The following is a 288358-nucleotide window of genomic DNA, read 5'->3' as shown; positions in this document are numbered from 1 at the left end:
TGTAATACGATGGAAAAACTGTTGTATTTATATTGTATTTTATGCTTCTGGCGTTGACTTCTAAGGCACTAAGTATTCGATATGGTGGAGCAACGCCCCAGAGTGAAGCTTAGGGTGTCCGGAACGTAGAAATGACCATCACTTTCAAACTGGTTGCAATTACTCCTGTTATATGATGGAAAAACTGTTGTATTTTTATTGCATTTGATGCTTCGGGCGTTGACTTCTAAGGCACTAACTATTCAATCTGTTGGAGCAACGCCCTAGGGTGAATCCTAGGTTGCCCGGAAAGTAGAAATGAAAATAACTTTCATACTGGTTGCACTTATTCGTTTTATACGATGGAAAAACTGTTGTATTTATATTGTATTTTATGCTTCTGGCGTTGACTTCTGAGGCACTAACTATTCGATCTGGTGGAGCAACGCCCTAGAGTGAAGCCTTGGTTTCCCGGAACGTAGAAATGATCATGACTTTCATACTGGTTGCAATTATTCGTTTTATACGATGGAAAAACTGTTGTATTTATATTGTATTTTATGCTTCTGGCGTTGACTTCTAAGGCACTAACTGTTCGATCTGGTGGAGCACCGCCCTAGAGTGAAGCTTAGGTTGCCCGGAACATAGAAATGACCATAACCTTCACACTGGTGGCTATTATTCGTTTTATTCGATGGAAAAACTGTTATATTTATATTGTATTTTATGCTTCTGGCGCTGACTTCATAGGCCCTAACTATTCGATCTGGTGGAATACGCCCTAGAGTGAAGTCTAGGATGCCCGGAACGTAGAAATGACCATCCCTTTCACACTGGTTGCAATTATTCATATTATAGGATGGAAAACCTGTTGTATTTAGATTGTATTTTATGCTCCTGGTGTTGACTTCTTAGGCCCTAACTATTCGATCTGGTGGAGCAACGCCCTAGAGTGAAGCCTAGGTTGCCCGGAACGTAGAACTGACCATCACTTTCAAACTTGTTACAATTATTCCTGTTATACGATGGAAAAACTGTTACATTTTTATTGCATTTTATGCTTCGGGCGTTGACTTCTAAGGCCCTAACTATTCAATCTGTTGGAGCAACGCCCTAGGGTGAAGCCTAGGTTGCCCGGAAAGTAGAAATGTCCATAACTTACATACTGGTTGCAATTATTCGTTTTATACGATGGAAAAACTGTTATATTTATATTGTATTTTATGCTTCTGACGTTGACTTGTGAGGCACCAACTATTCGATCTGTTGGAGCAACGCCCTAGAGTGAAGCCTAGGTGGCCCGGAACGTAGAAATGACCATAACTTTCACACAGGTTGCTATTATTCGTTTTAAGACGATGGAACAACTGTTGTATTTATATTGTATTTTATGCTTCTGGCGTTCACTTCTTAGGCCCTAACTATTCGATCGGGTGGAACAACGCCCTAGGGTGAAGCCTAGGTTGCCCCGAAAGTAGAAATGACCATAACTTTCAAACTGGTTGCAGTTATTCCTGTTATACGATGGAAAAACTGTTGTATTTATATTGTATTTTATGCTTCAGGCGTTGACTTCTAAGGCACTAAGTATTCGATATGGTGGAGCAACGCCCTAGAGTGAAGCCTAGGGTGCCCGGAACGTAGAAATGACCTTCACTTTCAAACTGGTTGCAATTACTCCTGTTATATGATGGAAAAACTGTTGTATTTTTATTGCATTTGATGCTTCGAGCGTAGACTTCAAAGGCACTAACTATTCAATCTGTTGGAGCAACGCCCTAGAGTGAAGCCTAGGTTGCCCGGAACGTAGAAATGACCATAACTTTCACACTGGTTGAAATTATTCGTTTTATACGATGGAAAAACTGTTGTATTTATATTGTATTATATGCTTCTAGCGTTCACTTCTTAGGCCCTAGCTATTCGATCGGGTGTAACAACGCCCTAGGGTGAAGCGTAGGTTGCCCGGAAAGTAGAAATGACCATAACTTTCAAACTGGTTGCAATTATTCCTCTTATACGATGGAAAAACTGTTGTATTTTTATTGCATTTTATGCTTCGGGCGTTGACTTCTAAGGCCCTAACTAATCCATCTGTTGGAGCAACGCCCTAGGGTGAAGCCTAGGCTGCCCGGAAAGTAGAAATGTCCATAACTTTCATACTGGTTGCAATTATTCGTTTTATACGATGGAAAAACTGTTGTATTTATATTGTATTTTATGCTTCTGCCGTTGACTTCTAAGGCACCAACTATTCGATCTGTTGGAGCAACGCCCTAGAGTGAAGCCTAGGTTGCCCGGAACGTAGAAATGACCATAACTTTCACACTGGTTGCAATTATTCGTTTTATACGATGGAAAAACTGTTGTATTTATATTGTATTATATGCTTCTGGCGTACACTTCTTAGGCCCTAACTATTCGATCGGGTGGAACAACGCCCTAGGGTGAAGCCTAGGTTGCCCGGAAAGTAGAAATGACCATGACTTTCGAACTGTTTGGAATTATTCCTGTTATACGATGGAAAAACTGTTGTATATATATTGTATTTTATGCTTCGGGCGTTGACTTCTAAGGCCCTAACTAATCAATCTGTTGGAGCAACGCACTAGGGTGAAGCCTAGGCTGCCCGGAAAGTAGAAATGTCCATAACTTTCATACTGGTTGCAATTATTCGTTTTATACGATGGAAAAACTGTTGTATTTATATTGTATTTTATGCTTCTGACGTTGACTTCTAAGGCACCAACTATTCGATCTGTTGGAGCAACGCCCTAGAGTGAAGCCTAGGTTGCCCGGAACGTAGAAATGACCATAACTTTCACACTGGTTGCAATTATTCGTTTTATACGATGGAAAAACTGTTGTATTTATATTGTATTATATGCTTCTGGCGTACACTTCTTAGGCCCTAACTATTCGATCGGGTGGAACAACGCCCTAGGGTGAAGCCTAGGTTGCCCGGAAAGTAGAAATGACCATAACTTTCGAACTGTTTGGAATTATTCCTGTTATACGATGGAAAAACTGTTGTATATATATTGTATTTTATGCTTCTGACGTTGACTTCTAAGGCACCAACTATACGATCTGTTGGAGGAACGCCCCAGAGTGAAGCCTAGGGTGTCCGGAACGTAGAAATGACCATCACTTTCAAACTGGTTGCAATTACTCCTGTTATATGTTGGAAAAACTGTTGTATTTTTATTGCATTTGATGCTTCGGGCGTTGACTTCTAAGGCACTAACTATTCAATCTGTTGGAGCAACGCCCTAGGGTGAATCCTAGGTTGCCCGGAAAGTAGAAATGAAAATAACTTTCATACTGGTTGCAATTATTCGTTTTATACGATGGAAAAACTGTTGTATTTATATTGTATTTTATGCTTCTGGCGTTGACTTCTGAGGCACTAACTATTCGATCTGGTGGAGCAACGCCCTAGAGTGAAGCCTTGGTTTCCCGGAACGTAGAAATGATCATGACTTTCATACTGGTTGCAATTATTCGTTTTATACGATGGAAAAACTGTTGTATTTATATTGTATTTTATGCTTCTGGCGTTGACTTCTAAGGCACTAACTGTTCGATCTGGTGGAGCACCGCCCTAGAGTGAAGCTTAGGTTGCCCGGAACATAGAAATGACCATAACCTTCACACTGGTGGCTATTATTCGTTTTATTCGATGGAAAAACTGTTATATTTATATTCTATTTTATGCTTCTGGCGCTGACTTCATAGGCCCTAACTATTCGATCTGGTGGAACACGCCCTAGAGTGAAGTCTAGGTTGCCCGGAACGTAGAAATGACCATCACTTTCACACTGGTTGCAATTATTCATATTATAGGATGGAAAACCTGTTGTATTTAGATTGTATTTTATGCTCCTGGTGTTGACTTCTTAGGCCCTAACTGTTCGATCTGGTGGAGCAACGCCCTAGAGTGAAGCCTAGGTTGCCCGGAACGTAGAACTGACCATCACTTTCAAACTTGTTACAATTATTCCTGTTATACGATGGAAAAACTGTTACATTTTTATTGCATTTTATGCTTCGGGCGTTGACTTCTAAGGCCCTAACTATTCAATCTGTTGGAGCAACGCCCTAGGGTGAAGCCTAGGTTGCCCGGAAAGTAGAAATGTCCATAACTTTCATACTGGTTGCAATTATTCGTTTTATACGATGGAAAATCTGTTGTATTTATATTGTATTTTATGCTTCTGACGTTGACTTGTGAGGCACCAACTATTCGATCTGTTGGAGCAACGCCCTAGAGTGAAGCCTAGGTTGCCCGGAACGTAGAAATGACCATAACTTTCACACAGGTTGCTATTATTCGTTTTAAGACGATGGAACAACTGTTGTATTTATATTGTATTTTATGCTTCTGGCGTTCACTTCTAGGGCACTAACTTTTCAATCTGTTGGAGCAACGCCCTAGGGTGAACGCTAGGTTGCCCGGGAAGTAGATATGACCATTACTTTCATACAGGTTGCAATTATCCGTTTTATACGATGGAATAACTGTTGTATTTATATTGTATTTTATGCTTCTGGCGTTCACTTCTTAGGCCTTAACTATTCGATCTGGTGGAACAACGCACTAGGGTGAAGCCTAGGCTGCGCGGAACGTAGAAATGACCATAACTTTCACACTGGTAGGAATTATTCGATTTATACAATGGAAAAACGGTTCTATTTGTTTTGTGTTTTATGTTTCGCGCGTTGACTTCTAAGGCCCTAACTATTCGATCTGGTGGAGCAACGCCCTAGAGTGAAGCCTAGGTATCCCGGAACGTGGAAATGACCATAACTTTCACACAGATAGCAATTATTCGTTCTATACATGGAAAAACTGTTCTATTTATTTTGTATTTTATGCTTCTGGCGTTGACTTCTTAGGCCCTGTCTATTCGATCTGGTGGAGCAACGCCCTAGGTTGAAGCCTAGGTTGCCCGGATAGTAGAAATGACAATAACTTTCATAGTGGTTGCAATTATACGTTTTACACGATGGAAAAACTGTTGTATTTATATTGTATTTTATGCTTCTGGCGTTGACTTCTGAGGACCTAACTATTCGATCCGTTGGAGCAACGCCCTAGGGTGAAGCCTAGGCTGCCCGGAACGTTGAAATGACCATAACTTTCACACTGGTTGCAATTATTCGTTTTATACGATGGAAAAACTGTTGTATTTATATTGTATTTTATGCTTCTGGCGTTCACTTCTTAGGACCTAGCTATTCGATCGGGTGTAACAACGCCCTAGGGTGAAGCCTAGGTTGCCCGGAAAGTAGAAATGACCATAACTTTCAAACTGGTTGCAATTATTCCTGTTATACGATGGAAAAACTGTTGTATTTATATTGTATTTTATGCTTCTGGCGTACACTTCTTAGGCCCTAACTATTCGATCGGGTGGAACAACGCCCTAGGGTGAAGCCTAGGTTGCCCGGAAAGTAGAAATGACCATGACTTTCGAACTGTTTGGAATTATTCCTGTTATACGATGGAAAAACTGTTGTATATATATTGTATTTTATGCTTCGGGCGTTGACTTCTAAGGCCCTAACTAATCAATCTGTTGGAGCAACGCACTAGGGTGAAGCCTAGGCTGCCCGGAAAGTAGAAATGTCCATAACTTTCATACTGGTTGCAATTATTCGTTTTATACGATGGAAAAACTGTTGTATTTATATTGTATTTTATGCTTCTGACGTTGACTTCTAAGGCACCAACTATTCGATCTGTTGGAGCAACGCCCTAGAGTGAAGCCTAAGTTGCCCGGAACGTAGAAATGACCATAACTTTCACACTGGTTGCAATTATTCGTTTTATACGATGGAAAAACTGTTGTATTTATATTGTATTATATGCTTCTGGCGTACACTTCTTAGGCCCTAACTATTCGATCGGGTGGAACAACGCCCTAGGGTGAAGCCTAGGTTGCCCGGAAAGTAGAAATGACCATAACTTTCGAACTGTTTGGAATTATTCCTGTTATACGATGGAAAAACTGTTGTATATATATTGTATTTTATGCTTCTGACGTTGACTTCTAAGGCACCAACTATACGATCTGTTGGAGGAACGCCCCAGAGTGAAGCCTAGGGTGTCCGGAACGTAGAAATGACCATCACTTTCAAACTGGTTGCAATTACTCCTGTTATATGATGGAAAAACTGTTGTATTTTTATTGCATTTGATGCTTCGGGCGTTGACTTCTAAGGCACTAACTATTCAATCTGTTGGAGCAACGCCCTAGGGTGAATCCTAGGTTGCCCGGAAAGTAGAAATGAAAATAACTTTCATACTGTTTGCAATTATTCGTTTTATACGATGGAAAAACTGTTGTATTTATATTGTATTTTATGCTTCTGGCGTTGACTTCTGAGGCACTAACTATTCGATCTGGTGGAGCAACGCCCTAGAGTGAAGCCTTGGTTTCCCGGAACGTAGAAATGATCATGACTTTCATACTGGTTGCAATTATTCGTTTTATACGATGGAAAAACTGTTGTATTTATATTGTATTTTATGCTTCTGGCGTTGACTTCTAAGGCACTAACTGTTCGATCTGGTGGAGCACCGCCCTAGAGTGAAGCTTAGGTTGCCCGGAACATAGAAATGACCATAACCTTCACACTGGTGGCTATTATTCGTTTTATTCGATGGAAAAACTGTTATATTTATATTCTATTTTATGCTTCTGGCGCTGACTTCATAGGCCCTAACTATTCGATCTGGTGGAACACGCCCTAGAGTGAAGTCTAGGTTGCCCGGAACGTAGAAATGACCATCACTTTCACACTGGTTGCAATTATTCATATTATAGGATGGAAAACCTGTTGTATTTAGATTGTATTTTATGCTCCTGGTGTTGACTTCATAGGCCCTAACTATTCGATCTGGTGGAACACGCCCTAGGGTGAAGACTAGGTTGCCCGGAAAGTAGAAATGACCATAACTTTCAAACTGGTTGCAATTATTCCTGTTATACGATGGAAAAACTGTTGTATTTATATTGTATTTTATGCTTCTGGCGTTGACTTCTAAGGCACTAACTATTCAATCTGTTGGAGCAACGCCCTAGGGTGAAGCCTAGGTTGCCCGGAAAGTAGAAATGTCCATAACTTTCATACTGGTTGCAATTATTCGTTTTATACGACGGAAAATCTGTTGTATTTATATTGTATTTTATGCTTCTGACGTTGACTTGTGAGGCACCAACTATTCGATCTGTTGGAGCAACGCCCTAGAGTGAAGCCTAGGTTGCCCGGAACGTAGAAATGACCATAACTTTCACACAGGTTGCTATTATTCGTTTTAAGACGATGGAACAACTGTTGTATTTATACTGTATTTTATGCTTCTGGCGTTCACTTCTTGGGCACTAACTTTTCAATCTGTTGGAGCAACGCCCTAGGGTGAACCCTAGGTTGCCCGGGAAGTAGATATGACCATTACTTTCATACTGGTTGCAATTATCCGTTTTATACGATGGAATAACTGTTGTATTTATATTGTATTTTATGCTTCTGGCGTTCACTTCTTAGGCCTTAACTATTCGATCTGGTGGAACAACGCACTAGGGTGAAGCCTAGGCTGCGCGGAACGTAGAAATGACCATAACTTTCACACTGGTAGGAATTATTCGATTTATACAATGGAAAAACGGTTCTATTTGTTTTGTGTTTTATGTTTCGCGCGTTGACTTCTAAGGCCCTAACTATTCGATCTGGTGGAGCAACGCCCTAGAGTGAAGCCTAGGTATCCCGGAACGTGGAAATGACCATAACTTTCACACAGATAGCAATTATTCGTTCTATACATGGAAAAACTGTTCTATTTATTTTGTATTTTATGCTTCTGGCGTTGACTTCTTAGGCCCTGTCTATTCGATCTGGTGGAGCAACGCCCTAGGTTGAAGCCTAGGTTGCCCGGATAGTAGAAATGACAATAACTTTCATAGTGGTTGCAATTATACGTTTTACACGATGGAAAAACTGTTGTATTTATATTGTATTTTATGCTTCTGGCGTTGACTTCTGAGGACCTAACTATTCGATCCGTTGGAGCAACGCCCTAGGGTGAAGCCTAGGCTGCCCGGAAAGTAGAAATGTCCATAACTTTCATACCGGTTGCAATTATTCGTTTTATACGATGGAAAAACTGTTGTATTTATATTGTATTTTATGCTTCTGGCGTTGACTTCTGAGGACCTAACTATTCGATCCGTTGGAGCAACGCCCTAGGGTGAAGCCTAGGCTGCCCGGAACGTTGAAATGACCATAACTTTCACACTGGTTGCAATTATTCGTTTTATACGATGGAAAAACTGTTGTATTTATATTGTATTTTATGCTTCTGGCGTTCACTTCTTAGGACCTAGCTATTCGATCGGGTGTAACAACGCCCTAGGGTGAAGCCTAGTTTGCCCGGAAAGTAGAAATGACCATAACTTTCAAACTGGTTGCAATTATTCCTGTTATACGATGGAAAAACTGTTGTATTTATATTGTATTTTATGCTTCTGGCGTACACTTCTTAGGCCCTAACTATTCGATCGGGTGGAACAACGCCCTAGGGTGAAGCCTAGGTTGCCCGGAAAGTAGAAATGACCATGACTTTCGAACTGTTTGGAATTATTCCTGTTATACGATGGAAAAACTGTTGTATATATATTGTATTTTATGCTTCGGGCGTTGACTTCTAAGGCCCTAACTAATCAATCTGTTGGAGCAACGCACTAGGGTGAAGCCTAGGCTGCCCGGAAAGTAGAAATGTCCATAACTTTCATACTGGTTGCAATTATTCGTTTTATACGATGGAAAAACTGTTGTATTTATATTGTATTTTATGCTTCTGACGTTGACTTCTAAGGCACCAACTATTCGATCTGTTGGAGCAACGCCCTAGAGTGAAGCCTAAGTTGCCCGGAACGTAGAAATGACCATAACTTTCACACTGGTTGCAATTATTCGTTTTATACGATGGAAAAACTGTTGTATTTATATTGTATTATATGCTTCTGGCGTACACTTCTTAGGCCCTAACTATTCGATCGGGTGGAACAACGCCCTAGGGTGAAGCCTAGGTTGCCCGGAAAGTAGAAATGACCATAACTTTCGAACTGTTTGGAATTATTCCTGTTATACGATGGAAAAACTGTTGTATATATATTGTATTTTATGCTTCTGACGTTGACTTCTAAGGCACCAACTATACGATCTGTTGGAGGAACGCCCCAGAGTGAAGCCTAGGGTGTCCGGAACGTAGAAATGACCATCACTTTCAAACTGGTTGCAATTACTCCTGTTATATGATGGAAAAACTGTTGTATTTTTATTGCATTTGATGCTTCGGGCGTTGACTTCTAAGGCACTAACTATTCAATCTGTTGGAGCAACGCCCTAGGGTGAATCCTAGGTTGCCCGGAAAGTAGAAATGAAAATAACTTTCATACTGTTTGCAATTATTCGTTTTATACGATGGAAAAACTGTTGTATTTATATTGTATTTTATGCTTCTGGCGTTGACTTCTGAGGCACTAACTATTCGATCTGGTGGAGCAACGCCCTAGAGTGAAGCCTTGGTTTCCCGGAACGTAGAAATGATCATGACTTTCATACTGGTTGCAATTATTCGTTTTATACGATGGAAAAACTGTTGTATTTATATTGTATTTTATGCTTCTGGCGTTGACTTCTAAGGCACTAACTGTTCGATCTGGTGGAGCACCGCCCTAGAGTGAAGCTTAGGTTGCCCGGAACATAGAAATGACCATAACCTTCACACTGGTGGCTATTATTCGTTTTATTCGATGGAAAAACTGTTATATTTATATTCTATTTTATGCTTCTGGCGCTGACTTCATAGGCCCTAACTATTCGATCTGGTGGAACACGCCCTAGAGTGAAGTCTAGGTTGCCCGGAACGTAGAAATGACCATCACTTTCACACTGGTTGCAATTATTCATATTATAGGATGGAAAACCTGTTGTATTTAGATTGTATTTTATGCTCCTGGTGTTGACTTCATAGGCCCTAACTATTCGATCTGGTGGAACACGCCCTAGGGTGAAGACTAGGTTGCCCGGAAAGTAGAAATGACCATAACTTTCAAACTGGTTGCAATTATTCCTGTTATACGATGGAAAAACTGTTGTATTTATATTGTATTTTATGCTTCTGGCGTTGACTTCTAAGGCACTAACTATTCAATCTGTTGGAGCAACGCCCTAGGGTGAAGCCTAGGTTGCCCGGAAAGTAGAAATGTCCATAACTTTCATACTGGTTGCAATTATTCGTTTTATACGATGGAAAATCTGTTGTATTTATATTGTATTTTATGCTTCTGACGTTGACTTGTGAGGCACCAACTATTCGATCTGTTGGAGCAACGCCCTAGAGTGAAGCCTAGGTTGCCCGGAACGTAGAAATGACCATAACTTTCACACAGGTTGCTATTATTCGTTTTAAGACGATGGAACAACTGTTGTATTTATACTGTATTTTATGCTTCTGGCGTTCACTTCTTGGGCACTAACTTTTCAATCTGTTGGAGCAACGCCCTAGGGTGAACCCTAGGTTGCCCGGGAAGTAGATATGACCATTACTTTCATACTGGTTGCAATTATCCGTTTTATACGATGGAATAACTGTTGTATTTATATTGTATTTTATGCTTCTGGCGTTCACTTCTTAGGCCTTAACTATTCGATCTGGTGGAACAACGCACTAGGGTGAAGCCTAGGCTGCGCGGAACGTAGAAATGACCATAACTTTCACACTGGTAGGAATTATTCGATTTATACAATGGAAAAACGGTTCTATTTGTTTTGTGTTTTATGTTTCGCGCGTTGACTTCTAAGGCCCTAACTATTCGATCTGGTGGAGCAACGCCCTAGAGTGAAGCCTAGGTATCCCGGAACGTGGAAATGACCATAACTTTCACACAGATAGCAATTATTCGTTCTATACATGGAAAAACTGTTCTATTTATTTTGTATTTTATGCTTCTGGCGTTGACTTCTTAGGCCCTGTCTATTCGATCTGGTGGAGCAACGCCCTAGGTTGAAGCCTAGGTTGCCCGGATAGTAGAAATGACAATAACTTTCATAGTGGTTGCAATTATACGTTTTACACGATGGAAAAACTGTTGTATTTATATTGTATTTTATGCTTCTGGCGTTGACTTCTGAGGACCTAACTATTCGATCCGTTGGAGCAACGCCCTAGGGTGAAGCCTAGGCTGCCCGGAAAGTAGAAATGTCCATAACTTTCATACCGGTTGCAATTATTCGTTTTATATGATGGAAAAACTGTTGTATTTATATTGTATTTTATGCTTCTGGCGTTGACTTCTGAGGACCTAACTATTCGATCTGTTGGAGCAACGCCCTAGGGTGAAGCCTAGGCTGCCCGGAAAGTAGAAATGTCCATAACTTTCATACTGGTTGCAATTATTCGTTTTATATGATGGAAAAACTGTTGTATTTATATTGTATTTTATGCTTCTGACGTTGACTTCTAAGGCACCAACTATTCGATCTGGTGGAGCAACGCCCTAGAGTGAAGCCTAGGTTGCCCGGAACGTAGAAATGACCATAACTTTCACACTGGTTGCAATTATTCGTTTTATACGATGGAAAAACTGTTGTATTTATATTGTATTTTATGCTTCTGGCGTTCACTTCTTAGGCCCTAGCTATTCGATCGGGTGTAACAACGCCCTAGGGTGAAGCCTAGGTCGCCCGGAAAGTAGAAATGACCATAACTTTCAAACTGGTTGCAATTATTCCTGATATACGATGGAAAAACTGTTGTATTTATATTGTATTTTATGCTTCTGGCGTACACTTCTTAGGCCCTAACTATTCGATCGGGTGGAACAACGCCCTAGGGTGAAGCCTAGGTTGCCCGGAAAGTAGAAATGACCATGACTTTCGAACTGTTTGGAATTATTCCTGTTATACGATGGAAAAACTGTTGTATATATATTGTATTTTATGCTTCGGGCGTTGACTTCTAAGGCCCTAACTAATCAATCTGTTGGAGCAACGCACTAGGGTGAAGCCTAGGCTGCCCGGAAAGTAGAAATGTCCATAACTTTCATACTGGTTGCAATTATTCGTTTTATACGATGGAAAAACTGTTGTATTTATATTGTATTTTATGCTTCTGACGTTGACTTCTAAGGCACCAACTATTCGATCTGTTGGAGCAACGCCCTAGAGTGAAGCCTAGGTTGCCCGGAACGTAGAAATGACCATAACTTTCACACTGGTTGCAATTATTCGTTTTATACGATGGAAAAACTGTTGTATTTATATTGTATTATATGCTTCTGGCGTACACTTCTTAGGCCCTAACTATTCGATCGGGTGGAACAACGCCCTAGGGTGAAGCCTAGGTTGCCCGGAAAGTAGAAATGACCATAACTTTCGAACTGTTTGGAATTATTCCTGTTATACGATGGAAAAACTGTTGTATATATATTGTATTTTATGCTTCTGACGTTGACTTCTAAGGCACCAACTATACGATCTGTTGGAGGAACGCCCCAGAGTGAAGCCTAGGGTGTCCGGAACGTAGAAATGACCATCACTTTCAAACTGGTTGCAATTACTCCTGTTATGTGATGGAAAAACTGTTGTATTTTTATTGCATTTGATGCTTCGGGCGTTGACTTCTAAGGCACTAACTATTCAATCTGTTGGAGCAACGCCCTAGGGTGAATCCTAGGTTGCCCGGAAAGTAGAAATGAAAATAACTTTCATACTGTTTGCAATTATTCGTTTTATACGATGGAAAAACTGTTGTATTTATATTGTATTTTATGCTTCTGGCGTTGACTTCTGAGGCACTAACTATTCGATCTGGTGGAGCAACGCCCTAGAGTGAAGCCTTGGTTTCCCGGAACGTAGAAATGATCATGACTTTCATACTGGTTGCAATTATTCGTTTTATACGATGGAAAAACTGTTGTATTTATATTGTATTTTATGCTTCTGGCGTTGACTTCTAAGGCACTAACTGTTCGATCTGGTGGAGCACCGCCCTACAGTGAAGCTTAGGTTGCCCGGAACATAGAAATGACCATAACCTTCACACTGGTGGCTATTATTCGTTTTATTCGATGGAAAAACTGTTATATTTATATTCTATTTTATGCTTCTGGCGCTGACTTCATAGGCCCTAACTATTCGATCTGGTGGAACACGCCCTAGAGTGAAGTCTAGGTTGCCCGGAACGTAGAAATGACCATCACTTTCACACTGGTTGCAATTATTCATATTATAGGATGGAAAACCTGTTGTATTTAGATTGTATTTTATGCTCCTGGTGTTGACTTCTTAGGCCCTAACTGTTCGATCTGGTGGAGCAACGCCCTAGAGTGAAGCCTAGGTTGCCCGGAACGTAGAACTGACCATCACTTTCAAACTTGTTACAATTATTCCTGTTATACGATGGAAAAACTGTTACATTTTTATTGCATTTTATGCTTCGGGCGTTGACTTCTAAGGCCCTAACTATTCAATCTGTTGGAGCAACGCCCTAGGGTGAAGCCTAGGTTGCCCGGAAAGTAAAAATGTCCATAACTTTCATACTGGTTGCAATTATTCGTTTTATACGATGGAAAATCTGTTGTATTTATATTGTATTTTATGCTTCTGACGTTGACTTGTGAGGCACCAACTATTCGATCTGTTGGAGCAACGCCCTAGAGTGAAGCCTAGGTTGCCCGGAACGTAGAAATGACCATAACTTTCACACAGGTTGCTATTATTCGTTTTAAGACGATGGAACAACTGTTGTATTTATATTGTATTTTATGCTTCTGGCGTTCACTTCTTAGGCACTAACTTTTCAATCTGTTGGAGCAACGCCCTAGGGTGAACCCTAGGTTGCCCGGGAAGTAGATATGACCATTACTTTCATACTGGTTGCAATTATCCGTTTTATACGATGGAATAACTGTTGTATTTATATTGTATTTTATGCTTCTGGCGTTCACTTCTTAGGCCTTAACTATTCGATCTGGTGGAACAACGCACTAGGGTGAAGCCTAGGCTGCGCGGAACGTAGAAATGACCATAACCTTCACACTGGTAGGAATTATTCGATTTATACAATGGAAAAACGGTTCTATTTGTTTTGTGTTTTATGTTTCGCGCGTTGACTTCTAAGGCCCTAACTATTCGATCTGGTGGAGCAACGCCCTAGAGTGAAGTCTAGGATGCCCGGAACGTAGAAATGACCATCACTTTCACACTGGTTGCAATTATTCATATTATAGGATGGAAAACCTGTTGTATTTAGATTGTATTTTATGCTCCTGGTGTTGACTTCTTAGGCCCTAACTATTCGATCTGGTGGAGCAACGCCCTAGAGTGAAGCCTATGTTGCCCGGAACATAGAACTGACCATCACTTTCAAACTTGTTACAATTATTCCTGTTATACGATGGAAAAACTGTTTCATTTTTATTGCATTTTATGCTTCGGGCGTTGACTTCTAAGGCCCTAACTATTCAGTCTGTTGGAGCAACGCCCTAGGGTGAAGCCTAGGTTGCCCGGAAAGTAGAAATGTCCATAACTTTCATACTGGTTGCAATTATTCGTTTTATACGATGGAAAAACTGTTATATTTATATTGTATTTTATGCTTCTGACGTTGACTTGCGAGGCACCAACTATTCGATCTGTTGGAGCAACGCCCTAGAGTGAAGCCTAGGTGGCCCGGAACGTAGAAATGACCATAACTTTCACACAGGTTGCTATTATTCGTTTTAAGACGATGGAACAGCTGTTGTATTTATATTGTATTTTATGCTTCTGGCGTTCACTTCTTAGGCCCTAACTATTCGATTGGGTGGAACAACGCCCTAGGGTGAAGCCTAGGTTGCCCCGAAAGTAGAAATGACCATAACTTTCAAACTGGTTGCAGTTATTCCTGTTATACGATGGAAAAACTGTTGTATTTATATTGTATTTTATGCTTCAGGCGTTGACTTCTAAGGCACTAAGTATTCGATATGGTGGAGCAACGCCCTAGAGTGAAGCCTAGGGTGCCCGGAACGTAGAAATGACCTTCACTTTCAAACTGGTTGCAATTACTCCTGTTATATGATGGAAAAACTGTTGTATTTTTATTGCATTTGATGCTTCGAGCGTAGACTTCTAAGGCACTAACTATTCAATCTGTTGGAGCAACGCCCTAGAGTGAAGCCTAGGTTGCCCGGAACGTAGAAATGACCATAACTTTCACACTGGTTGCAATTATTCGTTTTATACGATGGAAAAACTGTTGTATTTATATTGTATTATATGCTTCTAGCGTTCACTTCTTAGGCCCTAGCTATTCGATCGGGTGTAACAACGCCCTAGGGTGAAGCCTAGGTTGCCCGGAAAGTAGAAATGACCATAACTTTCAAACTGGTTGCAATTATTCCTCTTATACGATGGAAAAACTGTTGTATTTTTATTGCATTTTATGCTTCGGGCGTTGACTTCTAAGGCCCTAACTAATCAATCTGTTGGAGCAACGCCCTAGGGTGAATCCTAGGTTGCCCGGAAAGTAGAAATGAAAATAACTTTCATACTGGTTGCAATTATTCGTTTTATACGATGGAAAAACTGTTGTATTTATATTGTATTTGATGCTTCTGGCGTTGACTTCTGAGGCACTAACTATTCGATCTGGTGGAGCAACGCCCTAGAGTGAAGCCTTGGTTTCCCGGAACGTAGAAATGATCATGACTTTCATACTGGTTGCAATTATTCGTTTTATACGATGGAAAAACTGTTGTATTTATATTGTATTTTATGCTTCTGGCGTTGACTTCTAAGGCACTACCTGTTCGATCTGGTGGAGCACCGCCCTAGAGTGAAGCTTAGGTTGCCCGGAACATAGAAATGACCATAACCTTCACACTGGTGGCTATTATTCGTTTTATTCGATGGAAAAACTGTTATATTTATATTCTATTTTATGCTTCTGGCGCTGACTTCATAGGCCCTAACTATTCGATCTGGTGGAACACGCCCTAGAGTGAAGTCTAGGTTGCCCGGAACGTAGAAATGACCATCACTTTCACACTGGTTGCAATTATTCATATTATAGGATGGAAAACCTGTTGTATTTAGATTGTATTTTATGCTCCTGGTGTTGACTTCCTAGGCCCTAACTGTTCGATCTGGTGGAGCAACGCCCTAGAGTGAAGCCTAGGTTGCCCGGAACGTAGAACTGACCATAACTTTCAAACTGGTTGCAATTATTCCTCTTATACGATGGAAAAACTGTTGTATTTTTATTGCATTTTATGCTTCGGGCGTTGACTTCTAAGGCCCTAACTAATCAATCTGTTGGAGCAACGCCCTAGGGTGAAGCCTAGGCTGCCCGGAAAGTAGAAATGTCCATAACTTTCATACTGGTTGCAATGATTCGTTTTATACGATGGAAAAACTGTTGTATTTATATTGTATTTTATGCTTCTGACGTTGACTTCTAAGGCACCAACTATTCGATCTGTTGGAGCAACGCCCTAGAGTGAAGCCTAGGTTGCCCGGAACGTAGAAATGACCATAACTTTCACACAGGTTGCTATTATTCGTTTTAAGACGATGGAACAACTGTTGTATTTATATTGTATTTTATGCTTCTGGCGTTCACTTCTTAGGCCCTAGCTATTCGATCGGGTGGAACAACGCCCTAGGATGAAGCCTAGGTAGCCCCGAAAGTAGAAATGACCATAACTTTCAAACTGGTTGCAATTATTCCTGTTATACGATGGAAAAACTGTTGTATTTATATTGTATTTTATGCTTCATGCGTTGACTTCTAAGGCACTAAGTATTCGATATGGTGGAGCAACGCCCTAGGGTGAACCCTAGGTTGCCCGGGAAGTAGTTATGACCATTACTTTCATACAGGTTGCAATTATCCGTTTTATACGATGGAAAAACTGTTGTATTTATATTGTATTTTATGCTTCTTGCGTTCACTTCTTAGGCCTTAACTATTCGATCTGGTGGAACAACGCACTAGGGTGAAGCCTAGGCTGCGCGGAACGTAGAAATGACCATAACTTTCACACTGGTAGGAATTATTCGATTTATACAATGGAAAAACTGTTCTATTTGTTTTGTGTTTTATGTTTCGCGCGTTGACTTCTAAGGCCCTAACTATTCGATCTGGTGGAGCAACGCCCTAGAGTGAAGCCTAGGTATCCCGGAACGTAGAAATGACCATAACTTTCACACTGGTTGCAATTATTCGTTTTATACGATGGAAAAACTGTTGTATTTATATTGTATTATATGCTTCTGTCGTTCACTTCTTAGGCCCTAGCTATTCGATCGGGTGTAACAACGCCCTAGGGTGAAGACTAGGTTGCCCGGAAAGTAGAAATGACCATAACTTTCAAACTGGTTGCAATTATTCCTGTTATACGATGGAAAAACTGTTGTATTTATATTGTATTTTATGCTTCTGGCGTTGACTTCTAAGGCACTAACTGTTCGATCTGGTGGAGCACCGCCCTAGAGTGAAGCTTAGGTTGCCCGGAACATAGAAATGACCATAACCTTCACACTGGTGGCTACTATTCGTTTTAATCGATGGAAAAACTGTTGTATTTATATTGTATTTTATGCTTCTGGCGTTGACTTCTAAGGCACTAACTGTTCGATCTGGTGGAGCACCGCCCTAGAGTGAAGCTTAGGTTGCCCGGAACATAGAAATGACCATAACCTTCACACTGGTGGCTATTATTCGTTTTATTCGATGGAAAAACTGTTATATTTATATTCTATTTTATGCTTCTGGCGCTGACTTCTGAGGCACTAACTATTCGATCTGGTGGAGCAACGCCCTAGAGTGAAGCCTAGGTATCCCGGAACGTGGAAATGACCATAACTTTCACACAGATAGCAATTATTCGTTCTATACATGGAAAAACTGTTCTATTTATTTTGTATTTTATGCTTCTGGCGTTGACTTCTTAGGCCCTGTCTATTCGATCTGGTGGAGCAACGCCCTAGGTTGAAGCCTAGGTTGCCCGGATAGTAGAAATGACAATAACTTTCATAGTGGTTGCAATTATACGTTTTACACGATGGAAAAACTGTTGTATTTATATTGTATTTTATGCTTCTGGCGTTCACTTCTTGGGCACTAACTTTTCAATCTGTTGGAGCAACGCCCTAGGGTGAACCCTAGGTTGCCCGGAAAGTAGAAATGTCCATAACTTTCATACTGGTTGCAATTATTCGTTTTATACGATGGAAAATCTGTTGTATTTATATTGTATTTTATGCTTCTGACGTTGACTTGTGAGGCACCAGCTATTCGATCTGTTGGAGCAACGCCCTAGAGTGAAGCCTAGGTTGCCCGGAACGTAGAAATGACCATAACTTTCACACAGGTTGCTATTATTCGTTTTAAGACGATGGAACAACTGTTGTATTTATATTGTATTTTATGCTTCTGGCGTTCACTTCTTGGGCACTAACTTTTCAATCTGTTGGAGCAACGCCCTAGGGTGAACCCTAGGTTGCCCGGGAAGTAGATATGACCATTACTTTCATACTGGTTGCAATTATCCGTTTTATACGATGGAATAACTGTTGTATTTATATTGTATTTTATGCTTCTGGCGTTCACTTCTTAGGCCTTAACTATTCGATCTGGTGGAACAACGCACTAGGGTGAAGCCTAGGCTGCGCGGAACGTAGAAATGACCATAACTTTCACACTGGTAGGAATTATTCGATTTATACAATGGAAAAACGGTTCTATTTGTTTTGTGTTTTATGTTTCGCGCGTTGACTTCTAAGGCCCTAACTATTCGATCTGGTGGAGCAACGCCCTAGAGTGAAGCCTAGGTATCCCGGAACGTGGAAATGACCATAACTTTCACACAGATAGCAATTATTCGTTCTATACATGGAAAAACTGTTCTATTTATTTTGTATTTTATGCTTCTGGCGTTGACTTCTTAGGCCCTGTCTATTCGATCTGGTGGAGCAACGCCCTAGGTTGAAGCCTAGGTTGCCCGGATAGTAGAAATGACAATAACTTTCATAGTGGTTGCAATTATACGTTTTACACGATGGAAAAACTGTTGTATTTATATTGTATTTTATGCTTCTGGCGTTCACTTCTTGGGCACTAACTTTTCAATCTGTTGGAGCAACGCCCTAGGGTGAACCCTAGGTTGCCCGGAAAGTAGAAATGTCCATAACTTTCATACTGGTTGCAATTATTCGTTTTATACGATGGAAAATCTGTTGTATTTATATTGTATTTTATGCTTCTGACGTTGACTTGTGAGGCACCAGCTATTCGATCTGTTGGAGCAACGCCCTAGAGTGAAGCCTAGGTTGCCCGGAACGTAGAAATGACCATAACTTTCACACAGGTTGCTATTATTCGTTTTAAGACGATGGAACAACTGTTGTATTTATATTGTATTTTATGCTTCTGGCGTTCACTTCTTGGGCACTAACTTTTCAATCTGTTGGAGCAACGCCCTAGGGTGAACCCTAGGTTGCCCGGGAAGTAGATATGACCATTACTTTCATACTGGTTGCAATTATCCGTTTTATACGATGGAATAACTGTTGTATTTATATTGTATTTTATGCTTCTGGCGTTCACTTCTTAGGCCTTAACTATTCGATCTGGTGGAACAACGCACTAGGGTGAAGCCTAGGCTGCGCGGAACGTAGAAATGACCATAACTTTCACACTGGTAGGAATTATTCGATTTATACAATGGAAAAACGGTTCTATTTGTTTTGTGTTTTATGTTTCGCGCGTTGACTTCTAAGGCCCTAACTATTCGATCTGGTGGAGCAACGCCCTAGAGTGAAGCCTAGGTATCCCGGAACGTGGAAATGACCATAACTTTCACACAGATAGCAATTATTCGTTCTATACATGGAAAAACTGTTCTATTTATTTTGTATTTTATGCTTCTGGCGTTGACTTCTTAGGCCCTGTCTATTCGATCTGCTGGAGCAACGCCCTAGGTTGAAGCCTAGGTTGCCCGGATAGTAGAAATGACAATAACTTTCATAGTGGTTGCAATTATACGTTTTACACGATGGAAAAACTGTTGTATTTATATTGTATTTTATGCTTCTGGCGTTGACTTCTGAGGACCTAACTATTCGATCCGTTGGAGCAACGCCCTAGGGTGAAGCCTAGGCTGCCCGGAAAGTAGAAATGTCCATAACTTTCATACCGGTTGCAATTATTCGTTTTATATGATGGAAAAACTGTTGTATTTATATTGTATTTTATGCTTCTGGCGTTGACTTCTGAGGACCTAACTATTCGATCTGTTGGAGCAACGCCCTAGGGTGAAGCCTAGGCTGCCCGGAAAGTAGAAATGTCCATAACTTTCATACTGGTTGCAATTATTCGTTTTATAAGATGGAAAAACTGTTGTATTTATATTGTATTTTATGCTTCTGGCGTTGACTTCTAAGGCACTAACTGTTCGATCTGGTGGAGCACCGCCCTAGAGTGAAGCTTAGGTTGCCCGGAACATAGAAATGACCATAACCATCACACTGGTGGCTATTATTCGTTTTATTCGATGGAAAAACTGTTATATTTATATTGTATTTTATGCTTCTGGCGCTGACTTCATAGGCCCTAACTATTCGATCTGGTGGAACACGCCCTAGGGTGAAGTCTAGGATGCCCGGAACGTAGAAATGACCATCACTTTCACACTGGTTGCAATTATTCATATTATAGGATGGAAAACCTGTTGTATTTAGATTGTATTTTATGCTCCTGGTGTTGACTTCTTAGGCCCTAACTATTCGATCTGGTGGAGCAACGCCCTAGAGTGAAGCCTAGGTTGCCCGGAACGTAGAACTGACCATCACTTTCAAACTTGTTACAATTATTCCTGTTATACGATGGAAAAACTATTACATTTTTATTGCATTTTATGCTTCGGGCGTTGACTTCTAAGGCCCTAACTATTCAATCTGTTGGAGCAACGCCCTAGGGTGAAGCCTAGGTTGCCCGGAAAGTAGAAATGTCCATAACTTTCATACTGTTTGCAATTATTCGTTTTATACGATGGAAAAACTGTTATATTTATATTGTATTTTATGCTTCTGACGTTGACTTGTGAGGCACCAACTATTCGATCTGTTGGAGCAATGCCCTAGAGTGAAGCCTAGGTGGCCCGGAACGTAGAAATGACCATAACTTTCACACAGGTTGCTATTATTCGTTTTAAGACGATGGAACAACTGTTGTATTTATATTGTATTTTATGCTTCTGGCGTTCACTTCTAAGGCACTAACTATTCCATCTGTTGGAGCAACGCCCTAGGGTGAATCCTAGGTTGCCCGGAAAGTAGAAATGAAAATAACTTTCATACTGGTTGCACTTATTCGTTTTATACGATGGAAAAACTATTGTATTTATATTGTATTTTATGCTTCTGGCGTTGACTTCTGAGGCACTAACTATTCGATCTGGTGGAGCAACGCCCTAGAGTGAAGCCTAGGTTGCCCGGAACGTAGAAATGACCATAACTTTCATACTGGTTGCAATTATTCGTTTTATACGACGGAAAAACTGTTGTGCTTATATTGTATTTTATGCTTGTGGCGTTGAATTCTAAGGCACTAACTATTTGATCTGGTGGAGCAACGCCCTAGAGTGAAACCTAGGTTGCCCGGAACGTAGAAATGACCATTACCTTCACACTCTTTGCAATTATTCATTTTATACGATGGAAAAGCTGTTGCATTTATATTGTATTTTATGCTTCTGGCGTTGACTTCTTAGGCCCTGACTATTCGATCTGGTGGAGCAACGCCTTCGAGTGACGCCTAGGATGCCCGGAACGTAGAAATGACCATACCTTTCACACTGGTTGCTATTGTTCCTGTTATACGATGGAAAAGCTGTTGTATTTATATTGTACCTTATGCTTCTGGCGTTGACTTCTAAGGCCCTAACTATTCGATCTGGTGGAGCAACGCCCTAGGGTGAAGCCTAGGTTGCCCGGATAGTAGAAATGACCATAAGTTTCATAGTGGTTGCAATTATTCGTTTTATACGATGGAAAAACTGTTGTATTTATATTGTATTTTATGCTTCTGGCGTTGACTTCTGAGGCCCTAACTATTCGATCTGTTGGAGCAACGCCCTAGAGTGAAGCCTTGGTTTCCCGGAACGTAGAAATGACCATGACTTTCATACTGGTTGCAATTATTCGTTTTATACGATGGAAAAACTGTTGTATTTATATTGTATTTTATGCTTCTGGCGTTGACTTCTATGGCACTAACTGTTCGATCTGGTGGAGCAACGCCCTAGAGTGAAGCTTAGGTTGCCCGGAACATAGAAATGACCATAACCTTCACACTGGTGGCTATTATTCGTTGTATTCGATGGAAAAAATGTTATATTTATATTGTATTTTACGCTTCTGGCGCTGACTTCTTAGGCCCTACCTATTCGATCCGGTGGAACAGCGACCTAGAGTGAAGTCTAGGTTGCCCGGAACGTAGAAGTGACCATCACTTTCACACTGGTTGCAATTATTCATATTATAGGATGGAAAACCTGTTGTATTTATATTGTATTTTAAGCTCCTGGTGTTGGCTTCTTAGTCCCTAGCTATTCGATCTGGTGGAGCAACGCCCTAGGGTGAATCCTAGGTTGCCCGGAAAGTAGAAATGACCATAACTTTCATACTGGTTGCAATTATTCGTTTTATACGATGGAAAAACTGTTGTATTTATATTGTATTTTATGCTTCTGACGTTGACTTCTAAGGTACCAACTATTCGATCTGGTGGAGCAACGCCCAAGAGTGAAGCCTAGGTTGCCCGGAACGTAGAAATGACCATAACTTTCACACTGGTTGCAATTATTCGTTTTATACGATGGAAAAACTGTTGTATTTATATTGTATTTTATGCTTCTGACGTTGACTTCTAAGGCACCAACTATACGATCTGTTGGAGGAACGCCCTAGAGTGAAGCCTAGGTTGCCCGGAACGCAGAAATGACCATAACTTTCACACTGGTTGCAATTATTCGTTTTATACGATGGAAAAACTGTTGTATTTATATTGTATTATATGCTTCTGGCGTTCACTTCTTAGGCCCTAGCTATTCGATCGGGTGTAACAACGCCCTAGGGTGAAGCCTAGGTTGCCCGGAAAGTAGAAATGACCATAACTTCCGAACTGGTTGGAATTATTCCTGTTATACGATGGAAAAACTGTTGTATATATATTGTATTTTATGCTTCTGGCGTTGACTTCTAAGGCACTAAGTATTCGATATGGTGGTGCAACGCCCTAGAGTGAAGCCTAGGGTGCCCGGAACGTAGAAATGGCCATCACTTTCAAACTGGTTGCAATTACTCCTGTTATATGTTGGAAAAACTGTTGTATTTTTATTGCATTTGATGCTTCGGGCGTTGACTTCTAAGGCACTAACTATTCAATCTGTTGGAGCAACGCCCTAGGGTGAATCCTAGGTTGCCCGGAAAGTAGAAATGACCATAACTTTCATACTGGTTGCAATTATCCGGTTTATACGATGGACAAACTGTTGTATTTATACTGTATTTTATGCTTCTGGCGTTCACTTCTTGGGTACTAACTTTTCAACCTGTTGGAGCAACGCCCTAGGGTGAACCCTAGGTTGCCCGGGAAGTAGATATGACCATTACTTTCATACTGGTTGCAACTATCCGTTTTATACGATGGAAAAACTGTTGTATTTATATTGTATTTTATGCTTCTGGCATTCACTTCTTAGGCCTTAACTATTGGATCTGGTGGAACAACGCACTAGGGTGAAGCCTAGACTGCGCGGAACGTAGAAATGACCATAACTTTCACACTGGTAGGAATTATTCGATTTACACAATGGAAAAACTGTTCTATTTGTTTTGTGTTTTATGCTTCGGGCATTGACTTCTAAGGCCCTCACTATTCAATCTGTTGGAGCAACGCCCTAGGGTGAAGCCTAGGTTGCCCGGAACGTTGAAATGACCACAACTTTCACACTGGTTGCAATTATTCGTTTTATACGATGGAAAAGCTGTTGTATTTATATCGTATTTTATGCTTCTGGCGTTGACTTCCTAGGCCCTAACAATTCCATCTGGTGGAACAACGCCATAGGTTGAAGCCTAGGTTGCCCGGATAGTAGAAATGACAATAACTTTCATAGTGGTTGCAATTATTCGTTTTATACGATGGAAAAACTGTTGTATTTATATTGTATTTTATGCTTCTGGCGTTGACTTCTGAGGCCCTAACTATTCGATCAGTTGGAGCAACGCCCTAGGGTGAAGCCTAGGTTGCCCGGAAAGTAGAAATGTCCATAACTTTCATACTGGTTGCAATTATTCGTTTTATATGATGGAAAAACTGTTGTACTTATATTGTATTTTATGCTTCTGACGTTGACTTCTAAGGCACCAACTATTCGATCTGGTGGAGCAACGCCCTAGAGTGAAGCCTAGGTTGCCCGGAACGTAGAAATGACCATAACTTTCACACTGGTTGCAATTATTCGTTTTATACGATGGAAAAACTGTTGTATTTATATTGTATTTTATGCTTCTGACGTTGACTTCTAAGGCACCAGCTATACGATCTGTTGGAGGAACGCCCTAGAGTGAAGCCTAGGTTGCCCGGAACGTGGAAATGACCATAACTTTCACACTGGTTGCAATTATTCGTTTTATACGATGGAAAAACTGTTGTATTTATATTGTATTATATGCTTCTGGCGTTCACTTCTTAGGCCCTAGCTATTCGATCGGGTGTAACAACGCCCTAGGGTGAAGCCTAGGTTGCCCGGAAAGTAGAAATGACCATAACTTTCAAACTGGTTGCAATTATTCCTGTTATACGATGGAAAAACTGTTGTATTTATATTGTATTTTATGCTTCTGGCGTTGACTTCTAAGGCACTAAGTATTCGATATGGTGGAGCAACGCCCCAGAGTGAAGCCTAGGGTGTCCGGAACGTAGAAATGACCATCACTTTCAAACTGGTTGCAACTACTCCTGTTATATGATGGAAAAACTGTTGTATTTTTATTGCATTTGATGCTTCGGGCGTTGACTTCTAAGGCACTAACTATTCAATCTGTTGGAGCAACGCCCTAGGGTGAATCCTAGGTTGCCCGGAAAGTAGAAATGAAAATAACTTTCACACTGGTTGCAATTATTCGTTTTATACGATGGAAAAACTGTTGTATTTATATTGTATTTTATGCTTCTGGCGTTGACTTCTGAGGCACTAACTATTCGATCTGCTGGAGCAACGCCCTAGAGTGAAGCCTTGGTTTCCCGGAACGTAGAAATGATCATGACTTTCATACTGGTTGCAATTATTCGTTTTATACGATGGAAAAACTGTTGTATTTATATTGTATTTTATGCTTCTGGCGTTGACTTCTAAGGCACTAACTGTTCGATCTGGTGGAGCACCGCCCTAGAGTGAAGCTTAGGTTGCCCGGAACATAGAAATGACCATAACCTTCACACTGGTGGCTATTATTCGTTTTATTCGATGGAAAAACTGTTATATTTATATTGTATTTTATGTTTCTAGCGCTGACTTCATAGGCCCTAGCTATTCCATCTGGTGGAACACGCCCTAGAGTGAAGTCTAGGTTGCCCGGAACGTAGAAATGACCATCACTTTCACAATGGTTGCAATTATTCATATTATAGGATGGAAAACCTGTAGTATTTAGATCGTATTTTATGCTCCTGGTGTTGACTTCTTAGGCCCTAACTATTCGATCTGGTGGAGCAACGCCCTAGAGTGAAGCCTAGGTTGCCCGGAACGTAGAAATGACCATAACTTTCACACAGGTTGCTATTATTCGTTTTAAGGCGATGGAACAACTGTTGTATTTATATTGTATTTTACGCTTCTGGCGTTCACTTCTTAGGCCCTAACTATTCGATCGGGTGGAACAACGCCCTAGGGTGAAGCCTAAGGTGTCCGGAACGTAGAAATGACCATCACTTTCAAACTGGTTGCAATTACTCCTGTTATATGATGGAAAAACTGTTGTATTTTTATTGCATTTGATGCTTCGGGCGTTGACTTCTAAGGCACTAACTATTCAATCTGTTGGAGCAACGCCCTAGGGTGGATCCTAGGTTGCCCGGGAAGTAGAAATGACCATAACTTTCATACGGGTTGCAATTATCCGTTTTATACGAAGGAAAAGCTGTTGCTTGTATATTGTATTTTATGCTTCTGGCGTTGACTTCTTAGGCCATAACTATTCGATCTGGTGGAGCAACGCCTTAGAGTGAAGCCTTGGTTTCCCGGAACGTAGAAATTACCATCACTTTCATACTGGTTGTAATTATTCGTTTTATACGACGGAAAAACTGTTGTGCTTATATTGTATTTTATGCTTGTGGCGTTGAATTCTAAGGCACTAACTATTCGATCTGGTGGGGCAACGCCCTAGAGTGAAGTCTAGGTTGCCCGGAACGTAGAAGTGACCATAACTTTCACACTGGTTGCAATTATCCGGTTTATACGATGGAAAAACTGTTGTATTTATATTGTATTTTATGCTTCTGGCGTTCACTTCTTAGGCACTAACTTTTCAATCTGTTGGAGCAACGCCCTAGGGTGAATCCTAGGTTGCCCGGGAAGTAGAAATGACCATAACTTTCATACTGGTTGCAATTATCCGTTTTATACGAAGGAAAAACTGTTGTATTTATATGGTATTTTATGCTTCTGGCGTTCACTTCTTAGGCCTTAACCATTCGATCTGGTGGAGCAACGCACTGGAGTGAAGTCTAGGTTGCCCGGAACGAAGAAATGACCATCACTTTCAAACTAGTTACAATTATTCCTGTTATACGATGGAAAAACTGTTGTATTTTTATTGCATTTTATGCTTCGGGCGTTGACTTCTAAGGCCCTAACTATTCGATCTGGTGGAGCAACGCCCTAGAGTGAAGCCTAGGTATCCCGGAACGTGGAAATGACCATAACTTTCACACAGATAGCAATTATTCGTTCTATACATGGAAAAACTGTTCTATTTATTTTGTATTTTATGCTTCTGGCGTTGACTTCTTAGGCCCTGTCTATTCGATCTGGTGGAACAACGCCATAGATTGAAGCCTAGGTTGCCCGGATAGTAGAAATGACCATAACTTTCATAGTGGTTGCAATTATTCGTTTTATACGATGGAAAAACTGTTGTATTTATATTGTATTTTATGCTTCTGGCATTGGCTTCTGAGGCCCTAACTATTCGATCTGTTGGAGCAACGCCCTACGGTGAATCCTAGGTTGCCCGGAACGTAGAAATTACCATATCTTTCACACTGGTAGGAATTATTCGTTTTGTACGATGGAACAACTGTTGTATTTATAGTGAATTTTATGCTTCTGGCGTTGACTCCTAAGGCCCTAACAATTCGATTTGGTGGAGCAGCGCCCTAGAGTGACGCGTAGGTTGCCCGGAACAATGATATGCCATTACTTTCACACTGGTTGCAATAATTCCTGATATACGATGGATAAACTGTTGCATCTTTATTGTATTTTATGCTTCTGGCGTTGACTTCTAAGGCCCTAACTATTCGATTTGGTGGAGCAACGCCCTAGGGTGAATCCTAGGTTGCCCGGAAAGTAGAAATGAAAATAACTTTCACACTGGTTGCAATTATTCGTTTTATACGATGGAAAAACTGTTGTATTTATATTGTATTTTATGCTTCTGGCGTTGACTTCTGAGGCACTAACTATTCGATCTGCTGGAGCAACGCCCTAGAGTGAAGCCTTGGTTTCCCGGAACGTAGAAATGATCATGACTTTCATACTGGTCGCAATTATTCGTTTTATACGATGGAAAAACTGTTGTATTTATATTGTATTTTATGCTTCTGGCGTTGACTTCTAAGGCACTAACTGTTAGATCTGGTGGAGCACCGCCCTAGAGTGAAGCTTAGGTTGCCCGGAACATAGAAATGACCATAACCTTCACACTGGTGGCTATTATTCGTTTTATTCGATGGAAAAACTGTTATATTTATATTGTATTTTATGCTTCTAGCGCTGACTTCATAGGCCCTAGCTATTCGATCTGGTGGAACACGCCCTAGAGTGAAGTCTAGGTTGCCCGGAACGTAGAAATGACCATCACTTTCACAATGGTTGCAATTATTCATATTATAGGATGGAAAACCTGTATTATTTAGATTGTATTTTATGCTCCTGGTGTTGACTTCTTAGGCCCTAACTATTCGATCTGGTGGAGCAACGCCCTAGAGTGAAGCCTAGGTTGCCCGGAACGTAGAAGTGACCATAACTTTCACACAGGTTGCTATTATTCGTTTCAAGACGATGGAACAACTGTTGTATTTATATTGTATTTTACGCTTCTGGCGTTCACTTCTTAGGCCCTAACTATTCGATCGGGTGGAACAACGCCCTAGGGTGAAGCCTAGGTTGCCCGGAAAGTAGAAATGACCATAACTTTCAAACTGGTTGCAATTATTCCTGTTATACGATGGAAAAACTGTTGTATTTATATTGTATTTTATGCTTCTGGCGTTCACTTCTTAGGCACTAACTTTTCAATCTGTTGGAGCAACGCCCTAGGGTGGATCCTAGGTTGCCCGGGAAGTAGAAATGACCATAACTTTCATACTGGTTGCAATTATCCGTTTTATACGAAGGAAAAGCTGTTGCTTGTATATTGTATTTTATGCTTCTGGCGTTGACTTCTTAGGCCATAACTATTCGATCTGGTGGAGCAACGCCTTAGAGTGAAGCCTTGGTTTCCCGGAACGTAGAAATTACCATCACTTTCATACTGGTTGTAATTATTCGTTTTATACGACGGAAAAACTGTTGTGCTTATATTGTATTTTATGCTTGTGGCGTTGAATTCTAAGGCACTAACTATTCGATGTGGTGGGGCAACGCCCTAGAGTGAAGTCTAGGTTGCCCGGAACGTAGAAGTGACCATAACTTTCACACTGGTTGCAATTATCCGGTTTATACGATGGAAAAACTGTTGTATTTATATTGTATTTTATGCTTCTGGCGTTCACTTCTTAGGCACTAACTTTTCAATCTGTTGGAGCAACGCCCTAGGGTGAATCCTAGGTTGCCCGGGAAGTAGAAATGACCATAACTTTCATACTGGTTGCAATTATCCGTTTTATACGAAGGAAAAACTGTTGTATTTATATGGTATTTTATGATTCTGGCGTTCACTTCTTAGGCCTTAACCATTCGATCTGGTGGAGCAACGCACTGGAGTGAAGTCTAGGTTGCCCGGAACGAAGAAATGACCATCACTTTCAAACTAGTTACAATTATTCCTGTTATACGATGGAAAAACTGTTGTATTTTTATTGCATTTTATGCTTCGGGCGTTGACTTCTAAGGCCCTAACTATTCGATCTGGTGGAGCAACGCCCTAGAGTGAAGCCTAGGTATCCCGGAACGTGGAAATGACCATAACTTTCACACAGATAGCAATTATTCGTTCTATACATGGAAAAACTGTTCTATTTATTTTGTATTTTATGCTTCTGGCGTTGACTTCTTAGGCCCTGTCTATTCGATCTGGTGGAACAACGCCATAGATTGAAGCCTAGGTTGCCCGGATAGTAGAAATGACCATAACTTTCATAGTGGTTGCAATTATTCGTTTTATACGATGGAAAAACTGTTGTATTTATATTGTATTTTATGCTTCTGGCATTGGCTTCTGAGGCCCTAACTATTCGATCTGTTGGAGCAACGCCCTAGGGTGAATCCTAGGTTGCCCGGAACGTAGAAATTACCATATCTTTCACACTGGTAGGAATTATTCGTTTTGTACGATGGAACAACTGTTGTATTTATAGCGAATTTTATGCTTCTGGCGTTGACTCCTAAGGCCCTAACAATTCGATTTGGTGGAGCAGCGCCCTAGAGTGAAGCGTAGGTTGCCCGGAACAATGATATGCCATTACTTTCACACTGGTTGCAATAATTCCTGATATACGATGGATAAACTGTTGCATCTTTATTGTATTTTATGCTTCTGGCGTTGACTTCTAAGGCCCTAACTATTCGATTTGGTGGAGCAACGCCCTAGACTGAAGCCTAGGTTGCCCGGAAAGTAGAAATGACTATAACTTTCACTCTGGTTGCAATTATTCGTTTTATACGATGGAAAAGCTGTTGTATTTATACCGTATTTTATGCTTCTGGCGTTGACTTCTTATGCACTAACAATTCCATCTGGTGGAACAACGCCCTAGGGTGATGCCTAGGTTGCCCGGAACGTAGAAATGACCATAACTTTCACACCGGTAGCAATTATTCGTTTTATACGATGGTAAAACTGTTGTTTTTATATTGCATTTTATGCTTCGGACGTTGACTTGTAAGGCCCTAACAATTCAATCTGTTGGAGCAACGCCCTAGGGTGAAGCCTAGGTTGCCACGAACTTAGAAATGACCATAACTTTCACACTGGTTGCTATTATTCGTCTTATACGATGGAAAAACTGTTATATTTATATAGTATTTTATGCTTCTGGCGGTGCCTTCTTAGGCCCTAAATGTTCGATCTGTGGGAGCAACGCCCTAGAGTGAAGCCTAGGTTGCCCGGAACGTAGAAATGATCATCACTTTCAAACTGGTTGCAATCAATCCTTTTATACGATGGAACAACTGTTCTATTTATATTGTATTTCATGCTTCGGGCGTTGACTTCTAAGGCCCTAGCTATTCCATCTGGTGGAGCAACGCCCTGGAGTGAAGCCTAGGTTGCCCGGAACAATGATGTGCCATTACTTTCACACTGGTTGCAATAATTCCTGATATACGATGGAAAGACTGTTGCATCTTTATTGTATTTTATGCTTCTGGCGTTGACTTCTAGGGCACTAACTATTCGATCTGGTGGAGCAACGCCCTAGAGTGAAGCCTAGGTTGCCCGCAAAGTAGAAATGTCTATAACTTTCACACGGGTTGCAACTATTCGTTTTATACGATGGAAAAGCTGTTGTATTATTACCGTATTTTATGCTTCTGGCGTTGACTTCTAAGGCCCTAACTATTCAATCTGTTGGACCAACGCCCTAGTGTGAAGCCAAGGTTGCTCGGAATGTAGAAATGACCATAACATTCATACTGGTTGAAATTATTCGTTTTATACGATGGAAAAGCTGTTGTATTTATATTGTATTTTATGCTGTTGGCGTTCACTTCTTAGGCCCTAACTATTCGATCTGGTGGAACAACGCCCTGGGGTGAAGCCTAGGTTGCCGGGAACGTAGAAATGACCGTAACTTTCGCACTGGTCGCTATTATTCGTTTTATACGATGGAGAAACTGTTATATTTATATTGTATTTTATGCTTCTGGCGTTGCCTTCTTAGGCCCTAGCTGTTTGATCTGGTGGAAAAACGCCCTAGAGTGAAGCCTAGGTTGCCCGGAACGTAGAAATGACCATCTCTTTCACACTGGTTGCTATTATTCGTTCCATACGATGGAAAAACTGTTATATTTATATTGTATCTTATGCTTCTGGCGTTGACGTCTTAGGCCTTAACAATACGTTCTAGTGGAACAACGCCCTAGAGTGAAGCCTAGGTTGCCTGGAACGTACAAATGACCATCACTTTCACACGGGTTGCAATTATTCCTGTTATAGGATGGAAAGGCTGTTGTATTTTTATAGTATTTTATGCTACGGGCGTTGACATCTAAGGCCCTAACTATTCGATCTGGTGGAGCAACGCCCTAGAGTGAAGCCTAGGTTGCCCGGAACGTAGAAATGATCAGAACTTTCACACTGGTTGCTATTATTCGTTTTATACGATGGAATAACTGTTGTATTTATAGTGAATTTTATGCTTCTGGCGTTGACTCCTAAGGCCCTAGCTATTCGATTTGGTGGAGCAGCGCCCTAGAGTGAAGCCTAGGTTGCCCGGAACAATGATATGCCATTACTTTCACACTGGTTGCAATATTTCCTGATATACGACGGAAAAACTGTTGCATCTTTATTGTATTTTATGCTTCTGGCGTTGACTTCTAAGGCCCTAACTATTCGATTTGGTGGAGCAACGCCCTAGAGTGAAGCCTAGGTTGCCCGGAAAGTAGAAATGACTATAACTTTCACACTGGTTGCAATTATTCGTTCTATACGATGGAAAAGCTGTTGTATTTATACCGTATTTTATGCCTCTGGCGTTGACTTCTTATGCCCTAACTATTCGATCTGTTGGAGCAACGCCCTAGGGTGAAGCCTAGGTTACCCGGAACGTGGAAATGACCAGTACTTTCACACTGTTTGCAGTGACCCCTGTTATACGATGGAAAAACTGATGCATCTTTATTGAATTTTATGCTTCTGGCGTTGACTTCTAAGGCCCTAACTATTCTATCTGGTGTATCAACGCCCTAGAGTGAAGCCTAGGTTGCTCGGAATGTAAAAATGACCATAACATTCACACTGATTCAAATTATTCGTTTTATACGATGGAAAAACTGTTATATTTAAATCGTATTTTATGCTTCTGGCGTTGATTTCTTAGGCCCTAGCTATTCAATCTGGCGGAACAACACCCTAGGGTGAAGCACAGATTGCCCGGAAAGTAGAAATGACAATAACTTTCACACTGGTTGCAATTATTCGTTTTATACGATGGAAAAGCTGTTGCATCCTTATTGTATTGTATGCTTCTGTCGTTGACTTCTATGGCACTAACTATTCGATCTGGTGGAGCAACGCCCTAGAGTGAAGCCGAGGTTGCCCGGAACGTAGAAATGACAATCACTTTCAAACTGGTTGCAATTATTCCGGTTATGTGATGGAAAAACTGTTGTATTTTTATTGCATTTTATGCTTCGGGCATTGACTTCTAAGGCCCTAACTATTCAATCTGTTGGAGCAACGCCCTAGGGTGTAGCCTAGGTTGCCCGGAAAGTAGAAATGACCACAACTTTCATACTGGTTGCAATTACTCGTTTTATATGATGGAAAAACTGTTGTATTTATATTGTATTTTATGCTTCTGGCGTTCACTTCTTAGGCCCTAACTATTCGATCTGGTGGAACAACGCCCTAGGGAGAAGCCTAGGTTGCCCGGAACGTAGAAATGACCATAACTTTTACACTGGTAGCCATTATTCGTTTTATACAATGGAAAAACTGTTCTATTTATTTTGTATTTTATGCATCGGGCGTTGATTCCTAAGGCGCTAACTGTTTGACCAGGTGGAGTAACGCCGTAGAGTAAAGCCTAGGTTACCCGGAACGTAGAAATGACCAGTACTTTCACACTGTTTGCAATTATTCATTTTATACGATGGAAAAGCTGTTGTATTGATATTGTATTTTATGCTTCTGGCGTTGACTTCTAAGGCCGTAGCTATTAGCTGTGGTGGAGCAACGCCCTACAGTGACGCCTAGGTTGACCGGAACGTAGAAATGACCATTAATTTCACAGTGTTTGCAATTATTCATTTTATACAATGGAAAAACGGTTGTACTTATATTGTGTTTTATTCTTCTGGCGTTGAATTCAAAGTCCCTAGCTATTCGATCTGGTGGAGCAACGCCCTAGAGTGAAACCTAGGTTGCTCGGAATGTATAAATGACTTTAACTTTCACACTGGTCCCAATTATTCGTTTTATACGATGCAAACGCTGTTGTATATATATCGTATTTTATGCTTCTGGCGTTGACTTCTAAGGCCCTAACTGTTTGATCTGGTGGAGCAACGCCCTAGAGTGAAGCCTATGTTGCCCGGAACGTAGAAATGACCATAAATTTCACACTGGTTGCTATTATTCGTTCTATACGATGGAAAAACTGTTATACTTATATTGAACCTTATGCTTCTGGCGTCGACTTATTGGGCCCTAACAGTTCGATCTGGTGGAACAACGCCCTAGAGTGAAGCCTAGGTTGCCTGGAACGCACAATTGGCCATCACTATCACAAGGGTTGCATTTATTCCTGTTATAGGATTGAAAGACTGCTGTATTTCTATTGTATTTTATGCTTCAGGCGTTGACTTCTGAGGCCGCCGCTATTCGATGTGGTGGAAGAACGCCATATAGTGAAGCCTAGGTTGCCCGGAACGTCGAAATGACCATAACTTTCATACTGGTTGCAATTATTCGTTTTATATGATGGAATAACTGTTGTATTTATATTGTATTTTATGCTTCTGGCGTTCACTTCTTAGGCCCTAACTATTCGATCTGGTGGAACAACGCCCTATGGTGAAGCCTAGGTTGACCGGTACGTAGAAATGACCATAACTTTCACACCGTTAGCAATTATTCGTTTTACACAATGGAAAAGCTGTTCTATTTATTTTGTATTTTAAGCTTCGGGCGTTGACTTCTAAGTCCCTAACTGTTTGATCTGGTGGAGCAACGCCCTAGAGTGAAGCCTAGGTTGCCCGGAACGCAGAATTGGCCATCACTTTCAAACTGGTCGAAATTATTCGTGTTATATGATGGTAACACTGTTGTATTTTTTCTGCATTTTATGGTTCGGGCGTAGACTTCTAAGGCCCTAACTATTCAATCTGTTGGAGCAATGCCATAGGGTGAAGCATAGGTTGCTCGGAAAGTAGAAATGACCACAACTTTCATACTGGTTGCTATTACTCGTTTTATATGATGGAAAAACTGTTGTATTTATATTGTATTTTATGCTTCTGGCGTCTACTTCCTATGCCCTAACTATTCGATCTGGTGGAACAATGCCCTAGGGTTAAGCCTAGGTTGCCCGGAACGTAGAAATGACCATAACTTTTACACTGGTAGCAATTATTCCTTTTATACAATGGAAAAACTGTTCTATTTCTTTTGTATTTTATGCTTCTGGCGTTGACTTCTTAGGCCCTAACCTTTCGATCTGGTGGAACAACGCCCTAGAGTGAAGCCTAGCTTGCCCGGAACGTAGAAATGACCATCACTTTCACACTGGTTGCTATTATTCGTTTTATACGACGGAAAAACTGTTATATTTATATTGTATTTTATGCTTCTGGCGTTGACTTCTTAGGCACTAACTATTCGATCTGGTGGAGCAACGCCCTAGAGTGAAGCCTAGGTTGCCCGGAACGTAGAATTGGCCATCACTTTCAAACTGGTCGCAATTAATCCTGTTATATGATGGAAACACTGTCGTATTTTTTTTGCATTTTATGGTTCGGGCGTAGACCTCTAAAGGCCCTAACTATTCAATCTGTTGGACCAACGCCCTAGGGTGAAGCCTAGGTTGCTCGGAAAGTATGAATGTCCATAAGTTTCATACTGGTTGCAATTATTCGTTTTATACGATGGAAAAACTGTTGTATTTATATTGTATTTTATGCTTCTGGCGTTGACTTCTAAGGCCCTAGCTGTTCGATCTAGTGGAGCAACGCCCTAGAGTGAAGCCTAGGTTGCCCGGAAAGGAGAAATGACCATCACGTTCAAACTGGTTGCAATTAATCCTTTTATACCATGGAAAAGCTGTTGTATTTATATGGTGTTTTATGCTTCTGGCGTTTACTTCTAAGGACCTAACTATTCGATCTGGTGGAGCAACGGCCTAGAGTGAAGCCTATGTTGCTCGGAATGTGGAAATGACCTTAACTTTCACACTGGTTGCAATTATTCGTTTTATACGATAGAAACGCTGTTGTATTTATATTGTATTTTATGCCTCTGGCGTTGACTTCTAAGGCCGTAGATATTAGATGTGGTGAAGCAACGCCCTAGAGTGACGCCTAGGGTGATCGGAACGTGGAAATGATGATTACTTTCACACTGGTTGCAATTATACGTTTTATACGATGGAAAAGCTGTTGTATTTATATCGTATTTTATGCTTCTGGCGTTGACTTCTTAGGCCGTAACTATTCCGTCTGGTGGAGCAACGCCCTGGTGTGAAACCTAGGTTGCCCGGAACGTAGAATTGGCCATCACTTTCAAACTGGTTGCAATTATTCCTGTTATATGATGGAAACACTGTTGTATTTTTTTTGCATTTTACGGTTCGGGCGTTGACTTCTAAGGCCCTAACTATTCAATCTGTTGGAGCAACGCCCTAGGGTCAAGCCTAGGTTGCTCGGAAAGTAGAAATGACCATAAGTTTCATACTGGTTGCAATTATTCGTTTTATACGATGGAAAAACTGTTGTATTTGTATTGTATTTTATGCTTCTGGCGTTGACTTCTAAGGCACTCACTATTCGATCTGGTGGAGCAACGCCCTAGAGTGAAGCCTAGGTTGCTCGGAATGGGGAAATGACCATAACTTTCACACTGGTTGCAATTATTCGTTTTATACGATGGAAAAGCTGTTGTATTTATATCGTGTTTTATGCTCCTCGCGTTGACATCTTAGGCCGTAACTATTCGGTCTGGTGGAGCAACGCCCTGGAGTGAATCCTAGGTTGCCCGGAACGTAGAATTGGCCATTACTTTCAAACTGGTTGCAATTATTCGTTTTATACGATGGAAAAACTGTTGTATTTATATTGTATTTTATGCTTCTGGCGTTGACTTCTAAGGCCCTAGCTGTTCGATCTAGTGGTGCAATGCCCTAGAGTGAAGCCTAGGTTTCCCGGAACGCAGAAAGGACCATTAGCTTCACATTGGTTGCAATTATTCCTTTTATACGATGGAAAAGCTGTTGTATTTATATTGTATTTTACGCTTCTGGCGTTGACTTCTAAGGCCCTAACTATTCAATCTGTTGGTGCAACGCCCTAGGGTGTAGCCTAGGTTGCCCGGAACGTAGAATTGGACATCACTTTCAAACTGGTTGCTATTATTCCTGTTATATGATGGAAACACTGTTGTATTTTTTTTGCATTTCACGGTTCGGGCGTTGACTTCTAAGGCCCTAACTATTCAATCTGTTGGAGCAACGCCCTAGGGCCAAGCCTAGGTTGCTCGGAAAGTAGAAATGACCATAAGTTTCATACTGGTTGCAATTATTCGTTTTATACGATGGAAAAACTGTTGTATTTATATTGTATTTTATGCTTCTGGCGTTGACTTCTAAGGCACTAACTATTCGATCTGGTGGAGCAACGCCCTAGAGTGAAGCCTAGGTTGCTCGGAATGGGGAAATGACCATAACTTTCACACTGGTTGCAATTATTCGTTTTATACGATGGAAAAGCTGTTGTATTTATATCGTGTTTTATGCTCCTGGCGTTGACATCTTAGGCCGTAACTATTCGGTCTGGTGGAGCAACGCCCTGGAGTGAAACCTAGGTTGCCCGGAACGTAGAATTGGCCATCACTTTCAAACTGGTTGCAATTATTCGTTTTATACGATGGAAAAACTGTTGTATTTATATTGTATTTTATGCTTCTGGCGTTGACTTCTAAGGCCCTAGCTGTTCGATCTAGTGGTGCAATGCCCTAGAGTGAAGCCTAGGTTGCCCGGAAAGGAGAAATGACCATCACGTTCAAACTCGTTGCAATTAATCCTTTTATACGATGGAAAAGCTGTTGTATTTATATCGTATTTTATGCTTCTGGCGTTTACTTCTAAGGACCAAACTATTCGATCTGGTGGAGCAACGCCCTAGAGTGAAGCCTAGGTTGCCCGGAAAGGAGAAATGACCATCACGTTCAAACTGGTTGCAATTAATCCTTTTATACCATGGAAAAGCTGTTGTATTTATATGGTGTTTTATGCTTCTGGCGTTTACTTCTAAGGACCTAACTATTCGATCTGGTGGAGCAACGCCCTAGAGTGAAGCCTATGTTGCTCGGAATGTGGAAATGACCTTAACTTTCACACTGGTTGCAATTATTCGTTTTATACGATGGAAACGCTGTTGTATTTATATTGTATTTTATGCCTCTGGCGTTGACTTCTAAGGCCGTAGATATTAGATGTGGTGGAGCAACGCCCTAGAGTGACGCCTAGGGTGATCGGAACGTGGAAATGATGATTACCTTCACACTGGTTGCAATTATACGTTTTATACGATGGAAAAGCTGTTGTATTTATATCGTATTTTATGCTTCTGGCGTTGACTTCTTAGGCCGTAACTATTCCGTCTGGTGGAGCAACGCCCTGGTGTGAAACCTAGGTTGCCCGGAACGTAGAATTGGCCATCACTTTCAAACTGGTTGCAATTATTCCTGTTATATGATGGTAACACTGTTGTATTTTTTCTGCATTTTATGGTTCGGGCGTAGACTTCTAAGGCCCTAACTATTCAATCTGTTGGAGCAATGCCATAGGGTGAAGCATAGGTTGCTCGGAAAGTAGAAATGACCACAACTTTCATACTGGTTGCTATTACTCGTTTTATATGATGGAAAAACTGTTGTATTTATATTGTATTTTATGCTTCTGGCGTCTACTTCCTATGCCCTAACTATTCGATCTGGTGGAACAATGCCCTAGGGTTAAGCCTAGGTTGCCCGGAACGTAGAAATGACCATAACTTTTACACTGGTAGCAATTATTCCTTTTATACAATGGAAAAACTGTTCTATTTCTTTTGTATTTTATGCTTCTGGCGTTGACTTCTTAGGCCCTAACCTTTCGATCTGGTGGAACAACGCCCTAGAGTGAAGCCTAGCTTGCCCGGAACGTAGAAATGACCATCACTTTCACACTGGTTGCTATTATTCGTTTTATACGACGGAAAAACTGTTATATTTATATTGTATTTTATGCTTCTGGCGTTGACTTCTTAGGCACTAACTATTCGATCTGGTGGAGCAACGCCCTAGAGTGAAGCCTAGGTTGCCCGGAACGTAGAATTGGCCATCACTTTCAAACTGGTCGCAATTAATCCTGTTATATGATGGAAACACTGTCGTATTTTTTTTGCATTTTATGGTTCGGGCGTAGACCTCTAAAGGCCCTAACTATTCAATCTGTTGGACCAACGCCCTAGGGTGAAGCCTAGGTTGCTCGGAAAGTATGAATGTCCATAAGTTTCATACTGGTTGCAATTATTCGTTTTATACGATGGAAAAACTGTTGTATTTATATTGTATTTTATGCTTCTGGCGTTGACTTCTAAGGCCCTAGCTGTTCGATCTAGTGGAGCAACGCCCTAGAGTGAAGCCTAGGTTGCCCGGAAAGGAGAAATGACCATCACGTTCAAACTGGTTGCAATTAATCCTTTTATACCATGGAAAAGCTGTTGTATTTATATGGTGTTTTATGCTTCTGGCGTTTACTTCTAAGGACCTAACTATTCGATCTGGTGGAGCAACGGCCTAGAGTGAAGCCTATGTTGCTCGGAATGTGGAAATGACCTTAACTTTCACACTGGTTGCAATTATTCGTTTTATACGATAGAAACGCTGTTGTATTTATATTGTATTTTATGCCTCTGGCGTTGACTTCTAAGGCCGTAGATATTAGATGTGGTGAAGCAACGCCCTAGAGTGACGCCTAGGGTGATCGGAACGTGGAAATGATGATTACTTTCACACTGGTTGCAATTATACGTTTTATACGATGGAAAAGCTGTTGTATTTATATCGTATTTTATGCTTCTGGCGTTGACTTCTTAGGCCGTAACTATTCCGTCTGGTGGAGCAACGCCCTGGTGTGAAACCTAGGTTGCCCGGAACGTAGAATTGGCCATCACTTTCAAACTGGTTGCAATTATTCCTGTTATATGATGGAAACACTGTTGTATTTTTTTTGCATTTTACGGTTCGGGCGTTGACTTCTAAGGCCCTAACTATTCAATCTGTTGGAGCAACGCCCTAGGGTCAAGCCTAGGTTGCTCGGAAAGTAGAAATGACCATAAGTTTCATACTGGTTGCAATTATTCGTTTTATACGATGGAAAAACTGTTGTATTTGTATTGTATTTTATGCTTCTGGCGTTGACTTCTAAGGCACTCACTATTCGATCTGGTGGAGCAACGCCCTAGAGTGAAGCCTAGGTTGCTCGGAATGGGGAAATGACCATAACTTTCACACTGGTTGCAATTATTCGTTTTATACGATGGAAAAGCTGTTGTATTTATATCGTGTTTTATGCTCCTCGCGTTGACATCTTAGGCCGTAACTATTCGGTCTGGTGGAGCAACGCCCTGGAGTGAATCCTAGGTTGCCCGGAACGTAGAATTGGCCATTACTTTCAAACTGGTTGCAATTATTCGTTTTATACGATGGAAAAACTGTTGTATTTATATTGTATTTTATGCTTCTGGCGTTGACTTCTAAGGCCCTAGCTGTTCGATCTAGTGGTGCAATGCCCTAGAGTGAAGCCTAGGTTTCCCGGAACGCAGAAAGGACCATTAGCTTCACATTGGTTGCAATTATTCCTTTTATACGATGGAAAAGCTGTTGTATTTATATTGTATTTTACGCTTCTGGCGTTGACTTCTAAGGCCCTAACTATTCAATCTGTTGGTGCAACGCCCTAGGGTGTAGCCTAGGTTGCCCGGAACGTAGAATTGGACATCACTTTCAAACTGGTTGCTATTATTCCTGTTATATGATGGAAACACTGTTGTATTTTTTTTGCATTTCACGGTTCGGGCGTTGACTTCTAAGGCCCTAACTATTCAATCTGTTGGAGCAACGCCCTAGGGCCAAGCCTAGGTTGCTCGGAAAGTAGAAATGACCATAAGTTTCATACTGGTTGCAATTATTCGTTTTATACGATGGAAAAACTGTTGTATTTATATTGTATTTTATGCTTCTGGCGTTGACTTCTAAGGCACTAACTATTCGATCTGGTGGAGCAACGCCCTAGAGTGAAGCCTAGGTTGCTCGGAATGGGGAAATGACCATAACTTTCACACTGGTTGCAATTATTCGTTTTATACGATGGAAAAGCTGTTGTATTTATATCGTGTTTTATGCTCCTGGCGTTGACATCTTAGGCCGTAACTATTCGGTCTGGTGGAGCAACGCCCTGGAGTGAAACCTAGGTTGCCCGGAACGTAGAATTGGCCATCACTTTCAAACTGGTTGCAATTATTCGTTTTATACGATGGAAAAACTGTTGTATTTATATTGTATTTTATGCTTCTGGCGTTGACTTCTAAGGCCCTAGCTGTTCGATCTAGTGGTGCAATGCCCTAGAGTGAAGCCTAGGTTGCCCGGAAAGGAGAAATGACCATCACGTTCAAACTCGTTGCAATTAATCCTTTTATACGATGGAAAAGCTGTTGTATTTATATCGTATTTTATGCTTCTGGCGTTTACTTCTAAGGACCAAACTATTCGATCTGGTGGAGCAACGCCCTAGAGTGAAGCCTAGGTTGCCCGGAAAGGAGAAATGACCATCACGTTCAAACTGGTTGCAATTAATCCTTTTATACCATGGAAAAGCTGTTGTATTTATATGGTGTTTTATGCTTCTGGCGTTTACTTCTAAGGACCTAACTATTCGATCTGGTGGAGCAACGCCCTAGAGTGAAGCCTATGTTGCTCGGAATGTGGAAATGACCTTAACTTTCACACTGGTTGCAATTATTCGTTTTATACGATGGAAACGCTGTTGTATTTATATTGTATTTTATGCCTCTGGCGTTGACTTCTAAGGCCGTAGATATTAGATGTGGTGGAGCAACGCCCTAGAGTGACGCCTAGGGTGATCGGAACGTGGAAATGATGATTACTTTCACACTGGTTGCAATTATACGTTTTATACGATGGAAAAGCTGTTGTATTTATATCGTATTTTATGCTTCTGGCGTTGACTTCTTAGGCCGTAACTATTCCGTCTGGTGGAGCAACGCCCTGGTGTGAAACCTAGGTTGCCCGGAACGTAGAATTGGCCATCACTTTCAAACTGGTTGCAATTATTCCTGTTATATGATGGAAACACTGTTGTATTTTTTTTGCATTTTACGGTTCGGGCGTTGACTTCTAAGGCCCTAACTATTCAATCTGTTGGAGCAACGCCCTAGGGTCAAGCCTAGGTTGCTCGGAAAGTAGAAATGACCATAAGTTTCATACTGGTTGCAATTATTCGTTTTATACGATGGAAAAACTGTTGTATTTGTATTGTATTTTATGCTTCTGGCGTTGACTTCTAAGGCACTCACTATTCGATCTGGTGGAGCAACGCCCTAGAGTGAAGCCTAGGTTGCTCGGAATGGGGAAATGACCATAACTTTCACACTGGTTGCAATTATTCGTTTTATACGATGGAAAAGCTGTTGTATTTATATCGTGTTTTATGCTCCTCGCGTTGACATCTTAGGCCGTAACTATTCGGTCTGGTGGAGCAACGCCCTGGAGTGAATCCTAGGTTGCCCGGAACGTAGAATTGGCCATTACTTTCAAACTGGTTGCAATTATTCGTTTTATACGATGGAAAAACTGTTGTATTTATATTGTATTTTATGCTTCTGGCGTTGACTTCTAAGGCCCTAGCTGTTCGATCTAGTGGTGCAATGCCCTAGAGTGAAGCCTAGGTTTCCCGGAACGCAGAAATGACCATTAGCTTCACATTGGTTGCAATTATTCCTTTTATACGATGGAAAAGCTGTTGTATTTATATTGTATTTTACGCTTCTGGCGTTGACTTCTAAGGCCCTAACTATTCAATCTGTTGGTGCAACGCCCTAGGGTGTAGCCTAGGTTGCCCGGAACGTAGAATTGGACATCACTTTCAAACTGGTTGCTATTATTCCTGTTATATGATGGAAACACTGTTGTATTTTTTTTGCATTTTACGGTTCGGGCGTTGACTTCTAAGGCCCTAACTATTCAATCTGTTGGAGCAACGCCCTAGGGCCAAGCCTAGGTTGCCCGGTACGTAGAAATGGCCATAACTTTGACACTGGTTGCTATTATTCGCTCTATACGATGGAAAAACTGTTATATTTATATTGTATCTTATGCTTCTGGCGTTGACTTCTTAGGCCCTAACAATTCGATCTGGTGGAGCAACGCCCTAGAGTGAAGCCTAGGTTGCCTGGAACGTATAAATGACCATCACTTTCACAAGGGTTGCAATTATTCCTGTTATAGGATGGAAATACTGTTGTATTTCTATTGTATTTTATGCTTCAGGCGTTGACTTCTGATGCCGCAGCTATTCGATGTGTTGGAACAACGCCATAGAGTGAAGCCTAGTTTGCCCGGAACGTAGAAATGACCATAACTTTCATACTGGTTGCAATTATTCGTTTTATATGATGGAAGAACTGTTGTATTTATATTGTATTTTATGCTGCTGGCGTTCACTTCTTAGGCCCTAACTATTCGATCTGGTGGAACAACGCCCTGGGGTGAAGCCTAGGTTGCCGGAACGTAGAAATGACCATAACTTTCACACTGGTTGCTATTATTCGTTTTATACGATGGAAAAACTGTTCTATTTATTTCGTATTTTATGCTTCTGGCGTTGACTTGTAAGGCCCTAACTATTCGATCTGGTGGAACAACGCCCTGGGGTGAAGCCTAGGTTGCCGGGACGTAGAAACGACCATAACTTTCACACGGGTTGCTATTATTCGTTTTATACGATGGAAAAACAGTTGTATTTATATTGTATTATATGCTTCTGGCGTTGACTTTTAATGCACTAACTATTCGATCTGGCGGAGCAACGCAGTAGAGTGAAGCCGAGGTTTCCCGGAACGTAGAAGTGACCATCACTTTCAAACTGGTTGCAATTATTCCTGTTATATGATGGAAAAACTGTTGCATTTTTAATGCATTTTATGCTTCGGGCATTGACTTCTAAGGCCCTAAATATTCAATCTGTTGGAGCAACGCCCTAGGGTGTAGCCTAGGTTGCCCGGAAAGAAGAAATGACCATAACTTTCATACTGGTTGCATTTATTCGTTTTAAATCATGGAAAAACTGTTGTATTCATATTGTACTTTATGCTGATGGCGTTCACTTCTGAGGCCCTAACTATTCGATCTGGTGGAACAACGCCCTGTGGTGAAGTCTAGGTTACCCGGAACGTAGAAATGACCAGTACTTTCACACTGTTTGCAGTTACTCCTGTTATACGACGGAAAAAGTGTTATATTTTTATTGCATTTTATGCTTCGGGCATTGACTTCTAAGGCCCTAACTATTCAATCTGTTGGTGCAACGCCCTAGGGTGTAGCCTAGGTTGCCCGGAAAGTAGAAATGACCATACCTTTCATACTGGTTGCAATTATTTGTTTTATACGATGGAAAAGCTGTTGTATTTATACCGTATTTTATGTTACTGGCGTTGACTTCTTATGCCCTAACTATTCCATCTGGTGGAACAACGCCCTAGGGTGATGCCTAGGTTGCCCGGAACAATGATGTGCCATTACTTTCACACTGGTTGCAATTATTCCTGATTTACGATGGAAAAACTGTTGCATCGTTATTGTATTTTATGCTTCGGGCGTTGACTTCTAAGGCCCTAACTATTCAATCGGTTGCAGCAACGCCCTAGGGTGGATCCTAGGTTGCCCGGAAAGTAGAAATGACCATAACTTTCATACTGGTTGCAATTATTCGTTTTATATGATGGAAAAACTGTTGTATTGATATTGTATTTTATGCTTCTGGCGTTGACTTCTTGGGCACTAACTATTTGATCTGGTGGAACAACGCCCTAGGGTGAAGCCTAGGTTGCCCGGAACGTAGAAATGACCATAACTTTTACACTGGTAGCAATTATACGTTTTATACAATGGAAAAACTGTTCTATTTATTTCGTATTTTATGCTTCGGGCGTTGACTTCTAAGGCCCTAACTGTTGGATCTGGTGGAGCGACGCCCTAGGGTGGATCCTAGGTTGCCCGGAAAGTAGAAATGACCATAATTTTCATACTGGTTGCAATTATTCGTTTTATACGATCGAAAAACTGTTGTACTTATATTGTATTTTATTCTTATGGCGTTGAATTCTAAGTCCCTAGCTATGCGATCTGGTGGAGCAACGCCCTAGAGTGAAACCTAGGTTGCCCGGAACGTAGAAATTACCATAACTTGCACACTGGTAGGAATTATTCGTTTTATACGATGGAACAACTGTTCTATTTATTTTGTATTTCAGGCTTCGGGCGTTGACTTCTAAGGCCCTAGCTATTCAATCTGTTGGAGCAACGCCCAACGGTGAAACCTAGGTTTCCCGGAAAGAAGAAATGACGTTAACTTTCATACTGGTCGCAATTACTCGTTTTATACGGTGGAAAAACTGTTGTATTTATATTGTAATTTATGCTTCTGGCGTTGACTTCTAATGCACTAACTATTCGATCTGGCGGAGCAACGCCTTAGAGTGAAGCCGATGTTTCCCGGAACGTAGAAATGACCATCACTTTCAAACTGGTTGCAATTATTCCTGTTATATGACGGAAAAAGTGTTATATTTTTATTGCATTTTATGCTTCGGGCATTGACTTCTAAGGCCCTAACTATTCAATCTGTTGGTGCAACGCCCTAGGGTGTAGCCTAGGTTGCCCGGAAAGTAGAAATGACCATACCTTTCATACTGGTTGCAATTATTTGTTTTATACGATGGAAAAGCTGTTGTATTTATACCGTATTTTATGTTACTGGCGTTGACTTCTTATGCCCTAACTATTCCATCTGGTGGAACAACGCCCTAGGGTGATGCCTAGGTTGCCCGGAACAATGATGTGCCATTACTTTCACACTGGTTGCAATTATTCCTGATTTACGATGGAAAAACTGTTGCATCGTTATTGTATTTTATGCTTCGGGCGTTGACTTCTAAGGCCCTAACTATTCAATCGGTTGCAGCAACGCCCTAGAGTGGATCCTAGGTTGCCCGGAAAGTAGAAATGACCATAACTTTCATACTGGTTGCAATTATTCGTTTTATATGATGGAAAAACTGTTGTATTGATATTGTATTTTATGCTTCTGGCGTTGACTTCTTGGGCACTAACTATTTGATCTGGTGGAACAACGCCCTAGGGTGAAGCCTAGGTTGCCCGGAACGTAGAAATGACCATAACTTTTACACTGGTAGCAATTATACGTTTTATACAATGGAAAAACTGTTCTATTTATTTCGTATTTTATGCTTCGGGCGTTGACTTCTAAGGCCCTAACTGTTGGATCTGGTGGAGCGACGCCCTAGGGTGGATCCTAGGTTGCCCGGAAAGTAGAAATGACCATAATTTTCATACTGGTTGCAATTATTCGTTTTATACGATCGAAAAACTGTTGTACTTATATTGTATTTTATTCTTATGGCGTTGAATTCTAAGTCCCTAGCTATGCGATCTGGTGGAGCAACGCCCTAGAGTGAAACCTAGGTTGCCCGGAACGTAGAAATTACCATAACTTGCACACTGGTAGGAATTATTCGTTTTATACGATGGAACAACTGTTCTATTTATTTTGTATTTCAGGCTTCGGGCGTTGACTTCTAAGGCCCTAGCTATTCAATCTCTTGGAGCAACGCCCAACGGTGAAACCTAGGTTTCCCGGAAAGAAGAAATGACGTTAACTTTCATACTGGTCGCAATTACTCGTTTTATACGGTGGAAAAACTGTTGTATTTATATTGTAATTTATGCTTCTGGCGTTGACTTCTAATGCACTAACTATTCGATCTGGCGGAGCAACGCCTTAGAGTGAAGCCGATGTTTCCCGGAACGTAGAAATGACCATCACTTTCAAACTGGTTGCAATTATTCCTGTTATATGACGGAAAAAGTGTTATATTTTTATTGCATTTTATGCTTCGGGCATTGACTTCTAAGGCCCTAACTATTCAATCTGTTGGTGCAACGCCCTAGGGTGTAGCCTAGGTTGCCCGGAAAGTAGAAATGACCATACCTTTCATACTGGTTGCAATTATTTGTTTTATACGATGGAAAAGCTGTTGTATTTATACCGTATTTTATGTTACTGGCGTTGACTTCTTATGCCCTAACTATTCCATCTGGTGGAACAACGCCCTAGGGTGATGCCTAGGTTGCCCGGAACAATGATGTGCCATTACTTTCACACTGGTTGCAATTATTCCTGATTTACGATGGAAAAACTGTTGCATCGTTATTGTATTTTATGCTTCGGGCGTTGACTTCTAAGGCCCTAACTATTCAATCGGTTGCAGCAACGCCCTAGGGTGGATCCTAGGTTGCCCGGAAAGTAGAAATGACCATAACTTTCATACTGGTTGCAATTATTCGTTTTATATGATGGAAAAACTGTTGTATTGATATTGTATTTTATGCTTCTGGCGTTGACTTCTTGGGCACTAACTATTTGATCTGGTGGAACAACGCCCTAGGGTGAAGCCTAGGTTGCCCGGAACGTAGAAATGACCATAACTTTTACACTGGTAGCAATTATACGTTTTATACAATGGAAAAACTGTTCTATTTATTTCGTATTTTATGCTTCGGGCGTTGACTTCTAAGGCCCTAACTGTTGGATCTGGTGGAGCGACGCCCTAGGGTGGATCCTAGGTTGCCCGGAAAGTAGAAATGACCATAATTTTCATACTGGTTGCAATTATTCGTTTTATACGATCGAAAAACTGTTGTACTTATATTGTATTTTATTCTTATGGCGTTGAATTCTAAGTCCCTAGCTATGCGATCTGGTGGAGCAACGCCCTAGAGTGAAACCTAGGTTGCCCGGAACGTAGAAATTACCATAACTTGCACACTGGTAGGAATTATTCGTTTTATACGATGGAACAACTGTTCTATTTATTTTGTATTTCAGGCTTCGGGCGTTGACTTCTAAGGCCCTAGCTATTCCATCTGGTGGAGCAACGCCCTAGAGTGAAGCCTAGGTTGCCCGGAACAATGGTGTGCCATCACTTTCACACTGGTTGCAATAATTCCTGATATACGATGGAAAAACTGTTGCATCTTTATTGTATTTTATGCTTCTGGCGTTGACTTCTAAGGCCCTAACTATTCGATCTGGTGGAGCAACGCCCTAGAGTGAAGCCTAGGTTGCCCGGAAAGTAGAAATGACTATAACTTTCACACTGGTTGCAATTATTCGTTTTATACGATGGTAAAGCCGTTGTATTATTACCGTATTTTATGCTTCTGGCGTTGACTTCTTATGCCCTAACTTTTCCATCTGGTGGAACAACACCCTAGGGTGATGCCTAGGTTGCCCGAAACGTAGAAATGACCATAACTTTCACATCGGTAGCAATTATTCGTTTTATACGATGGAAAAACTGTTCTATTTTTTTGTATTTTATGCTTCGGGCGTTGACTTCTAAGGACCTAACTATTCAAACTGTTGGAGCAACGCCCTAGGGTGAAGCCTAGGTTGCCCGGAAAGTAGAAATGACCATACCTTTCATACTGGTTGCAATTATTTGTTTTATACGATGGAAAAGCTGTTGTATTTATACCGTATTTTATGTTTCTGGCGTTGACTTCTTATGCCCTAACTATTCCATCTGGTGGAACAACGCCCTAGGGTGATGCCTAGGTTGCCCGGAACAATGATGTGCCATTACTTTCACACTGGTTGCAATTATTCCTGATTTACGATGGAAAAACTGTTGCATCGTTATTGTATTTTATGCTTCTGGCGTTGACTTCTAAGCCCCTAACTATTCGATCTGGTGGAGCAACGCCCTATAGTGAAGCCTAGGTTGTCCGGGACAATGATGTGCCATTACTTTCACACTGGTTGCAATAATTCCTGATATACGATGGAAAAACTGTTGCATCTTTATTCTATTTTATGCTTCTGGCGTTGACATCTAAGGCCCTAACTATTCGATCAGGTGGAGCCACGCCCTAGTGTGAATCCTAGGTTGCTCGGAAAGTAGAAATGACCATAACTTTCATACTGGTTGCAATTATTCCTTTTATACGATGGAAAAGCTGTTGTATTTATATCGTATTTTATGCTTCTGGCGTTACTTCTAAGGACCTAACTATTCGATCAGTGGAGCAACGCCCTAGAGTGATCCCTAGGTTGCTCGGAATGTAGAAATGACTTTAACTTTCACACTGGTTGCAATTATTCGTTTTATACGATGCATACGCTGTTGTATTTATATCGTATTTTATGTCTCTGGCGTTGACTTCTGAGGCCGTAACTATTCGGTCTGGTGGAGCAACGCCCTAGGGTGAAGCCTAGGTTGCCCGGAAGGTTGAAATGACAATACCTTTCATACTGGTTGCAATTGTTTGTTTTAGACGATGGAAAAGCTGCTGTATTTATACCGTATTTTATGCTTCTGGCGCTGACTTCTTATGCCCTAACTATTCTATCTGGTGGAACAACGCCCTAGGGTGAAGCCTAGGTTGCCCAGAACGTAGAAATGGCCATAACTTTCACATCGGTAGCAATTATTCGTTTTATACGATGGAAAAAGTGTTCTATTTATTTTGGATCTTATGCTTCGGGCGTTGACTTCTAACGCCATAACTATTCAATCTGTTGGAGCAACGCCCTAGGGTGAAGCCTAGGTTGCTCGGAAAGTAGAAATGACCATCAGTTTCATACTGGTTGCAATTATACGTTTTATACGATGGAAAAACTGTTGTATTTATATTGTATTTTATGCTTCTGGCGTTGACTTCTAAGGCCCTAGCTATTCGATCTGGTGGAGCAACGCACTAGAGTGAAGCCTGGGTTGCCCGGAAAGGAGAAATGACCATCACTTTCAAACTGGTTGCAATTAATCCTGTTATACGATGGAAAAACTGTTGTATTTTTATTGCATTTTATGCTTCTGGCTTTCACTTCTTAGGCCCTAACTATTCGATCTGGTGGAACATCGGCCTAGGGTGAAGCCTGGCTTGCCCGGAACGTAGAAATGACCATTACTTTCACACTGTTTGCAATTATTCCTTTTATACGATGGAAAAGCTGTTGTATTTATATCGTATTTTATGCTTCTGGCGTTGACTTCTAAGGCACTATCTATTCGATCTGGTGGAGCAACGCCCTAGAGAGAAGCCTAGGTTGCCCGGAACGTAGAATTGGCCATCACTTTCAAACTGGTTGCAATTATTCCTGTTATATGAGGGACACACTGTTGTATTTTTTTTGCATTTTATGGTTCGGGCGTTGACTTCTAAGGCCCTAACTATTCAATCTGGTGGAACAACGCCCTAGGGTGAAGCCTAGGTTGCCGGGTACGTAGAAATGACCATAAGTTTCATACTGGTTGCAATTATTCGTTTTATACGATGGAAAGCTGTTGTATTTATATTGTATTTTATGCTTCTGGCGTTCACTTCTTAGGCCCCAACTATTCGATCTGGTGGAACAACGGCCTAGGGTGAAGCCTAGGTTGCCCAGAACGTAGAAATGACCATAACTTTTACACTCGTAGCAATTATTCGTTTTATACAATGGAAAAACTGTTCTATTTATTTTGTATTTAATGCTTCGCGCGTCGACTTCTAAGGCCCCAACTGTTTGATCTGGTGGAGCAACGCCCTAGAGTGAAGCCTAGGTTGCCTGGAACGTAGAAATGACCATCACTTTCACACGGGTTGCAATTATTCCTGTTATAGGATGGAAAGACTGTTGCATTTTTATTGTATTTTATACTTCAGGCGCTGACTTCTGAGGCCGTAGCTATTCGATGTGGTGGAAGAACGCCATACAGTGAAGCCTAGGTTTCCCGGAACGTAGAAATGACCATAACTTTCACACTGGTTGCAATTATTCGTTTTATACGATGGAAAAGCTGTTGTATTTATATCGTATTTTATGCTTCTGGCGTTGACTTCCTAGGCCCTAACAATTCCATCTAGTGGAACAACGCCCTAGGGTGAAGTCTAGGTTGCCTGCAAAGTAGAAATGACCATAACTTTCACACTGGTAGCAATCATTCGTTTTATACAATGGAAAAACTGTTGTATTTTTTTTGCATTTTATGGTTCGGACGTTGACTTCTGAGGCCCTAACTATTCAATCCGTTGGAGCAACGCCCTAGGGTGAAGCCTAGGTTGCTCGGAAAGTAGAAATGACCATAAGTTTCATACTGGTTGCAATTATTCGTTTTATACGATGGAAAACTGTTTTATTTATAATGTATTTTATGCTTCTGGCGTTGACTTCTAAGGCACTAACTATTCGATCTGGTGGAGCAGCGCCCTAGAGTGAAGCCTAGGTTGCCCGGAACGTAGAATTGGCCATCACTTTCAAACTGGTCGCAATTATTCCTGTTATATGATGGAAACACAGTCGTATTTTTTTAGCATTTTATGGTTCGGGCGTAGACTTCTAAAGGCCCTAACTATTCAATCTGTTGGACCAACGCCCTAGCGTGAAGCCTAGGCTGCTCGGAAAGTATAAATGTCCATAAGTTTCATACTGGTTGCAATTATTCGTTTTATACGATGGAAAAACTGTTGTATTTATATTGTATTTTATGCTTCTGGCGTTGACTTCTAAGGCCCTAGCTGTTCGATCTAGTGGAGTAACGCCCTAGAGTGAAGCCTAGGTTGCCCGGAAAGGAGAAATGACCATCACGTTCAAACTGGTTGCAATTAATCCTTTTATACCATGGAAAAGCTGTTGTATTTATATGGTATTTTATGCTTCTGGCGTTTACTTCTACGGACCTAACTATTCGATCTGGTGGAGCAACGCCCTAGAGTGAAGCCTAGGTTGCTCGGAATGTGGAAATGACCTTACCCTCCACACTGGTTGCAATTATTCGTTTTATACGATGGAAACGCTGTTGTATTTATATTGTATTTTATGCCTCTGGCGTTGACTTCTAAGGCCGTAGCTATTAGATGTGGTGGAGCAACGCCCTAGAGTGACGCCTAGGGTAATCGGAACGTAGAAGTGATAATTACTTTCACACTGGTTGCAATTATACGTTTTATATGATGGAAAAGCTGTTGTATTTATATCGCATTTTATGTTTCTGGCGTTGACTTCTTAGGCCGTAACTATTCCGTCTGGTGGAGCGACGCCTTAGAGTGAAGCCTAGGTTGCCCGCGAAGTCGAAATGACCATAACTTTCACAATGGTTGCTATTATTCGTTTTATACGATGGAAAAACTGTTGTATTTATATTGTATTTTATGCTTCTGGCGTTGACTTCTCAGGCCCTAATTATTCGATCTGGTGGAACAACGCCGTAGAGTGAAGCCTGGGTTGCCCGAACGTAGAAATGACCATTACTTTCACACTGTTTGCAATTATTCCTTTTATACGGTGGAAAAGCTGTTGTATTTATATCGTATTTTATGCTTCTGGCGTTGACTTCTAAGGACCTAACTATTGGATCTGGTGGAGCAACGCCCTAGAGTGAAGCCTAGGCTCCCGGAACGTAGAAATGACCAGTACATTCACACTGGTTGCAGTTATTCGTTTTACACAATGGAACTACTGTTTTATTTATTTTGCATTTTATGCTTCGGGCGCTGACTTCTAAGGCCCTAACTATTCGATCTGGTGGAGCAACGTCCTAGAGTGAAGCCTAGGTTGCCCGCGAAGTAGAAATGACCATAACTTTCACACTGGTTGCTATTATTCGTTTTATACGATGGAAAAGCTGTTGTATTTATATCGTATTTTATGCTTCTGGCGTTGACTTCTTAGGCCCTAACTATTCCACATGGTGGAACAACGCCCTAGGGTGAAGCCTAGGCTGCCGGAACGTAGAAATGACCAGTACTTTCACACTGGTTACCATTATTCGTTTTATACGATGGAAAAGCTGTTGTATTTATATCGTATTTTATGCTTCTGGCGTCGACATTTAAGGCCGTAGCTGTTAGATGTGGTGGAGCAACGCCCTAGTATGACGCGTAGGTTGCCCGGAACGTAGGAACGACCATTACCTTCACACTGTTTGCAATTACTCATTTTATACGATGGCAAAGCTGTTGTATTTGTATTGTATTTTATGCTTCGGGCGCTGACTTCTAAGGCCCTAACTATTCGATCTGGTGGAGCAACGCCCTAGAGTGAAGCCTGGGTTACCCGGAACGTAGAAATGACCATCACTTTCACACTGGTTGCAGTTATTAGTTTTATACAGTGGAAAAACTGTTCTATTTATTTTGCATTTTATGCTTCGGGCGTTGACTTCTAAGGCCCTAACTATTCGATCTGGTGGAGCAACGCCCTAGAGTGAAGCCTAGGTTGCCCGGAACGTAGAAATGACCAGTACTTTCATACTGGTTGCAGTTATTCGTTTTATACAATGAAAAACTGCTCTATTTATTTTGCAGTTTATTCTTCGGGCTCTGACTTCTAAGGCCGTAACTATTCGATCTGGTGGAGCAACGCCCTAGAGTGAAGCCTAGGTTGCCCGGGAAGTAGAAATGACCATAACTTTCACACTGGTTGCTATTATTCCTGTTACACGATGGAAAAGCTGTTGCACCTTTATTGTATTCTATGCTTCTGGCGTTGACTTCTACGGCCCTAACTATTCGACCTGGTGGAGCAACGCCCTAGACTGAAGCCTAGGTTGCTCGGAACGTAGAAACGACCATTACCTTCACACTGTTTGCAATTATTCATTTTATACGATGGCAAAGCTGTTGTATTTATATCGTATTTTATGTTTCTGGAGTTGACTTCTTAGGCCCTAACTATTCCATCTGGCGGAACGACGCCCTAGGGTGAAGCCTAGGCTGCCCGGAACGTAGAAATGACCAGTACTTTCACACTGGTTGCAGTTATTCGTTTTATACAATGGAACAACTGTTCTATTTATTTTCCGTTTTATGCTTCGGGCGTTGACTTCTAAGGCCCTGACTATTCGATCTGGTGGAGCAACGCCCTAGAGTGAAGCCTAGGTTGCCCGGGAAGTAGAAATGACCATAACCTTCACACTGGTAGCAATTTTTCGTTTTTCACATGGAAAAACTGTTCTATTTTTTTGTATTTTATGCTTCGGGCGTTGACTTCTAAGGCCCTAGCTATTCGATCTGGTGGAGCAACGCCCTAGAGTGAAAACTAGCTTACCCGGAACGTAGAAATGACCAGTACTTTCACACAGTTTGCAGTTATTCCTGTTGTACGATGGAATACTGTTGCATCCTTATTGTATTTTATGCTTCTGGCGTTGACTTCTAAGGCCCTAACTATTCGATCTGGTGGTGTAACGCCCTAGAGTGACGCCCAGGTTACCCGGAACGTAGAAACGACCATTACCTTCACACTGTTTGCAATTATTCATTTTATACGATGGCAAAGCTGTTGTATTTATATTGTATTTTATGCTTCGGGCGTTGACTTGTAAGGCCCTAACTATTCGATTTGGTGGAGCAACGCTCTACAGTGGAGCCTAGGTTTCCCGGAACGTAGATATGTCCATAACCATCACACAGGTTGCAATTATTCGTTTTATACGATGGAAAGACTGTTGTATTCATTCAGTAGTTTATGCTTCTGGCGTTGACTTCTAAGGCCCTAACTCTTCGATCTGGTGGAGCAACGCCTCAGAGTTAAGTCTAGGATGCCCGAAATGTCGATATGATCATTACTTTCGCACTGGTTGCAATTAGTCATGCTATACGATGGAAAAACTGCTGCATTTTTATTGTATTTTGTGCTTCTGGCGTTGACGTCTCAGGCCGTACCTACTAGATATGGTGGAGCAACGCCCTAGAGTGACGCCTATGTTGACCGGAACGTAGAAATGATCATTACTTTCACAATGTCTGCAATTATTCATTTTATACGATGGAAAAACTGTTGTACTTATATTGTATTTTATCCTTCTGGCGTTGAATTCTAAGTCCCTAGCTATTCGATCTGGTGGAGCAACGCACTAGAGTGAAGCCTAGGTTACCCGGAACGTAGAAATGACCAGTACTTTCACACTGGTTGCAGTTATTCGTTTTATACAGTGGAAAAACTGTTCTATTTATTTTGCATTTTATGCTTCGGGCGTTGACTTCTGAGGCCGTAACTATTCGACCTGGTGGAGCAACGCCCTAGAGTGAAGCCTAGTTTGCCCGGAACGTAGAAATGACCAGTACTTTCACACTGGTTGCAGTTAATCGTTTTATACAATGGAAAAACTGTTCTATTTATTTTGCATTTTATGCTTCGGGCACTGACTTCTAAGGCCCTAACAATTCGATCTGGACGAGCAACGCCCTAGAGTGAAGCCTAGGTTGCCCGAGAAGTAGAAATGACCATAACAATCACACTGGTTGCAATTATTCCTGTTACACGAAGGAAAAACTGTTGCACCTTTATTGTATTTTATGCTTCTGGCGTTGACTTCTAAGGCCCTAGCTATTCGATCTGGTGGAGCAACGCCCTAGAGTGAAACCTAGGTTACCCGGAACGTAGAAATGACCAGTACCTTCACACTGTTTGCAGTTATTCCTGCTGTACGATGGTAAAACTGTTGCATCTTTATTGTATTTTATGCTTCTGGCATTGACTTCTAAGGCCCTAACTATTCGATCTGGTGGTGCAACGCTCTAGAGTGAAGCCTAGGTTGCCCGGAACGTAGAAATGACCAGTACTTTCACGCTGGTTGCAGTTATTCGTTTTATACAATGAAAAACTGTTCTATTTATTTTGCATTTTATGCTTCGGGCGCTGACTTCTAAGGCCCTAACTATTCGATCTGGTGGAGCAACGTCCTAGAGTGAAGCCTAGGTTGCCCGCGAAGTAGAAATGACCATAACTTTCACACTGGTTGCTATTATTCGTTTTATACGATGGAAAAGCTGTTGTATTTATATCGTATTTTATGCTTCTGGCGTTGACTTCTAAGGCCCTAACTATTCGATCTGGTGGAGCAACGCCCTAGAGTGAAGCCTAGGTTGCCCGGAACGTAGAAATGACCAGTACTTTCATACTGGTTGCAGTTATTCGTTTTATACAATGAAAAACTGCTCTATTTATTTTGCAGTTTATTCTTCGGGCTCTGACTTCTAAGGCCGTAACTATTCGATCTGGTGGAGCAACGCCCTAGAGTGAAGCCTAGGTTGCCCGGGAAGTAGAAATGACCATAACTTTCACACTGGTTGCTATTATTCCTGTTACACGATGGAAAAGCTGTTGCACCTTTATTGTATTCTATGCTTCTGGCGTTGACTTCTACGGCCCTAACTATTCGACCTGGTGGAGCAACGCCCTAGACTGAAGCCTAGGTTGCTCGGAACGTAGAAACGACCATTACCTTCACACTGTTTGCAATTATTCATTTTATACGATGGCAAAGCTGTTGTATTTATATCGTATTTTATGTTTCTGGAGTTGACTTCTTAGGCCCTAACTATTCCATCTGGCGGAACGACGCCCTAGGGTGAAGCCTAGGCTGCCCGGAACGTAGAAATGACCAGTACTTTCACACTGGTTGCAGTTATTCGTTTTATACAATGGAACAACTGTTCTATTTATTTTCCGTTTTATGCTTCGGGCGTTGACTTCTAAGGCCCTGACTATTCGATCTGGTGGAGCAACGCCCTAGAGTGAAGCCTAGGTTGCCCGGGAAGTAGAAATGACCATAACCTTCACACTGGTAGCAATTTTTCGTTTTTCACATGGAAAAACTGTTCTATTTTTTTGTATTTTATGCTTCGGGCGTTGACTTCTAAGGCCCTAGCTATTCGATCTGGTGGAGCAACGCCCTAGAGTGAAAACTAGCTTACCCGGAACGTAGAAATGACCAGTACTTTCACACAGTTTGCAGTTATTCCTGTTGTACGATGGAATACTGTTGCATCCTTATTGTATTTTATGCTTCTGGCGTTGACTTCTAAGGCCCTAACTATTCGATCTGGTGGTGTAACGCCCTAGAGTGACGCCCAGGTTACCCGGAACGTAGAAACGACCATTACCTTCACACTGTTTGCAATTATTCATTTTATACGATGGCAAAGCTGTTGTATTTATATTGTATTTTATGCTTCGGGCGTTGACTTGTAAGGCCCTAACTATTCGATTTGGTGGAGCAACGCTCTACAGTGGAGCCTAGGTTTCCCGGAACGTAGATATGTCCATAACCATCACACAGGTTGCAATTATTCGTTTTATACGATGGAAAGACTGTTGTATTCATTCAGTAGTTTATGCTTCTGGCGTTGACTTCTAAGGCCCTAACTCTTCGATCTGGTGGAGCAACGCCTCAGAGTTAAGTCTAGGATGCCCGAAATGTCGATATGATCATTACTTTCGCACTGGTTGCAATTAGTCATGCTATACGATGGAAAAACTGCTGCATTTTTATTGTATTTTGTGCTTCTGGCGTTGACGTCTCAGGCCGTACCTACTAGATATGGTGGAGCAACGCCCTAGAGTGACGCCTATGTTGACCGGAACGTAGAAATGATCATTACTTTCACAATGTCTGCAATTATTCATTTTATACGATGGAAAAACTGTTGTACTTATATTGTATTTTATCCTTCTGGCGTTGACTTCTAAGGTCCTACCTATTCGATCTGGCGGAGCAACACCCTTCAGTGAAGCCTAGGTTGCTCGGAACGTAGAAATGACCGTTACCTTCACACTGTTTGCAATAATTCATTTTATACGATGGCAAAGCTGTTGTATTTGTATTGTATTTTATGCTTCTGGCGTTGACTTCTAAGGCCCTATTTCTTCGATTTGGTGGAGCAACGCGTCATAGTTAAGCCTAGGATGCCCGAAACGTCGAAATGGTCATTACTTTCGCACTGGTTGCAATTAGTCATGCTATACGATGGAAAATCAGTTGCATTTTTATTGTATTTTATGCTTCGGGCGTTAGCTTCTAAGGCTGTAGCTTTTAGCTGTGGTGGAGCAACGCCGTAGAGTGACGCCTAGGTTGCCCGGCTCGTAGAAATGACCATTACTTTCACAATGTATGCAATTATTCATTTTATACGATGGAAAAACTGTTATACTTATATTGCATTTTATTCTTCTGGCGTTGACTTCTTAGGCCCTAACTATTCGATCTGGTGGAACAACGCCCTAGAGTGAAGCCTGCGATGCCCGGAACGTAGAAATGATCATAGCCTTCACGCTTGTTGCAATTATTCCTGTTATACGATGAAAAAACTGTTGTATTTTTATTGCATTTTTTCCTTCAGGCGTTGACTTCTAAGGCCGTAGCTATTCGATGTGGTGGAGCAACGCCCTAGAGTGACGCCTAGGTTGCCCGGAACGTAGAAATGACCATTACTTTCACAATGTATGCAATTATTCATTCTTTACGATGGAAAAACTGTTGTACTTATATTGCATTTTATTCTTCTGGCGTTGATTTCTTAGGCCCTAACTATTCGATCTGGTGGAACAACGCCCTAGAGTGAAGCCTGCGATGCCCGGAACGTAGAAATGATCATTACCTTCACGCTTGTTGCAATTATTCCTGTTATACCATGAAAAAACTGTTGTATTTTTATTGTATTTTTTGCTTCAGGCGTTGACTTCTAAGATCGTAGCTATGCGATGTGGTGGAGCAACGCCCTAGAGTGACGCCTAGGATGCCTGGAACGTAGAAATGACCATTACTTTCACAATGTATGCAATTATTCATTTTATACGATGGAAAAACTGTTGTACTTATATTGCATTTTATTCTTCTGCCGTTGACTTCTAAGGCCCTAACCATTCGATCTGGTGGTGCAACGGCCTAGAGTGAAGCCTCGGTTGCCCGGAACGTAGAAATGACCATAACTTTCACAATGTTTGCAATTATTCATTTTATACGATGGTAAACTGTTGTACTTATATTGCATTTTATTCTTCTGGCGTTGACTTCTTAGGCCCTAACTGTTCGTTCTGGTGGAACGACGCCCTAGAGTGAAACCTAGGTTGCCAGGAACGTAGAAATGACCATTACTTTCACACTGTTTGCAAATATACATTATATACGATGGAAAAGCTGTTGTATTTATATTGTATTTTATGCTTCTGGCGTCGACTTCTTAGGCCCTAACTATTTAACCTGGTGGAGCACCGCCCTAGAGTGAAGCCTAGTTTGCCCGGAACGTAGAACATACCATTACCTTCCCACTGGTTGCAATTATTCCTGTTATACGATGGAAAAACTGTTGCATCTTTAATGAATTTTATGCTTCTGGCGTTGACTTCTTAGGCCCTAACAATTCGATCTCGTGGAGCATCGTCCTAGAGTGAAGCCTAGGTTGCCCGGAACGTAGAAATGACCATAACTTTCACACTGGTTACCATTATTCGTTTTATACGATGGAAAAGCTGTTGTATTTATATCGTATTTTATGCTTCTGGCGTTGACTTCTTAGGCCCTAACTACTCCATCTGGTGGAACAACGCTCAAGAGTGATGCCTATGGTGCCCGGAACGTAGAAATGTCCATTACCTTCACGCTTGCTGCAATTATTCCTGTTATACGATGAAAAAACTGTTGAATTTTTATTGCATTTTATGCTTCAGGCGTTGACTTCTACCGCCGTAGCTATTTGATGTGGTGGAGTAATGCTCTAGAGTGAAACCTGGGTTACCCGGATCGTAGAAATGACCATCACTTCCACACTGGTTGCAATTATTCCTGTTATACAATGGAAAAGCTGTTGTATTTTTATTTCATTTTATGCTTCGGGCATTGACTTCTAAGGCCCTAACTATTCAATTTGTTGGAGCAACGCCCTAGGGTGAAGCCTAGGTTGTTCGGAAAGTAGAAATGACCATAAGTTTCATACTGGTTGCAATTATTCGTTTTATACGATTGAAAAACTGTTTTATTTATATTGTATTTTATGCTTCTGGCGTTGACTTCTAAGGCACTAACCATTCGATCTGGTGGAGCAACGCCCTAGAGTGAAGCCTAGGTTGCCCGGAACGTAGAAATGACGTTAACTTTCATACAGGTTGCAATTATTCGTTTTATACGATGGAAAAACTGTTGTATATTTGTCGTATTTTATGCTTCGGGCGTTGACTTCTATGGCCCTACCTATTCGATCTGGTGGAGCAACACCCTACAGTGAAGCCTAGTTTGTCCGGAACGTAGATATGACCATAACCTTCACACAGGTTGCAATTATTCGTTCTATACGATTGAAAGACTGTTGTATTTATATCGTATTTTATGCTTCTGGCGTTGACTTCTTAGGCCGCAACTATTCCATCTGGTGGAACAACGCCCTAGGGTGAAGCGTAGGTTGCCCGGAAAGTAGAAATGACCATAACTTTCACACTGGTAGCAATTATTCTTTTTATACGATGGAAAGACTGTTCTATTTATTTTGTATTTTATGCTTCTGGCGTTGACTTCTTAGGCCGTAACTACTCGATCTGGTGGAGCAACGCCCTGGAGTGAAACCTGGGTTGCCGGGAACGTAGAAATGACCACTACCATCACACTGCTGGCAAATTATTCCTGCTATACGATGGAAAAACTGTTGTATTTTTATTGCATTTTATGCTTCTGGCGTTCACTTCTTAGGCCCTAACTATTCGATCTGGTGGAACAACGCCCTAGGGTGAAGCCTAGATTGCCCGGAACGTAGAAATGACCATAGCTTTTACACTCGTAGCAATTATTCGTTTTATACAATGGAAAAACCGTTCGATTTATTTTGTATTTTATGCTTCGGGCGTTGACTTCTAAGGCCCTAACTATTCAATCTGTTGGAGCAACGTCCAAGGGTGAAGCCTAGGTTGCTCGGAATGTAGAAATGACCATTACTTTCACACTGTTTGCAATTATTCCTTTTATACGATGGAAAAACTGTTGCATCTTTATCGTATTTTATGCTTCTGGCGTTGACTTCTTAGGCCGTAACTATTCGATCTGGTGGAGCAACGCCCTGGAGTGAAGCCTGGGTTGCCCGGAACGTAGAAATGACCACTACTATCACACTGGTTGCAAATTATTCCTGCTATACGATGGAAAAACTGTTGTATTTTTAATGCATTTTTTGCTTCTGGCGTTCACTTCTTAGGCCCTAACTATTCGATCTGGTGCAACTAGGGCCTAGGGTGAAGCCTAGGTTGCCCGGAACGTAGAAATGACCATAACTTTCACACTGGTTGCAATTATTTGTTTTATACGATGGAAAAGCTGTTGTATTTATATCGTATTTTATGCTTCTGCCGTTGACTTCTTAGGCCCTATCTCTTCGATTTGGTGGAGCAACGCCTCAGAGTTAAGCCTAGGATGCCCGAAATGTCGAAATGGTCATTACTTTCGCACTGGTTGCAATTAGTCATGCTATACGATGGAAAATCAGTTGCATTTTTATTGTATTTTATGCTTCGGGCGTTAGCTTCTAAGGCTGTAGCTTTTAGCTGTGGTGGAGCAACGCCGTAGAGTGACGCCTAGGTTGCCCGGCACGTAGAAATGACCATTACTTTCACAATGTTTGCAATTATTCATTTTATACGATGGTAAACTGTTGTACTTATATTGCATTTTATTCTTCTGGCGTTGACTTCTTAGGCCCTAACTATTCGTTCTGGTGGAACGACGCCCTAGAGTGAAACCTAGGTTGCCAGGAACGTAGAAATGACCATTACTTTCACACTGTTTGCAAATATACATTATATACGATGGAAAGGCTGTTGTATTTATATTGTATTTTATGCTTCTGGCGTTGACTTCTTAGGCCCTAACTATTTAACCTGGTGGAGCACCGCCCTAGAGTGAAGCCTAGTTTGCCCGGAACGTAGAACATACCATTACCTTCCCACTGGTTGCAATTATTCCTTTTATACGATGGAAAAACTGTTGCATCTTTATCGTATTTTATGCTTCAGGCGTTGACTTCTAAGGCCGTAGCTATTCGATGTGGTAGAGCAACGCCCTAGAGTGACGCCTAGGTTGCCCGGAACGTAGAAATGACCATTACTTTCACAATGTATGCAATTATTCATTCTTTACGGTGGAAAAACTGTTGTACTTATATTGCATTTTATTCTTCTGGCGTTGATTTCTTACGCCCTAACTATTCGATCTGGTGGAACAACGCCCTAGAGTGAAGCCTGCGATGCCCGGAACGTAGAAATGATCATTACCTTCACGCTTGTTGCAATTATTCCTGTTATACCATGAAAAAACTGTTGTATTTTTATTGTATTTTTTGCTTCAGGCGTTGACTTCTAAGATCGTAGCTATGCGATGTGGTGGAGCAACGCCCTAGAGTGACGCCTAGGATGCCTGGAACGTAGAAATGACCATTACTTTCACAATGTATGCAATTATTCATTTTATACGATGGAAAGACTGTTCTATTTATTTTGTATTTTATGCTTCTGGCGTTGACTTCTTAGGCCGTAACTACTCGATCTGGTGGAGCAACGCCCTGGAGTGAAACCTGGGTTGCCGGGAACGTAGAAATGACCACTACCATCACACTGCTGGCAAATTATTCCTGCTATACGATGGAAAAACTGTTGTATTTTTATTGCATTTTATGCTTCTGGCGTTCACTTCTTAGGCCCTAACTATTCGATCTGGTGGAACAACGCCCTAGGGTGAAGCCTAGATTGCCCGGAACGTAGAAATGACCATAGCTTTTACACTCGTAGCAATTATTCGTTTTATACAATGGAAAAACCGTTCGATTTATTTTGTATTTTATGCTTCGGGAGTTGACTTCTAAGGCCCTAACTATTCAATCTGTTGGAGCAACGTCCAAGGGTGAAGCCTAGGTTGCTCGGAATGTAGAAATGACCATTACTTTCACACTGTTTGCAATTATTCATTTTATACGATGGTAAACTGTTGTACTTATATTGCATTTTGTTCTTCTGGCGTTGACTTCTTAGGCCGTAACTATTCGATCTGGCGGAACAACGCCCTAGAGTGAAGCCTGCGATGCCCGGAACGTAGAAATGACCACTACTATCACACTGGTTGCAAATTATTCCTGCTATACGATGGAAAAACTGTTGTATTTTTAATGCATTTTTTGCTTCTGGCGTTCACTTCTTAGGCCCTACCTATTCGATCTGGTGCAACTACGGTCTAGGGTGAAGCCTAGGTTGCCCGGAACGTAGAAATGACCATAACTTTCACACTGGTTGCAATTATTTGTTTTATACGATGGAAAAGCTGTTGTATTTATATCGTATTTTATGCTTCTGCCGTTGACTTCTTAGGCCCTATCTCTTCGATTTGGTGGAGCAACGCCTCAGAGTTAAGCCTAGGATGCCCGAAATGTCGAAATGGTTATTACTTTCGCACTGGTTGCAATTAGTCATGCTATACGATGGAAAATCAGTTGCATTTTTATTGTATTTTATGCTTCGGGCGTTAGCTTCTAAGGCTGTAGCTTTTAGCTGTGGTGGAGCAACGCCGTAGAGTGACGCCTAGGTTGCCCGGCACGTAGAAATGACCATTACTTTCACAATGTTTGCAATTATTCATTTTATACGATGGTAAACTGTTGTACTTATATTGCATTTTATTCTTCTGGCGTTGACTTCTTAGGCCCTAACTGTTCGTTCTGGTGGAACGACGCCCTAGAGTGAAACCTAGGTTGCCAGGAACGTAGAAATGACCATTACTTTCACACTGTTTGCAAATATACATTATATACGATGGAAAAGCTGTTGTATTTATATTGTATTTTATGCTTCTGGCGTCGACTTCTTAGGCCCTAACTATTTAACCTGGTGGAGCACCGCCCTAGAGTGAAGCCTAGTTTGCCCGGAACGTAGAACATACCATTACCTTCCCACTGGTTGCAATTATTCCTGTTATACGATGGAAAAACTGTTGCATCTTTAATGAATTTTATGCTTCTGGCGTTGACTTCTTAGGCCCTAACAATTCGATCTCGTGGAGCATCGTCCTAGAGTGAAGCCTAGGTTGCCCGGAACGTAGAAATGACCATAACTTTCACACTGGTTACCATTATTCGTTTTATACGATGGAAAAGCTGTTGTATTTATATCGTATTTTATGCTTCTGGCGTTGACTTCTTAGGCCCTAACTACTCCATCTGGTGGAACAACGCTCAAGAGTGATGCCTATGGTGCCCGGAACGTAGAAATGTCCATTACCTTCACGCTTGCTGCAATTATTCCTGTTATACGATGAAAAAACTGTTGAATTTTTATTGCATTTTATGCTTCAGGCGTTGACTTCTACCGCCGTAGCTATTTGATGTGGTGGAGTAATGCTCTAGAGTGAAACCTGGGTTACCCGGATCGTAGAAATGACCATCACTTCCACACTGGTTGCAATTATTCCTGTTATACAATGGAAAAGCTGTTGTATTTTTATTTCATTTTATGCTTCGGGCATTGACTTCTAAGGCCCTAACTATTCAATTTGTTGGAGCAACGCCCTAGGGTGAAGCCTAGGTTGTTCGGAAAGTAGAAATGACCATAAGTTTCATACTGGTTGCAATTATTCGTTTTATACGATTGAAAAACTGTTTTATTTATATTGTATTTTATGCTTCTGGCGTTGACTTCTAAGGCACTAACCATTCGATCTGGTGGAGCAACGCCCTAGAGTGAAGCCTAGGTTGCCCGGAACGTAGAAATGACGTTAACTTTCATACCGGTTGCAATTATTCGTTTTATACGATGGAAAAACTGTTGTATATTTGTCGTATTTTATGCTTCGGGCGTTGACTTCTATGGCCCTACCTATTCGATCTGGTGGAGCAACACCCTACAGTGAAGCCTAGTTTGTCCGGAACGTAGATATGACCATAACCTTCACACAGGTTGCAATTATTCGTTCTATACGATTGAAAGACTGTTGTATTTATATCGTATTTTATGCTTCTGGCGTTGACTTCTTAGGCCGCAACTATTCCATCTGGTGGAACAACGCCCTAGGGTGAAGCGTAGGTTGCCCGGAAAGTAGAAATGACCATAACTTTCACACTGGTAGCAATTATTCTTTTTATACGATGGAAAGACTGTTCTATTTATTTTGTATTTTATGCTTCCGGCGTTGACTTCTAAGGCCCTAACTATTCAATCTGTTGGAGCAACGCCCTAGGGTGAAGCCTAGGTTGCCCGGAAAGTCGAAATGACGTTAACATTCATATTGGTTGCAATTATTCGTTTTATAAGATGGAAAAACTGTGGTATTTATATTGTATTTTATGCATCGGGCGTTGACTTCTAAGGCCCTAGCTATTCGATCTGGTGGAGCAACAGCCTAGAGTGAAGCCTAGGTTGCCCGGAACGTAGTAATGACCATAACTTTCACACTGTATGCCATTATTCGTATTATACGACGGAAAAGCTGTTGTATTTATATCCTATTTTATGCTTCTGGCGTTGACTTCTTAGGCCCCAACTATTCCATCTGGTGGAGCAACCCCCTAAGGTGAAGCCTAGGTTGCCCGGAACGTAGAAATGACCATAACTTTCACACTGGAAATAATTATTCGTTTTATACATGGAACAGCTGTTCCATTTATTTTATATTTTATGCTTCGGGCGCTGACCTCTAAGGCCCTAACTATTCGATCTGGTGGAGCAACGGCCTAGAGTGAAGCCTAGGTTGCCCGGAGCGTAGAAATGTCCATATCATTCACACTGTTTGCAATTATTCATTTTATACGATGGCAATGCTGATGTATTTATATCGTATTTTATGCTTCGGGCGTTGACGTTTTAGGCCCTAACACTTCGATCTGGTGGAGGAACGCTCTACAGTGAAGCCTATGTTGCCCGGAACGTAGATATGACCATAACCTTCACACAGGTTGCAATTATTCCTTTTATACGATGGAAAAGCTGTTCTATTTATATCGTATTTTATGCTTCTGGCGTTGACTTCTAAGGCCCTAGCTATTCGATCTAGTGGAGCAACGCCCTCGAGTGAAGCCTAGGTTGCCCGGAACGTAGAAATGACAATCACTTTCAAACTGGTTGCAATTAATCCTGTTATACGATGGAAAAACAGTTGCATTTATATTGCATTTTATGCTTCTGGCGTTCACTTCCTAGGCCCTAACTATTCGATCTGGTGGATCAACGGCCCAGGGTGAAGCCTGGGTTGCCCGGAACGTAGAAATGACCATAACTTTTACACTGGTAGCAATTATTCGTTTTATACAATGGAAAAACTGTTCTATTTATCTTGTATTTAATGCTTCGGGCGTTGGCTTCTAAGGCCCTAACTGTTTGATCTGGTGGAGCAACGCCCTAGAGTGAAGCCTAGGTTGCCTGGAACGTAGAAATGACCATAACTTTCTCACTGGCTGCTATTATTCGTTTTATACGATGGAAAAACTGTTATATTTATATTGTATTTTATGCTTCTGGCGTTGACTTCTTAGGCCCTAACTATTCGATCTGGTGGAGCAATGCCTCAGAGTTAAGTCTAGGATGCCCGAAACGCCGAAATGATCATTACTTTCACGCTTGTTGCAATTATTCCTGTTATACCATGAAAAGACTGTTGTATTTTTATTGTATTTTGTGCCTCAGGCGTAGGCTTCTAAGACCGTAGCTATTCGATATGGTGGAGCACCGGCCTAGAGTGAAGCCTAGGTTGCTCGGAACGTAGAAATGACCACTTCTTTCACACTGTTTGCAATTATTCATTTAATATGAAGGAAAAGCTGTTGTATTTATAACGTATTTTATGCTTCGGGCGTTGACTTCTTAGGCCCTAACATTTCGAACTGGTGGAGCAACGCCCTAGAGTGTAGCCTAGGTTGTTCGGAATGTAGAAATGACCATAACTTTCACACTGGTTGCAATTACTCGTTTTATACGATGGAAAAACTGCTCTATTTATTTTATATTTTATGCTTCGGGCGTTGACTTCCAAGGCCCTAACTATTCGATCTGGTGGAGCAACGCCCTAGAGCGAAGCCTAGGTTGTCCGGTACGTAGAAATGACCATCACTTTCATACTGGTTGCAATTATTCGTTTTATATGATGGAAAAACTGTTGTATTTTTATTGCATTTTATGCTTCTGGCGTTCACTTCTTAGGCCCTAACTATTCGATCTGGTGGAACAACGCCCTAGGGTGAAGCCTAGGTTGCCCGGAACGTAGAAATGACCATAGCTTTTACACTCGTAGCAATTATTCGTTTTATACAATGGAAAAACCGTTCGATTTATTTTGTATTTTATGCTTCGGGCGTTGACTTCTAAGGCCCTAACTATTCAATCTGTTGGAGCAACGCCCTAGGGTGAAGCCTAGGTTGCTCGGAATGTAGAAATGACCATTACTTTCACACTGTTTGCAATTATTCCTTTTATACGACGGAAAAACTGTTGCATCTTTATCGTATTTTATGCTTCTGGCGTTGACTTCTTAGACCGTAACTATTCGATCTGGTGGAGCAACGCCCTGGAGTGAAGCCTGGGTTGCCCGGAACGTAGAAATGACCACTACTATCACACTGGTTGCAAATTATTCCTGCTATACGATGGAAAAACTGTTGTATTTTTAATGCATTTTTTGCTTCTGGCGTTCACTTCTTAGGCCCTAACTATTCGATCTGGTGCATCTACGGCCTAGGGTGAAGCCTAGGTTGCCCGGAACGTAGAAATGACCATAACTTTCACACTGGTTGCAATTATTTGTTTTATACGATGGAAAAGCTGTTGTATTTATATCGTATTTTATGCTTCTGCCGTTGACTTCTTAGGCCCTATCTCTTCGATTTGGTGGAGCAACGCCTCAGAGTTAAGCCTAGGATGCCCGAAATGTCGAAATGGTCATTACTTTCGCACTGGTTGCAATTAGTCATGCTATACGATGGAAAATCAGTTGCATTTTTATTGTATTTTATGCTTCGGGCGTTAGCTTCTAAGGCTGTAGCTTTTAGCTGTGGTGGAGCAACGCCGTAGAGTGACGCCTAGGTTGCCCGGCACGTAGAAATGACCATTACTTTCACAATGTTTGCAATTATTCATTTTATACGATGGTAAACTGTTGTACTTATATTGCATTTTATTCTTCTGGCGTTGACTTCTTAGGCCCTAACTATTCGTTCTGGTGGAACGACGCCCTAGAGTGAAACCTAGGTTGCCAGGAACGTAGAAATGACCATTACTTTCACACTGTTTGCAAATATACATTATATACGATGGAAAAGCTGTTGTATTTATATCGTATTTTATGCTTCTGGCGTTGACTTCTTAGGCCCTAACTACTCCATCTGGTGGAACAACGCTCAAGAGTGATGCCTATGGTGCCCGGAACGTAGAAATGTCCATTACCTTCACGCTTGCTGCAATTATTCCTGTTATACGATGAAAAAACTGTTGAATTTTTATTGCATTTTATGCTTCAGGCGTTGACTTCTACCGCCGTAGCTATTTGATGTGGTGGAGTAATGCTCTAGAGTGAAACCTGGGTTACCCGGATCGTAGAAATGACCATCACTTCCACACTGGTTGCAATTATTCCTGTTATACAATGGAAAAGCTGTTGTATTTTTATTTCATTTTATGCTTCGGGCATTGACTTCTAAGGCCCTAACTATTCAATTTGTTGGAGCAACGCCCTAGGGTGAAGCCTAGGTTGCCCGGAACGTAGAAATGACCATAACTTTCACACTGGATGCTATTGTTCGTTCTATACGATGGAAGAACTGTTATATTTATTATGTATCTTATGCTTCTGGCGTTGACTTCTTAGGCCCTAACAATTCGATCTGGTGGAGCATCGTCCTAGAGTGAAGCCTAGGTTGCCCGGAACGTAGAAATGACCATAACTTTCACACAGGTTACCATTATTCGTTTTATACGATGGAAAAGCTGGTGTATTTATATCGTATTTTATGCTTCTGGCGTTGACTTCTTAGGCCCTAACTACTCCATCTGGTGGAACAACGCTCAAGAGTGATGCCTATGGTGCCCGGAACGTAGAAATGTCCATTACCTTCACGCTTGCTGCAATTATTCCTGTTATACGATGAAAAAACTGTTGAATTTTTATTGCATTTTATGCTTCAGGCGTTGACTTCTACCGCCGTAGCTATTTGATGTGGTGGAGTAATGCTCTAGAGTGAAACCTGGGTTACCCGGATCGTAGAAATGACCATCACTTCCACACTGGTTGCAATTATTCCTGTTATACAATGGAAAAGCTGTTGTATTTTTATTTCATTTTATGCTTCGGGCATTGACTTCTAAGGCCCTAACTATTCAATTTGTTGGAGCAACGCCCTAGGGTGAAGCCTAAGTTGTTCGGAAAGTAGAAATGACCATAAGTTTCATACTGGTTGCAATTATTCGTTTTATACGATGGAAAAACTGTTTTATTTATATTGTATTTTATGCTTCTGGCGTTGACTTCTAAGGCACTAACCATTCGATCTGGTGGAGCAACGCCCTAGAGTGAAGGCTAGGTTGCCCGGAACGTAGAAATGACGTTAACTTTCATACCGGTTGCAATTATTCGTTTTATACGATGGAAAAACTGTTGTATATTTGTCGTATTTTAAGCTTCGGGCGTTCACTTCTATGGCCCTACCTAATCGATCTGGTGGAGCAACACCCTACAGTGAAGCCTAGTTTGTCCGGAACGTAGATATGACCATAACCTTCACACAGGTTGCAATTATTCGTTCTATACGATTGAAAGACTGTTGTATTTATATCGTATTTTATGCTTCTGGCGTTGACTTCTTAGGCCGCAACTATTCCATCTGGTGGAACAACGCCCTAGGGTGAAGCGTAGGTTGCCCGGAAAGTAGAAATGACCATAACTTTCACACTGGTAGCAATTATTCTTTTTATACGATGGAAAGACTGTTCTATTTATTTTGTATTTTATGCTTCCGGCGTTGACTTCTAGGGCCCTAACTATTCAATCTGTTGGAGCAACGCCCTAGGGTGAAGCCTAGGTTGCCCGGAAAGTCGAAATGACGTTAACATTCATATTGGTTGCAATTATTCGTTTTATAAGATGGAAAAACTGTGGTATTTATATTGTATTTTATGCATCGGGCGTTGACTTCTAAGGCCCTAGCTATTCCATCTGGTGGAGCAACGCCCTAGTGTGAAGCCTAGGTTGCCCGGAACGTAGAAATGACCATCACTTTCAAACTGGTTGCAATTAATCCTTTTATACGATGAAAGAACTGTTGTATTTTTATTGCATTTTATGCTTCCGGCGTTGACTTCTAAGGCCCTAACTATTCAATCAGTTGGAGCAACGCCCAAGGGTGAAGCCTAGGCTGCCCGGAAAGAAGAAATGACGTTAACTTTCATACTGGTTGCAATTATACGTTTTATACGATGGAAAAACTGTTGTATTTATATTGCATTTCATGCTTCTGGCGTTGCCTTCTTAGGCCCTAACTATTTGATCTGGTGGAGCACCGCCCCAGAGTGAAGCCTAGGTTGGCCGGAACGTAGAAATGACCATTACATTCACACTGATAGCAAATATACATTATATACGATGGAAAAACTGTTGTACTCATATTGTATTTTATTCTTATGGCGTTGAATTCTAAGTCCCTAGCTATTCGATCTGGTGGAGCAACGCCCTAGAGTGAAACCTAGGTTACCCGGAACGTAGAAATGACCATTACTTTAACAATGTCTGCAATTATTCCTGTTACACGATGGAAAAACTGTTGCACCTTTATTGTGTTTTATGCTTCTGGCGTTGACTTCATGGGCCCTAACTATTCGATCTGGTGGAGCAACGTCCTAGAGTGAAGCCTAGGTTGACCGGAACGTAGGACATACCATTACCTTCACACTGGTTGCAATTATTCCTGTTATACGATGGAAAAACTGTTGCACCTTTTTTGTATTTTATGCTTCTGGCGTTGACTCCGTAGGCCCTAACTATTCGATCTGGTGGAGCAACGTCCTAGAGTGAAGCCTAGGTGGACCGGAACGTAGAAATGACCATAACTTTCACACTGGTTGCAATTATTCCTGTTATATGATGGATTAACTGTTGTATTTTTATTGCATTTTATGCTTCGGGCATTGACTTCTAAGGTGCTAACTATTCAATCTGTTGGAGCAACGCCCTAGGGTGAAGCCTAGGTTGCGCGGAAAGTAGAAATGACAATATCTTTCACACTGCGTGCAATTATTCGTTTTATACGATGGAAAAGCTGTTGCATCTTTATTGTATTTTATGCTTCTGTCGTCGACGTCTAGGGCCGTAGCTATTAGATGTGGTGGAGCAACGCACTAGAGTCACGCCTAGGTTGCCCGGAACGTGGAATGACCATTACTTTCGCAATGTTTGCAATTGTTCATTTTATACGATGGAAAAACTGATGTACTTATATTGTATTTTATGCTTCTGGCGTTGACTTCTTAGGCCCTAACAATTCGATCTGGTGGAGCAACGCCCTAGAGTGATGCCTAGGTTGCCCGGAACGTAGAAATGACCATCACTTTCAAACCGGTTGCAATTAATCCTTTTATACGATGGAAAAACTGTTGTATTTTTATTGCATTTTATGCTTCCGGCGTTGACTCCGTAGGCCCTAACTATTCAATCTGTTGGAGCAACGCCCGAGGGTGAAGTCTAGGTTGCCCGGAACGTAGAAATGACCATAACTTTCACACTGGTTGCAATTATTCCTGTTATATGATGGATTAACTGTTGTATTTTTATTGCATTTTATGCTTCGGGCATTGACTTCTAAGGTGCTAACTATTCAATCTGTTGGAGCAACGCCCTAGGGTGAAGCCTAGGTTGCGCGGAAAGTAGAAATGACAATATCTTTCACACTGCGTGCAATTATTCGTTTTATACGATGGAAAAGCTGTTGCATCTTTATTGTATTTTATGCTTCTGTCGTCGACGTCTAGGGCCGTAGCTATTAGATGTGGTGGAGCAACGCACTAGAGTCACGCCTAGGTTGCCCGGAACGTGGAATGACCATTACTTTCGCAATGTTTGCAATTGTTCATTTTATACGATGGAAAAACTGATGTACTTATATTGTATTTTATGCTTCTGGCGTTGACTTCTTAGGCCCTAACAATTCGATCTGGTGGAGCAACGCCCTAGAGTGATGCCTAGGTTGCCCGGAACGTAGAAATGACCATCACTTTCAAACCGGTTGCAATTAATCCTTTTATACGATGGAAAAACTGTTGTATTTTTATTGCATTTTATGCTTCCGGCGTTGACTTCTAAGGCCCTAACTATTCAATCTGTTGGAGCAACGCCCAAGGGTGAAGGCTAGGTTGCCCGGAAAGAAGAAATGACGTTAACTTTCATACTGGTTGCAATTATTCGTTTTATACGATGGAAAAACTGTTGTATTTATATTGTATTTTATGCTTCTGGCGTTGACTTCTAATGCCCTAACTATTCAATCTGTTGGAGCAACGCCCTAGGGTGTAGCCTAGGTTGCCCGGAAAGTAGAAATGACCACAACTTTGATACTGGTTGCAATTACTCGTTTTATATGATGGAAAAACTGTTGTATTTATATTGTATTTTATGCTTCTGGCGTTGACTTCTTAGGCCCTAACTATTCGCTCTGGTGGATCAACACGCTAGAGTGAAACCTACGTTGCCCGGAACATAGAAATGACCATTCCTTTCACACTGGTTGCAATTATTCCTGTTATACGATGGAAAGACTGTTGTATTTTAAATGTATTTTATGCTTTTAGCGATGAATTCTAAGTCCCTAGCTATTCGATCTGGTGGAACAACGCCCTAGAGTGACGCCTAGCTTGCTCGGAACGTAGAAATGACCAGTACTTTCACACTGTTTGCAGTTATTCCTGTTATACGATGGAAAAACTGTTGCATCATTATTGTATTTTATGCTTCTGGCGTTGACTTCTAAGGCCCTAACTATTCGATCAGGTGGAGCAACGCCCTAGAGTGAAGCCTAGGTTCCTCGGAATGTAGAAATGACCATAACTTTCACACTGGTTGCAATTATTCATTTTATACGATGGAAAAACTGTTGCACTTATATTGTATTTTATTCTTATGGCGTTGAATTCTAAGTCCCAAGCTATTCCATCTTGTGGAACAACGCCCTAGGGTAAAGCCCAGGTTGCGCGGAACGTAGAAATGACCATAACTTTCACACTGGTAGCAATTATTCGTTTTATACGATGGAAAAACTGTTTTATTTATTTTGTATTTTATGCTTCGGGCTCTTGACTTCTGAGGCCCTAACTATTCGACCAGGTGGAGCAACGCCCTGGAGTGAAACCTGGGTTGCCCGGAACGTAGAAATGACCATAACTTTAACACAGGTTGCAATTATTCATTTTGCACAATGGAAAAACTGTTGTACTTATATTGTATTTTATTCTTATGGCGTTGAATTCTAAGTCCCAAGCTATTCCATCTTGTGGAACAACGCCCTAGGGTAAAGCCCAGGTTGCGCGGAACGTAGAAATGACCATAACTTTCACACGGGTTGCAATTATTCCTGTTATAGGATGGAAAGACTGTTGTATTTTTATTGTATTTTATACTTCAGGCGCTGACTTCTGAGGCCGTAGCTATTCGATGTGGTGGAAGAACGCCATACAGTGAAGCCTAGGTTGCCCGGAACGTCGAAATGACCATAACTTTCACACTGGTTGCAATTATTTGTTTTATACGATGGAAAAGCTGTTGTATTCATATCGTATTTTATGCTTCTGGCGTTGACTTCTTAGGCCCTAACTATTCCATCTGGCGGAACAACGCCCTAGAGTAAAGCTCAGGTTGCGCGGAACGTAGAAATGACCATAACTTTCACACTGGTAGCAATTGTTCGTCTGATACAATGGAAAAACTGTTCTATTTATTTTGTATTTAATGCTTCGGGCGTTGACCTCTAAGGCCCTAACTATTCGATCAGGTGGAGCAACGCCCTAGAGTGAAGCCTAGGTTGCTCGAAATGTAGAAATGACCATAACTTTCACACTGGTTGCAATTATTCCTGTTATATGATGGATTAACTGTTGTATTTTTATTGCATTTTATGCTTCGGGCATTGACTTCTAAGGTGCTAACTATTCAATCTGTTGGAGCAACGCCCTAGGGTGAAGCCTAGGTTGCGCGGAAAGTAGAAATGACAATATCTTTCACACTGCGTGCAATTATTCGTTTTATACGATGGAAAAGCTGTTGCATCTTTATTGTATTTTATGCTTCTGTCGTCGACGTCTAGGGCCGTAGCTATTAGATGTGGTGGAGCAACGCACTAGAGTCACGCCTAGGTTGCCCGGAACGTGGAATGACCATTACTTTCGCAATGTTTGCAATTGTTCATTTTATACGATGGAAAAACTGATGTACTTATATTGTATTTTATGCTTCTGGCGTTGACTTCTTAGGCCCTAACAATTCGATCTGGTGGAGCAACGCCCTAGAGTGATGCCTAGGTTGCCCGGAACGTAGAAATGACCATCACTTTCAAACCGGTTGCAATTAATCCTTTTATACGATGGAAAAACTGTTGTATTTTTATTGCATTTTATGCTTCCGGCGTTGACTTCTAAGGCCCTAACTATTCAATCTGTTGGAGCAACGCCCAAGGGTGAAGCCTAGGTTGCCCGGAAAGAAGAAATGACGTTAACTTTCATACTGGTTGCAATTATTCGTTTTATACGATGGAAAAACTGTTGTATTTATATTGTATTTTATGCTTCTGGCGTTGACTTCTAATGCCCTAACTATTCAATCTGTTGGAGCAACGCCCTAGGGTGTAGCCTAGGTTGCCCGGAAAGTAGAAATGACCACAACTTTGATACTGGTTGCAATTACTCGTTTTATATGATGGAAAAACTGTTGTATTTATATTGTATTTTATGCTTCTGGCGTTGACTTCTTAGGCCCTAACTATTCGCTCTGGTGGATCAACACGCTAGAGTGAAACCTACGTTGCCCGGAACATAGAAATGACCATTCCTTTCACACTGGTTGCAATTATTCCTGTTATACGATGGAAAGACTGTTGTATTTTAAATGTATTTTATGCTTTTAGCGATGAATTCTAAGTCCCTAGCTATTCGATCTGGTGGAACAACGCCCTAGAGTGACGCCTAGCTTGCTCGGAACGTAGAAATGACCAGTACTTTCACACTGTTTGCAGTTATTCCTGTTATACGATGGAAAAACTGTTGCATCATTATTGTATTTTATGCTTCTGGCGTTGACTTCTAAGGCCCTAACTATTCGATCAGGTGGAGCAACGCCCTAGAGTGAAGCCTAGGTTCCTCGGAATGTAGAAATGACCATAACTTTCACACTGGTTGCAATTATTCATTTTATACGATGGAAAAACTGTTGCACTTATATTGTATTTTATTCTTATGGCGTTGAATTCTAAGTCCCAAGCTATTCCATCTTGTGGAACAACGCCCTAGGGTAAAGCCCAGGTTGCGCGGAACGTAGAAATGACCATAACTTTCACACTGGTAGCAATTATTCGTTTTATACGATGGAAAAACTGTTTTATTTATTTTGTATTTTATGCTTCGGGCTCTTGACTTCTGAGGCCCTAACTATTCGACCAGGTGGAGCAACGCCCTGGAGTGAAACCTGGGTTGCCCGGAACGTAGAAATGACCATAACTTTAACACAGGTTGCAATTATTCATTTTGCACAATGGAAAAACTGTTGTACTTATATTGTATTTTATTCTTATGGCGTTGAATTCTAAGTCCCAAGCTATTCCATCTTGTGGAACAACGCCCTAGGGTAAAGCCCAGGTTGCGCGGAACGTAGAAATGACCATAACTTTCACACGGGTTGCAATTATTCCTGTTATAGGATGGAAAGACTGTTGTATTTTTATTGTATTTTATACTTCAGGCGCTGACTTCTGAGGCCGTAGCTATTCGATGTGGTGGAAGAACGCCATACAGTGAAGCCTAGGTTGCCCGGAACGTCGAAATGACCATAACTTTCACACTGGTTGCAATTATTTGTTTTATACGATGGAAAAGCTGTTGTATTCATATCGTATTTTATGCTTCTGGCGTTGACTTCTTAGGCCCTAACTATTCCATCTGGCGGAACAACGCCCTAGAGTAAAGCTCAGGTTGCGCGGAACGTAGAAATGACCATAACTTTCACACTGGTAGCAATTGTTCGTCTGATACAATGGAAAAACTGTTCTATTTATTTTGTATTTAATGCTTCGGGCGTTGACCTCTAAGGCCCTAACTATTCGATCAGGTGGAGCAACGCCCTAGAGTGAAGCCTAGGTTGCTCGAAATGTAGAAATGACCATAACTTTCACACAGGTTGCAATTATTCATTTTACACAATGGAAAAACTGTTGTACTTATATTGTATTTTATTCTTTTGGCGTTCACTTCTTAGGACCTAACTATTCGATCTGGTGGAACAACGGGCTAGGGTGAAGACTAGGTTGCCCGGAACGTAGAAATGACCATAACTTTCATACTGGTTGCAATTATTTATTTTATACGATGGAAAAGCTGTTTTATTTATTTTGTATTTAATGCTTCGGGCGTTGACTTCTAAGGCCCTAACTATTCAATCTGTTGGAGCAACGCCCTAGGGTGAAGCCTAGGTTGCCCGGAAAGTAGACATGACCATAACTTTCATACTGGTTGCAATTATTCGTTTTATATAATGGAAAAGCTGTTGCATCATTAATGTATTTTATTCATCTGGGGTTGACTTCTAAGGCCCTAACTGTTTGATCTGGTGGAGCAACGCCCTGGAGTGAAGCCTAGGTTGCCCGGAACGTAGAAATGACCATAACTCTCACACTGGTTGCTATCATTCGTTTTATACGATGGAAGAACTGTTATATTTATATTGTATTTTATGCTTCTGGCGTTGACTTCTTAGGCCCTAACTGTTCGATCTGGTAGAGCAACGCCCTAGAGTGAAGCCTAGGCTGCCCGGTACGTAGAAATGACCATAACTTTCACACTGGTAGCAATTATTCGTTTTATACGATGGAAAAACTGTTATATTTATATTGCATTTTATGCTTCTGGCGATGACTTCTTAGGCCCTAACTGTTCGATCTGGTAGAGCAACGCCCTAGAGTGAAGACTAGGCTGCCCGGTACGTATAAATGACCATAACTTTCACACTGGTTTCTATCATTCGTTTTATATGATGGAAAAACTGTTGTATTTATATTGTATTTTATGCTTCTGGCGTTCACTTCTTAGGCCCTAACTATTCGATCTAGCGGAACAACGGCCTAGGGTGAAGCCTAGGTTGCCCGGAACGTAGAAACGACCATAACTTTTACACTGGTAGCAATTATTCGTTTTATACAATGGAAAAACTGTTCTATTTATTTGGTACTTAATGCTTCGGGCGTTGACTTCTAAGGCCCCATCTGTTTGATCTGGTGGAGCAACGCCCTAGAGTGAAGCCTAGGTTGCCTGGAACGTAGAAATGACCATCACTTTCACACGGGTTGCAATTATTCCTGTTATAGGATGTAAAGACTGTTGTATTTTTATTGTATTTTATACTTCAGGCGTTGACTTCTGAGGCCGTAGCTATTCGATGTGGTGGAAGAACGCCATACAGTGAAGCCTAGGTTGCCCGGAACGTCGAAATGACCATAACTTTCACACTGGTTGCAATTATTTGTTTTATACGATGGAAAAGCTGTTGTATTCATATCGTATTTTATGCTTCTGGCGTTGACTTCTTAGGCCCTAACTATTCCATCTGGCGGAACAACGCCCTAGAGTAAAGCTCAGGTTGCGCGGAACGTAGAAATGACCATAACTTTCACACTGGTAGCAATTGTTCGTCTGATACAATGGAAAAACTGTTCTATTTATTTTGTATTTAATGCTTCGGGCGTTGACCTCTAAGGCCCTAACTATTCGATCAGGTGGAGCAACGCCCTAGAGTGAAGCCTAGGTTGCTCGAAATGTAGAAATGACCATAACTTTCACACAGGTTGCAATTATTCATTTTACACAATGGAAAAACTGTTGTACTTATATTGTATTTTATTCTTTTGGCGTTCACTTCTTAGGACCTAACTATTCGATCTGGTGGAACAACGGGCTAGGGTGAAGACTAGGTTGCCCGGAACGTAGAAATGACCATAACTTTTACACTGGTAGCAATTATTTATTTTATACGATGGAAAAGCTGTTGTATTTATATCGTATTTTATGTTTCTGGCGTTGACTTCTTAGGCCCTAACAATTCCATCTGGTGGAACAACGCCCTAGGGTAAAGCCCAGGTTGCGCGGAACGTAGAAATGACCGTAACTTTCACACTGGTAGCAATTATTCGTTTTATACAATGGAAAAACTGTTGTATTTATATCGTATTTTATGTTTCTGGCGTTGACTTCTTAGGCCCTAACAATTCCATGTGGTAGAACAACGCCCTAGGGTAAAGCCCAGGTTGCCCGGAACGTAGAAATGACCATAACTTTCACACTGGTTACAATTACTCGTGTTATATGATGGAAAAGCTGTTGTATTTATATCGTATTTTATGCTTCTGGCGTTCACTTCTTAGGCCCTAACTATTCCATCTGGTGGATCAACGCCATGGAGTGAAGCCTAGGTTGCCCGGAACGTAGAAATGACCATAACTTTCACACTGGTAGCAATCATTCGTTTTATACATGGAAAATCTCTTCTATTTATTTTGTATTTTATGCTTCTTGCGTTGACTTCTAAGGCCCTACCTATTCGATCTGGCGGAGCAACACCCTACAGTGAAGCCTAGGTTGCTCGGACCGTAGTAATGACCATTACCTACACACTGTTTGCAATAATTCACTTTATACGATGGCAAAGATGTTGTATTTATATTGTATTTTATGCTTCTGGCGTTGACATCTAGGGCTCTATCTCATCGATTTGGTGGAGCAACGCCTCAGAGTTAAGCATAGGATCCCCGAAACGTAGAAATGGTCATTACTTTCGCACTGGTTGCAATTAGTCATGCTATACGATGGAAAATCAGTTGCATATTTGTTGTATTTTATGCTTCTGGCGTTGACTTCTAAGGCCGTAGCTTTTAGCTGTGGTGGAACAACGCCCTAGAGTGACGCCTAGGTTGCCCGGCACGTAGAAATGACCATTACTTTCACAATGTTTGCAATTATTCGTTTTATAAGATGGTAAACTGTTGTACTTATATTGCATTTTATCCTTCTGGCGTTGTCTTCTTAGGCCCTAACTATTCGATCTGGTGGAACAACGCCCTAGAGTGAAGCCTAGATCGCCAGGAACGTAGAAATGACCATTACTTTCACACTGTTTGCAAATATACATTATATACGATGGAAAGGCTGTTGTATTTATATTGTATTTTATGCTTCTGGCGTTGACTTCTTAGGCCCTAACTATTTAACCTGGTGGAGCACCGCCCTAGAGTGAAACCTGGATTACCCGGAACGTAGAAATGACCTGTACTTTCACACTGTTTGCAATTATTCCTGTTAAACGATGGAACAACTGTTGCACCTTTATTGTATTTTTTGCTTCTGGCGTTGACTTCTTAGGCCCTAACTATTCGATCTGGTGGAGCATCGTCCTAGAGTGAAGCCTTGGTTGCCGGAACGTAGAAATGACCATAACTTTCACACTGGTTACCATTATTCGTTTTATACGATGGAACAGCTGTTCTATTTATTTTATATTTTATGCTTCAGGCGTTGACCTCTAAGGCCCTAACTATTCGATCTGGTGGAGCAACGGCCTAGAGTGAAGCCTAGCTTGCCCGGAACGTAGAAATGACCATAGCTTTCACACTGGTTGCTATTATTCGTTTTATACGATGGAAAAACTGTTGTATATTTATCGTATTTTATGCTTCGGGCGTTGACTTCTATGGCCCTACCTATTCGATCTGGTGGAGCAACACCCTACAGTGAAGCCTAGTTTGTCCGGAACGTAGATATGACCTTTACTTTCACACTGGTTGCAATTATTCCTGTTATACGATGGAAAAGCTGTTGTATTTATATTGTATTTTATGCTTCTGTCGTTGACTTCTAAGGCCGTATCTAAAAGTTGTGGTGGAGCTACGCCCTAGAATGAAACCTAGGTTACCCGGAACGTAGAAATGACCAGTACTTTCACACTGTTTGCAGTTATTCCTGTTATTCGATGGAAAAACTGTTGCATCTTTATTGTATTTTATGCTTCGGGCGTTGACTTCTAAGGCCCTAACTATTCGATCTGGTGGAGCAACGCCCTAGAGTGAAGCCTAGGTTGCCCGGAAAGTAGAAATGACCATAACCTTCATACGGGTAGCAATTATTCGTTTTATATGATGGAAAAACTGTTGTATTTATATTGTATTTTATTCTTCTGGCGTTGAATTCTATGTCCCTAGCTATTCGATCTGCTGGAGCTACGTCCTAGAATGAAACCTAGGTTACCCGGAACGTAGAAATGACCAGCACTTTCACACTGTTTGCAGTTATTCCTGTTATTCGATGGAAAAACTGTTGCATCTTTATTGTATTTTATGCTTCTGGCGTTGACTTCTAAGGCAGTAGCTATTAGATGTGGTGGAGCAACGCCGTAGAGTGACGCCCAGCTTGCCGGAACGTAGAAATGTCCATTACTTTCACACTGGTTGCTATTATTCGTTTTATACGATGGAAAAACTGTTATACTTATATTGTATTTTATGCTTCTGACCTTGACTTCTTAGGCCCTAACTATTCGATCTGGTGGAACAACGCCCTAGAGTGAAGCCTAGGTTGCCCGGAACGTTGGACATACCATTACATTCACACTGGCTGCAATTACTCCTGTTATACGATGGAAAAACTGTTGTATTTTTATTGTATTTTATGATTCTGGCGTTTAATTCTAAGTCCCTAGCTATTAGATCTGGTGGAGCAACACCCTACAGTGAAGCCTAGTTTGTCCGGAACGTAGATATGACCATAACCTTCACACAGGTTGCAATTATTCGTTTTATACGATTGAAAGACTGTTGTATTTATTTTGTAGTTTATGTTTCTGGCGTTGAATTCCAAGGCCCTAACACTTCGACCTGGTGGAGGAATGCCTCAGAGTTAAGTCTAGTATGCCCGAAACGTCGAAATGATCGTTACTTTCACACTGGTTGCAATTACTCATGCTATACGATTGAAGAACTGTTGCATTTTTATTGTATTTTCTGCTTCTGTATATGAATTCAAAGGTCCTAGCTATTCGATCTGGTGGAGCAACGTCCAAGAGTGAAGCCTAGGTTGCCCGGAACGTAGTTATGACCATATCTTTCACACTGGTTGCAATTATTCCTGTTATACGATGGAAAAACTGTTGCATCTTTATTGTATTTTATGCTTCGGGCGGTGACTTCTAAGGCCCTAACTATTCAATCGGTTGCAGCAACGCCCTAGGGCGGATCTTAGGTTGCCCGGAAAGTAGAAATGACCATAACTTTCATACTGGTTGCAATTATTCGTTTTATACGATGGAAAAACTGTTGTATTGATATTGTATTTTATGCTTCTGTCGTTGACTTCTAAGGCCCTAGCTATTAGTTGTGGTGGATCTACGACCTAGAATGAAACCTAGGTTACCCGGAACGTAGAAATGACCAGTACTTTCACACTGTTTGCAGTTATTCCTGTTATAGGATGGAAAGACGGTTGTATTTTTATAGTATTTTATACTTCAGGCGTCGACTTCTGAGGCTGTAGCTATTCGATGTTGTGGAAGAACGCCATAGAGTGAAGCCTAGGTTGCCCGGAACGTAGAAATGACCATAACTTTCACAATGTTTGCAATTATACATTTTGTACGATGGAAAAACTGTTGTACTTATATTGTATTTTATCCATCTGGCGTTGACTTCTAAGGCCGTAGCTATTAGATGTGGTGGAGCATCGCCCTAGAGTGACGCCTAGGGTGCTCGGAACGTAGAAATGTCCATTACTTTCACACTGTTTGCAATTATTCATTTTATACGATGCAAAAGCTGTTCCATTTATTTTGTATTTTATGCTTCGGGCGTTGACTTCTAAGCCCCTAACTATACGATCTGGTGCTGCAACGCACTAGAGTGAAGCCTAGGTTGCCTGGAACGGAGAAATATCCATAACTTTCACACTGGTTGCTATTATTCGTTTTATACGATGGAAAGCCTGTTATATTTATATTGTATTTTATGCTTCTGGCGTTGACTTCTAAGGCCCTAGGTATACGATCTGGTGGAGCAACGCCCTAGAGTGAAGCCTAGGTAGCCCGGAACGTAGAAATGACCATCACTTTCACACGGGCTGGAATTATTCCTGTTATAGGATGGAAAGACTGTTGTATTTTTATTGTATTTTATGCTTCAGGCGCTGACTTCCCGAAGCCGTAGCTATTCGATCTGGTGGCACAACGCCCTGGGGTGAAGCCTAGGTTGCCCGGAACGTAGAAATGACCATAGCTTTCACGCTGGTTGCTATTATTCGTTTTATACAATGGAAAAACTGTTGTATTTATATTGTATTATATGCTTCTGGCGTTGACTTCTAAGGCCGTAGCTATTAGATGTGGTGGAGTAACGCCCTAGAGTGACGCCTAGGTTGCCTGGAACGTAGAAATGACCATTACTTTTCCACAGGTTTCAATTACTCGTTTTATACGATGGAAAAACTGTTGCATCTTTATTGTATTTTATGCCTCTGGCGTTGACTTCTAAGGCCCTAACTATTCGATCTGGTGGAGCAACGCCCTAGAGTGAAGCCTAGGTTGCCGGGCACGTAGAAATGACCATAACTTTCACACTGGTAGCAATTATACGTTTATACAATGGAAAAACTGTTCTATTTATTTTGTAGTTTATGCTTCGGGCGTTGACTTCTAAGGCCCTATCTATTCGATCTGGTGGAGCAACGCCCCAGAGTGAAGCCTAGGTTGCCCGGAACGTAGAAATGACCATAACTTTCACACTGGTTGCAATTATTCGTTTTATACGACGGAAAAGCTGTGGTATTTATATCGTATTTTATGTTTCTGGCGTTGACTTCTTAGGCCCTAACTATTCGATCTGGTGGAGCAACGCCCTAGAGTGAAACCTAGTTTGCCCGGAACGTAGAACTGACCATTACTTTCACACTGGTTGCAATTATTCCTGTTATACGATGGAAAAACTGCTGCATCTTTATTGTATTTTATGCTTCTGGCGTTGACTTCTAAGGCCGTAGCTATTCGATGTGTTGGAGCAACGCCCTAGAGTGACGCCTAGGTTGCCTGGAACGTAGAAATGACCATTACTTTCAGAATGTTTCCAATTATTCATTTTATACGATGGAAAAACTGTTGTACTTATATTGTATTTTATTCTTATGGCGTTGAATTCTAAGTCCCCAGCTATGCGATCTGGTGGAGCAACGCCCTAGAGTGAAACCTAGGTTGCCCGGAACGTAGAAATTACCATTACTTTCACACTGATAGCAATTATTCGTTTTATGCGATAGAAAAACTGTTGTATTAATATTGCATTTTATGCTTCTGGCTTCGACTTCTAAGGTCCTAGCTATTCGATCTAGTGGAACAACGCCCTATGGTGGAGCCTAGGTAGACCGGAACGTAGAAATGACCATAACTTTCACACCGGTAGCAATTATTCGGTTTACACGATGGAAAAACTGTTCCATTTATTTTGTATCTTATGCTTCTGGCGTTGACTTCTAAGGCACTAACTATTCGTTCTGGTTGAGCAACGCCCTAGAGTGAAGCCTCAGTTGCCCGGAACGTAGAAATTACCATCACTTTCAAACTGGTTGCAAATATTCCTGTTATATGATGGAAAAACTGTTGTATTTTTATTGCATTTTATGCTTCGGGCAATGACTTCTAAGGCCCTAACTATTCAATCTGTAGGAGCAACGCCCTAGAGTGAAGCCTATGTTGCCTGGAACGTACAAATGACCATCACTTTCACACGGGTTGCAATTATTCCTGTTATAGGATGGAAAGACTGTTGTATTTTTATTGTATTTTATGCTTCAGGCGCTGACTTCTGAAGCCGTAGCTATTCGATGTGGTGGAAGAACGCCATAGAGTGAAGCCTAGGTTGCCCGGAACGTAGACATGACCATAACTTTCATACTGGTGGCAATTATTCGTTTTATGTGATGGAAAAACTGTTGTAATTATATTGTATTTTATGCTGCTGGCGTTCAGTTCTTAGGCCCTAACTATTCGATCTGGTGGCACAACGCCCTGGGGTGAAGCCTAGGTTGCCCGGAACGTAGAAATGACCATAACTTTCACACTGGTTGCTATTATTCATTTTATACCATGGAAAAACTGTTGTACTTATATTGTGTTTTATCCTTATGGCGTTGAATTCTAATACCATAGCTATGCGATCTGGTGGAGCAACGCCCTAGAGTGAAACCTAGGTTGCCCGGAACGTAGAAATTACCATAACTTCTCCACTGGTTTCAATTACTCGTTTTATACGATGGAAAAACTGTTGCATCTTTATTGTATTTTCTGCCTCTGGCGTTGACTACTAAGGCCCTAACTATTCGATCTGGTGGAGCAACGCCCTAGAGTGAAGCCTAGGTTGCCGGGCACGTAGAAATGACCATAACTTTCACACTGGTTGCTATTATTCGTTCTATACGATGGAAAAACTGTTATATTTATATTGTATCTTATGCTTCTGGCGTTTACTTCTTAGGCCCTAACAATTCGATCTGGCGGAACAACGACCTAGAGCGAGGCCTAGGTTGCCCGGAACGTAGAACTGACCGTACCTTTTACACTGGTAGCAATTGTTCGTTTTATACAATTGAAAAACTGTTATATTTATATTGTATCTTATGCTTCTGGCGTTTACTTCTTAGGCCCTAACAATTCGATCTGGCGGTACAACGACCTAGAGCGAGGCCTAGGTTGCCCGGAACGTAGAACTGACCATACCTTTTACACTGATAGCAATTGTTCGTTTTATACAATGGAAAAACTGTTCTATTTATTTTGTATTTTATGCTTCGGGCGTTGACTTCTAAAGCCCTAGCTGTTTGATCTGGTGGAGCAACGCCCTAGAGTGAAGCCTAGGTTGCCCGGAACGTAGAATTGACCATAACTTTCACACTGGTTGCTATTATTCGTTCTATCCGATGGAAAAACAGTTATATTTGTATTGTATCTTATGCTTCTGGCGTTGACTTCTTAGGCCCTAACAATTCGATCTGGTGGAACAACGACCTAGAGTGAGGCCTAGGTAGCCCGGAACGTAGAAATGACCATCACTTCCATACTGATAGCTATTAATCCTATAATACGATGGAAAAACTGTTGTATTTTTATTGCATTTTATGCTTCCGGCGTTGACTTCTAAGGCACTGACTATTCAATCTGTTGGAGCAACGCCCTAGGGTGAAGCCTAGGTTGCCCGGAAAGTAGAAATGGCTTTAACCTTCATACTGGTTGCAATTATTCGTTTTATACGATGGAAAAACTGTTATATTTATATTGTATCTTATGCTTCTGGCGTTTACTTCTTAGGCCCTAACAATTCGATCTGGCGGAACAACGACCTAGAGCGAGGCCTAGGTTGCCCGGAACGTAGAACTGACCATACCTTTTACACTGGTAGCAATTGTTCGTTTTATACAATGGAAAAACTGTTCTATTTATTTTGTATTTTATGCTTCGGGCGTTGCCTTCTAAGGCCCTAACTATTCAATCTGTTGGAGCAACGCCCTAGGGTGAAGCCTAGGTTGCCCGGAACGTAGAAGTGATGTTAACTTTCATACTGGTTGCAATTACTCGTTTTATACGATTGAAAAGCTGTTGTATTTATATTGTATTTTATGCTTCTGGCGTTGACTTCTTATGCCCTAACTATTCCATCTGGTGGAACAACGCCCTATGGTGAAGCCTAGGTTGCCCGGAACGTAGAAATGGCCATAACATTCACACCGGTAGCAATTATTCGTTTTATACGATGGAAAAACTGTTCTATTTATTTTGTATTTTATGCTTCGGGCGTTGGCTTCTAAGGCCCTAACTATTCAATCTGTTGAAGCAACGCCCTAGGGTGAAGCCTAGGTTTCCCGGAAAGTAGAAATGACCATAACTTTCATACTGGTTGCAATTATTCGTTTTATACGATGGAAAAACTGTTGTATTTATATTGTATTTTATGCTTCTGGCGTTGACTTCTAAGGCCCTAACTATTCAATCTGTTGGAGCAACGCCCTAGGTCCAAGCCTAGTTTGCCCGGAAAGTAGAAATGACGTTAACTTTCATACTGGTTGCAATTATTCGTTTTATACGATGGAAAAACTGTTGTATTTATATTGTATTTTACGCTTCTGGCGTTCACTTCTTAGGCCCTGACTATTCGATCTGGTGGAACAACGCCCTATGTTGAAGCCTAGGTTGACCGGAACGTAGAAATGACCATAACTTTCACACCGGTAGCAATTATTCGTTTTACACGATGGAAAAACTGTTCCATTTATTTTGTATCTTATGCTTCTGGCGTTGACTTCTAAGGCACTAACTATTCGATCTGGTGGAGCAACGCCCTAGAGTGAAGCCTAAGTTGCCCGGAACGTAGAAATTACCATCACTTTCATACTGGTTGCTAATATTCCTGTTATATGATGGAAAAACTGTTGTATTTTTATTGCATTTTATGCTTCGGGCAATGACTTCTAAGGCCCTAACTATTCAATCTGTAGGAGCAACGCCCTAGGGTGTAGCCTAGGTTGCCCGTAAAGTAGAAATGACCATAGCCTTCATAATGGTTGAAATTATTCGTTTTATATGATGGAAAAACTGTTGTATTTATATTGTATTTTATGCATCGGGCGTTGACTTCTAAGGCCCTAACTATTCGATCTGTTGGGGCAACGACCTAGAGTGAAGCCTAGGTTGCCCGGAACGTAGAATTGTCCATCACTTTCAAACTGGTCGCAATTATTCCTGTTATATGATGGAAACACTGTTGTATTTTTTTTGCATTTTATGGTTCGGGCGTAGACTTCTAAGGCCCTAACTGTTCAATCTGTGGGAGCAACGCCCTAGGGTGAAGCCTAGGCTGCTCGGAAAGTAGAAATGACCATAAGTTTCATACTGGTTGCAATTATTCGTTTTATACGATGGAAAAGCTGTTGTATTTATATTGTATTTTATGCTTCTGGCGTTGACTTCTAAGGCATTAACTATTCGACCTGGTGGAGCAACGCCCGAGAGTGGAGCCTACGTTGCCCGGAACGTGGAATTGGCCATCACTTTCCAAATTGGTTGCAATTATTCCTGTTATATGGTGGAAACACTGTTGTATTTTTTTTGCATTTGATGGTTCGGGCGTTGACTTCTAAGGCCCTAACTATTCAATCTGTTGGGTCAACGCCCTAGAGTGAAGCCTAGGTTGCTCGGAATGTAGAAATGACCATAACATTCACACTGGTTGAAATTATTCGTTTTATACGATGGAAAAGCTGTTGCATCTTTATTGTATTTTATGCTTCTGGCGTTGACTTCTAAGGCCCTAACTATTCGATCTGGCGGCGCAACACCCTAGAGTGAAGCCTAGGTTGCCCGGAACGTAGAAATGACCATCACTTTCAAACTGGTAGCTATTAATCCTTTTATACGATGGAAAAACTGTTGTAATTTTACTGCATTTTATGCTTCCGGCGTTGACTTCTAAGGCCCTGACTATTCAATCTGTTGGAGCAACGCCCTAGGGTGAAGCCTAGGTTTCCCGGAAAGTAGAAATGACCATAACTTTCATACTGGTTGCAATTATTCGTTTTATACGATGGAAAAACTGTTCTATTTATTTTGTATTTTATGCTTCGGGCGTTGACTTCTAAGGCCCTAACTATTCAATCTGTTGAAGCAACGCCCTAGGGTGAAGCCTAGGTTTCCCGGAAAGTAGAAATGACCATAACTTTCATACTGGTTGCAATTATTCGTTTTATACGATGGAAAAACTGTTGTATTTATATTGTATTTTATGCTTCTGGCGTTGACTTCTAAGGCCCTAACTATTCAATCTGTTGGAGCAACGCCCTAGGTCCAAGCCTAGGTTGCCCGGAAAGTAGAAATGACGTTAACTTTCATACTGGTTGCAATTATTCGTTTTATACGATGGAAAAACTGTTGTATTTATATTGTATTTTACGCTTCTGGCGTTCACTTCTTAGGCCCTGACTATTCGATCTGGTGGAACAACGCCCTATGTTGAAGCCTAGGTTGACCGGAACGTAGAAATGACCATAACTTTCACACCGGTAGCAATTATTCGTTTTACACGATGGAAAAACTGTTCCATTTATTTTGTATCTTATGCTTCTGGCGTTGACTTCTAAGGCACTAACTATTCGATCTGGTGGAGCAACGCCCTAGAGTGAAGCCTAAGTTGCCCGGAACGTAGAAATTACCATCACTTTCATACTGGTTGCTAATATTCCTGTTATATGATGGAAAAACTGTTGTATTTTTATTGCATTTTATGCTTCGGGCAATGACTTCTAAGGCCCTAACTATTCAATCTGTAGGAGCAACGCCCTAGGGTGTAGCCTAGGTTGCCCGTAAAGTAGAAGTGACCATAGCCTTCATACTGGTTGCAATTATTCGTCTTATATGATGGAAAAACTGTTGTATTTATATTGTATCTTATGCTTCTGGCGTCGACTTCTTAGGCCCTAACAATTCGATCTGGTGGAACAACGACCTAGAGTGAGGCCTAGGTAGCCCGGAACGTAGAAATGACCATCACTTCCATACTGGTAGCTATTAATCCTTTTATACCATGGAAAAACTGTTGTAATTTTACTGCATTTTATGCTTCCGGCGTTGACTTCTAAGGCACTGACTATTCAATCTGTTGGAGCAACGCCCTAGGGTGAAGCCTAGGTTGCCCGGAAAGTAGAAATGACTTTAACCTTCATACTGGTTGCAATTATTCGTTTTATACGATGGAAAAACTGTTATATTTATATTGTATCTTATGCTTCTGGCGTTTACTTCTTAGGCCCTAACAATTCGATCTGGCGGAACAACGACCTAGAGCGAGGCCTAGGTTGCCCGGAACGTAGAACTGACCATACCTTTTACACTGGTAGCAATTGTTCGTTTTATACAATGGAAAAACTGTTCTATTTATTTTGTATTTTATGCTTCGGGCGTTGACTTCTAAAGCCCTAGCTGTTTGATCTGGTGGAGCAACGCCCTAGAGTGAAGCCTAGGTTGCTCGAAACGTAGAATTGACCATAACTTTCACACTGGTTGCTATTATTCGTTATATACGATGGAAAAACAGTTATCTTTATATTGTATCTTATGCTTCTGGCGTCGACTTCTTAGGCCCTAACAATTCGATCTGGTGGAACAACGACCTAGAGTGAGGCCTAGGTAGCCCGGAACGTAGAATTGACCAACACTTCCATACCGGTAGCAATTATTCGTTTTACACGATGGAAAATCTGTTCTATTTATTTTGCATTTTATGATTCGGGCGTTGACTTCTAAGGCCCTATCTATTCAATCTGTTGGAGAAACGTCCTAGAGTGAAGCCTAGGTTGCCCGGAACGTAGAAATGACCATAACTTTCACACTGGTTGCTATTATTCGTTCTATACGATGGAAAAACTGTTATATTTATACTGTATCTTATGCTTCTGGCGTTGACTTCTTAGGCCCTAACAATTCGTTCTGGTGGAACAACGACCTAGAGTGAGGCCTAGGTAGCCCGGAACATAGAAATGACCATCACTTTCAAACTGGTTGCAATTATTCCTGTTATATGATGGAAAAACTGTTGTATTTTTATTGCATTTTATGCTTCGGGCATTGACTTCTAAGGTCCTAACTATTCAATCTGTTGGAGCAACGCGCTAGGGTGAAGCCTAGGTTGCGCGGAAAGTAGAAATGACAATAACTTTCACACCGGTTGCAATTATTCGTTTTATACGATGGAAAAGCTGTTGCATCTTAATTGTATTTTATGCTTCTGTCGATGACGTCTAGGGCCGTAGCTAGTAGATGTGGTGGAGCAACGCACTAGAGTGACGCCTAGGTTGCCCGGAACGTGGAATGACCATTACTTTCGCAATGTTTGCAATTGTACATTTTTTACGATGGTAAAACTGTTGTACTTATATTGTATTTTATGCTTCTGGCGTTGACTTCTAAGGCCCTAACTATTCGATCTGGTGGAGCAACGCCCTAGAGTGAAGCTTAGGTTGCCTGGAACATACAAATGACCATCACTTTCACACGGGTTGCAATTATTCCTGTTATAGGAAGGAAAGACTGTTGTATTTTTATTGTATTTTATGCTTCAGGCGTTGACTTCTGAGGCCGTAGCTATTCGATGTAGTGGAAGGACGCCATAGAGTGAAGCCTAGGTTGTCCGGAACGCAGAAATGACCATAACTTTCATACTGGTTGCAATTATTCGTTTTATATGATGGAAAAGCTGTTGTATTTATATTGTATTTTATGCTGCTGCCGTTCACTTCTTAGGCCCTAACTATTCGATCTGGTGGTACAACGCCCTGGGGTGAAGCCTGGGTTGCCGGCAACGGAGAAATGACCATAACTTTCACACTGGTTGCTATTATTCGTTTTATACGATGGAAAAACTGTTGCATTTATATTGTATATTATATTTCTGGCATTGACTTCTAAGGCACTAACTATTCGATCTGGTGGAGCAACGCCCTAGAGTGAAGCCCAGGTTGCCCGGAACGAAGAAATGACCATCGCTTTCAAACGGGTTGCAATTATTCTTGTTATATGATGGATAACTGTTGTATTTTTATTGCATTTTATGCTTCGGGCACTGACTTCTAAGGTCCTAACTATTCAATCTGTTGGAGCAACGCCCTAGGGTCAAGCCTAGGTTGCGCGGAAAGTAGAAATGACAATAACTTTCACACTGGGTGCAATTATTCGTTTTATACGATGGAAAAGCTATTGTATTTATATTGTATTTTATGCTTCTGGCGTTGACTTCTTAGGCCCTAACTATTCGATCTTGTGGAGCAATGCCTCAGAGTTAAGTCTAGGATGCCCGAAACGTCGAAATGATCGTTACTTTCACACTGGTTGCAATTATTCATGCCATACGATTGAAGAACTGTTGCATTTTTATTGTATTTTCTGCTTCGGTATTTGAATTCTGAGGTCCTAGCTATTCGATCTGGTGGGGCAACGCCTCAGTGTTAAGCCTAGGATGCCCGAAACGTCGAAATGGTTATTACTTTCGCACTGGTTGCAATTATTCCTGTTATACGATGGTAAAACTGTTATATTTATATTGTATTTTACGCTTCTGGCGTTGAGTTCTTAGGCCCCAACTATTCCATCTGGTGGAACAACGCCCTAGGGTGAAGCCTAGGTTGCCCGGAACGTAGAAATGACCAACTCTTTGACACTGGTAGCAATTATTCGTTTTATACATGGAAAATCTGTTGTATTTATTTTGTATTTTATGCTTCTGGCGTTGACTTCTATGGCCCTACCTATTCGATCTGGTGGAGCAACACCCTACAGTGAAGCCTAGGTTGCCCGGAACGTAGAAGTGACCATAACTTTCACACTGGTTACCATTATTCGTTTTATACGATGGAAAAGCTGTTGCATTTATATCGTATTTTATGGTTCTGGCGTTGACTTCTTAGGCCCTAACTATTCCATCTGGTGGAACAACGCACTAGGGTGAAGCCTAGGTTGCCCGGAACGTAGAAATGACCATAACTTTCACACTGGTAGCAATTATTCGTTTTATACATGTAAGAAATGTTCTATTTATTTTGTATTTTATGCTTCTGGCGTTGACTTCTAAGGCCCTAACTATTCGACCTGGTTGTACAACGTCCTAGAGTGTAGACTAGGTTGACCGGAACGTAGAAATGACCATCACTTTCACACTGGTTGCAATTATTCCTGTTATACGATGGAAAAACTCTTTTATATTTATCGTATTTTTGGCTTCGGGCGTTGACTTCTATGGCCCTACCTATTCGATCTGGTGGAGCAACACCCTACAGTGAGGCCTAGGTTTTCCGGAACGTAGATATGACCATAACCTTCACACAGGTTGCAATTATTCGTTTTATACGATTGAAAGACTGTTGTATTTATTTTGTAGTTAATGCTTCTGGCGTTGAATTCCAAGGCCCTAACACTTCGACCTGGTGGAGCAATGCCTCAGAGTTAACTCTAGGATGCCCGAAACGTCGAAATGATCATTAATTTCTCACTGGTTTGCAACTATTCATGCTATACGATGGAAAAACTGTTGCATTTTTATTGTTTTTTCTGCTTCTGGCTTTGACTTCTAAGGTCCTAGCTATTCGATCAGGTGAGGCAACGTCCAAGAGGGAAGCCTATGTTGCCCGGAACGTAGAAATGACCATAACTTTCACACTGGTCGCAATTATTCATGCTATACGATTGAAGAACTGTTGCATTTTTATTGTATTTTCTGCTTCTGTATTTGAATTCTATGGTCCTAGCTATTCGATCTGCTGGGGCAACGCCTCAGAGTTAAGCCCAGGATGCCCGAAACGTCGAAATGGTCATTACTTTCGCACTGGTTGCAATTATTCCTGTTATACGATGGTAAAACTGTCGTATTTTTATTGTATTGTATGCTTCAGGCGATGACTTCTAAGGCCCTAACTATTCGATCTGGTGTAGCAACGCACTAGGGTGAAGCCTAGGTTGCCCGGACCGTGGAAATGACCATAACTTTCACACTGTTTGCCATTATTCGTTTTATGCGATGGAAAAGCTGATGTATTTATATCATATTTTATGCTTCTGGCGTTGACTTCTTAGGTCCCAACTATTCCATCTGGTGGAACGACGCCCTCGGGTGAAGCCTAGGTTGCCCGGAACGTAGAAATGACCATAACTTTCACACAGGAAGCAATTATTCGATTTATACATGGAAAAGCTGTTCTATTTATTTTGTATTTTATGCTTCGGGCGTTGACTTCTAAGGCCCTAGCTATTCGATCTGGTGGAGCAACGGCCTAGAGTGAAGCCTAGGTTGCCCGGAACGTAGAAATGACCATAACTTTCACACTGGTTGTCATTATTCGTTTTATACGATGGAAAAGCTGATGTATATATATCATATTTTATGCTTCTGGCGTTGACTTCTTAGGTCCCAACTATTCCATCTGGTGGAACGACGCCCTCGGGTGAAGCCTAGGTTGCCCGGAACGTAGAAATGACCATAACTTTCACACAGGAAGCAATTATTCGTTTTATACATGGAAAAGCTGTTCTATTTATTTTGTATTTTATGCTTCGGGCATTGACTTCTAAGGCCCTAGCTATTAGATCTGGTGGAGCAACGGCCTAGAGTGAAGCCTAGGTTGCCCGGAACGTAGAAATGACCATAACTTTCACACTGGTTGCCATTATTCGTTTTATACGATGGAAAATCTGTTGTATCTATATCGTATTTTATGCTTCTGGCGTTGTCTTCTATGGCCCTACCTATTCGATCTGGTGGAGCAACACCCTACAGTGAAGCCTAGTTTGTCAGGAACGTAGATATGACCATAACCTTCACACAGGTTGCAATTATTCGTTTTATACGATTGAAAGACTGTTGTTTTTATTTTGTAGTTTATGCTTCTGGCGTTGAATTCCAAGGCCCTAACACTTCGACCTGGTGGAGCAATGCCTCAGAGTTAAGTCTGGCATGCCCGAAACGTCGAAATGATCGTTACTTTCACACTGGTTGCAATTATTCATGCTATACGATTGAAGAACTGTTGCATTTTTATTGTATTTTCTGCTTCTGTATTTGAAGTCTAAGGTCCTAGCTATTCGATCTGGTGGGGCAACGTCCAAGAGTGAAGCCCAGGTTGCCCGGAACGTAGTTATGACCATATCTTTCACACTGGTTGCAATTATTCCTGTTATGCGATGGATCAACAGTTGTATTTATATTGCATTTTATGCTTCTGGCGTTGTCTTCTAAGGCCCTAACTATACGATCTGGTGGAGCAACGCCCAAGAGCGATGCCTAGGATGCCCGGAACGTAGAAATGACCATTACCTTCACGCTTGCTGCAATTATTCCTGTTACACGATGAAAAAACTGTTGTATTTTTATTGCATTCTATGCTTCAGGCGTTGAATTCTACGGCCGTAGCTATTCGATGTGGCGGAGTAACGCCCTAGAGTGAAACCTGGGTTACCCGGATCGTAGAAATGACCATCACTTTCACACTGGTTGCAATTATTCCTGTTATACGGTGGTAAAGCTGTTGTATCTTTATTGTATTGTATGCTTCAGGCGATGACTTCTAAGGCCCTATCTATTCGATCTGGTGTAGCAACGCACCAGGGTGAAGCCTAGGTTGCCCGGAACGTAGAAATGACCAGAACCTTCACACAGGTTGCAATTATTCGTTTTATACGATTGAAAGACTGTTGTATTTATTTTGTATTTTATGCTTCTGGCGTTGACTTCTAAGGCCCTACCTATTCGATCTGGCGGAGCAACACCCTACAGTGAAGCCTAGGTTGCTGGGAACGTAGAAATGACCATTACTTTCACACTGTTTGCTAATATACATTATATACGATGGAAAGGCTGTTGTATTTATATTTTATTTTATGCTTCTGGCGTTGACTTCTTAGGCTCTAGCTATTTCACCTGGTGGAGCACCGCCCTAGAGTGAAGAGTAGGTTGCCCGGAACGTAGAACATACCATTACCTTCACACTGGTTGCAATAATTCCTGTTATACGATGGCAAAACTGTTGCATCTTTATTGTATTTTATGCTTCTGGCGTTGAGTTCTTAGGCCCCAACTATTCCATCTGGTGGAACAACGCCCTAGGGTGAAGCCTAGGTTGCCCGGAACGTAGAAATGACCAACTCTTTGACACTGGTAGCAATTATTCGTTTTATACATGCTAAAACTGTTCTATTTGTTTTGTATTTTATGCTTCTGGCGTTAACTTCTAAGGCCCTAACTATTCGATCTGGTGGAGCAACGTCCTAGAGCGAAGCCTAGGTTGCCCGGAACGAAGAAATGAACATAACTTTCACACTGGTTACCATTATTCGTTTTATACGATGGAAAAGCTGTTGTATTTATATCGTATTTTATGCTTCTGGCGTTGACTTCTTAGGCCCTAACTATTCCATCTGGTGGAACAACGCACTAGGGTGAAGCCTAGGTTGCCCGGAACGTAGAGGTGACCATAACTTTCACACTGGTAGCAATTATTCGTTTTATACATGTAAGAACTGTTCTATTTATTTTGTATTTTATGCTTCTGGCGTTAACTTCTAAGGCCCTAACTATTCGATCTGGTGGTACAACGCCCTAGAGTGAAGCCTAGGTTGCCCGGAACGTAGAAATGACCATTACCTTCACGCTTGCTGCAATTATTCCTGTTACACGATGAAAAAACTGTTGTATTTTTATTGCATTCTATGCTTCAGGCGTTGAATTCTACGGCCGTAGCTATTCGATGTGGCGGAGTAACGCCCTAGAGTGAAACCTGGGTTACCCGGATCGTAGAAATGACCATCACTTTCACACTGGTTGCAATTATTCCTGTTATACGGTGGTAAAGCTGTTGTATCTTTATTGTATTGTATGCTTCAGGCGATGACTTCTAAGGCCCTATCTATTCGATCTGGTGTAGCAACGCACCAGGGTGAAGCCTAGGTTGCCCGGAACGTAGAAATGACCAGAACCTTCACACAGGTTGCAATTATTCGTTTTATACGATTGAAAGACTGTTGTATTTATTTTGTATTTTATGCTTCTGGCGTTGACTTCTAAGGCCCTACCTATTCGATCTGGCGGAGCAACACCCTACAGTGAAGCCTAGGTTGCTGGGAACGTAGAAATGACCATTACTTTCACACTGTTTGCTAATATACATTATATACGATGGAAAGGCTGTTGTATTTATATTTTATTTTATGCTTCTGGCGTTGACTTCTTAGGCTCTAGCTATTTCACCTGGTGGAGCACCGCCCTAGAGTGAAGAGTAGGTTGCCCGGAACGTAGAACATACCATTACCTTCACACTGGTTGCAATAATTCCTGTTATACGATGGCAAAACTGTTGCATCTTTATTGTATTTTATGCTTCTGGCGTTGAGTTCTTAGGCCCCAACTATTCCATCTGGTGGAACAACGCCCTAGGGTGAAGCCTAGGTTGCCCGGAACGTAGAAATGACCAACTCTTTGACACTGGTAGCAATTATTCGTTTTATACATGCTAAAACTGTTCTATTTGTTTTGTATTTTATGCTTCTGGCGTTAACTTCTAAGGCCCTAACTATTCGATCTGGTGGAGCAACGTCCTAGAGTGAAGCCTAGGTTGCCCGGAACGAAGAAATGAACATAACTTTCACACTGGTTACCATTATTCGTTTTATACGATGGAAAAGCTGTTGTATTTATATCGTATTTTATGCTTCTGGCGTTGACTTCTTAGGCCCTAACTATTCCATCTGGTGGAACAACGCACTAGGGTGAAGCCTAGGTTGCCCGGAACGTAGAGGTGACCATAACTTTCACACTGGTAGCAATTATTCGTTTTATACATGTAAGAACTGTTCTATTTATTTTGTGTTTTATGCTTCTGGCGTTAACTTCTAAGGCCCTAACTATTCGATCTGGTGGTACAACGCCCTAGAGTGAAGCCTAGGTTGCCCGGAACGTAGAAATGACCATCACTTTCACACTGGTTGAAATTATTCGTGTTGTACGATGGAAAAACTCTTTTATATTTATCGAATTTTTAGCTTCGGGCGTTGACTTCTATGGCCCTACCTATTCGATCTGGTGGAGCAACACCCTACCGTGAAGCCCAGGTTGTCCGGAACGTAGATATGACCATAACTTTCACACTGGGTGCTATTATTCGTTTTATACGATGGAAAAGCTATTGTATTTATATTGTATTTTATGCTTCTGGCGTTGACTTCTTAGGCCCTAACTATTCGATCTTGTGGAGCAATGCCTCAGAGTCAAGTCTAGGATGCCAGAAACGTCGAAATGATCGTTACATTCACACTGGTTGCAATTATTCATGCTATACGATTGAAGAACTGTTGCATTTTTATTGTATTTTCTGCTTCTGTATTTGAATTCTGAGGTCCTAGCTATTCGATCTGGTGGGGCAACGCCTCAGAGTTAAGCCTAGGATGCCCGAAACGTCGAAATGGTCATTACTTTCGCACTGGTTGCAATTATTCCTGTTATACGGTGGTATAACTGTTGTATTTTTATTGTATTGTATGCTTCAGGCGATGACTTCTAAGGCCCTAACTATTCGATCTGGTGTAGCAACGCACTAGGGTGAAGCCTAGGTTGCCCGGAACGTGGAAATGACCATAACTTTCACACTGTTTGCCATTATTCGTTTTATGCGATGGAAAAGCTGATGTATTTATATCATATTTTATGCTTCTGGCGTTGACTTCTTAGGTCCCAACTATTCCATCTGGTGGAACGACGCCCTCGGGTGAAGCCTAGGTTGCCCGGAACGTAGAAATGACCATAACTTTCACACAGGAAGCAATTATTCGATTTATACATGGAAAAGCTGTTCTATTTATTTTGTATTTTATGCTTCGGGCGTTGACTTCTAAGGCCCTAGCTTTTCGATCTGGTGGAGCAACGGCCTAGAGTGAAGCCTAGGTTGCCCGGAACGTAGAAATGACCATAACTTTCACACTGGTTGTCATTATTCGTTTTATACGATGGAAAATCTGTTGTATCTATATCGTATTTTATGCTTCTGGCGCTGACATCTTAGGCCCCAACTATTCCATCTGGTGGAACAACGCCCTATGGTGAAGCCTAGGTTGCCCGGAACGTAGAAATGACCATAACTTTCACACTGGGTGCTATTATTCGTTTTATACGATGGAAAAGCTATTGTATTTATATTGTATTTTATGCTTCTGGCGTTGACTTCTTAGGCCCGAACTATTCGATCTTGTGGAGCAATGCCTCAGAGTCAAGTCTAGGATGCCAGAAACGTCGAAATGATCGTTACATTCACACTGGTTGCAATTATTCATGCTATACGATTGAAGAACTGTTGCATTTTTATTGTATTTTCTGCTTCTGTATTTGAATTCTGAGGTCCTAGCTATTCGATCTGGTGGGGCAACGCCTCAGAGTTAAGCCTAGGATGCCCGAAACGTCGAAATAGTCATTACTTTCGCACTGGTTGCAATTATTCCTGTTATACGATGGTAAAACTGTTGTATATTTAATGTATTTTATGCTTGGGGCGTTGACTTCCATGGCCCTACCTATTCGATCTGGTGGAACAACGCCCTAGGATGAAGCCAGGGTTGCCCGGAACGTAGAAATGACCAACTCTTTCACACTGGAAGCAATTATTCGTTTTATACATGGAAAATCTGTTCTATTTATTTTGTATTTTATGCTTCGGGCGTTGACTTCTAAGGCACTAACTATTCGATCTGGTGGAGCAACGCCGTAGAGTGAAGCCTAGGTTGCCCGGAACGTACAAATGACCATTACATTCACACTGGTTGCAATTATTCCTGTTATACGATGGAAAAACTGTTGTATCTTTATTGTGTTTTATGCTTCTGGCGTTGACTTCTTAGGCCCTAACTATTCGATCTGGTGGAGCAACGTCCTAGAGTGAAGCCTAGGTTGCCCGGAACGTAGAAATGACCATAACTTTCACACTGGTTACCATTATTCGTTTTATATGATGGAAAAGCTGTTGTATTTATATCGTATTTTATGCTTCTGGGGTTGACTTCTTAGGCCCTAACTATTCCATCAGGTGGAACAACGCCCTACGGTGAAGCCTAGGTTGCCCGGAACGTAGAAATGATCATAACTTTCACACTGGAAACAATTATTCGTTTTATACATGGAAGAGCTGTTCTATTTATTTTGTATTTTATGCTTCGGGCGCTGATTTATAAGGCCCTAACTATTCGATCGGGTGGAACAACGGCCTAGAGTGAAGTCTAGGTTGCCCGGAACGTAGAAATGACCATAGCTTTCACACTGGTTGCTATTATTCGTTTTATACGATGGAAAAACTGTTATATTTATATTGTATTTTATGCTTCTGGCGTTGGCTTCTTAGGCCCTAACTATTCGATCTGGTGGAAGAACGCCCCAAAGTGAAGCCTAGGTTGCCTGGAACGAAGAAATGACCATCACTTTCACACTGGTTACCATTATTCGTTTTATACGATGGAAAAGCTGTTGTATTTATATCGTATTTTATGCTTCTGGCGTTGACTTCTTAGGCCCTAACTATTCCATCTGGTGGAACAACGCCGTGCAGTGAAGCCTAGGTTGCCCGGAACGTAGAAATGACCATAACTTTCACACAGGTAGCAATTATTCGTTTTATACATGGAAAAACTGTTCTATTTATATTGTATTTTATGCTTCTGGCGTTGACTTCTAAGGCCCTAACTATACGATCTGGTGGAGCAACGCCCTAGAGTGAAGCCTAGGTTGCCCGGAACGTAGAAATGGCCATAACTTTCACACTGGTTGCCATTATTCGTATTATACGATGGAAAAGCTGTTGCATTTATATCGTATTTTATGCTTCTGGCGTTGACTTCTTAGGCCCCAACTATTCCATATGGTTAGCAACCCTCTATGGTGAAGCCTAGGTTGCCCGGTACGTAGAAATGACCATAGCTTTTACACTGGTTGCTATTATTCGTTTTATACGATGGACAAACTGTTATATTTATATTGTATTTTATGCTTCTGCCGTTGACTTCTTAGGCCCTAACTATTCGATCTGGTGGAACAACGCCCCAGAGTGAAGCCTAGGTTGCCCGGAACGTAGAAATGACCATCACTTTCACACTGGTTGCAATTATTCCTGTTATACGATGGAAAAACTGTTGTATATTTATCGTATTTTATGCTTCGGGCGTTGACTTCTATGGCCCTACCTATTCGATCTGGTGGAGCAACACGCTACAGTGAAGCCTAGTTTGTGCGGAACGTAGATATGACCATAACCTTCACACAGGTTGCAATGATTCGTTTTATACGATGGAAAAGCTATTGTATTTATATTGTATTTTATGCTTCTGGCGTTGACTTCTTAAGCCCTAACTATTCGATCTTGTGGAGCAATGCCTCAGAGTCAAGTCTAGGATGCCAGAAACGTCGAAATGTTCGTTACTTTCACACTGGTTGCAATTATTCATGCTATACGATTGAAGAACTGTTGCATTTTTATTGTATTTTCTGCTTCTGTATTTGAATTCTGAGGTCCTAGCTATTCGATCTGGTGGGGCAACGCCTCAGAGTTAAGCCTAGGATGCCCGAAACGTCGAAATGGTCATTACTTTCGCACTGGTTGCAATTATTCCTGTTATACGATGGTAAAACTGTTGTATTTTTATTGTATTGTATGCTTCAGGCGATGACTTCTAAGGCCCTACCTATTCGATCTGGTGGAACAACGCCCTAGAGTGAAGCCTAGGTTGCCCGGAACGTAGAAATGACCATAACTTTCACACTGGTAGCAATTATTCGTTTTATACGTGGAAGAACTGCTCTATTTATTTTGTATTTTATGCTTCTGGCGTTGACTTCTAAAGCCCTAACTATTCGATCTGGTGGTACAACGCCCTAGAGTGAAGCCTAGGTTGCCCGGTACGTAGAAATGACCATCACTTTCACACTGGTTGCAATTATTCCTGTTATACGATGGAAAAACTCTTGTATATTTATCGTATTTTATGCTTCGGGCGTTGACTTCTAAGGCCCTAACTATTCGATCGGGTGGAGCAACGGCCTAGAGTGAAGCCTAGGTTGCCTGGAACGTAGAAATGACCATAGCTTTCACACTGGTTGCTATTATTCGTTTTTTACAATGGAATAACTGTTATATTTATATTGTATTTTATGCTTATGGCGTTGACTTCTTAGGCCCTAACTATTCGATCTGGTGGAACAACGCCCCAGAGTGAAGCTCAGGTTGACCGGAACGTTGAAATGACCATCACTTTCACACTGATTGCAATAATTCCTGTTATACGATGGAAAAACTCTTGTATATTTAATGTATTTTATGCTTGGGGCGTTGACTTCCATGGCCCTACCTATTCGATCTGGTGGAACAACGCCCTAGGGTGAAGCCAGGGTTGCCCGGAACGTAGAAATGACCAACACTTTCACACTGGAAGCAATTTTTCGTTTTATACATGGAAAATCTGTTCTATTTATTTTGTATTTTATGCTTCGGGCGTTGACTTCTAAGGCACTAACTATTCGATCTGGTGGAGCAACGCCGTAGAGTGAAGCCTAGGTTGCCCGGAACGTACAAATGACCATTACATTCACACTGGTTGCAATTATTCCTGTTATACGATGGAAAAACTGTTGTATCTTTATTGTGTTTTATGCTTCTGGCGTTGACTTCCATGGCCCTACCTATTCGATCTGGTGGAACAACGCCCTAGGGTGAAGCCAGGGTTGCCCGGAACGTAGAAATGACCAACACTTTCACACTGGAAGCAATTTTTCGTTTTATACATGGAAAATCTGTTCTATTTATTTTGTATTTTATGCTTCGGGCGTTGACTTCTAAGGCACTAACTATTCGATCTGGTGGAGCAACGCCGTAGAGTGAAGCCTAGGTTGCCCGGAACGTACAAATGACCATTACATTCACACTGGTTGCAATTATTCCTGTTATACGATGGAAAAACTGTTGTATCTTTATTGTGTTTTATGCTTCTGGCGTTGACTTCTTAGGCCCTAACTATTCGATCTGGTGGAGCAACGTCCTAGAGTGAAGCCTAGGTTGCCCGGAACGTAGAAATGACCATAACTTTCGCACTGGTTACCATTATTCGTTTTATATGATGGAAAAGCTGTTGTATTTATATCGTATTTTATGCTTCTGGGGTTGACTTCTTAGGCCCTAACTATTCCATCTGGTGGAACAACGCCCTACGGTGAAACCTAGGTTGCCCGGAACGTAGAAATGATCATAACTTTCACACTGGAAACAATTATTCGTTTTATACATGGAACAGCTGTTCTATTTATTTTGTATTTTATGCTTCGGGCGCTGATTTCTAAGGCCCTAACTATTCGATCGGGTGGAACAACGGCCTAGAGTGAAGTCTAGGTTGCCCGGAACGTAGAAATGACCATAGCTTTCACACTGGTTGCTATTATTCGTTTTATACGATGGAAAAACTGTTATATTTATATTGTATTTTATGCTTCTGGCGTTGGCTTCTTAGGCCCTAACTATTCGATCTGGTGGAAGAACGCCCCAAAGTGAAGCCTAGGTTGCCTGGAACGAAGAAATGACCATCACTTTCACACTGGTTACCATTATTCGTTTTGTACGATGGAAAAGCTGTTGTATTTATATCGTATTTTATGCTTCTGGCGTTGACTTCTTAGGCCCTAACTATTCCATGTGGTGGAACAACGCCGTGCAGTGAAGCCTAGGTTGCCCGGAACGTAGAAATGACCATAACTTTCACACTGGTAGCAATTATTCGTTTTATACATGGAAAAACTGTTCTATTTATATTGTATTTTATGCTCCTGGCGTTGACTTCTAAGGCCCTAACTATACGATCTGGTGGAGCAACGCCCTAGAGTGAAGCCTAGGTTGCCCGGAACGTAGAAATGACCATAACTTTCACACTGGTTGCCATTACTCGTATTATACGATGGAAAAGCTGATGCATTTATGTCGTATTTTATGCTTCTGGCGTTGACTTCTTAGGCCCCAACTATTCCATATAGTGGAGCAACCCTCTATGGTGAAGCCTAGGTTGCCCGGAACGTAGAAATGACCATAGCTTTCACACTGGTTGCTATTATTCGTTTTATACGATGGAAAAACTGTTATATTTATATTGTATTTTATGCTTCTGCCGTTGACTTCTTAGGCGCTAACTATTCGATCTGGTGGAACAACGCCCCAGAGTGAAGCCTAGGTTGCCCGGAACGTAGAAATGACCATCACTTTCACACTGGTTGCAATTATTCCTGTTATACGATGGAAAAACTCTTTTATATTTATCGTATTTTTAGCTTCGGGCGTTGACTTCTATGGCCCTACCTATTCGATCTGGTGGAGCAACACCCTACAGTGAAGCCTAGGTTGTCCGGATCGTAGATATGACCATAACCTTCACACAGGTTGCAATTATTCGTTTTATAGGATTGAAGGAGTGCTGTATTTATTTTGTAGTTTATGCTTCTGGCGTTGAATTCCAAGGCCCTAACACTTCGACCTGGTGGATCAATGCCTCAGAGTTAAGTCTAGGATGCCCGAAACGTCGAAATGATCATTAATTTCTCACTGGTTGCAACTATTCATGCTAGAAGATGGAAAAACTGTTGCATTTTTATTGTTTTTTCTTCTTCTGGCTTTGACTTCTAAGGTCCTAGCTATTCGATCAGGTGAGGCAACGTCCAAGAGGGAAGCCTATGTTGCCCGGAACGTAGAAATGACCATAACTTTCACACTGGGAGCAATTATTCGTTTTATACAATGGAAAAGCTATTGTATTTATATTGTATTTTATGCTTCTGGCGTTGACTTCTTAGGCCCTAACTATTCGATCTTGTGGAGCAATGCCTCAGAGTTAAGTCTAGGATGCCCGAAACGTCGAAATGATCGTTACTTTCACACTGGTTGCAATTATTCATGCTATACGATTGAAGAACTGTTGCATTTTTATTGTATTATCTGCATCTGTATCTGAATTCTAAGGTCCTAGCTATTCGATCTGGTGGGGCAACGCCTCAGAGTTAAGCCTAGGATGCCCGAAACGTCGAAATAGTCATTACTTTCGCACTGGTTGCAATTATTCCTGTTATACGATGGTAAAACTGTTGTATTTTTATTGTATTGTATGCTTCAGGCGATGACTTCTAAGACCCTAACTATTCGATCTGGTGTAGCAACGCACTAGGGCGAAGCCCAGGTTGCCCGGAACGTGGAAATGATCATAACTTTCACACTGTTTGCCATTATTCGTTTTATACGATGGAAAACCTGATGTGTATATATCACATTTTATGCTTCTGGCGTTGACTTCTTAGGTCCCAACTATTCCGTCTGGCGGAACGACGCCCTCGGGTGAAGCCTAGGTTGCCCGGAACGTAGAAATGACCATAACTTTCACACAGGAAGCAATTATTCGTTTTATACATGGAAAAGCTGTTCTATTTATTTTGTATTTTATGCTTCGGGCGTTGACTTCTAATGCCCTTGCTATTAGATCTGGTGGAGCAACGGCCTAGAGTGAAGCCTAGGTTGCCCGGAACGTAGAAATGACCATAACTTTCACACTGGTTGCCATTATTCGTTTTATACGATGGAAAATCTGTTGTATCTATATGGTATTTTATGCTTCTGGCGTTGTCTTCTATGGCCCTACCTATTCGATCTGGTGGAGCAACACCCTACAGTGAAGCCTAGTTTGTCAGGAACGTAGATATGACCATAACCTTCACACAGGCTGCAATTATTCGTTTTATACGATTGAAAGACTGTTGTATTTATTTTGTAGTTTATGCTTCTGGCGTTGAATTCCAAGGCCCTAACACTTCGACCTGGTGGAGCAATGCCTCAGAGTTAAGTCTGGGATGCCCGAAACGTCGAAATGATCGTTACTTTCACACTGGTTGCAATTATTCATGCTATACGATTGAAGAACTGTTGCATTTTTATTGTATTTTCTGCTTCTGTATTTGAAGCCTAAGGTCCTAGCTATTCGATCTGGTGGGGCAACGTCCAAGAGTGAAGCCCAGGTTGCCCGGAACGTAGTTATGACCATATCTTTCACACTGGTTGCAATTATTCCTGTTATGCGATGGAACAACAGTTGTATTTATATTGTATTTTATGCTTCTGGCGTTGTCTTCTAAGGCCCTAACTATACGATCTGGTGGAGCAACGCCCAAGAGCGATGCCTAGGATGCCCGGAACGTAGAAATGACCATTACCTTCACGCTTGCTGCAATTATTCCTGTTATACGATGAAAAAACTGTTGTATTTTTATTGCATTTTATGCTTCAGGCGTTGACTTCTACGGCCGTAGCTATTCGATGTGGCGGAGTAACGCCCTAGAGTGAAACCTGGGTTACCCGGATCGTAGAAATGACCATCACTTTCACACTGGTTGCAATTATTCCTGTTATACGATGCTAAAACTGTTGTATCTTTATTGTATTGTATGCTTCAGGCGATGACTTCTAAGGCCCTATCTATTCGATCTGGTGTAGCAACGCACCAGGGTGAAGCCTAGGTTGCCCGGAACGTAGAAATGACCATAACCTTCACACAGGTTGCAATTATTCGTTTTATACGGTTGAAAGACTGTTGTATCTATTTTGTATTTTATGCTTCTGGCGTTGACTTCTAAGGCCCTACCTATTCGATCTGGCGGAGCAACACCCTACAGTGAAGCCTAGGTTGCTGGGAACGTAGAAATGACCATTACTTTCACGCTGTTTGCTAATATACATTATATACGATGGAAAGGCTGTTGTATTTATATTTTATTTTATGCTTCTGGCGTTGACTTCTTAGGCTCTAACTATTTAACCTGGTGGAGCACCGCCCTAGAGTGAAGAGTAGGTTGCCCGGAACGTAGAACATACCATTACCTTCACACTGGTTGCAATAATTCCTGTTATACGATGGCAAAACTGTTGCATCTTTATTGTATTTTATGCTTCTGGCGTTGTGTTCTTAGGCCCCAACTATTCCATCTGGTGGAACAACGCCCTATGGTGAAGCCAGGGTTGCCCGGAACGTAGAAATGACCAACTCTTTCACACTGGAAGCAATTATTCGTTTTATAAATGGAAAATCTGTTCTATTTATTTTGTATTTTATGCTTCGGGCGTTGACTTCTAAGGCACTAACTATTCGATCTGGTGGAGCAACGCCCTAGAGTGAAGCCTAGGTTGCCCGGAACGTAGAAATGACCATAACTTTCACACTGGTTACCATTATTCGTTTTATATGATGGAAAAGCTGTTGTATTTATATCGTATTTTATGCTTCTGGGGTTGACTTCTTAGGCCCTAACTATTCCATCTGGTGGAACAACGCCCTACGGTGAAGCCTAGGTTGCCCGGAACGTAGAAATGATCATAACATTCACACTGGAAACAATTATTCGTTTTATACATGGAACAGCTGTTCTATTTATTTTGTATTTTATGCTTCGGGCGCTGATTTCTAAGGCCCTAACTATTCGATCGGGTGGAACAACGGCCTAGAGTGAAGCCTAGGTTGCCCGGAACGTAAAAATGACCATTGCTTTCACACTGGTTGCTATTATTCGTTTTATACGGTGGAAAAACTGTTATATTTATATTGTATTTTATGCTTCTGGCGTTAACTTCTAAGGCCCTAACTATTCGATCTGGTGGTACAACGCCCTAGAGTGAAGCCTAGGTTGCCCGGAACGTAGAAATGACCATCACTTTCACACTGGTTGTCATTATTCGTTTTATACGATGGAAAATCTGTTGTATCTATATCGTATTTTATGCTTCTGGCGCTGACATCTTAGGCCCCAACTATTCCATCTGGTGGAACAACGCCCTATGGTGAAGCCTAGGTTGCCCGGAACGTAGAAATGATCATAACTTTCACACTGGAAACAACTATTCGTTGTATACATGGAAAATCTGTTCTATTTATTTTGTATTTTATGCTTCGGGCGTTGACTTCTAAGGCACTAACTATTCGATCTGGTGGAGCAACGCCCTAGGGTGAAGCCTAGGTTGCCCGGAACGTACAAATGGCCATTACATTCACACTGGTTGCAATTATTCCTGTTATACGATGGAAAGACTGTTGCATCTTTATTGTATTTTTTGCTTCTGGCGTTGACTTCTTAGGCCCTAACTATTCGATCTGGTGGAGGAACGTCCTAGAGTGAAGCCTAGGTTGCCCGGAACGAAGAAATGAACATAACTTTCACACTGGTTACCATTATTCGTTTTATACGATGGAAAAGCTGTTGTATTTATAACGTATTTTATGCTTCTGGCGTTGACTTCTTAGGCCCTAACTATTCCATCTGGTGGAACAACGCACTAGGGTGAAGCCTAGGTTGCCCGGAACGTAGAGGTGACCATAACTTTCACACTGGTAGCAATTATTCGTTTTATACATGTAAGAACTGTTCTATTTATTTTGTATTTTATGCTTCTGGCGTTAACTTCTAAGGCCCTAACTATTCGATCTGGTGGTACAACGCCCTAGAGTGAAGCCTAGGTCGCCCGGAACGTAGAAATGACTATCACTTTCACACTGGTTGAAATTATTCCTGTTGTACGATGGAAAAACTCTTTTATATTTATCGAATTTTTAGCTTCGGGCGTTGACTTCTATGGCCCTACCTATTCGATCTGGTGGAGCAACACCCTACAGTGAAGCCCAGGTTGTCCGGAACGTAGATATGACCATAACCTTCACACAGGTTGCAATCATTCGTTTTATACGATTGAAAGACTGTTGTATTTATTTTGTAGTTTATGCTTCTGGCGTTGAATTCCAAGGCCCTAACACTTCGACCTGTTGGAGCAATGCCTCACAGTTAAGTCTAGGATGCCCGAAACGTCGAAATGATCATTAATTTCTCACTGGTTTGCAACTATTCATGCCATACGATGGAAAAACAGTTGCATTTTTATTGTTTTTTCTGCTTCTGGCTTTGACTTCTATGGTCCTAGCTATTCGATCAGGTGAGGCAACGTCCATGGGGGAAGCCTATGCTGCCCGGAACGTAGAAATGACCATAACTTTCACACTGGGTGCTATTATTCGTTTTATACGATGGAAAAACTGTTGCATCTTTATTGTATTTTATGCTTCTGACGTTGACTTCTTAGGCCCTAACCATTCGATCTGGTGGAGGAACGTCCTAGAGTGAAGCCTAGGTTGCCCGGAACGTAGAAATGACCATAACTTTCACACTGGTTACCATTATTCGTTTTATACGATGGAAAAGCTGTTGTATTTATATCGTATTTTATGCTTCTGGCGTTGACTTCTTAGGCCCTAACTATTCCATCTGGTGGACCAACGCACTATGGTGAAGCCTAGGTTGCCCGGAACGTAGAAATGACCATAACTTTCACACTGGTAGCAATTATTCGTTTTATACATGTAAGAACTGTTCTATTTATTTTGTATTTTATGCTTCTGGCGTTGACTTCTAAGGCCCTAACTATTCGATCTGGTGGTACAACGTCCTAGAGTGAAGCCTAGGTTGCCCGGAACGTAGAAATGACCATCACTTTCACACTGGTTGCAATTATTCCTGTTATACGATGGAAAAACTCTTTTATATTTATCGTATTTTTAGCTTCGGGCGCTGACTTCTATGGCCCTACCTATTCGATCTGGTGGAGCAACACCCTACAGTGAAGCCTAGGTTGTCCGGATCGTAGATATGACCATAACCTTCACACAGGTTGCAATTATTCGTTTTATACGATTGAAGGAGTGTTGTATTTATTTTGTAGTTTATGCTTCTGGCGTTGAATTCCAAGGCCCTAACACTTCGACCTGGTGGAGCAATGCCTCAGAGTTAAGTCTAGGATGCCCGAAACGTCGAAATGATCATTAATTTCTCACTGGTTGCAACTATTCATGCTAGAAGATGGAAAAACTGTTGCATTTTTATTGTTTTTTCTTCTTCTGGCTTTGACTTCTAAGGTCCTAGCTATTCGATCAGGTGAGGCAACGTCCAAGAGGGAAGCCTATGTTGCCGGGAACGTAGAAATGACCATAACTTTCACACTGGGAGCAATTATCCGTTTTATACAATGGAAAAGCTATTGTATTTATATTGTATTTTATGCTTCTGGCGTTGACTTCTTAGGCCCTAACTATTCGATCTTGTGGAGCAATGCCTCAGAGTTATGGCTAGGATGCCCGAAACGTCGAAATGATCGTTACTTTCATACTGGTTGCAATTATCCATGCTATACGATTGAAGAACTGTTGCATTTTTATTGTATTATCTGCATCAGTATCTGAATTCTAAGGTCCTAGCTATTCGATCTGATGGGGCAACGCCTCAGAGTTAAGCCTAGGATGCCCGAAACTTCGAAATGGTTATTACTTTCGCACTGGTTGCAATTATTCCTGTTATACGATGGTAAAACTGTTGTATTTTTATTGTATTGTATGCTTCAGGCGATGACTTCTAAGGCCCTAACTATTCGATCTGGTGTAGGAACGCACTAGGGTGAAGCCTAGGCTGCCCGGAACGTGGAAATGATCATAACTTTCACACAGTTTGCCATTATTCGTTTTATACGATGGAAAAGCTGATGTATATATATCATATTTTATGCTTCTGGCGTTGACTTCTTAGGTCCCAACTATTCCATCTGGTGGAACGACGCCCTCGGGTGAAGCCTAGGTTGCCCGGAACGTAGAAATGACCATAACTTTCACACAGGAAGCAATTATTCGTTTTATACATGGAAAAGCTGTTCTATTTATTTTGTATTTTATGCTTCGGGCATTGACTTCTAAGGCCCTAGCTATTAGATCTGGTGGAGCAATGGCCTAGAGTGAAGCCTAGGTTGCCCGGAACGTAGAAATGACCATAACTTTCACACTGGTTGCCATTATTAGTTTTATACGATGGAAAATCTGTTGTATCTATATCGTATTTTATGCTTCTGGCGTTGTCTTCTATAGCCCTACCTATTCGATCTGGTGGAGCAACACACTACAGTGAAGCCTAGTTTCTCAGGAACGTAGATATGACCATAACCTTCACACAGGTTGCAATTATTCGTTTTATACGATTGAAAGGCTGTTGTATTTATTTTGTAGTTTATGCTTCTGGCGTTGAATTCCAAGGCCCTAACACTTACACCTGGTGGAGCAATGCCTCAGAGTTAAGTCTGGGATGCCCGAAACGTCGAAATGATCGTTACTTTCACACTGGTTGCAATTATTCATGCTATACGATTGAAGAACTGTTGCATTTTTATTGTATTTTCTGCTTCTGTATTTGAAGTCTAAGGTCCTAGCTATTCGACCTGGTGGGGCAACGTCCAAGAGTGAAGCCCAGGTTGCCCGGAACGTAGTTATGACCATATCTTTCACACTGGTTGCAATTATTCCTGTTATGCGATGGAACAACAGTTGTATTTATATTGCATTTTATGCTTCTGGCGTTGTCTTCTAAGGCCCTAACTATACGATCTGGTGGAGCAACGCCCAAGAGCGATGCCTAGGATGCCCGGAACGTAGAAATGACCATTACGTTCACGCTTGCTGCAATTATTCCTGTTATACGATGAAAAAACTGTTGTATTTTTATTGCATTTTATGCTTCAGGCGTTGACTTCTACGGCCGTAGCTATTCGATGTGGCGGAGTAACGCCCTAGAGTGAAACCTGGGTTACCCGGATCATAGAAATGACCATCACTTTCACACTGGTTGCAATTATTCCTGTTATACGATGGTAAAACTGTTGTATCTTTATTGTATTGTATGCTTCAGGCGATGACTTCTAAGGCCCTATCTATTCGATCTGGTGTAGCAACGCACCAGGGTGAAGCCTAGGTTGTCCGGAACGTAGAAATGACCAACTCTTTGACACTGGTAGCAATTTTTCGTTTTATACATGTAAAAACTGTTCTATTTGTTTTGTATTTTATGCTTCTGTCGTTAACTTCTAAGGCCCTAACTATTCGATCTGGTGGAGCAACGTCCTAGAGTGAAGCCTAGGTTGCTCGGAACGAAGAAATGAACATAACTTTCACACTGGTTACCATTATTCGTTTTATACGATGGAAAAGCTGTTGTATTTATAACGTATTTTATGCTTCTGGCGTTGACTTCTTAGGCCCTAACTATTCCATCTGGTGGAACAACGCACTAGGGTGAAGCCTAGGTTGCCCGGAACGTAGAGGTGACCATAACTTTCACACTGGTAGCAATTATTCGTTTTATACATGTAAGAACTGTTCTATTTATTTTGTATTTTATGTTTCTGGCGTTAACTTCTAAGGCCCTAACTATTCGATCTGGTGGTACAACGCCCTAGAGTGAAGCCTAGGTTGCCCGGAACGTAGAAATGACCATCACTTTCACACTGGTTGAAATTATTCCTGTTGTACGATGGAAAAACTCTTTTATATTTATCGAATTTTTAGCTTCGGGCGTTGACTTCTATGGCCCTACCTATTCGATCTGGTGGAGCAACACCCTACAGTGAAGCCCAGGTTGTCCGGAACGTAGATATGACCATAACCTTCACACAGGTTGCAATCATTCGTTTTATACGATTGAAAGACTGTTGTATTTATTTTGTAGTTTATGCTTCTGGCGTTGAATTCCAAGGCCCTAACACTTCGACCTGTTGGAGCAATGCCTCAGAGTTAAGTCTAGGATGCCCGAAACGTCGAAATGATCATTAATTTCTCACTGGTTTGCAACTATTCATGCCATACGATGGAAAAACAGTTGCATTTTTATTGTTTTTTCTGCTTCTGGCTTTGACTTCTATGGTCCTAGCTATTCGATCAGGTGAGGCAACGTCCATGAGGGAAGCCTATGTTGCCCGGAACGTAGAAATGACCATAACTTTCACACTGGGTGCTATTATTCGTTTTATACGATGGAAAAGCTATTGTATTTATATTGTATTTTATGCTTCTGGCGTTGACTTCTTAGGCCCTAACTATTCGATCTTGTGGAGCAATGCCTCAGAGTCAAGTCTAGGATGCCAGAAACGTCGAAATGATCGTTACATTCACACTGGTTGCAATTATTCATGCTATACGATTGAAGAACTGTTGCATTTTTATTGTATTTTCTGCTTCTGTATTTGAATTCTGAGGTCCTAGCTATTCGATCTGGTGGGGCAACGCCTCAGAGTTAAGCCTAGGATGCCCGAAACGTCGAAATGGTCATTACTTTCGCACTGGTTGCAATTATTCCTGTTATACGATGGTAAAACTGTTGTATTTTTATTGTATTGTATGCTTCAGGCGATGACTTCTAAGGCCCTAACTATTCGATCTGGTGTAGCAACGCACTAGGGTGAAGCCTAGGTTGCCCGGAACGTGGAAATGACCATGACTTTCACACTGTTTGCCATTATTCGTTTTATGCGATGGAAAAGCTGATGTATTTATATCATATTTTATGCTTCTGGCGTTGACTTCTTAGGTCCCAACTATTCCATCTGTTGGAACGACGCCCTCGGGTGAAGCCTAGGTTGCCCGGAACGTAGAAATGACCATAACTTTCACACAGGAAGCAATTATTCGATTTATACATGGAAGAGCTGTTCTATTTATTTTGTATTTTATGCTTCGGACGTTGACTTCTAAGGCCCTAGCTATTCGATCTGGTAGAGCAACGGCCTAGAGTGAAGCCTAGGTTGCCCGGAACGTACAAATGACCATTACATTCACACTGGTTGCAATTATTCCTGTTATACGATGGAAAAACTGTTGCATCTTTATTGTATTTTATGCTTCTGGCGTTGACTTCTTAGGCCCTAACCATTCGATCTGGTGGAGGAACGTCCTAGAGTGAAGCCTAGGTTGCCCGGAACGTAGAAATGACCATAACTTTCACACTGGTTACCATTATTCGTTTTATACGATGGAAAAGCTGTTGTATTTATATCGTATTTTATGCTTCTGGCGTTGACTTCTTAGGCCCTAACTATTCCATCTGGTGGACCAACGCACTATGGTGAAGCCTAGGTTGCCCGGAACGTAGAAATGACCATAACTTTCACACTGGTAGCAATTATTCGTTTTATACATGTAAGAACTGTTCTATTTATTTTGTATTTTATGCTTCTGGCGTTGACTTCTAAGGCCCTAACTATTCGATCTGGTGGTACAACGTCCTAGAGTGAAGCCTAGGTTGCCCGGAACGTAGAAATGACCATCACTTTCACACTGGTTGCAATTATTCCTGTTATACGATGGAAAAACTCTTTTATATTTATCGTATTTTTAGCTTCGGGCGCTGACTTCTATGGCCCTACCTATTCGATCTGGTGGAGCAACACCCTACAGTGAAGCCTAGGTTGTCCGGATCGTAGATATGACCATAACCTTCACACAGGTTGCAATTATTCGTTTTATACGATTGAAGGAGTGTTGTATTTATTTTGTAGTTTATGCTTCTGGCGTTGAATTCCAAGGCCCTAACACTTCGACCTGGTGGAGCAATGCCTCAGAGTTAAGTCTAGGATGCCCGAAACGTCGAAATGATCATTAATTTCTCACTGGTTGCAACTATTCATGCTAGAAGATGGAAAAACTGTTGCATTTTTATTGTTTTTTCTTCTTCTGGCTTTGACTTCTAAGGTCCTAGCTATTCGATCAGGTGAGGCAACGTCCAAGAGGGAAGCCTATGTTGCCGGGAACGTAGAAATGACCATAACTTTCACACTGGGAACAATTATCCGTTTTATACAATGGAAAAGCTATTGTATTTATATTGTATTTTATGCTTCTGGCGTTGACTTCTTAGGCCCTAACTATTCGATCTTGTGGAGCAATGCCTCAGAGTTATGGCTAGGATGCCCGAAACGTCGAAATGATCGTTACTTTCATACTGGTTGCAATTATCCATGCTATACGATTGAAGAACTGTTGCATTTTTATTGTATTATCTGCATCAGTATCTGAATTCTAATGTCCTAGCTATTCGATCTGATGGGGCAACGCCTCAGAGTTAAGCCTAGGATGCCCGAAACTTCGAAATGGTTATTACTTTCGCACTGGTTGCAATTATTCCTGTTATACGATGGTAAAACTGTTGTATTTTTATTGTATTGTATGCTTCAGGCGATGACTTCTAAGGCCCTAACTATTCGATCTGGTGTAGCAACGCTCTAGGGTGAAGCCTAGGCTGCCCGGAACGTGGAAATGATCATAACTTTCACACAGTTTGCCATTATTCGTTTTATACGATGGAAAAGCTGATGTATATATATCATATTTTATGCTTCTGGCGTTGACTTCTTAGGTCCCAACTATTCCATCTGGTGGAACGACGCCCTCGGGTGAAGCCTAGGTTGCCCGGAACGTAGAAATGACCATAACTTTCACACAGGAAGCAATTATTCGTTTTATACATGGAAAAGCTGTTCTATTTATTTTGTATTTTATGCTTCGGGCATTGACTTCTAAGGCCCTAGCTATTAGATCTGGTGGAGCAATGGCCTAGAGTGAAGCCTAGGTTGCCCGGAACGTAGAAATGACCATAACTTTCACACTGGTTGCCATTATTAGTTTTATACGATGGAAAATCTGTTGTATCTATATCGTATTTTATGCTTCTGGCGTTGTCTTCTATAGCCCTACCTATTCGATCTGGTGGAGCAACACCCTACAGTGAAGCCTAGTTTCTCAGGAACGTAGATATGACCATAACCTTCACACAGGTTGCAATTATTCGTTTTATACGATTGAAAGGCTGTTGTATTTATTTTGTAGTTTATGCTTCTGGCGTTGAATTCCAAGGCCCTAACACTTACACCTGGTGGAGCAATGCCTCAGAGTTAAGTCTGGGATGCCCGAAACGTCGAAATGATCGTTACTTTCACACTGGTTGCAATTATTCATGCTATACGATTGAAGAACTGTTGCATTTTTATTGTATTTTCTGCTTCTGTATTTGAAGTCTAAGGTCCTAGCTATTCGACCTGGTGGGGCAACGTCCAAGAGTGAAGCCCAGGTTGCCCGGAACGTAGTTATGACCATATCTTTCACACTGGTTGCAATTATTCCTGTTATGCGATGGAACAACAGTTGTATTTATATTGCATTTTATGCTTCTGGCGTTGTCTTCTAAGGCCCTAACTATACGATCTGGTGGAGCAACGCCCAAGAGCGATGCCTAGGATGCCCGGAACGTAGAAATGACCATTACGTTCACGCTTGCTGCAATTATTCCTGTTATACGATGAAAAAACTGTTGTACTTTTATTGCATTTTATGCTTCAGGCGTTGACTTCTACGGCCGTAGCTATTCGATGTGGCGGAGTAACGCCCTAGAGTGAAACCTGGGTTACCCGGATCATAGAAATGACCATCACTTTCACACTGGTTGCAATTATTCCTGTTATACGATGGTAAAACTGTTGTATCTTTATTGTATTGTATGCTTCAGGCGATGACTTCTAAGGCCCTATCTATTCGATCTGGTGTAGCAACGCACCAGGGTGAAGCCTAGGTTGTCCGGAACGTAGAAATGACCATAACCTTCACACAGGTTGCAATTATTCGTTTTATACGATTGAAAGACTGTTGTATTTATTTTGTATTTTATGCTTCTGGCGTTGACTTCTAAGGCCCTACCTATTCGATCTGGCGGAGCAACACCCTACAGTGAAGCCTAGGTTGCTGGGAACGTAGAAATGACCATTACTTTCACACTGTTTGCTAATATACATTATATACGATGGAAAGGCTGTTGTATTTATATTTTATTTTATGCTTCTGGCGTTGACTTCTTAGGCTCTAACTATTTAACCTGGTGGAGCACCGCCCTAGAGTGAAGAGTAGGTTGCCCGGAACGTAGAACATGCCATTACCTTCACACTGGTTGCAATAATTCCTGTTATACGATGGCAAAACTGTTGCATCTTTATTGTATTTTATGCTTCTGGCGTTGAGTTCTTAGGCCCCAACTATTCCATCTGGTGGAACAACGCCCTAGGGTGAAGCCTAGGTTGCCCGGAACGTAGAAATGACCAACTCTTTGACACTGGTAGCAATTTTTCGTTTTATACATGTAAAAACTGTTCTATTTGTTTTGTATTTTATGCTTCTGTCGTTAACTTCTAAGGCCCTAACTATTCGATCTGGTGGAGCAACGTCCTAGAGTGAAGCCTAGGTTGCCCGGAACGAAGAAATGAACATAACTTTCACACTGGTTACCATTATTCGTTTTATACGATGGAAAAGCTGTTGTATTTATAACGTATTTTATGCTTCTGGCGTTGACTTCTTAGGCCCTAACTATTCCATCTGGTGGAACAACGCACTAGGGTGAAGCCTAGGTTGCCCGGAACGTAGAGGTGACCATAACTTTCACACTGGTAGCAATTATTCGTTTTATACATGTAAGAACTGTTCTATTTATTTTGTATTTTATGCTTCTGGCGTTAACTTCTAAGGCCCTAACTATTCGATCTGGTGGTACAACGCCCTAGAGTGAAGCCTAGGTTGCCCGGAACGTAGAAATGACCATCACTTTCACACTGGTTGAAATTATTCCTGTTGTACGATGGAAAAACTCTTTTATATTTATCGAATTTTTAGCTTCGGGCGTTGACTTCTATGGCCCTACCTATTCGATCTGGTGGAGCAACACCCTACAGTGAAGCCCAGGTTGTCCGGAACGTAGATATGACCATAACCTTCACACAGGTTGCAATCATTCGTTTTATACGATTGAAAGACTGTTGTATTTATTTTGTAGTTTATGCTTCTGGCGTTGAATTCCAAGGCCCTAACACTTCGACCTGTTGGAGCAATGCCTCAGAGTTAAGTCTAGGATGCCCGAAACGTCGAAATGATCATTAATTTCTCACTGGTTTGCAACTATTCATGCCATACGATGGAAAAACAGTTGCATTTTTATTGTTTTTTCTGCTTCTGGCTTTGACTTCTATGGTCCTAGCTATTCGATCAGGTGAGGCAACGTCCATGAGGGAAGCCTATGTTGCCCGGAACGTAGAAATGACCATAACTTTCACACTGGGTGCTATTATTCGTTTTATACGATGGAAAAGCTATTGTATTTATATCGTATTTTATGCTTCTGGCGTTGACTTCTTAGGCCCTAACTGTTCGATCTTGTGGAGCAATGCCTCAGAGTCAAGTCTAGGATGCCAGAAACGTCGAAATGATCGTTACTTTCACACTGGTTGCAATTATTCATGCTATACGATTGAAGAGCTGTTGCATTTTTATTGTATTTTCTGCTTCTGTATTTGAATTCTGAGGTCCTAGCTATTCGATCTGGTGGGGCAACGCCTCAGAGTTAAGCCTAGGATGCCCGAAACGTCGAAATGGTCATTACTTTCGCACTGGTTGCAATTATTCCTGTTATACAATGGTAAAACTGTTGTATTTTTATTGTATTGTATGCTTCAGGCGATGACTTCTAAGGCCCTACCTATTCGATCTGGTGGAACAACGCCCTAGAGTGAAGCCTAGGTTGCCCGGAACGTAGAAATGACCATAACTTTCACACTGGTAGCGATTATTCGTTTTATACATGGAAGAACTGCTCTATTTATTTTGTATTTTATGCTTCTGGCGTTGATTTCTAAAGCCCTAACTATTCGATCTGGTGGTACAACGCCCTAGAGTGAAGCCTAGGTTGCCCGGTACGTAGAAATGACCATCACTTTCACACTGGTTGCAATTATTCCTGTTATACGATGGAAAAACTCTTGTATATTTATCGTATTTTATGCTTCGGGCGTTGACTTCTAAGGCCCTAACTATTCGATCGGGTGGAGCAACGGCCTAGAGTGAAGCCTAGGTTGCCTGGAACGTAGAAATGACCATAGCTTTCACACTGGTTGCTATTATTCGTTTTTTACGATGGAATAACTGTTATATTTATATTGTATTTTATGCTTCTGGCGTTGACGTCTTAGGCGCTAACTATTCGATCTGGTGGAACAACGCCCCAGAGTGAAGCTCAGGTTGACCGGAACGTTGAAATGACCATCACTTTCACACTGATTGCAATAATTCCTGTTATACGGTGGAAAAACTCTTGTATATTTAATGTATTTTATGCTTGGGGCGTTGACTTCCATGGCCCTACCTATTCGATCTGGTGGAGCAACGTCCTAGAGTGAAGCCTAGGTTGCCCGGAACGTAGAAATGATCATAACTTTCACACTGGAAACAATTATTCGTTTTATACATGGAACAGCTGTTCTATTTATTTTGTATTTTATGCTTCGGGCGCTGATTTCTAAGGCCCTAACTATTCGGTCGGGTGGAACAACGGCCTAGAGTGAAGCCTAGGTTGCCCCGAACGTAGAAATGACCATAGCTTTCACACTGGTTGCTATTATTCGTTTTATACGATGGAAAAACTGTTATATTTATATTGTATTTTATGCTTCTGGCGTTGGCTTCTTAGGCCCTAACTATTCGATCTGGTGGAACAACGCCCCAAAGTGAAGCCTAGGTTGCCTGGAACGAAGAAATGACCATCACTTTCACACTGGTTACCATTATTCGTTTTATACGATGGAAAAGCTTATGTATTTATATCGTATTTTATGCTTCTGGCGTTGACTTCTTAGGCCCTAACTATTCCATCTGGTGGAACAACGCCCTGGAGTGAAGCCTAGGTTGCCCGGAACGTAGAAATGACCATAACTTTCACACTGGTGGCAATTATCCGTTTTATACGATGGAAAAACTGTTGTATTTATATTGTATTTTATGCTTCTGGCGTTCACTTCTTAGGCCTTAACTATTCGATCTGGTGGAACAACGCACTAGGGAGAAGCCTAGGTTGCCCGGAACGTAGAAAAGACCATAACTTTCACACTTGTAGAAATTATTCGATTTATACAATGGAAAAACTGTTCTATTTATTTTGTGTTTTATCTTTCGCGCGTTGACTTCTAAGACCCTAACTATTCGATCTGGTGGAGCATCGCCCTAGGGTGAAGCCTAGGTTGCCCGGAAAGCAGAAATGTCGATAACTTTCATACTGGTTGCAATTATTCGTTTTATACGATGGAAAAACTGTTGTATTTATACTGTACTTTATGCTTCTGACGTTGACTTCTAACGCACTAACTATTCGATCTGGTGGAGCAACGCCCTAGAGTGAAGCCTAGGTCGCCCGGAACGTAGAAATGACCATTACGATCACACTCTTTGCAATTATTCATTTCATACGATGGAAAAGCTGTTGCATTTATATTGTATTTTATGCTTCTGGCGTTGACTTCTTAGGCCCTAACTATTGGATCTGGTGGAGCAACGCCTTAGAGTGACGCCTAGGTTGCCCGGAACGTAGAAATGACCATATCTTTCACACTGGTGGCTATTATTCGTCTTATTCGATGGAAAAACTGTTATATTTATAAGTACCTTATGCTTCTGGCGTTGACTTCTAAGGCCCTAACTATTCGATCTGGTGGAGTGACGCCATAGGGTGAAGCCTAAGTTGCCCGGATAGTAGAAATGACCATAACTTTCATAGTGGTTGCAATTATTCGCTTTATACGATGGAAAAACTGTTGAATTTATATTGTATTTTATGCTTCTGGCGTTGACTTCTGAGGCCCTAACTGTTCGATCTGTTGGAGCAACGCCCTAGAGTGAAGCCTTGGTTTCGCGGAACGTAGAAATGACCATGAATTTCATACTGGTCGCAGTTATTCGTTTTATACGATTGAAAAACTGTTGTATTTATATTGTATTTTATGCTTCTGACGTTGACTTCTAAGGCTCGAACTATTCGATCTGGTGGAGCAACGCCCTAGATTGAAACCTAGGTTGACCGGAACGTAGAAATGACCATAACTTTCACACAGGTTGCAATTATTCGTTTTATACGATGGAAAAACTTTTGTATTTATATTGTATTTTATGCTTCTGGCGTTCACTTCTTAGGCCCTAACTATTCGATCGGGTGGAACAACGCACCAGGGTGAAGCCTAGGTTGCCCGGAAAGCAGAAATGACCATAACTTTCAAACTGGTTGCAATTATTCCTGTTATACGATGGAAAAACTGTTGTATTTATATTGTATTTTATGCTTCTGGCGTTCACTTCTTAGGCCCTAACTATTCGATCGGGTGGAACAACGCCCTAGGGTGAATCCTAGGTTGCCCGGAAAGTAGAAATGAAAATAACTTTCATACTGGTTGCAATTATCCGGTTTATACGATTGAAAGAACTGTTCTATTTATTTTGTATTTTATGCTTCTGGCGTTAACTTCTAAGGCCCTAACTATTCGATCTGGTGGTACAACGCCCTAGAGTGAAGCCTAGGTTGCCCGGAACGTAGAAATGACCATCACTTTCACACTGGTTGAAATTATTCCTGTTGTACGATGGAAAAACTCTTTTATATTTATCGAATTTTTAGCTTCGGGCGTTGACTTCTATGGCCCTACCTATTCGATCTGGTGGAGCAACACCCTACAGTGAAGCCCAGGTTGTCCGGAACGTAGATATGACCATAACCTTCACACAGGTTGCAATCATTCGTTTTATACGATTGAAAGACTGTTGTATTTATTTTGTAGTTTATGCTTCTGGCGTTGAATTCCAAGGCCCTAACACTTCGACCTGTTGGAGCAATGCCTCAGAGTTAAGTCTAGGATGCCCGAAACGTCGAAATGATCATTAATTTCTCACTGGTTTGCAACTATTCATGCCATACGATGGAAAAACAGTTGCATTTTTATTGTTTTTTCTGCTTCTGGCTTTGACTTCTATGGTCCTAGCTATTCGATCAGGTGAGGCAACGTCCATGAGGGAAGCCTATGTTGCCCGGAACGTAGAAATGACCATAACTTTCACACTGGGTGCTATTATTCGTTTTATACGATGGAAAAGCTATTGTATTTATATCGTATTTTACGCTTCTGGCGTTGACTTCTTAGGCCCTAACTGTTCGATCTTGTGGAGCAATGCCTCAGAGTCAAGTCTAGGATGCCAGAAACGTCGAAATGATCGTTACTTTCACACTGGTTGCAATTATTCATGCTATACGATTGAAGAGCTGTTGCATTTTTATTGTATTTTCTGCTTCTGTATTTGAATTCTGAGGTCCTAGCTATTCGATCTGGTGGGGCAACGCCTCAGAGTTAAGCCTAGGATGCCCGAAACGTCGAAATGGTCATTACTTTCGCACTGGTTGCAATTATTCCTGTTATACAATGGTAAAACTGTTGTATTTTTATTGTATTGTATGCTTCAGGCGATGACTTCTAAAGCCCTAACTATTCGATCTGGTGGTACAACGCCCTAGAGTGAAGCCTAGGTTGCCCGGTACGTAGAAATGACCATCACTTTCACACTGGTTGCAATTATTCCTGTTATACGATGGAAAAACTCTTGTATATTTATCGTATTTTATGCTTCGGGCGTTGACTTCTAAGGCCCTAACTATTCGATCGGGTGGAGCAACGGCCTAGAGTGAAGCCTAGGTTGCCTGGAACGTAGAAATGACCATAGCTTTCACACTGGTTGCTATTATTCGTTTTTTACGATGGAATAACTGTTATATTTATATTGTATTTTATGCTTCTGGCGTTGACGTCTTAGGCGCTAACTATTCGATCTGGTGGAACAACGCCCCAGAGTGAAGCTCAGGTTGACCGGAACGTTGAAATGACCATCACTTTCACACTGATTGCAATAATTCCTGTTATACGGTGGAAAAACTCTTGTATATTTAATGTATTTTATGCTTGGGGCGTTGACTTCCATGGCCCTACCTATTCGATCTGGTGGAGCAACGTCCTAGAGTGAAGCCTAGGTTGCCCGGAACGTAGAAATGATCATAACTTTCACACTGGAAACAATTATTCGTTTTATACATGGAACAGCTGTTCTATTTATTTTGTATTTTATGCTTCGGGCGCTGATTTCTAAGGCCCTAACTATTCGGTCGGGTGGAACAACGGCCTAGAGTGAAGCCTAGGTTGCCCCGAACGTAGAAATGACCATAGCTTTCACACTGGTTGCTATTATTCGTTTTATACGATGGAAAAACTGTTATATTTATATTGTATTTTATGCTTCTGGCGTTGGCTTCTTAGGCCCTAACTATTCGATCTGGTGGAACAACGCCCCAAAGTGAAGCCTAGGTTGCCTGGAACGAAGAAATGACCATCACTTTCACACTGGTTACCATTATTCGTTTTATACGATGGAAAAGCTTATGTATTTATATCGTATTTTATGCTTCTGGCGTTGACTTCTTAGGCCCTAACTATTCCATCTGGTGGAACAACGCCCTGGAGTGAAGCCTAGGTTGCCCGGAACGTAGAAATGACCATAACTTTCAGACTGGTTGCAATTATTCGTTTTATACGATGGAAAAACTGTTGCATTTATATTGTATTTTATGATTCTGGCGCTGACTTCTTAGGCCCTAACTACTCGATCGGGTGGAACAACGCCCTAGGGTGAAGCCTAGGTTGCCCGGAACGTAGAAATGACCATAGCTTTCACACTGGTTGCTATTGTTCCTGTTATACGATGGAAAAGCTGTTGTATTTATATTGTACCTTATGCTTCTGGCGTTGACTTCTAAGGCCCTAACTATTCGGTCTGGTGGAGCAACGCCCTACGATGAAGCCTTGGTTGCCCGGATAGTAGAAATGACCATAACTTTCATAGTGGTTGCAATTATTCGTTTTATAGGATGGAAAAACTGTTGTATTTATATAGTATTTTATGCTTCTGGCGTTGACTTCTGAGGCCCTAACTATCCGATCTGTTGGAGCAACGCCCTAGAGTGAAGCCTTGGTTTCCCGGAACGTAGAAATGACCATGACTTTCATACTGGTTGCAATTATCCGTTTGATACGATGGAAAAACTGTTGTATTTATATTGTATTTTATGCTTCTGGCGTTGACTTCTAAGGCACCAACTATTCGATCTGTTGGAGCAACGCCCTAGAGTGAAGCTTAGGCTGCCCGGAACATAGAAATGACCATAACCTTCACACTGGTGGCTATTATTCGTTTTATTCGATGGAAAAACTGTTGTATTTATATTGTACCTTATGCTTCTGGCGTTGACTTCTAAGGCCCTAACTATTCGATCTGGTGGAGCTACGCCCTAGAGTGAAACCTAGGTTGCCCGGAACGTAGAAATGACCATTACTTTCACACTGGTTGCTATTGTTCCTGTTATACGATGGAAAAGCTGTTGTATTTATATTGTACCTTATGCTTCTGGCGTTGACTTCTAAGGCCCTAACTATTCGATCTGGTGGAGCTACGCCCTAGAGTGAAACCTAGGTTGCTCGGAACGTAGAAATGACCATTACTTTCACACTGGTTGCTATTGTTCCTGTTATACGATGGAAAAGCTGTTGTATTTATATTGTACCTTATGCTTCTGGCGTTGACTTCTAAGGCCCTAACTATTCGGTCTGGTGGAGCAACGCCCTAGGATGAAGCCTTTGTTGCCCGGATAGTAGAAATGACCATAACTTTCATAGTGGTTGCAATTATTCGTTTTATAGGATGGAAAAACTGTTGTATTTATATTGTATTTTATGCTTCTGGCGTTGACTTCTGAGGCCCTATCTATCCGATCTGTTGGAGCAACGCCCTAGAGTGAAGCCTTGGTTTCCCGGAACGTAGAAATGACCATGACTTTCATACTGGTTGCAATTATCCGTTTTATACGATGGAAAAACTGTTGTATTTATATTCTATTTTATGCTTCTGGCGTTGACTTCTAAGGCACTAACTGTTCGATCGGGTGGAGCAACAGCCTAGAGTTAAGCTTAGGTTGCCCGGAACATAGAAATGACCATAACCTTCACACTGGTGGCTATTATTCGTTTTATTCGATGGAAAAACTGTTATATTTATATTGTATTTTATGCTTCCGGCGCTGACTTCTTAGGCCCTAACTATTCGATCTGGTGGAACAACGCCCTAGAGTGAAGTCTAGGTTGCCCGAAACGTAGAAATGACCATCACTTTCACACTGGTTGCAATTATTGATATTATAGGATGGAAAACCTGTTGTATTTATATTGTATTTTATGCTCCTGGTGTTGACTTCTTAGGCCCTAACTATTCGATCTGGTGGAGCAACGCCCTAGAGTGAAGCCTAGGTTGCCCGGAACGTAGAAATGACCATCACTTTCAAACTGGTTACAATTATTCCTGTTCTACGATGGAAAAACTGTTGTATTTTTATTGCATTTTATGCTTCGGGCGTTGACTTCTAAGGCACCAACTATTCGATCTGGTGGAACAACGCACTAGGGTGAAGCCTAGGTTGCCCGGAACGTACAAATGACCATACCTTTCATACTGGTTGCTATTGTTCCTGTTATACGATGGAAAAGCTGTTGTATTTATATTGTACCTTATGCTTCTGGCGTTGACTTCTAAGTCCCTAACTATTCTGTCTGGTGGAGCAACGCCCTAGGATGAAGCCTTGGTTGCCCGGATAGTAGAAATGACCATAACTTTCATAGTGGTTGCAATTATTCGTTTTATAGGATGAAAAAACTGTTGTATTTATATTGTATTTTATGCTTCTGGCGTTGACTTCTGAGGCCCTAACTATCCGATCTGTTGGAGCAACGCCCTAGAGTGAAGCCTTGGTTTCCCGGAACGTAGAAATGACCATGACTTTCATACTGGTTGCAATTATCCGTTTGATACGATGGAAAAACTGTTGTATTTATATTGTATTTTATGCTTCTGGCGTTGACTTCTAAGGCACTAACAGTTCGATCTGGTGGAGCAACGCCCTAGAGTGAAGCTTAGGCTGCCCGGAACATAGAAATGACCATAACCTTCACACTGGTGGCTATTATTCGTTTTATTCGATGGAAAAACTGTTATATTTATATTGTATTTTATGCTTCCGGCGCTGACTTCTAAGGCACTAACTGTTCGATCTGGTGGAGCAACGCCCTAGAGTGAAGCCTAGGTTGCCCGGAAAGTAGAAATGTCCATAACTTTCATACTGGTTGCAATTATTCGATTTATACAATGGAAAAACTGTACTATTTATTTTGTGTTTTATGTTTCGCGCGTTGACTTCTAAGGCCCTAACTATTCGATCTGGTGGAGCAACGCCCTAGGGTGAATCCTAGGTTGCCCGGAAAGTAGAAATGTCCATAACTTTCGTACTGGTTGCAATTATTCGTTTTATACGATGGAAAAGCTGTTGTATTTATACTGTATTTTATGCTTCTGACGTTGGCTTCTAACGCACTAACCATTCGATCTGGTGGAGCAACGCCCTAGAGTGAAACCTAGGTTGCCCGGAACGTAGAAATGACCATTACTTTCACACTCTTTGCAATTATTCATTTTATACGATGGAAAAGCTGTTGCATTTATATTGTATTTTATACTTCTGGCGTTGACTTCTTAGACCCTAACTATTCGGTCTGGTGGAGCAACGCCTTAGAGTGAAGCCTTGGTTTCCCGGAACGTAGAAATGACCATCACTTTCACACTGGTTGCTATTGTTCCTGTTATACGATGTAAAAGCTGTTGTATTTATATTGTACCTTATGCTTCTGGCGTTGACTTCTAAGGCCCTAACTATTCGATCTGGTGGAGCTACGCCCTAGAGTGAAACCTAGGTTGCCCGGAACGTAGAAATGACCATTACTTTCACACTGGTTGCTATTGTTCCTGTTATACGATGGAAAAGCTGTTGTATTTATATTGTACCTTATGCTTCTGGCGTTGACTTCTAAGGCCCTAACTATTCGGTCTGGTGGAGCAACGCCCTAGGATGAAGCCTTTGTTGCCCGGATAGTAGAAATGACCATAACTTTCATAGTGGTTGCAATTATTCGTTTTATAGGATGGAAAAACTGTTGTATTTATATTGTATTTTCTGCTTCTGGCGTTGACTTCTGAGGCCCTATCTATCCGATCTGTTGGAGCAACGCCCTAGAGTGAAGCCTTGGTTTCCCGGAACGTAGAAATGACCATGACTTTCATACTGGTTGCAATTATCCGTTTTATACGATGGAAAAACTGTTGTATTTATATTCTATTTTATGCTTCTGGCGTTGACTTCTAAGGCACTAACTGTTCGATCGGGTGGAGCAACGCCCTAGAGTTAAGCTTAGGTTGCCCGGAACATAGAAATGACCATAACCTTCACACTGGTGGCTATTATTCGTTTTACTCGATGGAAAAACTGTTATACTTATATTGTATTTTATGCTTCCGGCGCTGACTGCTTAGGCCCTAACTATTCGATCTGGTGGAACAACGCCCTAGAGTGAAGTCTATGTTCCCCGAACCGTAGAAATGACCATCACTTTCACACTGGTTGCAATTATTCATATTATAGGATGGAGAACCTGTTGTATTTATATTGTATTTTATGCTCCTGGTGTTGACTTCTAGGCCCTAACTATTCGATCTGGTGGAGCAACGCCCTAGAGTGAAGCCTAGGTTGCCCGGAAGGTAGAAATGACCATCACTTTCAAACTGGTTACAATTATTCGTTTTATACGATGGAAAAGCTGTTGTATTTATATTGTATTTTATGCTTCTGACGTTGACTTCTAAGGCACCAACTATTCGATCTGTTGGAGCAACGGCCTAGAGTGAAGCCTACATTGCCCGGAACGTAGAAATGACCATAACTTTCACACTGGTTGCAATTATTCGTTTTATACGATGGAAAAACTGTTGTATTTAAATTGTATTTTATGCTTCAGGCGTTCACTTCTTAGGCCCTAACTATTCGGTCGGGTGGAACAACGCCCTAGGGTGTAGCCTAGGTTGCCGGAAAGTAGAAATGACCATAACTATCACACTGGTAGCATTTATTCGATTTATGCAATGGAAAAACTGTTGTATTTATATTGTATTTTATGCTTCTGGCGTTGACTTCTAAGGCACTAGCTGTTCGATCTGGTGGAGCAACGCCCTAGAGTGAAGCTTAGGTTGCCCGGAACATAGAAACGACCATAGCCTTCACACTGGTGGCTATTATTCGTTTTATTCGATGGAAAAACTGTTATACTTATATTGTATTTTATGCTTCCGGCGCTGACTTCTTAGGCCCTAACTATTCGATCTGGTGGAACAACGCCCTAGAGTGAAGTCTAGGTTGCCCGAAACGTAGAAATGACCATCACTTTCACACTGGTTGCAATTATTCATATTATAGGATGGAGAACCTGTTGTATTTATATTGTATTTTATGCTCCTGGTGTTGACATCTTAGGCCCTAACTATTCGATCTGTTGGAGCAACGCCCTAGAGTGAAGGCTACATTGCCCGGAACGTAGAAATGACCATAACTTTCACACTGGTTGCAATTATTCGTTTTATACGATGGAAAAACTGTTGTATTTATATTGTATTTTATGCTCCTTGTGTTGACTTCTTAGGCCCTAACTATTCGATCTGGTGGAGCAACGCCCTAGAGTAAAGCCTAGGTTGCCCGTAACGTAGAAATGACCATCACTTCCAAACTGGTTACAATTATTCCTGTTATACGATGGAAAAACTGTTGTATTTTTATTGCATTTTATGCTTCGGGCGTTGACTTCTAAGGCCCTAACTATTCAATCTGTTGGAGCAACGCCCTAGGGTGAAGCCTAGGTTGCCCGGAAAGTAGAAATGTCAATAACTTTCATACTGGTTGCAATTATTCGTTTTATACGATGGAAAAGCTGTTGTATTTATACTGTATTTTATGCTTCTGACGTTGACTTCTAACGCACTAACTATTCTATCTGGTGGAGCAACGCCCTAGAGTGAAACCTAGGTTGCCCGGAACGTAGAAATGATCATTACTTACACACCCTTTGCAATTATTCATTTTATACGATGGAAAAGCTGTTGCATTTATATTGTATTTTATGCTTCTGGCGTTGACTTCTTGGGCCCTAACTATTCGATCTGGTGGAGCAACGCCTTAGAGTGACGCCTAGGTTGCCCGGAACGTAGAAATGACCATATCTTTCACACTGGTTGCCATTGTTCCTGTTATACGATGTAAAAGCTGTTGTATTTATATTGTATTTTATGCTTCTGGCGTTGACTTCTAAGGCACTAACTGTTCGATCTGGTGGAGCAACGCCCTAGAGTGAACCTTAGGTTGCCCGGAACATAGAAATGACCATAACCTTCACACTGGTGGCTATTATTCGTTTTATTCGATGGAAAAACTGTTATACTTATATTGTATTTTATGCTTCCGGCGCTGACTTCTTAGGCCCTAACTATTCAATCTGGTGGAACAACGCCATAGAGTGAAGTCTAGGTTGCCCGAAACGTAGAAATGACCATCACTTTCACACTGGTTGCAATTATTCATTTTATAGGATGGAGAACCTGTTGTATTTATATTGTATTTTATGCTCCTGGTGTTGACATCTTAGGCCCTAACTATTCGATCTGGTGGAGCAACGCCCTAGAGTGAAGCCTAGGTTGCCCGGAACGTAGAAATGACCATCACTTTCAAACTGGGTACAATTATTCCTGTTATACGATGGAAAAACTGTTGTATTTTTATTGCATTTTATGCTTCGTGCGTTGACTTCTAAGGCCCTAGTTATTCAATCTGTTGGAGCAACGTCCTAGGGTGAAGCCTAGGTTGCACGGAAAGTAGAAATGTCCATAACTTTCATACTGGTTGCAATTATTCGTTTTATACGATGGAAAACCTGTTGTATTTATATTGTATTTTATGCTTCTGACGTTGACTTCTAAGGCACCAACTATTCGATCTGTTGGAGCAACGCCCTAGAGTGAAGCCTACATTGCCCGGAACGTAGAAATGACCATAACTTTCAGACTGGTTGCAATTATTCGTTTTATACGATGGAAAAACTGTTGCATTTATATTGTATTTTATGATTCTGGCGCTGACTTCTTAGGCCCTAACTATTCGATCGGGTGGAACAACGCCCTAGGGTGAAGCCTAGGTTGCCCGGAAAGTAGAAATGACAATAACTTTCAAACTGGTTGCAATTATTCCTGTTATACAATGGAAAAACTGTTGTATTTATATTGTATTTTATGCTTCTGGCGTTGACTTCTGAGGCCCTAACTATCCGATCCGTTGGAGCAACGCCCTAGAGTGAAGCCTTGGTTTCCTGGAACGTAGAAATGACCATGACTATCATACTGGTTGCAATTATTCGTTTTATACGATGGAAAAACTGTTGTATTTATATTGTATTTTATGCTTCTGGCGTTGACTTCTAAGGCACCAACTATTCGATCTGTTGGAGCAACGCCCTAGAGTGAAGCCTACATTGCCCGGAACGTAGAAATGACCATAACTTTCACACTGGTTGCAACTATTCGTTTTATACGATGGAAAAACTGTTGTATTTAAATTGTATTTTATGCTTCTGGCGTTCACTTCTTAGGCCCTAACTATTCGGTCGGGTGGAACAACGCCCTAGGGTGTAGCCTAGGTTGCCCGGAAAGTAGAAATGACCATAACTATCACACTGGTAGCAATTATTCGATTTATACAATGGAAAAACTGTTGTATTTATATTGTATTTTATGCTTCTGGCGTTGACTTCTAAGGCACTAGCTGTTCGATCTGGTGGAGCAACGCCCTAGAGTGAAGCTTAGGTTGCCCGGAACATAGAAATGACCATAACCTTCACACTGGTTGCAATTATTCATATTATAGGATGGAGAACCTGTTGTATTTATATTGTATTTTATGCTCCTGGTGTTGACATCTTAGGCCCTAACTATTCGATCTGTTGGAGCAACGCCCTAGAGTGAAGGCTACATTGCCCGGAACGTAGAAATGACCATAACTTTCACACTGGTTGCAATTATTCGTTTTATACGATGGAAAAACTGTTGTATTTATATTGTATTTTATGATTCTGGCGCTGACTTCTTAGGCCCTAACTATTCGATCTGGTGGACCAACGCCCTAGAGTGAAGCCTAGGTTGCACGGAACGTAGAAATGACCATTACTTTCACACTCTTTGCAATTATTCGTTTTATACGATGGTAAAGCTGTTGCATTTATATTGTATTTTATGCTCCTTGTGTTGACTTCTTAGGCCCTAACTATTCGATCTGGTGGAGCAACGCCCTAGAGTGAAGCCTAGGTTGCCCGGAACGTAGAAATGACCATCACTTCCAAACTGGTTACAATTATTCCTGTTATACGATGGAAAAACTGTTGTATTTTTATTGCATTTTATGCTTCGGGCGTTGACTTCTAAGGCCCTAACTATTCAATCTGTTGGAGCAACGCCCTAGGGTGAAGCCTAGGTTGCCCGGAAAGTAGAAATGTCCATAACTTTCATACTGGTTGCAATTATTCGTTTTATACGATGGAAAAGCTGTTGTATTTATACTGTATTTTATGCTTCTGACGTTGACTTCTAACGCACTAACTATTCTATCTGGTGGAGCAACGCCCTAGAGTGAAACCTAGGTTGCCCGGAACGTAGAAATGATCATTACTTACACACCCTTTGCAATTATTCATTTTATACGATGGAAAAGCTGTTGCATTTATATTGTATTTTATGCTTCTGGCGTTGACTTCTTGGGCCCTAACTATTCGATCTGGTGGAGCAACGCCTTAGAGTGACGCCTAGGTTGCCCGGAACGTAGAAATGACCATATCTTTCACACTGGTTGCTATTGTTCCTGTTATACGATGTAAAAGCTTTTGTATTTATATTGTACCTTATGCTTCTGACGTAGACTTCTAAGGCACTAACTATTCGATCTGGTGGAGCTACGCACTAGGGTGAAGCCCAGGTTGCCCGGAAAGTAGAAATGACAATAACTTTCAAACTGGTTGCAATTATTCCTGTTATACGATGGAAAAACTGTTGTATTTATATTGTATTTTATGCTTCTGGCGTTGACTTCTGAGGCCCTAACTATCCGATCTGTTGGAGCAACGCCCTAGAGTGAAGCCTTGGATTCCTGGAACGTAGAAATGACCATGACTTTCATACTGGTTGCAATTATTCGTTTTATACGATGGAAAAACTGTTGTATTTATATTGTATTTTATGCTTCTGGCGTTGACTTCTAAGGCACTAACTGTTCGATCTGGTGGAGCAACGCCCTAGAGTGAACCTTAGGTTGCCCGGAACATAGAAGTGACCATAACCTTCACACTGGTGGCTATTATTCGTTTTATTCGATGGAAAAACTGTTATACTTATATTGTATTTTATGCTTCCGGCGCTGACTTCTTAGGCGCTAACTATTCGATCTGGTGGAACAACGCCATAGAGTGAAGTCTAGGTTGCCCGAAACGTAGAAATGACCATCACTTTCACACTGGTTGCAATTATTCATTTTATAGGATGGTGAACCTGTTGTATTTATATTGTATTTTATGCTCCTGGTGTTGACATCTTAGGCCCTAACTATTCGATCTGGTGGAGCAACGCCCTAGAGTGAAGCCTAGGTTGCCCGGAACGTAGAAATGACCATCACTTTCAAACTGGTTACAATTATTCCTGTTATACGATGGAAAAACTGTTGTACTTTTATTGCATTTTATGCTTCGTGCGTTGACTTCTAAGGCCCTAGTTATTCAATCTGTTGGAGCAACGTCCTAGGGTGAAGCCTAGGTTGCACGGAAAGTAGAAATGTCCATAACTTTCATACTGGTTGCAATTATTCGTTTTATACGATGGAAAACCTGTTGTATTTATATTGTATTTTATGCTTCTGACGTTGACTTCTAAGGCACCAACTATTCGATCTGTTGGAGCAACGCCCTAGAGTGAAGCCTACATTGCCCGGAACGTAGAAATGACCATAACTTTCACACTGGTTGCAATTATTCGTTTTATACGATGGAAAAACTGTTGTATTTATATTGTATTTTATGATTCTGGCGCTGACTTCATAGGCCCTAACTATTCGATCGGGTGGAACAACGCCCTAGGGTGAAGCCTAGGTTGCCCGGAAAGTAGAAATGACAATAACTTTCAAACTGGTTGCAATTATTCCTGTTATACAATGGAAAAACTGTTGTATTTATATTGTATTTTATGCTTCTGGCGTTGACTTCTTAGGCCCTAACTATTCGATCTGGTGGAGCAACGCCTCAGAGTGACGCCTAGGTTGCCCGGAACGTAGAAATGACCATAGCTTTCACACTGGTTGCAATTATTCGTTTTATACGATGGAAAAACTGTTGTATTTATAATGTATTTTATGCTTCTGGCGTTCACTTCTTAGGCCCTAACTATTCGGACGGGTGGAACAACGCCCTAGGGTGTAGCCTAGGTTGCCCGGAAAGTAGAAATGACCATAACTATCACACTGGTAGCAATTATTCGATTTATACAATGGAAAAACTGTTGTATTTATATTGTATTTTATGCTTCTGGCGTTCACTTCTTAGGCCCTAACTATTCGATCGGGTGGAACAACGCCCTAGAGTGAAGGCTAGGTTGCCGGAAAGTAGAAATGACCATAACTTTGAAACTGGTAGCAATTATTCCTGTTATACGATGGAAAAACTGTTGCATTTATATTGTATTTTATGCTTCTGGCGTTGACTTCTTAGGCCCTAACTATTCGATCTGGTGGAGCAACGCCTCAGAGTGACGCCTAGGTTGCCCGGAACGTAGAAATGACCATAGCTTTCACACTGGTTGGTATTGTTCCTGTTATACGATGGAAAAGCTGTTGTATTTATATTGTACCTCATGCTTCTGGCGTTGACTTCTAAGGCCCTAACTATTCGATCTGGTGGAGCAACGCCCTAGGGTGAATCCTTGGTTGCCCGGATAGTAGAAATGTCCATAACTTTCATGGTGGTTGCAATTATTCGATTTATAGGATGGAAAAACTGTTGTATTTATATTGTATTTTATGCTTCTGGCGTTGACTTCAGAGGCCCTAACTATCCGATCTGTTGGAGCAACGCCCTAGAGTGAAGCCTTGGTTTCCTGGAACGTAGAAATGACCATGACTTTCATACTGGTTGCAATTATTCGTGTTATACGATGGAAAAACTGTTGTATTTATATTGTATTTTATGCTTCTGGCGTTGACTTCTAAGGCACTAGCTGTTCGATCTGGTGGAGCAACGCCCTAGAGTGAAGCTTAGGTTGCCCGGAACATAGAAATGACCATAGCCTTCACACTGGTGGCTATTATTCGTTTTATTCGATGGAAAAACTGTTATACTTATATTGTATTTTATGCTTCCGGCGCTGACTTCTTAGGCCCTAACTATTCGATCTGGTGGAACAACGCCCTAGAGTGAAGTCTAGGTTACCCGAAACGTAGAAATGGCCATCACTTTCACACTGGTTGCATTTATTCATATTATAGGATGGAGAACCTGTTGTATTTATATTGTATTTTATGCTCCTGGTGTTGACATCTTAGGCCCTAACTATTCGATCTGGTGGAGCAATGCCCTAGAGTGAAGCCTAGGTTGCCCGGAACGTAGAAATGACCATCACTTTCAAACTGGTTACAATTATTCCTGTTATACGATGGAAAAACTGTTGTATTTTTATTGCATTTAATGCTTCGTGCGTTGACTTCTAAGGCCCTAACTATTCAATCTGTTGGAGCAACGCCCTAGAGTGAAGCCTAGGTTGCACGGAAAGTAGAAATGTCCATAACTTTCATACTGATTGCAATTATTCGTTTTATACGATGGAAAACCTGTTGTATTTATATTGTATTTTATGCTTCTGGCGTTCACTTCTTAGGCCCTAACTATTCGATCGGGTGGAACAACGCCCTAGGGTGAAGCCTAGATTGCCCTGAAAGTAGAAATGAACATAACTTTCAAACTGGTTGCAATTATTCCTGTTATACGATGGAAAAACTGTTGTATTTATTTTGTGTTTTATGTTTCGCGCGTTGACTTCTAAGGCCGGGCAATCTGGGCTTCACCCTAGGGCGTTCCTCCACAAGATCGAATAGTTAGGGCCCTAAAAGACAACGCCAGAAGCATAAAATACAATATAAATACAACAGTTTTTCCATCGTATAACAGGAATAATTGCAACCAGTGTGAAAGCGATGTATATTTCTACGTTCCTGCCAACCTAGGCTTCACTCTACGGCGTTAGTCCACCAGATCCAATAGTTAGGGCGTAAGAAGTCAACGCCAGCAGCATAAAATATTAAATAAATAGAACAGTTTTTCCATTGTATAAAACGAATAATTGCAACCAGTATGAAAGTTATGGTCATTTCTACGTTCCGGGCAACCTTGGCTTCACTCTAGGGCGTTGCTCCACCACATCGAGTTGCTACGGCCTTTGAAGTCGTCGCCAGAAACATAAAATACAATAAAAATACAACAGTTTTTCCATCGTATAACAGGAATAATTGCAACCAGTGTGAAGGTGATGGTCATTTCTACGTTCCGGGCAACCTAGGCGTCACTCTAGGGCGTTGCTCCACCACATCGAATGGCTACGGCCTTAGAAGTCAACGCCAGAAGCATAAAATGCAATATAAATACAACAGTTTTTCCATTGTATAAAACGAATAATTGCAACCAGTGTGAAAGTTATGGTCCTTTCTACGCTCCGGGCAGCCTAGGCTTCACTCTAGGGCGTTACTCCACCAAATCGAATAGCTACGGCCGTAGATGTCAACGACAGAAGCATAAAATACAATATAGATACAACAGTTTTTCCATCGTATGAAATGAATAATTACAAGCATTGTGGAAGTAATGGTCATTTCTACGTTCCGGGCAACCCAGGCGTCCCTCTAGGGCGTTGCCCCACCACATCCAATAGCTACGGCCTTTGAAGTCAACGCCAGAAGCATAAAATGCAATATAAATGCAACAGCTTTGCCATCGTATAAAATGGATAATTGCAAACAGTGTGAAAGTGATGGCCATTTCTGCGTTCCGAGCAACCTAGGCTACACTCTGGGGGGTTGCTCCACCACATCAAATAGTTAGAGCCTTAGAAGTCAACGCCCGAAGCATAAAATAAAATACAGATACATCAGTTTTTCCATCGTATAACAGGAATAATTGCAACCAGTGTGAATGTGATGGTCATTTCTACGTGCCCGGCAACCTAGGCTCCACGCTAGGGCGTTGGTCCTCCAGATCCAATGGTTAGGTCCTGAGAAGCCAACGCCAGAAGCATCAAATACAAAATAAATACAACAGTTCTACCATCGTATAATGCGAATAATTGCAAGCAGTGTGAAAGAAATGGTTATTTCTTCGTTCCGGGCAACATAGGCTTCACTCTTGGACGTTGCTCCACCACATCGAATAACGACGGCCTTAGAAGTCAACGCCAGAAGCATAAAATACGATATATGTACAAAAGTTTTTCCATCGTATAAAACGAATAATTGCAACCAGTGTGAAAGTGATGATCATTTCTACGTTCCGGTCAACCGGGGCTAAACTCTAGGGCGTTGCGCCACCAGATCGAATAGTTAGGGCCTTAGAAGTCAACGCCAGAAGCATAAAGTACAACAAAAATCCAACAGTTTTTCCATCGCATAGCAGGAATAATTTGCAACCAGTGTTATAGTAGTGGTCATTTCTACGTTCCGGGCAACCCAGGTTTCACTCCAGGGCGTTGCTCCACTAGATCGAATAGTTACGGCCTAAGAAGTCAAAGCCAGAAGCATAAAATACGATAAAGATGCATCAGCTTTTCCATCGTATAAAACGAATAATTGCAATCAGTGTGAAGGTTATGGTCATTTCTACATTCCGAGCAACCTAGGCTTCACTCTAGGGCGTTGCTCCACCAGATCGAATAGTTAGGTCCTTAGAAGTCAACGCCAGAAGCATAAAATACGATATAAATACAACAGCATTTCCATCGTATTAAATGAATAATTGCAAACAGTGTGAAAGTAGTGGTCATTTCTACGTTCCGAGCAACCTAGTCATCACTCTAGGGCGTTGTTCCACCAGATCGAATAGTTAGGGCCTAAGAAGTGAACGCTAGAAACATAAAATACAATAAAAATACAACAGTTTTTCCATCGTACAGCAGGAATAATTTGCAAGCAGTGTGATAGTGGTGGTCATTTCTACGTTCCGGGCAACCCAGGTTTCACTCCAGGGCGTTGCTCCACCAGATCGAATAGTTACGGCCTAAGAAGTCAAAGCCAGAAGCATAAAATACGATAAAGATGCATCAGCTTTTCCATCGTATAAAAGGAATAATTTGCAACCAGTGTGATAGTAGTGGTCATTTTTACGTTCCGGGCAACCTAGGTTTCACTCCAGGGCGTTGCACCACCAGGTCGGATAGTTACGGCCTAACGAAGTCAACGCTAGAAGCATAAAATACGGTAAAGATGCAACAGTTTTTCCATCGTATAAAACGAATAATTGCAACCAGTGTGAAAGTGTTGGTCATTTCTACATTCCCAGCAACCTAGTCTTCACTCTGGGGCGTTGTTCCACCAGATCGAATAGTTAGGGCCTAAGAAGTGAACGCCAGAAGCATAAAATACGGTATAAATCCAACAGCTTTTCCATCGTATAAAAGGAATAATTGACACCAGTATGAAACTTATGGTCATTTCGACGTTCCGGGCAACCTAGGCTTCACTGTATGGCGCTCTTCCGCCACATCGAATTGCTACGGCCTCAGAAGTCAACGCCAGAAGCTAAAAATACAATATAAATATAACAGTTTTTCCATCGTATAAAACGAATAATTGCTACCAGTGTAAAAGTTATGGTCATTTCTACGTTCGGGGCAACCTAGGCTTCACCATAGGCCGTTGTTCCACCAGATCGAATAGTTAGGGCCTAAGAAGTGAACGCCAGAAGCATAAAATACAATATAAATACAACAGTTTTTCCATCATATAAAACGAATGATAGCAACCAGTGTGAAAGTTATGGTCATTTCTACGTTCCGGGCAACCTAGGCTTCACTCTACGGCGCTGTTCCACCAGATCGAATAGCTAGGGCCTAAGAAGTCAACACCAGAAGAATAAAATACAAAATAAATACAACAGCCTTTACACCGTATAAAACGAATAATTGCAACCTGTGTGAAGGTTATCGTCATATCTACGTTCCGGGCAACCTAGGCTTCACTGTCGGGCGTTGCTCCACCAGATCGAAATCTTAGGGCCCAAGAAGTCAACGCCCGAAGCATAAAATACGATATAAATACAACAGCATTTCCATCGTATTAAATGAATAATTGCAAGCAGTGTGAAAGTAGTGGTCATTTCTACGTTCCGAGCAACCTAGGCTTCACTCGAGGGCGGTGCTCCAACATATCGAATAGCTACGGCCTTAGAAGTCCACACCTGAAGCATAAAATACAATAAAAATACAACAGTCTTTTCATCGTATAACAGGAATAATTGCAACAAGCGTGAAAGTAATGATCATTTCGGCGTTTCGGGTATCCTAGACTTAACTCTGAGGCATTGCTCCACCAGATCGAATAGTTAGGGCCTAAGAAGTCAACGCCAGAAGCATAAAATACAATATAAATACAACATCTTTGCCATCGTATAAAATGAATAATTGCAAACAGTGTGAAAGATATGGACATTTCTACGTTCCGGGCTACCTAGGCTTGACTCTATGGCGTTCTTCCACAACATCGAATAGCTACGGCATCACAAGTCAACGCCTGAAGTATAAAATACAATAAAAATACAACAGTCTTTCCATCCTATAACAGGAATAATTGCAACCCGTGTGAAAGTGATGGTCATTTCTACGTTCCAGGCAACCTAGGCTTCACTCTAGGGCGTTGTTCCACAAGATCGAATAGTTAGGGCCTAAGAAGTCAACGCCAGAAGCATAAAATACAATATAAATATAACAGATTTTCCATCGTATAAAACGAATAATAGCAACCAGTGTGAAAGTTATGGTCATTTCTACGTTCCGTGCAACCTAGGCTTCACTCTAGGGCGGTGCTCCACCAGATCGAATAGTTATTTCCTTAGAAGTCAACGCCAGAGGCATAAAATACGATATAAATACAACAGCTGTTCCATCGTATAAAACGAATAATTGCAATCAGTCTGAAAGTTATGGTCATTTCTACATTCCGAGCAACCTAGGCTTCACTCTGGGGCGTTGCTCCTCCAGATCAAATAGTTAGGTCCTTAGAAGTCAACGCCAGAAGCATAAAATACGATATAAATACAACAGCTGTTCCACCGTATAAAAGGAATAATTGCAAACAGTGTGAAAGTAATGGTCATTTCTACGTTCCGGGCAACCTAGGCTTCACTCTACGGCGTTGTTCCACCAGATCGAATAGTTAGGGCCTAAGAAGTCAACACCAGAAGAATAAAATACAATAAGAATACAACAGTCTTTCCATCCTATAACAGGAATAATTGCAACCCGTGTGAAAGTGATGGTCATGTCTACGTTCCAGGCAACCTAGGCTTCACTCTAGAGCGTTGCTCCTCCAGATCGAATAGTTAGGTCCTGAGAAGTCAACGCCAGAAACAAAAAATACGATATAAATACAACATCTTTGCCATCGTATAAAATGAATAATTGCAAACAGTGTGAAAGATATGGACATTTCTACGTTCCGGGCTACCTGGGCTTGACTCTATGGCGTTCTTCCACAACATCGAATAGCTACGGCATCAGAAGTCAACGCCTGAAGTATAAAATACAATAAAAATACAACAGTCTTTCCATCCTATAACAGGAATAATTGCAACCCGTGTGAAAGTGATGGTCATTTCTACGTTCCAGGCAACCTAGGCTTCACTCTAGGGCGTTGTTCCACAAGATCGAATAGTTAGGGCCTAAGAAGTCAACGCCAGAAGCATAAAATACAATATAAATATAACAGTTTTTCCATCGTATAAAACGAATAATAGCAACCAGTGTGAAAGTTATGGTCATTTCTACGTTCCGTGCAACCTAGGCTTCACTCTAGGGCGGTGCTCCACCAGATCGAATAGTTATTTCCTTAGAAGTCAACGCCAGAAGCATAAAATACGATATAAATACAACAGCTGTTCCATCGTATAAAACGAATAATTGCAATCAGTGTGAAAGTTATGGTCATTTCTACATTCCGAGCAACCTAGGCTTCACTCTAGGGCGTTGCTCCTCCAGATCAAATAGTTAGGTCCTTAGAAGTCAACGCCAGAAGCATAAAATACGATATAAATACAACAGCTGTTCCACCGTATAAAAGGAATAATTGCAAACAGTGTGAAAGTAATGGTCATTTCTACGTTCCGGGCAACCTAGGCTTCACTCTACGGCGTTGTTCCACCAGATCGAATAGTTAGGGCCTAAGAAGTCAACACCAGAAGAATAAAATACAATAAGAATACAACAGTTTTTCCATCCTATAACAGGAATAATTGCAACCCGTGTGAAAGTGATGGTCATGTCTACGTTCCAGGCAACCTAGGCTTCACTCTAGAGCGTTGCTCCTCCAGATCGAATAGTTAGGTCCTGAGAAGTCAACGCCAGAAACATAAAATACGATATAAATACAACATCTTTGCCATCGTATAAAATGAATAATTGCAAACAGTGTGAAAGATATGGACATTTCTACGTTCCGGGCTACCTAGGCTTGACTCTATGGCGTTCTTCCACAACATCGAATAGCTACGGCATCAGAAGTCAACGCCTGAAGTATAAAATACAATAAAAATACAACAGTCTTTCCATCCTATAACAGGAATAATTGCAACCCGTGTGAAAGTGATGGTCATTTCTACGTTCCAGGCAACCTAGGCTTCACTCTAGGGCGTGGTTCCACCAGATCGAATAGTTACGGCCTAAGAAGTCAACGCCAGAAGCATAAAATACAATAAAGATGCAACAGTGTTTCCATCGTATAAAACGAATAATTGCAATCAGTGTGAAGGTTATGGTCATTTCTACATTCCGAGCAACCTAGTCTTCACTCTAGGGCGTTGTTCCACCAGATCGAATAGTTAGGGCCTAAGAAGTGAACGCCAGAAGCATAAAATACGATATAAATACAACAGCTTTACCATCGTATAAAAGGAATAATTTGCAACCAGTGTGATAGTAGTGGTCATTTTTACGTTCCGGGCAACCTAGGTTTCACTCCAGGGCGTTGCTCCACCAGGTCGGATAGTTACGGCCTAACGAAGTCAACGCCAGAAGCATAAAATACGATAAAGATGCAACAGTTTTTCCATCGTATAAAACGAATAATTGCAACCAGTGTGAAAGTGATGGTCATTTCTACATTCCCAGCAACCTAGTCTTCACTCTAGGGCGTTGTTCCACCAGATCGAATAGTTAGGGCCTAAGAAGTGAACGCCAGAAGCATAAAATACGATATAAATACAACAGCTTTTCCATCGTATAAAAGGAATAATTGACACCAGTATGAAACTTATGGTCATTTCGACGTTCCGGGCAACCTAGGCATCACTGTATGGCGCTCTTCCGCCACATCGAATAGCTACGGCCTCAGAAGTCAACGCCAGAAGCTTAATATACAATATAAATATAACAGTTTTTCCATCGTATAAAACGAATAATTGCTACCAGTGTAAAAGTTATGGTCATTTCTACGTTCCGGGCAACCTAGGCTTCACCCTAGGCCGTTGTTCCACCAGATCGAATAGTTAGGGCCTAAGAAGTGAACGCCAGAAGCATAAAATACAATATAAATACAACAGTTTTTCAATCATATAAAACGAATGATAGCAACCAGTGTGAAAGTTATGGTCATTTCTACGTTCCGGGCAACCTAGGCTTCACTCTACGGCGTTGTTCCACCAGATCGAATAGTTAGGGCCTAAGAAGTCAACACCAGAAGAATAAAATACAAAATAAATACAACAGCCTTTACACCGTATAAAACGAATAATTGCAACCTGTGTGAAGGTTATCGTCATATCTACGTTCCGGGCAACCTAGGCTTCACTGTCGGGCGTTGCTCCACCAGATCGAAATCTTAGGGCCCAAGAAGTCAACGCCCGAAGCATAAAATACGATATAAATACAACAGCATTTCCATCGTATTAAATGAATAATTGCAAACAGTGTGAAAGTAGTGGTCATTTCTACGTTCCGAGCAACCTAGGCTTCACTCTAGGGCGGTGCTCCAACATATCGAATATCTACGGCCTTAGAAGTCCACACCTGAAGCATAAAATACAATAAAAATACAACAGTCTTTTCATCGTATAACAGGAATAATTGCAACAAGCGTGAAAGAAATGATCATTTCGGCGTTTCGGGTATCCTAGACTTAACTCTGAGGCATTGCTCCACCAGATCGAATAGTTAGGGCCTAAGAAGTCAACGCCAGAAGCATAAAATGCAATATAAATACAACATCTTTGCCATCGTATAAAATGAATAATTGCAAACAGTGTGAAAGATATGGACATTTCTACGTTCCGGGCTACCTAGGCTTGACTCTATGGCGTTCTTCCACAACATCGAATAGCTACGGCCTCAGAAGTCAACGCCTGAAGTATAAAATACAATAAAAATACAACAGTCTTTCCATCCTATAACAGGAATAATTGCAACCCGTGTGAAAGTGATGGTCATTTCTACGTTCCAGGCAACCTAGGCTTCACTCTAGGGCGTTGTTCCACAAGATCGAATAGTTAGGGCCTAAGAAGTCAACGCCAGAAGCATAAAATACAATATAAATATAACAGATTTTCCATCGTATAAAACGAATAATAGCAACCAGTGTGAAAGTTATGGTCATTTCTACGTTCCGTGCAACCTAGGCTTCACTCTAGGGCGGTGCTCCACCAGATCGAATAGTTATTTCCTTAGAAGTCAACGCCAGAGGCATAAAATACGATATAAATACAACAGCTGTTCCATCGTATAAAACGAATAATTGCAATCAGTCTGAAAGTTATGGTCATTTCTACATTCCGAGCAACCTAGGCTTCACTCTGGGGCGTTGCTCCTCCAGATCAAATAGTTAGGTCCTTAGAAGTCAACGCCAGAAGCATAAAATACGATATAAATACAACAGCTGTTCCACCGTATAAAAGGAATAATTGCAAACAGTGTGAAAGTAATGGTCATTTCTACGTTCCGGGCAACCTAGGCTTCACTCTACGGCGTTGTTCCACCAGATCGAATAGTTAGGGCCTAAGAAGTCAACACCAGAAGAATAAAATACAATAAGAATACAACAGTCTTTCCATCCTATAACAGGAATAATTGCAACCCGTGTGAAAGTGATGGTCATGTCTAACGTTCCAGGCAACCTAGGCTTCACTCTAGAGCGTTGCTCCTCCAGATCGAATAGTTAGGTCCTGAGAAGTCAACGCCAGAAACAAAAAATACGATATAAATACAACATCTTTGCCATCGTATAAAATGAATAATTGCAAACAGTGTGAAAGATATGGACATTTCTACGTTCCGGGCTACCTGGGCTTGACTCTATGGCGTTCTTCCACAACATCGAATAGCTACGGCATCAGAAGTCAACGCCTGAAGTATAAAATACAATAAAAATACAACAGTCTTTCCATCCTATAACAGGAATAATTGCAACCCGTGTGAAAGTGATGGTCATTTCTACGTTCCAGGCAACCTAGGCTTCACTCTAGGGCGTTGTTCCACAAGATCGAATAGTTAGGGCCTAAGAAGTCAACGCCAGAAGCATAAAATACAATATAAATATAACAGTTTTTCCATCGTATAAAACGAATAATAGCAACCAGTGTGAAAGTTATGGTCATTTCTACGTTCCGTGCAACCTAGGCTTCACTCTAGGGCGGTGCTCCACCAGATCGAATAGTTATTTCCTTAGAAGTCAACGCCAGAAGCATAAAATACGATATAAATACAACAGCTGTTCCATCGTATAAAACGAATAATTGCAATCAGTGTGAAAGTTATGGTCATTTCTACATTCCGAGCAACCTAGGCTTCACTCTAGGGCGTTGCTCCTCCAGATCAAATAGTTAGGTCCTTAGAAGTCAACGCCAGAAGCATAAAATACGATATAAATACAACAGCTGTTCCACCGTATAAAAGGAATAATTGCAAACAGTGTGAAAGTAATGGTCATTTCTACGTTCCGGGCAACCTAGGCTTCACTCTACGGCGTTGTTCCACCAGATCGAATAGTTAGGGCCTAAGAAGTCAACACCAGAAGAATAAAATACAATAAGAATACAACAGTTTTTCCATCCTATAACAGGAATAATTGCAACCCGTGTGAAAGTGATGGTCATGTCTACGTTCCAGGCAACCTAGGCTTCACTCTAGAGCGTTGCTCCTCCAGATCGAATAGTTAGGTCCTGAGAAGTCAACGCCAGAAACATAAAATACGATATAAATACAACATCTTTGCCATCGTATAAAATGAATAATTGCAAACAGTGTGAAAGATATGGACATTTCTACGTTCCGGGCTACCTAGGCTTGACTCTATGGCGTTCTTCCACAACATCGAATAGCTACGGCATCAGAAGTCAACGCCTGAAGTATAAAATACAATAAAAATACAACAGTCTTTCCATCCTATAACAGGAATAATTGCAACCCGTGTGAAAGTGATGGTCATTTCTACGTTCCAGGCAACCTAGGCTTCACTCTAGGGCGTGGTTCCACCAGATCGAATAGTTACGGCCTAAGAAGTCAACGCCAGAAGCATAAAATACAATAAAGATGCAACAGTGTTTCCATCGTATAAAACGAATAATTGCAATCAGTGTGAAGGTTATGGTCATTTCTACATTCCGAGCAACCTAGTCTTCACTCTAGGGCGTTGTTCCACCAGATCGAATAGTTAGGGCCTAAGAAGTGAACGCCAGAAGCATAAAATACGATATAAATACAACAGCTTTACCATCGTATAAAAGGAATAATTTGCAACCAGTGTGATAGTAGTGGTCATTTTTACGTTCCGGGCAACCTAGGTTTCACTCCAGGGCGTTGCTCCACCAGGTCGGATAGTTACGGCCTAACGAAGTCAACGCCAGAAGCATAAAATACGATAAAGATGCAACAGTTTTTCCATCGTATAAAACGAATAATTGCAACCAGTGTGAAAGTGATGGTCATTTCTACATTCCCAGCAACCTAGTCTTCACTCTAGGGCGTTGTTCCACCAGATCGAATAGTTAGGGCCTAAGAAGTGAACGCCAGAAGCATAAAATACGATATAAATACAACAGCTTTTCCATCGTATAAAAGGAATAATTGACACCAGTATGAAACTTATGGTCATTTCGACGTTCCGGGCAACCTAGGCTTCACTGTATGGCGCTCTTCCGCCACATCGAATAGCTACGGCCTCAGAAGTCAACGCCAGAAGCTTAATATACAATATAAATATAACAGTTTTTCCATCGTATAAAACGAATAATTGCTACCAGTGTAAAAGTTATGGTCATTTCTACGTTCCGGGCAACCTAGGCTTCACCCTAGGCCGTTGTTCCACCAGATCGAATAGTTAGGGCCTAAGAAGTGAACGCCAGAAGCATAAAATACAATATAAATACAACAGTTTTTCCATCATATAAAACGAATGATAGCAACCAGTGTGAAAGTTATGGTCATTTCTACGTTCCGGGCAACCTAGGCTTCACTCTACGGCGTTGTTCCACCAGATCGAATAGTTAGGGCCTAAGAAGTCAACACCAGAAGAATAAAACACAAAATAAATACAACAGCCTTTACACCGTATAAAACGAATAATTGCAACCTGTGTGAAGGTTATCGTCATATCTACGTTTCGGGCAACCTAGGCTTCACTGTCGGGCGTTGCTCCACCAGATCGAAATCTTAGGGCCCAAGAAGTCAACGCCCGAAGCATAAAATACGATATAAATACAACAGCATTTCCATCGTATTAAATGAATAATTGCAAACAGTGTGAAAGTAGTGGTCATTTCTACGTTCCGAGCAACCTGGGCTTCACTCTAGGGCGGTGCTCCAACATATCGAATAGCTACGGCCTTAGAAGTCCACACCAGAAGCATAAAATACAATAAAAATACAACAGTCTTTTCATCGTATAACAGGAATAATTGCAACAAGCGTGAAAGTAATGATCATTTCGGCGTTTCGGGTATCCTAGACTTAACTCTGAGGCATTGCTCCACCAGATCGAATAGTTAGGGCCTAAGAAGTCAACGCCAGAAGCATAAAATGCAATATAAATACAACATCTTTGCCATCGTATAAAATGAATAATTGCAAACAGTGTGAAAGATATTGACATTTCTCCGTTCCGGGCTACCTAGGCTTGACTCTATGGCGTTCTTCCACAACATCGAATAGCTACGGCCTCAGAAGTCAACGCCTGAAGTATAAAATACAATAAAAATACAACAGTCTTTCCATCCTATAACAGGAATAATTGCAACCCGTGTGAAAGTGATGGTCATTTCTACGTTCCAGGCAACCTAGGCTTCACTCTAGGGCGTTGTTCCACAAGATCGAATAGTTAGGGCCTAAGAAGTCAACGCCAGAAGCATAAAATACAATATAAATATAACAGTTTTTCCATCGTATAAAACGAATAATAGCAACCAGTGTGAAAGTTATGGTCATTTCTACGTTCCGTGCAACCTAGGCTTCACTCTAGGGCGTTGCTAAACCAGATCGAATAGTTATTTCCTTAGAAGTCAACGCCAGAAGCAGAAAATACGATATAAATACAACAGCTGTTCCATCGTATAAAACGAATAATTGCAATCAGTGTGAAAGTTATGGTCATTTCTACATTCCGAGCAACCTAGGCTTCACTCTAGGGCGTTGCTCCACCAGATCAAATAGTTAGGTCCTTAGAAGTCAACGCCAGAAGCATAAAATACGATATAAATACAACAGCTGTTCCACCGTATAAAAGGAATAATTGCAAACAGTGTGAAAGTAATGGTCATTTCTACGTTCCGGGCAACCTAGGCTTCACTCTACGGCGTTGTTCCACCAGATCGAATAGTTAGGGCCTAAGAAGTCAACACCAGAAGAATAAAATACAATAAGAATACAACAGTCTTTCCATCCTATAACAGGAATAATTGCAACCCGTGTGAAAGTGATGGTCATGTCTACGTTCCAGGCAACCTAGGCTTCACTCTAGAGCGTTGCTCCTCTAGATCGAATAGTTAGGTCCTGAGAAGTCAACGCCAGAAACATAAAATACGATATAAATACAACAGCTGTTCCATCGTATAAAAGGAATAATTGCAAACAGTGTGAAAGTAATGGTCATTTCTACGTTCCGGGCAACCTAGGCTTCACTCTACGGCGTTGTTCCACCAGATCGAGTAGTTAGGGCCTAGGAAGTCAACACCAGAAGAATAAAATACAATAAAGATACAACAGTCTTTCCATCCTATAACAGGAATAATTGCAACCATTGTGAAAGTGGTGGTCATTTCTACGTTCCAGGCAACCTAGGCTTCACTCTAGGGCGTTGTTCCTCAAGATCGAATAGTTAGGGCCTAAGAAGTCAACGCCAGATGCATAAAATGCAATAAAAATACAACAGTTTTTCCATCGTACAGCAGGAATAATTTGCAACCAGTGTGATAGTAGTGGTCATTTCTACGTTCCGGGCGACCCAGGTTTCACTCCAGGGCGTTGCTCCACCAGATCGAATAGTTACGGCCAAAGAAGTCAAAGCCAGAAGCATAAAATACGATAAAGATGCATCAGCTTTTCCATCGTATAAAACGAATAATTGCAATCAGTGTGAAGGTTATGGTCATTTCTACATTCCGATCAACCTAGGCTTCACTCTAGGGCGTTGCTCCACCAGATCGAATAGTTAGGTCCTTAGAAGTCAACGCCAGAACCATAAAATAGGATATAAATACAACAGCTTTTCCATCGTATAAAAGGAATAATTGCAAACAGTGTGAAAGTAATGGTCATTTCTACGTTCCGGGCAACCTAGGCTTCACTCTACGGCGTTGCTCCACCAGATCGAATAGTTAGGGCCTTAGAAGTCAACGCCAGAAGCATAAAATACAATATAAATACAACAGTTTTTCCATCGTATAAAACGAATAATTGCAACCAGTATGAAACTTATTGTCATTTCTACTTTCCGAGCAACCTAGGCTTCACCCTAGGACGTTGCTCGAACAGATTGAATAGTTAGGGCCTTAGAAGTCAGCGCCCGAAGCATAAAATACAAAATAAATAGAACGGTTTTTCCATTGTATAAAACGAATAATTGCTACGAGTGTAAAAGCTATGGTCATTTCTACGTTCCGGGCAACCTAGGCTTCACGCTAGGGCGTTGTTCCACCAGATCGAATAGTTAGGGCCTAAGAAGTGAACGCCAGAAGCATAAAATGCAATAAAAATGCAACAGCTTTTCCATCGTATAGCAGGAATAATTTGCAACCAGTGTGATAGTAGTGGTCATTTCTACGTTCCGGGCAACCCAGGTTTCACTCCAGGGCGTTGCTCCACCAGATCGAATAGTTACGGCCTAAGAAGTCAACGCCAGAAGCATAAAATACGATAAAGATGCAACAGTTTTTCCATCGTATAAAACGAATAATTGCAATCAGTGTGAAAGTTATGGTCATTTCTACATTCCGAGCAACCGAGGCTTCACTCTAGGGCGTTGCTCCACCAGATCGAATAGTTAGGTTCTTAGAAGTCAACGCCAGAAGCATAAAATACGACATAAATACAACAGCTGTTCCATCGTATAAAAGGGATAATTGCAAACAGTGTGAAAGTAATGGTCATTTCTACGTTCCGGGCAACCTAGTCTTCACTCTACGGCGTTCCTCCACCACATCGAATAGCGACGGCCTCAGATGTCAACGCCTGAAGTATAAAGTACAATAAAAATACAACAGTCTTTCCATCCTATAACAGGAATAATTGCAACCCGTGTGAAAGTGATGGTCATTTCTACGTTCCAGGCAACCTAGGCTTCACCCTAGGCCGTTGTTCCACCAGATCGAATAGTTAGGGCCTAAGAAGTGAACGCCAGAAGCATAAAATACGATATAAATGCAACAGCTTTTCCATCGTATAAAAGGAATAATTTGCAACCAGTGTGATAGTAGTGGTCATTTTTACGTTCCGGGCAACCTAGGTTTCACTCCAGGGCGTTGCTCCACCAGGTCGGATAGTTACGGCCTAACGAAGTCAACGCCAGAAGCATAAAATACGATAAAGATGCAACAGTTTTTCCATCGTATAAAACGAATAATTGCAACCAGTGTGAAAGTGATGGTCATTTCTACATTCCCAGCAACCTAGTCTTCACTCTAGGGCGTTGTTCCACCAGATCGAATAGTTTGGGCCTAAGAAGTGAACGCCAGAAGCATAAAATACGATATAAATACAACAGCTTTTCCATCGTATAAAAGGAATAATTGACACCAGTATGAAACTTATGGTCATTTCGACGTTCCGGGCAACCTAGGCTTCACTGTATGGCGCTCTTCCGCCACATCGAATAGCTACGGCCTCAGAAGTCAACGCCAGAAGCTTAAAATACAATATAAATATAACAGTTTTTCCATCGTATAAAACGAATAATTGCTACCAGTGTAAAAGTTATGGTCATTTCTACGTTCCGGGCAACCTAGGCTTCACCCTAGGCGGTTGTTCCACCAGATCGAATAGTTAGGGCCTAAGAAGTGAACGCCAGAAGCATAAAATACAATATAAATACAACAGTTTTTCAATCATATAAAACGAATGATAGCAACCAGTGTGAAAGTTATGGTCATTTCTACGTTCCGGGCAACCTAGGCTTCACTCTACGGCGTTGTTCCACCAGATCGAATAGTTAGGGCCTAAGAAGTCAACACCAGAAGAATAAAATACAAAATAAATACAACAGCCTTTACACCGTATAAAACGAATAATTGCAACCTGTGTGAAGGTTATCGTCATATCTACGTTCCGGGCAACCTAGGCTTCACTGTCGGGCGTTGCTCCACCAGATCGAAATCTTAGGGCCCAAGAAGTCAACGCCCGAAGCATAAAATACGATATAAATACAACAGCATTTCCATCGTATTAAATGAATAATTGCAAACAGTGTGAAAGTAGTGGTCATTTCTACGTTCCGAGCAACCTAGGCTTCACTCTAGGGCGGTGCTCCAACATATCGAATATCTACGGCCTTAGAAGTCCACACCTGAAGCATAAAATACAATAAAAATACAACAGTCTTTTCATCGTATAACAGGAATAATTGCAACAAGCGTGAAAGAAATGATCATTTCGGCGTTTCGGGTATCCTAGACTTAACTCTGAGGCATTGCTCCACCAGATCGAATAGTTAGGGCCTAAGAAGTCAACGCCAGAAGCATAAAATGCAATATAAATACAACATCTTTGCCATCGTATAAAATGAATAATTGCAAACAGTGTGAAAGATATGGACATTTCTACGTTCCGGGCTACCTAGGCTTGACTCTATGGCGTTCTTCCACAACATCGAATAGCTACGGCCTCAGAAGTCAACGCCTGAAGTATAAAATACAATAAAAATACAACAGTCTTTCCATCCTATAACAGGAATAATTGCAACCCGTGTGAAAGTGATGGTCATTTCTACGTTCCAGGCAACCTAGGCTTCACTCTAGGGCGTTGTTCCACAAGATCGAATAGTTAGGGCCTAAGAAGTCAACGCCAGAAGCATAAAATACAATATAAATATAACAGTTTTTCCATCGTATAAAACGAATAATAGCAACCAGTGTGAAAGTTATGGTCATTTCTACGTTCCGTGCAACCTAGGCTTCACTCTAGGGCGTTGCTCCACCAGATCGAATAGTTATTTCCTTAGAAGTCAACGCCAGAAGCAGAAAATACGATATAAATACAACAGCTGTTCCATCGTATAAAACGAATAATTGCAATCAGTGTGAAAGTTATGGTCATTTCTACATTCCGAGCAACCTAGGCTTCACTCTAGGGCGTTGCTCCACCAGATCAAATAGTTAGGTCCTTAGAAGTCAACGCCAGAAGCATAAAATACGATATAAATACAACAGCTGTTCCACCGTATAAAAGGAATAATTGCAAACAGTGTGAAAGTAATGGTCATTTCTACGTTCCGGGCAACCTAGGCTTCACTCTACGGCGTTGTTCCACCAGATCGAATAGTTAGGGCCTAAGAAGTCAACACCAGAAGAATAAAATACAATAAGAATACAACAGTCTTTCCATCCTATAACAGGAATAATTGCAACCCGTGTGAAAGTGATGGTCATTTCTACGTTCCGGGCAACCTAGGCTTCACTCTAGGGCGTTGCTCCACCAGATCGAATAGTTAGGTCCTTAGAAGTCAACGCCAGAAGCATAAAATACAATATAAATACAACAGTTTTTCCATCGTATAAAACGAATAATTGCAACCAGTATGAAACTTATGGTCATTTCTACTTTCCGAGCAACCTAGGCTTCACCCTAGGACGTTGCTCGAACAGATTGAATAGTTAGGGCCTTAGAAGTCAGCGCCCGAAGCATAAAATACAAAATAAATAGAACGGTTTTTCCATTGTATAAAACGAATAATTGCTACGAGTGTAAAAGCTATGGTCATTTCTACGTTCCGGGCAACCTAGGCTTCACGCTAGGGCGTTGTTCCACCAGATCGAATAGTTAGGGCCTAAGAAGTGAACGCCAGAAGCATAAAATGCAATAAAAATGCAACAGCTTTTCCATCGTATAGCAGGAATAATTTGCAACCAGTGTGATAGTAGTGGTCATTTCTACGTTCCGGGCAACCCAGGTTTCACTCCAGGGCGTTGCTCCACCAGATCGAATAGTTACGGCCTAAGAAGTCAACGCCAGAAGCATAAAATACGATAAAGATGCAACAGTTTTTCCATCGTATAAAACGAATAATTGCAATCAGTGTGAAAGTTATGGTCATTTCTACATTCCGAGCAACCGAGGCTTCACTCTAGGGCGTTGCTCCACCAGATCGAATAGTTAGGTTCTTAGAAGTCAACGCCAGAAGCATAAAATACGACATAAATACAACAGCTGTTCCATCGTATAAAAGGGATAATTGCAAACAGTGTGAAAGTAATGGTCATTTCTACGTTCCGGGCAACCTAGTCTTCACTCTACGGCGTTCCTCCACCACATCGAATAGCGACGGCCTCAGATGTCAACGCCTGAAGTATAAAGTACAATAAAAATACAACAGTCTTTCCATCCTATAACAGGAATAATTGCAACCCGTGTGAAAGTGATGGTCATTTCTACGTTCCAGGCAACCTAGGCTTCACCCTAGGCCGTTGTTCCACCAGATCGAATAGTTAGGGCCTAAGAAGTGAACGCCAGAAGCATAAAATACGATATAAATGCAACAGCTTTTCCATCGTATAAAAGGAATAATTTGCAACCAGTGTGATAGTAGTGGTCATTTTTACGTTCCGGGCAACCTAGGTTTCACTCCAGGGCGTTGCTCCACCAGGTCGGATAGTTACGGCCTAACGAAGTCAACGCCAGAAGCATAAAATACGATAAAGATGCAACAGTTTTTCCATCGTATAAAACGAATAATTGCAACCAGTGTGAAAGTGATGGTCATTTCTACATTCCCAGCAACCTAGTCTTCACTCTAGGGCGTTGTTCCACCAGATCGAATAGTTTGGGCCTAAGAAGTGAACGCCAGAAGCATAAAATACGATATAAATACAACAGCTTTTCCATCGTATAAAAGGAATAATTGACACCAGTATGAAACTTATGGTCATTTCGACGTTCCGGGCAACCTAGGCTTCACTGTATGGCGCTCTTCCGCCACATCGAATAGCTACGGCCTCAGAAGTCAACGCCAGAAGCTTAAAATACAATATAAATATAACAGTTTTTCCATCGTATAAAACGAATAATTGCTACCAGTGTAAAAGTTATGGTCATTTCTACGTTCCGGGCAACCTAGGCTTCACCCTAGGCGGTTGTTCCACCAGATCGAATAGTTAGGGCCTAAGAAGTGAACGCCAGAAGCATAAAATACAATATAAATACAACAGTTTTTCAATCATATAAAACGAATGATAGCAACCAGTGTGAAAGTTATGGTCATTTCTACGTTCCGGGCAACCTAGGCTTCACTCTACGGCGTTGTTCCACCAGATCGAATAGTTAGGGCCTAAGAAGTCAACACCAGAAGAATAAAATACAAAATAAATACAACAGCCTTTACACCGTATAAAACGAATAATTGCAACCTGTGTGAAGGTTATCGTCATATCTACGTTCCGGGCAACCTAGGCTTCACTGTCGGGCGTTGCTCCACCAGATCGAAATCTTAGGGCCCAAGAAGTCAACGCCCGAAGCATAAAATACGATATAAATACAACAGCATTTCCATCGTATTAAACGAATAATTGCAAACAGTGTGAAAGTAGTGGTCATTTCTACGTTCCGAGCAACCTAGGCTTCACTCTAGGGCGGTGCTCCAACATATCGAATATCTACGGCCTTAGAAGTCCACACCTGAAGCATAAAATACAATAAAAATACAACAGTCTTTTCATCGTATAACAGGAATAATTGCAACAAGCGTGAAAGAAATGATCATTTCGGCGTTTCGGGTATCCTAGACTTAACTCTGAGGCATTGCTCCACCAGATCGAATAGTTAGGGCCTAAGAAGTCAACGCCAGAAGCATAAAATGCAATATAAATACAACATCTTTGCCATCGTATAAAATGAATAATTGCAAACAGTGTGAAAGATATGGACATTTCTACGTTCCGGGCTACCTAGGCTTGACTCTATGGCGTTCTTCCACAACATCGAATAGCTACGGCCTCAGAAGTCAACGCCTGAAGTATAAAATACAATAAAAATACAACAGTCTTTCCATCCTATAACAGGAATAATTGCAACCCGTGTGAAAGTGATGGTCATTTCTACGTTCCAGGCAACCTAGGCTTCACTCTAGGGCGTTGTTCCACAAGATCGAATAGTTAGGGCCTAAGAAGTCAACGCCAGAAGCATAAAATACAATATAAATATAACAGTTTTTCCATCGTATAAAACGAATAATAGCAACCAGTGTGAAAGTTATGGTCATTTCTACGTTCCGTGCAACCTAGGCTTCACTCTAGGGCGTTGCTCCACCAGATCGAATAGTTATTTCCTTAGAAGTCAACGCCAGAAGCAGAAAATACGATATAAATACAACAGCTGTTCCATCGTATAAAACGAATAATTGCAATCAGTGTGAAAGTTATGGTCATTTCTACATTCCGAGCAACCTAGGCTTCACTCTAGGGCGTTGCTCCACCAGATCAAATAGTTAGGTCCTTAGAAGTCAACGCCAGAAGCATAAAATACGATATAAATACAACAGCTGTTCCACCGTATAAAAGGAATAATTGCAAACAGTGTGAAAGTAATGGTCATTTCTACGTTCCGGGCAACCTAGGCTTCACTCTACGGCGTTGTTCCACCAGATCGAATAGTTAGGGCCTAAGAAGTCAACACCAGAAGAATAAAATACAATAAGAATACAACAGTCTTTCCATCCTATAACAGGAATAATTGCAACCCGTGTGAAAGTGATGGTCATTTCTACGTTCCGGGCAACCTAGGCTTCACTCTAGGGCGTTGCTCCACCAGATCGAATAGTTAGGTCCTTAGAAGTCAACGCCAGAAGCATAAAATACGACATAAATACAACAGCTGTTCCATCGTATAAAAGGGATAATTGCAAACAATGTGAAAGTAATGGCCATTTCTACGTTCCGGGCAACCTAGTCTTCACTCTACGGCGTTCCTCCACCACATCGAATAGCGACGGCCTCAGATGTCAACGCCTGAAGTATAAAGTACAATAAAAATACAACAGTCTTTCCATCCTATAACAGGAATAATTGCAACCCGTGTGAAAGTGATGGTCATTTCGACGTTCCAGGTAACCTAGGCTTCACTCCAGGGCGTTGCTCCACCAGATCAAACAGTTAGGGTCTTAGAAGTCAACGCCCGAAGCATTAAATACAAAATAAATAGAGCAGTTTTTCCATTGTATAAAACGAATAATTGCTACCAGTGTAAAAGTTATGGTTATTTCTACATTCCGAGCCACCTAGGCTTCACTCTAGGGCGTTGCTCCACCTGATCGAATAGTTAGGGCCTTAGAAGTCAACGCCAGAAGCAGAAAATACAATAAAGATGCAACAGTTTTTCCATCGTATAACAGGAATAATTGAAACCAGTGTGAAGGTAATGGTATGTTCTACGTTCCGGGCAACCTATGCTCCACTCTAGGGCGGTGCTCTACCAGATCAAATAGTTAGGGCGTAAGAAGTCAACGCCAGAAGCATAAACTACAATATAAATACAACAGCTTTTCCATCGTATATAATGTATATTTGCAAACAGTGTGAAAGTAATGGTCATTTCAACGTTCCGGGCAACGTAGGTTTCACTCTAGGGCGTTGATCCACCATAGGGAATAGTTAGAGCCTAAGAAGTCAACGCCAGAAGCTTAAAATACAATATAAGTACAACAGCTGTTCAATCGTATAAAACGAATAATTGCAACCAGTGTGAAAGTAATGGTCATTTCTACGTTCCGGGCAACCTAGGTTTCACTCCAGGGCGTTGCTCCACCAGGTCGGATAGTTACGGCCTAACGAAGTCAACGCCAGAAGCATAAAATACGATAAAGATGCAACAGTTTTTCCATCGTATAAAACGAATAATTGCAACCAGTGTGAAAGTGATGGTCATTTCTACATTCCGAGCAACCTAGTCTTCACTCTAGGGCGTTGTTCCACCAGACCGAATAGCTGGGCCTAAGAAGTGAACGCCAGAAGCATAAAATACGATATAAATACAACAGCTTTTCCATCGTATAAAAGGAACAATTGACACCAGTATGAAACTTATGGTCATTTCGACGTTCCGGGCAACCTAGGCTTCACTGTATGGCGCTCTTCCGCCACGTCGAATAGCTACGGCCTCAGAAGTCAACGCCAGAAGCTTAAAATACAATATAAATATAACAGTTTTTCCATCGTATAAAACGAATGATAGCAACCAGTGTTAAAGTTATGGTCATTTCTACGTTCCGGGCAACCTAGGCATCACTCTAGGGCGTTGCTCCACCAGATTGAATAGTTAGGGCCTTAGAAGTCCATGCCCGAAGCATTAAATACAAAATAAATAGAACAGTTTTTCCATTGTATAAAACGAATAATTGCTACCAGTGTGAAAGTTATGGTCATTTCTACGTTCCGCGCAACCTGGGCCTTACCCTAGGGCGTTGTTCCACCAAATGGAATAGTTAGGGCCTAAGAAGTCAACACCAGACGCATAAAATACAATATAAATACAACAGTTTTTCCATTGTATAAAACGAATAATTGCTACCATTGTGAAAGTTATGGTCATTTCTACGTTCCGCGCAACCTGGGCTTTACTCTAGGGCGTTGTTCCACCAGATCGAATAGTTAGGGCCTAAGAAGTGAAAGCCAGAAGCATAAAATACGATATAAATACAACAGCTTTTCCATCCTATAAAACGAATGATAGCAACCAGTGTGAAAGTTATGGTCATTTCTACGTTCCCGGCAACCTAGGCTTCACTCTAGGGCGTTGCTCCAACAGAGTGAATAGTTAGGGCCTTAGAAGTCAACGCCCGAAGCATAAAATACAAAATAAATAAAACAGTTTTTCCATCGTATAAAACGGAAAATTGCAAACAGTGTGAAAGATATGGACATTTCTACGATCCGGGCTACCTAGGCTTCACTCTATGGCGTTCTTCCACCACATCGAATAGCAACGGCCTCAGAAGTCAACGCCAGAAGCTTAAATACAATATAAATATAACAGTTTTTCCATCGTATAAAACGAATAATAGCAACCAGTGTGAAAGTTATGGTCATTTCTACGTTCCGGGCAACCTAGGCTTCACTCTACGGCGACGCTCCACCAGATCAAACAGTTAGGGCCTTAGAAGTCAACGCCAGAAGCATAAAATACAATATAAATACAACAGTTTTTCCATCGTATAAAACGAATAATTGCAACCAGTATGAAACTTATGGTCATTTCTACTTTCCGAGCAACCTAGGCTTCACCCTAGGGCGTTGCTCCAACAGATTGAATAGTTAGGGCCTTAGAAGTCAGCGCCCGAAGCATAAAATACAAAATAAATAGAACGGTTTTTCCATTGTATAAAACGAATAATTGCTACGAGTGTAAAAGCTATGGTCATTTCTACGTTCCGGGCAACCTAGGCTTCACGCTAGGGCGTTGTTCCACCAGATCGAGTAGTTAGGGCCTAAGAAGTGAACGCCAGAAGCATAAAATGCAATAAAAATACAACAGTCTTTTCATCGTATAACAGGAATAATTGCAACAAGCGTGAAAGTAATGATCACTTCGGCGTTTCGGGCAACCTAGGCTTCACTCTACGGCGTTGTTCCACCAGATCGAATAGTTACGGCCTAAGAAGTCAACGCCAGAAGCATAAAGTACGATAAAGATGCAACAGCATTTCCATCGTATTAAATGAATAATTGGAAACAGTGTGAAAGTAGTGGTCATTTCTACGTTCCGGGCAACCTAGGCTTCACTGTACGGCGTTGTTCCACCAGATCGAATAGTTATGGCCTATGAAGTCAACACCAGAAGAATAAAATACAAAATAAGTACAACAGCGTTTACACCGTATAATACGAATAATTCCAACCTGTGTGAAGGTTATGGTCATATCTACGTTCCGGGCAACCTAGGCTTCACTGTCGGGCGTTGCTCCACCAGATCGAAATGTCAGGGCCTAAGAAGTCAACGCCCGAAGCATAAAATACGATATAAGTACAACAGCATTTCCATCGTATTAAATGAATAATTGGAAACAGTGTGAAAGTAGTGGTCATTTCTACGTTCCGGGCAACCTAGGCTTCTCTGTATGGCGTTCTTCCACCACATCGAATAGCTACGGCCTCAGAAGTCTACGCCTGAAGCATAAAATACAATAAAAATACAACAGTCTTTTCATCGTATAACAGGAATAATTGCAACAAGCGTGAAAGTAATGATCACTTCGGCGTTTCGGGCAACCTAGGCTTCACTCTACGGCGTTGTTCCACCAGATCGAATAGTTACGGCCTAAGAAGTCAACGCCAGAAGCATAAAGTACGATAAAGATGCAACAGTTTTTCCATCGTATAAAACGAATAATTGCAATCAGTGTGAAAGTTCTGGTCATTTCTACATTCCGAGCAACCTAGGCTTCGCTCTAGGGCGTTGCTCCACCAGATCGAATAGTTAGGTCCTTAGAAGTCAACGCCAGGAGCATAAAATACGATATAAATACAACAGCTTTGCCATCGTATAAAACGAATAATTGCAACCAGTGTGAAAGTGATGGTCATTTCTACATTCCGGGCAACCTAGTCTTCACTCTAGGGCGTTGTTCCACCAGATCGAATAGTTAGGGCCTAAGAAGTGAACGCCAGAAGCATAAAATACAATATAAATACAACAGTTTTTCCATCGTATAAAACGAATAATTGCAACCAGTGTGAAAGTTATGGACATTTCTACATTTCGAGCAACCTACGCTTCACTCTAGGGCGTTGCTCCACCTGATCGAATAGTTAGGGCCTTAGAAGTCAACGCCAGAAGCATAAAATACAACATAAATACAACAGTTTTTCCACCATATAAAACGAATAATTGCAACCAGTACGAAAGTTATGGTCATTTCTACGTTCCGGGCAACCTAGGCTGCACTGTATGGCGCTCTTCCGCCACACCGAATAGCTACGGCCTCAGAAGTCAACGACAGAAGCTTAAAATACAATATAAATATAACAGTTTTTCCATCGTATAAAACGAATAATTGCTACCAGTGTAAAAGTTATGGTCATTTCTACGTTCCGGGCAACCTAGGCTTCACCCTAGGCCGTTGTTCCACCAGATCGAATAGTTAGGGCCTAAGAAGTGAACGCCAGAAGCATAAAATACAATATAAATACAACAGTTTTTCCATCATATAAAACGAATGATAGCAACCAGTGTGAAAGTTATGGTCATTTCTACGTTCCCGGCAACCTAGGCTTCACTCTAGGGCGTTGCTCCACCAGATCGAATAGTTAGGGCCTTAGAAGTCAACGCTCGAAGCATAAAATACAAAATAAATAGAACGGTTTTTCCATTGTATAAAACGAATAATTGCTGCCAGTGTAAAAGTTATGGTCATTTCTACGTTCCGGGCAACCTAGGCTTCACCCTAGGACGTTGCTCTACCAGGTCGAATAGTTAGGGCCTAAGAAGTCAACGCCAGAAACATAAAATACGATATAAATACAACAGCTTTTCCATCGTATAAAACAAATAATTGCAACCAGTGTGAATGTTATGGTCATTCCTACGTTCCGGGCAACCTAGGCTTCACCCTAGGCCGTTGTTCCACCAGATCGAATAGTTAGGGCCTAAGAAGTGAACGCCAGAAGCATAAAATACGATAAAGATGCAACAGTTTTTCCATCGTATAAAACGAATAATTGCAATCAGTGTGAAAGTTATGGTCATTTCTACATTCCGAGCAACCTAGGCTTCACTCTAGGGCGTTGCTCCACCAGATCGAATAGTTAGGTCCTTAGATGTCAACGCCAGGAGCATAAAATACGATATAAATACAACAGCTTTGCCATCGTATAAAACGAATAATTGCAACCAGTGTGAAAGTGATGGTCATTTCTACATTCCGAGCAACCTAGGCTTCACCCTAGGGCGCTGTACCACCAGATCGAGTAGTTAGGGCCTAAGAAGTGAACGCCAGAAGCATAAAATGCAATAAAAATGCAACAGGTTTTCCATCGTATAGCGGGAATAATTTGCAACCAGTGTGATAGTAGTGGTCATTTCTACGTTCCGGGCAACCCAGGTTTCACTCCAGGGCGTTGCTCCACCAGATCGAATAGTTACGGCCTAAGAAGTCAACGCCAGAAGCATAAAATACGATAAAGATGCAACAGTTTTTCCATCGTATAAAACGAATAATTGCAATCAGTGTGAAAGTTATGGTCATTTCTACATTCCGAGCAACCTAGGCTTCACTCTAGGGCGTTGCTCCACCAGATCGAACAGTTAGGTCCTTAGAAGTCAACGCCAGAAGCATAAAATACGACATAAATACAACAGCTGTTCCATCGTATAAAAGGGATAATTGCAAACAATGTGAAAGTAATGGCCATTTCTACGTTCCGGGCAACCTAGTCTTCACTCTACGGCGTTCCTCCACCACATCGAATAGCGACGGCCTCAGATGTCAACGCCTGAAGTATAAAGTACAATAAAAATACAACAGTCTTTCCATCCTATAACAGGAATAATTGCAACCCGTGTGAAAGTGATGGTCATTTCGACGTTCCAGGTAACCTAGTCTTCACTCTAGGGCGTTGTTCCACCAGATCGAATAGTTAGGGCCTAAGAAGTGAACGCCAGAAGCATAAAATACGATAAAGATGCAACAGTTTTTCCATCGTATAAAACGAATAATTGCAATCAGTGTGAAAGTTATGGTCATTTCTACATTCCGAGCAACCTAGTCTTCACTCTAGGGCGTTGTTCCACCAGATCGAATAGTTAGGGCCTAAGAAGTGAAAGCCAGAAGTATAAAATACGATATAAATACAACAGCTTTTCCATCCTATAAAACGAATGATAGCAACCAGTGTGAAAGTTATGGTCATTTCTACGTTCCCGGCAACCTAGGCTTCACTCTAGGGCGTTGCTCCAACAGAGTGAATAGTTAGGGCCTTAGAAGTCAACGCCCGAAGCATAAAATACAAAATAAATAAAACAGTTTTTCCATCGTATAAAACGGAAAATTGCAAACAGTGTGAAAGATATGGACATTTCTACGATCCGGGCTACCTAGGCTTCACTCTAGGGCGTTGTTCCACCAGATCGAATAGCTGGGCCTAAGAAGTGAACGCCAGAAGCATAAAATACGATATAAATACAACAGCTTTTCCATCGTATAAAAGGAATAATTGACACCAGTATGAAACTTATGGTCATTTCGACGTTCCGGGCAACCTAGGCTTCACTGTATGGCGCTCTTCCGCCACATCGAATAGCTACGGCCTCAGAAGTCAACGCCAGAAACATAAAATACGATATAAATACAACAGCTTTTCCATCGTATAAAACAAATAATTGCAACCAGTGTGAATGTTATGGTCATTCCTACGTTCCGGGCAACCTAGGCTTCACCCTAGGCCGTTGTTCCACCAGATCGAATAGTTAGGGCCTAAGAAGTGAACGCCAGAAGCATAAAATACGATAAAGATGCAACAGTTTTTCCATCGTATAAAACGAATAATTGCAATCAGTGTGAAAGTTATGGTCATTTCTACATTCCGAGCAACCTAGGCTTCACTCTAGGGCGTTGCTCCACCAGATCGAATAGTTAGGTCCTTAGATGTCAACGCCAGGAGCATAAAATACGATATAAATACAACAGCTTTGCCATCGTATAAAACGAATAATTGCAACCAGTGTGAAAGTGATGGTCATTTCTACATTCCGAGCAACCTAGGCTTCACCCTAGGGCGCTGTACCACCAGATCGAGTAGTTAGGGCCTAAGAAGTGAACGCCAGAAGCATAAAATGCAATAAAAATGCAACAGGTTTTCCATCGTATAGCGGGAATAATTTGCAACCAGTGTGATAGTAGTGGTCATTTCTACGTTCCGGGCAACCCAGGTTTCACTCCAGGGCGTTGCTCCACCAGATCGAATAGTTACGGCCTAAGAAGTCAACGCCAGAAGCATAAAATACGATAAAGATGCAACAGTTTTTCCATCGTATAAAACGAATAATTGCAATCAGTGTGAAAGTTATGGTCATTTCTACATTCCGAGCAACCTAGGCTTCACTCTAGGGCGTTGCTCCACCAGATCGAATAGTTAGGTCCTTAGAAGTCAACGCCAGAAGCATAAAATACGACATAAATACAACAGCTGTTCCATCGTATAAAAGGGATAATTGCAAACAATGTGAAAGTAATGGCCATTTCTACGTTCCGGGCAACCTAGTCTTCACTCTACGGCGTTCCTCCACCACATCGAATAGCGACGGCCTCAGATGTCAACGCCTGAAGTATAAAGTACAATAAAAATACAACAGTCTTTCCATCCTATAACAGGAATAATTGCAACCCGTGTGAAAGTGATGGTCATTTCGACGTTCCAGGTAACCTAGTCTTCACTCTAGGGCGTTGTTCCACCAGATCGAATAGTTAGGGCCTAAGAAGTGAACGCCAGAAGCATAAAATACGATAAAGATGCAACAGTTTTTCCATCGTATAAAACGAATAATTGCAATCAGTGTGAAAGTTATGGTCATTTCTACATTCCGAGCAACCTAGGCTTCAGTCTAGGGCGTTGCTCCACCAGATCGAATAGTTAGGTCCTTAGATGTCAACGCCAGGAGCATAATATACGATATAAATACAACAGCTTTGCCATCGTATAAAACGAATAATTGCAACCAGTGTGAAAGTGATGGTCATTTCTACATTCCGAGCAACCTAGTCTTCACTCTAGGGCGTTGTTCCACCAGATCGAATAGTTAGGGCCTAAGAAGTGAAAGCCAGAAGTATAAAATACGATATAAATACAACAGCTTTTCCATCCTATAAAACGAATGATAGCAACCAGTGTGAAAGTTATGGTCATTTCTACGTTCCCGGCAACCTAGGCTTCACTCTAGGGCGTTGCTCCAACAGAGTGAATAGTTAGGGCCTTAGAAGTCAACGCCCGAAGCATAAAATACAAAATAAATAAAACAGTTTTTCCATCGTATAAAACGGAAAATTGCAAACAGTGTGAAAGATATGGACATTTCTACGATCCGGGCTACCTAGGCTTCACTCTAGGGCGTTGTTCCACCAGATCGAATAGCTGGGCCTAAGAAGTGAACGCCAGAAGCATAAAATACGATATAAATACAACAGCTTTTCCATCGTATAAAAGGAATAATTGACACCAGTATGAAACTTATGGTCATTTCGACGTTCCGGGCAACCTAGGCTTCACTGTATGGCGCTCTTCCGCCACATCGAATAGCTACGGCCTCAGAAGTCAACGCCAGAAACATAAAATACGATATAAATACAACAGCTTTTCCATCGTATAAAACAAATAATTGCAACCAGTGTGAATGTTATGGTCATTCCTACGTTCCGGGCAACCTAGGCTTCACCCTAGGCCGTTGTTCCACCAGATCGAATAGTTAGGGCCTAAGAAGTGAACGCCAGAAGCATAAAATACGATAAAGATGCAACAGTTTTTCCATCGTATAAAACGAATAATTGCAATCAGTGTGAAAGTTATGGTCATTTCTACATTCCGAGCAACCTAGGCTTCACTCTAGGGCGTTGCTCCACCAGATCGAATAGTTAGGTCCTTAGATGTCAACGCCAGGAGCATAAAATACGATATAAATACAACAGCTTTGCCATCGTATAAAACGAATAATTGCAACCAGTGTGAAAGTGATGGTCATTTCTACATTCCGAGCAACCTAGGCTTCACCCTAGGGCTCTGTACCACCAGATCGAGTAGTTAGGGCCTAAGAAGTGAACGCCAGAAGCATAAAATGCAATAAAAATGCAACAGGTTTTCCATCGTATAGCGGGAATAATTTGCAACCAGTGTGATAGTAGTGGTCATTTCTACGTTCCGGGCAACCCAGGTTTCACTCCAGGGCGTTGCTCCACCAGATCGAATAGTTACGGCCTAAGAAGTCAACGCCAGAAGCATAAAATACGATAAAGATGCAACAGTTTTTCCATCGTATAAAACGAATAATTGCAATCAGTGTGAAAGTTATGGTCATTTCTACATTCCGAGCAACCTAGGCTTCACTCTAGGGCGTTGCTCCACCAGATCGAATAGTTAGGTCCTTAGAAGTCAACGCCAGAAGCATAAAATACGACATAAATACAACAGCTGTTCCATCGTATAAAAGGGATAATTGCAAACAATGTGAAAGTAATGGCCATTTCTACGTTCCGGGCAACCTAGTCTTCACTCTACGGCGTTCCTCCACCACATCGAATAGCGACGGCCTCAGATGTCAACGCCTGAAGTATAAAGTACAATAAAAATACAACAGTCTTTCCATCCTATAACAGGAATAATTGCAACCCGTGTGAAAGTGATGGTCATTTCGACGTTCCAGGTAACCTAGTCTTCACTCTAGGGCGTTGTTCCACCAGATCGAATAGTTAGGGCCTAAGAAGTGAACGCCAGAAGCATAAAATACGATAAAGATGCAACAGTTTTTCCATCGTATAAAACGAATAATTGCAATCAGTGTGAAAGTTATGGTCATTTCTACATTCCGAGCAACCTAGGCTTCACTCTAGGGCGTTGCTCCACCAGATCGAATAGTTAGGTCCTTAGATGTCAACGCCAGGAGCATAATATACGATATAAATACAACAGCTTTGCCATCGTATAAAACGAATAATTGCAACCAGTGTGAAAGTGATGGTCATTTCTACATTCCGAGCAACCTAGTCTTCACTCTAGGGCGTTGTTCCACCAGATCGAATAGTTAGGGCCTAAGAAGTGAAAGCCAGAAGCATAAAATACGATATAAATACAACAGCTTTTCCATCCTATAAAACGAATGATAGCAACCAGTGTGAAAGTTATGGTCATTTCTACGTTCCCGGCAACCTAGGCTTCACTCTAGGGCGTTGCTCCAACAGAGTGAATAGTTAGGTCCTTAGAAGTCAACGCCCGAAGCATAAAATACAAAATAAATAAAACAGTTTTTCCATCGTATAAAACGGAAAATTGCAAACAGTGTGAAAGATATGGACATTTCTACGATCCGGGCTACCTAGGCTTCACTCTAGGGCGTTGTTCCACCAGATCGAATAGCTGGGCCTAAGAAGTGAACGCCAGAAGCATAAAATACGATATAAATACAACAGCTTTTCCATCGTATAAAAGGAATAATTGACACCAGTATGAAACTTATGGTCATTTCGACGTTCCGGGCAACCTAGGCTTCACTGTATGGCGCTCTTCCGCCACATCGAATAGCTACGGCCTCAGAAGTCAACGCCAGAAGCTTAAAATACAATATAAATATAACAGTTTTTCCATCGTATAAAACGAATGATAGCAACCAGTGTGAAAGTTATGGTCATTTCTACGTTCCGGGCAACCTAGGCATCACTCTAGGGCGTTGCTCCACCAGATTGAATAGTTAGGGCCTTAGAAGTCCATGCCCGAAGCATTAAATACAAAATAAATAGAACAGTTTTTCCATTTTATAAAACGAATAATTGCTACCAGTGTGAAAGTTATGGTCATTTCTACGTTCCGCGCAACCTGGGCCTTACCCTAGGGCGTTGTTCCACCAAATGGAATAGTTAGGGCCTAAGAAGTCAACACCAGAAGCATAAAATACAATATAAATAGAACAGTTTTTCCATTGTATAAAACGAATAATTGCTACCATTGTGAAAGTTATGGTCATTTCTACGTTCCGCGCAACCTGGGCTTTACTCTAGGGCGTTGTTCCACCAGATGGAATAGTTAGGGCCTAAGAAGTCAACGCCAGAAACATAAAATACGATATAAATACAACAGCTTTTCCATCGTATAAAACAAATAATTGCAACCAGTGTGAATGTTATGGTCATTCCCACGTTCCGGGCAACCTAGGCTTCACCCTAGGCCGTTGTTCCACCAGATCGAATAGTTAGGGCCTAAGAAGTGAACGCCAGAAGCATAAAATACGATAAAGATGCAACAGCTTTTCCATCGTATAAAACGAATAATTGCAATCAGTGTGAAAGTTATGGTCATTTCTACATTCCGAGCAACCTAGGCTTCACTCTAGGGCGTTGCTTCACCAGATCGAATAGTTAGGTCCTTAGATGTCAACGCCAGGAGCATAAAATACGATATAAATACAACAGCTTTGCCATCGTATAAAACGAGTAATTGCTGCCAGTGCAAAAGTTATGGTCAATTCTACGTTCCGGGAAACCTAGGCTTCACCCTAGGGCGCTGTACCACCAGATCGAATGGTTAGGGCCTAAGAAGTGAACGCCAGAAGCATAAAATACAATATAAATACAACAGTTTTTCCATCGTATAAAACGAATAATTGCAACCAGTGTGAAAGTTATGGACATTTCTACATTTCGAGCAACCTACGCTTCACTCTAGGGCGTTGCTCCACCTGATCGAATAGATAGGGCCTTAGAAGTCAACGCCAGAAGCATAAAATACAACATAAATACAACAGTTTTTCCACCATATAAAACGAATAATTGCAACCAGTACGAAAGTTATGGTCATTTCTACGTTCCGGGCAACCTAGGCTGCACTGTATGGCGCTCTTCCGCCACACCGAATAGCTACGGCCTTAGAAGTCAACGCTCGAAGCATAAAATACAAAATAAATAGAACGGTTTTTCCATTGTATAAAACGAATAATTGCTGCCAGTGTAAAAGTTATGGTCATTTCTACGTTCCGGGCAACCTAGGCTTCACCCTAGGACGTTGCTCTACCAGATCGAATAGTTAGGGCCTAAGAAGTCAACGCCAGAAACATAAAATACGATATAAATACAACAGCTTTTCCATCGTATAAAACAAATAATTGCAACCAGTGTGAATGTTATGGTCATTCCTACGTTCCGGGCAACCTAGGCTTCACCCTAGGCCGTTGTTCCACCAGATCGAATAGTTAGGGCCTAAGAAGTGAACGCCAGAAGCATAAAATACGATAAAGATGCAACAGTTTTTCCATCGTATAAAACGAATAATTGCAATCAGTGTGAAAGTTATGGTCATTTCTACATTCCGAGCAACCTAGGCTTCACTCTAGGGCGTTGCTCCACCAGATCGAATAGTTAGGTCCTTAGATGTCAACGCCAGGAGCATAAAATACGATATAAATACAACAGCTTTGCCATCGTATAAAACGAATAATTGCAACCAGTGTGAAAGTGATGGTCATTTCTACATTCCGAGCAACCTAGTCTTCACTCTAGGGCGTTGTTCCACCAGATCGAATAGTTAGGGCCTAAGAAGTGAAAGCCAGAAGCATAAAATACGATATAAATACAACAGCTTTTCCATCCTATAAAACGAATGATAGCAACCAGTGTGAAAGTTATGGTCATTTCTACGTTCCCGGCAGCCTAGGCTTCACTCTAGGGCGTTGCTCCAACAGAGTGAATAGTTAGGGCCTTAGAAGTCAACGCCCGAAGCATAAAATACAAAATACGTAAAACAGTTTTTCCATCGTATAAAACGGAAAATTGCAAACAGTGTGAAAGATGTGGACATTTCTACGATCCGGGCTACCTAGGCTTCACTCTATGGCGTTCTTCCACCACATCGAATAGCAACGGCCTCAGAAGTCAACGCCAGAAGCTTAAATACAATATAAATATAACAGCTTTTCCATCGTATAAAAGGAATAATTGCAAACAGTGTGAAAGTAATGGTCATTTCTACGTTCCGGGCAACCTAGGCTTCACTCTACGGCGTTGCTCCACCAGATCGAATAATTAGGGCCTTAGAAGTCAACGCCAGAAGCATAAAATACAATATAAATACAACAGTTTTTCCATCGTATAAAACGGAAAATTGCAAACAGTGTGAAAGGTATGGACATTTCTACATTCCGGGCAACCTAGGCTTCACTCTACGGCGACGCTCCACCAGATCAAACAGTTAGGGCCTTAGAAGTCAACGCCCGAAGCATAAAATACAAAATAAATAGAACGGTTTTTCCATTGTATAAAACGAATAATTGCTGCCAGTGCAAAAGTTATGGTCAATTCTACGTTCCGGGCAACCTAGGCTTCACCCTAGGGCGTTGTACCACCAGATCGAATGGTTAGGGCCTAAGAAGTGAACGCCAGAAGCATAAAATACAATATAAATACAACAGTTTTTCCATCGTATAAAACGAATAATTGCAACCAGTGTGAAAGTTATGGACATTTCTACACTTCGAGCAACCTACGCTTCACTCTAGGGCGTTGCTCCACCTGATCGAATAGTTAGGGCCTTAGAAGTCAACGCCAGAAGCATAAAATACAACATAAATACAACAGTTTTTCCACCATATAAAACGAATAATTGCAACCAGTACGAAAGTTATGGTCATTTCTACGTTCCGGGCAACCTAGGCTGCACTGTATGGCGCTCTTCCGCCACACCGAATAGCTACGGCCTCAGAAGTCAACGCCAGAAGCTTAAAATACAATATAAATATAACAGTTTTTCCATCGTATAAAACGAATAATTGCTACCAGTGTAAAAGTTATGGTCATTTCTACGTTCCGGGCAACCTAGGCTTCACCCTAGGCCGTTGTTCCACCAGATCGAATAGTTAGGGCCTAAGAAGTGAACGCCAGAAGCATAAAATACAATATAAATACAACAGTTTTTCCATCATATAAAACGAATGATAGCAACCAGTGTGAAAGTTATGGTCATTTCTACGTTCCGGGCAACCTAGGCTTCACTCTACGGCGTTGTTCCACCAGATCGAATAGTTAGGGCCTAAGAAGTCAACACCAGAAGAATAAAATACAAAATAAATACAACAGCCTTTACACCGTATAAAACGAATAATTGCAACCTGTGTGAAGGTTATCGTCATATCTACGTTCCGGGCAACCTAGGCTTCACTGTCGGGCGTTGCTCCACCAGATCGAAATCTTAGGGCCCAAGAAGTCAACGCCCGAAGCATAAAATACGATATAAATACAACAGCATTTCCATCGTATTAAATGAATAATTGCAAACAGTGTGAAAGTAGTGGTCATTTCTACGTTCCAAGCAACCTAGGCTTCACTCTAGGGCGGTGCTCCAACATATCGAATAGCTACGGCCTTAGAAGTCCACACCTGAAGCATAAAATACAATAAAAATACAACAGTCTTTTCATCGTATAACAGGAACAATTGCAACAAGCGTGAAAGTAATGATCATTTCGGCGTTTCGGGTATCCTAGACTTAACTCTGAGGCATTGCTCCACCAGATCGAATAGTTAGAGCCTAAGAAGTCAACGCCAGAAGCATAAAATGCAATATAAATACAACATCTTTGCCATCGTATAAAATGAATAATTGCAAACAGTGTGAAAGATATGGACATTTCTACGTTCCGGGCTACCTAGGCTTGACTCTATGGCGTTCTTCCACAACATCGAATAGCTACGGCCTCAGAAGTCAACGCCTGAAGTATAAAATACAATAAAAATACAACAGTCTTTCCATCCTATAACAGGAATAATTGCAACCCGTGTGAAAGTGATGGTCATTTCTACGTTCCAGGCAACCTAGGCTTCACTCTAGGGCGTTGTTCCACAAGATCGAATAGTTAGGGCCTAAGAAGTCAACGCCAGAAGCATAAAATACAATATAAATATAACAGTTTTTCCATCGTATAAAACGAATAATAGCAACCAGTGTGAAAGTTATGGTCATTTATACGTTCCGTGCAACCTAGGCTTCACTCCAGGGCGTTGCTCCACCAGATCGAATAGTTATTTCCTTAGAAGTCAACGCCAGAAGCAGAAAATACGATATAAATACAACAGCTGTTCCATCGTATAAAACGAATAATTGCAATCAGTGTGAAAGTTATGGTCATTTCTACATTCCGAGCAACCTAGGCTTCACCCTAGGGCGTTGTTCCACCAGATCGAATAGTTAGGGCCTAAGAAGTGAACGCCAGAAGCATAAAATGCAATAAAAATACAACAGCTTTTCCATCGTATAGCAGGAATAATTTGCAACCAGTGTGATAGTAGTGGTCATTTCTACGTTCCGGGCAACCTAGGCTTCACTGTACGGCGTTGTTCCACCAGATCGAATAGTTATGGCCTATGAAGTCAACACCAGAAGAATAAAATACAAAATAAATACAACAGCGTTTACACCGTATAATACGAATAATTCCAACCTGTGTGAAGGTTATGGTCATATCTACGTTCCGGGCAACCTAGGCTTCACTGTCGGGCGTTGCTCCACCAGATCGAAATGTCAGGGCCTAAGAAGTCAACGCCCGAAGCATAAAATACGATATAAGTACAACAGCATTTCCATCGTATTAAATGAATAATTGGAAACAGTGTGAAAGTAGTGGTCATTTCTACGTTCCGGGCAACCTAGGCTTCTCTGTATGGCGTTCTTCCACCACATAGAATAGCTACGGCCTCAGAAGTCCACGCCTGAAGCATAAAATACAATAAAAATACAACAGTCTTTTCATCGTATAACAGGAATAATTGCAACAAGCGTGAAAGTAATGATCACTTCGGCGTTTCGGGCATCCTAGACTTAACTCTGAGGCATTGCTCCACCAGATCGAATATTTAGGGCCTTAGAAGTCAACGCCAGAGGCATAAAATACAATATAAATACAACAGTTTTTCCATCGTATAAAACGAATAATTGCAACAAGCGTGAAAGTAATGGTCATTTCTACGTTCCGGGCAACCTAGGCTTCACTCTACGGCGTTGTTCCACCAGATCGAATAGTTACGGCCTAAGAAGTCAACGCCAGAAGCATAAAATACGATAAAGATGCAACAGTTTTTCCATCGTATAAAACGAATAATTGCAATCAGTGTGAAAGTTCTGGTCATTTCTACATTCCGAGCAACCTAGTCTTCACTCTAGGGCGTTGTTCCACCAGATCGAATAGTTAGGGCCTAGGAAGTGAACGCCAGAAGCATAAAATACGATATAAATACAACAGCTTTTCCATCGTATAAAAGGAATAATTTGCAACCAGTGTGATAGTAGTGGTCTTTTCTACGTTCCGGGCAACCTAGGTTTCACTCCAGGGCGTTGCTCCACCAGGTCGGATAGTTACGGCCTAACGAAGTCAACGCCAGAAGCATAAAATACGATAAAGATGCAACAGTTTTTCCATCGTATAAAACGAATAATTGCAACCAGTGTGAAAGTGATGGTCATTTCTACATTCCGAGCAACCTAGTCTTCACTCTAGGGCGTTGTTCCACCAGATCGAATAGCTGGGCCTAAGAAGTGAACGCCAGAAGCATAAAATACGATATAAATACAACAGCTTTTCCATCGTATAAAAGGAATAATTGACACCAGTATGAAACTTATGGTCATTTCGACGTTCCGGGCAACCTAGGCTTCACTGTATGGCGCTCTTCCGCCACATCGAATAGCTACGGCCTCAGAAGTCAACGCCAGAAGCTTAAAATACAATATAAATATAACAGTTTTTCCATCGTATAAAACGAATGATAGCAACCAGTGTGAAAGTTATGGTCATTTCTACGTTCCGGGCAACCTAGGCATCACTCTAGGGCGTTGCTACACCAGATTGAATAGTTAGGGCCTTAGAAGTCCATGCCCGAAGCATTAAATACAAAATAAATAGAACAGTTTTTCCATTGTATAAAACGAATAATTGCTACCAGTGTGAAAGTTATGGTCATTTCTACGTTCCGCGCAACCTGGGCCTTACCCTAGGGCGTTGTCCCACCAAATGGAATAGTTAGGGCCTAAGAAGTCAACACCAGAAGCATAAAATACAATATAAATAGAACAGTTTTTCCATCGTATAAAACGAATAATTGCAATCAGTGTGAAAGTTAGGGTCATTTCTACATTCCGAGCAACCTAGGCTTCACTCTAGGGCGTTGCTCCACCAGATCGAATAGTTAGGTCCTTAGATGTCAACGCCAGGAGCATAAAATACGATAAAAATACAACAGCTTTTCCATCCTATAAAACGAATGATAGCAACCAGTGTGAAAGTTATGGTCATTTCTACGTTCCCGGCAACCTAGGCTTCACTCTAGGGCGTTGCTCCAACAGAGTGAATAGTTAGGGCCTTAGAAGTCAACGCCCGAAGCATAAAATACAAAATAAATAGAACGGTTTTTCCATTGTATAAAACGAATAATTGCTGCCAGTGCAAAAGTTATGGTCAATTCTACGTTCCGGGCAACCTAGGCTTCACCCTAGGGCGTTGTACCACCAGATCGAATGGTTAGGGCCTAAGAAGTGAACGCCAGAAGCATAAAATACAATATAAATACAACAGTTTTTGCATCGTATAAAACGAATAATTGCAACCAGTGTGAAAGTGATGGTCATTTCTACATTCCGAGCAACCTAGTCTTCACTCTAGGGCGTCGTTCCACCAGATCGAATAGTTAGGGCCTAAGAAGTGAACGCCAGAAGCATAAAATACAATATAAATACAACAGTTTTTCCATCATATAAAACGAATGATAGCAACCAGTGTGAAAGTTATGGTCATTTCTACGTTCCCGGCAACCTAGGCTTCACTCTAGGGCGTTGCTCCACCAGATCGAATAGTTAGGGCCTTAGAAGTCAACGCTCGAAGCATAAAATACAAAATAAATAGAACGGTTTTTCCATTGTATAAAACGAATAATTGCTGCCAGTGTAAAAGTTATGGTCATTTCTACGTTCCGGGCAACCTAGGCTTCACCCTAGGGCGTTGCTCCAACAGATTGAGTAGTTAGGACCTTTGAAGTCAACGCCCGAACCATAAAATGCAAAAAAAATACAACAGTGTTTCCATCATATAACAGGAATAATTGCAACCAGTTTGAAAGTGATGGCCAATTCTACGTTCCGGGCAACCTAGGCTTCGCTCTAGGGCGTTGCTCCACCAGACCGAACAGACAGTGCCTTAGAAGTCTATGCCAGAAGCATAAAATACAATATATATACAACAGTTTTTCCATCGTATAAAACGATTAATTGCACCCAGTATGAAACTCAAGGTCATTTCTACTTTCCGAGCATCCTAGGCTTCACCCTAGGGCGTTGCTCCAACAGATTGAATAGTTAGGACCTTAGAAGTCAACGCGCGATCTATAAAATGCAAAAAAAATACAGCAGTGTTTCCATCATATAACAGGTATAATTGCAACCAGTTTGAAATTGATGACCAATTCTACGTTCCGGGCAACCTAGGCATCACTCTATTGCGTTGCTCCACCAGATCGAATAGTTAGTGCCTTAGAAGTCAACGCCAGAAGCATAAAATACAATATAAATACAACAGTTTTTCCATCGTATAAAACGAATAATTGCAACCAGTATGTAACTTATGGTCATTTCTACTTTCCGAGCAACCTAGGCTTCACCCTAGGGCGTTGCTCCAACAGATTGAATAGTTAGGGCCTTAGAAGTCAACGCCCGAACCATAAAATGCAAAAAAAATACAACAGTGTTTCCATCATATATCTGGAATAATTGCAACCAGTTTGAAAGTGATTGCCAATTCTACGTTCCGGGCAACCTAGGTTTCACTCCAGGGCGTTGCTCCACCAGACCGAATAGTTCCGGCCTAAGAAGCCAACGCCACAAGCATAAAATACAATATAAATACAACAGCTTTTCCATCGTATAAAACGAATAATTGCAACCAGTATGAAACATATGGTCATTTCTACTTTCCGAGCAACCTAGGCTTCACCGTAGGGCGTTGCTCCAACGGATTGAATAGTTAGGGCCTTAGAAGTCAACGCCCGATCCATAAAATGCAAAAAAAATACAGCAGTGCTTCCATCATATAACAGGTATAATTGCAACCAGTTTGAAATTGATGGCCAATTCTACGTTCCGGGCAACCTAGGCATCACTCTATTGCGTTGCTCCACCAGATCGAATAGTTAGTGCCTTAGAAGTCAACGCCAGAAGCATAAAATACAATATAAATACAACAGTTTTTCCATCGTATAAAACGAATAATTGCAACCAGTATGAAACTTGTGGATATTTCTACTTTCCGAGCAACTTAGGCTTCACCCTAGGGCGTTGCTCCAACAGATTGTATAGTTGGGGCCTTAGAAGTCAACGCCCGAACCATAAAATGCAAAAAAAATACAACAGTGTTTACATCATATATCAGGAATAATTGCAACCAGTTTGAAAGTGATGGCCAATTCTACGTTCAGGGCAACCTAGGTTTCACTCCAGGGCGTTGCTCCACCAGACCGAATAGTTACGGCCTAAGACGTCAACGCCAGAAGCATAAAATGCGATATAAAAACAGCAGCTTTTCCATCGTATAAAACGAAAAAATGCAACCAGTATTAAACTTATGGACATTTCTATTTTCCGAGCAACCTAGGCTTCACCCTAGGGCGTTGCTCCAACAGTTTGAATAGTTAGGACCTTAGAAGTCAACGCCCGAACCATAAAATGCAAAAAAAATACAACAGTGTTTCCATCATATAACAGGTATAATTGCAACCAGTTTGAAATTGATGGCCAATTCTACGTTCCGGGCAACCTAGGCATCACTCTATTGCGTTGCTCCACCAGATCGAATAGTTAGTGCCTTAGAGGTCAACGCCAGAAGCATAAAGTACAATATAAATACAACAGTTTTTCCATCGTATAAAACGAATAATTGCAACCAGTATGAAACTTATGGTCATTTCTACTTTCCGAGCAAGCTAGGCTTCACCCTAGGGCGTTGGTCCAACAGATTGAATAGTTAGGGCCTTAGAAGTCAACGCCCGAAGCTTAAAATGCAATAAAAATACAACAGTGTATCCATCATATAACAGGAATAATTGCAACCAGTTTGAAAGTGATGGCCAATCCTACGTTCCGGGCAACCTAGGCTTCGCTCTAGGGCGTTGCACCACCAGAACGAATAGATAGTGCCTTAGAAGTCAACGCCAGAAGCATAAAATAGAATATAAATACAACAGTTTTTCCATCGTATAAAACGAATAATTGCAACCAGTATGAAACATATGGTCATTTCTACTTTCCGAGCAACCTAGGCTTCACCGTAGGGCGTTGCTCCAACGGATTGAATAGTTAGGGCCTTAGAAGTCAACGCCCGATCCATAAAATGCAAAAAAAATACAGCAGTGCTTCCATCATATAACAGGTATAATTGCAACCAGTTTGAAATTGATGGCCAATTCTACGTTCCGGGCAACCTAGGCATCACTCTATTGCGTTGCTCCACCAGATCGAATAGTTAGTGCCTTAGAAGTCAACGCCAGAAGCATAAAATACAATATAAATACAACAGTTTTTCCATCGTATAAAACGAATAATTGCAACCAGTATGAAACTTGTGGATATTTCTACTTTCCGAGCAACTTAGGCTTCACCCTAGGGCGTTGCTCCAACAGATTGTATAGTTAGGGCCTTAGAAGTCAACGCCCGAACCATAAAATGCAAAAAAAATACAACAGTGTTTACATCATATATCAGGAATAATTGCAACCAGTTTGAAAGTGATGGCCAATTCTACGTTCAGGGCAACCTAGGTTTCGCTCTAGGGCGTTGCTCCACCAGATCGAACAGATAGTGCCTTAGAAGTCTATGCCAGAAGCATAAAATACAATATATATACAACAGTTTTTCCATCGTATAAAACGATTAATTGCACCCAGTATGAAACTTAAGGTCATTTCTACTTTCCGAGCATCCTAGGCTTCACCCTAGGGCGTTGCTCTAACAGATTGAATAGTTAGGACCTTAGAAGTCAACGCCCGGACCATAAAATGCAAAAACAATACAACAGTGTTTCCATCATATAACAGGAATAATTGCAACCAGTTTGAAAGTGATGGCCAATTCTACGTTCTGGGCAACCTAGGCTTCGCTCTATGGCGTTGCTCCACCATATCGAATAGTTAGTGCCTTCGAAGTCAACGCCAGAAGCATAAAATACAATATAAATACAACAGTTTTTCCGTCGTATAAAACGAATAATTGCAACCAGTATGAAACTTATGGACATTTCTACTTTCCGAGCAAGCTAGGCTTCACCCTAGGGCGTTGCTCCAACAGATTGAATAGTTAGGGCCTTAGAAGTCAACGCCCGAAGCATAAAATGCAATAAAAATACAACAGTGTATCCATCATATAACAGGTATAATTGCAACCAGTTTGAAATTGATGGCCAATTCTACGTTCCGGGCAACCTAGGCATCACTCTATTGCGTTGCTCCACCAGATCGGATAGTTAGTGCCTTAGAAGTCAACGCCAGAAGCATAAAATATAATATAAATACAACAGTTTTTCCATCGTATAAAACGAATAATTGCAACCAGTATGAAACTTGTGGATATTTCTACTTTCCGAGCAACTTAGGCTTCACCCTAGGGCGTTGCTCCAACAGATTGTATAGTTAGGGCCTTAGAAGTCAACGCCCGAACCATAAAATGCAAAAAAAATACAACAGTGTTTACATCATATATCAGGAATAATTGCAACCAGTTTGAAAGTGATGGCCAATTCTACGTTCAGGGCAACCTAGGTTTCACTCCAGGGCGTTGCTCCACCAGACCGAATAGTTACGGCCTAAGACGTCAACGCCAGAAGCATAAAATGCGATATAAAAACAGCAGCTTTTCCATCGTATAAAACGAATAATTGCAACCAGTATGAAACTTATGGTCATTTCTACTTTCCGAGCAAGCTAGGCTTCACCCTAGGGCGTTGGTCCAACAGATTGAATAGTTAGGACCTTTGAAGTCAACGCCCGAACCATAAAATGCAAAAAAAATACAACAGTGTTTCCATCATATAACAGGAATAATTGCAACCAGTTTGAAAGTGATGGCCAATTCTACGTTCCGGGCAACCTAGGCTTCGCTCTAGGGCGTTGCTCCACCAGATCGAACAGATAGTGCCTTAGAAGTCTATGCCAGAAGCATAAAATACAATATATATACAACAGTTTTTCCATCGTATAAAACGATTAATTGCACCCAGTGTGAAACTTAAGGTCATTTCTACTTTCCGAGCATCCTAGGCTTCACCCTAGGGCGTTGCTCTAACAGATTGAATAGTTAGGACCTTAGAAGTCAACGCCCGAACCATAAAATGCAAAAAAAATACAACAGTGTTTCCATCATATAACAGGAATAATTGCAACCAGTTTGAAAGTGATGGCCAATTCTACGTTCTGGGCAACCTAGGCTTCGCTCTAGGGCGTTGCTCCACCAGATCGAACAGATAGTGCCTTAGAAGTCTATGCCAGAAGCATAAAATACAATATATATACAACAGTTTTTCCATCGTATAAAACGAATAAATGCAACCAGTATGAAACTTGTGGATATTTCTACTTTCCGAGCAACTTAGGCTTCACCCTAGGGCGTTGCTCCAACAGATTGTATAGTTAGGGCGTTAGAAGTCAACGCCCGAACCATAAAATGCAAAAAAAGTACAACAATGTTTACATCATATATCAGGAATAATTGCAACCAGTTTGAAAGTGATGGCCAATTCTACGTTCCGGGCAACCTAGATTTCACTCCAGGGCGTTGCTCCACCAGACCGAATAGGTACGGCCTAAGACGTCAACGCCAGAAGCATAAAATGCGATATAAATACAACAGCTTTTCCATCGTATAAAACGAATAATTGCAACCAGTATGAAACTTACGGTCATTTCTACTTTCCGAGCAAGCTAGGCTTCACCCTAGGGCGTTGGTCCAACAGATTGAATAGTTAGGGCCTTAGAAGTCAACGCCCGAAGCATAAAATGCAATAAAAATACAACAGTGTATCCATCATATAACAGGACTAATTGCAACCAGTTTGAAAGTGATGGCCAATCCTACGTTCCGGGCAACCTAGGCTTCGCTCTAGGGCCTTGCTCCACCAGATCGAATAGATAGTGCCTTAGAAGTCAACGCCAGAAGCATAAAATACAATATAAATACAACAGTTTTTCCATTGTATAAAACGAATAATTGCAACCAGTATGTAACTTATGGTCATTTCTACTTTCCGAGCAACCTAGGCTTCACCCTAGGGCGTTGCTCCAACAGATTGAATAGTTAGGACCTTAGAAGTCAACGCCCGAACCATAAAATGCAAAAAAAATACAACAGTGTTTCCATCATATATCTGGAATAATTGCAACCAGTTTGAAAGTGATTGCCAATTCTACGTTCCGGGCAACCTAGGTTTCACTCCAGGGCGTTGCTCCACCAGACCGAATAGTTACGGCCTAAGAAGTCAACGCCACAAGCATAAAATACAATATAAATACAACAGCTTTTCCATCGTATAAAACGAATAATTGCAACCAGTATGAAACTTATGGTCATTTCTACTGTCCGAGCAAGCTAGGCTTCACCCTAGGGCGTTGGTCCAACAGATTGAATAGTTAGGACCTTAGAAGTCAACGCCCGAAGCATAAAATGCAATAAAAATACAACAGTGTATCCATCATATAACAGGAATAATTGCAACTAGTTTGAAAGTGATGGCCAATCCTACGTTCCGGGCAACCTAGGCTTCGCTCTAGGGCGTTGCTCCACCAGATCGAATAGATAGTGCCTTAGAAGTCAACGCCAGAAGCATAAAATACAATATAAATACAACAGTTTTTCCATCGTATAAAACGAATAATTGCAACCAGTATGAAACATATGGTCATTTCTACTTTCCGAGCAACCTAGGCTTCACCGTAGGGCGTTGCTCCAACGGATTGAATAGTTAGGGCCTTAGAAGTCAACGCCCGATCCATAAAATGCAAAAAAAATACAGCAGTGCTTCCATCATATAACAGGTATAATTGCAACCAGTTTGAAATTGATGGCCAATTCTACGTTCCGGGCAACCTAGGCATCACTCTATTGCGTTGCTCCACCGGATCGAATAGTTAGTGCCTTAGAAGTCAACGCCAGAAGCATAAAATACAATATAAATACAACAGTTTTTCCATCGTATAAAACGAATAATTGCAACCAGTATGAAACTTGTGGATATTTCTACTTTCCGAGCAACTTAGGCTTCACCCTAGGGCGTTGCTCCAACAGATTGTATAGTTAGGGCCTTAGAAGTCAACGCCCGAACCATAAAATGCAAAAAAAATACAACAGTGTTTACATCATATATCAGGAATAATTGCAACCAGTTTGAAAGTGATGGCCAATTCTACGTTCAGGGCAACCTAGGTTTCACTCCAGGGCGTTGCTCCACCAGACCGAATAGTTACGGCCTAAGACGTCAACGCCAGAAGCATAAAATGCGATATAAAAACAGCAGCTTTTCCATCGTATAAAACGAATAATTGCAACCAGTATGAAACTTATGGTCATTTCTACTTTCCGAGCAAGCTAGGCTTCACCCTAGGGCGTTGGTCCAACAGATTGAATAGTTAGGACCTTTGAAGTCAACGCCCGAACCATAAAATGCAAAAAAAATACAACAGTGTTTCCATCATATAACAGGAATAATTGCAACCAGTTTGAAAGTGATGGCCAATTCTACGTTCCGGGCAACCTAGGCTTCGCTCTAGGGCGTTGCTCCACCAGATCGAACAGATAGTGCCTTAGAAGTCTATGCCAGAAGCATAAAATACAATATATATACAACAGTTTTTCCATCGTATAAAACGATTAATTGCACCCAGTGTGAAACTTGTGGATATTTCTACTTTCCGAGCAACTTAGGCTTCACCCTAGGGCGTTGCTCCAACAGATTGTATAGTTAGGGCGTTAGAAGTCAACGCCCGAACCATAAAATGCAAAAAAAATACAACAATGTTTACATCATATATCAGGAATAATTGCAACCAGTTTGAAAGTGGTGGCCAATTCTACGTTCCGGGCAACCTAGATTTCACTCCAGGGCGTTGCTCCACCAGACCGAATAGGTACGGCCTAAGACGTCAACGCCAGAAGCATAAAATGCGATATAAATACAACAGCTTTTCCATCGTATAAAACGAATAATTGCAACCAGTATGAAACTTACGGTCATTTCTACTTTCCGAGCAAGCTAGGCTTCACCCTAGGGCGTTGGTCCAACAGATTGAATAGTTAGGGCCTTAGAAGTCAACGCCCGAAGCATAAAATGCAATAAAAATACAACAGTGTATCCATCATATAACAGGAATAATTGCAACCAGTTTGAAAGTGATGGCCAATCCTACGTTCCGGGCAACCTAGGCTTCGCTCTAGGGCCTTGCTCCACCAGATCGAATAGATAGTGCCTTAGAAGTCAACGCCAGAAGCATAAAATACAATATAAATACAACAGTTTTTCCATTGTATAAAACGAATAATTGCAACCGGTATGTAACTTATGGTCATTTCTACTTTCCGAGCAACCTAGGCTTCACCCTAGGGCGTTGCTCCAACAGATTGAATAGTTAGGGCCTTAGAAGTCAACGCCCGAACCATAAAATGCAAAAAAAATACAACAGTGTTTCCATCATATATCTGGAATAATTGCAACCAGTTTGAAAGTGATTGCCAATTCTACGTTCCGGGCAACCTAGGTTTCACTTCAGGGCGTTGCTCCACCAGACCGAATAGTTACGGCCTAAGAAGTCAACGCCACAAGCATAAAATACAATATAAATACAACAGCTTTTCCATCGTATAAAACGAATAATTGCAACCAGTATGAAACTTATGGTCATTTCTACTGTCCGAGCAAGCTAGGCTTCACCCTAGGGCGTTGGTCCAACAGATTGAATAGTTAGGGCCTTAGAAGTCAACGCCCGAAGCATAAAATGCAATAAAAATACAACAGTGTATCTATCATATAACAGGAATAATTGCACCCAGTTTGAAAGTGATGGCCAATCCTATGTTCCGGGCAACCTAGGCTTCGCTCTAGGGCGTTGCTCCACCAGATCGAATAGATAGTGCCTTAGATGTCAACGCCAGAAGCATAAAATACAATGTAAATACAACAGTTTTTCCATCGTATAAAACGAATAATTGCAACCAGTATGAAACATATGGTCATTTCTACTTTCCGAGCAACCTAGGCTTCACCGTAGGGCGTTGCTCCAACGGATTGAATAGTTAGGGCCTTAGAAGTCAACGCCCGATCCATAAAATGCAAAAAAAATACAGCAGTGCTTCCATCATATAACAGGTATAACTGCAACCAGTTTGAAATTGATGGCCAATTCTACGTTCCGGGCAACCTAGGCATCACTCTATTGCGTTGCTCCACCAGATCGAATAGTTAGTGCCTTAGAAGTCAACGCCAGAAGCATAAAATACAATATAAATACAACAGTTTTTCCATCGTATAAAACGAATAATTGCAACCAGTATGAAACTTGTGGATATTTCTACTTTCCGAGCAACTTAGGCTTCACCCTAGGGCGTTGCTCCAACAGATTGTATAGTTAGGGCCTTAGAAGTCAACGCCCGAACCATAAAATGCAAAAAAAATACAACAGTGTTTACATCATATATCAGGAATAATTGCAACCAGTTTGAAAGTGATGGCCAATTCTACGTTCAGGGCAACCTAGGTTTCACTCCAGGGAGTTGCTCCACCAGACCGAATAGTTACGGCCTAAGACGTCAACGCCAGAAGCATAAAATGCGATATAAAAACAGCAGCTTTTCCATCGTATAAAACGAATAATTGCAACCAGTATGAAACTTATGGTCATTTCTACTTTCCGAGCAAGCTAGACTTCACCCTAGGGCGTTGGTCCAACAGATTGAATAGTTAGGACCTTGGAAGTCAACGCCCGAACCATAAAATGCAAAAAAAATAGAACAGTGTTTCCATCATATAACAGGAATAATTGCAACCAGTTTGAAAGTGATGGCCAATTCTACGTTCCGGGCAACCTAGGCTTCGCTCTAGGGCGTTGCTCCACCAGATCGAACAGATAGTGCCTTAGAAGTCTATGCCAGAAGCATAAAATACAAAATATATACAACAGTTTTTCCATCGTATAAAACGATTAATTGCACCCAGTATGAAACTTAAGGTCATTTCTACTTTCCGAGCATCCTAGGCTTCACCCTAGGGCGTTGCTCTAACAGATTGAATAGTTAGGACCTTAGAAGTCAACGCCCGAACCATAAAATGCAAAAAAAATACAACAGTGTTTCCATCATATAACAGGAATAATTGCAACCAGTTTGAAAGTGATGGCCAATTCTACGTTCTGGGCAACCTAGGCTTCGCTCTAGGGCGTTGCTCCACCATATCGAATAGTTAGTGCCTTCGAAGTCAACGCCAGAAGCATAAAATACAATATAAATACAACAGTTTTTCCATCGTATAAAACGAATAATTGCAACCAGTATGAAACTTATGGACATTTCTACTTTCCGAGCAAGCTAGGCTTCACCCTAGGGCGTTGCTCCAACAGATTGAATAGTTAGGGCCTTAGAAGTCAACGCCCGAAGCATAAAATGCAATAAAAATACAACAGTGTATCCATCATATAACAGGAAGAATTGCAACCAGTTTGAAAGTGATGGCCAATTCTACGTTACGGGCAACCTAGGCTTCACTCTAGGGCGTTGCTCCACCAGATCGAATAGTTAGGGCCTTAGAAGCCAACGCCCGAAGCATTAAATACAAAATAAATAGAACAGTTTTTCCATAGTATAAAACGAATAATTGCTACCAGTGTAAAAGTTATGGTTTTTTCTACGTTCCGGGCAACCTAGGCTTCACCCTAGGCCGTTGTTCCACCAGATTGAATAGTTAGGGCCTTAGAAGTCTATGCCCGAAGGATAAAATGCAATAAAAATACAAAAGTTTTTCCATCATATAACAGGAATAATTGCAACCAGTTTGAAAGTGATGGTCATTTCTACGTTCCGGGCAACATAGGCTTCACTCTAGGGCGTTGCTCCACTAGATCGAATAGTTAGTACCTTAGAAGTCAACGCCAGATGTATAAAATACAATATAAATACAACAGTTTTTCCATCGTATAAAACGAATAATTGCAACCAGTTTGAAACTTATGGACATTTCTACTTTCCGAGCAACCTAGGCTTCACCCTAGGGCGTTGCTCCAGCAGATTGAACAGTTAGGGCCTTAGAAGTCAATGCCCGAACCATAAAATGCAAAAAAAATACAACAGTGTTTCCATCATATATCAGGAATAATTGCAAACAGTTTGAAAGTGATGGCCAATTCTACGTTCCGGGCATCCCAGGCTTCACTCTAGGGCGTTGCTCCACCATATCGAATAGTTAGTGCCTTAGAAGTCTACGCCAGAAGCATAAAATACAATATAAATACAACAGCTCCTCCATCGTATAAAACGAATAAATGCAACCAGTATTAAACTTATGGACATTTCTACTTTCCGAGCAACCTAGGCTTCACCCTAGGGCGTTGCTCCAACAGTTTGAATAGTTAGGACCTTAGAAGTCAACGCCCGAACCATAAAAAGCAAAAAAAATACAACAGTGTTTCCATCATATAACAGGTATAATTGCCACCAGTTTGAAATTGATGGCCAATTCTACGTTCCGGGCAACCTAGGCATCACTCTATTGCGTTGCTCCACCAGATCGAATAGTTAGTGCCTTAGAGGTCAACGCCAGAAGCATAAAGTACAATATAAATACAACAGTTTTTCCATCGTATAAAACGAATAATTGCAAACAGTTTGAAACTTATGGACATTTCTACTTTCCGAGCAACCTAGGCTTGACCCTAGGGCGTTGCTCCACCAGATCGAATAGTTAGTGCCTTAGAAGTCAACGCCAGAAGCATAAAATACAATATAAATACAACAGTTTTTCCATCGTATAAAACGAATAAATGCAACCAGTATGAAACTTATGGTCATTTCTACATTCCGAGCAACCTAGGCTTCACCCTAGGGCGTTGCTCCAACGGATTGAATAGTTAGGGCCTTAGAAGTCAACGCCAGAAGCATAAAATACAATATAGATACAACAGTTTTTCCATCGTATAAAACGAATAATTGCTACCAGTGTAAAAGTTATGGTTATTTCTACGTTCCGGGCAACCTAGGCTTCACCCTAGGCCGTTGTTCCACCAGATCGAATAGTTAGGGCCTAAGAAGGGAACGCCAGAAGCATAAAATACAGTATAAATAGAACAGTTTTTCCATAGTATAAAACGAATAATTGCTACCAGTGTAAAAGTTATGGTTTTTTCTACGTTCCGGGCAACCTAGGCTTCACCCTAGGCCGTTGTTCCACCAGATTGAATAGTTAGGGCCTTAGAAGTCAATGCCCGAAGGATAAAATGCAATAAAAATACAACAGTTTTTCCATCATATAACAGTAATAATTGCAACCAGTTTGAAAGTGATGGTCATTTCTACGTTCCGGGCAACATAGGCTTCACACTAGGGCGTTGCTCCACTAGATCGAATAGTTAGTACCTTAGAAGTCAACGCCAGATGTATAAAATACTATATAAATACAACAGTTTTACCATTGTATAAAACGAATAATTGCAACCAGTATGAAACTTATGGTCATTTCTACATTCCGAGCAACATAGGCTTCACCCTAGGGCGTTGCTCCAACGGACTGAATAGTTAGGGCCTTAGAAGTCAACGCGAGAACCATAAAATGCAAAAAAAATACAACAGTGTTTCCATCATATAACAGGAATAATTGCAACCAGTTTGATAGTGATGGCCAATTCTACGTTCCGGGCAACCTAGGCTTCGCTCTAGGGCGTTGCTCCACTAGATCGAATAGTTAGTACCTTAGAAGTCAACGCCAGATGTATAAAATACAATATAAATACAACAGTTTTACCATCGTATAAAACGAATAATTGCAACCAGTATGAAACTTATGGTCATTTCTACATTCCGAGCAACATAGGCTTCACCCTAGGGCGTTGCTCCAACGGACTGAATAGTTAGGGCCTTAGAACTCAACGCCCGAACCATAAAATGCAAAAAAAATACAACAGTGTTTCCATCATATAATAGGAATAATTGCAACCAGTTTGAAAGTTATGGCCAATTCTACGTTCTGGGCAACCTAGGCTTCGCTCTAGGGCGTTGCTCCACCATATCGAATAGTTAGTGCCTTCGAAGTCAACGCCAGAAGCATAAAATACAATATAAATACAACAGTTTTTCCATCGTATAAAACGAATAATTGCAACCAGTATGAAACTTATGGACATTTCTACTTTCCGAGCAAGCTAGGCTTCACCCGAGGGCGTTGCTCCAACAGATTGAATAGTTAGGGCCTTAGAAGTCAACGCCCGAAGCATAAAATGCAATAAAAATACAACAGTGTATCCATCATATAACAGGAAGAATTGCAACCAGTTTGAAAGTGATGGCCAATTCTACGTTACGGGCAACCTAGGCTTCACTCTAGGGCGTTGCTCCACCAGATCGAATAGTTAGGGCCTTAGAAGCCAACGCCCGAAGCATTAAATACAAAATAAATAGAACAGTTTTTCCATAGTATAAAACGAATAATTGCTACCAGTGTAAAAGTTATGGTTTTTTCTACGTTCCGGGCAACCTAGGCTTCACCCTAGGCCGTTGTTCCACCAGATTGAATAGTTAGGGCCTTAGAAGTCTATGCCCGAAGGATAAAATGCAATAAAAATACAAAAGTTTTTCCATCATATAACAGGAATAATTGCACCCAGTTTGAAAGTGATGGTCATTTCTACGTTCCGGGCAACATAGGCTTCACTCTAGGGCGTTGCTCCACTAGATCGAATAGTTAGTACCTTAGAAGTCAACGCCAGATGTATAAAATACAATATAAATACAACAGTTTTTCCATCGTATAAAACGTATAATTGCAACCAGTTTGAAACTTATGGACATTTCTACTTTCCGAGCAATCTAGGCTTCACCCTAGGGCGTTGCTCCAGCAGATTGAACAGTTAGGGCCTTAGAAGTCAATGCCCGAACCATAAAATGCAAAAAAAATACAACAGTGTTTCCATCATATATCAGGAATAATTACAAACAGTTTGAAAGTGATGGCCAATTCTACGTTCCGGGCAACCCAGGCTTCACTCTAGGGCGTTGCTCCACCATATCGAATAGTTAGTGCCTTAGAAGTCTACGCCAGAAGCATAAAATACAATATAAATACAACAGCTCCTCCATCGTATAAAACGAATAAATGCAACCAGTATTAAGCTTATGGACATTTCTACTTTCCGAGCAACCTAGGCTTCACCCAAGGGCGTTGCTCCAACAGTTTGAATAGTTAGGACCTTAGAAGTCAACGCCCGAACCATAAAATGCAAAAAAAATACAACAGTGTATCCATCATATAACAGGAATAATTGCAACCAGTTTGAAAGTGATGGCCAATTCTACGTTCCGGGCAACCTAGGCTTCGCTCTAGGGCGTTGCTCCACCAGATCGAATAGATAGTGCCTTAGAAGTCAACGCCAGAAGCATAAAATACAATATAAATACAACAGTTTTTCCATTGTATAAAACGAATAATTGCAACCAGTATGTAACTTATGGTCATTTCTACTTTCCGAGCAACCTAGGCTTCACCCTAGGGCGTTGCTGCAACAGATTGAATAGTTAGGGCCTTAGAAGTCAACGCCCGAACCATAAAATGCAAAAAAAATACAACAGTGTTTCCATCATATATCTCGAATAATTGCAACCAGTTTGAAAGTGATTGCCAATTCTACGTTTCGGGCAACCTAGGTTTCACTCCAGGGCGTTGCTCCACCAGACCGAATAGTTACGGCCTAAGAAGTCAACGCCACAAGCATAAAATACAATATAAATACAACAGCTTTTCCATCGTATAAAACGAGTAATTGCAACCAGTATGAAACTTATGGTCATTTCTACTGTCCGAGCAAGCTAGGCTTCACCCTAGGGCGTTGGTCCAACAGATTGAATAGTTAGGGCCTTAGAACTCAACGCCCGAAGCATAAAATGCAATAAAAATACAACAGTGTATCCATCATATAACAGGAATAATTGCAACCAGTTTGAAAGTGATGGCCAGTCCTACGTTCCGGGCAACCTAGGCTTCGCTCTAGGGCGTTGCTCCACCGGATCGAATAGATAGTGCCTTAGAAGTCAACGCCAGAAGCATAAAATACAATATAAATACAACAGTTTTTCCATCGTATAAAACGAATAATTGCAACCAGTATGAAACTTATGGACATTTCTACTTTCCGAGCAAGCTAGGCTTCACCCTAGGGCGTTGCTCCAACAGATTGAATAGTTAGGGCCTTAGAAGTCAACGCCCGAAGCATAAAATGCAATAAAAATACAACAGTGTATCCATCATATAACAGGAAGAATTGCAACCAGTTTGAAAGTGATGGCCAATTCTACGTTACGGGCAACCTAGGCTTCACTCTAGGGCGTTGCTCCACCAGATCGAATAGTTAGGGCCTTAGAAGCCAACGCCCGAAGCATTAAATACAAAATAAATAGAACAGTTTTTCCATAGTATAAAACGAATAATTGCTACCAGTGTAAAAGTTATGGTTTTTTCTACGTTCCGGGCAACCTAGGCTTCACCCTAGGCCGTTGTTCCACCAGATTGAATAGTTAGGGCCTTAGAAGTCTATGCCCGAAGGATAAAATGCAATAAAAATACAAAAGTTTTTCCATCATATAACAGGAATAATTGCAACCAGTTTGAAAGTGATGGTCATTTCTACGTTCCGGGCAACATAGGCTTCACTCTAGGGCGTTGCTCCACTAGATCGAATAGTTAGTACCTTAGAAGTCAACGCCAGATGTATAAAATACAATATAAATACAACAGTTTTTCCATCGTATAAAACGTGTAATTGCAACCAGTTTGAAACTTATGGACATTTCTACTTTCCTAGCAATCTAGGCTTCACCCTAGGGCGTTGCTCCAGCAGATTGAACAGTTAGGGCCTTAGAAGTCAATGCCCGAACCATAAAATGCAAAAAAAATACAACAGTGTTTCCATCATATATCAGGAATAATTGCAAACAGTTTGAAAGTGATGGCCAATTCTACGTTCCGGGCAACCTAGGCATCACTCTATTGCGTTGCTCCACCAGATCGAATAGTTAGTGCCTTAGAGGTCAACGCCAGAAGCATAAAATACAATATAAATACAACAGTTTTTCCATCGTATAAAACGAATAAATGCAACCAGTATGAAACTTATGGTCATTTCTACATTCCGAGCAACCTAGGCTTCACCCTAGGGCGTTGCTCCAACGGATTGAATAGTTAGGGCCTTAGAAGTCAACGCCAGAAGCATAAAATACAATATAGATACAACAGTTTTTCCATCGTATAAAACGAATAATTGCTACCAGTGTAAAAGTTATGGTTATTTCTACGTTCCGGGCAACCTAGGCTTCACCCTAGGCCGTTGTTCCACCAGATCGAATAGTTAGGGCCTAAGAAGGGAACGCCAGAAGCATAAAATACAGTATAAATAGAACAGTTTTTCCATAGTATAAAACGAATAATTGCTACCAGTGTAAAAGTTATGGTTTTTTCTACGTTCCGGGCAACCTAGGCTTCACCCTAGGCCGTTGTTCCACCAGATTGAATAGTTAGGGCCTTAGAAGTCAATGCCCGAAGGATAAAAGGCAATAAAAATACAACAGTTTTTCCATCATATAACAGGAATAATTGCAACCGGTTTGAAAGTGATGGTCATTTCTACGTTCCGGGCAACATAGGCTTCACTCTAGGGCGTTGCTCCACTAGATCGAATAGTTAGTACCTTAGAAGTCAACGCCACATGTATAAAATACAATATAAATACAACAGTTTTACCATCGTATAAAACGAATAATTGCAACCAGTATGAAACTTATGGTCATTTCTACATTCCGAGCAACATAGGCTTCACCCTAGGGCGTTGCTCCAACGGACTGAATAGTTAGGGCCTTAGAAGTCAACGCGAGAACCATAAAATGCAAAAAAAATACAACAGTGTTTCCATCATATAACAGGTATAATTGCAACCAGTTTGAAATTGATGGCCAATTCTACGTTCCGGGCAACCTAGGCATCACTCTATTGCGTTGCTCCACCAGATCGAATAGTTAGTGCCTTAGAGGTCAACGCCAGAAGCATAAAGTACAATATAAATACAACAGTTTTTCCATCGTATAAAACGAATAATTGCAAACAGTTTGAAACCTATGGACATTTCTACTTTCCGAGCAACCTAGGCTTCACCCTAGGGCGTTGCTCCAACAGATTGAACAGTTAGGGCCTTAGAAGTCAACGCCCGAACCATAAAATGCAAAAAAAATACAACAGTGTTTCCATCATATATCAGGAATAATTGCAACCAGTTTGAAAGTGATGGCCAATTCTACGTTCCGGGCAACCCAGGCTTCACTCTAGGGCGTTGCTCCACCAGATCGAATAGTTAGTGCCTTAGAAGTCAACGCCAGAAGCATAAAATACAATATAGATACAATAGTTTTTCCATCGTATAAAACGAATAATTGCTACCAGTGTAAAAGTTATGGTTATTTCTACGTTCCGGGCAACCTAGGCTTCACCCTAGGCCGTTGTTCCACCAGATCGAATAGTTAGGGTCTAAGAAGGGAACGCCAGAAGCATAAAATACAATATAAATACAACAGTTTTTCCATCATATAAAACGAATAATTGCAACAGGTATGTAAGCTATGGTCATTTCTACTTTCCGAGCAAGCTAGCCTTCACCCTAGGGCGTTGGTCCAACAGATTGAATAGTTAGGGCCTTAGGAGTCAACGCCCGAAGCATAAAATGCAATAAAAATACAACAGTGTATCCATCATATAACAGGAATAATTGCAACCAGTTTGAAAGTGATGGCCAATTCTACGTTCCGGGCAACCTAGGCTTCACTCTAGGGCGTTGCTCCACCAGACCGGATAGTTACGGCCTAAGAAGTCAACGCCAGAAGCATAAAATACGATATAAATACAACAGCTTTTCCATCGTATAAAACGAATAATTGCAACCAGTATGAAACTTATGGTCATTTCTACTTTCCGAGCAAGCTAGGCTTCACCCTTGGGCGTTGCTCCACCAGATCGAATAGTTAGTACCTTAGAAGTCAACGCCAGAAGCATAAAATACAATATAAATACAACAGTTTTTCCATCGTATAAAACGAATAATTGCAACCAGTATGAAACTTATGGACATTTCTACTTTCCGAGCAAGCTAGGCTTCACCCTAGGGCGTTGCTCCAACAGATTGAATAGTTAGGGCCTTAGAAGTCAACGCCCGAAGCATAAAATGCAATAAAAATACAACAGTGTATCCATCATATAACAGGGAGAATTGCAACCAGTTTGAAAGTGATGGCCAATTCTACGTTACGGGCAACCTAGGCTTCACTCTAGGGCGTTGCTCCACCAGATCGAATAGTTAGGGCCTTAGAAGCCAACGCCCGAAGCATTAAATACAAAATAAATAGAACAGTTTTTCCATAGTATAAAACGAATAATTGCTACCAGTGTAAAAGTTATGGTTTTTTCTACGTTCCGGGCAACCTAGGCTTCACCCTAGGCCGTTGTTCCACCAGATTGAATAGTTAGGGCCTTAGAAGTCTATGCCCGAAGGATAAAATGCAATAAAAATACAAAAGTTTTTCCATCATATAACAGGAATAATTGCAACCAGTTTGAAAGTGATGGTCATTTCTACGTTCCGGGCAACATAGGCTTCACTCTAGGGCGTTGCTCCACTAGATCGAATAGTTAGTACCTTAGAAGTCAACGCCAGATGTATAAAATACAATATAAATACAACAGTTTTTCCATCGTATAAAACGTGTAATTGCAACCAGTTTGAAACTTATGGACATTTCTACTTTCCTAGCAATCTAGGCTTCACCCTAGGGCGTTGCTCCAGCAGATTGAACAGTTAGGGCCTTAGAAGTCAATGCCCGAACCATAAAATGCAAAAAAAATACAACAGTGTTTCCATCATATATCAGGAATAATTGCAAACAGTTTGAAAGTGATGGCCAATTCTACGTTCCGGCAACCCAGGCTTCACTCTAGGGCGTTGCTCCACCATATCGAATAGTTAGTGCCTTAGAAGTCTACGCCAGAAGCATAAAATACAATATAAATACAACAGCTCCTCCATCGTATAAAACGAATAAATGCAACCAGTATTAAACTTATGGACATTTCTACTTTCCGAGCAACCTAGGCTTCACCCTAGGGCGTTGCTCCAACAGTTTGAATAGTTAGGACCTTAGAAGTCAACGCCCGAACCATAAAATGCAAAAAAAATACAACAGTGTTTCCATCATATAACAGGTATAATTGCCACCAGTTTGAAATTGATGGCCAATTCTACGTTCCGGGCAACCTAGGCATCACTCTATTGCGTTGCTCCACCAGATCGAATAGTTAGTGCCTTAGAGGTCAACGCCAGAAGCATAAAATACAATATAAATACAACAGTTTTTCCATCGTATAAAACGAATAAATGCAACCAGTATGAAACTTATGGTCATTTCTACATTCCGAGCAACCTAGGCTTCACCCTAGGGCGTTGCTCCAACGGATTGAATAGTTAGGGCCTTAGAAGTCAACGCCAGAAGCATAAAATACAATATAGATACAACAGTTTTTCCATCGTATAAAACGAATAATTGCTACCAGTGTAAAAGTTATGGTTATTTCTACGTTCCGGGCAACCTAGGCTTCACCCTAGGCCGTTGTTCCACCAGATCGAATAGTTAGGGCCTAAGAAGGGAACGCCAGAAGCATAAAATACAGTATAAATAGAACAGTTTTTCCATAGTATAAAACGAATAATTGCTACCAGTGTAAAAGTTATGGTTTTTTCTACGTTCCGGGCAACCTAGGCTTCACCCTAGGCCGTTGTTCCACCAGATTGAATAGTTAGGGCCTTAGAAGTCAATGCCCGAAGGATAAAAGGCAATAAAAATACAACAGTTTTTCCATCATATAACAGGAATAATTGCAACCGGTTTGAAAGTGATGGTCATTTCTACGTTCCGGGCAACATAGGCTTCACTCTAGGGCGTTGCTCCACTAGATCGAATAGTTAGTACCTTAGAAGTCAACGCCACATGTATAAAATACAATATAAATACAACAGTTTTACCATCGTATAAAACGAATAATTGCAACCAGTATGAAACTTATGGTCATTTCTACATTCCGAGCAACATAGGCTTCACCCTAGGGCGTTGCTCCAACGGACTGAATAGTTAGGGCCTTAGAAGTCAACGCGAGAACCATAAAATGCAAAAAAAATACAACAGTGTTTCCATCATATAACAGGTATAATTGCAACCAGTTTGAAATTGATGGCCAATTCTACGTTCCGGGCAACCTAGGCATCACTCTATTGCGTTGCTCCACCAGATCGAATAGTTAGTGCCTTAGAGGTCAACGCCAGAAGCATAAAGTACAATATAAATACAACAGTTTTTCCATCGTATAAAACGAATAATTGCAAACAGTTTGAAACCTATGGACATTTCTACTTTCCGAGCAACCTAGGCTTCACCCTAGGGCGTTGCTCCAACAGATTGAACAGTTAGGGCCTTAGAAGTCAACGCCCGAACCATAAAATGCAAAAAAAATACAACAGTGTTTCCATCATATATCAGGAATAATTGCAACCAGTTTGAAAGTGATGGCCAATTCTACGTTCCGGGCAACCCAGGCTTCACTCTAGGGCGTTGCTCCACCAGATCGAATAGTTAGTGCCTTAGAAGTCAACGCCAGAAGCATAAAATACAATATAGATACAATAGTTTTTCCATCGTATAAAACGAATAATTGCTACCAGTGTAAAAGTTATGGTTATTTCTACGTTCCGGGCAACCTAGGCTTCACCCTAGGCCGTTGTTCCACCAGATCGAATAGTTAGGGTCTAAGAAGGGAACGCCAGAAGCATAAAATACAATATAAATACAACAGTTTTTCCATCATATAAAACGAATAATTGCAACAGGTATGTAAGCTATGGTCATTTCTACTTTCCGAGCAAGCTAGCCTTCACCCTAGGGCGTTGGTCCAACAGATTGAATAGTTAGGGCCTTAGGAGTCAACGCCCGAAGCATAAAATGCAATAAAAATACAACAGTGTATCCATCATATAACAGGAATAATTGCAACCAGTTTGAAAGTGATGGCCAATTCTACGTTCCGGGCAACCTAGGCTTCACTCTAGGGCGTTGCTCCACCAGACCGGATAGTTACGGCCTAAGAAGTCAACGCCAGAAGCATAAAATACGATATAAATACAACAGCTTTTCCATCGTATAAAACGAATAATTGCAACCAGTATGAAACTTATGGTCATTTCTACTTTCCGAGCAAGCTAGGCTTCACCCTTGGGCGTTGCTCCACCAGATCGAATAGTTAGTACCTTAGAAGTCAACGCCAGAAGCATAAAATACAATATAAATACAACAGTTTTTCCATCGTATAAAACGAATAATTGCAACCAGTATGAAATTTATGGTCATTTCTACTTTCTGAGCGACCTAGGCTTCACCCTAGGGCGTTGCTCCAACGGATTGAATAGTTAGGGCCTTAGAAGTCAACGCCCGATCCATAAAATGCAAAAAAAATACAGCAGTGTTTCCATCATATAACAGGTATAATTGCAACCAGTTTGAAATTGATGGCCAATTCTACGTTCCGGGCAACCTAGGCATCAATCTATTCCGTTCCTCCACCAGATCGAGTAGTTAGTGCCTTAGAAGTGAACGCCAGAAGCATAAAATACAATATAAATACAACAGTTTTTCCATCGTATAAAACGAATAATTGCAACCAGTATGAAACTTATGGATATTTCTACTTTCCGAGCAACTTAGGCTTCACCCTAGGGCGTTGCTCCAACAGATTGTATAGTTAGGGCCTTAGAAGTCAACGCCCGAACCATAAAATGCAAAAAAAATACAACAGTGTTTACATCATATATCAGGAATAATTGCAACCAGTTTGAAAGTGATGGCCAATTCTACGTTTCGGGCAACCTAGGTTTCACTCCAGGGCGTTGCTCCACCAGACCGAATAGTTACGGCCTAAGAAGTCAACCCCAGAAGCATAAAATACAATATAAATACAACAGTTTTTCCATCGTATAAAACGAATAATTGCACCCAGTATGAAACTTATGGTCATTTCTACTTTCCGAGCAACCTAGGCTTCACCCTAGGGCGTTGCTCCAACAGATTGAATAGATAGGACCTTTGAAGTCAACGCCCGAACCATAAAATGCAAAAAAAATACAACAATGTTTCCATCATATAACAGGAATAATTGCAACCAGTTTGATAGTGATGGCCAATTCTACGTTCCGGGCAACCTAGGCTTCGCTCTAGGGCGTTGCTCCACCAGATCGAACAGATAGTGCCTTAGAAGTCTATGCCAGAAGCATAAAATACAATATAGATACAACAGTTTTTCCATCGTATAAAACGAATAATTGCTACCAGTGTAAAAGTTATGGTTATTTCTACGTTCCGGGCAACCTAGGCTTCACTCTAGGCCGTTGTTCCACCAGATCCAATAGTTAGGGCTTAAGAAGGGAACGCCAGAAGCATAAAATACAATATAAATAGAACAGTTTTTCCATAGTATAAAACGAATAATTGCTACCAGTGTAAAAGTTATGGTTATTTCTACGTTCCGGGCAACCTAGGCTTCACTCCAGGCCGTTGTTCCACCAGATCGAATAGTTAGGGCCTAAGAAGTCAACGCCAGAAGCATAAAATACAATATAAATATAACAGTTTTTCCATCATATAACAGGAATAATTGCAACCAGTTTGAAAGTGATGGTCATTTCTACGTTCCGGGCAACATAGGCTTCACTCTAGGGCGTTGCTCCACTAGATCGAATAGTTAGTACCTTAGAAGTCAACGCCAGATGTATAAAATACAATATAAATACAACAGTTTTACCATCGTAAAAAACGAATAATTGCAACCAGTATGAAACTTATGGTCATTTCTACATTCCGAGCAACATAGGCTTCACCCTAGGGCGTTGCTCCAACGGACTGAATAGTTAGGGCCTTAGAAGTCAACGCCAGAACCACAAAATGCAAAAAAAATACAACAGTGTTTCCATCATATAACAGGTATAAGTGCAACCAGTTTGAAATTGATGGCCAATTCTACGTTCCGGGCAACCTAGGCATCACTCTATTGCGTTGCTCCACCAGATCGAATAGTTAGTGCCTTAGAAGTCAACGCCAGAAGCATAAAGTACAATATAAATACAACAGTTTTTCAATCGTATAAAACGAATAATTGCAAACAGTTTGAAACTTATGGACATTTCTACTTTCCGAGCAACCTAGGCTTCACCCTAGGGCGTTGCTCCAACAGATTGAACAGTTAGGGCCTTAGAAGTCAACGCCCGAACCATAAAATGCAAAAAAAATACAACAGTGTTTCCATCATATATCAGGAATAATTGCAACCAGTTTGAAAGTGATGGCCAATTCTACGTTCCGGGCACCGCAGGCTTCACTCTAGGGCGTTGCTCCACCAGATCGAATAGTTAGTGCCTTAGAAGTCAACGCCAGAAGCATAAAATACAATATAGATACAACAGTTTTTCCATCGTATAAAACGAATAATTGCTACCAGTGTAAAAGTTATGGTTATTTCTACGTTCCGGGCAACCTAGGCTCCACCCTAGGCCGTTGTTCCACCAGATCGAATAGTTAGGGCCTAAGAACGGAACGCCAGAAGCATAAAGTACAATATAAATACAACAGTTTTTCCATCATATAAAACGAATAATTGCAACAAGTATGTAAGCTATGGTCATTTCTACTTTCCGAGCAAGCTAGCCTTCACCCTAGGGCGTTGGTCCAACAGATTGAATAGTTAGGGCCACAGAAGTAAACGCCCGAAGCATAAAATGCAATAAAAATACAACAGTGTATCCATCATATAACAGGAATAATTGCAACCAGTTTGAAAGTGATGGCCAATTCTACGTTCCGGTCAACCTAGGCTTCACTCTAGGGCGTTGCTCCACCAGACCGGATAGTTACGGCCTAAGAAGTCAACGCCAGAAGCATAAAATACGATATAAATACAACAGCTTTTCCATCGTATAAAACGAATAATTGCAACCAGTATGAATCTTATGGTCATTTCTACTTTCCGAGCAAGCTAGGCTTCGCCCTAGGGCGTTGCTCCAACGGATTGAATAGTTAGGGCCTTAGAAGTCAACGCCCGATCCATAATATGCAAAAAAAATACAGCAGTGTTTCCATCATATAACAGGAATAATTGCAACCAGTTTGATAGTGATGGCCAATTCTACGTTCCGGGCAACCTAGGCTTCGCCCTAGGGCGTTGCTCCACCAGATCGAACAGATAGTGCCTTAGAAGTCTATGCCAGAAGCATAAAATACAATATATATACAACAGTTTTTCCATCGTATAAAACGATTAATTTCACCCAGTATGAAACTTATGGTCATTTCTACTTTCCGAGCATCCTAGGCTTCACCCTGGGGCGTTGCTCCAACAGAGTGAATAGTTAGGACCTTAGAAGTCAACGCCCGAACCACAAAATGCAAAAAAAATACAACAGTGTTTCCATCATATAACAGGAATAATTGCAACCAGTTTGAAAGTGATGGCCAATTCTACGTTCCGGGCAACCTAGGCTTCACTCCAGGGCGTTGCTCCACCAGACCGAATAGTTACGACCTAAGAAGTCAACGCCAGAAGCATAAAATACCATATAAATACAACAGTTTTTCCATCGTATAAAACGAATAATTGCAAACAGTTTGAAACTTATGGACATTTCTACTTTCCGAGCAACCTAGGCTTCACCCTAGGGCGTTGCTCCAACAGATTTAACAGTTAGGGCCTTAGAAGACAACGCCCGAACCATAAAATGCAAAAAAAATACAACAGTGTTTCCATCATATATCAGGAATAATTGCAATCAGTTTGAAAGTGATGGCCAATTCTACGTTCCGGGCAACATAGGCTTCACTCTAGGGCGTTGCTCCTCTAGATCTAATAGTTAGTAACTTAGAAGTCAACGCCAGATGTATAAAATATAATATAAATACAACAGTTTTTCCATCGTATAAAACGAATAATTGCAACCAGTATGAAACTTATGGTCATTTCTACCTTCCGAGCAACCTAGGCTTCACCCTAGGGCGTTGCTCCAACGGATTGAATAGTCAGGGCCTCAGAAGTCAACGCCCGAACCATAAAATGCAAAAAAAATACAGCAGTGTTTCCATCATATAACAGGTATAATTGCAACCAGTTTGAAATTGATGGCCAATTCTACGTTCCGGTCAACCTAGGCATCACTCTATTGCGTTGCTCCACCAGATCGAATAGTTAGTGCCTTAGAAGTCAACGCCAGAAGCATAAAATACAATATAAATACAACAGTTTTTCCATCGTATAAAACGAATAATTGCAACCAGTATGAAAGCTATGGCCATTTCTACTTGCTGGGCAACCGTGGCTTCACCCTAGGGCGTTGCTCCAACAGATTGAATGGTTAGGGCCTTAGAAGTCAACGCCCGAAACATAAAATACAAGAAAAATACAACAGTGTTTCCATCATATAACAGGAATAATTGCAACCAGTTTGAAAGTGATGGCCTATTCTACGTTCCGGGCAACCTAGGCTTCGCTCTAGGGCCTTGCTTCACCAGATCGAATAGTTAGTGCCTTAGAAGTCAACGCCAGAAGCGTAAAATACAATATAGATACAACAGTTTTTCCATCGTATAAAACGAATAATTGCTACCAGTGTAGAAGTTATGGTTGTTTCTACGTTCCGGGTAACCTAGGCTTCACACTAGGGCGTTGTTCCACCAGATCGAATAGTTAGGCCTAAGAAGTCAACGCCAGAAGCATAAAATACAATATAAATATAACAGTTTTTCCATCGTATAAAACGAATAATAGCAACCAGTGTGAAAGTTATGGTCATTTCTACGTTCCGGGCAACCTAGGTTTCACTCTAGGGCGTTGCTCCACCAGATCAAACAGTTAGGGCCTTAGAAGACAACGCCCGAAGCATTAAATACAAAATAAATAGAACAGTTTTTCCATAGTATAAAACGAATAATTGCAACCAGTGTAAAAGTTATGGTTACTTCTACGTTCCGGGCAACCTAGGCTTCACCCTAGGCCGTTGTTCCACCAGATCGAATAGTTAGGGCCTAAGAAGGAAACGCCAGAAGCATAAAATACAATATAAATACAACAGTTTTTCCATCATATGAAACGAATAATTGCAACCAGTATGAAAGCTATGGCCATTTCTACTTTCTGGGGAACCTTGGCTTCACCCTAGGGCGTTGCTCCAACAGATTGAACAGTTAGGGCCTTAGAAGTCTATGCCCGAAGCATAAAATGCCATAAAAATACAACAGTTTTTCCATCATATATCAGGAATAATTGCAACCAGTTTGAAAGTGATGGCCAATTCTACGTTCCGGGCAACCCAGGCTTCACTCTAGGGCGTTGCTCCACCAGATCGTATAGTTAGTGCCTTAGAAGTCAACGCCAGAAGCATAAAATACAATATAGATACAACAGTTTTTCCATCGTAGAAAACGAATAATTGCTACCAGTGTAAAAGTTATGGTTATTTCTACGTTCCGGGCAACCAAGGCTTCACCCTAGGCCGTTGTTCCACCAGATCGAATAGTTAGGGCCTAAGAACGGAACGCCAGAAGCATAAAATACAATATAAATACAACAGTTTTTCCATCATATAAAACGAGTAATTGCAACAAGTATGTAAGCTATGGCCATTTCTACTTACCGAGCAAGCTAACCTTCACCCTAGTGGCGTTGGTCCAACATATTGAATAGTTAGGGCCTTAGAAGTAAACGCCCGAAGCATAAAATGCAATAAAAATACAACAGTGTATCCATCATATAACAGGAATAATTGCAACCAGTTTGAAAGTGATGGCCAATTCTACGTTCCGGGCAACCTAGTCTTCACTCTAGGGCGTTGCTCCACCAGACCGGATAGTTACGGCCTAAGAAGTCAACGCCAGAAGCATAAAATACGATATAAATACAACAGCTTTTCCATCGTATAAAACGAATAATTGCAACAAGTATGAATCTTATGGTCATTTCTACTTTCCGAGCAAGCTAGGCTTCACCCTAGGGCGTTGCTCCAACGGATTGAATAGTTAGGGCCTTAGAAGTCAACGCCCGATCCATAATATGCAAAAAAAATACAGCAGTGTTTCCATCATATAACAGGTATAATTGCAACCAATTTGAAATTGATGGCCAATTCTACGTTCCGGGCAACTTAGGCATCACTCTATTGCGTTGCTCCACCAGATCGAGTAGTTAGTGCCTTAGAAGTCAACGCCAGAAGCATAAAATACAATATAAATACAACAGTTTTTCCATCGTATAAAACGAATAATTGCAACCAGTATGAAACTTATGGATATTTCTACTTTCCGAGCAACTTAGGCTTCACCCTAGGGCGTTGCTCCAACAGATTGTATAGTTAGGGCCTTAGAAGTCAACGCCCGAACCATAAAATGCAAAAAAAATACAACAGTGTTTACATCATATATCAGGAATAATTGCAACCAGTTTCAAAGTGATTGCCAATTCTACGTTTCGGGCAACCTAGGTTTCACTCCAGGGCGTTGCTCCACCAGACCGAATAGTTATGGCCTAAGAAGTCAACCCCAGAAGCATAAAATACAATATAAATACAACAGTTTTTCCATCGTATAAAACGAATAATTGCACCCAGTATGAAACTTATGGTCATTTCTACATTCCGAGCAACCTAGGCTTCATCCTAGGGCGTTTCTCCAACAGATTGAATAGTTAGGACCTTTGAAGTCAACGCCCGAACCATAAAATGCAAAAAAAATACAACAGTGTTTCCATCATATAACAGGAATAATTGCAACCAGTTTGAAAGTGATGGCCAATTCTACGTTCCGGGCAACCTAGGCTTAGCTCTAGGGCGTTGCTCCACCAGATCGAATAGCTACGGCCTTAGAAGACAACGCCAGAAGCATAAAATACAATATAGATACAACAGTCTTCCATTGTATAAAACGAGTAATTGCAACCAGTTTGAAAGTGATGGCCAATTCTACGTTCCGGGCAACCTAGGCTTCACTCCAGGGCGTTGCTCCACCAGACCGAATAGTTACGACCTAAGAAGTCAACGCCAGAAGCATAAAATACCATATAAATACAACAGCTTTTCCATCGTATAAAACGAATAAATGCAACCAGTATGAAACTTATGGTCATTTCTACCTTCCGAGCAACCTAGGCTTCACCCTATGGCGTTGCTCCAACGGATTGAATAGTTAGGGCCTCAGAAGTCAACGCCCGAACCATAAAATGCAAAAAAAATACAGCAGTGTTTCCATCATATAACAGGTATAATTGCAACCAGTTTGAAATTGATGGCCAATTCTACGTTCCGGTCAACCTAGGCATCACTCTATTGCGTTGCTCCACCAGATCGAATAGTTAGTGCCTTAGAAGTCAACGCCAGAAGCATAAAATACAATATAAATACAACAGTTTTTCCATCGTATAAAACGAATAATTGCGACCAGTATGAAACTTATGGACATTTCCACTTTCCGAGCAACCTAGGCTTCACCCTAGGGCGTTGCTCCAACAGATTGAATAGTTAGGGCCTTAGAAGTCAACGCCCGAACCATAAAATACAAAAAAAATACAACAGTGTTTCCATCATATAACAGGAATAATTGCAGCCAGTTTGAAAGTGATGGCCTATTCTACGTTCCGGGCAACCTAGGCTTCGCTCTAGGGCCTTGCTTCACCAGATCGAATAGTTAGTGCCTTAGAAGTCAACGCCAGAAGCGTAAAATACAATATAGATACAACAGTTTTTCCATCGTATAAAACGAATAATTGCTACCAGTGTAGAAGTTATGGTTGTTTCTACGTTCCGGGCAACCTAGGCTTCACACTAGGGCGTTGTTCCACCAGATCGAATAGTTAGGCCTAAGAAGTCAACGCCAGAAGCATAAAATACAATATAAATATAACAGTTTTTCCATCGTATAAAACGAATAATAGCAACCAGTGTGCAAGTTATGGTCATTTCTACGTTCCGGGCAACCTAGGTTTCACTCTAGGGCGTTGCTCCACCAGATCAAACAGTTAGGGCCTTAGAAGCCAACGCCCGAAGCATTAAATACAAAATAAATAGAACAGTTTTTCCATAGTATAAAACGAATAATTGCAACCAGTGTAAATGTTATGGTTATTTCTACGTTCCGGGCAACCTAGGCTTCACCCTAGGCCGTTGTTCCACCATATCGAATAGTTAGGTCCTAAGAAGGGAACGCCAGAAGCATAAAATACAATATAAATACAACAGTTTTTCCATCATATAAAACGAATAATTGCAACCAGTATGAATGCTATGGCCATTTCTACTTTCTGGGCAACCTTGGCTTCACCCTAGGGCGTTGCTCCAACAGATTGAACAGTTAGGGCCTTAGAAGTCTATGCCCGAAGCATAAAATGCAATAAAAATACAACAGTTTTTCCATCATATAACAGGAATAATTGCAACCAGTTTGAAAGTGATGGTCATTTCTACGTTCCGGGCAACATAGGCTTCACTCTAGGGCGTTGCTCCACTAGATCGAATAGTTAGTACCTTAGAAGTCAACGCCAGATGTATAAAATACAATAGAAATACAACAGTTTTACCATCGTATAAAACGAATAATTGCAACCAGTATGAAACTTATGGTCATTTCTACTTTCCGAGCAACCTAGGCATCACCCTAGGGCGTTGCTCCAACGGATTGAATAGTTAGGGCCTTAGAAGTCAACGCCCGAACCATAAAATGCAAAAAAAATACAACAGTGTTTCCATCATATAACAGGAATAATTGCAACCAGTTTGAATGTGATGGCCAATTCTACGTTCCGGGCAACCTAGGCTTCGCTCAAGGGCCTTGCTTCACCAGATCGAATAGATAGTGCCTTAGAAGTAAACGCCAGAAGCATAAAATACAATATAAGTACAACAGTTTTTCCATCGTATAAAACGAATAATAGCAACCAGTGTGAAAGCTATGGTCATTTCTACGTTCCGGGCAACCTAGGCTTCACTCTAGGCCGTTGCTCCACCAGATCGAATAGTTAGGGCCTTAGAGGTCAACGCCCGAAGCATAAAATATAAAATAAATACAACAGTTTTTCCATCATATAAAACGAATAATTGCAACCAGTATGAAAGCTATGGTCATTTCTACGTTCCGGGCAACCTAGGTTTCACCCTAAGGCGTTGCTCCACCAGATCAAACAGTTAGGGCCTTAGAAGCCAACGCCCGAAGCATTAAATACAAAATAAATAGAACAGTTTTTCCATAGTATAAAACGAATAATTGCTACCAGTGTAAAAGTTATGGTTTTTTCTACGTTCCGGGCAACCTAGGCTTCACCCTAGGCCGTTGTTCCACCAGATTGAATAGTTAGGGCCTTAGAAGTCTATGCCCGAAGGATAAAATGCAATAAAAATACAAAAGTTTTTCCATCATATAACAGGAATAATTGCAACCAGTTTGAAAGTGATGGTCATTTCTACGTTCCGGGCAACATAGGCTTCACTCTAGGGCGTTGCTCCACTAGATCGAATAGTTAGTACCTTAGAACTCAACGCCAGATGTATAAAATACAATATAAATACAACAGTTTTTCCATCGTATAAAACGTGTAATTGCAACCAGTTTGAAACTTATGGACATTTCTACTTTCCTAGCAATCTAGGCTTCACCCTAGGGCGCTGCTCCAGCAGATTGAACAGTTAGGGCCTTAGAAGTCAATGCCCGAACCATAAAATGCAAAAAAAATACAACAGTGTTTCCATCATATATCAGGAATAATTGCAAACAGTTTGAAAGTGATGGCCAATTCTACGTTCCGGGCAACCTAGGCATCACTCTATTGCGTTGCTCCACCAGATCGAATAGTTAGTGCCTTAGAGGTCAACGCCAGAAGCATAAAATACAATATAAATACAACAGTTTTTCCATCGTATAAAACGAATAAATGCAACCAGTATGAAACTTATGGTCATTTCTACATTCCGAGCAACCTAGGCTTCACCCTAGGGCGTTGCTCCAACGGATTGAATAGTTAGGGCCTTAGAAGTCAACGCCAGAAGCATAAAATACAATATAGATACAACAGTTTTTCCATCGTAAAAACGAATAATTGCTACCAGTGTAAAAGTTATGGTTATTTCTACGTTCCGGGCAACCTAGGCTTCACCCTAGGCCGTTGTTCCACCAGATCGAATAGTTAGGGCCTAAGAAGGGAACGCCAGAAGCGTAAAATACAGTATAAATAGAACAGTTTTTCCATAGTATAAAACGAATAATTGCTACCAGTGTAAAAGTTATGGTTTTTTCTACGTTCCGGGCAACCTAGGCTTCACCCTAGGCCGTTGTTCCACCAGATTGAATAGTTAGGGCCTTAGAAGTCAATGCCCGAAGGATAAAAGGCAATAAAAATACAACAGTTTTTCCATCATATAACAGGAATAATTGCAACCGGTTTGAAAGTGATGGTCATTTCTACGTTCCGGGCAACATAGGCTTCACTCTAGGGCGTTGCTCCACTAGATCGAATAGTTAGTACCTTAGAAGTCAACGCCACATGTATAAAATACAATATAAATACAACAGTTTTACCATCGTATAAAACGAATAATTGCAACCAGTATGAAACTTATGGTCATTTCTACATTCCGAGCAACATAGGCTTCACCCTAGGGCGTTGCTCCAACGGACTGAATAGTTAGGGCCTTAGAAGTCAACGCGAGAACCATAAAATGCAAAAAAAATACAACAGTGTTTCCATCATATAACAGGTATAATTGCAACCAGTTTGAAATTGATGGCCAATTCTACGTTCCGGGCAACCTAGGCATCACTCTATTGCGTTGCTCCACCAGATCGAATAGTTAGTGCCTTAGAGGTCAACGCCAGAAGCATAAAGTACAATATAAATACAACAGTTTTTCCATCGTATAAAACGAATAATTGCAAACAGTTTGAAACCTATGGACATTTCTACTTTCCGAGCAACCTAGGCTTCACCCTAGGGCGTTGCTCCAACAGATTGAACAGTTAGGGCCTTAGAAGTCAACGCCCGAACCATAAAATGCAAAAAAAATACAACAGTGTTTCCATCATATATCAGGAATAATTGCAACCAGTTTGAAAGTGATGGCCAATTCTACGTTCCGGGCAACCCAGGCTTCACTCTAGGGCGTTGCTCCACCAGATCGAATAGTTAGTGCCTTAGAAGTCAACGCCAGAAGCATAAAATACAATATAGATACAATAGTTTTTCCATCGTATAAAACGAATAATTGCTACCAGTGTAAAAGTTATGGTTATTTCTACGTTCCGGGCAACCTAGGCTTCACCCTAGGCCGTTGTTCCACCAGATCGAATAGTTAGGGTCTAAGAAGGGAACGCCAGAAGCATAAAATACAATATAAATACAACAGTTTTTCCATCATATAAAACGAATAATTGCAACAGGTATGTAAGCTATGGTCATTTCTACTTTCCGAGCAAGCTAGCCTTCACCCTAGGGCGTTGGTCCAACAGATTGAATAGTTAGGGCCTTAGGAGTCAACGCCCGAAGCATAAAATGCAATAAAAATACAACAGTGTATCCATCATATAACAGGAATAATTGCAACCAGTTTGAAAGTGATGGCCAATTCTACGTTCCGGGCAACCTAGGCTTCACTCTAGGGCGTTGCTCCACCAGACCGGATAGTTACGGCCTAAGAAGTCAACGCCAGAAGCATAAAATACGATATAAATACAACAGCTTTTCCATCGTATAAAACGAATAATTGCAACCAGTATGAAACTTATGGTCATTTCTACTTTCCGAGCAAGCTAGGCTTCACCCTTGGGCGTTGCTCCACCAGATCGAATAGTTAGTACCTTAGAAGTCAACGCCAGAAGCATAAAATACAATATAAATACAACAGTTTTTCCATCGTATAAAACGAATAATTGCAACCAGTATGAAATTTATGGTCATTTCTACTTTCTGAGCGACCTAGGCTTCACCCTAGGGCGTTGCTCCAACGGATTGAATAGTTAGGGCCTTAGAAGTCAACGCCCGATCCATAAAATGCAAAAAAAATACAGCAGTGTTTCCATCATATAACAGGTATAATTGCAACCAGTTTGAAATTGATGGCCAATTCTACGTTCCGGGCAACCTAGGCATCAATCTATTCCGTTCCTCCACCAGATCGAGTAGTTAGTGCCTTAGAAGTGAACGCCAGAAGCATAAAATACAATATAAATACAACAGTTTTTCCATCGTATAAAACGAATAATTGCAACCAGTATGAAACTTATGGATATTTCTACTTTCCGAGCAACTTAGGCTTCACCCTAGGGCGTTGCTCCAACAGATTGTATAGTTAGGGCCTTAGAAGTCAACGCCCGATCCATAAAATGCAAAAAAAATACAGCAGTGTATCCATCATATAACAGGAATAATTGCAACCAGTTTGAAAGTGATGGCCAATCCTACGTTCCGGGCAACCTAGGCTTCGCTCTAGGGCGTTGCTCCACCAGATCGAATAGATAGTGCCTTAGAAGTCAACGCCAGAAGCATAAAATACAATATAAATACAACAGCTTTTCCATCGTATAAAACGAATAATTGCAACCAGTATGAAACTTATGGTCATTTCTACTTTCCGAGCAAGCTAGGCTTCACCCTTGGGCGTTGCTCCACCAGACCGGATAGTTACGGCCTAAGAAGTCAACGCCAGAAGCATAAAATACGATATAAATACAACAGCTTTTCCATCGTATAAAACGAATAATTGCAACCAGTATGAAACTTATGGTCATTTCTACTTTCCGAGCAAGCTAGGCTTCACCCTTGGGCGTTGCTCCACCAGATCGAATAGTTAGTACCTTAGAAGTCAACGCCAGAAGCATAAAATACAATATAAATACAACAGTTTTTCCATCGTATAAAACGAATAATTGCAACCAGTATGAAATTTATGGTCATTTCTACTTTCTGAGCGACCTAGGCTTCACCCTAGGGCGTTGCTCCAACGAATTGAATAGTTAGGGCCTTAGAAGTCAACGCCCGATCCATAAAATGCAAAAAAAATACAGCAGTGTATCCATCATATAACAGGAATAATTGCAACCAGTTTGAAAGTGATGGCCAATCCTACGTTCCGGGCAACCTAGGCTTCGCTCTAGGGCGTTGCTCCACCAGATCGAATAGATAGTGCCTTAGAAGTCGACGCCAGAAGCATAAAATACAATATAAATACAACAGTTTTTCCATTGTATAAAACGAATAATTGCAACCAGTATGTAACTTATGGTCATTTCTACTTTCCGAGCAACCTAGGCTTCACCCTAGGGCGTTGCTGCAACAGATTGAATAGTTAGGGCCTTAGAAGTCAACGCCCGAACCATAAAATGCAAAAAAAATACAACAGTGATTCCATCATATATCTCGAATAATTGCAACCAGTTTGAAAGTGATTGCCAATTCTACGTTTCGGGCAACCTAGGTTTCACTCCAGGGCGTTGCTCCACCAGACCGAATAGTTACGGCCTAAGAAGTCAACGCCACAAGCATAAAATACAATATAAATACAACAGCTTTTCCATCGTATAAAACGAGTAATTGCAACCAGTATGAAACTTATAGTCATTTCTACTGTCCGAGCAAGCTAGGCTTCACCCTAGGGCGTTGGTCCAACAGATTGAATAGTTAGGGCCTTAGAAGTCAACGCCCGAAGCATAAAATGCAATAAAAATACAACAGTGTATCCATCATATAACAGGAATAATTGCAACCAGTTTGAAAGTGATGGCCAGTCCTACGTTCCGGGCAACCTAGGCTTCGCTCTAGGGCGTTGCTCCACCGGATCGAATAGATAGTGCCTTAGAAGTCAACGCCAGAAGCATAAAATACAATATAAATACAACAGTTTTTCCATCGTATAAAACGAATAATTGCAACCAGTATGAAACTTATGGACATTTCTACTTTCCGAGCAAGCTAGGCTTCACCCTAGGGCGTTGCTCCAACAGATTGAATAGTTAGGGCCTTAGAAGTCAACGCCCGAAGCATAAAATGCAATAAAAATACAACAGTGTATCCATCATATAACAGGGAGAATTGCAACCAGTTTGAAAGTGATGGCCAATTCTACGTTACGGGCAACCTAGGCTTCACTCTAGGGCGTTGCTCCACCAGATCGAATAGTTAGGGCCTTAGAAGCCAACGCCCGAAGCATTAAATACAAAATAAATAGAACAGTTTTTCCATAGTATAAAACGAATAATTGCTACCAGTGTAAAAGTTATGGTTTTTTCTACGTTCCGGGCAACCTAGGCTTCACCCTAGGCCGTTGTTCCACCAGATTGAATAGTTAGGGCCTTAGAAGTCTATGCCCGAAGGATAAAATGCAATAAAAATACAAAAGTTTTTCCATCATATAACAGGAATAATTGCAACCAGTTTGAAAGTGATGGTCATTTCTACGTTCCGGGCAACATAGGCTTCACTCTAGGGCGTTGCTCCACTAGATCGAATAGTTAGTACCTTAGAAGTCAACGCCAGATGTATAAAATACAATATAAATACAACAGTTTTTCCATCGTATAAAACGTGTAATTGCAACCAGTTTGAAACTTATGGACATTTCTACTTTCCTAGCAATCTAGGCTTCACCCTAGGGCGTTGCTCCAGCAGATTGAACAGTTAGGGCCTTAGAAGTCAATGCCCGAACCATAAAATGCAAAAAAAATACAACAGTGTTTCCATCATATATCAGGAATAATTGCAAACAGTTTGAAAGTGATGGCCAATTCTACGTTCCGGCAACCCAGGCTTCACTCTAGGGCGTTGCTCCACCATATCGAATAGTTAGTGCCTTAGAAGTCTACGCCAGAAGCATAAAATACAATATAAATACAACAGCTCCTCCATCGTATAAAACGAATAAATGCAACCAGTATTAAACTTATGGACATTTCTACTTTCCGAGCAACCTAGGCTTCACCCTAGGGCGTTGCTCCAACAGTTTGAATAGTTAGGACCTTAGAAGTCAACGCCCGAACCATAAAATGCAAAAAAAATACAACAGTGTTTCCATCATATAACAGGTATAATTGCCACCAGTTTGAAATTGATGGCCAATTCTACGTTCCGGGCAACCTAGGCATCACTCTATTGCGTTGCTCCACCAGATCGAATAGTTAGTGCCTTAGAGGTCAACGCCAGAAGCATAAAATACAATATAAATACAACAGTTTTTCCATCGTATAAAACGAATAAATGCAACCAGTATGAAACTTATGGTCATTTCTACATTCCGAGCAACCTAGGCTTCACCCTAGGGCGTTGCTCCAACGGATTGAATAGTTAGGGCCTTAGAAGTCAACGCCAGAAGCATAAAATACAATATAGATACAACAGTTTTTCCATCGTATAAAACGAATAATTGCTACCAGTGTAAAAGTTATGGTTATTTCTACGTTCCGGGCAACCTAGGCTTCACCCTAGGCCGTTGTTCCACCAGATCGAATAGTTAGGGCCTAAGAAGGGAACGCCAGAAGCATAAAATACAGTATAAATAGAACAGTTTTTCCATAGTATAAAACGAATAATTGCTACCAGTGTAAAAGTTATGGTTTTTTCTACGTTCCGGGCAACCTAGGCTTCACCCTAGGCCGTTGTTCCACCAGATTGAATAGTTAGGGCCTTAGAAGTCAATGCCCGAAGGATAAAAGGCAATAAAAATACAACAGTTTTTCCATCATATAACAGGAATAATTGCAACCGGTTTGAAAGTGATGGTCATTTCTACGTTCCGGGCAACATAGGCTTCACTCTAGGGCGTTGCTCCACTAGATCGAATAGTTAGTACCTTAGAAGTCAACGCCACATGTATAAAATACAATATAAATACAACAGTTTTACCATCGTATAAAACGAATAATTGCAACCAGTATGAAACTTATGGTCATTTCTACATTCCGAGCAACATAGGCTTCACCCTAGGGCGTTGCTCCAACGGACTGAATAGTTAGGGCCTTAGAAGTCAACGCGAGAACCATAAAATGCAAAAAAAATACAACAGTGTTTCCATCATATAACAGGTATAATTGCAACCAGTTTGAAATTGATGGCCAATTCTACGTTCCGGGCAACCTAGGCATCACTCTATTGCGTTGCTCCACCAGATCGAATAGTTAGTGCCTTAGAGGTCAACGCCAGAAGCATAAAGTACAATATAAATACAACAGTTTTTCCATCGTATAAAACGAATAATTGCAAACAGTTTGAAACCTATGGACATTTCTACTTTCCGAGCAACCTAGGCTTCACCCTAGGGCGTTGCTCCAACAGATTGAACAGTTAGGGCCTTAGAAGTCAACGCCCGAACCATAAAATGCAAAAAAAATACAACAGTGTTTCCATCATATATCAGGAATAATTGCAACCAGTTTGAAAGTGATGGCCAATTCTACGTTCCGGGCAACCCAGGCTTCACTCTAGGGCGTTGCTCCACCAGATCGAATAGTTAGTGCCTTAGAAGTCAACGCCAGAAGCATAAAATACAATATAGATACAATAGTTTTTCCATCGTATAAAACGAATAATTGCTACCAGTGTAAAAGTTATGGTTATTTCTACGTTCCGGGCAACCTAGGCTTCACCCTAGGCCGTTGTTCCACCAGATCGAATAGTTAGGGTCTAAGAAGGGAACGCCAGAAGCATAAAATACAATATAAATACAACAGTTTTTCCATCATATAAAACGAATAATTGCAACAGGTATGTAAGCTATGGTCATTTCTACTTTCCGAGCAAGCTAGCCTTCACCCTAGGGCGTTGGTCCAACAGATTGAATAGTTAGGGCCTTAGGAGTCAACGCCCGAAGCATAAAATGCAATAAAAATACAACAGTGTATCCATCATATAACAGGAATAATTGCAACCAGTTTGAAAGTGATGGCCAATTCTACGTTCCGGGCAACCTAGGCTTCACTCTAGGGCGTTGCTCCACCAGACCGGATAGTTACGGCCTAAGAAGTCAACGCCAGAAGCATAAAATACGATATAAATACAACAGCTTTTCCATCGTATAAAACGAATAATTGCAACCAGTATGAAACTTATGGTCATTTCTACTTTCCGAGCAAGCTAGGCTTCACCCTTGGGCGTTGCTCCACCAGATCGAATAGTTAGTACCTTAGAAGTCAACGCCAGAAGCATAAAATACAATATAAATACAACAGTTTTTCCATCGTATAAAACGAATAATTGCAACCAGTATGAAATTTATGGTCATTTCTACTTTCTGAGCGACCTAGGCTTCACCCTAGGGCGTTGCTCCAACGGATTGAATAGTTAGGGCCTTAGAAGTCAACGCCCGATCCATAAAATGCAAAAAAAATACAGCAGTGTTTCCATCATATAACAGGTATAATTGCAACCAGTTTGAAATTGATGGCCAATTCTACGTTCCGGGCAACCTAGGCATCAATCTATTCCGTTCCTCCACCAGATCGAGTAGTTAGTGCCTTAGAAGTGAACGCCAGAAGCATAAAATACAATATAAATACAACAGTTTTTCCATCGTATAAAACGAATAATTGCAACCAGTATGAAACTTATGGATATTTCTACTTTCCGAGCAACTTAGGCTTCACCCTAGGGCGTTGCTCCAACAGATTGTATAGTTAGGGCCTTAGAAGTCAACGCCCGAACCATAAAATGCAAAAAAAATACAACAGTGTTTACATCATATATCAGGAATAATTGCAACCAGTTTGAAAGTGATGGCCAATTCTACGTTTCGGGCAACCTAGGTTTCACTCCAGGGCGTTGCTCCACCAGACCGAATAGTTACGGCCTAAGAAGTCAACCCCAGAAGCATAAAATACAATATAAATACAACAGTTTTTCCATCGTATAAAACGAATAATTGCACCCAGTATGAAACTTATGGTCATTTCTACTTTCCGAGCAACCTAGGCTTCACCCTAGGGCGTTGCTCCAACAGATTGAATAGATAGGACCTTTGAAGTCAACGCCCGAACCATAAAATGCAAAAAAAATACAACAATGTTTCCATCATATAACAGGAATAATTGCAACCAGTTTGATAGTGATGGCCAATTCTACGTTCCGGGCAACCTAGGCTTCGCTCTAGGGCGTTGCTCCACCAGATCGAACAGATAGTGCCTTAGAAGTCTATGCCAGAAGCATAAAATACAATATAGATACAACAGTTTTTCCATCGTATAAAACGAATAATTGCTACCAGTGTAAAAGTTATGGTTATTTCTACGTTCCGGGCAACCTAGGCTTCACTCCAGGGCGTTGCTCCACCAGACCGAATAGTTACGACCTAAGAAGTCAACGCCAGAAGCATAAAATACCATATAAATACAACAGCTTTTCCATCGTATAAAACGAATAAATGCAACCAGTATGAAACTTATGGTCATTTCTACCTTCCGAGCAACCTAGGCTTCACCCTATGGCGTTGCTCCAACGGATTGAATAGTTAGGGCCTCAGAAGTCAACGCCCGAACCATAAAATGCAAAAAAAATACAGCAGTGTTTCCATCATATAACAGGTATAATTGCAACCAGTTTGAAATTGATGGCCAATTCTACGTTCCGGTCAACCTAGGCATCACTCTATTGCGTTGCTCCACCAGATCGAATAGTTAGTGCCTTAGAAGTCAACGCCAGAAGCATAAAATACAATATAAATACAACAGTTTTTCCATCGTATAAAACGAATAATTGCGACCAGTATGAAACTTATGGACATTTCCACTTTCCGAGCAACCTAGGCTTCACCCTAGGGCGTTGCTCCAACAGATTGAATAGTTAGGGCCTTAGAAGTCAACGCCCGAACCATAAAATACAAAAAAAATACAACAGTGTTTCCATCATATAACAGGAATAATTGCAGCCAGTTTGAAAGTGATGGCCTATTCTACGTTCCGGGCAACCTAGGCTTCGCTCTAGGGCCTTGCTTCACCAGATCGAATAGTTAGTGCCTTAGAAGTCAACGCCAGAAGCGTAAAATACAATATAGATACAACAGTTTTTCCATCGTATAAAACGAATAATTGCTACCAGTGTAGAAGTTATGGTTGTTTCTACGTTCCGGGCAACCTAGGCTTCACACTAGGGCGTTGTTCCACCAGATCGAATAGTTAGGCCTAAGAAGTCAACGCCAGAAGCATAAAATACAATATAAATATAACAGTTTTTCCATCGTATAAAACGAATAATAGCAACCAGTGTGCAAGTTATGGTCATTTCTACGTTCCGGGCAACCTAGGTTTCACTCTAGGGCGTTGCTCCACCAGATCAAACAGTTAGGGCCTTAGAAGCCAACGCCCGAAGCATTAAATACAAAATAAATAGAACAGTTTTTCCATAGTATAAAACGAATAATTGCAACCAGTGTAAAAGTTATGGTTATTTCTACGTTCCGGGCAACCTAGGCTTCACCCTAGGCCGTTGTTCCACCATATCGAATAGTTAGGTCCTAAGAAGGGAACGCCAGAAGCATAAAATACAATATAAATACAACAGTTTTTCCATCATATAAAACGAATAATTGCAACCAGTATGAATGCTATGGCCATTTCTACTTTCTGGGCAACCTTGGCTTCACCCTAGGGCGTTGCTCCAACAGATTGAACAGTTAGGGCCTTAGAAGTCTATGCCCGAAGCATAAAATGCAATAAAAATACAACAGTTTTTCCATCATATAACAGGAATAATTGCAACCAGTTTGAAAGTGATGGTCATTTCTACGTTCCGGGCAACATAGGCTTCACTCTAGGGCGTTGCTCCACTAGATCGAATAGTTAGTACCTTAGAAGTCAACGCCAGATGTATAAAATACAATAGAAATACAACAGTTTTACCATCGTATAAAACGAATAATTGCAACCAGTATGAAACTTATGGTCATTTCTACTTTCCGAGCAACCTAGGCATCACCCTAGGGCGTTGCTCCAACGGATTGAATAGTTAGGGCCTTAGAAGTCAACGCCCGAACCACAAAATGCAAAAAAAATACAACAGTGTTTCCATCATATAACAGGAATAATTGCAACCAGTTTGAATGTGATGGCCAATTCTACGTTCCGGGCAACCTAGGCTTCGCTCAAGGGCCTTGCTTCACCAGATCGAATAGATAGTGCATTAGAAGTAAACGCCAGAAGCATAAAATACAATATAAGTACAACAGTTTTTCCATCGTATAAAACGAATAATAGCAACCAGTGTGAAAGCTATGGTCATTTCTACGTTCCGGGCAACCTAGGCTTCACTCTAGGCCGTTGCTCCACCAGATCGAATAGTTAGGGCCTTAGAGGTCAACGCCCGAAGCATAAAATATAAAATAAATACAACAGTTTTTCCATCATATAAAACGAATAATTGCAACCAGTATGAAAGCTATGGTCATTTCTACGTTCCGGGCAACCTAGGTTTCACCCTAAGGCGTTGCTCCACCAGATCAAACAGTTAGGGCCTTAGAAGCCAACGCCCGAAGCATTAAATACAAAATAAATAGAACAGTTTTTCCATAGTATAAAACGAATAATTGCTACCAGTGTAAAAGTTATGGTTATTTCTACCTTCCGGGCAACCTAGGCTTCACCCTAGGCCGTTTTTCCACCAGGTCGAATAGTTAGGGCCTAAGAAGGGAACGCCAGAAGCATAAAATACAATATAAATACAACAGTTTGTCCATCGTATAAAACGAATAATTGCAATTAGTATGAAACTTATGGTCATTTCAACTTTCCGAGCAACCTAGGCTTCACCCTAGGGCGTTGCTCCAACAGATTGAATAGTTAGGGCCTTAGAAGTCAACGCCCGAACCATAAAATGCAAAAAAAATACAACAGTGTTTCCATCATATATCAGGAATAATTGTAACCAGCTTGAAGGTGATGGCAAATTCTACGTTCCGGGCAACCTAGGTTTCACTCTAGGGCGTTGCTCCACCAGATCAAACAGTTAGGGCCTTCGAAGCCAACGCCCGAAGCATTAAATACAAAATAAATAGAACAGTTTTTCCATAGTACAAAACGAATAATTGCTACCAGTGTAAAAGTTATGGTTCTTTCTACGTTCCGGGCAACCTAGGCTTCACCCTAGGCCGTTGTTCCACCAGATCGAATGGTTAGGGCCTAAGAAGGGAACGCCAGAAGCATAAAATACAATATAAATACAACAGCTTTTCCATCATATAAAACGAATAATTGCAACCAGTATGAAACTTTTGGTCATTTCTACTTTCCGAGCAACCTAGGCTCCACCCTAGGGCGTTGCCCCAACGGATTGAATAGTTAATGCCTTAGAAGTCAACGCCCGAAGCATAAAATGCAATAAAAATACAACAGTGTATCCATCATATAACAGGGAGAATTGCAACCAGTTTGAAAGTGATGGCCAATTCTACGTTACGGGCAACCTAGGCTTCACTCTAGGGCGTTGCTCCACCAGATCGAATAGTTAGGGCCTTAGAAGCCAACGCCCGAAGCATTAAATACAAAATAAATAGAACAGTTTTTCCATAGTATAAAACGAATAATTGCTACCAGTGTAAAAGTTATGGTTTTTTCTACGTTCCGGGCAACCTAGGCTTCACCCTAGGCCGTTGTTCCACCAGATTGAATAGTTAGGGCCTTAGAAGTCTATGCCCGAAGGATAAAATGCAATAAAAATACAAAAGTTTTTCCATCATATAACAGGAATAATTGCAACCAGTTTGAAAGTGATGGTCATTTCTACGTTCCGGGCAACATAGGCTTCACTCTAGGGCGTTGCTCCACTAGATCGAATAGTTAGTACCTTAGAAGTCAACGCCAGATGTATAAAATACAATATAAATACAACAGTTTTTCCATCGTATAAAACGTGTAATTGCAACCAGTTTGAAACTTATGGACATTTCTACTTTCCTAGCAATCTAGGCTTCACCCTAGGGCGTTGCTCCAGCAGATTGAACAGTTAGGGCCTTAGAAGTCAATGCCCGAACCATAAAATGCAAAAAAAATACAACAGTGTTTCCATCATATATCAGGAATAATTGCAAACAGTTTGAAAGTGATGGCCAATTCTACGTTCCGGCAACCCAGGCTTCACTCTAGGGCGTTGCTCCACCATATCGAATAGTTAGTGCCTTAGAAGTCTACGCCAGAAGCATAAAATACAATATAAATACAACAGCTCCTCCATCGTATAAAACGAATAAATGCAACCAGTATTAAACTTATGGACATTTCTACTTTCCGAGCAACCTAGGCTTCACCCTAGGGCGTTGCTCCAACAGTTTGAATAGTTAGGACCTTAGAAGTCAACGCCCGAACCATAAAATGCAAAAAAAATACAACAGTGTTTCCATCATATAACAGGTATAATTGCCACCAGTTTGAAATTGATGGCCAATTCTACGTTCCGGGCAACCTAGGCATCACTCTATTGCGTTGCTCCACCAGATCGAATAGTTAGTGCCTTAGAGGTCAACGCCAGAAGCATAAAATACAATATAAATACAACAGTTTTTCCATCGTATAAAACGAATAAATGCAACCAGTATGAAACTTATGGTCATTTCTACATTCCGAGCAACCTAGGCTTCACCCTAGGGCGTTGCTCCAACGGATTGAATAGTTAGGGCCTTAGAAGTCAACGCCAGAAGCATAAAATACAATATAGATACAACAGTTTTTCCATCGTATAAAACGAATAATTGCTACCAGTGTAAAAGTTATGGTTATTTCTACGTTCCGGGCAACCTAGGCTTCACCCTAGGCCGTTGTTCCACCAGATCGAATAGTTAGGGCCTAAGAAGGGAACGCCAGAAGCATAAAATACAGTATAAATAGAACAGTTTTTCCATAGTATAAAACGAATAATTGCTACCAGTGTAAAAGTTATGGTTTTTTCTACGTTCCGGGCAACCTAGGCTTCACCCTAGGCCGTTGTTCCACCAGATTGAATAGTTAGGGCCTTAGAAGTCAATGCCCGAAGGATAAAAGGCAATAAAAATACAACAGTTTTTCCATCATATAACAGGAATAATTGCAACCGGTTTGAAAGTGATGGTCATTTCTACGTTCCGGGCAACATAGGCTTCACTCTAGGGCGTTGCTCCACTAGATCGAATAGTTAGTACCTTAGAAGTCAACGCCACATGTATAAAATACAATATAAATACAACAGTTTTACCATCGTATAAAACGAATAATTGCAACCAGTATGAAACTTATGGTCATTTCTACATTCCGAGCAACATAGGCTTCACCCTAGGGCGTTGCTCCAACGGACTGAATAGTTAGGGCCTTAGAAGTCAACGCGAGAACCATAAAATGCAAAAAAAATACAACAGTGTTTCCATCATATAACAGGTATAATTGCAACCAGTTTGAAATTGATGGCCAATTCTACGTTCCGGGCAACCTAGGCATCACTCTATTGCGTTGCTCCACCAGATCGAATAGTTAGTGCCTTAGAGGTCAACGCCAGAAGCATAAAGTACAATATAAATACAACAGTTTTTCCATCGTATAAAACGAATAATTGCAAACAGTTTGAAACCTATGGACATTTCTACTTTCCGAGCAACCTAGGCTTCACCCTAGGGCGTTGCTCCAACAGATTGAACAGTTAGGGCCTTAGAAGTCAACGCCCGAACCATAAAATGCAAAAAAAATACAACAGTGTTTCCATCATATATCAGGAATAATTGCAACCAGTTTGAAAGTGATGGCCAATTCTACGTTCCGGGCAACCCAGGCTTCACTCTAGGGCGTTGCTCCACCAGATCGAATAGTTAGTGCCTTAGAAGTCAACGCCAGAAGCATAAAATACAATATAGATACAATAGTTTTTCCATCGTATAAAACGAATAATTGCTACCAGTGTAAAAGTTATGGTTATTTCTACGTTCCGGGCAACCTAGGCTTCACCCTAGGCCGTTGTTCCACCAGATCGAATAGTTAGGGTCTAAGAAGGGAACGCCAGAAGCATAAAATACAATATAAATACAACAGTTTTTCCATCATATAAAACGAATAATTGCAACAGGTATGTAAGCTATGGTCATTTCTACTTTCCGAGCAAGCTAGCCTTCACCCTAGGGCGTTGGTCCAACAGATTGAATAGTTAGGGCCTTAGGAGTCAACGCCCGAAGCATAAAATGCAATAAAAATACAACAGTGTATCCATCATATAACAGGAATAATTGCAACCAGTTTGAAAGTGATGGCCAATTCTACGTTCCGGGCAACCTAGGCTTCACTCTAGGGCGTTGCTCCACCAGACCGGATAGTTACGGCCTAAGAAGTCAACGCCAGAAGCATAAAATACGATATAAATACAACAGCTTTTCCATCGTATAAAACGAATAATTGCAACCAGTATGAAACTTATGGTCATTTCTACTTTCCGAGCAAGCTAGGCTTCACCCTTGGGCGTTGCTCCACCAGATCGAATAGTTAGTACCTTAGAAGTCAACGCCAGAAGCATAAAATACAATATAAATACAACAGTTTTTCCATCGTATAAAACGAATAATTGCAACCAGTATCAAATTTATGGTCATTTCTACTTTCTGAGCGACCTAGGCTTCACCCTAGGGCGTTGCTCCAACGGATTGAATAGTTAGGGCCTTAGAAGTCAACGCCCGATCCATAAAATGCAAAAAAAATACAGCAGTGTTTCCATCATATAACAGGTATAATTGCAACCAGTTTGAAATTGATGGCCAATTCTACGTTCCGGGCAACCTAGGCATCAATCTATTCCGTTCCTCCACCAGATCGAGTAGTTAGTGCCTTAGAAGTGAACGCCAGAAGCATAAAATACAATATAAATACAACAGTTTTTCCATCGTATAAAACGAATAATTGCAACCAGTATGAAACTTATGGATATTTCTACTTTCCGAGCAACTTAGGCTTCACCCTAGGGCGTTGCTCCAACAGATTGTATAGTTAGGGCCTTAGAAGTCAACGCCCGAACCATAAAATGCAAAAAAAATACAACAGTGTTTACATCATATATCAGGAATAATTGCAACCAGTTTGAAAGTGATGGCCAATTCTACGTTTCGGGCAACCTAGGTTTCACTCCAGGGCGTTGCTCCACCAGACCGAATAGTTACGGCCTAAGAAGTCAACCCCAGAAGCATAAAATACAATATAAATACAACAGTTTTTCCATCGTATAAAACGAATAATTGCACCCAGTATGAAACTTATGGTCATTTCTACTTTCCGAGCAACCTAGGCTTCACCCTAGGGCGTTGCTCCAACAGATTGAATAGATAGGACCTTTGAAGTCAACGCCCGAACCATAAAATGCAAAAAAAATACAACAATGTTTCCATCATATAACAGGAATAATTGCAACCAGTTTGATAGTGATGGCCAATTCTACGTTCCGGGCAACCTAGGCTTCGCTCTAGGGCGTTGCTCCACCAGATCGAACAGATAGTGCCTTAGAAGTCTATGCCAGAAGCATAAAATACAATATAGATACAACAGTTTTTCCATCGTATAAAACGAATAATTGCTACCAGTGTAAAAGTTATGGTTATTTCTACGTTCCGGGCAACCTAGGCTTCACTCCAGGGCGTTGCTCCACCAGACCGAATAGTTACGACCTAAGAAGTCAACGCCAGAAGCATAAAATACCATATAAATACAACAGCTTTTCCATCGTATAAAACGAATAAATGCAACCAGTATGAAACTTATGGTCATTTCTACCTTCCGAGCAACCTAGGCTTCACCCTATGGCGTTGCTCCAACGGATTGAATAGTTAGGGCCTCAGAAGTCAACGCCCGAACCATAAAATGCAAAAAAAATACAGCAGTGTTTCCATCATATAACAGGTATAATTGCAACCAGTTTGAAATTGATGGCCAATTCTACGTTCCGGTCAACCTAGGCATCACTCTATTGCGTTGCTCCACCAGATCGAATAGTTAGTGCCTTAGAAGTCAACGCCAGAAGCATAAAATACAATATAAATACAACAGTTTTTCCATCGTATAAAACGAATAATTGCGACCAGTATGAAACTTATGGACATTTCCACTTTCCGAGCAACCTAGGCTTCACCCTAGGGCGTTGCTCCAACAGATTGAATAGTTAGGGCCTTAGAAGTCAACGCCCGAACCATAAAATACAAAAAAAATACAACAGTGTTTCCATCATATAACAGGAATAATTGCAGCCAGTTTGAAAGTGATGGCCTATTCTACGTTCCGGGCAACCTAGGCTTCGCTCTAGGGCCTTGCTTCACCAGATCGAATAGTTAGTGCCTTAGAAGTCAACGCCAGAAGCGTAAAATACAATATAGATACAACAGTTTTTCCATCGTATAAAACGAATAATTGCTACCAGTGTAGAAGTTATGGTTGTTTCTACGTTCCGGGCAACCTAGGCTTCACACTAGGGCGTTGTTCCACCAGATCGAATAGTTAGGCCTAAGAAGTCAACGCCAGAAGCATAAAATACAATATAAATATAACAGTTTTTCCATCGTATAAAACGAATAATAGCAACCAGTGTGCAAGTTATGGTCATTTCTACGTTCCGGGCAACCTAGGTTTCACTCTAGGGCGTTGCTCCACCAGATCAAACAGTTAGGGCCTTAGAAGCCAACGCCCGAAGCATTAAATACAAAATAAATAGAACAGTTTTTCCATAGTATAAAACGAATAATTGCAACCAGTGTAAAAGTTATGGTTATTTCTACGTTCCGGGCAACCTAGGCTTCACCCTAGGCCGTTGTTCCACCATATCGAATAGTTAGGTCCTAAGAAGGGAACGCCAGAAGCATAAAATACAATATAAATACAACAGTTTTTCCATCATATAAAACGAATAATTGCAACCAGTATGAATGCTATGGCCATTTCTACTTTCTGGGCAACCTTGGCTTCACCCTAGGGCGTTGCTCCAACAGATTGAACAGTTAGGGCCTTAGAAGTCTATGCCCGAAGCATAAAATGCAATAAAAATACAACAGTTTTTCCATCATATAACAGGAATAATTGCAACCAGTTTGAAAGTGATGGTCATTTCTACGTTCCGGGCAACATAGGCTTCACTCTAGGGCGTTGCTCCACTAGATCGAATAGTTAGTACCTTAGAAGTCAACGCCAGATGTATAAAATACAATAGAAATACAACAGTTTTACCATCGTATAAAACGAATAATTGCAACCAGTATGAAACTTATGGTCATTTCTACTTTCCGAGCAACCTAGGCATCACCCTAGGGCGTTGCTCCAACGGATTGAATAGTTAGGGCCTTAGAAGTCAACGCCCGAACCACAAAATGCAAAAAAAATACAACAGTGTTTCCATCATATAACAGGAATAATTGCAACCAGTTTGAATGTGATGGCCAATTCTACGTTCCGGGCAACCTAGGCTTCGCTCAAGGGCCTTGCTTCACCAGATCGAATAGATAGTGCCTTAGAAGTAAACGCCAGAAGCATAAAATACAATATAAGTACAACAGTTTTTCCATCGTATAAAACGAATAATAGCAACCAGTGTGAAAGCTATGGTCATTTCTACGTTCCGGGCAACCTAGGCTTCACTCTAGGCCGTTGCTCCACCAGATCGAATAGTTAGGGCCTTAGAGGTCAACGCCCGAAGCATAAAATATAAAATAAATACAACAGTTTTTCCATCATATAAAACGAATAATTGCAACCAGTATGAAAGCTATGGTCATTTCTACGTTCCGGGCAACCTAGGTTTCACCCTAAGGCGTTGCTCCACCAGATCAAACAGTTAGGGCCTTAGAAGCCAACGCCCGAAGCATTAAATACAAAATAAATAGAACAGTTTTTCCATAGTATAAAACGAATAATTGCTACCAGTGTAAAAGTTATGGTTATTTCTACCTTCCGGGCAACCTAGGCTTCACCCTAGGCCGTTTTTCCACCAGGTCGAATAGTTAGGGCCTAAGAAGGGAACGCCAGAAGCATAAAATACAATATAAATACAACAGTTTGTCCATCGTATAAAACGAATAATTGCAATTAGTATGAAACTTATGGTCATTTCAACTTTCCGAGCAACCTAGGCTTCACCCTAGGGCGTTGCTCCAACAGATTGAATAGTTAGGGCCTTAGAAGTCAACGCCCGAACCATAAAATGCAAAAAAAATACAACAGTGTTTCCATCATATATCAGGAATAATTGTAACCAGCTTGAAGGTGATGGCAAATTCTACGTTCCGGGCAACCTAGGTTTCACTCTAGGGCGTTGCTCCACCAGATCAAACAGTTAGGGCCTTCGAAGCCAACGCCCGAAGCATTAAATACAAAATAAATAGAACAGTTTTTCCATAGTACAAAACGAATAATTGCTACCAGTGTAAAAGTTATGGTTCTTTCTACGTTCCGGGCAACCTAGGCTTCACCCTAGGCCGTTGTTCCACCAGATCGAATGGTTAGGGCCTAAGAAGGGAACGCCAGAAGCATAAAATACAATATAAATACAACAGCTTTTCCATCATATAAAACGAATAATTGCAACCAGTATGAAACTTTTGGTCATTTCTACTTTCCGAGCAACCTAGGCTCCACCCTAGGGCGTTGCCCCAACGGATTGAATAGTTAATGCCTTAGAAGTCAACGCCCGAAGCATAAAATGCAAAAAAAATACAGCAGTGTTTCCATCATATAACAGGTATAATTGCAACCAGTTTGAAATTGATGGCCAATTCTACGTTCCGGGCAACCTAGGCATCACTCTATTGCGTTGCTCCACCAGATCGAATAGTTAGTGCCTTAGAAGTCAACGCCAGAAGCATAAAATACAATATAAATACAACAGTTTTTCCATCGTATAAAACGAATAATTGCAACCAGTATGAAACTTATGGACATTTCTACTTTCCGAGCAACATAGGCTTCACCCTACGGCGTTGCTCCAACAGATTGAATAGTTAGGGCCTTAGAAGTCAACGCCCGAAGCATAAAATTCAATAAAAATACAACAGTGTATCCATCATATAACAGGAATAATTGCAACCAGTTTGAAAGTGATGGACAATTCTACGTTCCGTGCATCCTAGGCTTCACTCTAGGGCGCTGCTCCACCAGAACGAATAGCTAGTGCCCTAGAAGTCAACGCCAGAAGCATAAAATACAATATAAATACAACAGCTTTTCCATCGTATAAAATGAATAATTGCAAACAGTGTGAAAGTAATGGTCATTTCTACGTTCCGGGCAACCTAGGCTTCACTCTAGGGCGTTGCTCCACCAGATCGAATAGCTATGGACTTAGAATTCAACGCCAGAAACATAAAATACAATAAAAATACAACTGTTTTTCCATTGTATAAGGGGAATAATTGCAACCAGTGTGAAAGTAATGGTCATTTCTACGTTCTGGGCAACGTACGTTTCACTCTATGGCATTGCTCCACCAGTTCGAATAGTTAGGGCCTAAGAAGTCAACGCCAGAGGCATAAAATACGATATGAATACAACAGCTTTTCCATCGTATAAAACGAATAATTGCAACCAGTGTGAAAGTTATGGTCATTTCTACTTTCCGTGCAACCTAGGCTTCAATCTAGGGCGTTGCTCCACCACATCGAATAGCTACGGCCTTAGAAGTCAACGCCAGAAGCATAAAATACAATATAGATACAACAGCTTTTCCATTGTATAAAAAGAGTAATTGCAACAAGTGTGAAAGTTATGGTCATTTCCACGTTCCGGGCAACCTAGGCTTCACCCTAGGGCGCTGCTCCACCAGATCGAATAGTTAGTACCCTAGAAGTCAGCGCCAGAAGCATAAAATACAATATAAATACAACAGTTTTTCCATCGTATAAAATGAATAATTGCAAACAGTGTGAAAGTAATGGTCATTTCTACGTTCTGGGCAACGTACGTTTCACTCTATGGCATTGCTGCACCAGTTCGAATAGTTAGGGCCTAAGAAGTCAACGCCAGAGACATAAAATACGATATGAATACAACAGCTTTTCCATCGTATAAAACGAATAATTGCAACCAGTGTGAAAGTTATGGTCATTTCTAGGTTCTGGGCAACCTAGGCTTGACTGTAGGGTGTTGCTCCACCAGATTGAATAGGTAGGGCCATGGAAGTCAACGCCCGAAGCATAAAATACAATAAAAATACTACAGTTTTTCCATCGTATAAGAGGAATAATTGCAACCAGTGTGAAAGTAATGTTCATTTCTACGTTCTGGGCAACCTACGTTTCACTCTATGGCATTGGTCCACCAGATCGAATAGCTATGGACTTAGAAGTCAACGCCAGAAGCATAAAATACAATAAAGATGCAACAGTTTTTCCATCGTATACAAGGATTAATTGCAACCAGTTTGAAAGTGATGATCATTTCTACGTTCCGGGCAACCTAGGCTTCACTCTAGGGCGTTGCTCCACCAGATCGAACACTTAGGGCCTAAGAAGTCAACGCCAGAAGCATAAAGTACAATATACATATAACAGTTTTTCCAACGTATAAAACGAATAATGGCAACCAGTGTGAAAGTTCTGGTCATTTCTACGTTCCGGGAAACCTAGGCTTCGCTCTAGGGCGTTGCTCCACCAGATCGACTAGTTAGGGCCTTAGAAATCAGCGCCCGAAGCATAAAATACAAAATAAATAGAACAGTTTTTCCATTGAATAAAACGAATAATTGCTACCAGTGTGAAAGTTATGTTCATTTCTACGTTTCTGACAGCCTAGGCTTCACTCTGGGGCGTTGCTCCACAAGATCGAATAGTTAGTGCCCTAGAAGTCAACGCCAGAAGCATAAAATACAATATAAATATAACAGTTTTTCAATCGTACAAAACGAATAATTGCAACAAGTATGAAAGTTGTGGTTATTTCTACTTTCCGGGCAACCTAGGCTTCACACTAGGGGCGTTGCTCCAACAGATTGAATAGTTAGGGCCTTAGAAGTCAACGCCCGAAGCATAAAATACAAAATAAATAGAACAGTTTTTCCATCGTATAAAACGAATAATTGCTACCGGTGTGAAAGTTATGGTCATTTCTACGTTCCGGGCAACCTAGGCTTCACTCTAGGGCGTTGCTTCACGACATCGAATAGCTACGGCCTTAGAAGTCAACGACAGAAGCATAAAATACAGTATAAGTACAACAGTTTTTCCATTGTATAGCATGACTAATTGCAACCAGTGCGAAAGTAACGATAATTTCGACGTTTCGGGCATCCTAGACTTAACTGTGAGGCATTACTCCACCAGATCCAGTAGTTAGGATCTAAGAAGTCAACGCCAGATGCATAAAATGCTATATTAATACAACAGTTTTTCCATCGTATAAAACGACCAATTGCTACCGGTGTGAAAGTTATGGTCATTTCTACGTTCCGGGCAACCTAGGCTTCACCCTAGGGCGCTGCTCCACCAGATCGAATCGTTAGTGCCCTAGAAGTCAGCGTCAGAAGCATAAAATACGATATAAATACAACAGTTTTTACATTGTATAAAACGAATAATTGCAACCAGTATGAAAGTTATGGTCATTTCCACTTTCCGGGCAACCTAGGCTTCACCCTAGGGCGTTGTTCCAACAGATTGAATAGTTAGGGCCTTAGAAGTCAACGCCCGAAGCATGAAATACAACATAAATAGAACAGCTTTTCCATCGTATAAAACGAATAATTGCTATCAGTGTGAAAGTTAGAGTAATTTCTACGTTCCGGGCATCCTAGGTTTCACTCTATGGCGTTGCGCCACCAGATCGCAAAGCTAGGGACTTAGAATTCAACGTCATAAGAATAAAATACAATATAAGTACAACAGTTTTTCCATCGTATAAAATGAATAATTGGAAACATTGTGAAAGTAATGGTCATTTCTACGTTCCAGGCAACCTAGGCGTCACTCTAGGGCGTTACTCCACCACATCTAATAGCTACGGCCTTAGAAGTAAACGCCAGAAGCATAAAATACAATATAAATACAACACCTTTTCCATCGTATAAAATGAATAATAGCACACAGTGTGAAGGTAATGGTCATTTCTACGTCCCGGACAACCTAGGCTTCACTCTAGGGCGTTGTTCCACCACATCGAATAGCTACGGCCTTAGAAGTCAACGCTAGAAGCATAAAATACGATAAAAATGCAACAGTTTTTCCATCGTATAGCATGAATAATTGCAACCGGTGTGAATGTTATTTTCATTTCTACGTTCCGGGAAACCTAGGCTTGACTGTAGGGTGTCACTCCACCACATGGAATAGGTAGGGCCATAGAAGTCAACGCCCGAGGCTTAAAATACAAAATAAATAGAACAGTTTTTCCATTGTATAAAACGAATAATTGCTACCAGTGTTAAAGTTATGTTCATTTCTACGTTCTGGGCAACCTAGGCTTGACTGTAGGGTGTTGCTCCACCAGATCAAATAGGTAGGGCCATAGAAGTCAACGCCCGAAGCATAAAATACACTAAATATACAAGAGCTTTTCCATCGTATTACAGGAATAATTGCAACCAGTGTGAAAGTGATGGTCATTTCTACGTTCCGGGCAACCTAGGCTTCACTCTAGGGCGTTGTTCCACCAGATCGAGAAGTTAGGGCCTAAGAAGTCAACGCCAGAAGCATAAAATACAATATAATTGTAACAGTTTTTCCATCGTATAAAACGAATAATAGCAACCAGTGTGAAAGTTCTGGTCATTTCTACGTTCCGGGCAACCTAGGCTTCACTCTAGGGCGTTGCTCCACCAGATCGAATAGTTAGGGCCTTAGAAGTCAACGCCCGAAACATAAAATACGATACAAAATACAACAGCTTTTCCATCGTATAAAACGAATAATTGGGACCAGTGTGAAAGTTATGGTCATTTCTACATTCCGAGCAACCTAGGTTTCACTCTAGGGCGTTGCTCCACCAGATTGAATAGCTAGGGACTTGGAATTCAACGCCAGAAGAATAAAATACAATATAAGTACAACAGTTTTTCCATTGTATAAAATGAATAATTGCATACATTGTGAAATTAATGGTCATTTCTACGTTCCAGTCAACCTAGGCGTCACTGTAGGGCGTCGCTCCACCACAGCTAATAGCTACGGCCTTAGAAGTCAACGCCAGAAGCATAAAATACATTATAAATTCAACAGCTTTTCCATCGTATAAAATGAATAATTGCAAACAGTGTGAAAGTAATGGTCATTTCTACGTTCCGGGCAACCTAGGCTTCACTCTAGGGCGTTGCTCCACCAGATCGAATAGCTATGGACTTAGAATTCGACGCCAGAAACATAAAATACAATAAAAATACAACTGTTTTTCCATTGTATAAGGGGAATAATTGCAACCAGTGTGAAAGTAATGGTCATTTCTACGTTCTGGGCAACGTACGTTTCACTCTATGGCATTGCTCCACCAGTTCGAATAGTTAGGGCCTAAGAAGTCAACGCCAGAGGCATAAAATACGATATGAATACAACAGCTTTTCCATCGTATAAAACGAATAATTGCAACCAGTGTGAAAGTTATGGTCATTTCTACTTTCCGTGCAACCTAGGCTTCAATCTAGGGCGTTGCTCCACCACATCGAATAGCTACGGCCTTAGAAGTCAACGCCAGAAGCATAAAATACAATATAGATACAACAGCTTTTCCATTGTATAAAAAGAGTAATTGCAACAAGTGTGAAAGTTATGGTCATTTCCACGTTCCGGGCAACCTAGGCTTCACTCTATGGCATTGGTCCACCATATAGAATAGTTAGGACCTAGGAAGTCAACGCCAGAAGCATAAAATACAATATAGATACAACGGTTTTTCCATTGTATACAAAGAGTAATTGCAACCAGTGTGAAAGTTATGGTCATTTCTACGTTCCGCGCAACATAGGCTTCACTCTTGGACGTTGCCCCACCAGATCGAATAGCTAGGACCTTAGAAGTCGAAGGCAGAAACAGAAAATACAACAAGAATGCAACAGTTTTTCCATCGTATAGCATGAATAATTGCAACCAGTGTGAAAGTAATGATCATTTCGGAGATTCGGGCATCCTAGCCTTAACTGTGAGGCATTACTCCACCAGATCGAGTAGTTAGGGCCAAGAAGTCAACGCCAGAAGCATAAAATGCAATATTAATACAACAGCTCTTCCATCGTATAAAACGAATAGTAGCAACCAGTGTGAAAGTTATGGTCAGTTCTACGTTCCGGACAACCTAGGCTTCACTCTAGTGCGTTGCTCCACCACATCGAATAGCTACGGCCTTACAAGTCAACGCTAGAAGCATAAATTACAATAAAAATGCAACAGTTTTTCCAACGTATAGCATGAATAATTGCAACCGGTGTGAATGTTATGGTCATTTCTACGTTCCGGGCAACCTAAGCTTGACTGTAGGGTGTTGCTCCACCAGATCGAATAGGTAGGTCCATAGAAGTCAACGCCCGACGCATAAAATACATTAAATATACAAGAGCTTTTCCATCGTATAACAGGAATAATTGCAACCAGTGTGAAAGTGATGGTCATTTCTACGTTCCGGGCAACCCAGGCTTCACTCTAGGGCGTTGTTCCACCAGATCGAAATGTTAGGGCCTAAGAAGTCAACGCCAGAAGCATAAAATACAATATAAATATAACAGTTTTTCCATCGTTTAAAACGAATAATAGCAACCAGTGTGAAAGTTCTGGTCATTTCTACGTTCCGGGCAACCTAGGCTTCACTCTAGGGCGTTGCTGCACCAGATCGAATAGTTAGGGCCTTAGAAGTCAACGCCCGAAACATAAAATACGATACAAAATACAACAGCTTTTCCATCGTATAAAACGAATAATTGGGACCAGTATGAAAGTTATGGTCATTTCTACATTCCGAGCAACCTAGGTTTCACTCTAGGGCGTTGCTCCACCAGATTGTATAGCTAGGGACTTGGAATTCAACGCCAGAAGAATAAAATACAATATAAGTACAACAGTTTTTCCATTGTATAAAATGAATAATTGCATACATTGTGAAATTAATGGTCATTTCTACGTTCCGGGCAACCTAGGCGTCACTGTAGGGCGTCGCTCCACCACAGCTAATAGCTACGGCCTTAGAAGTCAACGCCAGAAGCATAAAATACATTATAAACTCAACAGCTTTTCCATCGTATAAAATGAATAATTGCAAACAGTGTGAAAGTAATGGTCATTTCTACGTTTCGGGCAACCTAGGCTTCACTCTATGGCGTTCTTCCACCACACCGAATAGCTACGGCCTCAGAAGTAAACGCCCGAAGCATAAAATACGATACAAAATACAACAGCTTTTCCATCGTATAAAACGAATAATTGGGACCAGTGTGAAAGTTAAAGTCATTTCTACATTCCGAGCAACCTAGGTTTCACTCTAGGGAGTGGCTCCACCAGATCGAATAGCTAGGGACTTGGAATTCAACGCCAGAAGAATAAAACACAATATAAGTATAACCGTTTTTCCATTGCATAAAATGAGTAATTGCAAACATTGTGAAATTAATGGTCATTTCTACGTCCCGGGCAACTAAGGCGTCACTCTAGGTCGTTGCTCCACCACAGCTATTAGCTACGGCCTTAGAAGTCAACGCCAGAAGCATAAAATACAATATAAATATAACAGTTTTTCCATCGTATAAAACGAATAATAGCAACCAGTGTGAAAGTTATGGTCATTTCTACTTTCCGGGCAACCTAGGCTTCACCCCAGGGCGTTGTTCCACCAGATCGACTAGTTAGGACCTAAGAAGTGAACGCCCGAAGCATAAAATACAAAATAAATAGAACAGTTTTTCCATCGTATAAAACGAATAATTGCTACCAGTGTAAAAGTTATGGTCATTTCTACGTTCCGGGCAACCTAGGCTTCACCCTAGGGCGTTGTTCCACCAGATCGAATAGTTAGGGCCTAAGAAGTGAACGCCAGAAGCATAAAATACAATATAAATACAACAGTTTTTCATCATATAAAACGATTAATTGCAACCAGTATGAAAGTGATGGTCATTTCTACTTTCCGGGCAACCTAGGCCACACCCTAGGGCGTTGCTCGAACAGATTGTATAGTTAGGGCCTTAGAAGTCAATGCCCGAAGCATAAAATGCAATAAAAATACACCAGTTTTTCCATCATATAACCGGAATAATTGCAACCAGTTTGAAAGTGATGGACATTTCTACGTTCCGGGCAACCTCGGCTTCACTCTAGGGCGTTTCTCCACCAGATCGAATAGTTAGGGCCTAAGAAGTGAACGCCCGAAGCATAAAATACAATATAAATACAACAGTTTTTCCATCGTATAAAACGAATAATTGCAAACAGTGTAAAAGTTATGGTCATTTCTACGTTCCGGGCAACCTAGGCTTCACCCTAGGGCGTTGTTCCACCAGATCGAATAGTTAGGGCCTAAGAAGTGAACGCCAGAAGCATAAAATACAATATAAATAGAACAGTTTTTCCATCATATAAAACGAGTAATTGCAACCAGTATGAAAGTTGTGGTCATTTCTACTTTCCGGGCAACCTAGGCTACACCCTAGGGCGTTGCTCCAACAGATTGAATAGTTACGGCCTTAGTAATCAACGCCAGAAGCATAAAAAACAATATAAATACAACAGATTTTCCATCGTATAAAACGAATAATTGCAACAAGTATGAAAGTTGTGGTTATTTCTACGTTCCGGGCAACCTAGATTTCACTCTAGGGCGTTGCTCCACCAGATCGAATAGTGAGGGCCTTAGAAATAAACGCCCGAAGCATAAAATACGATACAAAATACTACAGCTTTTCCATCGTATAAAACGAATAATTGGGACCAGTGTGAAAGTTAAAGTCATTTCTACATTCCGAGCAACCTAGGTTTCACTCTAGGGCGTTGCTCCACCAGATCGAAAAGCTAGGGACTTGGAATTAAACGCCAGAAGAGTAAAACACAATATAAGTACAACCGTTTTTCCATTGTATAAAATGAATAATTGCAAAGATTGTGAAATTAATGGTCATTTATACGTTCCGGGCAACCTAGGCGTCACTGTAGGGCGTTGCTCCACCACAGCTAATAGCAACGGCCTTAGAAGTCAGCGCCAGAAGCATAAAATACAATATAAATGCAACAGCTTTTCCATCGTATAAAATGAATAATTGCAAACAGTCTGAAAGTACTGGTCATTTCTACGTTCCGGGTAACCTAGGCTTCACTCTAGGGCGTTGTTGCACCAGATCGAACAGTTAGGGCCTAAGAAGGCAACGCCAGAAGCATAAAATACAATATAAATATAACAGTTTTTCCATCGTATAAAACGAATAATAGCAACCAGTGTGAAAGTTATGGTCATTTCTACGTTCCGGGCAACCTAGGCTTCACCCCAGGGCGTTGTTCCACCAGATCGACTAGTTAGGGCCTAAGAAGTGAACGCCCGAAGCATAAAATACAAAATAAATAGAACAGTTTTTCCATTGTATAAAACGAATAATTGCTACCTGTGTAAAAGTTATGGCCATTTCTACGTTCTGGACAACCTAGGCTTCACCCTAGGGCGTGGCTCCAACAGATTGAATAGTTAGGGCCTTAGAAGTCAACGCCAGAAGCATAAAAAACAATATAAATACAACAGTTTTTCCATCGTATAAAACGAATAATTGCAACAAGTATGAAAGTTGTGGTTATTTCTACGTTCCGGGCAACCCAGGTTTCACTCTAGGGCGTTGCTCCACCAGATCGAATAGTGAGGGCCTTAGAAGTAAACGCCCGAAGCATAAAATACGATACAAAATACAACAGTTTTTCCATCGTATAAAACGAATAATTGCAACCAGTATGAAAGTTAATGTCATTTCAAATTTCCGGGCAACCTAGGCTTCAGCCTAGGGCGTTGTTCCAACAGATTGAATAGTTAGGGCCTTCGAAGTCAATGCCCGAAGCATAAAATGCAATAAAAATACAACAGTTTTTCCATCATATAACCGGAATAATTGCAACCAGTTTGAAAGTGATGGTCATTTCTACGTTCCGGGCAACCTCGGCTTCACCCTAGGGCGTTGCTCCACCAGATCGAATAGTTAGTGCCTTAGAATTCAATGCCAGAAGCATAAAAAACAATATAAATACAACAGTTTTTCCATCGTATAAAACGAATAATTGCAACCAGTATGAAGGTTAACGTCATTTCTACTTTCCGGGCAACCTAGGCTTCACCCTAGGGCGTTGCTCCAACAGATTGAATAGTTAGGGCCTTAGAAGTCCACGCCGGAAGCATAAAATGCAATAAAAATACAACAGTTTTTCCATCGTATAAAAGGATTAATTGCAACCAGTTTGAAAGTGATGGTCATTTCTACTTTCCGGGCAACCTAGGTTTCACCCTAGGGCGTTGCTCCAACAGATTGAATGGTTAGGGCCTTAGAAGTCAATGCCCGAAGCATAAAATGCAATAAAAATACAACAGTTTTTCCATCATATAACCGGAATAATTCCATCCAGTTTGAATGTGATGGTCATTTCTACGTTCCGGGCAACCTCGGCTTCACTCTAGGGCGTTGCTCCAAAAGATCGAATAGTTAGTGCCCTAGAAGTCAGCGCCAGAAGCATAAAATACAATATAAATACAAGAGCTTTTCCATCGTATAACAGGAATAATTGCAACCAGTGTGAAAGTGATGGTCATTTCTACGTTCCGGCCAACCTAGGCTTCACCCTAGGGCGTTGTTCCACCAGGTCGAATAGTTAGGGCATAAGAAGTGAACGCCAGAAGCATAAAATACAATATAAATTCAACAGTTTTTCCATCATATAAAACGAGTAATTGCAACCAGTATGAAAGTTGTGGTCATTTCTACTTTCCGGGCAACCTAGGCTTCACCCTAGGGCGTTGTTCCACCAGATGGAATAGTTAGGGCATAAGAAGTCAACGCCAGAAGCATAAAATGCAAAATAAATAGAACACTTTTTCCATCGTATAAAACGAATAATTGCTACCGATGTGAAAGTTCTGGCCATTTCTACGTTCCGGGCAACCTAGGCATCACCTTAGGGTGTTTTTCCACCAGATGGAATAGTCAGGGCATAAGAAGTCAACGCCAGAAGCATAAAATACGGTATAAATACAACAGCTTTTCCATCGTATAAAACGAATAATTGCAACCAGTGTGAAAGTTATGGTCATTTCTACGTTCCGGGCAACCTAGGCTTCAACCTTGGGCGTTGTTCCACCAGATCGAATAGTTATGGCCTAAAAAGTGAACGCCAGAAGCATAAAATACAATACAAATACAACAGTTTTTCCATCATATAAAACGAGTAATTGCAACCAGTATGAGAGTTGTGGTCATTTCTACTTTCCGGGCAACCTAGGCTACACCCTAGGGCGTTGCTCCAACAGATTGAATAGTTAGGGCCTTAGAAGTCAATGCCCAAGGCATAAAATGCAATAAAAATACAACAGTCTTTCCATAATATAACCGGAATGATTGCAACCAGTTTGAAAGTGATGGTCATTTCTACGTTCCGGGAAACCTCGGCTTCACTCTAGGGCGTTGCTCCACCAGATCGAATAGTTAGTGCCTTAGAAGTCAACGCCAGAAGCATAAAATACAATATCAATACAACAGTTTTTCCATCGTATAAAACGAATAATTGCAACCAGTATGAAAGTTATGGCCATTTCTACTTTCCGGGCAACCTAGGTTCCACCCTAGGGCGTTGCTGCAACCGATTGAATAGTTAGGGCCTTAGAAGTCAACGCCCGAAGCATAAAATACAAAATAAATAGAACAGTTTTTCCATCGTATAAAACGAATAATTGCTACCGATGTGAAAGTTATGGTCATTTCTACGTTCCGGGCAACCTAGGCATCACGCTACTGTGTTGTTCCACCAGATGGAATAGTTAGGGCATAAGAAGTCAACGCCAGAAGCATAAAATACGGTATAAATACAACAGCTTTTCCATCGTATAAAACGAATAATTGCAACCAGTGTGAAAGTTATAGTCACTTCTACTTTCCGGGCAACCTAGGCTTCACTCTAGGGCGTTGCTCCACCAGATCGATTAGTTAGGGCCTTAGAAGTCAACGCCAGAAGCATAAAATACAATAAAGATGCAAAAGTTTTTCCATCGTATATCAGGTATTATTGCAACCAGTGTGAAAGTAATGGCATATCATTGTTCCGGGCAACCTAGGCTTCACTCTATGGCGTTGCTCCACCAGATGGAATAGTTAGGGCCTTAGAAGTCAACGCCCGAAGCATAAAATACAATAAAGATGCAACAGTTTTTCCATCGTATAAAACGAATAATTGAAACCAGTGTAAAAGTAATGGTCATTTCTACGTGCCGGGCAAGCTAGGCTTCACCCTAGGGCGTTGCTCCAACAGATTGAATAGTTAGGGCCTTAGAAGTCAACGCCGGAAGCATAAAATGCAATAAAAATACAACAGTTTTTTCATCGTATAAAAGGATTAATTGCCACCAGTTTGAAAGTGATGGTCATTTCTACTTTCCGGGCAACCTAGGGTTCACCCTAGGGCGTTGCTCCAACAGATTGAATAGTTAGGGCCTTAGAAGTCAATGCCCGAAGCATAAAATGCAATAAAAATACAACAGTTTTTCCATCATATAACCGGAATAATTGCAACCAGTTTGAAAGTGATGGTCATTTCTACGTTCCGGGCAACCTCGGCTTCACCCTAGGTCGTTGCACCACCAGATCGAATAGCTAGTGCCTTAGAAGTCAATGCCAGAAGCATAAAAAACAATATAAATACAACAGTTTTTCCATCGTATAAAACGAATAATTGCAACCAGTATGAAGGTTAACGTCATTTCTACTTTCCGGGCAACCTAGGCTTCACCCTAGGGCGTTGCTCCAACAGATTGAATAGTTAGGGCCTTAGAAGTCCACGCCGGAAGCATAAAATGCAATAAAAATACAACAGTTTTTCCATCGTATAAAAGGATTAATTGCAACCAGTTTGAAAGTGATGGTCATTTCTACTTTCCGGGCAACCTAGGTTTCACCCTAGGGCGTTGCTCCAACAGATTGAATAGTTAGGGCCTTAGAAGTCAATGCCCGAAGCATAAAATGCAATAAAAATACAACAGTTTTTCCATCATATAACCGGAATAATTCCATCCAGTTTGAAAGTGATGGTCATTTCTACGTTCCGGGCAACCTCGGCTTCACTCTAGGGCGTTGCTCCAAAAGATCGAATAGTTAGTGCCCTAGAAGTCAGCGCCAGAAGCATAAAATACAATATAAATACAACAGCTTTTCCATCGTATAAAATGATTAATTGCAAACAGTGTGAAAGTACTGGGCATTTATACGTTCCGGGTAACCTAGGCTTCACTCTAGGGCGTTGTTGCACCAGATCGAACAGTTAGGGCCTAAGAAGGCAACGCCAGAAGCATAAAATACAATATAAATCTAACAGTTTTTCCATCGTATAAAACGAATAATAGCAACCAGTGTGAAAGTTATGGTCATTTCTACGTTCCCGGCAACCTAGGCTTCACCCCAGGGCGTTGTTCCACCAGATCGACTAATTAGGGCCTAAGAAGTGAACGCCAGCCGCATAAAATACAATATAAATACAACAGTTCTTCCATCATATAAAACGAATAATTGCAACCTGTATGAAAGTTATGGTCATTTCTACGTTGCGGGCAACCTAGGCTTGACCCTAGGGCGTTGTTCCACCAGATCGAATAGTTAGTGCCTTAGAAGTCAACGCCAGAAGCATAAAATACAATATAAGTACAACAGTTTTTCCATCGTATAAAATGTATAATTGCAAACATTGCGAAAGTAATGGTCATTCCACGTTCCGGGCAACCTAGGCGTCACACTAGTGCGTTGCTCCACCACATCTACTACCTACGGCCTTAGACGTCAACGACAGAATCATAAAATACAATATAAATACAACAGTTTTTCCATCGTATAAAACGAATAATTGCAAACTGTATGGGAGTTAACGTCATTTCTACTTTCCGGGCAACCTAGGCTTCACCCAAGGGCGTTGCTCCAACAGATTGAATAGTTAGGGCCTTAGAAGTCAACGCCGGAAGCATAAAATGCAATAAAAATACAACAGTTTTTCCATCTTATAAAACGAGTAATTGCAACCAGTATGAAAGTTGTGGTCATTTCTACTTTCCGGGCAACCTAGGCTTCACCCTAGGGCGTTGCTCCAACAGATTGAATAGTTAGGGCCTTAGAAGTCAACGCCGGAAGCATAAAATGCAATAAAAATACAACAGTTTTTCCATCGTATAAAAGGATTAATTGCAACCAGTTTGAAAGTGATGGTCATTTCTACTTTCCGGGCAACCTAGGTTTCACCCTAGGGCGTTGCTCCAACAAATTGAATAGTTAGGGCCTTAGAAGTCAATGCCCGAAGCATAAAATGCAATAAAAATACAACAGTTTTTCCATCATACAACCGGAATAATTGCAACCAGTTTGAAAGTGATGGTCATTTCTACGTTCCGGGCAACCTCGGCTTCACTCTAGGGCGTTGCTCCACCAGATCGAATAGTTAGTGCCCTAGAAGTCAGCGCCAGAAGCATAAAATACAATATATATACAACAGCTTTTCCATCGTATAAAATGAATAATTGCAAAGAGTGTGAAAGTACTGGTCATTTATACGTTCCGGGTAACCTAGGCTTCACCCCAGGGCGTTGTTCCACCAGATCGACTAGTTAGGGCCTAAGAAGTGAACGCCAGCAGCATAAAATACAATATAAATACAACAGTCCTTCCATCATATAAAACGAATAATTGCAACCAGTATGAAAGTTATGGTCATTTCTACGTTTCGGGCAACCTAGGCTTCACTCTATGGCGTTCTTCCACCACATCGAATAGCTACGGCCTCAGAAGTCAACGCCTGAAGCATAAAATACAATATAAATACAACAGTTTTTCCATCGTATGAAACGAATAATTGCTACCAGTGTAAAAGTTATGGTCATTTCTACGTTTCGGGCAACCTAGGTCTCACTCTAGGGCGTTGCTCCACCAGATCAAATAGTGAGGGCCTTAGAAGTAAACGCCCGAAGCATAAAATACGATACAAAATACAACAGCTTTTCCATCGTATAAAACGAATAATTGGGACCAGTGTGAAAGTTAAAGTCATTTCTACATTCCGGGCAACCTAGGTTTCACTCTAGGGCGTGGCTCCACCAGATCGAATAGCTAGGGACTTGGAATTCAACGCCAGAAGAATAAAACACAATATAAGTATAACCGTTTTTCCATTGCATAAAATGAGTAATTGCAAACATTGTGAAATTAATGGTCATTTCTACGTCCCGGGCAACTAAGGCGTCACTGTAGGTCGTTGCTCCACCACAGCTATTAGCTACGGCCTTACAGGTCAACGCCAGAAGCATAAAATACAATATAAATATAACAGTTTTTCCATCGTATAAACCGAATAATAGCAACCAGTGTGAAAGTTATGGTCATTTCTACGTTCCGGGCAACCTAGGCTTCACCCCAGGGCGTTGTTCCACCAGATCGACTAGTTAGGGCCTAAGAAGTGAACGCCCGAAGCATAAAATACAATATAAATACAACAGTTTTTCCATCGTATAAAACGAATAATTGCAAACAGTGTAAAAGTTATGGTCATTTCTACGTTCCGGGCAACCTCGGCTTCACCCTAGGGCGTTGCTCCACCAGATCGAATAGTTAGGGCCTAAGAAGTGAACGCCAGAAGCATAAAATACAATATAAATAGAACAGTTTTTCATCATATAAGACGAGTAATTGCAACCAGTATGAAAGTGATGGTCATTTCTACTTTCCGGGAAACCTAGGCTACACCCTAGGGCGTTGCTCGAACAGATTGAATAGTTGGGGCCTTAGAAGTCAATGCCCGAAGCATAAAATGCAATAAAAATACAACAGTTTTTCCATCATATAACCGGAATAATTGCAACCAGTTTGAAAGTGATGGTCATTTCTACGTGCTGGGCAAGCTAGGCTTCACCCTAGGGCGTTGCTCCAACAGATTGAATAGTTAGGGCCTTAGAAGTCAACGCCGGAAGCATAAAATGCAATAAAAATACAACAGTTTTTTCATCGTATAAAAGGATTAATTGCCACCAGTTTGAAAGTGATGGTCATTTCTACTTTCCGGGCAACCTAGGGTTCACCCTAGGGCGTTGCTCCAACAGATTGAATAGTTAGGGCCTTAGAAGTCAATGCCCGAAGCATAAAATGCAATAAAAATACAACAGTTTTTCCATCATATAACCGGAATAATTGCAACCAGTTTGAAAGTGATGGTCATTTCTACGTTCCGGGCAACCTCGGCTTCACCCTAGGTCGTTGCACCACCAGATCGAATAGTTAGTGCCTTAGAAGTCAATGCCAGAAGCATAAAAAACAATATAAATACAACAGTTTTTCCATCGTATAAAACGAATAATTGCAACCAGTATGAAGGTTAACGTCATTTCTACTTTCCGGGCAACCTAGGCTTCACCCTAGGGCGTTGCTCCAACAGATTGAATAGTTAGGGCCTTAGAAGTCCACGCCGGAAGCATAAAATGCAATAAAAATACAACAGTTTTTCCATCGTATAAAAGGATTAATTGCAACCAGTTTGAAAGTGATGGTCATTTCTACTTTCCGGGCAACCTAGGTTTCACCCTAGGGCGTTGCTCCAACAGATTGAATAGTTAGGGCCTTAGAAGTCAATGCCCGAAGCATAAAATGCAATAAAAATACAACAGTTTTTCCATCATATAACCGGAATAATTCCATCCAGTTTGAAAGTGATGGTCATTTCTACGGTCCGGGCAACCTCGGCTTCACTCTAGGGCGTTGCTCCAAAAGATCGAATAGTTAGTGCCCTAGAAGTCAGCGCCAGAAGCATAAAATACAATATAAATACAACAGCTTTTCCATCGTATAAAATGATTAATTGCAAACAGTGTGAAAGTACTGGGCATTTATACGTTCCGGGTAACCTAGGCTTCACTCTAGGGCGTTGTTGCACCAGATCGAACAGTTAGGGCCTAAGAAGGCAACGCCAGAAGCATAAAATACAATATAAATCTAACAGTTTTTCCATCGTATAAAACGAATAATAGCAACCAGTGTGAAAGTTATGGTCATTTCTACGTTCCCGGCAACCTAGGCTTCACCCCAGGGCGTTGTTCCACCAGATCGACTAATTAGGGCCTAAGAAGTGAACGCCAGCCGCATAAAATACAATATAAATACAACAGTTCTTCCATCATATAAAACGAATAATTGCAACCTGTATGAAAGTTATGGTCATTTCTACGTTGCGGGCAACCTAGGCTTGACCCTAGGGCGTTGTTCCACCAGATCGAATAGTTAGTGCCTTAGAAGTCAATGCCAGAAGCATAAAAAACAATATAAATACAACAGTTTTTCCATCGTATAAAACGAATAATTGCAACCAGTATGAAGGTTAACGTCATTTCTACTTTCCGGGCAACCTAGGCTTCACCCTAGGGCGTTGCTCCAACAGATTGAATAGTTAGGGCCTTAGAAGTCCACGCCGGAAGCATAAAATGCAATAAAAATACAACAGTTTTTCCATCGTATAAAAGGATTAATTGCAACCAGTTTGAAAGTGATGGTCATTTCTACTTTCCGGGCAACCTAGGTTTCACCCTAGGGCGTTGCTCCAACAGATTGAATAGTTAGGGCCTTAGAAGTCAATGCCCGAAGCATAAAATGCAATAAAAATACAACAGTTTTTCCATCATATAACCGGAATAATTCCATCCAGTTTGAAAGTGATGGTCATTTCTACGGTCCGGGCAACCTCGGCTTCACTCTAGGGCGTTGCTCCAAAAGATCGAATAGTTAGTGCCCTAGAAGTCAGCGCCAGAAGCATAAAATACAATATAAATACAACAGCTTTTCCATCGTATAAAATGATTAATTGCAAACAGTGTGAAAGTACTGGGCATTTATACGTTCCGGGTAACCTAGGCTTCACTCTAGGGCGTTGTTGCACCAGATCGAACAGTTAGGGCCTAAGAAGGCAACGCCAGAAGCATAAAATACAATATAAATCTAACAGTTTTTCCATCGTATAAAACGAATAATAGCAACCAGTGTGAAAGTTATGGTCATTTCTACGTTCCCGGCAACCTAGGCTTCACCCCAGGGCATTGTTCCACCAGATCGACTAATTAGGGCCTAAGAAGTGAACGCCAGCCGCATAAAATACAATATAAATACAACAGTTCTTCCATCATATAAAACGAATAATTGCAACCTGTATGAAAGTTATGGTCATTTCTACGTTGCGGGCAACCTAGGCTTGACCCTAGGGCGTTGTTCCACCAGATCGAATAGTTAGTGCCTTAGAAGTCAACGCCAGAAGCATAAAATACAATATAAGTACAACAGTTTTTCCATCGTATAAAATGTATAATTGCAAACATTGCGAAAGTAATGGTCATTCCACGTTCCGGGCAACCTAGGCGTCACTCTAGTGCGTTGCTCCACCACATCTACTACCTACGGCCTTAGACGTCAACGACAGAATCATAAAATACAATATAAATACAACAGTTTTTCCATCGTATAAAACGAATAATTGCAAACTGTATGGGAGTTAACGTCATTTCTACTTTCCGGGCAACCTAGGCTTCACCCAAGGGCGTTGCTCCAACAGATTGAATAGTTAGGGCCTTAGAAGTCAACGCCGGAAGGATAAAATGCAATAAAAATACAACAGTTTTTCCATCTTATAAAACGAGTAATTGCAACCAGTATGAAAGTTGTGGTCATTTCTACTTTCCGGGCAACCTAGGCTTCACCCTAGGGCGTTGCTCCAACAGATTGAATAGTTAGGGCCTTAGAAGTCAACGCCGGAAGCATAAAATGCAATAAAAATACAACAGTTTTTCCATCGTATAAAAGGATTAATTGCAACCTGTTTGAAAGTGATGGTCATTTCTACTTTCCGGGCAACCTAGGTTTCACCCTAGGGCGTTGCTCCAACAAATTGAATAGTTAGGGCCTTAGAAGTCAATGCCCGAAGCATAAAATGCAATAAAAATACAACAGTTTTTCCATCATACAACCGGAATAATTGCAACCAGTTTGAAAGTGATGGTCATTTCTACGTTCCGGGCAACCTCGGCTTCACTCTAGGGCGTTGCTCCACCAGATCGAATAGTTAGTGCCCTAGAAGTCAGCGCCAGAAGCATAAAATACAATATATATACAACAGCTTTTCCATCGTATAAAATGAATAATTGCAAAGAGTGTGAAAGTACTGGTCATTTATACGTTCCGGGTAACCTAGGCTTCACCCCAGGGCGTTGTTCCACCAGATCGACTAGTTAGGGCCTAAGAAGTGAACGCCAGCAGCATAAAATACAATATAAATACAACAGTCCTTCCATCATATAAAACGAATAATTGCAACCAGTATGAAAGTTATGGTCATTTCTACGTTTCGGGCAACCTAGGCTTCACTCTATGGCGTTCTTCCACCACATCGAATAGCTACGGCCTCAGAAGTCAACGCCTGAAGCATAAAATACAATATAAATACAACAGTTTTTCCATCGTATAAAACGAATAATTGCTACCAGTGTAAAAGTTATGGTCATTTCTACGTTTCGGGCAACCTAGGTCTCACTCTAGGGCGTTGCTCCACCAGATCAAATAGTGAGGGCCTTAGAAGTCCACGCCGGAAGCATAAAATGCAATAAAAATACAACAGTTTTTCCATCATATAAAACGAGTAATTGCAACCAGTATGAAAGTTGTGGTCATTTCTACTTTCCGGGCAACCTAGGTTTCACCCTAGGGCGTTGCTCCAACAAATTGAATAGTTAGGGCCTTAGAAGTCAATGCCCGAAGCATAAAATGCAATAAAAATACAACAGTTTTTCCATCATACAACCGGAATAATTGCAACCAGTTTGAAAGTGATGGTCATTTCTACGTTCCGGGCAACCTCGGCTTCACTCTAGGGCGTTGCTCCACCAGATCGAATAGTTAGTGCCCTAGAAGTCAGCGCCAGAAGCATAAAATACAATATATACACAACAGCTTTTCCATCGTATAAAATGAATAATTGCAAAGAGTGTGAAAGTACTGGTCATTTATACGTTCCGGGTAACCTAGGCTTCACCCCAGGGCGTTGTTCCACCAGATCGACTAGTTAGGGCCTAAGAAGTGAACGCCAGCAGCATAAAATACAATATAAATACAACAGTCCTTCCATCATATAAAACGAATAATTGCAACCAGTATGAAAGTTATGGTCATTTCTACGTTTCGGGCAACCTAGGCTTCACTCTATGGCGTTCTTCCACCACATCGAATAGCTACGGCCTCAGAAGTCAACGCCTGAAGCATAAAATACAATATAAATACAACAGTTTTTCCATCGTATAAAACGAATAATTGCTACCAGTGTAAAAGTTATGGTCATTTCTACGTTTCGGGCAACCTAGGTCTCACTCTAGGGCGTTGCTCCACCAGATCAAATAGTGAGGGCCTTAGAAGTCCACGCCGGAAGCATAAAATGCAATAAAAATACAACAGTTTTTCCATCATATAAAACGAGTAATTGCAACCAGTATGAAAGTTGTGGTCATTTCTACTTTCCGGGCAACCTAGGCTACACCCTAGGGCGTTGCTCCAACAGATTGAATAGTTACGGCCTTAGAAATCAACGCCAGAAGCATAAAAAACAATATAAATCCAACAGATTTTCCATCGTATAAAACGAATAATTGCAACAAGTATGAAAGTTGTGGTTATTTCTACGTTCCGGGCAACCTAGATTTCACTCCAGGGCGTTGCTCCACCAGATCGAAACGTTTGGTCCTAAGAAGTCAACGCCAGAAGCATAAAATACAATATAAATATAACAGTTTTTCCATCGTATAAAAGGATTAATTGCAACCTGTTTGAAAGTGATGGTCATTTCTACTTTCCGGGCAACCTAGGTTTCACCCTAGGGCGTTGCTCCAACAAATTGAATAGTTAGGGCCTTAGAAGTCAATGCCCGAAGCATAAAATGCAATAAAAATACAACAGTTTTTCCATCATACAACCGGAATAATTGCAACCAGTTTGAAAGTGATGGTCATTTCTACGTTCCGGGCAACCTCGGCTTCACTCTAGGGCGTTGCTCCACCAGATCGAATAGTTAGTGCCCTAGAAGTCAGCGCCAGAAGCATAAAATACAATATATATACAACAGCTTTTCCATCGTATAAAATGAATAATTGCAAAGAGTGTGAAAGTACTGGTCATTTATACGTTCCGGGTAACCTAGGCTTCACCCCAGGGCGTTGTTCCACCAGATCGACTAGTTAGGGCCTAAGAAGTGAACGCCAGCAGCATAAAATACAATATAAATACAACAGTCCTTCCATCATATAAAACGAATAATTGCAACCAGTATGAAAGTTATGGTCATTTCTACGTTTCGGGCAACCTAGGCTTCACTCTATGGCGTTCTTCCACCACATCGAATAGCTACGGCCTCAGAAGTCAACGCCTGAAGCATAAAATACAATATAAATACAACAGTTTTTCCATCGTATAAAACGAATAATTGCTACCAGTGTAAAAGTTATGGTCATTTCTACGTTTCGGGCAACCTAGGTCTCACTCTAGGGCGTTGCTCCACCAGATCAAATAGTGAGGGCCTTAGAAGTCCACGCCGGAAGCATAAAATGCAATAAAAATACAACAGTTTTTCCATCATATAAAACGAGTAATTGCAACCAGTATGAAAGTTGTGGTCATTTCTACTTTCCGGGCAACCTAGGTTTCACCCTAGGGCGTTGCTCCAACAAATTGAATAGTTAGGGCCTTAGAAGTCAATGCCCGAAGCATAAAATGCAATAAAAATACAACAGTTTTTCCATCATACAACCGGAATAATTGCAACCAGTTTGAAAGTGATGGTCATTTCTACGTTCCGGGCAACCTCGGCTTCACTCTAGGGCGTTGCTCCACCAGATCGAATAGTTAGTGCCCTAGAAGTCAGCGCCAGAAGCATAAAATACAATATATACACAACAGCTTTTCCATCGTATAAAATGAATAATTGCAAAGAGTGTGAAAGTACTGGTCATTTATACGTTCCGGGTAACCTAGGCTTCACCCCAGGGCGTTGTTCCACCAGATCGACTAGTTATGGCCTAAGAAGTGAACGCCAGCAGCATAAAATACAATATAAATACAACAGTCCTTCCATCATATAAAACGAATAATTGCAACCAGTATGAAAGTTATGGTCATTTCTACGTTTCGGGCAACCTAGGCTTCACTCTATGGCGTTCTTCCACCACATCGAATAGCAACGGCCTCAGAAGTCAACGCCTGAAGCATAAAATACAATATAAATACAACAGTTTTTCCATCGTATAAAACGAATAATTGCTACCAGTGTAAAAGTTATGGTCATTTCTACGTTTCGGGCAACCTAGGTCTCACTCTAGGGCGTTGCTCCACCAGATCAAATAGTGAGGGCCTTAGAAGTCCACGCCGGAAGCATAAAATGCAATAAAAATACAACAGTTTTTCCATCATATAAAACGAGTAATTGCAACCAGTATGAAAGTTGTGGTCATTTCTACTTTCCGGGCAACCTAGGCTACACCCTAGGGCGTTGCTCCAACAGATTGAATAGTTACGGCCTTAGAAATCAACGCCAGAAGCATAAAAAACAATATAAATCCAACAGATTTTCCATCGTATAAAACGAATAATTGCAACAAGTATGAAAGTTGTGGTTATTTCTACGTTCCGGGCAACCTAGATTTCACTCTAGGGCGTTGCTCCACCAGATCGAAACGTTTGGTCCTAAGAAGTCAACGCCAGAAGCATAAAATACAATATAAATATAGCAGTTTTTCCATCGTATTAAACGAATAATTTCAACCAGTGTGAATGTTAAGGTCATTTTTACATTCCGAGCAACCTAGGCTTCACTCTAGGGCTTTGATACACCAGATCGAACAGTAGGGCCTAAGATGGCAACGCCAGAAGCATAAAATACAATATAAATATAACAGTTTTTCCATCGTATAGAAGGATTAATTGCAACCAGTTTGAAAGTGATTGTCATTTCTACGTTCCGGGCAACCTAGGCTTCACTCTAGGGCGTTGCTCCACCAGATCGAATAGTTAGGGCCTTAGAAGTCAACGCCAGAAGCATAAAATACAATAAAGATGCAACAGCTTTTCCATCGTATAAAACGAATAATTTCAACCAGTGTGAATGTTATGGTCACTTCTACATTCCGAGCAACCTACGCTTCACTCTAGGGCGTTGACCCAACAGATTGAATAGTTAGGGCCTTAGAAGTCAACGCCAGAAGCATAAAATACAATAAAGATGCAACAGCTTTTCCATCGTATAAAACGAATAATTTCAACCAGTGTGAATGTTATGGTCATTTCTACATTCCGTGCAACCTAGGCTTCACTCTAGGGCGTTGACCCAACAGATCGAATAGTTAGGGCCTTAGAAGTCAACGCCCGAAGCATAAAATACAAAATAAATGGAACAGTTTTTCCATTGTATAAAACGAATAATAGCAACCAGTGTGAAAGTTATGGTCATTTCTACGTTCCGGGCAACCTAAGCCTCACTCTAGGGCGTTGCACCACCAGATCGAATAGTTAGGGCCTTAGAAGTCAACGCCCGAAGCATAAACTACAAACTAAATAGAACAGTTTTTCCATTGTATAGAACGAATAATTGCTACCAGTGTGAAAGTTATGGTCATTTCTACGTGCCGGGCAACCTAGACTTCACTCTAGGTCTTTGCTCCACCACATCGAATAGCTACGGCCTTAGAAGTCAACGCTAGAAGCATAAAATACAATAAAGATGCAACAGTTTTTCCATCGTATAGCATGAATAATAGGAACCGGTGTGAATGTTATGGTCATTTCTACGTTCCGGGCAACCTAGGCTTGACTGTAGGGTGTTGATCCACTAGATCGAGTAGGTAGGGCCATAGAAGTCAACGTACGAAGCATAAAATACAAAATAAATAGAACGGTTTTTCCATTGTATAAAACGAATAATTGCTACCAGTGTGAAAGTGATGGTCATTTCTACGTTCCGGGCAACCTAGGCTTCACTCTAGGGCGTTGTTCCACCAGATCGAAAAGTTAGGGCCTTAGAAGTCAACGCCCGAAGCATAAAATACGATACAAAATACAACAGCTTTTCCATCGTATAAAACGAATAATTGGGACCAGTGTGAAAGTTATGGTCATTTCTACATTCCGAGCAACCTAGGTTTCACTCTAGGGCGTTGCTCCACGAGATCGAATAGCTAGGGACTTGGAATTCAACGCCAGAAGAATGAAACACAATATAAGTACAACAGTTTTTCCATTGTATAAAATGAATAATTGCAAACATTGTGAAATTAATGGTCATTTCTACGTTCCGGGCAACCTAGGCGTCACTGTAGGGCGTTGCTCCCCCACAGCTAATGGCTACGGCCTTAAAAGTCAAAGCCAGAAGCAGAGAATACAATAAAAATGCAACAGTTTTTCCATCGTATAGCATGACTCATTGCAACCAGTGCGATAGTAATGATCATTTCGACGTTTCGGGCATCCTAGACTTAACTCTGAGGCGTTGCTCCACCTGATCGAATTGTTAGGGGCTTAGAAGTCAACGCCCGAAGCATAAACTACAAAATAGATAGAACAGTTTTTCCTTTGTATAAAACGAATAATTGCTAACAGTGTGAAAGTTATGGTCATTTCTACTTTCCGGGCAACCTAGGCCTCACTCTAGGGCGTTGCACCACCAGATCGAATAGGTAGGGCCTAAGAAGTCAACGCCAGAAGCATAAAATACAATATAAATATAACTGTTTTTCCATCGTATAAAACGAATAATCGCAACCAGTATGAAAGTTATGGTCATTTCTACTTTCCGGGCAACCTAGGCTTCCCCGTAGGGCGTTGCTCCAACAGATAGAATAGTTAGGGCCTTAGAAGTCAGTGCCCGAAGCATAAAATGCAATAAAAATAAAACAGCTTTTCCATCGTATAAAACGAATAATTGAAACCAGTGTGAAAGTTCTGGTCATTTCTACGTTCCGGGCAACCTAGGCTTCACTCTAGGGCGTTGCTCCACCACATCGAATAGCTACGGCCTTAGAAGTCATCGCCAGAAGCATAAAATAGAGTATAAATACAACAGCTTTTCCATTGTATAGCATGACTAATTGCAACCAGTGCGAAAGTAACGATCATTTCGACGTTTCGGGCATCCTAGACTTAACTCTAGGGCGTTGTTCCACCAGATCGAAAAGTTAGGGCCTAAGAAGTCAACGCCAGAAGCATAAAATACAATATAAATATAACAGTTTTTCCATCGTATAAAACGAATAATAGCAACCAGTGTGAAAGTTCTGGTCATTTCTACGTTCCCGGCAACCTAGGCTTCACTCTAGGGCGTTGTTCCACCAGATCGAATAGTTAGGGCCTAAGAAGTCAACGCCAGAAGCATAAAATACAATATAAATATAACAGTTTTTCCATCGTATAAAACGAATAATTGCAGCAAGGATGAAAGTTGTGGTTATTTCTACGTTCCGGGCAACCTAGGTTTCACTCTAGGGCGTTGCTCCACCAGATCGAATAGTGAGGGCCTTAGAAGTAAACGCCCGAAGCATAAAATACGATACAAAATACAACAGCTTTTCCATCGTATAAAACGAATAATTGGGACCAGTGTGAAAGTTATGGTCATTTCTACATTCCGAGCAACCTAGGTTTCACTCTAGGGCGTTGCTCCACGAGATCGAATAGCTAGGGACTTGGAATTCAACGCCAGAAGAATGAAACACAATATAAGTACAACAGTTTTTCCATTGTATAAAATGAATAATTGCAAACATTGTGAAATTAATGGTCATTTCTACGTTCCGGGCAACATAGGCGTCACTGTAGGTCGTTGCTCCCCCACAGCTAATGGCTACGGCCTTAAAAGTCAACGCCAGAAGCATAAAATACAATATACATACAACAGTTTTTCCATTGTATAAAACGAGTAATTGCAACCAGTGTGAAAGTTATGGTCATTTCTGCGTTCCGGGCAACATAGGCTTCACGCTTGGACGTTGCCCCACCACAGCTAATAGCTACGACCTTAGAAGTCAAAGCCAGAAGCAGAGAATACAATAAAAATGCAACAGTTTGTCCATAGTATAGCATGACTCATTGCAACCAGTGCGAAAGTAATGATCATTTCGACGTTTCGGGCATCCTAGACTTAACTCTGAGGCGTTGCTCCACCAGATCGAATTGTTAGGGGCTTAGAAGTCAACGCCCGAAGCATAAACTACAAAATAGATAGAACAGTTTTTCCTTTGTATAAAACGAATAATTGCTAACAGTGTGAAAGTTATGGTCATTTCTACGTTCCGGGCAACCTAGGGTTCACTCTAGGGCGTTGCTCCACCAGATCGAAGAGTTAGGGCCTTAGAAGTCAAAGCCAGAAGTATAAAGTACAATAAATGTGCAACAGCTTTTCCATTGTATAACAGGAATAATTGCAACCAGTGTGAAGGTAATGGTATGTCCTACGTTCCGGGCAACCTAGGCTTCACCCTAGTGCGCTCTTCCACCAGATCGAATAGTTAGTGCCTTAGAAGTCAACGCCAGAAGCATAAAATACAATATAAATACAACAGTTTTTCCATTGTATAAAACGAGTAATTGCAACCAGTGTGAAAGTTATGGTCATTTCTGCGTTCCGGGCAACATAGGCTTTACTCTTGGACGTTGCCCCACCACAGCTAATAGCTACGACCTTAGAAGTCAAAGCCAGAAGCAGAGAATACAATAAAAATGCAACAGTTTTTCCACCATATAAAACGAATAATTGCAACCGGTATGAAAGCTATGGTCATTTATAAGTTCCGGGAAACCTAGGCTTCACCCTGGGCCGTTGCTCCACCAGATAGAATAGTTAGGTCCTTAGCTGTCAACGCCCGAAGCATAGAATGCAATAAAAATACAACAGTTTTTCCATCGTATAACAGGAATAATAGCAACCAGTGTGAAAGATATGGTCATTTCTACGTTCCGGGCAACCTAGGGTTCACTCTATGGCGTTACTCCACCTGATAAAATAGTTAGGGACTTGGAATTCAACGCCAGAAGAATAAAATACAATATAAATATAACAGTTTTTCCATCGTATAAAACGAATAATAGCAACCAGTGTGAAAGTTATGGTCATTTCTACGTTCCGGGCAACCTAGGCTTCACCCCAGGGCGTTCTTCCACCAGATCGACTAGTTAGGACCTAAGAAGTGAACGCCCGAAGCATAAAATACAAAATAAATAGAACAGTTTTTCCATCGTATAAAACGAATAATTGCTACCAGTGTAAAAGTTATGGTCATTTCTACGTTCCGGGCAACCTAGGCTTCACCCTACGGCGTTGTTCCACCAGATGGAATAGTTAGGGCCTAAGAAGTCAACGCCAGAAGCATAAAATACGATACAAATACAACAGATTTTCCATCGTAGAAAACGAATAATTGCAGGCATTGTGAAAGTAATGGTCGTTTCTACGTTCCGAGCAACCTAGGCTTCGCTCTAGGGCGTTGCTCCACCATATCGAATAGTTAGGGCCTTAGAAGTCAACGCCAGAAGCATAAAATACAATAAAGATGCAACAGTTTTTCCATCATACAACAGGAATAACTGCAAACTGTGTGAAAGTACTGGTCATTTCAACTTCCCGGGAAACCTAGGCTTCACTCTAGGGCGTTGCTCCACCAGATCGAATAGTTAGGGCCTTAGAAGTCAACGCCCGAAGCATAAAATGCAAAATAAATAGAACAGTTTTTCCACTGTATAAAACGAATAACTGCAACCAGTGTGAAAGTACTGGTCATTTCTACGTTCCGGGCAACCTAGACTTCAGTCTAGGGCGTTGCTCCACCAGATCGAACAGCTGGGGACTTAGAATTCAACGCCAGAAAGATAAAATACAATATAAGTACAACAGTTTTTCCATCGTATAAAATGAGTAATTGCAGACATTGTGAAAGTAATGATCATTTCTACGTTCCGGTCAACCCAGGCGTCACTCTAGGGCGTTGCTCCGCCACATATAATAGCTACGGCCTTAGTAGTCAACGCCAGGAGCATAAAATACAATATAAATACAACAGCTTTTCCATCGTATAAAATGAATAATTGCAAACAGTGTGAAAGTAATGGTCATTTCTACGTTCCGGGGAACCTAGGCGTCACTCTAGGGCGTTGCTCCACCATATCTAGTAGCTACGGCCTTAGAAGTAAACGCCAGAAGCACAAAATACAATAAAAATGCAGCAGTTTTTCCATCGTATAGCATGACTAATTGCAACCAGTGCGAAAGTAATGCTCATATCGACATTTCGGGCATCGTAGACTTAACTCTGAGGCGTTGCTCCACCAGATCGAAGAGTTAGGGCCTTAGAAGTCAACGCCAGGAGCATAAACTACAAAATAAATACAACAGTCTTTCCATCGTATAAAACGGATAATTGCAACCTGTGTGATGGTTATGGACATATCTACGTTCCGGGCAACCTAGGCTTCACTGTAGGGCGTTGCTCCACCAAATCGAATAGTTAGGGCCTTAGAAGCCAACGCCCGAAGCATAAAATACAATATAAGTACAACAGTTTTTCCATCGTATAAAATGATTGATTGCGAACATTGTGAAAGTAATGGTCATTTCTACGTTCCGGGCAACCTAGGCTTGACCCTAGGGCGTTGTTCCACCAGATGGAATAGTTAGGGCCTAAGAAGTCAACGCCAGAAGCATAAAATACGATACAAATACAACAGCTTTTCCATCGTAGAAAACGAATAATTGCAGGCATTGTGAAAGTAATGGTCGTTTCTACGTTCCGAGCAACCTAGGCTTCGCTCTAGGGCGTTGCTCCACCAGATCGAATAGTTAGGGCCTTAGAAGTCAACGCCAGAAGCATAAAATACAATAAAGATCCAACAGTTTTTCCATCATACAACAGGAATAACTGCAGACAGTGTGAAAGTACTGGTCATTTCTACTTCCCGGGAAACCTAGGCTTCACTCTAGGGCGTTGCTCCACCAGATCGAATAGTTAGGGCCTTAGAAGTCAGCGCCCGAAGCATAAAATGCAAAATAAATAGAACAGTTTTTCATTGTATAAAACGAATAACTGCAACCAGTGTGAAAGTACTGGTCATTTCTACGTTCCGGGCAACCTAGGCTTCACTATAGGGCGTTGCTCCTCCAGATCGAATAGTTAGGGCCTTAGAAGTCAACGCCAGAAGCATAAAATACAATAAAGATGCAACAGTTTTTCCATCGTACAACAGGAATAACTGCAAACAGTGTGAAAGTATTGGTCATTTATACGTTCCGGGTAACCTAGGTTTCACTCTAGGGCGTTGCTCCACCAGATCGAATAGCTAGGGCCTTAGAAGTCAACGCCCGAAGCATAAAATACAAAAAAATAGAACAGCTTTTCCATGTATAAAACGAATAATTGCTTCCAGTGTGAAAGTTATGGTCATTTCTACGTCCCGGGCAACCTAGGCTTCACCACAGGGCGTTGTTCCACCAGATGGAATAGTTGGGGCCTAAGAAGTCGACGCCAGAAGCATGAAATTCGATATAAATACAACAGCTTTTCCATCGTATGAAACGAATAACTGCAACCAGTGTGAAGTTATGGTCATTTCTACGTTCCGGGCAACCCAGGCTTCACTCGAGGGCGTTGCTCCGCCAGATCGGATAGGTAGGGCCTTAGAAGTCAACGCCCAAGGCATAAAATACAAAATAAATAGAACAGTTTTTCCATGTATATAACGAATAATTGCTACCAGTGTGAAAGTTATGGTCATTTCTACGTTCCGGGCAACATAGGCTTCACTCCAGGGCGTTGTTCCACCAGATGGAATTGTTAGGGCCTAAGAGGTCACCGCCAGAAGCATAAAATGCAAAATAAATGGAACAGTTTTTCCATTGTATAAAACGAATAACTGCAACCAGTGTGAAAGTACTGGTCATTTCTACGTTCCGGGCAACCTAGGCTTCACTCTAGGGCGTTGCTACACCAGATCGAATAGTTAGGGTCTTAGAAGTCAACGCCCGAAGCATAAAATGCAAAATAAATAGAACAGTTTTTCCACTGTATAAAACGAATAACTGCAACCAGTGTGAAAGTACTGGTCATTTCTACGTTCCGGGCTACCTAGACTTCAGTCTAGGGCATTGCTCCACCAGATCGAATAGCTAGGGACTTAGAATTCAACGCCAGAAAGATAAAATACAATATAAGTACAACAGTTTTTCCATCGTATAAAATGAGTAATTGCAGACATTGTGAAAGTAATGGTCATTTCTACGTTCCGGTCAACCTTGGCGTCACTCTAGGGCGTTGCTCCGCCACATCTAATAGCTACGGCCTTAGAAGTCAATCGCCAGGAGCATAAAATACAATATAAATACAACAGCTTTTCCATCGTATAAAATGAATAATTGCAAACAGTGCGAAAGTAATGGTCATTTCTACGTTCCGGGTAACCTAGGCGTCACTCTAGGGCGTTGCTCCACCATATCTAGTAGCTACGGCCTTAGAAGTCAACGCCAGAAGCACAAAATACTATAAAAATGCAGCAGTTTTTCCATCGTATAGCATGACTAATTGCAACCAGTGCGAAAGTAATGCTCATATCGACATTTCGGGCATCGTAGACTTAACTCTGAGGCGTTGCTCCACCAGATCGAAGAATTAGGGCCTTAGAAGTCAACGCCAGGAGCATAAACTACAAAATAAATGCAACAGACTTTCCATCGTATAAAACGGATAATTGCAACCTGTGTGATGGTTATGGACATATCTACGTTCCGGGAAACCTAGGCTTCACTGTAGGGCGTTGCTCCACCAAATCGAATAGTTAGGGCCTTAGAAGCAAACGCCCGAAGCATAAAATACAATATAAGTACAACAGTTTTTCCGTCGTATAAAATGAATGATTGCGAACATTGTGAAAGTAATGGTCATTTCTACGTTCCGGGCAACCTAGGCTTGACCCTAGGGCGTTGTTCCACCAGATGGAATAGTTAGGGCCTAAGAAGTCAACGCCAGAAGCATAAAATACGATACAAATACAACAGCTTTTCCATCGTAGAAAACGAATAATTGCAGGCATTGTGAAAGTAATGGACGTTTCTACGTTCCGAGCAACCTAGGCTTCGCTCTAGGGCGTTGCTCCACCAGATCGAATAGTTAGGGCCTTAGAAGTCAACGCCAGAAGCATAAAATACAATAAAGATGCAACAGTTTTTCCATCATACAACAGGAATAACTGCAAACAGTGTGAAAGTACTGGTCATTTCAACTTCCCGGGAAACCTAGGCTTCACTCTAGGGCGTTGCTCCACCAGATCGAATAGTTAGGGCCTTAGAAGTCAGCGCCCGAAGCATAAAATGCAAAATAAATAGAACAGTTTTTCATTGTATAAAACGAATAACTGCAACCAGTGTGAAAGTACTGGTCATTTCTACGTTCCGGGCAACCTAGGCTTCACTCTAGGGCATTGCTCCACCAGATCGAATAGGTAGGGCCTTAGAAGTCAACGCCAGAAGCATAAAATACAATAAAGATGCAACAGTTTCTCCACGGTACAACAGGAATAACTGCAAACAGTGTGAAAGTACTGGTCATTTCTATGTTCCGGGTAACCTAGGTTTCACTCTAGGGCGTTGCTCCACCAGATCGAATAGCTAGGGCCTTAGAAGTCAACGCCCGAAGCATAAAATACAAAAAAATAGAACTGTTTTTCCATGTGTAAAACGAATAATTGCTACCAGTGTGAACGTTATGGTCATTTCTACGTTCCGGGCAACCTAGGCTTCACCCTAGGGCGTAGCTCCCACAGATTGAATAGTTAGGGCGTTAGAAGTCAATGCCCGAAGCATAAAATGCAATAAAAATACAACAGTTTTTCCATTGTATAAAACGAATAATCGCAAGCAGTATGAAAGTTATGGTCATTTCTACTTTCCGAGCAACCTAGGCTTCACCCTAGGGAGTTGCACCACCAGATCGAGTAGTTAGGGCCTTAGAAGTCAACGCCCGAAGCATAAAATACAATATAAATAGAACAGTTTTTCCATTGTATAAAACGAATAATTGCTACCAGTGTGAAAGGAATGGTCATTTCTACGTTCCGGGCAACGTAGGATTCACTCTAGGGCGTTGATCCACCAGAGGGAATAGTTAGGGCCTAAGAAGACAACGCCAGAAGCATAAAATTCAATATAAATACAACAGCTTTTCAATCGTATAAAACGAATAATTGCAACCAGTGTGAAAGTTATGGACATTTCTCCATTCCGGGCAACCTAGGCTTCACCCTAGGGCGTTGCTCCACCAGATCGAATAGTTAGGGCCTTAGAAGTCAACGCCACAAGCATGAAATACAATAAAGATGCAACAGTTTTTCCATCGTTTTACAGGAATAGTTGCAACAAGCGTGAAAGTATTGATCATTTCGGCGTTTCGGGCATCCTAGACTTAACTCTGAGGCATTGCTCCACCAGATCGAATATTTAGGGCCTTAGAAGTCAACGCCAGAAGCATAAAATACAATATAAATACATCAGTTTTTCCATCATATAAAACGAATGAGAGAAACCAGTGTGAAACTTATGGTCATTTCTACGTTCCGCGCAACCTGGGCTTTACTCTAGGGCGTTGCTCCACCAGATGGAATAGTTAGGTCCTAAGAAGTGAACGCCTGAAGCATAAAATGCAATAAAATACAACAGTTTTTCCATGGTATAGCAGGAATAATTTGCAACCAGTGTGATAGTAGTGGTCATTTCTACGTTCCGGGCAACCCAGGTTTCACTCCAGGGCGTTGCTTCACCAGATCGAATAGTTACGGCCTAAGAAGTCAACGCCAGAAGCATAAAATACGATGAATATGCAACAGTTCTTCCATCGTATAAAACGAATAATTGCAATGAGTGTGAAAGTTATGGTCATTTCTACATTCCGAGCAACCTAGGCTTCACTCTAGGGCGTTGCTCCACCAGATCGAACTGTTAGGTCCTTAGAAGTCAACGCCAGAAGCATAAAATACGATATAAATACAACAGCTTTTCCATCGTATAAAAGGAATAATTGCAAACAGTGTGAAAGTAATGGTCATTTCTACGTTCGGGCAACCTAGGCTTCACTCTACGTCGTTGTTCCACCAGATCGAATAGTTAGGGCCTAAGAAGTCAATGCAAGAAGCATAATATACAATATAAATATAACAGTTTTTCCATCGTATAAAAGGAATAATAGCAATCAGTGTGAAAGTTATGGTCATTTCTACGTTCCGGGCTGCCTAGACTGCACTCTAGGGCGTTGCTCCACCAGATCGCATAGTTAGGGCCTTAGAAGTCAACGCCCGAAGCATAAAATACAATAAAGACCCAACAGTTTTTCCATCATACAACAGGAATAACTGCAGACAGTGTGAAAGTACTGGTCATTTCTACTTCCCGGGAAACCTAGGCTTCACTCTAGGGCGTTGCTCCACCAGATCGAATAGTTAGGGCCTTAGAAGTCAGCGCCCGAAGCATAAAATGCAAAATAAATAGAACAGTTTTTCATTGTATAAAACGAATAACTGCAACCAGTGTGAAAGTACTGGTCATTTCTACGTTCCGGGCAACCTAGGCTTCACTATAGGGCGTTGCTCCTCCAGATCGAATAGTTAGGGCCTTAGAAGTCAACGCCAGAAGCATAAAATACAATAAAGATGCAACAGTTTTTCCATCGTACAACAGGAATAACTGCAAACAGTGTGAAAGTAGTGGTCATTTCTACGTTCCGGGCAACCCAGGTTTCACTCCAGGGCGTTGCTTCACCAGATCGAATAGTTACGGCCTAAGAAGTCAACGCCAGAAGCATAAAATACGATGAATATGCAACAGTTCTTCCATCGTATAAAACGAATAATTGCAATGAGTGTGAAAGTTATGGTCATTTCTACATTCCGAGCAACCTAGGCTTCACTCTAGGGCGTTGCTCCACCAGATCGAACTGTTAGGTCCTTAGAAGTCAACGCCAGAAGCATAAAATACGATATAAATACAACAGCTTTTCCATCGTATAAAAGGAATAATTGCAAACAGTGTGAAAGTAATGGTCATTTCTACGTTCGGGCAACCTAGGCTTCACTCTACGTCGTTGTTCCACCAGATCGAATAGTTAGGGCCTAAGAAGTCAATGCAAGAAGCATAATATACAATATAAATATAACAGTTTTTCCATCGTATAAAAGGAATAATAGCAATCAGTGTGAAAGTTATGGTCATTTCTACGTTCCGGGCTGCCTAGACTGCACTCTAGGGCGTTGCTCCACCAGATCGCATAGTTAGGGCCTTAGAAGTCAACGCCCGAAGCATAAAATACAATAAAGACCCAACAGTTTTTCCATCATACAACAGGAATAACTGCAGACAGTGTGAAAGTACTGGTCATTTCTACTTCCCGGGAAACCTAGGCTTCACTCTAGGGCGTTGCTCCACCAGATCGAATAGTTAGGGCCTTAGAAGTCAGCGCCCGAAGCATAAAATGCAAAATAAATAGAACAGTTTTTCATTGTATAAAACGAATAACTGCAACCAGTGTGAAAGTACTGGTCATTTCTACGTTCCGGGCAACCTAGGCTTCACTATAGGGCGTTGCTCCTCCAGATCGAATAGTTAGGGCCTTAGAAGTCAACGCCAGAAGCATAAAATACAATAAAGATGCAACAGTTTTTCCATCGTACAACAGGAATAACTGCAAACAGTGTGAAAGTATTGGTCATTTATACGTTCCGGGTAACCTAGGTTTCACTCTAGGGCGTTGCTCCACCAGATCGAATAGCTAGGGCCTTAGAAGTCAACGCCCGAAGCATAAAATACAAAAAAATAGAACAGCTTTTCCATGTATAAAACGAATAATTGCTTCCAGTGTGAAAGTTATGGTCATTTCTACGTCCCGGGCAACCTAGGCTTCACCACAGGGCGTTGTTCCACCAGATGGAATAGTTGGGGCCTAAGAAGTCGACGCCAGAAGCATGAAATTCGATATAAATACAACAGCTTTTCCATCGTATGAAACGAATAACTGCAACCAGTGTGAAGTTATGGTCATTTCTACGTTCCGGGCAACCTAGGCTTCACTCGAGGGCGTTGCTCCGCCAGATCGGATAGGTAGGGCCTTAGAAGTCAACGCCCAAAGCATAAAATACAAAATAAATAGAACAGTTTTTCCATGTATATAACGAATAATTGCTACCAGTGTGAAAGTTATGGTCATTTCTACGTTCCGGGCAACATAGGCTTCACTCCAGGGCGTTGTTCCACCAGATGGAATTGTTAGGGCCTAAGAGGTCACCGCCAGAAGCATAAAATGCAAAATAAATGGAACAGTTTTTCCATTGTATAAAACGAATAACTGCAACCAGTGTGAAAGTACTGGTCATTTCTACGTTCCGGGCAACCTAGGCTTCACTCTAGGGCGTTGCTACACCAGATCGAATAGTTAGGGTCTTAGAAGTCAACGCCCGAAGCATAAAATGCAAAATAAATAGAACAGTTTTTCCACTGTATAAAACGAATAACTGCAACCAGTGTGAAAGTACTGGTCATTTCTACGTTCCGGGCTACCTAGACTTCAGTCTAGGGCATTGCTCCACCAGATCGAATAGCTAGGGACTTAGAATTCAACGCCAGAAAGATAAAATACAATATAAGTACAACAGTTTTTCCATCGTATAAAATGAGTAATTGCAGACATTGTGAAAGTAATGGTCATTTCTACGTTCCGGTCAACCTTGGCGTCACTCTAGGGCGTTGCTCCGCCACATCTAATAGCTACGGCCTTAGAAGTCAATCGCCAGGAGCATAAAATACAATATAAATACAACAGCTTTTCCATCGTATAAAATGAATAATTGCAAACAGTGCGAAAGTAATGGTCATTTCTACGTTCCGGGTAACCTAGGCGTCACTCTAGGGCGTTGCTCCACCATATCTAGTAGCTACGGCCTTAGAAGTCAACGCCAGAAGCACAAAATACTATAAAAATGCAGCAGTTTTTCCATCGTATAGCATGACTAATTGCAACCAGTGCGAAAGTAATGCTCATATCGACATTTCGGGCATCGTAGACTTAACTCTGAGGCGTTGCTCCACCAGATCGAAGAATTAGGGCCTTAGAAGTCAACGCCAGGAGCATAAACTACAAAATAAATACAACAGACTTTCCATCGTATAAAACGGATAATTGCAACCTGTGTGATGGTTATGGACATATCTACGTTCCGGGCAACCTAGGCTTCACTGTAGGGCGTTGCTCCACCAAATCGAATAGTTAGGGCCTTAGAAGCAAACGCCCGAAGCATAAAATACAATATAAGTAGAACAGTTTTTCCGTCGTATAAAATGAATGATTGCGAACATTGTGAAAGTAATGGTCATTTCTACGTTCCGGGCAACCTAGGCGTCACACTAGGGCGTTGTTCCACCAGATGGAATAGTTAGGGCCTAAGAAGTCAACGCCAGAAGCATAAAATACGATATAAATACGGCAGCTTTTCCATCGTATAAAACGAATAATTGCAACCAGTGTGATAGTTATGCTCATTCCTACGTTCCGGGCAACCCAGGTTTCACTCCAGGGCGTTGCTCCACCAGATCGAATAGTTAGGTCATAAGAAGTCAACGCCAGAAGCATAAAATACGATATAAAAACAACAGCTTTTCCATCGTATAAAACGAATAATTGCAACCAGTGTGAAAGTAATGGTCATTTCTACGTTCCGGGCAACCTAGGCTTCACCCTAGGCCGTTGTTCCACCAGATCGAATAGTTAGGTCCTAAGAAGTGAACGCCAGAAGCATAAAATGCGATATAAATACAACAGCTTTTCCATCGTATAAAAGGAATAATTGCAACCAGTACGAAAGTAATGATCATATCGACATTTCGGGCATCCTAGACTTAACTCTGAGGAGTTGCTCCACCAGATCGAAGAGGTAAGGCCTTAGAAGTCAACGCCAGAAGCATAAACTACAATATAAACACTACAGCCTTTCCATCGTATAAAACGAATAATTGCAACCTGTGTAATGGTTATGGACATATCTACGTTCCGGGCAACCTAGGCTTCACTGTCGGGCGTTGCTCCACCAGATCGAAATGTTAGGGCCTAAGAAGTCAAGGCCCGAAGCATAAAATACAATATAAATACAACAGCATTTCCATCGTATTAAATGAATAATTGCAAACAGTGTGAAAGTAGTGGTCATTTCTACGTTCCGGGCAACCTAGGCTTCACTCTAGGGCGGTGCTCCACCGGATCAAATAGTTAGGGCCTAAGAAGTCAACGCCAGAAGCATAAATTACAATATAAGTACAACAGCTTTTCCATCGTATAAAACGAATAATAGCAACCAGTGTGAAAGTTATGGTCATTTCTACGTTCCGGGCAACCTAGGCTTCACTCTAGGGCGTTGCTCCACCCGATCGAATAGTTAGGGCCTTAGAAGTCAACGCCCGAAGCATAAAATGCAAATTAAGTAGAGCAGTTTTTCCATTGTATAAAACGAATAAATGTAACCAGTGTTAAAGTACTGATCATTTCTACGTTCCGGGTAACCTAGGTTTCACCCTACGGCGCTGTTCCACCAGATCGAGTAGTTAGGGCCTAAGAAGTGAACGCCAGAAGCATAAAGTACAATATAAATACAACAGTTTTTTCATCGTATAAAACGAATAATTGCAACCAGTATGAAAGTTATGGTCATTTCTACTTTCCGGGCAACCTACCCTTCACCTTAGGGCGTTGCTCCACCAGTTCGAATAGTGCGGCCTTAGAAGTCAGCGCCAGAAGCATAAAATACAATAAAGATGCAACAGTTTTTTCATCGTTTAACAGGAATAACTGCAACCAGTGTGAATGTACTGGTCATTTCTACGTTCCGGATAACCTAGGTTTCACTCTAGGGCGTTGCTCCACCAGATCAAATAGCTAGCGACATGGAATTAAGCGCCAGAAGCATAGAATACAATAAAAATTCAACAGCCTTTACACCGTATAAAACGAATAATTGCAACCTGTGTGAAGGTTATGAACATATCTATGTTCCGGGCAACCTAGGCTTCACTGTCGGGCGTTGCTCCACCAGATCGAAATGTTAGGGCCTAAGAAGTCTCCGCCCGAAGCATAAAATACGATATAAATACAACAGCATTTCCATCGTATTAAATGAATAATTGCAAACAGTGTGAAAGTAGTGGTCATTTCTACGTACCGGGCAGCCTAGGCTGCACTCTAGGGCGTTGCTCCACCAGATCGAATAGTTAGGACCTAAGAAGTCAACGCCCGAAGCATAAAATACAAAATAAATAAAACAGTTTTTCCATCGTGTGAAACGAATAATTGCTACCAGTGTGAAAGTTATGGTCATTTCTACTTTCCGGGCAACATAGACTTCACCCTAGGGCGTTTCTCCACCAGACCGAATTGTTAGGTCCTCAGAAGTCAACGCCTGAAGTATAAAATACAATAAGAATACAACAGTCTTTCCATCCTATAACAGGAATAATTGCAACAAGCGTGAAAGTAATGATCATTTCGGCGTTTCGGGCATCCTAGACTTAACTCTGAGGCATCGCTCCACCTGATCGAATAGTTAGGTCCTTAGAAGTCAACGCCAGAAGCATAAAATACGATATAAATACAACAGCTTTTCCATCGTATAAAAGGAATAAATGCAAACAGTGTGAAAGTAATGGTTATTCCTACGTTCCGGGCAACCTAGGCTTCACTCTACGGCGTTGTTCATCTAGATCGAATAGTTAGGGCCTAAGGAATCAACACCAGAAGAATAAAATACAAATTAAGTACAACAGCCTTTACACCGTATAAAACGAATAATTGCAACCTGTGTGAAGGTTATGGTCATATCTACGTTCCGGGCAACCAAGGCTTCACTGTAGGGCGTTGCTCCACCACATCGAAATGTTAGGGCCTAAGAAGTCAACGCCAGAAGCATAAAATACGATATAAATACAACAGCTTTTCCATCGTATAAAAGGAACAATTGCAAACAGTGTGAAAGTAATGGTCATTTCTTCGTTCCGGGCAACCTAGGCTTCACTCTAGGGCGTTGCTCCACCAGATCAAGCAGTTAGGGCCTTAGAAGTCAACGCCCGAAGCATAAAGTACAAAATAAGTATTACAGTTTTTCCATTGTATAAAACGAATAATTGCTACCAGTGTAAAAGTTATGATCATTTCTACGTTCCAGGCAACCTAGGCTTCGCTCTAGGGCGTTGCTCCACCAGATCAAACAGTTAGGGCCTTAGAAGTCAACGCCCGAAGCATAAAATACAAAATAAATAGTACAGTTTTTCAATCGTATAAAACGAATAATTTCTACCAGTGTGGAAGTTATGGGCATTTCTACTTTCCGGGCTACCTAGGCTTCACCCTAGGGAGTTGTTCCACCAGATGGAATAGTTAGGGCCTAAGAAGTCAACGCCAGAAGCATAAAACACGATATAAATACAACAGTTTTTCCATCATATAAAACGAATAATCGCAAGCAGTATGGAAGCTATGGTCATTCCTACTTTCCGAGCAACCTAGGCTTCACGCTAGGGAGTTGCACCACCAGATCGAGTAGTTAGGGCCTTAGAAGTCAACGCCCGAAGCATAAAATACAAAATATATAGAACAGTTTTTCCATCGTATAAAACGAATAATTGCAACCAGTGTGAATGTAATGGTCATTTCTACGTTCCGAGCAACCTAGGCGTCACTCTAGTGCGTTGCTCCACCAGATCGAATAGCTAGGGACTTAGAATTCATCGCTAAAAGCATAAAATAGAATCAAAATACAACAGTTTTTCCATCGTATAACAGGAATAATTGCAACCAGTGTGAAAGGAATGGTCATTTCTACGTTCCGGGCAACGTAGGTTTCACTCTAGGGCGTTGATCCACCAGAGGGAATAGTTAGGGCCTAAGAAGTCAACGCCAGAAGCATGAAATACAATAAAGATGCAACAGTTTTTCCATCGTTTTACAGGAATAATTGCAACAAGCGTGAAAGTATTGATCATTTCGGCGTTTCGGGCATCCTAGACTTAACTCTGAGGCATTGCTCCACCATATCGAATATTTAGGGCCTTCGAAGTCAACGCCAGAAGCATAAAATATTATATAAATACAACAGTATTTCCATCGTATAAAACGAATAATTGCAACCAGTATGCAACTTATGGTCATTTCTACATTCCGAGCAACCTAGGCTTCACTCTAGTGCGTTGCTCCACAAGATCGAATAGTCAGGGCCTAAGTAGGCAACGCCAGAAGCATAAAATACAATATAAATAGAACAGTTTTTCCATTGTATAAAACGAATAATTGCTACCAGTGTGAAAGTTATGGTCATTTCTACGTTCCGGGCTGCCTAGACTGCACTCTAGGGCGTTGCTCCACCAGATCGCATAGTTAGGGCCTTAGAAGTCAACGCCCGAAGCATAAAATACAATAAAGATGCAACAGTTTTTCCATCGTATAACAGGAGTAATTGCAACCAGTGTGAATGTAATGGTCATTTCTACGTTCCGGGCAACCTAAGTTTCACTCTAGGGCGTCGCCCCAATAGATCGAATAGTTAGGGCCTGAGAAGTCAACGCCAGAAGAATAAAACACAATATATGTACAACAGTTTTTCCATCGTATAAAATGAATAATTGCTAACATTGTGAAGGTACTGGTCATTTCTACGTTCCGGCAACCTAGGCTTCACGCTAGGGAGTTGCACCACCAGATCGAGTAGTTAGGGCCTTAGAAGTCAACGCCAGAAGCATAAAATACAATAAAGATGCAACAGTTTTTCCATCGTATAACAGGAATAATTGCAACCAGGGTGAAGGTAATGTTATGTTCTACGTTCCGGGCAACCTAGGCTTCACTCTAGGGCGGTGCTCCACCATATCAAACAGTTAGGGCCTAATAAGTCAAAGCCAGAAGCATAAAATACGATACAAATACAACAGCTTTTCCATCGTATAAAACGAATAATTGCAACCAGTGTGAAAGTTATGGTCATTTCTACGTTCCGGGCTACCTAGGCTTCAGTCTAGGGCGTCGCTCCATCAGATCGAATAGTTAGAGCCTCAGAAGTCGACGCCAGAAGCATAAAATACAATAAAGATGCAACTGTTCTTCCATCGTATAACAGGAATAATTGCAACCGGTGTGAAAGTTATGGTCATTTCTACGTTCCGGGCTACCTAGGCTTCACTCTAGGGCGTCGCTCCCTCAGATCGAATAGTTAGAGCCTTAGAAGTCGACGCCAGAAGCATAAAATACAATAAAGATGCAACTGTTTTTCCATCGTATAACAGGAATGATTGCAACAAGCTTGAAGGTAATGGTCATTTCTACGTTCCGGGCAACCTAGGCTTCACCCTACGGCGTTGTTCCACCAGATCGAATAGTTAGGGCCTAAGAAGTGAACGCCAGAAGCACAAAATACAATATAAATACAACAGTTTTTTCATCGTATAAAACGAATAATTGCAACCAGTATGAAAGTTATGGTCATTTCTACTTTCCGGGCAACCTAGGCTTCACCCTAGGGCGTAGCTCCCACAGATTGAATAGTTAGGGCCTTAGAAGTCAATGCCGAAGCATAAAATGCAATAAAAATACAACAGTTTTTCCATCATATAACAGGAATAATTGCAACCAGTTTGAAAGTGATGGTCATTTCTACGTTCCGGGCAACCTAGGCTTCGCTCTAGGGCGTTGCCCCACCAGGTCGAACAGTTAGGGCCTTAGAAGTCAACGCCCGAAGCATAAAATACAAAATAAATAGTACAGTTTTTCAATCGTATAAAACGAATAATTTCTACCAGTGTGGAAGTTATGGGCATTTCTACTTTCCGGGCAACCTAGGCTTCACCCTAGGGAGTTGTTCCACCAGGTGGAATAGTTAGGGCCTAAGAAGTCAGCGCCAGAAGCATAAAACACGATATAAGTACAACAGTTTTTCCATCATATAAAACGAATAATCGCAAGCAGTATGAAAGTTATGGTCATTTCTACTTTCCGAGCAACCTAGGCTTCACGCTAGGGAGTTGCACCACCAGATCGAGTAGTTAGGGCCTTAGAAGTCAACGCCCGAAGCATAAAATACAAAATATATAGAACAGTTTTTCCATCGTATAAAACGAATAATTGCTACCAGTGTGAAAGTTATGGTCATTTCTACTTTCCAGGCAACCTAGGCGTCACACTAGGGCGTTGTTCCACCAGATGGAATAGCTAGGGCCTAAGAAGTCAACGCCAGAAGCATAAAATACGATATAAATACGGCAGCTTTTCCATCGTATAAAACGGATAATTGCAACCAGTGTGATAGTTATGCTCATTCCTACGTTCCGGGCAACCCAGGTTTCACTCCAGGGCGTTGCTCCACCAGATCGAATAGTTAGGTCGTAAGAAGTCAACGCCAGAAGCATAAAATACGATATAAAAACAACAGCTTTTCCATCGTATAAAACGAATAATTGCAACCAGTGTGAAAGTAATGGTCATTTCTACGTTCCGGGCAACCTAGGCTTCACCCTAGGCCGTTGTTCCACCAGATCGAATAGTTAGGTCCTAAGAAGTGAACGCCAGAAGCATAAAATGCAATAAAAATACAACAGCGTTTCCATCGTATAGCAGGAATAATTTGCAACCAGTGTGATAGTAGTGGTTATTTCTACGTTCCGGGCAATCCAGGTTTCACTCCAGGGCGTTGCTCCACCAGATCGAATAGTTACGGCCTAAGAAGTCAACGCCAGAAGCATAAAATACGATGAATATGCAACAGTTTTTCCATCGTATAAAACGAATAATTGCAATCAGTGTGATAGTTATGGTCATTTCTACATTCCGGGCAACCTAGGCTTCACTCTAGGGCGTTGCTCCACCCGATCGAATAGTTAGGGCCTTAGAAGTCAACGCCCGAAGCATAAAATGCAAATTAAGTAGAGCAGTTTTTCCATTGTATAAAACGAATAACTGTAACCAGTGTTCAAGTACTGATCATTTCTACGTTCCGGGTAACCTAGGTTTCACCCTACGGCGCTGTTCCACCAGATCGAGTAGTTAGGGCCTACGAAGTGAACGCCAGAAGCATAAAGTACAATATAAATACAACAGTTTTTTCATCGTATAAAACGAATAATTGCAACCAGTATGAAAGTTATGGTCATTTCTACTTTCCGGGCAACCTACCCTTCACCTTAGGGCGTTGCTCCACCAGTTCGAATAGTGCGGCCTTAGAAGTCAGCGCCAGAAGCATAAAATACAATAAAGATGCAACAGTTTTTTCATCGTTTAACAGGAATAACTGCAACCAGTGTGAATGTACTGGTCATTTCTACGTTCCGGATAACCTAGGTTTCACTCTAGGGCGTTGCTCCACCAGATCAAATAGCTAGCGACATAGAATTAAGCGCCAGAAGCATAGAATACAATAAAAATTCAACAGTTTTTCCATCGTATAACAGGAATAATTGCCACCAGTGTGAATGTAATGGTCATTTCTACGTTCCGGGCAACCTAGGTTTCACTCTAGGGCGTTGCTCCACCAGATCGAACTGTTAGGTCCTTAGAAGTCAACGCCAGAAGCATAAAATACGATATAAATACAACAGCTTTTCCATCGTATAAAAGGAATAATTGCAAACAGTGTGAAAGTAATAGTCATTTCTACGTTCGGGCAACCTAGGCTTCACTCTACGTCGTTGTTCCACCAGATCGAATCGTTAGGGCCTAAGAAGTCAATGCAAGAAGCATAATATACAATATAAATATAACAGTTTTTCCATCGCATAAAACGAATAATAGCAATCAGTGTGAAAGTTATGGTCATTTCTACGTTCCGGGCTACCTAGACTGCACTCTAGGACGTTGCTCCACCAGATCGCATAGTTAGGGCCTTAGAAGTCAACGCCCGAAGCATAAAATACAATAAAGATGCAACAGTTTTTCCATCGTATAACAGGAGTAATTGCAACCAGTGTGAATGTAATGGTCATTTCTACGTTCCGGGCAACCTAGGCTTCACTCTAGGGCGTTGCTCCACCAGCTCGAATATTTAGGGCCTAAGAAGTCAACGCCAGAAGCATAAAATGCAATAAAAGTACAACAGTTTTTCCATCGTATAACAGGAATGATTCCAACCAGTTTGAAAGTGTTGGTCATTTCTACGTTCCGGGCAACCTAAGTTTCACTCTAGGGCGTCGCCCCAATAGATCGAATAGTTAGGGCCTGAGAAGTCAACGCCAGAAGAATAAAACACAATATATGTACAACAGTTTTTCCATCGTATAAAATGAATAATTGCTAACATTGTGAAGGTACTGGTCATTTCTACGTACCGGCAACCTAGGCTTCACTCTAGGGCGTTGCTCCACCAGATCGACTAGTTGGGGCCTTAGAAGTCAACGCCAGAAGCATAAAATACAATAAAGATGCAACAGTTTTTCCATCGTATAACAGGAATAATTGCAACCAGGATGAAGGTAATGGTATGTTGTACGTTCCGGGCAACCTAGGCTTCACTCTAGGGCGGTGCTCCACCATATCAAACAGTTAGGGCCTAAGAAGTCAAAGCCAGAAACATAAAATACGATACAAATACAACAGCTTTTCCATCGTATAAAACGAATAATTGCAACCAGTGTGAAAGTTATGGTCATTTCTACGTTCCGGGCTACCTAGGCTTCAGTCTAGGGCGTCGCTACATCAGATCGAATAGTTAGAGCCTCAGAAGTCGACGCCAGAAGCATAAAATACAATAAAGATGCAACTGTTTTTCCATCGTATACCAGGAATAATTGCAACAAGCGTGAAGGTAATGGTCATTTCTACGTTCCGGGCAACCTAGGCTTCACCCTACGGCGTTGTTCCACCAGATCGAATAGTTAGGGCCTCAGAAGTGAACGCCAGAAGCATAAAATACAATATAAATACAACAGTTCTTTCATCGTATAAAACGAATAATTGCAACCAGTATGAAAGTTATGGTCATTTCTACTTTCCGGGCAACCTAGGCTTCACCCTAGGGAGTCGTTCCACCAGATGGAATAGTTAGGGCCTAAGAAGTCAACGCCAGAAGCATAAAACACGATATAAATACAACAGTTCTTCCATTGTATAAAACGAATAATCGCAAGCAGTATGAAAGTTATGGTCATTTCTACTTTCCGAGCAACCTTGGCTTCACCCTAGGGAGTTGCACCACCAGATCGAGTAGTTAGGGCCTTAGAAGTCAACGCCCGAAGCATAAAATACAAAATATATAGAACAGTTTTTCCATCGTATAAAACGAATAATTGCTACCAGTGTGAAAGTTATGGTCATTTCTACTTTCCAGGCAACCTAGGCGTCACACTAGGGCGTTGTTCCACCAGATGGAATAGTTAGGGCCTAAGAAGTCAACGCCAGAAGCATAAAATACGATATAAATACGGCAGCTTTTCCATCGTATAAAACGAATAATTGCAACCAGTGTGATAGTTATGCTCATTCCTACGTTCCGGGCAACCCAGGTTTCACTCCAGGGCGTTGCTCCACCAGATCGAATAGTTAGGTCATAAGAAGTCAACGCCAGAAGCATAAAATACGATATAAAAACAACAGCTTTTCCATCGTATAAAACGAATAATTGCAACCAGTGTGAAAGTAATGGTCATTTCTACGTTCCGGGCAACCTAGGCTTCACCCTAGGCCGTTGTTCCACCAGATCGAATAGTTAGGTCCTAAGAAGTGAACGCCAGAAGCATAAAATGCAATAAAAATACAACAGCTTTTCCATCGTATAGCAGGAATAATTTGCAACCAGTGTGATAGTAGTGGTTATTTCTACGTTCCGGGCAATCCAGGTTTCACTCCAGGGCGTTGCTCCACCAGATCGAATAGTTACGGCCTAAGAAGTCAACGCCAGAAGCATAAAATACGATGAATATGCAACAGTTTTTCCATCGTATAAAACGAATAATTGCAATCAGTGTGATAGTTATGGTCATTTCTGCATTCCGAGCAACCTAGGCTTCACTCTAGGGCGTTGCTCCACCAGATCGAACAGTTAGGTGCTTAGAAGTCAACACCAGAAGCATAAAATACGATATAAATACAACAGCTTTTACATCGTATAAAAGGAATAATTGCAACCAGTACGAAAGTAATGATCATATCGACATTTCGGGCATCCTAGACTTAACTCTGAGGAGTTGCTCCACCAGATCGAAGAGGTAAGGCCTTAGAAGTCAACGCCAGAAGCATAAACTACAATATAAACACTACAGCCTTTCCATCGTATAAAACGAATAATTGCAACCTGTGTAATGGTTATGGACATATCTACGTTCCGAGCAACCTAGGCTTCACTGTCGGGCGTTGCTCCACCAGATCGAAATGTTAGGGCCTAAGAAGTCAACGCCCGAAGCATAAAATACGATATAAATACAACAGCATTTCCATCGTATTAAATGAATGATTGCAAACAGTGTGAAAGTAGTGGTCATTTCTACGTTCCGGGCAACCTAGGCTTCACTCTAGGGCGGTGCTCCACCGGATCAAATAGTTAGGGCCTAAGAAGTCAACGCCAGAAGCATAAATTACAATATAAGTACAACAGCTTTTCCATCGTATAAAACGAATAATAGCAACCAGTGTGAAAGTTGTGGTCATTTCTACGTTCCGGGCAACCTAGGCTTCACTCTAGGGCGTTGCTCCACCCGATCGAATAGTTAGGGCCTTAGAAGTCAACGCCCGAAGCATAAAATGCAAATTAAGTAGAGCAGTTTTTCCATTGTATAAAACGAATAACTGTAACCAGTGTTCAAGTACTGATCATTTCTACGTTCCGGGTAACCTAGGTTTCACCCTACGGCGCTGTTCCACCAGATCGAGTAGTTAGGGCCTAAGAAGTGAACGCCAGAAGCATAAAGTACAATATAAATACAACAGTTTTTTCATCGTATAAAACGAATAATTGCAACCAGTATGAAAGTTATGGTCATTTCTACTTTCCGGGCAACCTACCCTTCACCTTAGGGCGTTGCTGCACCAGTTCGAATAGTGCGGCCTTAGAAGTCAGCGCCAGAAGCATAAAATACAATAAAGATGCAACAGTTTTTTCATCGTTTAACAGGAATAACTGCAACCAGTGTGAATGTACTGGTCATTTCTACGTTCCGAGCAACCTAGGCTTCACTGTAGGGCGTTGCTCCACCAGATCGAACAGTTAGGTGCTTAGAAGTCAACACCAGAAGCATAAAATACGATATAAATACAACAGCTTTTCCATCGTATAAAAGGAATAATTGCAAACAGTGTGAAAGTAATGGTCATATCTACGTTCCGGGCAACCTAGGCTTCACTCTACGGCGTTGTTCCACCAGATCGAATAGTTAGGGCCTAAGAAGTCAACGCCAGAAGCATAAAATACGATATAAATACAACAGCTTTTCCATCGTATAAAAGGAATAATTGCAACCAGTGCGAAAGTAATGATCATATCGACATTTCGGGCATCCTAGACTTAACTCTGAGGAGTTGCTCCACCAGATCGAAGAGGTAAGGCCTTAGAAGTCAACGCCAGAAGCATAAACTACAATATAAACACTACAGCCTTTCCATCGTATAAAACGCATAATTGCAACCTGTGTAACGGTTATGGACATATCTACGTTCCGGGCAACCTAGGCTTCACTGTCGGGCGTTGCTGCACCAGATCGAAATGTTAGGGCCTAAGAAGTCAACGCCCGAAGCATAAAATACGATATAAATACAACAGCATTTCCATCGTATTAAATGAATAATTGCAAACAGTGTGAAAGTAGTGGTCATTTCTACGTTCCGGGCAACCTAGGCTTCACTCTAGGGCGGTGCTCGACCGGATCAAATAGTTAGGGCCTAATAAGTCAACGCCAGAAGCATAAATTACAATATAAATACGGCAGCTTTTCCATCGTATAAAACGAATAATTGCAACCAGTGTGATAGTTATGCTCATTCCTACGTTCCGGGCAACCTAGGTTTCACTCCAGGGCGTTGCTCCACCAGATGGAATAGTTAGGGCCTAAGAAGTCAACGCCAGAAGCATAAAACACGATATAAATACAACAGTTTTTCCATCATATAAAACGAATAATCGCAAGCAGTATGGAAGCTATGGTCATTTCTACTTTCCGAGCAACCTAGGCTTCACGCTAGGGAGTTGCACCACCAGATCGAGTAGTTAGGGCCTTAGAAGTCAACGCCCGAAGCATAAAATACAAAATATATAGAACAGTTTTTCCATCGTATAAAACGAATAATTGCAACCAGTGTGAATGTAATGGTCATTTCTACGTTCCGAGCAACCTAGGCGTCACTCTAGGGCGTTGCTCCACCAGATCGAATAGCTAGGGACTTAGAATTCATCGCTAAAAGCATAAAATAGAATCAAAATACAACAGTTTTTCCATCGTATAACAGGAATAATTGCAACCAGTGTGAAAGGAATGGTCATTTCTACGTTCCGGGCAACGTAGGTTTCACTCTAGGGCGTTGATCCACCAGAGGGAATAGTTAGGGCCTAAGAAGTCAACGCCAGAAGCATGAAATACAATAAAGATGCAACAGTTTTTCCATCGTTTTACAGGAATAATTGCAACAAGCGTGAAAGTATTGATCATTTCGGCGTTTCGGGCATCCTAGACTTAACTCTGAGGCATTGCTCCACCATATCGAATATTTAGGGCCTTCGAAGTCAACGCCAGAAGCATAAAATATTATATAAATACAACAGTATTTCCATCGTATAAAACGAATAATTGCAACCAGTATGCAACTTATGGTCATTTTTACATTCCGAGCAACCTAGGCTTCACTCTAGTGCGTTGCTCCACAAGATCGAATAGTCAGGGCCTAAGTAGGCAACGCCAGAAGCATAAAATACAATATAAATAGAACAGTTTTTCCATTGTATAAAACGAATAATTGCTACCAGTGTGAAAGTTATGGTCACTTCTACGTTCCGCGCAACCTGGGCTTTACTCCAGGTCGTTGTTCCACCAGATGGAATAGTTAGGGCCTAAGAAGTAAACGCCAGAAGCACAAAATACTATATAAATACAACAGCATTTCCATCGTATAAAACAAATAATTGCAACCAGTGTGAAAGTTATGGTCATTTCTACGTTCCGGGCAACCTAGGCTTCACCCTAGGCCGTTGTTCCACCAGATCGAATAGTTAGGTCCTAAGAAGTGAACGCCAGAAGCATAAAATGCAATAAAAATACAACAGCTTTTCCATCGTATAGCAGGAATAATTTGCAACCAGTGTGATAGTAGTGGTTATTTCTACGTTCCGGGCAATCCAGGTTTCACTCCAGGGCGTTGCACCACCAGATCGAATAGTTACGGCCTAAGAAGTCAACGCCAGAAGCATAAAATACGATGAATATGCAACAGTTTTTCCATCGTATAAAACGAATAATTGCAATCAGGGTGATAGTTATGGTCATTTCTACATTCCGAGCAACCTAGGCTTCACTCTAGGGCGTTGCTCCACCAGATCGAACAGTTAGGTGCTTAGAAGTCAACACCAGAAGCATAAAATACGATATAAATACAACAGCTTTTCCATCGTATAAAAGGAATAATTGCAAACAGTGTGAAAGTAATGGTCATATCTACGTTCCGGGCAACCTAGGCTTCACTCTACGGCGTTGTTCCACCAGATCGAATAGTTAGGGCCTAAGAAGTCAACGCCAGAAGCATAAAATACGATATAAATACAACAGCTTTTCCATCGTATAAAAGGAATAATTGCAACCAGTGCGAAAGTAATGATCATATCGACATTTCGGGCATCCTAGACTTAACTCTGAGGAGTTGCTCCACCAGATCGAAGAGGTAAGGCCTTAGAAGTCAACGCCAGAAGCATAAACTACAATATAAACACTACAGCCTTTCCATCGTATAAAACGAATAATTGCAACCTGTGTAACGGTTATGGACATATCTACGTTCCGGGCAACCTAGGCTTCACTGTCGGGCGTTGCTCCACCAGATCGAAATGTTAGGGCCTAAGAAGTCAACGCCCGAAGCATAAAATACGATATAAATACAACAGCATTTCCATCGTATTAAATGAATAATTGCAAACAGTGTGAAAGTAGTGGTCATTTCTACGTTCCGGGCAACCTAGGCTTCACCCTAGGGCGTTGCTCCACCAGATCGAATAGTTAGGGCCTTAGAAGTCAACGCCAGAAGAATAAAACACAATATATGTACAACAGTTTTTCCATCGTATAAAACGAATAATTGCTAACATTGTGAAGGTACTGGTCATTTCTACGTTCCGGCAACCTAGGCTTCACTCTAGGGCGTTGCTCCACCAGATCGACCAGTTGGGGCCTTAGAAGTCAACGCCACAAGCATAAAATACAATAAAGATGCAACAGTTTTTCCATCGTATAACAGGAATAATTGCAACCAGGGTGAAGGTAATGGTATGTTCTACGTTCCGGGCAACCTAAGTTTCACTCTAGGGCGTCGCCCCAATAGATCGAATAGTTAGGGCCTGAGAAGTCAACGCCAGAAGCATAAAATACAATAAAGATGCAACTGTTTTTCCATCGTAAAACAGGAATAATTGCAACAAGCGTGAAGGTAATGGTCATTTCTACGTTCCGGGCAACCTAGGCTTCACCCTACGTTGTTGCTCCACCAGATCGAATAGTTAGGGCCTCAGAAGTGAACGCCAGAAGCATAAAATACAATATAAAAACAACAGTTCTTTCATCGTATAAAACGAATAATTGCAACCAGTATGAAAGTTATGGTCATTTCTACTTTACGGGCAACCTAGGCTTCACCCTAGGGCGTAGCTCCCACAGATTGAATAGTTAGGCCCTTAGAAGTCAATGCCCGAAGCATAAAATGCAATAAAAATACAACAGTTTTTCCATCATATAACAGGAATAATTGCAACCAGTTTGAAAGTGATGGTCATTTCTACGTTCCGGGCAACCTAGGCTTCACCCTACGGCGTTGTTCCACCAGATCGAATAGTTAGGGCCTAAGAAGTGAACGCCAGAAGCATAAAATACAATATAAATACAACAGTTTTTTCATCGTATAAAGCGAATAATTGCAACCAGTATGAAAGTTACGGTCATTTCTACTTTCCGGGCAACCTAGGCTTCACCCTAGGGTGTAGCTCCCACAGATTGAATAGTTAGGGCCTTAGAAGTCAATGCCGAAGCATAAAATGCAATAAAAATACAACAGTTTTTCCATCATATAACAGGAATAATTGCAACCAGTTTGAAAGTGATGGTCATTTCTACGTTCCGGGCAACCTAGGCTTCGCTCTAGGGCGTTGCCCCACCAGATCGAACAGTTAGGGCCTTAGAAGTCAACGCCCGAAGCATAAAATACAAAATAAATAGTACAGTTTTTCAATCGTATAAAACGAATAATTTCTACCAGTGTGGAAGTTATGGGCATTTCTACTTTCCGGGCAACCTAGGCTTCACTCTAGGGCGTTGCTCCACCAGATCGCATAGTTAGGGCCTTAGAAGTCAACGCCCGAAGCATAAAATAAAATAAAGATGCAACAGTTTTTCCATCGTATAACAGGAGTAATTGCAACCAGTGTGAATGTAATGGTCATTTCTACGTTCCGGGCAACCTAGGCTTCACTCTAGGGCGTTGCTCCACCAGCTCGAATATTTAGGGCCTAAGAAGTCAACGCCAGAAGCATAAAATGCAATAAAAGTACAACAGTTTTTCCATCGTATAACAGGAATGATTCCAACCAGTTTGAAAGTGTTGGTCATTTCTACGTTCCGGGCAACCTAAGTTTCACTCTAGGGCGTCGCCCCAATAGATCGAATAGTTAGGGCCTGAGAAGTCAACGCCAGAAGAATAAAACACAATATATGTACAACAGTTTTTCTATCGTATAAAATGAATAATTGCTAACATTGTGAAGGTACTGGTCATTTCTACGTACCGGCAACCTAGGCTTCACTCTAGGGCGTTGCTCCACCAGATCGACTAGTTGGGGCCTTAGAAGTCAGCGCCAGAAGCATAAAATACAATAAAGATGCAACAGTTTTTCCATCGTATAACAGGAATAATTGCAACCAGGATGAAGGTAATGGTATGTTGTACGTTCCGGGCAACCTAGGCTTCACTCTAGGGCGGTGCTCCACCATATCAAACAGTTAGGGCCTAAGAAGTCAAAGCCAGAAACATAAAATACGATACAAATACAACAGCTTTTCCATCGTATAAAACGAATAATTGCAACCAGTGTGAAAGTTATGGTCATTTCTACGTTCCGGGCTACCTAGGCTTCAGTCTAGGGCGTCGCTACATCAGATCGAATAGTTAGAGCCTCAGAAGTCGACGCCAGAAGCATAAAATACAATAAAGATGCAACTGTTTTTCCATCGTATACCAGGAATAATTGCAACAAGCGTGAAGGTAATGGTCATTTCTACGTTCCGGGCAACCTAGGCTTCACCTTACGGCGTTGTTCCACCAGATCGAATAGTTAGGGCCTCAGAAGTGAACGCCAGAAGCATAAAATACAATATAAATACAACAGTTCTTTCATCGTATAAAACGAATAATTGCAACCAGTATGAAAGTTATGGTCATATCTACTTTCCAGGCAACCTAGGCTTCACCCTAGGGAGTTGTTCCACCAGATCGAATAGTTAGGGCCTAAGAAGTCAACGCCAGAAGCATAAAACACGATATAAATACAACAGTTTTTCCATCATATAAAACGAATAATCGCAAGCAGTATGAAAGTTATAGTCATTTCTACTTTCCGAGCAACCTAGGCTTCACGCTAGGGAGTTGCACCACCAGATCGAGTAGTTAGGGCCTTAGAAGTCAACGCCCGAAGCATAAAATACAAAATATATAGAACAGTTTTTCCATCGTATAAAACGAATAATTGCTACCAGTGTGAAAGTTATGGTCATTTCTACTTTCCAGGCAACCTAGGCGTCACACTAGGGCGTTGTTCCACCAGATGGAATAGCTAGGGCCTAAGAAGTCAACGCCAGAATCATAAAATACGGTATAAATACGGCAGCTTTTCCATCGTATAAAAAGGATAATTGCAACCAGTGTGATAGTTATGCTCATTCCTACGTTCCGGGCAACCCAGGTTTCACTCCAGGGCGTTGCTCCACCAGATCGAATAGTTAGGTCATAAGAAGTCAACGCCAGAAGCATAAAATACGATATAAAAACAACAGCTTTTCCATCGTATAAAACGAATAATTGCAACCAGTGTGAAAGTAATGGTCATTTCTACGTTCCGGGCAACCTAGGCTTCACCCTAGGCCGTTGTTCCACCAGATCGAATAGTTAGGTCCTAAGAAGTGAACGCCAGAAGCATAAAATGCAATAAAAATACAACAGCTTTTCCATCGTATAGCAGGAATAATTTGCAACCAGTGTGATAGTAGTGGTTATTTCTACGTTCCGCGCAATCCAGGTTTCACTCCAGGGCGTTGCTCCACCAGATCGAATAGTTACGGCCTAAGAAGTCAACGCCAGAAGCATAAAATACGATGAACATGCAACAGTTTTTCCATCGTATAAAACGAATAATTGCAATCAGTGTGATAGTTATGGTCATTTCTACATTCCGAGCAACCTAGGCTTCGCTCTAGGGCGTTGCTCCACCAGATCGAACAGTTAGGTGCTTAGAAGTCAACACCAGAAGCATAAAATACGATATAAATACAACAGCTTTTCCATCGTATAAAAGGAATAATTGCAACCAGTGCGAAAGTAATGATCATATCGACATTTCGGGCATCCTAGACTTAACTCTGAGGAGTTGCTCCACCAGATCGAAGAGGTAAGGCCTTAGAAGTCAACGCCAGAAGCATAAACTACAATATAAATACAACAGTTTTTTCATCGTATAAAACGAATAATTGCAACCAGTATGAAAGTTATGGTCATTTCTACTTTCCGGGCAACCTACCCTTCACCTTAGGGCGTTGCTCCACCAGTTCGAATAGTGCAGCCTTAGAAGTCAGCGCCAGAAGCATAAAATACAATAAAGATGCAACAGTTTTTTCATCGTTTAACAGGAATAACTGCAACCAGTGTGAATGTACTGGTCATTTCTACGTTCCGGATAACCTAGGTTTCACTCTAGGGCGTTGCTCCACCAGATCAAATAGTTAGGGCCTAACAAGTGAACGCCAGAAGCATTAAATACAAAATAAATAGAACAGTTTTTCCATTGTGTAAAACGAATAATTGCTACCAGTGTAAAAGTTATGGCCATTTCTACGTTCCGGGCAACCTAGGCTTCTCTCTACGGCGATGCTCCACCAGATCAAACAGTTAGGGCCTTAGAAGTCAACGCCCGAGGCATAAAATACAAAATAAATAGAACGGTTTTTCCATTGTATAAAACGAATAATTGCTGCCAGTGTAAAAGCTATGGTCATTTCTACGTTCCGGGCAACCTAGGCTTCACCCTAGGGCGTTGTTCCACAAGATGGAATAGTTAGGGCCTAAGAAGTCAACGCCAGAAGCATAAGATACGATATAAATACAACAGCTTTTCCACCGTATAAAACAAATAATTGCAACCAGTGTGAAAGTTATGGCCATTTCTACGTTCCGGGCAACCTAGGCTTCACTGTATGGCGTTCTTCCACCACATCGGATAGCTACGGCCTCAGATGTCAACGCCTGAAGTATAAAATACAATAAAAATACAACAGTCTTTCCATCCTATAACAGGAATAATTGCAACCCGTGTGAAAGTGATGGTCATTTCTACGTTCCAGGCAACCTAGGCTTCACTCTAGGGCGTTGCTCCACCAGATCAAACAGTTAGGGCCTTAGAAGTCAACGCCCGAAGCATTAAATACAAAATAAATAGAACAGTTTTTCCATTGTATAAAACGAATAATTGCTACCAGTGTAAAAGTTATGATCATTTCTACGTTCCGGGCAACCTAGGCCTCACCCTAGGGCGTTGTTCCACCAGATCGAATAGTTAGGGCCTAAGAAGTGAACGCCTGAAGCATAAAATACAATATAAATATAACAGTCTTTCCATCGTATAAAACGAAAGTTAGCAACCAGTGTGAAAGATATGGTCATTTCTACGTTCCGGGCAACCTCAGCTTCACTATAGGGCGTTGCTCCACTAGATCGAACAGCTAGGGCCTTAGAAGTTAACGCCAGAAGCATAAAATACGTTATAAATAGAACAGCTTTTCCATCGTATAAAAGGAATAATTGCAAACAGTGTGAAAGTAATGGTCATTTATACGTTCCGGGCAACCTAGGCTTCACTGTATGGCGTTCTACCACCACATCGAATAGCTACGGCCTCAGAAGTCAACGCCTGAAGTATAAAATACGATATAAATACAACAGCGTTTCCATCGTATAAAACGAATAATTACAAACAGTGTGAAAGTTATGGTCATTTCAACATTTCGAGCAACCTAGGCTTCACTCTAGGGCGTTACTCCACCTGACCGAATAGTTAGGGCCTTAGAAGTCAACGCCAGAAGCATAAAATACAATATAAATACAACAGATTTTCCACCATATAAAACGAATAATTGCAACCAGTATGAAAGTTATGGTCATTTCTACGTTCCGGGAAACCTAGGCTTCACCCTGGGCCATTGCTCCACCAGATCGAATAGTTAGGGCCTAAGAAGTGAACGACAGAAGCATAAAATACAATATAAATACATCAGCTTTTCCATCATATAAAACGAATGATAGCAACCAGTGTGAAAGTTATGGTCATTTCTACGTTCCGCGCAATCTTGGCTTTACCCTAGGGCGCTGTTCCACCAGATCGAATAGTTAGGGCCTTAGAAGTCAACGCCCGAAGCATAAAATACGATATAAATACAACAGCTTTTCCATCGTATAAAATGAATAATTGCAAACAGTGTGAAAGTGGTGGTTATTTCTACGTTCCGAGCAACCTAGGCTTCACTCTACGGCGGTGCTCCACCAGATCAGCAGTTAGGGCCTTAGAAGTCAACGCCCGAAGCATAAAATACAAAATAAATAGAACGGTTTTTCCATTGTATAAAACGAATAATTGCTGCCAGTGTAAAAGTTATGGTCATTTCTACGTTCCGGGCAACCTAGGCTTCACCCTAGGGCGTTGTACCACCAGATCGAATAGTTAGGGCCTAAGAAGTGAACGCCAGAAGCATAAAATACAATATAAATACAACAGCTTTTCCATCGTATAAAACGAATAATTGCAACCAGTATGAAACTTATGGTCATTTCTACGTACCGGGCAACCTAGGCTGCACTCTAGGGCGTTGCTCCACCAGATCGAATAGTTTGGGCCTTAGAAGTCAACGCCCGAAGCATAAAATACAAAATAAATAAAACAGTTTTTCCATCGCATAAAACGAAAAATTGCAAACAGTATGAAACTTATGGTCATTTCTACTTTCCGGGAAACCTAGGCTTCACCCTGGGCCGTTGCTCCACCAGATCGAATAGTTAGGGCCTAAGAATTGAACGACAGAAGCATAAAATACAATATAAATACATCAGTTTTTCCATCGTATAAAACGAATAATAGCAACCAGTGTGAAAGTTATGGTCATTTCTACGTTCCGGGCAACCAAGGCTTCACTCTACGGCGGTGCTCACCCAGATCAGCAGTTAGGGCCTTAGAAGTCAACGCCCGAAGCATAAAATACAAAATAAATAGAACGGTTTTTCCATTGTATAAAACGAATAATTAGTGCCAGTGTAAAAGTTATGGTCATCTCTACGTTCCGGGTAACCTAGGCTTCACCTTAGGGCGTTGCTCTACCAGATCGAATAGTTAGGGCCTAAGAAGTGAACGCCAGAAGCATTAAATACAAAATAAATAGAACAGTTTTTCCATTGTGTAAAACGAATAATTGCTACCAGTGTAAAAGTTATGGCCATTTCTACGTTCCGGGCAACCTAGGCTTCTCTCTACGGCGATGCTCCACCAGATCAAACAGTTAGGGCCCTAGAAGTCAACGCCCGAGGCATAAAATACAAAATAAATAGAACGGTTTTTCCATTGTATAAAACGAATAATTGCTGCCAGTGTAAAAGCTATGGTCATTTCTACGTTCCGGGCAACCTAGGCCTCACCCTAGGGCGTTGTTCCACCAGATCGAATAGTTAGGGCCTAAGAAGTGAACGCCAGAGGCATAAAATACAATATAAATATAACAGTCTTTCCATCGTATAAAACGAAAGATAGCAACCAGTGTGAAAGATATGGTCATTTCTACGTTCCGGGCAACCTCAGCTTCACTATAGGGCGTTGCTCCACTAGATCGAACAGCTAGGGCCTTAGAAGTTAACGCCAGAAGCATAAAATACGATATAAATAGAACAGCTTTTCCATCGTATAAAAGGAATAATTGCAAACAGTGTGAAAGTAATGGTCATTTATACGTTCCGGGCAACCTAGGCTTCACTGTATGGCGTTCTACCACCACATCGAATAGCTACGGCCTCAGAAGTCAACGCCTGAAGTATAAAATACGATATAAATACAACAGCGTTTCCATCGTATAAAACGAATAATTACAACCAGTGTGAAAGTAATGGTCATTTCAACATTTCGAGCAACCTAGGCTTCACTCTAGGGCGTTACTCCACCTGACCGAATAGTTAGGGCCTTAGAAGTCAACGCCAGAAGCATAAAATACAATATAAATACAACAGTTTTTCCACCATATAAAACGAATAATTGCAACCAGTATGAAAGTTATGGTCATTTCTACGTTCCGGGAAACCTAGGCTTCACCCTGGGCCGTTGCTCCACCAGATCGAATAGTTAGGGCCTAAGAAGTGAACGACAGAAGCATAAAATACAATATAAATACATCAGCTTTTCCATCATATAAAACGAATGATAGCAACCAGTGTGAAAGTTATGGTCATTTCTACGTTCCGCGCCATCTTGGCTTTACCCTAGGGCGCTGTTCCACCAGATCGAATAGTTAGGGCCTTAGAAGTCAACGCCCGAAGCATAAAATACGATAGAAATACAACAGCTTTTCCATCGTATAAAATGAATAATTGCAAACAGTGTGAAAGTGGTGGTTATTTCTACGTTCCGAGCAACCTAGGCTTCACTCTACGGCGGTGCTCCACCAGATCAGCAGTTAGGGCCTTAGAAGTCAACGCCCGAAGCATAAAATACAAAATAAATAGAACGGTTTTTCCATTGTATAAAACGAATAATTGCTGCCAGTGTAAAAGTTATGGTCATATCTACGTTCCGGGCAACCTAGGCTTCACCCTAGGGCGTTGTACCACCAGATCGAATAGTTAGGGCCTAAGAAGTGAACGCCAGAAGCATAAAATACAATATAAATACAACAGCTTTTCCATCGTATAAAACGAATAATTGCAACCAGTATGAAACTTATGGTCATTTCTACGTACAGGGCAACCTAGGCTTCACTCTAGGGCGTTGCTCTACCAGATCGAATAGATAGGGCCTAAGAAGTGAACGCCAGAAGCATTAAATACAATATAAATAGAACAGTTTTTCCATTGTATAAAACGAATAATTGCTACCAGTGTAAAAGTTATGGCCATTTCTACGTTCCGGGCAACCTAGGCTTCACCCTAGGCCGTTGTTCCACCAGATCGAATAGTTAGGGCCTAAGAAGTGAACGCCAGAAGGATAAAATACAAAATAAATACAACAGTTTTTCCATCATATAAAACGAATGATAGCAACCAGTGTGAAAGTTATGGTCATTTCTACGTTCCGCACAATCTTGGCTTTACCCTAGGGCGTTGTTCCACCAGATCGAATAGTTAGGGCCTTAGAAGTCGACGCCCGAAGCATAAAATACGATATAAATACAACAGCTTTTCCATTGTATAAAATGAATAATTGCAAACAGTATGAAAGTGGTGGCTATTTCTACGTTCCGAGCAACCTAGGCTTCACTCTAGGGCGTTGCTCCACTAGATCGAATAGCTAGGGCCTTAGAAGTCAACGCCAGAAGCATAAAATACGATATAAATACAACAGCTTTTCCATCGTATAAAAGGAATAATTGCAAACAGTGTGAAAGTGATGGTCATTTCTACGTTCCAGGCAACCTAGGCTTCACTCTAGGGCGTTTCTCCACCAGATCAAGCAGTTAGGGCCTTAGAAGTCAACGCCCGAAGCATAAAATACAATATAAATACAACAGCTTTTCCATCGTATAAAACGAATAATTGCAACCAGTATGAAACTTATGGTCATTTCTACGTACCGGGCAACCTAGGCTTCACTCTAGGGCGTTGCTCTACCAGATCGAATAGTTAGGGCCTAAGAAGTGAACGCCAGAAGCATTAAATACAAAATAAATAGAACTGTTTTTCCATTGTATAAAACGAATAATTGCTACCAGTGTAAAAGTTATGGCCATTTCTACGTTCCGGGCAACCTAGGCTTCACCCTAGGCCGTTGTTCCACCAGATCGAATAGTTAGGGCCTAAGAAGTGAACGACAGAAGCATAAAATACGATATAAATACAACAGCTTTTCCATCGTATAAAATGAATAATTGCAAACAGTGTGAAAGTGGTGGCTATTTCTACGTTCCGAGCAACCTAGGCTTCACTCTAGGGCGTTGCTCCACTAGATCGAATAGCTAGGGCCTTAGAAGTCAACGCCAGAGGCATAAAATACGATATAAATACAACAGCTTTTCCATCGTATAAAAGGAATAATTGCAAACAGTGTGAAAGTGATGGTCATTTCTACGTTCCAGGCAACCTAGGCTTCACTCTAGGGCGTTTCTCCACCAGATCAAGCAGTTAGGGCCTTAGAAGTCAACGCCCGAAGCATTAAATACAAAATAAATAGAACAGTTTTTCCATTGTATAATACGAATAATTGCTACCAGTGTAAAAGTTATGGTCATTTCTACGTACCGGGCAACCTAGGCTTCACGCTAGGGCGTTGCTCCAACAGATTGAATAGTTAGGGCCTTAGAAGTCAATGCCCGAAGCATAAAATGCAATATAAATATAACAGTTCTTCCATCGTATAAAACGAATAATTGCTACCAATGTGAAGGTTATGGTCATTTCTACGTTCCAGGCAACCTAGGCTTCACTCTAGGTCGTTGCTCCACCAGATCAAACAGTTGGGGCCTTAGAAGTCAACGCCCGAAGCATAAAATACAATATAAATACAACAGTCTTTCCATCATATAAAACGAATAATAGCAACCAGTGTGAAAGTTATAGTCATTTCTACATTTCGAACAACCTAGGCTTCACTCTAGGGCGTTGCACCACCTGATCGAATAGTTAGGGCCTTAGAAGTCAACGCCAGAAGCATAAAATACGATATAAATACAACAGTTTTTCAACCATATAAAACGAATAATTGCAACCAGTATGAAAGTTATGGTCATTTCTACGTTCCGGGAAACCTAGGCTTCACCCTGGGCCGTTGCTCCACCAGATCGAATAGTTAGGGCCTAAGAAGTGAACGACAGAAGGATAAAATACAATATAAATACATCAGTTTTTCCATCGTATAAAACGAATAATAGCAACCAGTGTGAAAGTTATGGTCATTTCTACGTTCCGGGCAACCTAGGCTTCACTGTATGGCGTTCTTCCACCACATCGAATAGCTACGGCCTCAGAAGTCAACGCCTGAAGTATAAAATACAATAAAAATACAACAGTCTTTCGATCCTATAACAGGAATAATTGCAACAAGCGTGAAAGTAATGATCATTTCGGCGTTTCGGGCATCCTAGACTTAACTCTGAGGCATCGCTCCACCTGATCGAATAGTTAGGGCCTAAGAAGTCAACGCCAGAAGCATAAAATACAATATAAATACAACAGCTTTGCCATCGTATACAATGAATAATTGCAAACGGTGTGAAAGATATGGACATTTCTCCGTTCCGGGCTACCTAGGCTTTACTCTATGGCGTTCTTCCACCACATCGAATAGCAACGGCCTCAGAAGTCAACGCCAGAAGCATAAAATACAATATAAATATAACGGCTTTTCCATCGTATAAAACGAATAATAGCAACCAGTGTAAAAGTTATGGTCATTTCTACGTTCCGGGCAACCTAGGCTTCACCCTAGGGCGTTGTTCCACCAGATGGTATAGTTAGGGCCTAAGAAGTCAACGCCAGAAGCGTAAAATGCGATATAAATACAACAGCTTTTCCATCGTATAAAACAAATAATTGCAACCAGTGTGAAAGTTATGGTCATTTCTACGTTCTGGGCAACCTAGGCTTCACTGTATGGCGTTCTTCCACCACATCGGATAGCTACGGCCTCAGAAGTCAACGCCTGAAGTATAAAATACATTAAAAATACAACAGTCTTTCCATCCTATAACAGGAATAATTGCAACCCGTGTGAAAGGGATGGTCATTTCTACGTTCCAGGCAACCTAGGCTTCACTCTAGGGCGTTGTTCCACCAGATCGAATAGTTAGGGCCTAAGAAGTGAACGCCAGAAGCATAAAATACGATATAAATACAATAGCTTTTCCATCGTATAAAAGGAATAATTGCAAACAGTGTGAAACTAATGGTCATTTCTACGTTCCGGGCAACCTAGGCATCTCTGTATGGCGTTCTTCCACCACATCGAATAGCTGCGGCCTCAGAAGTCAACGCCTGAAGTATAAAATACGATATAAATACAACAGCGTTTCCATCGTATGAAACGAATAATTACAACCAGTGTGAAAGTTATGGTCATTTCAACATTTCGAGCAACCTAGGCTTCACTCTAGGGCGTTACTCCACCTGATCGAATAGTTAGGGCCTTAGAAGTCAACGCCAGAAGCATAAAATACAATAAAAATACAACAGTCTTTCCACCATATAAAACGAATAATTGCAACCAGTATGAAAGTTATGGTCATTTCTACGTTCCGGGCAATCTAGGCTTCACTCTAGGGCGTTGCTCCACCAGATCAAACAGTTAGGGCCTTAGAAGTCAACGCCCGAGGCATAAAATACAAAATAAATAGAACGGTTTTTCCATTGTATAAAACGAATAATTGCTGCCAGTGTAAAAGCTATGGTCATTTCTACGTTCCGGGCAACCTAGGCCTCACCCTAGGGCGTTGTTCCACCAGATCGAATAGTTAGGGCCTAAGAAGTGAACGCCAGAGGCATAAAATACAATATAAATATAACAGTCTTTCCATCGTATAAAACGAAAGATAGCAACCAGTGTGAAAGATATGGTCATTTCTACGTTCCGGGCAACCTCAGCTTCACTATAGGGCGTTGCTCCACTAGATCGAACAGCTAGGGCCTTAGAAGTTAACGCCAGAAGCATAAAATACGATATAAATAGAACAGCTTTTCCATCGTATAAAAGGAATAATTGCAAACAGTGTGAAAGTAATGGTCATTTATACGTTCCGGGCAACCTAGGCTTCACTGTATGGCGTTCTACCACCACATCGAATAGCTACGGCCTCAGAAGTCAACGCCTGAAGTATAAAATACGATATAAATACAACAGCGTTTCCATCGTATAAAACGAATAATTACAACCAGTGTGAAAGTAATGGTCATTTCAACATTTCGAGCAACCTAGGCTTCACTCTAGGGCGTTACTCCACCTGACCGAATAGTTAGGGCCTTAGAAGTCAACGCCAGAAGCATAAAATACAATATAAATACAACAGTTTTTCCACCATATAAAACGAATAATTGCAACCAGTATGAAAGTTATGGTCATTTCTACGTTCCGGGAAACCTAGGCTTCACCCTGGGCCGTTGCTCCACCAGATCGAATAGTTAGGGCCTAAGAAGTGAACGACAGAAGCATAAAATACAATATAAATACATCAGCTTTTCCATCATATAAAACGAATGATAGCAACCAGTGTGAAAGTTATGGTCATTTCTACGTTCCGCGCCATCTTGGCTTTACCCTAGGGCGCTGTTCCACCAGATCGAATAGTTAGGGCCTTAGAAGTCAACGCCCGAAGCATAAAATACGATAGAAATACAACAGCTTTTCCATCGTATAAAATGAATAATTGCAAACAGTGTGAAAGTGGTGGTTATTTCTACGTTCCGAGCAACCTAGGCTTCACTCTACGGCGGTGCTCCACCAGATCAGCAGTTAGGGCCTTAGAAGTCAACGCCCGAAGCATAAAATACAAAATAAATAGAACGGTTTTTCCATTGTATAAAACGAATAATTGCTGCCAGTGTAAAAGTTATGGTCATATCTACGTTCCGGGCAACCTAGGCTTCACCCTAGGGCGTTGTACCACCAGATCGAATAGTTAGGGCCTAAGAAGTGAACGCCAGAAGCATAAAATACAATATAAATACAACAGCTTTTCCATCGTATAAAACGAATAATTGCAACCAGTATGAAACTTATGGTCATTTCTACGTACCGGGCAACCTAGGCTTCACTCTAGGGCGTTGCTCTACCAGATCGAATAGATAGGGCCTAAGAAGTGAACGCCAGAAGCATTAAATACAATATAAATAGAACAGTTTTTCCATTGTATAAAACGAATAATTGCTACCAGTGTAAAAGTTATGGCCATTTCTACGTTCCGGGCAACCTAGGCTTCACCCTAGGCCGTTGTTCCACCAGATCGAATAGTTAGGGCCTAAGAAGTGAACGACAGAAGCATAAAATACAATATAAATACATCAGTTTTTCCATCATATGAAACGAATGATAGCAACCAGTGTGAAAGTTATGGTCATTTCTACGTTCCGGGCAACCTAGGCTTCACTGTATGGCGTTCTTCCACCACATCGAATAGCTACGGCCTCAGAAGTCAACGCCTGAAGTATAAAATACAATAAAAATACAACAGTCTTTCGATCCTATAACAGGAATAATTGCAACAAGCGTGAAAGTAATGATCATTTCGGCGTTTCGGGCATCCTAGACTTAACTCTGAGGCATCGCTCCACCTGATCGAATAGTTAGGGCCTAAGAAGTCAACGCCAGAAGCATAAAATACAATATAAATACAACAGCTTTGCCATCGTATACAATGAATAATTGCAAACAGTGTGAAAGATATGGACATTTCTCCGTTCCGGGCTACCTAGGCTTCACTCTATGGCGTTCTTCCACCACATCGAATAGCAACGGCCTCAGAAGTCAACGCCAGAAGCATAAAATACAATATAAATATAACGGCTTTTCCATCGTATAAAACGAATAATAGCAACCAGTGTAAAAGTTATGGTCATTTCTACGTTCCGGGCAACCTAGGCTTCACCCTAGGGCGTTGTTCCACCAGATGGTATAGTTAGGGCCTAAGAAGTCAACGCCAGAAGCGTAAAATGCGATATAAATACAACAGCTTTTCCATCGTATAAAATGAATAATTGCAAAAGGTGTGAAAGTGGTGGCTATTTCTACGTTCCGAGCAACCTAGGCTTCACTCTAGGGCGTTGCTACACTAGATCGAATAGCTAGGGCCTTAGAAGTCAACGCCAGAAGCATAAAATGCGATATAAATACAACAGCTTTTCCATCGTATAAAAGGAATAATTGCAAACAGTGTGAAAGTGATGGTCATTTCTACGTTCCAGGCAACCTAGGCTTCACTCTAGGGCGTTTCTCCACCAGATCAAGCAGTTAGGGCCTTAGAAGTGAACGCCCGAAGCATAAAATACAATATAAATACAACAGCTTTTCCATCGTATAAAACGAATAATTGCAACCAGTATGAAACTTATGGTCATTTCTACGTACCGGGCAACCTAGGCTTCACTCTAGGCCGTTGTTCCACCAGATCGAATAGTTAGGGCCTAAGAAGTGAACGCCAGAAGCATAAAATACAAAATAAATACAACAGTTTTTCCATCATATAAAACGAATGATAGCAACCAGTGTGAAAGTTATGGTCATTTCTACGTTCCGGGCAACCTAGGCTGCACTCAAGGGCGTTGCTCCACTAGATCGAATAGTTAGGGCCTTAGAAGTCAACGCCCGAAGCATAAAATACAAAATAAATAAAACAGTTTTTCCATCATATAAAACGAAAAATTGCAAACAGTGTGAAAGATATGGACATTTCTACGATCCGGGCTACCTAGGCTTCACTCTATGGCGTTCTTCCACCACATCGAATAGCAACGGCCTCAGAAGTCAACGCCAGAAGCTTAAATACAATATAAATATAACAGTTTTTCCATCGTATAAAACGAATAATAGCATCCAGTGTGAAAGCTATGGTCATTTCTACGTTCCGGGCAACCTAGGCTTCACTCTACGGCGATGCTCCACCAGATCAAGCAGTTAGGGCCTTAGAAGTCAACGCCCGAGGCAAAAAATACAAAATAAATAGAACGGTTTTTCCATTGTATAAAACGAATAATTGCTGCCAGTGTACACGCATTGGTCATTTCTACGTTCCGGGCAACCTAGGCTTCACCCTAGGGCGTTGTTCCACCAGATGGAATAGTTAGGGCCTAAGAAGTCAACGCCAGAAGCATAAAATACGATATAAATACAACAGCTTCTTCCACCGTATAAAACAAATAATTGCAACCAGTGTGAAAGTTATGGTCATTTCTACGTTCCGGGCAACCTAGGCTTCACTGTATGGCGTTCTTCCACCACATCGGATAGCTACGGCCTCAGAAGTCAACGCCTGAAGTATAAAATACAATAAAAATACAACAGTCTTTCCATCCTATAACAGGAATAATTGCAACCCGTGTGAAAGTGATGGTCATTTCTACGTTCCAGGCAACCTAGGCTTCACTCTAGGGCGTTGTTCCACCAGATCGAATAGTTAGGGCCTAAGAAGTGAACGCCAGAAGCATAAAATACGATATAAATACAATAGCTTTTCCATCGTATAAAAGGAATAATTGCAAACAGTGTGAAACTAATGGTCATTTCTACGTTCCGGGCAACCTAGGCATCTCTGTATGGCGTTCTTCCACCACATCGAATAGCTGCGGCCTCAGAAGTCAACGCCTGAAGTATAAAATACGATATAAATACAACAGCGTTTCCATCGTATGAAACGAATAATTACAACCAGTGTGAAAGTTATGGTCATTTCAACATTTCGAGCAACCTAGGCTTCACTCTAGGGCGTTACTCCACCTGATCGAATAGTTAGGGCCTTAGAAGTCAACGCCAGAAGCATAAAATACAATAAAAATACAACAGTCTTTCCACCATATAAAACGAATAATTGCAACCAGTATGAAAGTTATGGTCATTTCTACGTTCCGGGCAATCTAGGCTTCACTCTAGGGCGTTGCTCCACCAGATCAAACAGTTAGGGCCTTAGAAGTCAACGCCCGAGGCATAAAATACAAAATAAATAGAACGGTTTTTCCATTGTATAAAACGAATAATTGCTGCCAGTGTAAAAGCTATGGTCATTTCTACGTTCCGGGCAACCTAGGCCTCACCCTAGGGCGTTGTTCCACCAGATCGAATAGTTAGGGCCTAAGAAGTGAACGCCAGAGGCATAAAATACAATATAAATATAACAGTCTTTCCATCGTATAAAACGAAAGATAGCAACCAGTGTGAAAGATATGGTCATTTCTACGTTCCGGGCAACCTCAGCTTCACTATAGGGCGTTGCTCCACTAGATCGAACAGCTAGGGCCTTAGAAGTTAACGCCAGAAGCATAAAATACGATATAAATAGAACAGCTTTTCCATCGTATAAAAGGAATAATTGCAAACAGTGTGAAAGTAATGGTCATTTATACGTTCCGGGCAACCTAGGCTTCACTGTATGGCGTTCTACCACCACATCGAATAGCTACGGCCTCAGAAGTCAACGCCTGAAGTATAAAATACGATATAAATACAACAGCGTTTCCATCGTATAAAACGAATAATTACAACCAGTGTGAAAGTAATGGTCATTTCAACATTTCGAGCAACCTAGGCTTCACTCTAGGGCGTTACTCCACCTGACCGAATAGTTAGGGCCTTAGAAGTCAACGCCAGAAGCATAAAATACAATATAAATACAACAGTTTTTCCACCATATAAAACGAATAATTGCAACCAGTATGAAAGTTATGGTCATTTCTACGTTCCGGGAAACCTAGGCTTCACCCTGGGCCGTTGCTCCACCAGATCGAATAGTTAGGGCCTAAGAAGTGAACGACAGAAGCATAAAATACAATATAAATACATCAGCTTTTCCATCATATAAAACGAATGATAGCAACCAGTGTGAAAGTTATGGTCATTTCTACGTTCCGCGCCATCTTGGCTTTACCCTAGGGCGCTGTTCCACCAGATCGAATAGTTAGGGCCTTAGAAGTCAACGCCCGAAGCATAAAATACGATAGAAATACAACAGCTTTTCCATCGTATAAAATGAATAATTGCAAACAGTGTGAAAGTGGTGGTTATTTCTACGTTCCGAGCAACCTAGGCTTCACTCTACGGCGGTGCTCCACCAGATCAGCAGTTAGGGCCTTAGAAGTCAACGCCCGAAGCATAAAATACAAAATAAATAGAACGGTTTTTCCATTGTATAAAACGAATAATTGCTGCCAGTGTAAAAGTTATGGTCATATCTACGTTCCGGGCAACCTAGGCTTCACCCTAGGGCGTTGTACCACCAGATCGAATAGTTAGGGCCTAAGAAGTGAACGCCAGAAGCATAAAATACAATATAAATACAACAGCTTTTCCATCGTATAAAACGAATAATTGCAACCAGTATGAAACTTATGGTCATTTCTACGTACCGGGCAACCTAGGCTTCACTCTAGGGCGTTGCTCTACCAGATCGAATAGATAGGGCCTAAGAAGTGAACGCCAGAAGCATTAAATACAATATAAATAGAACAGTTTTTCCATTGTATAAAACGAATAATTGCTACCAGTGTAAAAGTTATGGCCATTTCTACGTTCCGGGCAACCTAGGCTTCACCCTAGGCCGTTGTTCCACCAGATCGAATAGTTAGGGCCTAAGAAGTGAACGACAGAAGCATAAAATACAATATAAATACATCAGTTTTTCCATCATATGAAACGAATGATAGCAACCAGTGTGAAAGTTATGGTCATTTCTACGTTCCGGGCAACCTAGGCTTCACTGTATGGCGTTCTTCCACCACATCGAATAGCTACGGCCTCAGAAGTCAACGCCTGAAGTATAAAATACAATAAAAATACAACAGTCTTTCGATCCTATAACAGGAATAATTGCAACAAGCGTGAAAGTAATGATCATTTCGGCGTTTCGGGCATCCTAGACTTAACTCTGAGGCATCGCTCCACCTGATCGAATAGTTAGGGCCTAAGAAGTCAACGCCAGAAGCATAAAATACAATATAAATACAACAGCTTTGCCATCGTATACAATGAATAATTGCAAACAGTGTGAAAGATATGGACATTTCTCCGTTCCGGGCTACCTAGGCTTCACTCTATGGCGTTCTTCCACCACATCGAATAGCAACGGCCTCAGAAGTCAACGCCAGAAGCATAAAATACAATATAAATATAACGGCTTTTCCATCGTATAAAACGAATAATAGCAACCAGTGTAAAAGTTATGGTCATTTCTACGTTCCGGGCAACCTAGGCTTCACCCTAGGGCGTTGTTCCACCAGATGGTATAGTTAGGGCCTAAGAAGTCAACGCCAGAAGCGTAAAATGCGATATAAATACAACAGCTTTTCCATCGTATAAAACAAATAATTGCAACCAGTGTGAAAGTTATGGTCATTTCTACGTTCTGGGCAACCTAGGCTTCACTGTATGGCGTTCTTCCACCACATCGGATAGCTACGGCCTCAGAAGTCAACGCCTGAAGTATAAAATACATTAAAAATACAACAGTCTTTCCATCCTATAACAGGAATAATTGCAACCCGTGTGAAAGGGATGGTCATTTCTACGTTCCAGGCAACCTAGGCTTCACTCTAGGGCGTTGTTCCACC

Source organism: Calliopsis andreniformis, unplaced genomic scaffold (assembly GCF_051401765.1).
Source record: "Calliopsis andreniformis isolate RMS-2024a unplaced genomic scaffold, iyCalAndr_principal scaffold0004, whole genome shotgun sequence".
NCBI lineage: Eukaryota > Metazoa > Arthropoda > Insecta > Hymenoptera > Andrenidae > Calliopsis > Calliopsis andreniformis.
This window is presented reverse-complemented; position numbering follows the sequence as displayed.